The following is a 243,793-nucleotide window of genomic DNA, read 5'->3' as shown; positions in this document are numbered from 1 at the left end:
TGTGAGAACCAGAGGGTTAAATAAGGAATACAGTATAACGTAATGGAAACCAGGTGTGTACAATCAAGACAAAACAAATGGAAAAAGTGGCGGTTAGAAAGCCGGTGACGTCGAACGCCTCCTGAACAAGGAGAGGCACAAACTTTGGCGGAAGTCGTGACAGTAACCCCCCTTGACACCGGCCTCAGGGACGACCCGGAGGACGAGGTGCAGGACGATCCGGGTGGAGACGGTGAAATTCCTGCAGTAAGGAAGGGTCCAGGATGTCCTCCACCGGCACCCAGCATCTCTCCTCCGGACCGTACTCCTCCCACTCCACGAGGTACTGAAGGCCCCTCGCCCGATGCCTTGAGTCCATGATGGCTCACCCAGCATACGCCGGGGCCCCCTCGATGTCCAGAGGGGGCGGAGGAACCTCCCGCACCTCAGACAGCTGGAGCGGACCAGCCACCACCGGCCTTAGGAGAGACACATGGGACAAGGCGTTAATACGGTAATCGGGGTGGAGCTGTAACCTATAACAAACCTCGTTCAGTCTCCTCAGGACTTTAAATGGCCCCACACACCGCAGACCCAGCTTCCGGCAGGGCAGGCGAAGGGGTAGGTTTTGCCTTCTGCCGCCTGATGGCCTGTTGCAGGTGCACATGGGCAGTGTCCCATGTCTCCTCTGAGCGCAGAAACCATTCATCCACCGCAGGTGCCTTGATCTGGCTCTGATGCCACGGTGCCAGATCAAGACTGCACCGGTAATGGTTGTTCAGGGCCCTTTCATTCCTCGCCGCTCTCCCCTCAGGTGGATGATCGAATACCGCCCGGAAACGGCGGGTGAAATCCTCATAGTGGACCAACGCTGGGCCTTCTCTCCCCCATACGGCATTGGCCCACTCAAGTGCTCTCCCCGACAAACAGGAGATGAGCGTGGACACGCTCTCAGGTCCCGAGGGAGCCGGCTGGACGGTTGCCAGGTAGAGCTCCAACTTGAGCAGGAACCCCTGGCACCCGGCAGCCATCCCATCATATGCCCTCGGGGGCGAGAGCCGAATCCCACTGGGTTCAGGTGACGGAGGAGTGGACAGCGGTGTGGGTTGGGGTGAAGTGGATGGGTGTGTGGGAAAACCCCCTCTCTCCCATCGCTCCATGGTGTGCAGCACGCGATCCATGGCTGTGCCAAGATTTTAGAGCATCGTCACGTGCTGCTGTACGCGCTCCTCCACTGGTAGCGGAGGACTGGGTGTACCTGCTGACTCCATATCGTGGTGCGAAGAGAACTCTCCTCGATTATTGTCACAGCCGTGTATATCCTCCCACAAGCGGAAACCAAGACGGCCTTCAAGGAACTTCGCTGGGCAAACTGGAAACCATATACAGTTGAAGTCGCAAGTTTACATACACATTAGCCAAATACATTTAAACTCAGTTTTTCACAATTCCTGACATTTAATCCTAGTAAAAATTCCCTGTTTTAGGTCAGTTAGGATCACCACTTTATTTTAAGAATGTGAAATGTCAGAATAATAGTAGAGAGAATGATTTATTTCAGCTTTTATTTCTATCACCACATTCCCAGTGTGTCAGAAGTTTACATACACTCAATTAGTATTCGGTAGCATTGCCTTCAAATTGTTTAACTTGGGTCAAACGTGTCAGGTAGCCTTCCACAAGTTTCCCACAATAAGCTGGGTGAATTTTGTCCGATTCCTCCTGACAGTGCTGGTGTAACTAAGTCAGGTTTGTAGGCCTCCTTGCTCGCACACGCTTTTTCAGTTCCGCCCACAAATGTTCTATAGGATTGAGGTCACCGGAAGGTTGCAAGTTCAAATCCCTGAGTTGACAAGGTACAAATCTGTCATTCTGCCCCTGAACAGGCAGTTAACTCACTGTTCCTAGGCCGTCATTGAAAATAAGAATATGTTCTTAACTGACTTGCCTGGTTAAATAAAGGTAAAATAAATTAAATACAAAGGGCTTTATGATAGCCACTCCAATACCTTGACTTTGTTGTCCCAAAGTCCCAGAACAATCCCAGAACAACAGCAAAGGACCTTGTGAAGATGCTGGAGGAAACAGGTACAAAAGTATCTATATCCACAGTAAAATGAGTCCTATATCCACATAACCTGAAAGGCAGCTCAGAAAGGAAGAAGCCACTGCTCCAAAACCGCCATAAAAAAAGCCAAACTACTCTTTGAAACTGCAAATGAGGACAAAGGTCATACTTTTTGGAGAAATGTCCTCTGGTCTAATGGAACAAAAATGGAACTGTTTGGCCATAATAACCATTGTTATGTTTGGAGGAAAAAGGGGGAAACTTGCAAGCAGAAGAACACCAAACTAATCGTGAAGCACGGGGTTAGCAGCATCATGTTGTGGTTGTGCTTTCTTGCAGGAGGGACTGGTGCACTTCACAAAATAGATGGCATCATGAGGCAGGAAAATTATGTGGATATATTGAGCAGCATCTTAAGACCTCAGTCAGGAAGTTATTTAGGAGGTATATATTCTTCCTACCGAGGTGTGCCCTGTACCTGCACCCGAAGGGGAGTAGTTCAAAGTCCGGGTACAGGGGGTGGCTTGGGTCTAAAGTTATTTTGTGAGCCTTGCGGAGGGCCTTGACCTTAAAGATCTCATCCAGGCCTGTCTGTTTGACTCCAAGTACCTTCCATGCTGTGGGGATAATCCTTCTCAGCATATTTATCTGGCTGACAGTGGCATTGCCAAACCAACAAATAACACAAAAAGTTAAACTTCTGTCAATGAAAGATTTGTAAAACACGATAAAAGTCATTGTATTGCAAAGTTGGTTTGGAACTCGTAAGATGTCGCCCTTCTGCGTCGGTGCATCTTTACAGAATTTCTATTAAAAAAAAATTATATTGAGAACGTTTATATTGCATGGTGATGAAATGCACAAAATATACTGATGTTAACATATCGTGACATTTTACTGGAGTGGAGACAGCTATAAAGTCTACCCCCGCTCACCCTTTCCAGCGCCAGTTTACTCATTATTATGCACACCTGCCACCTTCGTTACGCGCACCTCATGAGACTCACCTGGACTCCATCGCCTTCCTGATTACCTCCCCAAATCTGTCACTCTCTTTGGTTCTTTCCCCAGGCATCGTTGACTCTGTTTCTGTGTTTCATTGCTGTACTCTACCCTTGTTTCGTACAATGTTCCGTTATTTAATAAATTCACTCCCTGTACTTGCTTCCTAACTCCTAGCATACACAGTACAACAGCTCTCAAGGTCATTTTCTATCTTTGTTTGGATAGCCCTAAAAGAGTGACGTTTACAGAGTTTCACAGTCAATATTTGGACTGTAATAGGTTGAAGAAGAGTTGGTTTTGTCCAGCGAGTGCTGGACATCTATAGGAACTTTTAGGTTTAAGTGCTGAGCTTTATTTGTTTGCTCCAGTGTTTGCTTCATATCTTTGGACATGAAGAGAGTTATCTCATAAGAGTTATCTGTTTTTTCCTATCCCTGATAGTAATCACATGAGCACAACCCTCACATCAACATGCTCTTTGAAATTATGTCGATTAGTAAACACAAACTGAGGACATGTGTTTTCTGACTGGGTATTGACATTGATCCTGAACCTGACACAAACGTTTCTTTCCATAGCAGCTAGATTTGTTTAAAAGTAGCACTTATTCAGGGAAGATCAACACATCAGTGGGAGCACATTTTTCATGGAGAGTCACAGTTTGACGGGTAATCTATTAATTTCTCTCTCAATGTGCAATTTTTCAGATGTTCTCCCTCCACATCTTCAGACTATGTCTTCATTTGGAACAAGGTTCACACTTTTTTAAATTTAAAATACATTTTCCCTGTTGGGATTTTTAAAAGAACCGTGCGTGAAGGGTTATTTCAAGGTTGTTCTGTGAAAGTTTAACGTGTGAGGTGTGTTATAAGTGTGAATACACAAAACACAAAAATTCAATAAATCTCAGATTTAACACACATTTAAAATTGTGTGTTAAGACCTCCCGAGTGGTGCGGCGGTCTAAGGCACTACATCACAGTGCTAGAAGCATTACTACAGACCCGGGTTCATTCCCGGGCTGTGCCACAACCGTAATGTAGCCAATCGTGCCTTTGTTTCAGCATATGCACATCACTCTCCCTATTGTTGCTGATTTAAAACAGGAAAATTAAGATGCAGCATATGACTGCACTTGACCTGTCAGCCCGCCTACCACAACAGGGACCACCACCTCCCACGCCTCAGTTATAACAAAATAACAACATCAACATCAAGATCAACAGATCAGCCACTAACTAAATAAACAACAATTAGAGAGTATTGAAAATCCTCTCTTTTTTTAATATAACTTTTTTAAATATAACTCTACCACAATGGCACCAAGTTTCTTTAGATGTTGAACATTTGTGAATAGAGTCAAATGACAATAGAATGAATGATATTGTAGACGTGGAATGAGCACAAGAAGACAGTCATACTGGCATGCATGCACACACAAAATGCAGAGAGAAATAGAGAAAGAGAACAAAAGAGGAAGAGAGGAAGAAATTGTGAATCATAGCTGTACTAAAGTTGGCGTGCTTTTTGAATTACAGTAAGTGGCATACTGAGACAACTCAGCCCTTTAATGACAGTGTCTTGAGGAGATTTCAAAGTGTGTTTAAAAGTTAATGGTAGCCTGTGCTTACAGACAGAGGAAAGGAGACACATGCCTGAAGTTAACATTTTAGATGGAAAATCGTTATTGTCTTTACCGGAGATAAACAACAAGGAACGCACTCTCATCCACACGCATGAAAACACTACAGCCAAAATGGGAGCCACTTAGAAAAACAACAAATTCTAGCTCATTTTTCCAAAAACAAGCCTGAAACTCTTTCTAAAGACTGTTGACATCTAGTGGAAGCCCTAGGAACTGCAATCTTGGAGGATTTAAACATGACAGCCATTTGAAACAGTTGTAGACTGAATTTTTTTGTTGTTGGGGGGGGTGGTTTGTCCTCGGGGTTTTGCCTGCCATATCAGTTCTGTTATACTCACAGACATTATTTTAACAGTTCTAGAAACTTTGTTTTCTATCCAAATCTATCAAGTATATGCATATCCTAGCTTCTAGGTCTGAGTAACAGGCAGTTTACTTTGAGCAAGTTTTTCATCCGGACGTCAAAATACTGCCCCCTAGCACAAAGAGGATTTATTAACCTCTTTGAGCAAGTACCAAAATCCCTCTGCAAGTGGTTGGAAGAGGCTTCGCCTGGCATTTCAAACTCCACTGTTTAGCCTCGTTCCCAAGTATCCTCCCTGGTAGGAGACCTTGGTCAAGGGCAAAGGGAGAAAGGTTGCCTCTGAGATTTAACCTGGTGACACTGTGGTCCAGCTTCCAGAACATTTCTGCCTGCCCCACAGTGCACTCAATTCATTCCACATAGCAAGCCACCTCAGAGACATATTGTTGCCGCTAACAATAAAGGATTGATGTCATGGGCTATATTTACCTTATCTATTTCTAGAAATACAGAGTGTGATGTGATTGCGACTGCAGTATATTGTGGCTTTTAACACTATACTACTACCACTATTACTGTTGTAATACAATTTTTTTAACACTGGGTTTAAGGCTGGGTTTAACTCTCTACAGTAACTGGAAAGAGACCTGTATCCTTAGTAATGCTCTGCAGAGCAATGATGCAGTATGAAATTACAATGGGAAAATCACAGTACTCAAAATAAATTACAAATACTGCTGGATAAAATACACTAGAGAATAGGGAAAATCACTTCAAAAACAAATATTTTGCTAATGGGTTTTCTGACGTCTGATTCATCAGTACAAACACATCATAGTTTCCAAGAAGAAAAGATAGAGACTAAACTTACTCAAACATCATTATCCCCGCCTCCTGTTCCATTATTAATATATAAATAGTATTTCATACCAATAACAACAACAACTGGAGATTGTTTTCATCTGTTATCTTTCATCTCCCCTGCATACACATTTACAGGAAAATAATGGGAGTGGGTGTCATTGGGAAAATAAGAAGCGTTAGGTTATTAAGATAGCGAGTGCTGATATGGGCAGAGCGATCCTTTAAGAACTGTCAGTGTGTGTGTGTGTGTGTTCGTGCTTGGCTAACAGAACCACCAAACAAGGCGTGAGAGACAGTGTAATGTTAGAGCTCATTTCTTAAACAGTACTGAACATCTGTAAGAAATCTGAAATAATTCCAGATAGCTGCTTGTTATTTACAAAAACCCACAAGCAGAAGAAATCCCAATGTAATACCCATATCAGAGCAAGTGTGTGGAGTTGTTTTACCCTGGATTGTGATTTGACTGGTTGTGATAACTTCTTTAGCCAGCTTATCGGTAGCGTTTCAGCAAGCCTGTGAAAGATGGCCGTTGGTGCCCTGGTAGGGTGAACTGAATGAACGGAGGAGGGTGACTCATTTTAGGGCCAGGCCTGATTTCATGGGGGCAGTCAGCGGCCACGGGGTATTAATCAAATCCAATGAGCAATGTGTAATTATCAGAGCTAAAACCTTGATGACGTGCCCTGCCACAGAGGAGGGAGAGGCGGGGGCAGAATCAGTGATGTAGTCAGATGCATGTGCATGACTAGTGGAATAAAATACAGATGGACCTGTCGGTCACCAAACGAGTTGAGGTCAGTGGAGCTGTGCACAATGTTATCTCAGAGAACATCAGCACAAAACAGATATAATGTGTGCGTAGCACCTCCAAAACGTAATCGTGAAGGAACAGATTGTTAGCGAAACACATAGCCTAACATCACAGTGAAACAGATTACGAGTGTGTATAGCTCAAAATATATCACAGGAAGAAGACAGTTTACAGTAGCTCAAAAACAACAGATAGGCTGTGCAGAGAGAGAGATTAAGAGGGAGAGAGAGACAGAGTGTAATAAAGAGAAGGAATGAGAGACGGAGAGTTGAGTCCCCTCTGTCTCTCTCGTATTTCTCTTGATGTCCTAGAAAGTGCTCCTGCAACAGTGGGGTCGTATGAACCTAAAGCCTCATTGTTTGAGAGAAGCAAAGCAAAGCCTTCATTACATCTGAGAATCACTCATACAGTCTGGGGAGTAAGACAATCATATGTCTGTGTGACATTTATCCATACTTTCTTTGTTTTTCTTTGAACTACTTGCATCCTCTTCATGTTTGTAGCTAACACAGCACATTTGAAAGTGTTAATTTAACACCAGGCGTGTTCATTTTAACACTCTTCCAGTGTTCATGTAGGGCAACTCAGTGTTAATTTAACACTTTCTGTAGTGTTCATACTGAAACACTTGGAGTGTTAAAATAGAGTTGTTCAAATGACACATGGGGGTGTTTCAAAATGAAATCAGTGCATCACAGGTACCTCGGTACATCTGTTATATGGGAACAAGAATATTTGCAGAGTTGCTATTTCACACAAGTGGAAGTCCTCCTAAAACTAGGTAAACAATTTTCTTGACAATGTTGCCAATAATCTGACTATTACTCAATCATGGCAAACAAAGGAACATAAAGGCTCTCATCAGCAATATAAGCACTTTGAAGGACAAAAGGCTTATAAAATTTCAGATCATCAGCTTTGACAACAACTTTGTTATCAACACCATCAAACATAGTGAATGCATGGTAATGTTCACTGAACTTATCAGTATACAACTTGTCCAGCAATAGGTCTACAATATTGTCAACCACAAGGATCTTAGTTATTTTACAAAAGACTTGCATTTCCTGCTCCATCTTATTGCAAACCAAAATTCCCTCTCTATTTTGAGTGAAATCCTCCTTCCATCAGCAAGGGCATTGAAGATGAAACATGGCTCGATCTTTCAGCATGACAATGATCCCAAACACATCGCACGGGCAACGAAGGAGTGGCTTCGTAAGAAGCATTTCAATGTCCTGGAGTGGCCTAGCCAGTCTCCAGATCTCAACCCCATAGAAAATCTTTGGAGGGAGTTGAAAGTCCGTGTTGCCCAGCAACAGCCCCAAAAACCTTGTGAAGACTTACAGAAAACGTTTGAGCTCTGTCATTGCCAACAAAGGGTATATAACAAAGTATTGAGAAACTATTATTGACCAAATACTTATTTTCCACCATAATTTGCAAATAAATGTAATAAAAATCCTACAATGTGATTTTCTGGATTTTTTTCTCTCATTTTGTCTGTCATTTTTTTCTCTCATTTTGTCTGTCATTTTGTCTCTCATATTTTTAAGTGGGAGAACTTGCACAATTGGTGGCTGAATAAATACTTTTTTGCCCCACTGTATATAAAATAACAAAGTATGGACTTCATCTGAAGCTGCTGTTTTGGCAGATTGTACATACTGAACCACAAAGGCAGTTTGAGGGTCCTTTATGCGAGATGGGGGCAGAGGAACAGTTCAAGTGGATTTCGGTCAGCAAATTCCATTGTTTCTGGTAATGGCACATTTCCATCTAGATCCGAGCATGGTACATGTGGACAGAATGATGTAAGTAAAATCTGTAATTATTGTCAAGGTAAAGGCCAGTGGAAGAACAAATGTCCTGTCCTTGGTAAAAAGGTCAGCAGATTGGCCAGCACAAATTTAAAACCTGTTGCATTAGTTGAGTCTGTTCCTCATGTTAATCCTGCTGCTCAAGCTCAATTGTCCAAACCTTTTAATATGATTATTCACTGTTACAGAGGGTTATGTTTCACTATTGGGAAGTGATGTGCCAGTAAAGATTCTGCGAGACACTGTTGCATCTGAATCGTTTGTTTTGGAGTGTTTTCTGCCTTTTTCTCAGGAGACAGATACAGGAACCAGTGTCCTGATTCAAAGGATAGGTTTGAATACATTGTCTGTTCCCTTGCACTAGGTTAGATATAAGTTTGACTTTGTGCGAGGTGAGGCGAGGTCATTTTTGTCAATGAAAATTACGTTTTTGGTGACATCGTGTGGAAGTTTTAGGAACTGCAAGCTCCCTGCTATATATTTTTGCTTGCAATAAACAATTCAGAGACTGGCGGATTAATACTTTTCTGTGGTTTTTGTGACCAGGTTTTTCTTGGGATTTCGCTTGCTGTTCACGTTCTGTTATAGTCACAGACATTATTTAACCAGTTTTAGAAACTTCAGAGTGTTTTCTATCCACACATACTAATCATATGCATATACTATATTCCTGGCATGAGTAGCAGGACGCTGAAATGTTGCGCGATTTTTAACAGAATGTTCGAAAAAGTAGGGGGTAGACTGAAAACCTCTTACAGCTACCCAGCTACCCCCCTACTTTTTTCAATTTCCGCCTGAAGACGTACCCAAATCTAACTGCCTGTAGCTTAGGCCCAGAACCACGGATATGCATATGATTGGTTTTATTTGAAAGAAAACACTGAAGTTTGTGTAAATGTGAATTGAATGTAGGAGAATATAACACAATAGATCTGGTTTAGATAATACAATGAAAAAAAACCTTCAGTTTTTTCTTTTTATTGTTGTATCATCTTCAAAATGAACAAGACAAAACAAACATTCAGATAGGATGATGGGGACAATTTCAGTGAAAAACAAGAGGCTAATAGTACTTGTGCAAAGTTTCAGAATGATACCTTCCAAAATGAGTGTGCTACATGACATTTATCAAATGTCACCCAGGTGTCCCACACAAGTAGCCCAAATGTACCCAAGTGGCCAAATTGGTGAAGTTATACATTTTGAATGAAATAACTATATACAAAATACCAAAATGGTATTCTAACACACCCCCCCAAAAATTTAGTAAAAACATGAAAAAAATATATATTTACATTTACAAAAAAACACTTTCAATATCTGGAAGACCCTCAATCCTCTACACAATATTGTGCTGCTGATGCCAGGTGCCATAGCAGTCTCTTTCTGCTGTAAAGCAGAGAGTCAACAAGCATTTGGTGCAGGTGATGGGGGAATTCATTTTGCAAAGAACACAGTGACGCCTCCATGCTGTGCCCTTTTGGCCCTGAGGCAAATTCATGCCTGCAGAAATACATTTGGGCAGACGGAACACCACTTGTGGCCGGAGCAGAAGGGACAGAGGTAGAGGGGCCAAAACATGGTGCTGTGGTGCTGTAGCCAACAAGCTCCTTGATGAGCAGCTCTATGAAGGCTAGCTGTGAGATGGGGGGCTTTCCACAGCTCTTAGCCATTTCCTTGTGTAGGATGAATGCATTCACCACAGCAATGTCGATGAAATGATAGAAGAAAGTCTTGTACCATTTCATCATCTTATGGAGAACATTGTAATATCCTATCAGCGCATCTGACAGGTCCACACCTCCCATGCTCTTGTTGTAGTCCTTTATTGCATTTGGAATGGGGAATTTTTTTGCAGTCCATGCCCCAGTAGCGCTGAGACAACAGGTGTCCAGCTGGATGAACCAGCTTCAGTGGGGGATGGACACCTTGGCACTGGGGGCTCCCATTCGGAGTCAGTGTCACTGTGAAAGAAAATGTTCAGTTAGAATAGTTTCACATATGATCCCTATATCAACAGGTATAATAAACAGATATACAAATAGAGTACAGGGAACATAAGGTTGAATATGTTATTATAGACCTGCTAGATCTACTGTCTCATTTATATTATGACAGACCAGCTAGATCTACTGTCTATTTTATATTATGACATTTCAGCTAGATCTACTGTCTCTATTATATTATGACCGACCAGCTAGATCTACTGTCTTTATTATATTACAACAGACCAGCTGTATCTACTGTCTCCATTTCACTTTGGCCATTGTTGTGGGCCTGCCCCCCCTCCAACAGCCTCAAATAGGCTATTTCATGTGGGGGTGGGGTGGAGCGGCAGACACGCATCTCAGCCATGCTCCCTCTAATCCACAATATGTATATATACACACACAAACATAGGCTATGGGTCATACACATACAGTACATACAAACATACCCCCACCCACAATGTATAGCCAACGTGTACTTTCATTACATTTCATTACATTTTTATATATTGATACTAAAATTTAAAAAAATCAAATAATATTTTAGGTTATTAATTTCAAACAACGGCATTAGCATGAGAAGAATTTACCAGTCCAAAACGATGTCCTCTCCGTTCAAAAAATATTCCTCCATTTGGGAATCACTAAATTAATCGTCCTCCAACAATCTCTGTCTCTCTTTCCCAATCAATTTCTTCTGAAATTGTGTGTACATCTGTATATCTAGACTTAGATTTAGCTTTCCCTGACTTAGTCGCCATACTGATTGATTTATAAACAGCTGAAGATGCGCTTTACCAAAATAATGCTGTGCATAACATGCGTGGCTCCTTCCGGTATGAATCCTCAATGGCGAATGACACTCTTTACGCCGGAGTTTACTACATGGATTGGTCTTCCAACACATAAACATAACATATTGCCGTTTACCTCAACTCATTGGCTATCTACCCAGCTATATTTCAAGACGATCAGTGATCATTGGGTTAAAATACAGTCAATCAACGAAACAGCGGTCATATCATTGGTGCACAATGATGTCATTACTTGTTGTCTTCAAATCGGTTTCTTTCAGTCAATACGTCCCGCGAAATGGCCCATCACGTTTGGTTGTGTTACAAACAAACCAGTTGATTGCAATGAAACCAAACATGACTGGATAAAGTCACGTTTAGTATGTGTATTTACATTGAATGTGTCGTCGAAAATGGAATGAGACGGAATTCACGACACAAGCGGTTCACAAAATGTTTGGCTATAAAAATTGATTTTATCAAACAAAAGACCATTCATTGTGTAACAATGAGCATTGGGATTGCAAACAGAGGACGATCGTCAAAGGTGAACAATTTATTTTATTGCAATTTGATTTTGTTACGCCTGTGCTGGTTGAAATAGTTTTTTTTATGGGCCTTTGTTCTCAGATAATCGCATCGTATTCTTTCGCAGTAAATCCTTTTAAAAATCTGACAACGCAGTTGGATTAGCAAGATCCTAGGCTTTCGACCCATGTGAGACACTTGTATTTTCATGAATGTTTAATATGACTATTTATGTAGCGACCACCGTATGTTGGGTTCGGTGCGCAGAGGGGTTAATGTCTTTTATATCCATAAAAACTCAGTTTAGCTGGCGCATTTCATTCAATAATCCACCCAGTTTCCCCCCCATCAAAATGCATAAAAACAATGAATCCCAAGCGTTACTAAAACTTTTCCAAACAAGTCAAACAACGTTTATAATCAAACCTTAGGTAGCCTAATATGTAAATGTAAGACGGAGAATCGTTATTGTCTTTCCTGGAGAAAAATACCAAAGAACGCATTCATTCACGTGCTTGGAAACACTACAGCCAAAATGGGAGCCACCTAGAAAAACTACCATTTCTGGATCTTTTTTTCCAAAAACCAGCCTGAAACTCTTTCTAAAGACTCACATCTTGTGGAAGCCCTAGGAACTGCAATATGGGAGGACTTTGCCTTATAATAAGTGACATGCATTGAAAATAGTGATACGCTGAATTTGTTTTAGGGGGGAGGAGGTGGTTTGTCCTCGGGGTTTCACCTGCCATATCAGTTCTGTTATACTCACAGACATAATTTTTGAAACTTTAGTGTTTTCTATCCAAATCTACCAATTATATGCATATCCTAGCTTCTGGGCCTGAGTAACAGGCAGTTTACTTTGGGCACACTTTTCATCCAGATGTGAAAATACTGCCCCCTACCCAAGAGACGTTAACTTCTTATGGTATAGGGGATGCTTGCGTCCCTCTTGGCCAAAAGCCAGGGAAAATGCAGCGCGGCAAATTCAAATAAAATGATATAAAAATCAAACTTTCATTAAATCACACATGTAAGCTACACTCGTTGTGAATCCAACCAACATGTCAGATTTTAAAAAGGCTTTTCGGCGAAAGCATAAGAAGTTATTATCTGATGATAGCACAACAGTAAACAAAGAGGGTAGCATATTTCAACCCTGCAGGTGCTACACAAAACGAAGAAATAAAATATAAAACATGCCTTGCCTTTGACAAGCTTCTTTTGTTGGCACTCCAATATGTCCCATAAACATCACAATTGGTCCTTTTGTTTGATTAATTCCGTCCATATATATCCAAAATGTCCATTTATTTGGCGCGTTTGATCCAGAAAAAAACGGCTTCCAAATTCTGCAACGTCACTACAAAATATTTCAAAAGTTGCCTGTAAACTTTGCCAAAACATTTCACACTACTTTTGTAATACAACTTTAGGTATTTTTAAACGTTAATAATCGATCAAATTGAAGACGGGTCTATCTGTGTTCAATACAGGAAGACAACAAACCAAGCTACTTTTCAAGTCTTGCGCAACTCTCAACAGTGTTACGCAGTTCCTAGATGGCCGTACTTCTTCATTGCACAAATGAATAACCTCAACCAAATTCCAAAGACTTGTAACATCCAGTGGAAGCGGTAGGAACAAACAAGTTCCTAAGAAATATCGTTTCCCAATGAGAACTCAATGAACAGACAGAGACCTAAAAAATAAACATCTGAACGGTTAGTCTTCGGGGTTTTGTTATACTCACGGACATGATTCAAACAGGTTTAGAAACTTCCGAGTGGATTCTATCCAAATCCACTAATAATATGCATATCTTATATTCTTGGCATGAGTAGCAGGAAGTTGAAATTGGGCACGCTATTTATCCAAAAGTGAAAATGCTGCCCCCTATACCTTAAGAAGTTAATTAAGTGTTATGTTAAAAAACATCCTAAAGATTGATTCCGTACTTAGGTTGGCATGTTTCTACGGGCTGTAACGGAACTTTTTGAACTTTTCGTCCGACGTTCGGCGCAACCTAAACACGCTTTTGGATTTGTTTACCAAACGCCCTAACAAAATAAGACATTTGGACATAACTGATGGACATTATCGAACAAATCACGACATTTATGGTGGACCTTGGATTCCTGGGAGTGCATTGTTATGAAGATCATCAAAGGTAAGTGAATATTTAAAATGTTATTTCTGAGTAATGTTGACTACCCAATACGGCGGGCATCTTTTTGGCTGCTTTGTTGTCTAAAGGCTGTACTCAGATTATTACATGGTTTGCTTTCTCCGTAAAGTTTTTTTGAAATCTGACACAGCGGTTGCATTAATAAGGAGAAGTTTATCGAAAGTTCCAAGTATATCCAATGTTTAATATGAGTATTTCTGATGTGGCTCTCTGCAGTATCACCGCATGTTTTAGATCTATTGAACGTAACGCGCCAATGTAAACTCAGATTTTTTTATATAAATATGAACTTTATCAAACAAAACGTACATGTATTGTGTAACATGAAGTCCTATTAGTGTCATCTGATGATGATCATCAAAGGTTAGTGATTAATTGTATCTATATTTCTGCTTTTTGTGACTCCTCTCTTTAGCTGGAAAAAATGGCTGTTTTTCTTTGGCTTGGTGGTGACCTAACATAATCGTTTGTGGTGCTTTGCATTGGCAAAGTGGGTGGGGTTATCCTGCCTGGTTGGCCCTGTCCGGGTGTGGGGACACAGTGTCTCCCGACCCCTACTGTCTCAGCCTCCAGTACTTATGCTGCAGTGTCAGGGGTCTAGGGTCACTCTGTTATATCTGGAGTATTTCTCCTGTCACATCCGGTGTCGTGTGAATTTAAGCATGCTCTGTCTAATTCTCTCTCTTTCTCTTTTTCTATCTTTCCCTCTTTATTTCTTTCTTTCTCTCTGTGGACCTGAGCCCTAGGACCATGCCTCAGGACTAGCGGAACACCTCCGCATGAGGCAGATACATATTGGCTTGTAAAAAACGTGTGTACCTGTCTCAGCTAAAGTGGGGTGGGAATACTCAGTAGGGTCTCTACTAACCAGATAGCACTTCTTTCTCTACACCCTCCAGTGCGTGCTGGAATGCTTAGCTAGCTCCCTACTATCTTTGGATGCTTATTTTGTAAGGCAGATATCTACAAATATGTCTGAAGATGGAAGAAAAGCAAGTGCACCAAAACCATCCCCATGGGTTTGGTGTAGGCTATTTTTGCCATATACCCCAAGCAAACTTGCAGAACACAAGTTACCCCCACTGCAAGAACAGAGGAGCAAACTCCCCCCATGTCAGAAAGTACCCTGGGCCTCATTTATAGCCGTTTATAGCCGTTTTAGTGTAACACTAAACATCTGCATGCACCATTTCTGAAAACACACAAAAATATAGAGATTTATGTACTTGGAGCACGCCATACATTCGCTTGTTTCCGGTCATGCTAGAAAGGATCAAGCTTTTGTCATATTAACCTCAAAAGTTCAAATGTTTGGCATTTTAACCCTAACTTTTTTCCTAACCTTATCCTAATTCTCCTAACCTGCTGTGTAGACTGTTTCCCAGGGCCTCTGTTGGATAATGAACATAACACTGAAATACATGAGCTACTTTACATTTGTGTATGTGTAAATATGTAATGGTATATAACAATTCCTTTAGTCTGTATTCTGTTGCATAGTACCCACCTTCTGGACTCCGTCTGACCTGCACAACCTGGTTAATAGGGACAAGTGTAGTACATGGATGTGTGAAACTTCAGGAGGCTGGTCACGTGTGCTAGCAAGGCAGAAGTCCCAAGTTCACACTAGGTACGGGCCGAATCGTGAGAAAGTGGTACTTGCTAAGCAAAGCAGCATGATGTCCTTTACACAAACATGGATCCAGCACCAGCAGAAACCTGAGTTGTCTGTCCAGGTGTGTAAATCTGTGAGGCTCACAGCTAAATACACACACACACACACACACACACACACACACACACACAGTATGCGTGTAGTTAACAATCTGAAATGTGTTGTTTTTCCTCTCAGGCGCAGACAGGAGTGCCTGCATCTGGACATTACCCAGCTTCTGACAGAGCAAGGCGTAGACTCCTGATGCCTCAAAACCAGAGAATCCACTCCCACCTGAGACGAACTTGTTAGAGTCGTATGTATAGGTGGCAGGGAAGTCTGGCGCAGGAGAGTCAAACGGAGTGTAAATGGAGTCTTTTAATAAATGCCCACTTAACATGCTCCAAACACTAATATGTATATACATAAATAAACATGGGTACGAGGACCCGTCGCGCACCTATACAACCATAAAATAACACTGACATAAAACAATCTCTGACAAAGACATGAGGGGAAACAGAGGGTTAAATACACAACAGGTAATGAATGGGATTGAAACCAGGTGTGTGGGAAGACAAGACAAAACCATTGGAAAATGAAAAAATGGATCAATGATGGCTAGAAGACCGGTGACGTTGACCGCCGAGCACCGCCCGAACAAGGAGAGGCAAGGACTTCGGAAGAAGTCGTGACGGAACTACATGCCTCTGCAGGTGAGATCCTCAAATATCATCATAGTTAAAAAGTACAATTGAAGTTGGAAGTTTACATAAATCAAATCAAATCAAATTTTATTTGTCACATACACATGGTTAGCAGATGTTAATGCGAGTGTAGCGAAATGCTTGTGCTTCTAGTTCCGACAATGCAGTAATAACAAGTAATCTAACTAACAATTCCAAAACTACTGTCTTGTACACAGTGTAAGGGGATAAAGAATATGTACATAAGGATATATGAATGAGTGATGGTACAGAGCAGCATAGGCAAGATACAGTAGATGGTATCGAGTACAGTATGTACAAATGAGATGAGTATGTAAACAAAGTGGCATAGTTTAAAGTGGCTAGTGATACATGTATTACATAAGGATACAGTCGATGATATAGAGTACAGTATATACGTATGCATATGAGATGAATAATGTAGGGTAAGTAACATTATATAAGGTAGCATTGTTTAAAGTGGCTAGTGATATATTTACATCATTTCCCATCAATTCCCATTATTAAAGTGGCTGGAGTTGAGTCAGTGTCAGTGTGTTGGCAGCAGCCACTCAGTGTTAGTGGTGGCTGTTTAACAGTCTGATGGCCTTGAGATAGAAGCTGTTTTTCAGTCTCTCGGTCCCAGCTTTGATGCACCTGTACTGACCTCGCCTTCTGGATGATAGCGGGGTGAACAGGCAGTGGCTCGGGTGGTTGATGTCCTTGATGATCTTTATGGCCTTCCTGTGACATCGGGTGGTGTAGGTGTCCTGGAGGGCAGGTAGTTTGCCCCCGGTGATGCGTTGTGCAGACCTCACTACCCTCTGGAGAGCCTTACGGTTGAGGGCGGTGCAGTTGCCATACCAGGCGGTGATACAGCCCGCCAGGATGCTCTCGATTGTGCATCTGTAGAAGTTTGTGAGTGCTTTTGGTGACAAGCCGAATTTCTTCAGCCTCCTGAGGTTGAAGAGGCGCTGCTGCGCCTTCTTCACGATGCTGTCTGTGTGAGTGGACCAATTCAGTTTGTCTGTGATGTGTATGCCGAGGAACTTAAAACTTGCTACCCTCTCCACTACTGTTCCATCGATGTGGATAGGGGGGTGTTCCCTCTGCTGTTTCCTGAAGTCCACAATCATCTCCTTAGTTTTGTTGACGTTGAGTGTGAGGTTATTTTCCTGACACCACACTCCGAGGGCCCTCACCTCCTCCCTGTAGGCCGTCTCGTCGTTGTTGGTAATCAAGCCTACCACTGTTGTGTCGTCCGCAAACTTGATGATTGAGTTGGAGGCGTGCGTGGCCACGCAGTCGTGGGTGAACAGGGAGTACAGGAGAGGGCTCAGAACGCACCCTTGTGGGGCCCCAGTGTTGAGGATCAGCGGGGAGGAGATGTTGTTGCCTACCCTCACCACCTGGTGGCGGCCCGTCAGGAAGTCCAGTACCCAGTTGCACAGGGCGGGGTCGAGACCCAGGGTCTCGAGCTTGATGACGAGCTTGGAGGGTACTATGGTGTTGAATGCCGAGCTGTAGTCGATGAACAGCATTCTCACATAGGTATTCCTCTTGTCCAGATGGGTTAGGGCAGTGTGCAGTGTGGTTGAGATTGCATCGTCTGTGGACCTATTTGGGCGGTAAGCAAATTGGAGTGGGTCTAGGGTGTCAGGTAGGGTGGAGGTGATATGGTCCTTGACTAGTCTCTCAAAGCACTTCATGATGACGGATGTGAGTGCTACGGGGCGGTAGTCGTTTAGCTCAGTTACCTTAGCTTTCTTGGGAACAGGAACAATGGTGGCCCTCTTGAAGCATGTGGGAACAGCAGACTGGTATAGGGATTGATTGAATATGTCCGTAAACACACCGGCCAGCTGGTCTGCGCATGCTCTGAGGGCGCGGCTGGGGATGCCGTCTGGGCCTGCAGCCTTGCGAGGGTTAACACGTTTAAATGTCTTACTCACCTCGGCTGCAGTGAAGGAGAGACCGCATGTTTTCGTTGCAGGCCGTGTCAGTGGCACTGTATTGTCCTCAAAGCGGGCAAAAAAAGTTATTTAGTCTGCCTGGGAGCAAGACATCCTGGTCCGTGACTGGGCTGGATTTCTTCCTGTAGTCAGTGATTGACTGTAGACCCTGCCACAGTTTGCCACACTGTAGACAAGACAAAACCATTGGAAAATGAAAAAATGGATCAATGATGGCTAGAAGACCGGTGACGTTGACCGCCGAGCACCGCCCGAACAAGGAGAGGCAAGGACTTCGGAAGAAGTCGTGACGGAACTACATGCCTCTGCAGGTGAGATCCTCAAATATCATCATAGTTAAAAAGTACAATTGAAGTTGGAAGTTTACATACACTTGGGTTGGAGTCATTAAAACTAGTTTTTCAACCACTCCACAAATTTCAAATGTATTTTTCCAACAATTGTTTACAGACAGATTATTTAAAATATCATTCACTGTATCACAATTCCAGTGGGTCAGATGTTTGAATACACTAAGTTGACTGTGCCTTTAAACAGCTTGGAAAATTCCAGAAAATTATGTCATGGCTTTAGAAGCTTCTGATAGGCTAATTGATATCATTTGAGTCAAATGGAGGTGTACCTGTGGATGTATTCTAAAGCTTACCTTCAAACTCAGTGCCTCTTTGCTTGACATGAAGGGAAAATCAAAAGAAATCAGCCAAGACCTCAGAAAAAAATTGAAGACCTCCTCAAGTCTGGTTCATCCTTGGGAGCAATTTCCAAACGCCTGAAGGCACCACGTTCATCTGTACAAACAATAGTACGCAAGTATAAACACCATGGGACCACGTAGCCGTCATACTGCTCAGGAAGAGACAAGTTCTGTCTCCTGGAGATGAACGTACTATGGTTCGAAAAGTGCAAATCAATCCCAGAACAACAGCAAAGGACCTTGTGACGATGCTGGAGGAAACAGGAACAAAAGTATCTATATCCACAGTAAAACAAGTCCCATATTGACATAATCTGAAAGGTCGCTCAGCAAGGAAGAAGCCACTGCTCCAAAACCGCCATAAAAAAATCCAGACTACAGTTTGCAAATGCACATGGGGACAAAGATAGTACTTTTTGGAGAAATGGCCTCTGGTCTGATGAAACAAAATTAGAACTGTTTGGCTGTAATGACCATCGTTATGGTTGGAGGAAAAAGGGGGATGCTTGCAAGCCGAAGAACACCATCCCAACCGTGAAGCACGGGTGTGGCAGCATCATGTTGTGGGGGTGCTTTTCTGCAGGAGGGACTAGTGCACTTCACAAAAAAGATGGTATCATCGTCAGTGAATTTCATACAAATACAAATTGTGAAACAATAAAATAAGTAATCATTTTTCGATAGAACTATACTAAATATATTTACGTCACCAAATAATTGATTAAAACACAGATTTGCAATGAGGGTCTGCAGTAGCCTCAACAGCACCATGTTGTACCCGGTGGATAGCTAGTTTACATCCTCCTTTGGGTACATTGACTTCAATACAAAACCTACGAGGCTCATGGTTCTCACCCCGTTCCATAGACTTACTCAGAAATTAAGACAACGTCCAGAGGACGTCTTCAAAACTATCAGAGCTCTTGTAGCATGAACTGGCATGTTGTCCACCCAATCAAAGGATCAGACAATGAATCTAGTCCTGAAGGCACAAGGTACAATTCGCTAGCACTGCAGTGCATACAATGTGGTGAGTAGTTGACTCATTAGAGAGAGAAAAATAGTTGAACAGTTTTGAAAAAAAATATATAAAAGAAAGAGAAAGACAGCTAGCTATATTTCATTGTATTTTACTTTTCACTTTCACTTAGCTAGCGAATGCAGCTAGCTAGTTTAGCCTACTCAAACAGAGCGGGGTGCTATGTTAGCTAGCTGGATATGGCTATCCAACCCTGGAACTCTTCCAAGTCAAGGTAAGCTTTAGGTTTTTATGAATGTATTGTAACCAGGGTTCGCCGGTGGTAGCTGCTAAACTCCAGCGCAATGTCCTGCGCGCTCCTCGTCTCCTGTCGCAGGTGAAACAGCCGTTCACCTGCCGCTCGGCCTTCTGGTGGGTGGTCGAACACGGCCCGGAACCGGCGGGTGAACTCGGGGTAGTGGTCCCTTGCCGAGTCTGGGCCATTCCACACTGCGTTGGCCCACTTCAGGGCTCGACCCGTACAACAGGAGACGAGGACGCTCCCCCAAGGGAGTCGGACGAACGGTAGCCAGGTACAGCTCAAGCTGTAGTAAGAACCCCTGGCACCCAGCCGCCGTTCCATCGTACTCCCTGGGGAGCTCCAGACACAGAGCACCGGATCCGGATGCCATAGGAGGGTTAGGGGTTGTTGGCAGAGGAGGAGCTGGGGGTGAGGTAGGGAGGCCACTCCTCTCCATCATTTGGTCCATTGCCGACCCGTTACGGTGCAAAATGGCCGTATGATGGAGTCGCTCCTCCATGGATGGGAGAGGAGGTGCGGCTGCTCCTGCTGACTCCATAGCAGTGGTGCGGGCTTCTTTCACAAAGCCTGGAGTGGTGGGTGTGGAGTCAAGCGCAGAGAGCATAGGATAATGGGGAAACCGGACTTTATTTCGGCCTCCAATATTAACGCCCAAAACAACAGGCGAATAATCAAAAATTGTCCAACCCAACACAGGGCACAAACAGACAGGATCACTACACGCAACAACCTCAACTGACAGAAAACAAGCCTGCACAAAAACAGGTGGGCCTAACAGGCTTAAATAGTCCTGAATCAAAACAAAAAAAGAGACAGGCGTAACCAATAAGACATAACAAACAGAAAAGGAAAAGGTGGCAGCTAGTGACGACGACCGCCGAGCGCTGCCCGAACAGGCAGGGTTGTGACAATTGTTGGTTAAGCATTTCACTGTCATACCTGTTGTATACCTATTGTAATACCTGTTGTATTCGGTGCATGTGACAAATAAAATTTGATTTGATTTTGAAGAGTGAACGACAACACCTTTCCCCCTCAGGAGACTGAAAATAATTGGCATGGGTCCCCAGATCCTCAACTAGTTCTACAGCTGCACCATCGAGAGCATCACTGCCTGATATGGCAACTGCTCGGCATCTGACCATAAGGCGCTGGATAGGTTAATGCGAAACGGCCCAGTACATCACTGGGGCCAAGCTTCCTGACATCCAGGTCCTATATACTAGGCTGTGTCAGAAGAAGGCCCAAAAAATTGTCAAAGGCTCCAGTCCACCAAATCAGAGACTGTTCTCTCTGCTACTGCACTGCATGCTAATCTGAGCGCCAACTCTAAGACCAAAAGACTGCTAAACAGCTTCTTCCCCCAAGCCATGAGACTTCTGAACAATTATTCAAATAGACACCCCCGGACTGTTTACATTGACCCCCCCCCCCCCCTTTGTTTTTACACTGCTGCTACTCGCTGTCTATTATCTATATGCATAGTCACTTTACAAATTACCGCGGTTAACCTGGACCCCCACACATAACTCCATACTGGTACCTCCTGCCTCGTTATTGTTATGTTATTTTTTTTAACTTTAGTTCATTTAGTAAATATTTTCTTAACTCTATTTCTTGAACTGCCTTCTTCGTTAAGGGATTGCAAGTAAGCAATTCACGGAATGTTGAATTTGGCACGTGACAAATAACATTTAATTTGTTTTGATTGTTACTTTTGGTTTACTTTCCCCTTATTTTAAGAGGCATTAGAAGAAGACTAAAAATATCCATCTTACATTTGGTGTGTCATCATAGTTGTTTGTCTCTGACTAGCGGTCAGACTTGCTCAGGTAGAACAAACTTAAACTTGCAGCTTTTTACAATGCTGAATTGAATATCATTGATAAAACAGAAACATGTCAATGTATTTTTTTCCGCAAACATCCTTTCAAAATGTTAAAGTAATCCATAAGTATCTTTAATCTTATTACAATGTTTTTTGCTGGTAACGTAACTGATTGCAGTTCGTATTTTTAAATCAAATTACATGTAACTGATTACGTATAATCAGATACTCCCCAACCCTGGTCATAATAAATCACAAGATTATACCACCCCCTCCTCACCACAATCACACACACACACACACACACACACGGCTGCAAGCACGCAGGCAGGCACGCACAAATACATACAAAAATACCCTCCGTCTTGCAAAGGTCAATTTACAGCAACTGTTCTCATTCTCTCATTCTTTTTCTCTCTCTCACTCTCCCTCTCTTTCTCTATCCCTCTCTTCCGTACAGGTTCCTGCTCTCTCCCTGTCGTGGAGCTGTGGGGCACGGCATTAGGCACAGTCCAACAGTGTAATTCACTCTGCCACAGCCCCAGAAACCAATTCAGAATGGAAGGCTGAACTCTCTTTCCCGTTCGAGATGGCTTCCTTGCACTGTACACATGATCAATATTTTTAATTATTTTTTCATGTCCACGTCTAATCTTGGGTGGTGAAGGAGGTTCCATTTCAGCACACTACTGGAGCAAATCCATCACATCCCAGCACCTCAAAGCAAAGCAAGAGTCTGGCTTGTAAAAACCAACAAAATTGTCCTCCTCCCATCATCACTAAAAAAAAACAAATTCAACACACTCCACCAAAAGGAGGGGAGAGAAAGATGGACAACATTTAATTATATTCAGAATAACACAGGGAATTGTCCCTGTGCAATCACCAGAGATTGTCTCTTTAATCTAAGTCAGAGGTAGGCTACGTAAAGTATGTGAGAGGAGACCCAGGTTGACATCTCAGAGGCCTTAACCTTGTTGAGGCATATTTGATTTAGAAACTGCCTTTGAAAATGTCTTTGTTATGAAAATAAATAATATCTAGGTTTCAGATTCATCACATCTACCTTTAAAGTACAGTAAGACCACTGTGATTTTTTTTTACTGCTATTTCAAAACCCTATGAATGAATACATCTGCCTGTCTAATGGTGGCACTGTTGGTACACTTTAGACACCACAGCGGGGTGCGTTTCCACTGCTTGTGTGCACGGACAGTCTATGATGCAAACCCAGCCTTTAACGGACAGAAGCTGAAGGACAACAGCTAATGGGTTTATCAGGCCGAGGAGAAGACAATGGAGAGAGAATGAACACTGATTGATTGTTTATAGTAAGACATCCATGATTTGAGGATATGGTTCATGTATTTCAGTTTATTTACTTTATTTTTCAGGGTTTATGTTGTCATCATCATCTGTTGCTATTACAGTCATATGGATATCTGCATGCTTAGTGATGCAAAGAGACATTTGCATCAAATTTGAATACTTTGTGAATAGGCCATGTGTGTCTCTTTGTATGTGCACACATGTTTGTTTGTGTGTGTAAGTGAGCATAGACATCAATATCAATGAACTGATTCTCCAGAATTAGAGACTGCAATTAGAGACACTGCCAAAGAGGGACTAAACAGTGTCAGTGCTGCATCCATGTGTGCTTAGAACTGCTGCTCATAACACTCCAGTCAAGTCTTCGCACAAATTCTACTACATAATTGTTAGAAAACGGCAAGCAGGTGGACATTTTAATGAAAGACAGTTGGTTTGATTTCATCACTCAGTCTGCATCCAGATTTTATCGAGCACAGTTGACTACTCATTGTAAAGAAAAGAGAACATTTTGAACGGTATCAAAGCCTGTGTTGATTGTAGTTAGGGGACTGGGCCGAGAATTGGAATAACAGCTCTTAACTTAACAGGACAAGATGATAACAACTTGATAATAATTATTTGTTCATTGTGTATCTTGGTTGCACAGTAGAGCAATTTTGGAAAAGCTGTTGATCTCTTGGGGTCTTCTTTGATTGTAAACACTTACAATGATTATAGTTTGGTGCCTCTCCAACAAAAGCAATCGAATAGAATAGAGGTTCACAGCCAGAACATTTTCCTTTCTCTCAATTGCCCCTTTATCTTTTATTATAGGACACACTTTCTTTCTCCCTCCCTACTTCCATCTCTCCCTCTTGTTGTCTCTCTCAATGCTCTACTGTCCCGGAGTGAACAAAATCCCATCACAGGCTAAAAAGCGTTGAGGGTCTGGGAAACAGGACACTGCTAGACATGCGCAAGCAAGCACGAATGCATGCAAGCATGTGCGCACACACACATACACAAACACACAATAATTGTAATTGTATTTCATCTTTCTTTTGACAAGGAGTCAATGCTGAGACCAAGTCATTTCCAGATGAGCCCGGTATAGCAATACAATACACATCAAAATACAATAAACAGATTACAGTACACATTACACATAGTACATTACACACAGTACACATTCATATACAAATTAAAATACACATTATTAAACACAACAATACACAAAAAACAAAACACAATCATGAAAAGCAGACACATTCTTCAGTAAAAAGGTCCTTTAACAACTAGGGCTAGGCCGCTTTTTTCTCAATTTCCGCCTGAATGACATGCCCAAAGTAAACTACCTGTTGCTTAAACCCTGAAGCCAGGATATGCATATAATTGGTACCATTGGAAAGAAAACACTTTGAAGTTTGTAGAAATTTTAAAATAATGTAGGAGAACATAACACTAGATATGGTAGGAGAAAATCCAAAGATAAACCAACCAGATTTTTTATTTTGAGAGACCATGCTCTTACAATGGAAAGTATAAGGGCATACTGGAAATTAGCTCCCTGGATGCAATTCCTATGGCTTCCACAGGGTATCAGAAGTCTATATTCAAGGTTTCAGGCTTGTAACTTCAAAAACAAAGAAGAAATATCAGTTTTTGTACAGGGACACAGTCTTGGAAATGTGTGTTTGCGTGCGCCATGAAGAAAGAGCGCACCTGATAAAATCGGTTATCTATTGAACATACTTCTTTCCTTAATAAATATTATAGTTTGATTACATTTATGAGTATCTGAGGAGTAAATAGAAATGTATTTTGACTTTCAGATTCCTTTCTCTGCAAGTTGAACGAGTGGACTACTCAAATCGATAGTGTCAACTAAACTGACTTTTTGGGATACAAAGAAGGATTTTATCTAACAAAACAACACTAAATGTTATAGCTGGGACCCTTTGGATGACAAATTAGAGGAAGATTTTCAGAAAGTAAGTGAATATTTAATCGCTGTTTGTGAATTTATGAAACATGTGCCGGTGGAAAAATATTTGTATGTGGGGCGCCGTCCTCAAACAATCGCATGGCATGCTTTCGCTGTAATAACTACTGTAAATTGGACAGTGCAGTTAGATTAACAATAAGTTAAGCTTTCAACCGATATAAGACACTTACATTTACCTAACTGTTTAATATCCATCATTTTTATGATTTCACTGGATGTTGTCCCGCTAGCCCTAAGAAGTTTTAACAACTGTCTGAAATGCACTAGAAGCCCCAATTCCTCCAATTTGCATGTGCATTGTAGATCATTCCACATGCAAGGCGCAAGGAAACTAAAGGCTGATCTACCTAACTCTCCAGACACCAAAGGAGTCTTCAGAGTTAACCAACCATGTGAACGGGTTTGATAACTTGTCGTTTTAAGTCTTGGAATTGATGTAAATCGGAAGTTTGTGGAGCAGGGGTTTTTAAACAAAAATAGTGTAATGATGTGATCTAGGGGATTTCAATGAGGTCCAGCCAACCTTTTGGTAAAGAATACAGTTTCCTGTGATAAAACGAAGGATGCTATGAAAAATGGCATCCAGGGGTTTAAGAATAGAGGCAGCTGCACTTTGATAGTAGTAATATAACCATAATCAAGTACAGGTAGAAGGGTACAATGTGCTTCCTGCTGACTAGAGATAGACAAGATCTGTATCTGCAGAAAAAGCCCACTTTAAATCTTAGTATATTAACAAGCTCAATGGTATGTTTTTTAAACGATAAATCATTGTCAATCCAAATACCAAGGTGCAGTGACTCGTTCGATTATAGACCCATCCAATGAGTGAAGATGTAATCCATCTGAGACAGTCTTATGAGAGCTTGAATACAAAATGTTTTTATCTTTGCCCATATTAAATAAAAGTTTTAGATCAGTATGGGCTTCCTGCACAACTGCAAAATCGGACTGCAGTCTTGTCACAGCTAGGTCAGCAGTCAGGACAATTGTGTACATAATAGTATCATCTGCATATAGATTTTTTTTTTAACAGATTGAGCAATAGCATTTATATAAACAGTGAAAAGAACAGATCCTAGTATCTACCCCTGCGGAACACCTTTTATGTTCTTCAAGAAATTCGGACTTAACCAAGTCAATCACGATGGTATGAGTTCTGTCACTAAGATAATCATGAAATTATGAACAGGCGTCAGAGCTCAGGCCTATTGAGGACAACTTATTTAATAAAATAGCATGATCAACAGTATCAAACGCTTTTGGCAGGTCCACAAACAAAGCAGCACATTTGATTTTAGTGTCTAAAGCATTGACAAGATTTTTAACAGCTAAAGTGGTTGCTGTAATAGCGCTATGCCCAGGCCTAAACCCTGAATGGTTTACATTAAAAATACATTTCTCAGATGGAAAGAGCAAAGTTGTACATTTAACAAGGATTCAATAATCTTAGCTGTAAATAAGTTAATAATTATTAGGATCACTACACTCCCACTTCCTCCTTCTCCCTCATATATCAAATACTACTCTCATGCACCAATGGATAATGAAAATGATGCCTTGACTGGTTTCTAGTTTATTTATGCAAAAATACATCCACAATGACAAAAATAATGTTGACCTTAAGTAGGTTTGGGTGGTATACAGATTGTCATACTGGGATATTTGGTGATATCGGCTGAACACAAGGGGAGCTTGAGCTACGTTCAAACCCTACTGAGCCTCTGTAATCCGAAGGTTAGCAATGCCAACAAGTACATGTAAAATCCCATAGTGATGCTAACTTAATGTAAAACTTGCAGCATGCTTCACTCTCACATCAGACTGTTATGCAACAAACATTCAAATTTGTAGTTGAAACCTTTTCAAAGTTATTGGAACTTTAATATGTGAAGACACAGAACAGCTCTGAGAAGGCTTCTTTTGGAGATGAATGCCAGCACAAAAGGTGACTGTAGAGGTTACATGCCAACAAACACAGTATTGAATTTTCATTAATAATGAAAGAAAATATATTTTATGATATAACAAGCCTGTAGGAGTTTGACAAACCACCTCACGAATGATTATTCACATAACAAGAAAGGAGTAACACAGTTCAATTTTTTTGTGTTTTCTTTTTTGAAATAATACAGGAGTGGGTTTTTGTGTGTGCACACGTGCATGTGTTTACTCTATTTCTTTCTTCCCCTTCTCTCTCTCTCTTTCTCTCTCCCTCCCTCTCAGTGTCTGACCCTAAACTGTTTTATCCTTTCAGGTGGAGCTTAACACTTTTGGCAAACCAATATGAAAAAATACTGTAGTAAACTGTATGTTGCAAACTTGACTGTAGTATTCACTGTAGTGTTTTTGCAGACTAATGTCCTCAAACCCACTACAGTGAATACTGTAGTATTTACTGTGGTATACTGTAGTGTTTACAGTGAAATATCGAATAACTACTGTAGTAAAATAACTGTAGTACATACTATAGTAATTAATGTAGTGTTTTGAGGATTTTAGAATATGCTAGTATTCACTGTAGTGTTTTGCAGACTCGTATGCTGTAGTATTTACTGTTGTGTTTTTGCAGACTACTGTAGTATTTAAATTTTTTTTGCGAATAATAGCGTAGTATTTACTATAGTATTCTACAGTATACTAAAGAATGATATAGGAAGTACTACACATGATCAAGGGATAGTAAAGTCTGAAGTATGGTATTTTACAGTATACTACGCTTACTACAGAATTCTATAGTAAGTACAATAGTATTGTATAGTAAACTGTAGTATTGTTTCATGTGGGTAAACACATTTCATCCTCTGACACTTTTAATACATCCCTTTCGACTCCCACTTCCTTCCTCCCCCCTCATGCATCAAATAGTTAGAGTTGAAGTTGGAAGTTTACATACACCTTAGCCAAATACATTTAAACTCAGTTTTCCACAATTCCTGTAATTTAATCCTATTAAAAATTCCCTGTTTTAGGTCAGTTAGGATCACCACTTTACTTTAAGAATGTGGCATTTCAGAGTAATAGTATATAATTATTTCTAACAGCTTTTATTTCTTTCATCACATTCCCAGTGGGTCAGAAGTTTACATGCTACCAAATATTAATTGAGTGTATTGCCTTTAAATTGTTTAACTTGAGTCAAACGTTTTGGGGAGCCTTCCACAAAATTGCCACAATAAGTTGGGTGATTTTGGCCCATTCCTCCTGACAGAGCTGATGTAACGGAGTCAGGTTTGTAAGGCCTCTTTGCTCGCACGCACTTTTTCAGTTCTGCCCACAAATGTTCTATGGGATTGAGGTCAGGGCTCTGTGATGGCCACTCCAATACCTAAACTTTGTTATCCTTAAGCCATTTTGCCACAACTTCGGAAGTATGCTTGGGGTCATTGTTCGTTTGGAAGACCCATTTGCGACCATGTTTTTTAACTTGCTGACTGATTTCTTGAGATGTTGCTTCAAAATATCCACATAATTTTCCCTCCTCATGACGCCATCTGTTTTGTGAAGTGCACCAGTCCCTCCTGCAGCAAAGCACCCCCACAACATGATGCTGCCACCCCCGTGCTTCACGGTTGGGATGGTGTTCTTTGGCTTGTTCTTCAGCTTCTTCGGCTTGCAAGTACGATCTTTGTCCCCATGTGCAATTGCAAAACGTAGTCTGTCTTTTTTTATGGAGGTTTTGGAGCAGTGGCTTCTACCTTGCTGAGCTGCCTTTCAGGTTATGTTGATATAGGACTCATTTTACTGTGGATCTAGATTATTTTGTACTTGTTTCCTCCAGCATCTTCACAAGGTCCTTTGCTGTTGTTCTGGGATTGATTTGCACTTTTCGCACCAAGGTTCTGTCTCTAGGAGACAGAACTCGTCTCCTTCCTGAGCAGTATGACGGCTGCATGCGCCCATGGTGTTTATACTTGCGTACTATTGTTTGTACAGATGAACGTGGTACCTTCAGGCGTTTGGAAATTGCTCCCAGTGAACCAGAGGTCTACAAAAAATATTTCTGAGGTCTTGGCTGATTTCTTTTGATTTTCCCATGATGTCAAGCAAAGGTAGGCCTTGAAGGTAGGCCTTGACATACATCCACAGGTACACCTCCAATTGACTCAAATTATATCAATTAGCCTATCAGAAGCTTCTAAAGCCATGACATCATTTTCTGGAATTTTCCAAACTGTTTAAAGGTACAGTCAACTTAGTGTATGTAAATTGTGATGGAATTGTGATGCAGTGAATTATAAGTGAAATAATCTGTCTGTAAACAATTGTTGGAAACATTACTTGTGTCATTCACAAAATTGATGTCCTAACCGACTTGCCAAAACTATTTTTCGTTGACAAGAAATTTGTGGAGTGGTTGAGAAACGAGTTGTAATGACTCCAACCTAAGTGTATGTAAACTTTTGACTTCAACTGTATCTCATGCACAAATGGATAGATAGAGGGAGGAGACAAAATAGGCACGATGTCATCAGCTTCTGAGCGCCTTAACAGCATTTTAAAAACCTCTCTTTGCCTCATTCAGTGGAGTGTTGGCATCGTTTTCCACAGGACTTGTCTTCGGTACCAGAGTGTACTTAATTACTGTCAGATTTGCTCTTTGTCAGGTGAACCTTTTGCTGGCCGCTCCGGTCTCTGTGAACAGAGCTCTCAGTGTCTTTTGCTGTTCGTTGTTAATTACTGTTTCAGCACAGTTTGTAGGATCAGAGTGAAGCTGCTCCCCTCACAGAGACAAGAGGGTCATCCTCACTACCATTATTCAGTGTTGCCTCATTCTCACCACAACATATTGGTCCGCCACCTTCCCTCTATAGTCCTATGTAGTGTAGTCTATGTTGTGTGTTACTAATCTTTGGGGATCCCCAGTATGAGCAGTCAACCCTGTAGACATGTGCATGCAGTAGAAAGATGGATAGCAAAATGGTTACAAATAATGTATTCATTTGACTGTCTGACTGCTGCCCTGCATCCACATACATCCTGCCCATTATTTATTTTCTTATGGCAGTGATCAAAGCACACTCTCTACAACTATTCCTAAATTACATAGATTGTTGGATCAAGCTAACATGTGAGACATACAGCATGCAAGCTGTAGATTTAAACTCCACTCATGCTGGATGAATACATCTCAAATATTAAGCCACTATGACCTGAGACAAAGATATATGGCATTCATTAGAGACACTGATGGAACTAAAGTTCTAAATCAAAGTGGGTTTTGGACTGTACCAAACTAACTGGAAATAGGTACTATTCTGGAGATAGTACCATAGTTATCAGGGATAGATAGGGTCACATACTGGATGTAGGTAATACTTTGATGTTAGGCTACCTTTGATATTTTCCCACATGTTGGGGAACCACGTAATTATGGTGCTTTTAACCTTCTTTGGAATATACATAGCCTACAAATTTTCAAAGCAACCTAAATAACTTCATGTAACTGATGCATGTCAGTTTGTACACATGTACAGTATGGCTATTTCTTATGGTTCAAATACACAAGCCCATCTACCTCTGCTTCATGTGTACTGGTGGTCATCATTTGATTTAATGTGGTAAGATCGTTAGTTTAAAAATATATAAATACACCACGCAAGTTATTGAATAATGGCCCAAATCATGAAGTATTTCCCTACATTAGCATTTGACACTTTCAAGCCTCTTGGACAAACTCAGTTCAAAGTATGGAAAAATAGTGTGCCAATTGGAAGGAGTAGGAGAAATGAAATAACTGAAGAAAACCGTTGCCATTTTTCAAAAACCTGTCCTGTGATAGAAATGAGGGTTGGAGGTGTTTGATCACTGCTCTTTGTAAGGTCACAAGGGTGCCAATGAAACCTGTAAGAAGATAGCTCACTGTATAACAAGAAACATTAAATGTCACATCCAACCAATTATGATTTTGTCACTTTATAATGACTCCAAACTGCTGTAATTAAATACACAGTAGTAGAGCCACTTGAGACCGGCTCTTAGCATGACCCCTCTCGAGATATTGGAGGTTTTTGGGGACAAATACACTGCCTATTCTAACCAGTTGCTGTTGTGCTGCGGCCAGAATGGAGAGCAGAGTGAGCTTCATTGAGAGCAGAGCGAGAGCAGCCATGTCCCCTTGACACGGGCACAACATGTCAGATTCAGGAAGCAATCTCTTCCAGGAACTGATCCAATCACTTGAACAAAAGGTTACGGAATTGAAATTCGGTTAAAATGTGAAGCTCTCTTGAACTACTTTGACGGCCAGAATGAGCATAGTTGTTTTTTTTGCCCATTGCAGCCCGTCTGATCCCAACGTGAGCCTCCAGGGTCAATAATGTGGCATTTTTGTTGGAGAGAGCTGGAGTCAATGAGGTGATAAACAGAATTCCATAGCTTCTGTGATGTCACATTGATCTAGAAAAGCATATTGTTGGTATAATGACCATCTAGATTAGGGGTGTCAAACTATTTTGGTCAGACTTATAGTCTAATAAATCCAGAAGAACACTTTTCAAATATAGACTTACACAGACATCACGGGAGCCTTCGAGGCAAAAGATGGAGACAATTATGTAGGGACATAAGATTGAAATGACTGGCATAGCATCTGTCAAAAGAACCGTATTCAAAGCAGCTTTAAACATGGATCCTGAAAACAAAATATCGTAGATTCCTTAAGGAACCGCTTTGTATAAAAATAATAAGAAAAAATGTCTCAGTGGGAATGTAAATGCAATTACTATAGCATTGGTATAATATGTTTACTGAGAGTAGGGCCAGCCTTTATGTAATTTGCATTATGCCAATATGTCAGTTTACAGTATGTGGATGAGTTTAGACAAGAAATTTAAACCTGGCATCCAAAACGTGTACAAATTTGAAATACTCTAACGGAAATGTATGTGGACCCATAGAGTCAGCAACCAACATTAGGGTTAATTTACTTGACAAGTACTTGTTAAGGGCTAAATATTGGAAATGGTCAGGTCCTCTAGTATGTCTCAAAGTAGCTTAATATGAGTAAGTCTAGTGAGTTTACCCAGAAGACAACCTGAACTAGTTGTCTGAGGCAGGACCTATCCTGAGGCAGGACCTATCAGCACTATTCTTGAGCTGCTACAGAAATGGAAGGTGGAGTAGGTCATAGGGAAGGAGTTGGTATAAGCCCATGGAAGGGGAAACGGGTACACTGACAGATCAGATGGCTGGAGTTTGTGTTGGAGACAGACAGACAGACAGACAGACAGACAGACAGACAGACAGACAGACAGACAGACAGACAGACAGACAGACAGACAGACAGACAGACAGACAGGACAGACAGAGGTGAAGGGGAATATATTTGGTACTAGCTAGCAGTCGTTGCATAAGGGACATAGAGGTGCCCTGTCTCCCTCAGTGCCCCTGAGATCCCTCCACTGGCTAATCAGGCTGATTGGAACAGCTGGTTAGACAGTAGAACCAGAGGGACGCGTTGGGGCTCACTCAACCTCTGCCAGGATTCCACAACAGAGGATGGGACAGAGGTGACATTGGAGGGGGAGAGAGACTAAAAAAAGAGCAATTCAGTTTTGGAAATATCTAAAATACAGTGACTGTTGAAGTGTCTGTGAAAAAGTAGTTCAAATCAGACAAATATCTGAGATCTGTCAACTGGATCAATTAAACTCTTATTAGTGAGCTTCTGCTTTGAAAGACATCTAGGCATACAGCTTTCACCATTCTGAGGGTTGCATTGTGTCACTAGAAAATGTCAATTCAAAAGAGCAATCTGAAACTGTCAAAGAAAATACTATGTAAAGTGATGGGCAGGGCACATTAAAGGCCTTGAAATGGAAAAGTAAAAGCTGAATGACTTTACGGTTCAGTGATTTTCATCCTTCTAAGCAGACTACTGAAAATGTTACATCTGAATAATAAATTCACTGGTTAAAATTAGGGCCAGAATGTGTTCTGTAGTATACCTGTTTTTTTGTATTAATCTTAGGAGTCGTGAGGGTCTCCCAGACGCTAGCTTTATATAATTTAATTTAGCAGATGTTTATGAATTAATAATCACTCTTGAATAAAAATCCCTTTTTTTCTGTACATACTTCTGTGAGCACTGATGTGTAAGCTCATGGAGAAAAATTAAAAACATCTGCAGAGAAAAGGAGACCATTTAACACATTTCGTTGGTGTATATATATATTTTTTTATTAATTGCAGATTCAAGAGACAGTTGTGATAATATTCTGTTCTGTATGAACTGCTAACCACACTCAGAAACAATCTACAAACATCCCACTGTAACTTCAGAGTTGGCCCGCTGACACACCTCAGGGAGAAAATACACTGTATGTAATTTCTAACTAGACATAAGGCACCTTGTTATAATGTACCACATGGGTAGGTAGAGCTACTTTAACCCTGCCCTGTGGATGTGATAAGTTTATTGTAGTGTGTTGTACAGTATGTGCATATTGCATATCCCATAGCCCTGGCTGGAGATGTATTTCAGGATCTCAGTGTTGTCCTGCTTCACTGGTGTCTGCTAAGGCAAAGATTCCCTTCAGTTGTTTGAATTTCTTATGTGTTTGCTTCAAGGCTTTTTAATTCAACAAACATTTGTGATTGGCCATGGTCCAGTGGTCACGGAGACCCACAGCAAGGCAAACAGACTGTCACAAAACAAACACTATTCAAGATTTACTCCTTAGTGTTCATCACATGATATTTTCTCATGTGACAAAAATGACCTAAAATCACATTATTATGCTTACTACCTAAAATCACACTGTTATGCTTCAGAGGGAGCTAATGGGAGGTTGGTTCATTACTGAAATAAAACAAAGCCATTTTATTTCCTTCAATTCAAATATTCACTGCACAGGATTGCAATTTTCACTCATTGTGTGTGTATTATAAAATGTTTCCTTTATATAGTGAATGCTGAAGGGTCGAAGAGAGGGAGAGGAACAGAGCTGAGGTCCAGACAGAAAGAGCTGAGGTCCAGACAGAAAGAGCTGAGGTCCAGACAGAAAGAGCTGAGACTATCCTCTAACTCTCAGAACTGTGCCCAGACAGAAAATAGTCATGTTTACTCACCTCTGTAGAAGACAACAAATACAGCGGTAAATGACCATGTTTGGAGCTGAGACATGGAGTAAATGGCACCATCTGACTATTATGCCATATCTTTTGTGTCCGAGAGCGATAACCACAGCAGCTCAGATATATGTTTCAGCAAGGTAGAGGATCCTACTCAACACAATTCTCATGTGTAACGGATGTGAAACGGCTAGCTTAGTTAGCGGTGCGCACTAAATAACGTTTCAATCGGTGACGTCACTTGCTCTGAGACCTTGAAGTAGTAGTTCCCCTTGCTCTGCAAGGGCCGCGGCTTTTGTGGAGCGATGGGTATTGATGCTTCGTGGGTGACTGTTGTTGATGTGTGCAGAGCGTCCCTGGTTCGCGCCCGGGTATGGGCGAGGGGACGGTCTAAAGTTATACTGTTACATTGATGCTGTTGACCCGGATCACTGGTTGCTGCGGAAAAAGGAGTAGGTCAAAAGGGGGGTGAGTGTAACGGATGTGAAACGGCTAACTTAGTTAGCGGTGCACGCTAAATAGCGTTTCAATTGGTGATGTCACTTGCTCTGAGACCTTGAAGTAGTAGTTCCCCTTGCTCTGCAAGGGCCGTGGCTTTTGTGGAGCGATGGGTAATGATGCTTCGTGGGTGACTGTTGTTGATGTGTGCAGAGGGTCCCTGGTTCACGCCCGGGTATGGGCGAGGGGACGGTCTAAAGTTATACTGTTACACATGCAACATCAGCTTTACATGATAGAGAGACAGAATGTAGTAAACTTCAATACAAATAATTAGAGAGGAACAAGGCAACAATAAATGATTGAATAGATAAAGTACATGAACCCAATGTGATATGACAGCTCTGGGTGGCTGTTTCAGGCAGCGTTTATGAGTGCTTGATTAGGATGGTAAAGGCGTCATTAGGGACAGCTGTCTTTTTTTATTTGGCGTATCGGGATGAGAGGCTTGTTGAGCCTCACATCTCTTAGTCTTGTAATCTTGTTGAAGTATCACTGTGTGGGGTTATATATGGCTGCTCACCCATAGATACAAACTGAAAAGGCTTCTACATAAAAAACACCAGATCAGTTCAAGGGGCTGTGGAGAAGAAAATGACTTTCTGGAGCAATGGAGGAGATGAGAGGATCTCGGTGCTTTGCAGTCGTATAAGACTTGCACCATCAAATGACAAATCAGAGGGATGGATCAAAGGGCTTAGATGTCTTTTACTTTTTACACAGCACTTTGATTACCTGAAAGAGGGAGCAGGACAGAAAGGTGACATTTCTCCCAAAATTATATTGTAACTTCTTCAACTCTTGCTAGTCAGTGCATTCAGTTATGACAATATACAATCAACCACAAGCACCTTTCTATTTTCTTTTGGAAGGAATTGATCGGTTGGTACTGCATATAACACATTTACTATTGCCACAACAACAATTACAAAGTTGGATGTGATTTCATGAGTCAATGTAATTTAATAAAGTTAGATGACTCCATTCTCTCAAGTTCATGATGAAGCTTTATTCTAAGCTGATCCAGTTCAGGGCTAATTGCAGGGCCGTCCTATCAATTTACCTCCTTAGCAGGGACATATGCAAATGGCCACACAATCACAATATTGCAGAATAAGATAAATCCATGAATGATCACTGAGGCCCCTAATCAACATCCCCTCACAGATAGATTTACTCTTGCTCCTTTAATTACAGCCTAACGCTTTAATGAGTATCTCACCACTACATAAATAAACCTGACAAAAGTGAAAACAATACACATTAGTTACCCTCTCAGCAGCATTCGGAGATATAGGAGGAGAAAAACCCACTGGTGAAGGGGGTATTATGGGACACCTCTGGAGGCACCAATGACATCATTAGCAGAGATAGGCCAGTGCTGATGTATGATGGTGATAACTCACACACACAGCTTAACTCACCTACCAAGACTCATTCATATATTTATATATCTAATATCTTCTTTTCGAGGAGCTGGGAACACAAAAGATGAGCAGTCCTGATACTAAAGTAAAACAAATGTGATAACATTTATAAAACATTTATAAAATAACCTCTGCAAAGAGGTGGCTTCAATGTACTAAATACATATCATTCTCTCTGAAGTAGAACATATTCTACCTTTGTATATCTATGAAAACAAAGGGGGAAGGAAGGGATGTCCAAATTATTATAGATATTCCCAATGCTGACGCTGATGTTCCATTTTGTCATTGTACTATAAAATAGCTTTAAGTCCATCAATACTGTGAGAGATACACTCAGACGCCACAAAATCCGACTCCCCTGTAATACAATAATTACAGTGAAGCCGCCGGGAGACTCAGTCAGTTAATTGAAAAGTATCAGACAACAACTGCTAATAGATAATACAAATTGAGGTTATAAAAAGCTTGTGTTAAAATAAACAACAGTCTTATCTCTGTACAAATGGGATTACCTGCTTTGCATAAAAAAGCAACCCATAAATGAAATTCCTTCAGTATACAGTACACAAACCACCCTGAATGATGTTGCTTGCCTGGGTGGGTTTTGTGCAACAGAGTTGGTTGGCTCTGATTTATTAGTGATTATAACTGGGTGGTTTGAGCCCTGAATTATGATTGGCTGAAAGCCATGGTATATCAGACGGTATACCACGAGTATGACAAAATATTTAGTTTTACTGCTCTAATTACGTTGGTAACCAGTATATAATCGGCTCCTCGGGGGTTTGTGATATATGGCCAATGCTCTGCGTTGCGTTGTGCATAGGAACAGCCCTTAGCCATGGTATATTGGCCATATACCACATCTCCTCGGGCATTATTGCTTAATTAGCCTCCCTGGTGCTCAGTCAGACACACTGTGCCGGGGGATGATGGTCTTCACTGGGTGGGGGATTGGGGTGTATGTGAGTGAATATTCAGTGCACGTTAGAGTAGCTTTTATGCTATGATCACCTCATTTTAATTGCCCTTGCTGGCACTGAATACCCTGGGGCCTGGGAGATTTCCCTCTGACTTTTATTTAATGTCCCATTAGTGATAATGAACATCTCTCTCTCTCTTTCTCTCTCTCTCACACACACATGCACGCACAAATACACCTACAGAAAGACATTTCACTGTACTTGTGCATGAGACACTAAAACGTAGAACTTTAAACTACCCACACAAACACACACACACAATGCAGAGAAGGATACAGTCGCATCCCCTGTCTTCATCATCTCAAGAAACACTGAATGTACTGTATTTCTTGTGAAAAACCTTGTCTAGATCTGAAAGATGATGGAATATATGTCCAGTAATTTAATTAAGATTAATGGTTGATTATCAACTGAACACTGCTCCAGTGGAAGATGGTTATCAACCCAATTCATTCAAAAGTCATGTATAATTCAAAACATCAGGCAACAGACTATTAAACTTAATTATTGAGATGGGTAAATTATTTTAGAACTTACAGTACATGCATTAAGCCAATAAGAATGACAAAGGTAAATGTTTTAAATAGAGGCGGTTTGTTGAGACCTTAACAAGGAGCCTTTCGACAGATCAGCACCACGGATCAATAAGGGGGGTCTCTAACCTGACTAGAAACCACCGCACTCCCTCTATGTCTCCCGCTGTCTCCCCAACCCTCTGTCCAGAGGTATGCTTACCTGTTTACCAAGCAGCAGGGAGGAAGGCCTGAGTATCTTCATGGAACATCTTTCATGGAAACAACCAAGCCCTTCCTCCATATTGAAGGCTTCTACTCTGCCTCACATACACTCCTAACCAGCAGCAGACAGACACACACACACACACACACACACACACACACACACACACACACACACACACACACACACACACACACACACACACACACACGGAGCTGTTTCTCCATGGTTAAGGGACCGGATTAAAATCGCACACTGAGAACGCTGGGAAGTCCCATAAAAAGGGGCGATCGATAGCAATCTCAGTGGAGATCACCCAAGAAAATATCGATTTCGCTTGACTCCTGGCCGCAGGTGGGAAGTCCTAGTCGTTTCAGATTGTGTTTATTTGACTCGGCCTACAAGTTGCAATGGTTTCATTTATTAATAGGGATATTCTCCCAGTGTGCACACTGCAGAGTGGGCTCTGTGTGGAAAGGGAAGGGGTAATTGAGATGCATGCTAAATACCACTCCATCTCATCACCAGTGTTTCTTTGAGCAGGAGATTTGCTCCGTTAGTACTGTGCAGGTAATTGAACAGAACAGCCAAGTGTATGAGAATCTGGGCTGTAATGGTTTCCCTTTCTCTTTCACACTTGTTTTGGGGCACATACTGACAAGGCTTATAGGTGGTGAAAAATAACACAATTTAATGGAGCTAGTGACGATCAAAGGCTATAGAAGCCTACTGGCCTCTCCGGTTCAGGACAAAGCTAAATGGGAGATTTAATTAGGTAAGACAAATTGGTTTGAAGACAGTGGACATGTCCTCAGGGGAGGGAGTTAATGATGTCATCACCAGAGTGTCAATAGGTGATGGTCCATTCCAAGTCTGTAATTCAATTCAGGAAGAGATCATATCAATGAGAGACTTGTATTCCCCCTTGCCATGTGCACAAAGGTGAGCAGTATGCTATTATTTCTTCATAAGATTCATGTATTTCCCATGCTTCTGAAAATAACGGCACATTAGTAATCTCCTGAATAGGGAGTTCTGACAAAATGTAATCGCCCAAATCAAAAATGTTACCAAGGGGCCTTTTGCAGTCTTCCAAATAAAAGTGATGAAACATGAATATCAATAACATTCAGTGCACATATCATACATTTACTGTGGAATATAAACTGTTGTAGATTTTCATCACTTAGCAGACACAGCAGAAACCGCTATTTAAGCTATTGTGTGACCAATTTGCCAAACTGCAAAGTCCCATCGTGACACTTCAACTGCTAAGAGCTTTGAGTGAAATGAGTGCAGAGAAGCATAACACACTTAACCAGCGCTGGCACACAGTAGTGTGGCACACACACACTATCCTACACAATTTTCAGATCCATATCATCATGTAACTCATGTTGGAGAGTGGGACCATCGAGGGGGTGGAAAGATGGAGATATCATTCACCTCCTAACAGCAGGTATGATGGGGGGATATGATATGCATCTCCCACACATCTCTTTTTTGTTTGTGCAGAGATTTTATTAGTCGTAAATTGCCTTATTCTCATCCTGTTCTCTGTATGCTATAATGATGCTAACTAACTGTGGATATCCAGCCACTTCAAGGAGAATAGTGGTTGAATCAAAGTGGTCTAATCATTATTAAAAACGAGGGTGGTGGGTGGTGCGGAGGGTGGTGCGGTCAGCCCAACGGGTCACTGAGGGCACGCTGCCTACCCTCCAGTAACACTCTGTCAACCTGAGCCACGTTAACACACTATTCAGTCCCATTCAAAACCCTATTTTACCTAACCCCTAACCCTAACCCTTACCCTTATCATTACCTTAACCCTAACCATAACCCGAAAACTAACCCGTAAACTAACCCGAGCTCCTAACCCTAAACTAAATTCTAACACTAATTCTAACCTTAAACCTAAACCCCCTAGAAATAGCATTTCACCTTGTGAGGGCTAACAAAATGTCCCCAGTTGGTAATTGTTTGTTTACTATACTTATGGGAACTTCTGGACGCCACAAGAATGGTTAAACACATCAACCTCATACACACACGCACACTGCTATCCCATATAATAGAGACATTAAACCACTGGACACTTCCCGTTTCACACTGTTTATTTTTATACTGTATTCTCGACAAAGCTCTTTCTAATATTTCTACTACTGTACAGTACATAGCATTTTTTTACACTATTTTTACACATCGCATATTTATTTATATAATTGATTCTTGACATAGCTCACTTTTAATATATTTACCGCCCTACATATCATTAATATATCTTGTGTAAATTCATCTGGAGTACACTGAGTGTACAAAACATTAGGAACACCTTCCTAATATGGAGCTGCCCTTTTGCCCTCAGAACAGCCTCAATTCATCAGCGCATGGACTCTAAGTTCTCAAAGCATTCCACAGGGATGCTGGCCCATGTTGACTCCAATGATTCCCACAGTTGTGTCAAGTTGGCTGGATGCCCTTTGGGTGGTGGACCATTCTTGATACACACGGGAAACTGTTGAGGGTGAAAAACTCAGCTGCATTGCAGTTCTTGACACACTCAAACAGGTGCGCCTGGCATCTACAACCATACCCCATTCAAAGGCACAATATTTGTCTTGCCCATTCACCCTCTGAATGGCACACATACACAATCCATGTTTCAATTATCTCAAGGCTTAAAAATCCTTCTTTAACCTGTGTCCTCCCCTTCATCTACACTGATTGAAGTGGATTTTACAAGTGACATCAATAAGGGATCATAGCTTTTCACCTCGATTCACCTGGTCTATATCACGGAAGGAGCAGGTATTCCTAATGTTTTGTACACTCAGTGTATATACGTACGTATATAATGCATTTTGAAGACAGATGCAGTGCTATTTGGGTTGTTAATTGGATTCATTCCGACATTTCTTTTATATTGATGTAATTTTATTATTTGTGTACTTGTTTGACATTTTACTGCATGGTTAGGAGCTAGTAACACTAACATTTCGCTGCACCCGCTATAACATCTGCTAAACTGTGTATGCGACCAATAAACTTGGATTTTATTTGATTAGCTAGCACCGAGTCTAGTCTCCATGTCAGCCATATGGTAACTCCTTAGTACTGTCCCCTTAGGCCCCTCATGGCCAACTGATCTGACCCCGGCTCTGAGTGGGATTTCAGAGAGCAGGGCCAGACTCATGGATGAAATGAGCATTGATTAACATAGTTAGATAATCACAAACGGGGACTTGGGGCACATCTGGACTCATGGAATTATCACCTTTTCAGCACCATAAGGGTGAAACTAAATGAGTGAATCATCCCTGGGTCTGTGGCCTCGATTGAGTGGAGAGCAGCAGAACATTTGTAATCTAATCTTCATAATTTAATTACAGAGGCACATAGGAATTATCAATGCAAATATATGAGATACATACCTAGGGGCCAAATTTGACTTTTGAGTTAGAAAATTAAGAGCATGATTTAGCCGGATGGTTCAAATCAATACTCCAGTCACTTCTGTGATGGGGACTGGAGTGTAGCTGCGATGTTCAGTAAGTTCAATTTGACAATAACTGTGGATGAGGCTTAGGGACCTTTCGATAATTACTGTACTAGGGGGCAGATGCAGTGGTCGAAAAAGTAACCAATTGTCATACTTGTCATTTTTTGGGGGGCAGAGGCAGTGATGGACAACGTAACCAACAGATACATTTCAAATTCCTTATATTAAATAAACCAGACGATACTGTTTTCTTTTTTTATTATTTTTTTCGGATTGCCAGGAGTACACTCCAACACTCAGACATAATTCACAAACGAAGCATGTGTGTTTAGTGAGTCTGCAGATCAGAGGCAGTAGAGATGACCACGTTCAGACGTTCTCTTGATAAGTGCGTGAATTGGTGATTGTGGCGGCAGGTAGCCTAGTGGTTAAAGCGTTGGGCCAGTAACTGAAAGGTTGCTAGATTGAATCCCTGAGCTGACAAGGTAAAAATCTGTGGTGGGTGGTGAAAATCTGGACAAGGCAGTTAACCCACTGTTCCTAGGCCGTCATTGTAAAAAATAATATGTTCTTATTAAACTGATTTTCCTATTCAAAAAAAGGTTCAATAAAAAATTGGCATTTTGATGTCCTGCTAAACATTCAAAATGTAACAAGTACTTTTGGTGTCAGGGAAAATATATGGAGTAAAAAGTACATTATTTTATTTAGGAATGTAGAGAAATAAAAGTGAAAGTAGTCAAACATTTGAATAGTAAAGTACAGACTGCAAAAAATGAATTAACTAGTATTTTAAAGCATTATTAACTAAGTACTTTACACCACTGGTTAGGGGGGAAGGTAGTATGTTTCTTCCCCAGTTTGCATTCGCCGTTTTACAGCTTTCCCTATATAGTAATTTTTCCAATCTAGCCAACTCATTCCATCTGCTTGAATGTGCCTCCCCTATTAATTAAACCTGTGGTTCAACCAATAGGGGCATATTGTCGACTTCTGCCGAAGTCGGTTCCTCTCCTTGTTCGGGTGGCGTTCGGGCAGTCGGCATCACCGGTTTTCTAGCCATCGTCGATCCACTTCTTGTTTTCCTACACACCTGGTTCTCATTTCCCTCATTAAGTGTTGTGTATTTAACCCTCTGTCCTCCCCCATGTTTATGTGTGGAATTGTTTGTTGTAAGTGCTTGTGCACATGGTTACTGGTGCGCGTCAAGTTTTGTACCCATGTTGGTATTTTCTTTATGCCGTTGGTTTTGAATTGAAACTGCTACGGCCATTACCTAGTTCTGCTCTCCTGTGTCTGACTTTACTGCCACCAGTTACGCACCCCTTTACAGACATGTTCTTCCACTGACAGGCCGCAATGTAACAATTCATCACCACCAACCAATGTGATCAAGTCACACAAGAGCTACCCACCATTCAAACTTCCCCGCCAGTTCATTGCCAACGATGTAGCCTATTTTATATTCATCAGGCAAAAGTTATTATTTTTTCTTGAATATTAGTAAAAAACAAAATTGCTCAAAATAAGTGATCAAACTATAGACCTATTGTTATTCCTAGGACTAGCATTACACCTGGCTAGACCGGCCCGTGCGTTCGTCCGCGTGCACCATTGTGCGCATTTTCATTTTCCCTATCACCACCAGATGCGATCATGACACGCAGATTAAAATACCAAAACCAACTGTGAATCAATTATATACATTGTGGGGCAGGTCAGAACACACATGAAACATTCTTGGACATTTAGCAAGCTATCGGTTGCTAGATAATTTGTCCTGGGAGATAAACATTGGGTTTTTATTTTACCTGACATGCATATGGTCCTCTTTTTAGCTGTTTATTTGTAGATTTTTCACCTGGAGTCATACAAGATTGTGTGTTTCTCTACTCTGGGAGAGGCAGGACTTGCAGCTCGTTGAGCAACTCAAATAGAACCAAGTTCTATTTCCATTGCCACTGCCTTCTCAAAAGCAAAAGAATGACCACATTACATTTCCCGAAAAGTGTGTGTGTGTGTGTGTGTGGGGGGGGCATCGGAGATGATTTTCAAGTAAAGGGAAGGGTAATTTGAAATCGTTAGGAAGATGGCTAAAACTCTTTTTTTATGACACCTCGTGTTGGACCCCCCCATCCCCCTGTTGCCCATTAATTATCAAATGGTCCCTAAGAATGCTCTTTTTAATCACAATGTCATTTTGATAACATCACTATTGGATTCCCCAGAGCTGGGAAGAACAGATGGATTAGTAGCTGGAATTGAGGAAATTAAGTGTGTGTGCGTGTGTGTTTGTGTGTGTACAACGCCAAGGCAGTTAATACATTTATCCAACCTTCCAAATTTGCCATAATGTGTGATTTAGATGGCCAGTATAATAGTGAAATGTAGATAACAAGAAGTGAAAATCCATTAAACTTATCTTGGTCTAGAGCTGCATCACAATATCTAGACTCGAAGAAATTGATGCAAACTGAGACCATTCACATTATAGATGAGTAATGTTCCCATTGGCTACTCAAACAGCCACCGCCATCACCCTGCCAGTCTCCCAAACACACACAGCTGCCCCTCTCCAGCCCCCACAAAAGAGAAGGAAAACATCCACCACCACTAGTGATTCCATGATGGTGTTGCCATCTGCCACAGCTACAAATAGAGTGTGAGTTCTCTTTGACCGCAAGCAAGATGCTCTGCATTCACCTCCAGTGCCAGAACTTGTTAGAAAAACCGTTGGCGATCACATGGACATAGAGGCTTCGCCTGTGATCTCTATCACAATGGGCATACAGCTCACCCTCACATTCAGCATCTGCATCTAGGACAGAACATATGGGCAGGGTTGGGGAGTAACTGATTACAGTGCTTTCAGAAAATATTCACACCACTTTACTTTTTCCACATGTTGCTGTGTTACAAAGTGTTATTTAAATGGATATACACAAAATACTCTGCAATGTCAAAGTGGAAGACAAATTCTAACATTTGTATTACAAATAATAACACTAACACTATTTAAACTCCTTGGTTAATACATGTTAGAATAGCCATTACAGTTATTACATCTGTGAGTCTTTCTGTCTCAAAAAGCTGCTGTAAGTCTTTCTGGGTAAGTCTGTAAAAGCTATTCTCATCTAGATTCTGCATCATTTGCCAATTTATCCTTTTGAAAATCCTTGAAATCGGTTGTTAATTATTGGTAATCAACCATTTTCAGGTCTTGACATAGATAGTCAAGCAGTTTTAGTCAAAATTGTAACTTAGCCACTCTGTTCTCTGTTTTCTTGGTAAGCAACTCTAGTGTAGATTTGGCCTTGTGTTTTAGGTTATTGTCCTGCTGAAAGATAAATTCATCATTTTCTAGTGGAAAGCAGACTTAACCAGGTTTTCCTCTAGGATTTTGCCTGTGCTTAGCTCCATTGCATTTTTTTTTATCCTGAAAATCTCCCCAGTTCTTAACGATTAGAAGCATACCCATAAGGGATGAATCAAAATGTACATAATTAGTACCAGGAGGAAAATGGGGGAGGCTCATTAGTTTTCATTTTCAGTCAAGGGGAAGGTTTAGTATTGGTATGGTATCAAATATATCAAACACATGGTTTCCAAGTGTTTGATGCCATTTTATTCGCTCTGTTCAATCTATTATTATGAGCCGTCCTCCCCTCACCAGCCTCCACTGGCGCTTATAGGCTATTTAGTGACGTCTCAGTCAAATGATCCGTAGCCTATAGGCTATGAAGTGCATGCTCATAGAAGCACAGATTAAAGTTATATTTCTAAGATGCTGCGATGGTGTACATAAAGCTAGGCTGCATTGCACACTGCAATGGATATTCCAACCCTGAGCCCCAGCCTGCGCTGCTCTTGCTGATCTTGTGTGCTGCCTAACCAATGGCTGTGCAGGACTACGGTGGCAGTTCAATATGAGAGTCAAAGGCTTCTGAAAATTATTAGGCCTAGTCTAAAAAATGTACTATCTTGTGCACAAGACTAACCTATAGCCTATGTTCTGTTCAGTTTGAGAAGGAGAGCGCAAATATGGGAAAGAGGACCGGAGATCAACTTTGATAGATAATTTATTTGATTAAAAACAATATATTTCTTGTACAAAGTTATTGACCTGGTGCTGAAACTTGAAGCCACAGCTCATGGTGCTGAAAGTAGGTAAATTAGAGTAGGCATAATTTATTTAAACCACTAAACAACATCTGTGTCTTTTCCCCATACTTTTCTTAATTTTTTATTTATTAATTTGTTTTCTATTAAAATCCAATGGTTGCGGGGAAGTGTAATGGAAAGCTTGCATCACTTCAGCGGAGCATTGCTGTATGCCAAAATGTGAGGCATGGGCGAAGTTCAACTCTGTGTTGAGCTTCCACACTTTTCCAACATTAAGAGGTGGATAATACATTTTCTATGTGACAAGTTCACAGTGACAAATGACACCAGGGTCTGCAGCTGTTATTTCCAAGCTGAAGACTTGATCTAGCCTTTGACCAGCACTGGGCGCACGCAGATTATTAAAGAAGGGAGCTCTGCCTGGCCTCTTCCAGTGGAAGGGCTACTCAACCCAAGTATTACGTCCTGCAGTATGTCATAGGAGATAGCGACCATCCTAGGCAGAGGATATTGAGGACGTTGCAGATGATGTGCCCATGCCCATGACGATGGAGCATGACTACTGTTCAGCCCCTGAACCCTCAGCCCTTGATATGTCACTGGGGAAAAACAAAGATCTCCACAAGGAGATACAGCGACTGAGGAGACAGGTGGAAGAATTGTCTGTCCGCCAGCATTTCTGTTTGGAGAGATTTGCAGCCTCCGACGACAACATATGGTTATACGCAAGGTAGGTTAATACCATACTATTAGGCCTACACTTTATATACTTTTACAATGAGCATGGCAACTGCAGTTTACGTTAGTGACCTGACACAGGGTCCTTGGTTTTGTGTGTGTGTTAACTAATATTACAACTGTTGCCAGGGCCTTCAGTCTCTGTGGGCTACTCTGTGGAAAGGACCAGAAGGGAACACATGCAGGCCCTGCTGTAGACTTGTTTTTATACATCTGTCCATCTCTCTCTCCCATTCTCTTTCTATCTTTCTCTCTCTCTCTCCTCACTCTCTCTCTGTGTAGTCTCTCTCCCCTCTACCCCCCATTCTGCCTCTCTCAAGTCAATATTGTCCCATACAATAATATGTACTCTTCATTTTCTTTCTCTTCATGACCCACCTCTCTGTGGGTTTGAAGCAGAGGGATTTGGCTCACAGGTTTAACATCAGCCAATCCACTGTGAGTCGGATCGTCATCACATGGGCCAACTTCCTCTACGCTTTGCTTGGTGTCAGAGGGAGGAGTTCAAAGGAGGGCTATCTGGACACCCAAGTGGTCATCGACTGCACAGAGTTGCACTGCCAGACACCATCATCTTTGCTTCTTCAAAGTGAGGTCTTCTCCACATACAAGTCTCACTGCACCTCAAACACATGATTGAGATGGCACCTCATGGTGCTATTTCATTTGTGTCTTCTCTGTTTACTGGCTTGATCAGCGACAAGAGCTGCTGAAGCAAGGGGTTTCATGTGGATGACATCGTGCCTTGTTAGGTTCACCAACCAGCTTTCCTCTCGAAAAGGACCCAGATGCCAGCCTTAGATGTACGTCAGACCCAGTCAATCGCCCGATTGAGAGTTCATGTGGAGAGATGTATTGTATCGGGAGGATGAAGGAGAACAAAATCTTTGACACCTTCATCCCCCTCTCCATTACAGGTAGCATCAACCAGCAGTAGTCGGTAGCTTGGTTCCTGATCAACTACCAGAATGGACCTCTGGTCAAAGCCAGAGCAAAGGAGAAGTGAGCTCACAACCTCCTGGGCAGCCACCCTGTACACATAGCCAGCCTGAAGACTCTGCACTGTCAGTCACTCAAAGCATCTTGATGAGCTCCTATGTCCTAGGTGCCTTTGATTTTGATTTTTGATTGAATCAGTTTATTTCATAATTCTGTTTCCTACGACCTGTTTCCTAGGACCATTTTCCTATTTCTGAAGTAAATGTCTATTTTTGATGTAAATGGAATGTTATACAAGGGGTCCAGACATTTTTTGGTGATTTTGCTTGCTATTGAGAAACTTACCCCAGCCGCGATGCACATCCTCATTGCTTGATGTGCAATATCAGGGCACGCAAAAGACATAAACAAAACCTCAAAAAACACCCAAATAGACACGCTCTCAGTAGATGTACAAATACTATTGTGTAGTTTTGGCAAGTCGGTTAGGACATCTACTTTGTGCATGACACAAGTAATTTTTCCAACAATTGTTAATTAACAGACAGATTATTTCACTTATAATTCACTGTATCACAATGCCAGTGGGTCAGAAATGTACATACACTAAGTTGACTGTTGCACTTAGCCATCCCGGATCCGGGATCGTGAATACAGACTCAAGCTCATTACCATAACGCAACGTTAACTATTCATGAAAATCGCAAATGAAATGAAATAAATATGCTCGCTCTCAAGCTTAGCCTTTTGTTAACAACACTGTCATCTCAGATTTTCAAAATATGCTTCTCAACCATAGGAAAACAATCATTTGTGTAACAGTAGCTAGCTAGCGTAACATTTAGCGTTAGCATTAGCGTTAGCATTTAGCAGGCAACATTTTCACAAAAACCAGAAAAGCATTCAAATAAAATAATTTACCTTTGAAGAACTTCAGATGTTTTCAATGAGGAGACTCTGTTAGATAGCAAATGTTCAGTTTTTCCTGAAAGATTATTTGTTTAGGAGAAATTGCTCCGTTTGGTGCGTCACGTTTGGCTACCAAAAAAAAACAAAAATCCAGTCATCAATACGCCAAACTTTTTTCCAAATTAACTCCAAACGTTGTTTAGAACCAATCCTCAAGGTGTTTTTCACATATCTCTTCGATGATATATCCTTTGTGGAAGTGTGCTTTCTGTTCTGAATCCCAGGAGAAAATGACCGCAACTGAAGATTACGCACCAATTTAGACAAAGGACACCGGGCGGACCCCTGGAAAATGTAGTCTCTTATGGCCAATCTTCCAATGATATGCCTACAAATACGTCACAATGCTGCAGACATCTTGAAGAAATGACAGAAAGCGCAGGCTCGTTCCTGCTGCATTCACAGCCATATAAGGAGACATTGGAAAACAGAGCTTCAGAAATTCTGCTAATTTCCTGTTTGAAGTTTCATCTGTGGCACTCACAGATAATATCTTTGCAGTTTTGGAAACGTTTGACTGTTTTCTTTCCAAAGCTGTCAATTATATGCATAGTCGAGCATCTTTTCGTGACAAAATATTGCGCTGAAAACGGGCACGTTTTTTTATCCAATAATGAAATAGCGCCCCCATAGACTCAACAGGTTGTTAAACAGCTTGGAAAAATCCCCCATATTATGTCAGGGCTTTAGAAGCTTCTGATAGGCCAATTGAAATCATTTGAGTAAATTGGAGGTGTACCTGTGGTTGTATTTCAAGGCCTACCTTCAAACTAGTGCCTCTTTGCTTGACATCATGGGAAAATCTAAATAAATCAGCCAAGACCTCAGAAAAAAATGGTAGACCTTCGCAAGTCTGGTTCATCCTTGGGAGCAATTTCCAAACGCCTGAATGTATCACGTTCATCTGTACAAACAATAGTATGCAAGTATAAACACCATGGGATGACGCAGCCGTCATACCGCTCAGGAAGGAGACGCGTTCTGTCTCCTAGAGATGAACATACTTTGATAAGATAAGTGTGAATCAATCCCAGAACAACAGCAAAGGACCTTGTGAAGATGCTGAAGGAAACAGGTAAAAAATGTATCTGTATCCACAGTAAAACGAGTTCTATGTAAACATAACCTGAAAGGCCACTCAGCAAAGAAGAAGCCACTGCTCCATAACCACCATAAAAAAAGCCAGACTATGGTTTGGAACTGCACATGGGGACAAAGATCGTACTTTTTGGAGAAATGTCCTCTGGTCTGATGAAACAAAAATAGAACTGTTGGCCATGAAGACCATCCTTATATTTGTAGGTAAAAGGGGAAGTCTTGCAAGCCGAAGAACACCATCCCAACCGTGAAGCACGGAGGTGGAAGCATCATGTTGTGGGGGTACTTTGATGCAGAAGGGACTGGTACTCTTCACAAAATAGATGGCATCATGAGGAAGGAGAATAATGTGGATATATTGAAGCAACATCTCAAGACATCAGTCAGGAAGTTAAAGCTTGGTCGCAAATGGCTTAAGGACAACAAGTCAAGGTATTGGAGTGTCCATCACAATATCCTTTGTGGTGCAGAAATGAAAAAGTGTGTGAGCAAAGAGGCCTAGAAACCAGAGTCAATTACACCAGCAATGTCAGGAGGAATGGCCAAAATGCACCCAACTCATTGTGGGAAGCTTGTGGAAGGCTACCCGAAAAGTTTGACCCAAGTTAAACAATTTAAAGGCAATGCTACCAAATACTCATTGAGTGTATGTAAACTTCTGACCCACTGGGAGTGTGATGAAAGAAATAAAAGCTGAAATAAATAATTCTCTCTACTATTATTCTGACATTTCACATTCTTAAAATAAAGTGGGGATCCTAACTGACCTAGGACAGGGATTTTTACTAGGATTAAATGTCAGGAATTGTGAGTTCAAATGTATTTGGCTAATGTGTATGTAAATTTCCAACTTCAACTGTAGGTGACCGACAGGCTTGATTCGGCCTTGTTTTTTACAATCGATAAATGTAGAAACTGTAGAAAATGGTATACCATACACTACAGTTGATGACCAATGGGAAAGTAATAAACTTAAGTTAATAAACTTGTAACCTAACTTTAGAGAAAATGGACTTTGAATGTTTTGGTACCTACTGGAGTGCCCCTCACCCTTTCAGTATTGTTCACACCCTCTTTCTTATGTTTTATTCCCACCCATCTCCTAAAGGGTTGATCGGAGCATTCTGTCCTAACAACAGCAGTCAAACACCCAAGCTAACTGGCTAACGTTGGCTAGCAACTTCCAGACACAAATGGGAGAACATCTCACTGACCATTTTACTCACCCTAGCAGAGCTGATTAGGCTGTTTTTATGTTACCCAGTGTTGGTGACTGCAACTGTGCTGATGGTAACAATTTACACATTTTTGTCAACATTTACTGACACTGGCCATATTCAACAGGTGTTGAGCGTTCATAAATTTGACAGTTATTTTTCACTCTGGAACACTCAGACTACAGTGCTCTGAAATCTGGGTAACTAACCAGAGAAAATGTACCAGCTACATTATCTAGCTGACCTAACAACAGCTAACATTGGCGAGCTTGCTAGCGACAAATTGCTAACATTGGCGAGCTTGCTAGCGACTTCCAGAAAGTTGTGGAATCTTGTGGAATCTTTTCGCTATAACTAGCAAATCAAATGGCTGAGATACGAATAATTTTACTACACAGATCATACACGTAGCTAGTGGTCAGTTTGAACTACTACAGCACAGCTCGGACACCCATGCATACCCCACAACACATGCCACAAGAGGTCTCTTCACAGTCCCCAAGTCCAGAACAGACTATGGCAGGTGCACAGTACTACATGGAGCCATGACTACATGGAACTCTATTCTATATCAAGTAACTGATGCAAGCAGTAAAATTAGATAATAAAATATACTTTATGGAACAGCGGGGACTGTGAAGCAACACAAACCCCACCTGGCATTTTTCCTATTTTGTTTCCTTACAACCTGGAATAAAATATTTTTTTATGGGGGAGGTTTGTATCATTTGAAATAACACAAACTGAAAACTAGAGCGTGCATAAATATTCACCCCCCCCCCCCCCCCCAAAGTCAATACTTTGTAGAGCCACCTTTAGCAGCAATTACAGCTGCAAGTCTCTTGGGGTATGTCTCTATAAGCTTGACACATCTAGCCACTGGGATTTTTATCCATTCTTCAAAGCATAACTGCTCCAGCTCCTTCAAGTTGGATGGGTTCCGCTAGTGTACAGCAATCTTTAAGTCATACTACAGTACAGATTCTGAAGTGAATTGAGGTCTGGGATTTGACTAGGCTATTCCAAGACATTTAAATGTTCCCCTTAAAACTTCTTTGGGACTGGGGGGCAGTATTGAGTAGCTTGAATGAATGAGATTAAAGCCCAGAATGCCCAGATTAAAGTGCCTGCTACTCAGGCCCAGAAGCTAGAATATGCATGTTATTCATATATTTGGATAGAAAACACTCTGAAGTTTCTACAACTGTTTGAATGATGTCTGTCAGTATAACAGAACTCATACGGCAGGCACAAACCTGAGAAGAAATTCAACCAGGAAGTGGGAAATCTGAGGTTTGTATTTTTTCAAGTCATTGCGTATCCAATATACAGTGTCTATGGGGTCATATTGCACTTCCTAAGGCTTTCACTCTATGTAAACAGTCTTTAGAACCTTATTTCAGGCTTCTACTATGAAGGGGGAGCGAATAAAAGCTGTTTGAACCAGGGGTCTGGCAGAATGCCATGAGCTAAGTCACGCATGCGGCCGTGAGAGCGAGCTGCATTCCCTTTCATACCTAAAGACAAAGGAATTGTCCAGTTGGAATATTATTGAAGATTTATGATAAAAACATCCTGAAGATTTATTATATACATCGTTTGACATGTTTCTATGAACTGTAATGGAACTGTTTTGTGCCTGCGCCTTGTGAATTTGGATTTGTGAACTAAACGTGCGAACAAAAAGGAGGTATTTGGACAAAAATGATGGACTTTATCGAACAAAACAAACATTTATTGTGGAACTGGGATTCCTGGGAGTGCATTCTGGTGATGATCATCAAAGGTAAGTGAATATTTATAATGCTATTTCTGAGTTTTGTGACACCTCTCCTTGGTTGAACCATAGCTGTATGTTTTTCTGTGGCTCGGCACTGACCTAACATAATTGCATGATGTGCTTTTACCGTAAAGTTTTTTAAAAATCTGACACAGCGGTTGCATTAAAGAGAAGTTTATGTATAACACTTGTATCTTAGATCAATGTTTATGATGATTATTTCTGTAATTTGATGTGGCTCTCTGCGCTTTCATCGAATGTTTGTTTGAGACAATGCATTTCTGAACATAACGCACCAATTTCAAATGAGGTTTTTGGACATAAAATGATCTTTATCGAACAAATAGACGCTTATTGTCTAACATGAAGTCCTGGGAGTGATACATTTTAACGGTATTTCTGTCTTTTGTGACACCTCTCCTTCTTTGGAAAATGGCTGTATGGTTTTCTGTGGCTAGGCGCTGACCTAACATAATAGCAAGTTGTGCTTTCGCCGTAAAGCCTTTTTGAAATCAGACACTGTGGCTGGATTAACAAGAAGTTTATCTTTAAAATGGTGTATAATACTTTGTATGTTTGAGGAGTTTTAATTATGAGATTTCTGTTGTTTGAATCTGGCACTCTGCAATTTCACTGGCTGTTGGCTAGCGTCCCACATATCCCAGAGGAGTTAAACCACTCAAATGTTTTTTTAGTAGTATGCCTTTAGTATCATAGCCTCAAGCTCATTAACATAACGCAACATTTCCTATTCATGAAAATCGCAAATGAAATGAAATTAATATATTGAAACACAAGCTTAGCCTTTTGTTAACAACACTGTCATCTCAGATTTTCAAAATATGCTTTAACCAAAGCTACACAAGCATTTGTGCAAGAGTATTGATAGCCTACCATAGCATTAAGCCTAGCATTCAGCAGGCAACATTTTCACAAAAACAAGAAAAGCATTCAAATAAAATAATTTACCTTTACTTCGGATGTTTTCAATGACGAGACTCTCAGTTAGATAGCAAATGTTCTTTTTTTTCAAAAATATTATTTGTGTAAGAGAAATAGCTCCGTTTTGTTCATCACGTTTGGCTAAGAAAAATAAACGAAAATGCAGTCAACACAACGCCGTACTTTTTTCCAAATTAGCTCCATAATATCGACAGAAACATGGCAAACGTTTAGAATCAATCCTCAAGGTGTATTTCACATTTCTATTCGATGAAAAATCATTCCTGGCAGTCGGTTTCTCATCAAAGGCAAACGGAAAAATACTGCAGCTGGAGATTACGCAATAATTGCGACGGAGATCACCAAGCGACCACCTGGTAGATATAGTCTCTTATGGTCAATCTTCCAATGATATACAAATACGTCACAATGCTGCAGACACCTTGGGGAAAACATGGAAAATGTAAGCTGACTCCTAGCTCCTCCACAGCCATATAAGGAGTCATTGGAATGAGGCGGTTTCAAAAAATGCGGCACTTCCTGATTGGATTTTCATCTGGGTTTCGCCAGTAACATCAGTTCTGTGACACTCACAGACAGTATCTTTGCAGTTTTGGAAATGTCAGAGTGTTTTCTTTCCAAAGCTGTCAATTATATGCATAGTTGAGCATCTTTTCGTGACAAAATATCTTGTTTAAAACGGGAACGCTTTCCATCCAAAAATTAAAAGAGCGCCCCCTATATCAAAGAAGTTAAACTGGTCCTATGGACAGAATCTCCAATCTCCGCTGTAGAGCTTTGAAGCTCCTTCAGGGTTATCTTTGGTCTCTTTGTTGCCTCTGATTAATGTCCACCTTGCCTGGTCCGTGAGTTTTGGTGGGCGGCCATCTCTTGGCAGGTTTGTTGTGGTGCCAAATTCTTTCCATTTTTTAATAATGGATTTATTGATGCTCCGTGGGATGTTCAAAGTTTCTGATATTTTTTATAACCCAACCCTGATCTGTACTTCTCCACAACTTTGTCCCTGACCTGTTTGGAGAGCTCATTGGTCTTCATGGTGCCTCTTGCTTGATGGTGCCCCTTGCTTAGTGATGTTGCAGGCTCTGGGGCCTTTCAGCTTGCGCATAGGTGGACTTTATTTAACTAATTATGTGACTTCTGAAGGTAATTGGTTGCACCAGATCTTATTTAGGGGCTTCATAGCAAGGGGGTGAATACATATGCACGCACCACTTTTCCATTTTTTTTTTTTTTTAAGTAATTTTTTTATTTTGTGTATGTCCATTACATGAAATCCCAAAAAATAAAAACAATTGAAATTACAGGTTGTAATGCAACAAAATAGGAAAAACGCCAAGTGGGATGGATACTTTTGCAAGGCACTGTAGGCACAGACACACCCATATACACACACACACAATAACATACCCACTATACACACACGCACATATGGATTTTGTACTGTAGAGTAGATATGTGGTAGTGGAGGAGAGAGCAAACAGTGTGTTGTGACATCTGTGAATGTATTGTAATGTTTTTAAAATTGTATAAACTGCCTTAATTTTTCTGGACAGACATGTAACAATAGCTAGTGAGCCAGTCAGCCAGCCAGCTGACGTTAGCTAGTTACCTAACAGTACACTTTAACTTGAAATTAAAATGACTCTGTCAAAATTAGAAACGTGTAATATCTGACAATGTAGCTAGCTAGACTATCTTACCCGTATACATCATGGATGGACAATTCTCCCTATCACAGATGCCATGGTTGGACGTAATCTGGAGACAGGTACTTTCTCCATCTCCTTAGCTATCATACTTTAATTTCACTGATTTCAAAACTCCGTCCTCCAGAAAGTGGAGAGCAACACTTATGCAGCGATATATATATAAATATTTTTTTAATAAAAAAGCTGCGTTAGACAGGATTATCTACACATACTGACCAGGTCAAATAGACAGAAGTGTGCTCTCGGCATGTCCATCCCACTAATTATTTCAGCCAATCATGGCTAGCGGGAAGGTTGCTGTATTTACAGATGGCATACAAGTTTGTTATTAAGGCACATGAAAGTTCACATATTCCAGAAGTGATTTCTGACAAACGCGTTTTGATTTAAAAAAAAGTTTGTTTAAAACCTGTTGGAGATAGGGGGCAGTATTTTTACTTTGGATGAATTGTGTGCCCATAGTGAACTGCATCAAACTCTGTCCTAAATAGCTAATATATGCATATTGTTATTACTATTGGATAGAAAACACTCTGACGTTTCTAAAACCGTTTGAATTATGTCTGTGAGTATAACAGAACTCACAGGGCAGGCAATCTTCCAAACAAGTTTTGAAATCCTGAAAGTTGGGGCAACTTTGACGTCATCGCCCCCTCCCTTCCCAACAAGTTATGGATCTGGAAATACTTCCTATGTCTTCCACTAGATGTCCTCATTCAGTAGAAAGTGTAATGGAGCATTTGCTGTGAACTTTGACCTAATGGGAGGGAAAATAGTCAGTGTCGCAAGAGAATGCCATTTCTCTGTGAGTGCTACGGCTGTTCCAATCAGCCCCAGATAAAAACGAATGATCCGGTTGGAATGTTATTGGATATATATGATTATAACATCCTGAAGATTGATTCTGCACTTAGTTTGACCAGTTTTTTCGACCTGGAATATGTCTTTTGGAAGTTTTCATGCAAGTTATCCTGGACCAGAAGTCAGTTTTTGGGCATGTGAGCTGAAAGTGATAGCAAATGCTACTACTTGGACACTAGTATTGGAACAAAACGATTTACTGTTGAACTAGGACTCCTTGCACTACATTCTGATGAAAGATCATCGAAGGTAAGGGAATATTTATGTTGTAATTTTGTGTTTCTGTTGACTCCAACATGGCGGAGAAATATTGTTACGTCTGAGCGCCGTCTCAGATTATTGCAATGTGACACATGTGACACAGCGGTTGCATTAAGAACCAGTGTATCTTTAATTATATGTAGAACATGTATCTTTAGTCAAAGTTTATGATGAGTATTTCTGTTATCTGGCGTAGCTTTCTATAATTCCTCCGGATATTTTGGAGGAATTTCTGAACATGATGTCAATGTAAACCGAGATTTATGGATATAAAATGCATATAATGAACAAAACATAAATGTACTGTGTAACATGTCATATGACATGACAGATTTTCAAGAGGTTAGTGATTGATTTTATTATTAATCCTGCTTTTGTGATTTTATCTTTGGCTGGAAAAAATGTCTACGTTTTTTCTTTGGTTTGGTGGTGGTCTAACATAAATATATGTTGTGTTTTCGCTGTAAAACATTTTAAAAGTCTGACATGATGGGTAGATGAACAAGGTGTTTATCTTTCATTTGAGGTATTGAACTTGTTAATGTGTGGAGGTTAAATATTTCTAAAGAATGTTTTTGCATTCCCAGCGCCACCTCTTCTGCTTACGATGGGGGGGTGGAGTTCCCCTCGGGGTACGCCTCGCCTCAACAGGTTTTAAATGGCTCTCCTGTGAAGTAGTGACCAGCGACATACGTCTAGTTTCCTGAAACGAGTCACACATTTAGGCAGGTCTTGGAGACGGTTATCAATTGTGTGTCACAAATTTAAGATATCGTTAACCTGTTGCGACGACCAAACCCGGATCCGGGATTCTATTTATAGACCTAAGCTCATTACCATAACGCAACGTTAACTATTCATGAAAATCGCAAATGAAATGAAATAAATATGCTAGCTCTCAAGCTTAGCCTTTTGTTAACAACACTGTCATCTCAGATTTTCAAAATGTGCTTTTCAACCATAGGAAAACAATCATTTGTGTAACAGTAGCTAGCTAGCGTAGCATTTAGCGTTAGCATTAGCGTTAGCAGGCAACTATCACAAAAACAAGTAAAGCCTTCAAATAAAATAACTTACCTTTGAAGAACTTCTGATGTTTTCAATGAGGAGACTCTCAGTTAGATAGCAGATGCTCCGTTTTTCCAAAAAGATTCTTTGTGTATTAGAAATAGCTCTGTTTTGTACATCACATTTGGCTACCAAAAAAAAAAAAAAAAAAAAAAAAAAAAAAAAAAAAAAACGAAAATTCAGCCCTCAAAACGCAAACTTTTTTCCAAATTAACTCCATAATATCGACTGAAACATGACAAACGTGGTTTAGAATCAATCCTCAAGGTGTTTTTCCACATATCTCTTCAATGATATATCCTTCGTGGAAGCCTGGTTTCTCCTTGCTCTCAAATGGAAAAATAATTGCACCTGGCTTTACGCTCCAATTTCGACGCAGGGACACCAGGCGGACACTTGGAAAATGTAGTCTCTTATGGTCAATCTTCCAATGATATGCCTACAAATACGTCACAATGCTGCTAACACTTTGGGGGAACGACAGAAAGTGTAGGCTCATTCCTTGCGCAATCACAGCCATATAAGGAGACAATGGAAAACAGAGCTTCAGAAATTCTGCTCATTTCCTGGTTGCTGCATCATCTTGGTTTCGCCTGTAGAATGAGTTCTGGGGCACTTACAGGCAATATCTTTGCAGATTCTGAAACTTCAGAGTGTTTTCTTTCAAAAACTGTCAAGAATATGCATAGTCGAGCATCTTTTCGTGACAAAATATCGCGCTTAAAACGGGAACGTTTTTTATCCAAAAATGAAATAGCGCCCCTAGAGATCAAAGAGGTTAAAGACCAGTTTTAAAGGCTGTTGTTTTCGTCTTAAACCTCTGTCTCTCATCTTGTTGCTCTACCACTTGTGTCATGCATCTTCACCTGACAACCAGTTTAGGAGAATTGGTACACACAAGTAACCTGTATGCTCAACAATGTGTTAATTCAGTGATAAATGGCATAGCCATGTAATTAACAAGTTTTAGCAGTCAACATCAATGATGAATGAAAATAGCATGCACTCCAAAACTGTATATATATTCAATAAAATCTGTCTCATATTTCAGGCATAGCCATGTATGAAGTCAAGCATTAAATGTAGACATCTAGGCATTTGCAAATAAAAAAATAAATGGTCTGCCTTTTCTTTGATTGTATTTGCCACCCGACTGTCTTTGTAGATGTCCTGGATCAGCATGTCCTCTTCAGCGAACACCACAAAGTCCTCCCACTCCAGCCCTGTTATTAGCATCTGGCTTTATTCTTGACAGTAGTAGGCGTGCTGTGGCTTTAGCTCCACTTTCCCACGCTGGAGCATCAGGTAGGGGCAGTCAACATAACTCTTGGAGTTTGGACACTTGATCTCCAGGAGGCCAAATGGTGGGCTTTCAATGGGGCCGTACGCCAGTCCGTCAGGTGAAGACCCCAGCCAGTTCAATGTGAAAGTTGGTGTACACCTCGGACACACGCAGGACAGACAGGTCAGGCAGATCCCCTTGGATGCCTTTGTAGAGTGTGCTCCTATGTAAAACATAATTAGTAATCTCACAGTCAAAGAGTTCCACAAAGTGGTGAAATAATTTTTGCTATCTATAATAATGAAAAACCATTTAGTACTGACAACCTTGATGGTAATTTACTGAGGTTGGTTGTGGAATACATTGTGACTCTTCAATTTAAGCCTAGAAGACGGTGTGTGCCCTCAGACATGGATGCAGGCAAAGGTCATTCCGCTACCCAAGAATAGCAGAGCACCCTTTAATGGTTCAAACAGCCGACCAATCAGCCTGTTACAAGTGCTTAGCAAACTTTGGGAAAGAATTGTGTACAAATTTATTTTACAGAAAACAAATTACCAACAGACTTTCAGCATGCTGATAGGGAAGGACACTCAACATGCTCGGCACTGACACAAATTTCTGAAATAAATTGATAGTAAGAAGATTGTGGGAGATGTTTTGTTTGACTTCAGTGCAGTTTTTGATGTCATTGATCATACCCTATTGCTGAAAAATCCTGTGCCTTATTATGGATTGGAAGTTACCTATCTAATAGAACACAGACGGTTTTCGTTAATGGAAGCCCCTCTCATGCAAATTCAGTAATGTTGTGTACTGCAGGGCAGCCGGCTAGGGCCATTATTGTTTTACATTTTTACAAATGACGTTGCACTGACCTTGAATAAAGCCTGGGTGTCTATGTACGCTGACGACTCAACAGTATACACGTTGGCTGCAACAGTAAAATAATGAACTGAGACTTAACATAGAGGTCCAGTCAGTTTTAGAATGGATAAATAACAATAGGCTGGTGTAAAATATCCCCAAAACTAAAATAATAATTTTTGGGACAAATCACTCACTCAATTCTAAGCCTCGTTTAGATCTATTATTGAATAATGTGGCTATTGAGCAAGTTGAGGATACTAACCTGCTGGGTGTAAGCCTAAATAGCAGACTGTCATGGTCAAAACATATAGACTCAATGGTTTCTAAAATGGGAATCACTTATTGCACTGAGATGTACACGGAGGGAAAGTGTCAGTAACATGGCTTACTTATTGAATGCACTGTTAGTTTGTGACATTAGCATTAGCATAATTTAATGGCAGTCAACAATATACGTGGTTAGCATTGTTAATTCAGATAAGAAAAATATGAGACATCCTCAAAACAGTGTCTGGGGACCATATGCTAGATTCAATTGTATGTCATTATGCACATGTTGGCTATGATACAATATGATATAACAGTTCACCTGTCTATAGAATTTTAAATTTCTAGCTAACAACCAGAATCTAGCAACACTCACTCATGCTGTGTGGCTTCAAATTATTTTCTCATTGACCTTCTGTATAACAGGCCGCCTAATGCTGACTCCTCCTATGATCTTTGTTTGATACTGAGAAAAAATACAAATATAAACAGAACAAAACATGTTTCGGACATTAGAATGCTCATGCAGGAAAGGGTTAAGCGATCAATATGAAATGATAATGTTTGCAATGCAAGGTAATGATATCTAGCTAGCTTCAGTAACTACTTACTTTCAATGTTGTCAATGTAGCTCGACACATAAATATTTCTAACCTTTTTTCTTTCTTGCTCATTGTGGTAACATAAAAAGCATTACCAATCCAATTAACATCATTCACAGTCAGTTGCAGGAGGTCGTGCAGAATGTGGGTGTAAAATGCTATACTGGTTGCTAGCTTGATCAATATTGTTGACGGTGCGAACACACAACCTTCTGGCCCGCAGCCCTGTGTGCTATCAAAATTCCTGCGTTGCCATGTAATGCTTACATGACAAAGAACAGTTTCTAGAATTGCATATCTAAGGCTCTGGTCTGTCCAAGAAGTGAGGGTAAACGGTAGATATATTCTCTGCAATCCACTTTGTTTTAATTATTATTTTGGGTATAAGGGAGGGTTTAGGTAAAAATATATTTTGCTGAGGGAGGGTCATCCATTTACATTTTTAGAGAGGTCCAATTTTCTCCATGTAACCCTTATTATAAATAATGTTCACTCCCTAACATTATGCAGGCATCCCTGTGCTTGAAAATATGGAGAGTGGTACTCAGTAATGTGGTGTATTGGATTTGCTTTGTATTCAGGACAAAAAGTTAATTGCTTGGCCACATTTTTTGCAGTATTACTTTTGTGCCTTGTTGCAAACAGGATGCATGTTTTGGAATATTATTATTCTGTACAAGCTTCCTTTAAGTTCACTCTGTCAATTAGGTTAGAAATGTGGAGTCACTACAATGTTGTTGATCCATCCTCAGTTTTCTCCTATCACAGCCATGAAACTATGTAACTGTTTAAAAATCACAATTGGCCTCATAGTGATATCCCTGAGAGGTTTCGTTCCTCTCCGTCAACTGAGTTAGGAAGGACGCCTGTATCTTTGTAGTGACTGGGTGTACTGAAATACCATACAAAGTGTAATTAATAACTTCACCATGCTGAAAGGGGTTTTCAATGTCTGCTTTTTTTTTTTACCCATCTTCCCTTCTTTGCCTACATTTAAAATTGGTTAAATAATTTTTTTTCACTGGCCTATACACAAACATTTTTACAAATTAATAAAAGATGAAAAGCTGAAATGTCTTGAGTGAAAAAGAATCCAACCCCTTTTGTTATGGCAAGCATAAATAAGATCAGGAGTAAAAATGTGCTAAACAAGTCACCTAATAGGTTGATTGGATTGTCTGTGCAATTATTTTTAACATGATTTTTGAATGACTACCTCATCTCTGTACAATTACATACAATTATCTGTATGGTCCCTCAGTCGTAGCCCGAGTACCAGTCTCTTTAGGTAACATTCCACTCCTTGCCACTCTTTGTCTTGTAGATTGAGATGGTGTGCCCATGTTTTCCTAGCTTGACCATGGTCTCAATGTGTCCCCCTGGAAGTCCAGTTGGGTGACGTGTACCCATAGAAGGGCATACACAGCATCAGCCCCTGACTGCCGGGAGGCCTCCACCGTCTTGACCTGCCTGCTGTAGATTAATCCCATGCTGCGGAATTCGTCCTTTAAATCTGTAGCTGTTGCGAAGAAGAAAACAAGAGAAGAATAATACTTGATTATCCATACAAGACAGACATTCATATGCAAACATATAAACACACAGTTGGACAGGCTGGATCAGCAGCCAAATGAACATACATGAACATATCCAAAAGTATGTCGACACCGGCTTGTCAAACATTTCCTAATTATTTGCATTAATATGGATTTGGTCCCCCAATTGCTGCCTTAACAGCCTCCACATTTTTCTAGGAAGGCTTTACGCTAGATGTTCTTGGAACATTGCTGCGGGGAATTGCTTCTATTCAGCCACAACAGAATTAGTGAGGTCGGGCACTGATGTTGGGTGATTAGGGTTGGCTTACAGTCGGCGTTCCAATTCTACGCAAAGGTGTTCGATGGGGTTGAGGTCAGGGCTCTGTGCAGACCAGTCTCGACACCGATCTCGACAAACCATTTCTGTATGGATATCATTTTGTGCAAGGGGGTATTGTCATGCTGAAACAGGAAAGGGCCTCCCCAACTGTTGCCACAGAGTTCTAGACGTTTTCTTTTAGGCACTCCACGCTTCAGCACTCGGCGATCCTGTTCTGTGAGCTTGTGTGGCCTACCACTTCGCGGCTGAGCCGTCATTGCTCCAAGATATTTTCAAGTTCTAAATAACAGCACTTACAGTTGACCGGGGCAGCTCTATTTTATTTTGATTTAACTTGGCAAGTCAGTTAAGAACAAAATCTTATTTAGAATGACGGCCTACTTGTAAAGTCCCCCCTGGCCAAACCCTCCCCTAACGATGCCGGACCAATTTTGTGCTGCCCTATGGGACTCCCGATCATGGCCGGTTGTGATACAGCCCGGAAACAAACTGGAGTCTGTAGTGAAGACTCTAGCACTGCGATACAGTGCCTTAGACTGCTGCGCCACTCTGGAAATGTGATGAACTGACTTGTTGGGAAGGTGGCATCCTATGACATTGACATGTTAAAAGTCGTTGAGCTCTTCAGTAAGGCCATTGTACCAGTTGTTCTCAGGAGATTGCATGACTGCATGCTCAATTTTGTACACCTGTCAGCAACGGGTATGGCTAAAATAGCCAAATCCAGTCATTTGATGGGGTGTCCACCAGTGGCGGTCAGTGCCGTTAAAGATGAGGGAGCACTATATTTTTTTCATGAGCATGGCCTTATTTCTATTACAGCATATTGGATGACTGTCATTCATATTCTATTCACCCAGTTCAATGTAACAGCGATAGGTTTAGGGTACTACATGATAATCAAATTTTCCCAATACCCATCATGAGGTGCTACAACCTAGCCTATGAATGACGTTTACAACGACAGACAGTGACATTCAATACTGCCTTGCACACGCTTGCGTGCATCTAGCTGATATAGGGTGTAATAATTTGTCCAACAGTTGCAAACGAGAGTTCCTATCGGACATATTCAGGTATGTTTATCCCCGTTTTGTTCCCTTTGCTTCCGTTTAAGAAATGTTTTTCAACAGAATTAGTGGAATGAATCCAAAGCTGATAACGCGTAAACACAGTTCACTTTCATAGCAGCCATGTTGTATTCCTTCTCACATTTTTGTGCTCCCCTCCTTGCCCCTGTTCCCTTTGCTTTTGGACTTCAATGCAATAAATTAGCTTGCATTGACTTGGAAGAGTTCCGGTTTTGTGTTGGAGAGTCATAGCCAGCTAGCTAACATAGCACCCCTCTGTTTGAGCATGGTGTTTCAGTAGGCTTAAGTAAGTGAAACTGAAAGTGAACGAAAAATGACAATTTACTTCTCCTACATTTTGGAAGAAATTCATTTGTTCAAAGTTGTTCAACTATTGTTTTTCTCTCTTTGAGTCCTTCTTTGTAAAATAGTGTGTTTTAATCAGTTAGTTACTGATATGTGATTATATTTAGTATAGTTTTAGTTTTATTTCATGAAATTCTCTGAAAGGATGGTCCTCCCCTTCCTCCTCTGAGAAGCCTCCACTGGTGCCCACATTGCTTTGTATACATTATGAACATAGGAGGGTGGCATGGTTAAATAAATCTGCCAATTATTTAACAAGCTTTAGCATGTTTAGAAGCTTATTAGTCTTCACATCTTTCCAATTCTGTAGACGTTGGACGATTTAAAAAAAATTCACTACTTTAGCCTACTTTAGACTGAGTTGGAGCGTGTGACAGGCTTCTTCTTTGTCTGCTAAACAACCTTTAGGAGGCAGGCCACGGCCAGGTTGCAAACTAACAATGTAAATATGTAACTGTATGAGACTGGGGGTTAAACCATGACTGCATTATGGAGCAAGATAGCTGCCAAAAGGTTGAACGTACGTAGCGTTAGGATCATAAGAAAATCCATACGTAAATTGTTAGAATCGTAAGAAATGCTATGCATGAAACATGAAGCGTACATTTTAAATTAGAGCCATGAACATACAAAGCCTATGTTACAACTATTACTTATTATTTAAACATTCAATTCTTACTTTAAGTCTCCCTTTACATCGTACAAACTTTTGTCAGTAATGTGGCATCTGCAAAGGACATGAACCGAACATAGCTAGTTGAAGTTAATTAGTCAATCAAACAACTCTAGCCAGAAGTTAGAATTGCTTTGCGTTATCTGGTTTAATTTAGCAAATACTGGTCTAGAGCTTGTTTTAGAAGTGCATTCAATAACTACTTTATACCAGTAGATTGCTTAGTATAGGCTTGAGTCTTCAGCAAATGACTTGACGTGTGAGAATGATAAAGCCACAGAAGAGCCTTGTCTGGAATAAAATACAAATTAAATATGATTTAGGCTTGGCCTATTCCGCTATCTAAATATGTCATGCTGTTGTGTGTTATTTAATGGCCATATAATTGCATAATTTATTTGTATAGCCACGTGGGGCTACTGTGGTGATCATGTAACCTAATAAAACACACGGTTTTTATAGTATTTGGGAGCACCGGACTGTAGGCCTTATATTAGGCTTTTTGACAGATGTATTAGTGATTTCCACTTTGTATGTAAGCTTGTTATAGCAGTTTGTGTTGCACAACCCATTCACACAGAGGCTATATCCATAGTAATAAATGAGACAAAACAAAATATTGATTACGTTTTGGCTATAACCTGTCTTGAGCGAAATAGCAAAGGGGTTCCAAATGGTCAAAACTATCTGTAGCCTGTTCTTATTGCCAGATCTGTTTTCCCTATCAGCCACTGCACGTGCGTCTTCAACTATTTTGTTTAAAATGTATTTAGAGGCTATATTTAGAGGCCTGTGACCTAGGATCTATTTTTAATGGGAGCCCAATAATAAAAACAGTTTTAAAATACAAATAGATTTATCAAATCCAAATGATAGCCTAAATTGCAATGCCTACAAGTTGATAGGCTGAAATTAAACATTGAATTATTAAAGTGATAGGTTAAGCTACTTTGGATAATTTTTAATACACACATGGATTTCAATAAACAAATTGATAAGACTGTTCTCTTCTGTGATTTAGTTCCTATTGCAACAGACAAATTACTGAATGGATGACATAATGACTGGCTGAACTGAATGAAGGATGTTGAAATATGTTGGAATGACAAGTTGCATGCATCACGCATGCCCTGTACTTTATTTGGCTATTGGGCAGATAGGTCTACATTAGGGTATAATGACTCTATGGCTGCATGCCTCCAGAAGAGCATCTTCTGAGGCTGAGGGTGCTTTTCATAAGGTGCATGGTGCTGTGGTGCTGCATGGAGATCACACGCTCTTCAACTGAGCAGTGGTGTCGGGATGGAGGGAATAGCCTATACGGAGACTACCTTAGACCACTGCAACAGAGTTATTGTAAAGTGTGGGAATAAGCTTATGCCAGACTTAGCCTAGGTTTAACCTCTTCCTTGCGCATTTCAAAGTCCATATGTTCATGATTCATATAAATCAAGTCAAATGATTTTAAATTCATGTTTACCCCTCCTACATGATATGATTTGAGTGAAGAAATAAAGTGTTTTTCTGCTGTACAATGTTTTATTTTTATTTGTTTGTTTGTGGAAAAAACTATAAAATAAATACAACTTTAATAACAAAAAATATATTCAAAAATATTATATAAAACATATTTTGAGTGGCAGACTCCAGTGGTCATACATCATTCAATAGTGCATTATTCCTGGTAGATACTACTGGTTATGATTCATTATTCCTGGTAGATACTACTGGTTATGGTTCATTATTCCTGGTAGATACTACTGGTTATGATTCATTATTCCTGGTAGATACTACTGGTTATGATTCATTATTCCTGGTAGATACTACTGGTTATGGTTCATTATTCCTGGTAGATACTACTGGTTATGGTTCATTATTCCTGGTAGATACTACTGGTTATGATTCATTATTCCTGGTAGATACTACTGGTTATGATTCATTATTCCAGGTAGATACTACTGGTTATGATTCATTATTCCAGGTAGATACTACTGGTTATGATTCATTATTCCTGGTAGATACTACTGGTTATGATTCATTATTCCTGGTAGATACTACTGGTTATGATTCATTATTCCTGGTAGATACTACTGGTTATGATTCATTATTCCTGGTAGATACTACTGGTTATGATTCATTATTCCTGGTAGATACTACTGGTTATGATTCATTATTCCTGGTAGATACTACTGGTTATGATTCATTATTCCTGGTAGATACTACTGGTTATGATTCATTATTCCTGGTAGATACTACTGGTTATGATTCATTATTCCAGGTAGATACTACTGGTTATGATTCATTATTCCAGGTAGATACTACTGGTTATGATTGCAGACACAGCCCAGAGAATGAGATGGTGCAATATTGAATTAGTCATATTTTGATAAGGTGCATGCATGGGGATGTCCAAGTCACCCAGAGAAGTGCCCATGCTGTAGAGACACACCTAGTGAACTGAAACTTCACTGTTGTAGGCATAATACAGCTAGTGCTATCTAGACTTGCACTGGCAAACACATCCATTATAGTAGCTACCTAAATGTGAAGTAAACTCAACTGTAATAGAGAATGTAGACTTTTAACTTGAAAACTTGCAGGATACCTCTTTCCGGTTTCCCTGACTTCAGTATGTTTTATACTGTGTTATGCTTGTTTGCAAACCACTCCACACAGGCTGTTTTGTTGTACGTTTTTTTTTTTTTTTTTTTTTTGGTGAGATTCTGCCAAAACTCTCAAAGGTATTATTGTACGTCAGAATTGCAACACAAGATTTGTTCAAGCCTAGAATGTTAGTCCGTATTCGTAACATGGTGTTTATGTCCACAGGTGAAATTTCACATTTCTGTTTCATGTTTCATGCATGGCTTTTCTTATGATCCTAACAAATAATTAAAGAGCAGTGGTAAAATAACAATATCAAGGCTATATACAGGGGTTACCGGTACAGAGTCAATTGCCAGGGGAACCGGTTTGTCAAGGTAATTGAGGTAATATGTACATACAGTATTTTGAATTAGTTATATTTTGATAAGTTCAGTAGTGGGAAAAGTACCTAATTCTCATACTTGAGTGAAACTACTTACTTAAAAAAGTACTTGCTAAGTACTTACCTTCCCAAAGAGCCATGGACCTCCGGCCGAGAGGCAAGAAGGATGACTAAAACTTTGTTGAATCCCAAGATAATGATAATGTCACAGCTAGCAAGATTAGCATTAGCACTGATAACTCAGATGACAGTTCCAGACTGTTGCTCTCAGCAGCCTCTTCCGAGTCTTCCGGCATGCTTGCTACTCTCCTCCGGGAAATTCAAGACGGTAACAAAGGTCTTTCACTGAAAATTGACAAGAAATCAGCTGAACTCAATTCTTCCATTAACGACCTTAAATCCTCCCTGAATGATCTCCTTTCGAGAACGACTGAGGCTGAGTTGCGCATTAGACAGTTGAAGATATCATCACTCGATATGACCAGCTTATGAAACAGCTGGAGTAGGACAATGCCTATCTCAAAAACAAGGTAGTCCAGATGGAGAACAGAGCAGACGTAGCAATATCCGTTTGGTGACATTGAAGGAGGACAGCGAGGGCCGTGACCCGGTCCGTTTCTTCACTCAATGGATCCATGATGTCCTAAGCATAACCAACTTCACCAAGAGGCTGGAAATTGAACGCACCCACAGAACCTCAACATTGAAACCCTTGCCAGATGAGCCTTTATGGGATGTCCTGATCAGGTTCCTCCGTTTCCAGGACAGAGAGAAGATACTGTGACTTGCAAGAGGGTCAGCCTTTTCCCGGAAATGAGTGCCGATCTTGCCAGACTTCGCAAGCAGTTCAAACCAGCTGCCAAAGCCCTGAAGGAGAAGAACATCACCGGAAAAGTTCAGTACAATGGCCAACGCAATCTCTTCAACACACCAGGAGAAGCGTTCACTTTTCTCAAATAACTGAACCGCGTTTGATTCACGAAGGTCTATCTGTGGGATATGATGCAGTTAGTTTTTTTCTTGTTTGTGCTGTCCTGTGACTGAACAGCTGATGTCTATTTGGAATTTTGATCTGTTTACCCCGCGATTCGGTCGCTATAGTTGATTTGGACCTTTTCAACAGTTTTCAACAGTTATTTTTCCGTAGTGAGTTCTATTACATTTACAGGAGAGTATATCTTGGTTGTGTGAGTATTTACTGGGCGAAGAAAATTAGTAGGCTTAGACCCTTTGCTTTTTCCCCCATTTATGTGTCTCTTCTTCTCCTGAAAAGAGACTCAAGCAGCCCTTTTTGTTGACAGTAAATATTCAGCCATAAATGTCTATTCAGAATGTTTGTTTTCAACATAGAGAGCTCGTAGGTTTAAGTTTATGCCAAGGTTTAGCTAGTAAGAGCAAGATGTAAAGCGATCAACAACGTATCTGTACAAGTGTTTTCAAATTAGATTTTTGGGATTGTGGTTTTAGTCCGACAATCAGGGTGAGTGCGGTTTATGTTTTTTTTATGTTTAAAAACATGAGTGGCGCAGCAGTCTAAGGCACTGCATCTCAGTGCTACAGGTGCCACTACAGACCCTGGTTCGATCCCGCGCTGAATCACACCGGCTGTGATTAGGAGACTCATAAGGCAGAGCCCAATTGTCTCAGCGTCACCCGGGTTAGGGTAGGCCGTCATTGTAAATAATAATTTGTACTTAACTGACTTGCCTATTTAAATCAAGTATTAATTATTTTGTGTCCTTCCTAAAAAGACACACAGGTCACTTCCGTGTTCAAACTAAAGTTGAAACATTACCTGACTATTTACATATGAGGGATTACCATTCAGTAATGTATTTGAAACCCAACCCAAAGGTCCTAACAGCCCGGTTAAGAGGAAAAGAGTCTATACTTACCTTAAGAAATTAAAGGCTGATATTGTGTTTTTACAAGAAACACATCTTACAGCCAGTGAACGAACACAAGAAATTAAAGAGGGAATGGGTAGGACAAGTTTTTGTGTCCTCTTTTAACTCCAAAGCAAGATGAACTGCAATTTTAATACTGTAAATTGACACATCCCCTTCTGTAGCTCTGTAAAAAATAATAATTAAATAAAAAGTAGGTAAGGAAAACTAACATCTATAAAGAATAGCAACATTGACTATTGTAGTAATGGATGACTTGTGGAAACAAAAACAGTAAAAATATTCATACAGATGGAAACTAGGATTAAATCTGCATTGTTGGTGCAGGGGCATATGTATTCGGAGTCTTGGACGACATTGAATATTTTGCTCCTAAATACGACGACCATAGGTTTAATCAGAATGTCTACCTTCAGGTTGCTCAAGCATCACCATGATGGCTACTGGCTGAAGGACATTTCAATTTTTGTTTAGATACAGTTCTTGATAGGTCCTCTGATGCACCATCCCCTCTTACCAAAGCCGCCAAGCTAAACATGTCACTCATGAAGGATCTCAATTTACTAGACATCTGGAGACAGATGCACCCATAGGATAGGGACTACACTTTTTCTTCACACCCACACAACACATACACACACACGCATATATACAGTGCCTTGCGAAAGTATTCGGCCCCCTTGGACTTTGCGACCTTTTACCACATTTCAGGCTTCAAACATAAAGATATAAAACTGTATTTTTTTGTGAAGAATCAACAACAAGTGGGACACAATCATGAAGTGGAACGACATTTATTGGATATTTCAAGCCTGTTTGAAGCCTGAAATGTGGCAAAAGGTCGCAAAGTTCAAGGGGGCCGAATACTTTCGCAAGGCACTGTAACTTTTGCCTATCAACCTAACTGTTTCATAGTTTTAGATACGATTATCTCCCCAGATTGCTTAGTGACCCTTCTCCTCTGGTACTACCAATTTACCAAGGTAAATGGAGCAATTATATTTCTGTTTTTTTATTTACCAAAAGCCTGTATAGGTCTTTAGTCAGGCCTCTTTGGTAGGTTTTCTCTAGCTCAGACATTTCAGATTCAAGGACATTCAGTTAGGCACCATGTTTCTCTACAACCCTTTAGCATAGGCAATGATCTGTCTCCTCAGATAGGCTTTCAATGCATCCCAAAGAATGAAACTGTCAGGAGTCGAGAATTTGTTTGTCAAATTAAAAATATTGATCTGCTCTTTGATGAAACGCACAAAATTCATGTTGCTTCAGGAGTGTGGCATTTAGTCTCCATCTACTCAGAACACGTGTCAAGCTGAGAAGGCCATCACTAAATCCAAACAGCGCTACTACGAACTTGGAGAGAAAGCACACAAATGGTTGGCATGGCAGCTGAAAACAGAGGAAAGTAAGAGGACAATTAATGCTATAGAAACTCATACTAATGAGACATCTTTCGACCCTACTGAAATTAATGATACATTTATGACATATCACAAGCATCTCTATACTTCCCAATCAAGCAATGATCTATCAGAGATCGACTCTTTTCTCTCCTCTCTCAACCCCCCTGCCTGTCAGAGGAAGACAGAGAGCCCCTGAGTGAACAGTTCTCAGTCCCTGAATTGTTGCAGAACATTAAATCTTTACCGTCTAATAAATCTCCTGGGGAGGATGGCTTCCCTCCAGAGTTCTATAAAGAATTTAAGGAGCTGTTGGTCCCCTACCTTATGGAGGTACTTAAAAAAGTCAGGGAGGACAACTGCTTTCCAGAGTCTTTCTCTCAAGCTGTGATTACAGTAATTCACAAGAAAGAGAAAACCCCGCTAAGGTTTGCATCCTTATAGACCAATCTCTCTCCTTAATACAGATTGTAAACTGTTCTCCAAGATGCTATCTAAGAGACTGGAGTCATGCATCCCCCTGTTGGTCAACCCTGATCAGACTGGCTTCATAATGAATAGATTGTCCTCCAATAATCTCAGATGGTTCTTTGATATAATTTACCTTGATAACGAAAACAAAATACCTAGTGTCACAGTCTACCTCGACGCCGAAAAGGCCTTTGATAGGGTAAATTTGCCATATCTCTTTTGCGTCTTGGAAAAGTTTGGTTTAAGCACTGTGTTTGTAAATGTGATAAAATCACTCTATAAATCTGCTAAAGGTATGATTGCTACCAATGAGCTTACTTCTTCCTCTTTCTCTCTCTATAGGGGGAACAGACAAGGTTTCTCTATTAGCCCCCACCTCTTCGCCCACGCCATCTGACTGTTGGCTGAGGCCATTAGAACCTGCCCTGACATACATGGCTTTGAGGTGGGCAAATACAGATAAGTTATCACTTTTTGTGGACGACCTTATCTTATTTCTAACATACCCAGAACATCCCCTCTCTCACTTACAGAAGCTATTACAGCATTATAGATAGTTCTCTGGATATAAGGTCAATTCTGATAAATCAAATTCTTACCATTGTCTGTCTTTGACCATCATACCATCAAGCATAAGTTTAATTTAAGATGGTCGCCTATGGGTTTCACATATTTGGGCATTATGGTGGATGGTAACCTGAACAACCTCTGTAAACTGTCCAGCTGGTTGCAAAAGGTGGAGGGTGACCTGTGTAAATGGATGGACTTGAATCTAACTCTACTGGTTAGAATGAATGTAATTAAAATGAATGTTGTAACCAGATTTCAATATTTTGTTCAATCTCTCCCCATCTCTGTGCCCTCAGCATTCTTTTCCTCTCGACTAGCTGACCAGACGGGTCATCTGGCACGGAAAACCCCCTAGGGTTAGCCTGGCCAAACTGGCCCTTGATTACGGTTAAGGGGGCTTAAACCTCCCCAATTTCAGAATGTATTACTGGGCTGAGCAGTCTAGATTTCTGACTCCAAGGTTTAACAATGGTCCTTCTCCCTCATGGTTGAACATTGAAAAGTTAAAGGTACATGAGGACACTGGGCAGAAAGGTTTTACAAATGGGACATGAAATCTATCACAGACAACCCTTTAATGCAGGCTGTATCACAACCGGTGATTGGGAGTCCTATAGGGCTGCGCACAATTGGCCCAGCGTCGTCCGGGTCAGAACGGTGTAGGCCGTTATTGTAAATAAGAATTTAACTGACTTGCCAAGTTAAATAAAAATAAATATTACACATTCTGTCCGGGCATGGTGCAAACTGCATGAGTTGTTCAGACGAGAAGGATTTCTTTCCCCTAAAACCCCTCTATGGAACAATAGATTGATTCCTATGTTTTTCCAGATGACAGTTGTGGTGTGGTGGCATCGCACGACATTGTGCTTGATCTTAGAATACTCCCAGTAGTTAATGCTCACTATTGTCTCTTGCTTCGACTGCCAGCCAAGACAGTCCTCCTCCTTCTACTTCTTCTTTTTTATTTTTTTTATTTTACCTTTATTTAACCAGGTAGGCAAGTTGAGAACAAGTTCTCATTTACAATTGCGACCTGGCCAAGATAAAGCAAAGCAGTTCGACAGATACAACAACACAGAGTTACACATGGAGTAAAACAAACATACAGTCAATAATAAAGTATACTTATTAGTATAGAGTTACACATGGAGTAAAACAAACATACAGTCAATAATAAAGTATACTTAGTATACTAAAGTATACTTCTACTTCATCTTCTCCTGTGAATTTTACAGTTGAAGTCGGAAGTTAACTTACTTCGGTCACTTAGGTTGGAGTCATTAAAGCTTGTTTTTCCACCCCACCCCACAAATTTCTTGTTAACAAACTATAGTTTTGGCAAGTCGGTTAGGACATCTACTTTGTGCATAACAAAAGTAATTTTTCCAAAGATTGATTACAGACAGATTATTTCACTTATAATTCACCGTATCACAATTCCAAGGGGTCAGAAGTTTACATACACTAAGTTGACTGCGCCTTTAAACAGCTTGTAAAATTCCAGAAAATTATGTAATGGCTTTAGAAGCTTCTGATAGGCTAATTGACATAATTTGAGTCAATTGGAGGTGTACCTGTGGTGAATTTCAAGGCCTACCTTCAAACTCAGAGCCTCTTTGCTTGACATCATGGGAAAAATCAAAAGAAAAATATTGTAGACCTCCACAAGTCTGGTTCATCCTTGGGAGCAATTTCCAAACGCCTGAAGGTATCACTTTCATCTGTACAAACAATAGTACGCAAGTATAAACACCATGGGACCACTTAGCCATCATACCTCTCAGGAAGGAGACGAGTTCTGTCTCCTAGAGATGAACGTACTTTGATGCGAGAAGTGCAAATCAATCCTAGACCAACAGCAAAGGACCTTGTGAAGATGCTGGAGGAGACAGGTATAAAAGTATCTATATCCACAGTATAACGAGTCCTATATTGACATAACCTGAAAGGCCGCTCAGCAAGGAAGAAGCCACTGCTCCAAAACCGCCATAAAAAGCCAGACTACGATTTGCAACTGCACATGGGGACAAAGATCGTACTTTTTGGAGAAATGTCCTCTGGTCTGATGAAACAAAAATGTAACTGTTTGGCCATAATGACCATTGTAATGTTTGGAGGAAAAAGAGGGAGGCATGCAAGCTGAAGAACATCACTATAACTGTGAATCACGGGTGTGGCAGCATCATGTTGTGGGGGTGCTTTGCTGCACTATTGACTGTACTGGTGCACTTCAAAAAATAGATGGCGTCATGAGTAAGGAACGTTTTGTGGATGTATTGAAGCAATATCTCAAGTCATCTGTCAGGAAGTTAAAGCTTGGTCGCATATGGTTCTTCCAAATGGACAATGACCCCAAGCATACTTACAAAGTTGTGGCAAATTGGCATAACGACAACAAAGTCAAGGTATTGGAGTGGCCATCACAAAGCCCTGACCTCAATCCTATAGAAAATGTATTGGCAAGCAAGGAGGAAATTTACTGTGCGAGCAAGGAGGCCTACGAAATTCACCCAACTTATTGTGGGAAGCTTGTGGAAGGCTGCTTAGGCTAAACAATTTAAAGGCAATGCTACCAAATACTCATTGAGTGTATGTAAACTCCTGACACACTGGGAATGTGATGAAAGAAATAAAAGCTGAAATAAATAATTCTCTCTACTATTATTCTGACATTTCACATTCTTAAAATAAAGTGGTGATCCTAACTGACCCAATGCAGGGGATTTTTTTCTAGGATTTAATGTCAGGAATTGTTTAAAAGTTTAAAAGAGTTTAAATGTATTTGGCTAAGGTGTATGTCAACTTCTGTCTTCAACTGTATATGGTGACAATCTGGACCCTCTCTTTCTAAAACTATCTGCCGAAATTGTTGCAACCCCTATTACTATCCTGTTCAACCTCTCTTTCGTATCGTCTGAGATTCCCAAAGATTGGAAAGCTGCCGCGGTCATCCCCCTCTTCAAAGGGGGTGACACTCTAGACCCAAACTGCTACAGACCTATATCTATCCTATCCTGTCTTTCTAAGGTCTTTGAAAGCCAAGTTAACAAACAGATTACTGACCATTTCGAATCCCACCATACCTTCTCCGCTATGCAATCTGGTTTCAGAGCTGGTCATGGGTGCACCTCAACCACGCTCAAGGTTCTAAACGACATCATAACTGCCATTGATAGGAGACATTACTTTGCAGCCGTATTCATCGACCTGGCCAAGGTTTTCGACTCTGTCAATGACAACATTCTTATTGGCAAACTCGACAGCCTTGGTTTCTCAAATGATTGCCTCGCCTGGTTTACCAACTACTTCTCTGATAGAGTTCAGTGTGTCAAATCGGAGAGTCTGTTGTCTGGACCTCTGACAGTCTCTATGGGTGTGCCACAGGTTTAATTCTCGGGCCGACTCTCTTTTCTGTATACATCAATGATGTTGCTCTTGCTGCTGGTGATTCTCTGATCCACCTCTACGCAGACGACACCATTCTGTATACTTATGTCCCCTACTTGGACACTGTGTTAACTAACCTCCAGACAAGCTTCAATGCCATACAACTCTCCTTCCGTGGCCTTCAACTGCTCTTAAACGCAAGTAAAACTAAATGCATGCTTTTCAATCGATCGCTGCCCGCACCTGCTCGCCCGTCCAGCATCACTACTCTGGACGGCTCTGACTTAGAATACGTGGACAACTACAAATACCTGGGTGTCTGGTTAGACTGTAAACTCTCCTCCCAGACTCACATTAAGCATCTCCAATCCAAAATTAAATCTAGAATCGGCTTCCTATATCGCAACAAAGCGTCCTTCACTCATGCTGCCAAACATACCCTCGTAAAACTGACCATCCTACCGATCCTCGACTTCGGTGATGTCATCTATAAAATAGCCTCCAACACTCTACTCAACAAACTGGATGCAGTCTATCACAGTGCCATCTGTTTTGTCACCAAAGCCCCATACACTACCCACCATTGCGACCTATACGCTCTCGTTGGTTGGCCACTCGCTTCATACTTGTCGCCAAACCCACTGGCTACAGGTTATCTACAAGTCTCTGCTAGGTAAAGCCCCGCCTTATCTCAGCTCAATGGTCACCATAGCAGCACCCACTCGTAGCACACGCTCCAGCAGGTATATCTCACTGGTCACCCCCAAAGCCAATTCCTCCTTTGGTCGTCTTTCCTTCCAGTTCTCTGCTGCCCATGACTGGAACGAATTTCAAAAATCTCTAAAGCTGGAGACTCACATCTCCCTCACTAGCTTTAAGCACCAGCTGTCAGAGCATTTTACAGATCACTGCACCTGTACTTAGCCTATCTGTAAACAGCCCATCTATCTACCTACCTCATCCTCATACTGGTATTTATTTATTTATTTTGCTCCTTTGCACCCCAGTATCTCTACCTGCACATTCATCTTCTGCCGATCTACCATTCCAGTGTTTAATTGCTATATTGTAATTACTTCGCCACCATGGCCTATTTATTTCCTTAACTTACCTCATTTGCACTCACTGTATATAGACTTTTTTGTTTTCTTTTGTTCTACTGTATTATTGACTATGTTTTTTTTTATTCCATGTGTAACTCTGTGTTGTTGTATGTGTCAAATTGCTACGCTTTATCTTGGCCAGGTGGCAGTTGCAAATGAGAACTTGTTCTCATCTAGCCTACCTGGTTAAATAAAGGTGAGAAAAAAAAATTATAATAATTTGGAAACCAACTTTAAGGTGCATTACCGCCACCAACTGTGTAGACCAGAAACAATGAAGGAATCAAAATACATAATGAAATACTACATTCCATGAAGATTTCCCCAGCAGTTCACTTAATCCTAGCTCTTCAACCACATTACTCATCAAATCTATTAGCAATCACTCTCTTTCCCTCCCATATGTCTGCCACTGAAATAGAACATGTTCCACTGTCTCCATCTCCTCCTGACAATGATCACACTTCCCAGTTGGATGGTTCCCCACCAATTTCAAAGTACTATTGAGACTTGTGTGTCCCAGTCTCAGCCTTGTGATTACACTTTCCTCCCTTCTCCCCCTGCCCCCACCTTTTCCTAGATCTTATACAGGTGTCTTCCATTTCTCTCCATGTTCCACAACTCTTTCCATTTGTTTTTAACCCCTGATCGTATTAACCCCTCCTGCTTTACTGATTGACAATTCCATCTCAACATTAGGATTTTTTAAGAGCCTGCTTGGAAATACCATCCACCTCCTCATTCTCCTCTACTCCCACATGAGCTGGTACCCAGAGGAACATCACAAATACCCCTCTGTTTCACCCTATACAAGCATTGCAAAACCTCATACAATACATCATGTCTGCTCTGAGACACAAATGAATTTAAGCTCACCAGCGCTGCATGTAAGTCAGAGCAGATGACTACTCTGTCTGACCTCACCTCCCCGACCCACTCTGTAGACAATAATACGGCCATAGAAATGATCCGTTGCTCTTTTTGTCACTGCCACTTCAAACTCAGGAACACTAAAAGCTGCACCTGTCCTCCTTGTTTTAGGGTCCCCAGATCCCTCTGTGAATATATTCAAGAAAGTATAGTACTGTGTTCTTAAACGTACACGTACAACTGAATCTACTCCTTCCTCAGCATATCTTACTCTCTCAAGCAACCCTAGATATATCAGTGGCTGATGGTGGGAAAGCAAGAATAATCACAGAGGGGAAAACTCCCTCCCAAACAACTCCATCTCTCTTGCCATGCCATTGCCTATCCACCCAAAGCTTGTATTCAGATTGCGTTCATGTACCCAGCACTCTAGGAGTACCATTTTTGTAGGATGTGTAACCGCAAAGTGTCGTGGAAATTTCCTCTATTTACCAAATTATGAGAGCAAACCACACACAAGTCAGAGTTAGTTATCAAAGTCCATCTTTCATTATATGAGCTCTATCACAACCCTGTGACTCTCGGATCAATTCAGTGTCTATCAATGAATTCTCTGAGAGTCCCTTACACATTGCAGCTGAGATCCTTTAATAGCAAAAAACACACATAGTCAGACAGCATAGACATAATAAATCGTTCAGCTTTGTCTCCTGAACTATGTTATTTTCTCAAACTCAGAACCATAAACCAATCCTCCATATCAACAGGCATATATCAAATCCATCCTATCTTGACAAGATCACAGAGACACAAAGACTGGCACACAGACATTGTGGAGCCAAGAGATTGACCTCTCCCCTCTCTCCGGCCCAAAAAACTTAGTCTTGACATAGAACAGATACTGCAACCCCGCCACAGTATTATACAAAAATAACATTCTGATGAGAATTAACTTATGATGAATATAAAACATCTTACCTATGTTACCAACCAATTCTGATTATTCCCCAACAAAAGACAGTCCACCTGACGGCCATTAATAATGAGGTCAGGTGGTAGATAGCCGATTGGATGGAAGGGAGTTCCATGTATCCTTGTTCTTCTACTTTTCCTGGATGGCAAAGTACCAGGATGTTATTTAGACCAGTTTTAAATTTGAATTTAGAAACTGAATTTGAAAACTGAATTTGAATGGATTTGAGAAGTTGAATATATGACACTTTAGGAAACTTGAAATTATAGTTTGTAAACTTAATACACAGACAATGCATGCAATACATCTTCAATTTGTGAATTCAATGATTCAATGTGTATTTCAAATGTTAAATATTACATTCCAATTCAATATCCTAATACAAATTCAAAATGCTGGAATTCAAATACAATTTATGTTGGCACTGAAATTGCTCCATGGATTATTTATTGGAATTTTTTTAAATTCATAAAGGATGTTTTGAAAAATACATTATGACACCTTTCTGTTTTCTCAATGACAGTCAATTCAGCATTTTGCTCCACCTGAGTGACTCTGACCACAAGTCAGAGACCACACTGTTGACACACCAAATGTGTTTGATGGATCCATTTTTATCTTCTTTTAATGTCTCTTTGGGAAAGGCGTAAAAGTACCCGGCCTCGACAACATCTGGTGAAATTGCAGAGCGCGAAATGCCAAATTCCAAAATTCCTAATATTAAACATTCATGAAAAGTGTTATACAGTACATTGGTTAAAAGCGTAACTTCTTGTTAATCCAGTCCCTTTGTCAGATTTCAAAAAAACCTTTATGGCGAAAGCATACCATGCGATTATCTGAGGACAGCGCCCCGCGTACAAAAGCATTAAAACATTTTCCAACCAAGCAGATACACCACAAAAGTCAGAAATAGCGATAAAATAAATAACTTTGAAGATCTTCCTCTGTTTACAATCCAAAGGGTCCCAGCTACATCACAAATGGTTGTTTTGTTTCGAATAAGTCCTTCTTTATATCCCAAAAAAGTCAGTTTTGTTGGCACGTTTCATTCAATAATCCCCCTGTTTCCCCTCGTTCAAAATTAATACAAAATTAATCCCAAATGTTACCAATAAACTTGGTCCAAATAAGTCAAACAACGTTCCTAATCAATCCTCAGGGACCCTAATATGTAAATAAACAATACAATTTAGATGGAGAATAGTATATTCATTACCAGAGATAAATAACCAAGTGCGCGCCCTCACCGGAACGCGCTACAAACACTATAGCCATAATGGAGCCACTTTCAAAAAGCAAGCCTGAAACTCTCTCCAAAGACTATTGGCATCTAGTGGAAGCCCTAGGAACTGCAATCTGGGAGGTATTCCTTTTATATTCCCATTGACAGCCATAGTAATCAGGGGTGAGCTGAAAAAAAAACTAATTCTGGATGGATTGTCCTCGGGTTTTTGCCTGCCATATCAGTTCTGTTATACTCACAGACATTATTTTAACAGTTTTGGAACTTTTAGTGTTTTCTATCCAATACTACCAATTAAATGTATATTCTAGCTTCTGGGCCTGAGTAACAGGGAGTTTACTTTGGGCACCTCAGATATCCAAACTTCCGAATACTGCCCCCTAGCCCAAAGAAGTTAAGTGGAAAGTAATCCAAAAGTAACTGAAAATAATCAGATTATGTTACTGAGTTTGTGTAATCCAAAAGCTACTGATAATAGTTGCCTGCCCAAACTGTTTAACTGTAATGGATTACATTTAAAAGTAACATACACAACCTTGTATATGGGTCATATGATCTGTGTCAGTTCCTTTTCATAGTTTAGAATTTCTAAAATGTAATACAAAAAAGGGCAAATGACATCATTAACCTTACCAACGTAGATATCTGCCACTGTTTTGTAATTTCAATGTTTTGATTTCTGGAGCCTTGCAACCACATAATCAAGTGTCATTGATAATGTTTAAAGAGCAGCTGCACCTAAAAACGAACTAATCCATTTAAAAATGGCCTGTGACATCAATATGATAATAGTCCAAAACATTTATTCTAGTGTCGAAATGGACAACAAAGTGTAAATATGATAATTTTAGTCATAGAGTCAATCTCGTCTAAAATGGAGTTTGGAACCTACAATGTGATTTTTTGGATTTTTTCTCTCATTTTGTCTGTCATGGTTGAAGTATACCTATGATGAAAATTACAGGCCTCTCTCATCTTTTTAAGTGGGAAAACTTGCACAATTGGTGGCTGACTAAATACTTTTTTGCCCCACTGTACCTATCTAACTTGCTTGCTAGCTGCCTAACATGAGCCTACCTCAGTACGACTCGTATTTGACTTGGAAACACAATAGCATTTAAAAAGAAGGCAAATAATTAGTAGGAAAACCTTGAGTCATGATTGTGATGTCGCCAGATTGACTTTAGATACATGCAGTATAACTTTATCCAGATAGCTACCTAAGATTGAGGGGACCACCGTATTTTAGCTTGCTAACATTAGCAATGCTAGCTATTTTTGACTAATTTTGCTAGTAACAGTACTGGCAACATTGTCCTCTCCCTAAATTAATTTTGACGACATACTCATTTCGCAAATTTGTTTCCTACTAATTATTTCCCTACTTTAGCAATGTCATCGTATTTCCATGCCACTGTTAGTGTAAATTGGACTAAACTGACTCCGAGATGCAACCCATGTCTAGGGCACAGATAAATATTGGATGCAGCTATCCTGGAATTAGCTAACTCATGGCTGACTACAACTGTGTACTAACTAGCAGGAACAAACCCACACCAACCCAGGGCCATAACAAAACATGTCACAGTTATTGCATACTGTAACGGTATCACCGGTCTGAATATAATCCAATCTGGAGCCAGTAAGTCAACATCTATAAAGCATAGAATTAGCTTCAAAATGAGATTAGGTTATTTCTCTAGCTATGTTTACATCCACGAGAAACTCAAAGAAATCCGACACACCCTGGTGGACGACAACAAATACAGGGAAGCTGTGGTGGCTGATGTGATGACTTTCTGGCTCAATAAACCCCAAGAGACCGAGTGACAATACATTTTTGTTATTTAGATGTAAAGCAATAGGTAACTATATGCATACAATGTTAGAGAGAATCAATAAAACATTTATTTTGAGAGAACTTACAAATGTTATGCATCAAATTACTGAAAATAAAGTGAACAATGTATCGTTCTACACAACACACAATACCTGGGCTAATCTAGAGCATGTGCTAAATATGGAGCAAATCATGAATCATGTACGACATACGGGCGAGAGTCGACAATGGACACAACTGGTATCCCGTCTTGTGGATGATTCTGAAGATCTAGAAACAACTTGTTAAAGATTTTACTTTATTTGTTTGAAACACTGTTTAATTGTAACATGTATCATATTTGTTGTTTATATACTTATATAGCGGATGTGTGTGTTTTAAAAATTCAGCGAAATTCAGCGACACAAGCCTGTAAATCTAAACCAAATATACAGGGTGTTGCAAGCTTGGATCCTGAAATGTCTGTATACGTAATACTTGATATTTGCAAAAAATAAAAATTCTAATTGAAAATGAAATGTTGTCGTTATTTGAAAGGGGCTCATTAATGTTATTGTACCTCAGAGAGGCACGAAGGATGGTGGAGCAGGTGTTGAAAAACATTTATTATACCCCCTCTAACCCTGGGTCTTATGGGGGTAAGGAGCGTTTACAGCGAGCTATAGCCGAAGAAACAGGTAGCCGGTTAAGCGCTGCTCGAGTGGTTAGCAGAGCAGGATGCTTATACTCTACATAAACCTGTACGAAAACAATTTCCAAGAAATATAGTTTTTTCTACTCATCCCTTGTCCCAGTTTCAGACGGATCTATGTGACATGCATGCCCTTGCAGATAAAAATGATGGAAATCGCTACATGCTAACGGTTATAGATATTTTCTCTACATAGCATTTGTAAGGGACTTAAAAAATAAGAGCGGGGCATAGGTGACCCGGTCCTTTGACTCTATCTTGAAGGAAGGAGGAGCCCCCAAGAAAGTGCACACTGATGGCGGAAAATACTTTTTTAATTATACTTTTCAGAAACTCATGAAGAAGCACAATATAGTACATTTTGATACGGGCTCGGTTTTGAAAGCTTCAGTTGTTGAACGCTTTAACAGAACTCTGAAAGAGCGGATGTGGAGATATTTTACAGCTCACAACACGCATAGATATATCCATATGGTTCAAGACTTATTAAAGGGGTACAACAACAGCTACCATAAGAGTATACAGGTGAAGCCCTCTGAGGTGTCTTCTGAAAACTATTTTCAAGTTTTAAAAAATCTGTGTGGTTTGTTCCCCCTTCGCCGTAAGAATTGTTTTTATTTTAAATTCGTAGTGGGGGACTTGGTACGTATATTCAAGTTGAGGGGTGTTTTCGACAAAAAATATGAGCAAGGTTACAGCGATGAGGTGTTCACCGTTACCGAATGTCTACCGCGCATACCCCCTGTCTACAAGTTAAAAGATTATGATGGGGAGTTTATAGAGGGATCTTTTTATGAGAAGGAACTACAGAAGGTACAGTTGGGTAAAGACAAAGTCTTTCACGTGGAGGAGATTCTAGATCAAAAGAGAGAAAAGGGTAAAAAACTGTTGCTGGTCCGCTGGAAAAACTGGCCCCAAAAGTTCAACAGTTGGGTATCAGAGCACAATGTAGTGGATGCATCGGGGGTTAACTTAAACACTCATGCATGATAAATACAACATCATTCGCGTGTACACAGGAGTTCATCATGGAACACAACGGCTTCTACCTGACCCGCCCCAGTAATGCGTCTGCAAATATATATCGTAATAACCGAAGTTTGAACTATACAACCATTTTTTATTTTTTTTTATGAATTGATTTGCAAATTATGGTGAAAAATAAGTATTTGGTCTCCTACAAACAAGCAAGATTTTTGGCTCTCACAGACCTGTAACTTCTTCTTTAAGAGGCTCCTCTGTCCTCCACTTGTTACCTGTATTAATGGCACCTGTTTGAACTTGTTATCAGTATAAAAGACACCTGTCCACAACCTCAAACAGTCACACTCCAAACTCCACTATGGCCAAGACCAAAGAGCTGTCAAAGGACACCAGAAACAAAATTGTAGACCTGCACCAGGCTAGGAAGACTGAATCTGCAATAGGTAAGCAGCTTGGTTTGAAGAAATCAACTGTGGGAGCAATTATTAGGAAATGGAAGACATACAAGACCACTGATAATCTCCCTCGATCTGGGGCTCCAAGCAAGATCTCACCCCGTGGGGTCAAAATGATCACAAGAACGGTGAGCAAAAATCCCAGAACCACACAGGGGGACCTAGTGAATGACCTGCAGAGAGCTGGGACCAAAGTAACTAAGCCTACCATCAGTAACACACTACGCCGCCAGGGACTCAAATCCTGCAGTGCCAGACGTGTCCCCCTGCTTAAGCCAGTACATGTCCAGGCCCGTCTGAAGTTTGCTAGAGAGCATTTGGATGATCCAGAAGAAGATTGGGAGAATGTCATATGGTCAGATGAAACCAAAATATAACTTTTTGGTAAAAACTCAACTCGTCGTGTTTGGAGGACAAAGAATGCTGAGTTGCATCCAAAGAACAACATACCTACTGTGAAGCATGGGGGTGGAAACATCATGCTTTGGGGCTGTTTTTCTGCAAAGGGACCAGGACGACTGATCCGTGTAAAGGAAAGAATGAATGGGGCCATGTATCTTGAGATTTTGAGTGAAAACCTCCTTCCATCAGCAAGGGCATTGAAGAGGAAACCTGGCTGGGTCTTTCAGCATGACAATGATCCCAAACACACCACCCGGGCAACGAAGGAGTGGCTTCGTAAGAAGCATTTCAAGTTCCTGGAGTGGCCTAGCCAGTCTCCAGATCTCAACCCCATAGAAAATCTTTGGAGGGAGTTGAAAGTTCGTGTTGCCCAGCAACAGCCCCAAAACATCACTGTTCTAGAGGAGATCTACATGGAGGAATGGGCCAAAATACCAGCAACAGTGTGTGAAAACCTTGTGAAGACTTACAGAAAACGTTTGACCTCTGTCATTCCCAACAAATGGTATATAACAAAGTAGTGAGATAAACTTTTGTTATTGACCAAATACTTATTTTCCACCATAATTTGCAAATAAATTCATTAAAAATCCTACAATGTGATTTTCTGGATTTTTTTCTCTAATTTTGTCTGTCATAATTGAAGTGTACCTATGATGAAAATTACAGGCCTCTCTCATCTTTTTAAGTGGGAGAACTTGCACAATTGGTGGCTGACTAAATACGTTTTTGCCCCACTGTTTCTCTCTTACTAGCTTTAAGCACCAGCTGTCAGAGCAGCTCACAGATCACTGCATATGTACATAGCCCATCTATAAATAGCCCATCCAACTACGTAATCCCCATACTTTTATTTTTTATTTTTATCTTGTTCCTTTGCACCACAGTATCTCTACTTGCACATTCATCTTCTGCACATCTACCATTCCAGTGATTAATTGCTATATTGTAATTACTTCGCCACCATGGCCTATTTATTGCCTTACCTCCCTTATCTTACCTCATTTGCACACATTGTATATAGACTTTTTTTCTACTGTATTATTGTTGTCTGTGATAGCCTGAGTGAAGTCAGTGAAACACACATGGACTGATACAGTGTAGATCCACAGGTTAATCTAAGCATCCTGAGTGTCTTTTTAAGGTAGGTCATTTCACAGTTTACAGCAGGTATAAAAGCTTATGCAGCGAAATTGTTATTTGTTTGCTCCCCCAACAATGCAGTACATGAACCAATAATAACAATGAAACAGGTCAAGTCAAAATAACAAGTTGTAGAATTAATAGAATAAGTACTGTAGTACGCATAGTAATAATGGACTGTATTTACACTGCATTTACAGTGTTGAGTGTGTGTGTGTGTGTACGTGTGCATGTGTGTGTGGAATTCAAATGCAATGCATTTCATCCCGTCTCTTTGAGTTCTCCAGGATGGATGAGAACTACATCATCCCCCATAGGGTTAATGTGTGTGTAAGTTCTGAGTGTGTGTGTTTGTAAATTTGTGTTTAAGGGTTGCATGTGTGGGTAGAAAAAAAAAATTACAATTAAAAACATTTCTAAGGTGCATATAGTCTCTCCCATGTAAAATAGTCTCTAAGGTGCAGGTCTGTGCAGGGAGACAGCTAGGTTTAGTTTTCAGCAGTCTGATGGCCTGGTGGTAGAAGCTGTCTTGGAGCCTGTTTCTCTGAGACCCAATACTCAAATTCCGCTTGCCAGATGGTGAGTGAACAGTCATTGGCTCGGGTGAGTCCTTGACAATCTTTCAGCCCTTCCTCAGACAATTGAAATAAATTCATTAGGCCCTAGTCTATGGATTTCATATGACTGTAAATGAGAACTTGTTCTAAACTAGCCTACCTGTTAAATAAACGTGAAATTAAAAAAATAAAAACAATAGAAAGTAAAAAATGTTTCACCAGTAATATCGGTCAGAGCTTTTTACCTGCTTGGGCTAGAAGTAAGCCATTTTCGCTGTAGTAATGGTGCTCGTTTTGACTCTAGGGCACTCGGAAACAACAGTACAGCAAAGTCTTACCATTACAATAATTATTATCTGGGAGATTTTCTCAAAATAAAACTCCTGGTTGCATAGAAAAATATTTTGTTACAGAGCCCTGGGCAGAGGACTGTTGATGCTTTTCCCAGACGCCAGCCTCGGTAGTTTGATAGGGAGACCATAATTGGGTAGGTTTTATCTGACCTGTTCAAACTTCAACATAGTAGCTGTTTGTGTGTCAAATATTACCTATCCTAACTGCCATTGTAGAACAGTGACTATGTACATGGTACACCACACAGAATGGTATGTAGCCCATGTACAGTTTACAATTGGCTCATTCATTCCCCTCCTCTCCCCTGTAACTATTCCCCAGGTCGTTGCTGCAAATGAGAATGTGTTCTCAGTCAACTTGCCTGGTAAAATAACGGATACATAAAAATAAAATAAATAAATGATGCTGTCTGGGCTAAAAGTGTATGACATTGTTCCTAGCTGTATCATTGAATTCAATATCAAGGTAAGCCAACGACCATTTGGCAATCCTTGATAAAATAAATCTAAAATAATAGCCAATCAGCATTGAACTAAACTGAGTGAACTCAACTGTGAATGGTCCTGGCGCGCCAGGATGTAATGTAAATGTAATTGACAAAAAAACGTTGCTTTTTTCATCATTTGTGTCATTGACCTCCAATGGCTTGCTAGCTAGCTAAAATCGTCCCTTTCCTAAATTAGCCTTGGATGGAGATAGGATTTGGACTTGTGGTTTTACTTAATTCTCCGTATTGGCCAATGATTATAATGGCAATTCTGATCCAACCATACATTCATACATTATGCTCCTGGCCTGTGAGGATGGAATGTTCAATAGATACAGCTAAATGTAGCTAGTAGGCTAATGTTTACTAGCTGGGTCATCGTTACCCATGAAAGGAAGTTAGACTAGCGAGCAAGAATTTTAGCCAGTTAGCCTAGGTGAGTGAGTTCTGTATGACAGAGTCATAGACCATTTACGCAACATGAAATAGAGGAGGATGGTACTGTGTGACTGTCTTCTTATTGTCTCGGCCTTAGGACTATATATTACGGTGGCATATGAACTAACAGGTTATAGAGCAAACAACGCAATTATCATAGATTGTAATATGTACTTTTTCCTCTGGCTTCCCCAGTTATTCTACCCACACATCGCTACTGGTTATACTAGCAGATCACTGTTTCTATTGTATTATGTAATGGGTTGTTTATTCTACATGGACCTGTTACTACATTTGAAAGAATCAATACACAGTAACACTTCACTTGACACCTGTCATGACAGCTGACATAAGCTGTCATAATATGGTCATAACTCTGTCATGCCACATATATTTGAAGACCTGTTGTGACATATATTGTATTATTTTATAGATGGTTATGACACCTACATAAGAGTGTCAAAACCCATAAAACCTACCACACAAGGCAAATCATTCGATTACACCATAGTCTACTTGTCATCGGTATATTTTTGTTATATAACATTTTCTGAAATTGACTATATTCAATTATAATTGTAATTGTGCACACATTAATGTCAGACATGCATCTACCCCAATGCTCTGTTTCTGATGACTGGGATTAATGCATGAGCAGATTTAAGGAGCATGACCAGACACCCTCTTTGTGACTGATTATTGACATAAAGCCTTGCACCTGCTATTGCTATCTGGCTTATATGATTAGGATGTTCATAATGCTTCTTGACAGTGTCATAAATTGTATTTTCTCCACCAAGTAAAGTGACACAGGATGGTCATGATGCATCTTGATAGTTTCATCAAGTGTATTTTCTACACGTTATTTAAAATATGATGAAGAAGAAAAACATGTCTTTGAAGAATTCATTACAACAACAACAATGGACTCCAGAAGGAAAACTTCTTGGCAGGTAAAAAACATATTTGAATGAATGTTGGTTTTGAAAATCTTATGTAGGTGTAATAACCAGAAATAAAATAACGCAATATATGTCACAATAGGTGTAAATGTATGGGTCATGACAGTGTTCTGACCAATTATGTCGGCTGTTATGACATATTATGACGCTGAGTGTCAAGTAAAGTGTTACGCAAAACAGTTAGTTGAGAATATCTAGAGAAATTTAGCAATTGCATTCTTCTCATATTACTCTGTAGGTTACTGACCTATTCAAAGCTTCCTGCAGAATCTCACCATACATCTGCCTGTAGTTATTGAACTCAACCTGTAGGAGGTTTGTTTGCTGTGATTGAGTGTACAGTTTGCTTTAACCTCTAGCACTTAGCCATCCCAGATCCGGGATCGTGAATACAGCCTCAAGCTCATTACCATAACGCAACGTTAACTATTCATGAAAATCGCAAATGAAATGAAATAAATATGCTAGCTCTCAAGCTTAGCCTTTTGTTAACAACACTGTCATCTCAGATTTTCAAAATATGCTTCTCAACCATAGGAAAACAATTATTTGTGTAACAGTAGCTAGCTAGCGTAGCATTTAGCGTTAGCAATAGCGTTAGCATTCAGCAGGCAACATTTTCACAAATACCAGAAAAGCATTAAAATAAAATAATTTACCTTTGAAGAACTTCAGATGTTTTCAATGAGGAGACTCTGTTAGATAGCAAATGTTAAGTTTTTCCTGAAAGATTATTTGTTTAGGAGAAATCGCTCCGTTTGGTGCGTCACGTTTGGCTACCAAAAAAAAACGAAAATCCAGTCATCAAAACGCAGAACTTTTTTCCAAATTAACTCCATAATATCGACTGAAAAATGACAAACGTTGTTTAGAACCAATCCTCAAGGTGTTTCCCAGGAGAAAATGACCGCAACTGAAGATTACGCACCAATTTAGACAAAGGACACCGGCCGGACCCCTGGAAAATGTAGTCTCTTATGGCCAATCTTCCAATGATATGCCTACAAATACGTCACAATGCTGCAGACATCTTGAAGAAACGACAGAAAGCGCAGGCTCGTTCCTGGTGCATTCACAGCCATATAAGGAGACATTGGAAAACAGAGCTTCAGAAATTCTGCTCATTTCCTGTTTGAAGTTTCATCTTGGTTTCGCCTGTAGCATGAGTTCTGTGGCACTCACAGATAATATCTTTGCAGTTTTGGAAACGTTAGACTGTTTTCTTTCCAAAGCTGTCAATTATGTGCAAAGTCGAGCATCTTTTCGTGACAAAATATTGCGCTTAAAACGGGCACGTTTTTTTATCCAATAATGAAATAGCGCCCCCATAGACACAACTGGTTCAACTACTGCTGCAGAATGTAGCAATTACTCTAATCTGTTACTCTGCATCATGTCATTGTGTCATTTGCCCTGTTTCATAAAAGAGAAGAAGAGGACATTTGGCAAACAGAGAGAGAACTGATTCCCACAGCTATACCTTAGTTATTTATGGGAAAGGTACCCAGGATGAATAATACAGTCATTCTAGCACTGCTTTGCTGAACACACACCTGTTGATTGTCGGATGATAATTGGAAGAATGCAATGGCAGAGGCTAACAACCCATTGGTGAGCAGATGACCTGAAAATCCTGTTCTGCCTAAAATTATGAGATATCCGTATGAGGCAAAAGTACTGTGATAATGGCAATTTGCCACAGCCTGTTTGTATTATTAGACCCAGGGTCTCAGTGAATATAAATTCTCTTTCATTATTATTAGGTTTGTTATGCTAATGGCACAGGACCCAGTTAAAGGAACTAATTTACATAAAAATCCACTCACTGTGACTAGTGTCTATTTTTTTTGTTGGCAAAGGTTGGGTAAATGTTCAACAGCTGTCAGGATGAAAAAATATGCACAAATTAAAAGGACTTGAAGTGGAAAGCCAAATATTTATTTGGGATGTGTATCGAACTTTCAAAGTATTAATTAGCATTTCTCCTTTGTGTGGGCGAGTGGTTTGCTGATGTCAATGTTGTGGACAGCGTGCCCCATGGTGACTGTGGGGTTATGTTATGGGCAGACATAAGCTACGGACAACGAACACAATTGCATTTTATCGATGGCAATTTGAATGCACAGAGATGCAGTGACGAGATACTTTGGCCCATTGTATTGCCATACAGCCGCCGCCAACACCTCATGTTTCAGCATTATAATCCACGGCCCCATGTCGCAAGGATCTGTGCACAATTCCTGGAACCTGAAAATGTCCCAGTTCTTGGAGACACCAGTCCCCCATTGATGCTCTGGATTGGCGTGTGTGTGATAGCGGGTTCCAGTTCCCACAATTTGGCACAGCCATTGAAGAGAAGTGGGACAACATTACACAGGCCACAATCAACAGCCTGATCAACTATGCGAAGGAGGAAAATGGTGGTCACACCAGAGACTGACTGGTTTTATGATCTACGCCTCTACCTTTTTATTAAGATATTTGTGACCAACAGATGCATATCTGTATTCCCAAGTCATATGAAATCCATAGACTAGGGCCTAATTAATTTATTTCAATTGTCTGAGGAAGGGCTGAAAGATTGTCAAGGACTCACCCGAGCCAATGACTGTTCACTCACCATCTGGCAAGCGGAATTTGAGTATTGGGTCTCAGAGAAACAGGCTCCAAGACAGCTTCTACCACCAGGCCATCAGACTGCTGAAAACTAAACATAGCTGTCTCCCTGCACAGACCTGTACCTTAGAGACTATTTTACATGGGAGAGACTATATGCACCTTAGAAATGTTTTTAATTGTTTTTTTTTTTTTTTCTAGCCACACATGCAACCCTTAAACACAAATTTACAAACACACACACTCAGAACTTACACACACATTAACCCTATGGGGGATGATGTAGTTCTCATCCATCCTGGAGAACTCAAAGAGACGGGATGAAATGCATTGCATTTGAATTCCACACACACATGCACACGTACACACACACACACAGTCAACACTGTAAATGCAGTGTAAATACAGTCGTTTATTACTATGCGTACTACAGTACTTCTTCTATTAATTCTACAACTTGTTATTTTGACTTGACCTGTTTCATTGTTATTATTGATTCATGTACTGCATTGTTGGGGGAGCAAACAAATAACAATTTCGCTGCATAAGCTTTTATACCTGCTGTAAACTGTGAAATGACCTACCTTAAAAAGACACTCAGGATGCTTAGATTAACCTGTGGATCTACACTGTATCAGTCCATGTGTGTTTCACTGACTTCACTCAGGCTCTCACAGACAACAATTAACCAAAGCTCAGGTCCCCTTCATTTGTGTTGTCAAGGCAACACACAAAATCCATCAACCTTTCCAAACATTTTGTGTGTGTGTGTGTGTGTGCGTGTGTGTCCAGGAGTTGAAAAAATGCTCACTTAAGAAACTTACAGAAAAGTCCACAGTTACAAAATGTTATTCCTTTAAATTATGCTGATGAGAAACCCTGAATGATGGTGGTGGATGAAGGTACCCATGGTGAAACTGGCTATTTTCATCCTGGCAAAAGTCCTCTCAGGTGTGATGGACTACAGACAGCCCCTCTGGCTCTGTAGAAGAGCTTTGTATGGGACCCACGCTGACAGCTGAAACACACTCACACTGCTTTCACCGCACTTCATCCAACACTGTGCCTGCTTTCAGCTGGGGAGCCAAAACATTAGGCCTGCACATCATTATCACCCTTTACAGAATGATGCCCTGCGAGGATAAGAAGGGGGGAAAGGCTGCCAACCTGCTCCCATCTGCTTCCTAATAATACCAGACCATTTCAGTCAGTCACTTTAGTAGGCTGTGGGCAGCTGTGTGTTAGAAAACCCACAAATTACACCCAAAAAGATGATAGAGCAGAAAAGGTACTTTTTTGTAGGTTAAGCCTGGCTATATGTATTTTTGCAGAGGGCACTTGTGCTTTGAGTTGACATGAGTGCCTCTGGAAGTTGTTTCATTTGCTGAACGGCCAAGAAGGGAGAGGGAGGAATGGGATGATGGCTACCTTGTGCGAGAGCGGCCAATTTTCCAATCAGTCCATTTCCCACTTGGGCTGGGGGCTAAAAGTGGTCCTAGAGAGCCCTGTTCCCAGGAGGCCAACGCTCACAAATGCTATTTTTGTCAACTTTTTTTTATCTGAGCCATGTTGCAGTGTGAGTAGCATCACTGACAGTGTTAAATGTAATGACATTTGTAGGTACAGAAAAGTTTCCCCAATTGAGACAAAATTCACAAAATCTTTGACACAACTGCCTGACATTAAGAACATGCATGGCTTCAAGCTGCTTAGGCAGATGTTGTTGGAATCCTTAGAGTTCAATAAGGGTCTGTAGCCACATACTAGTCTGGTAATCCATTAAAATTAAGCCAATGGACGCCATCTCACAGAGGTTAAGGCCCAAGTAGTTAACACAACACACTGTTATCACGCCTCCAGTCTTGCATTGACTTTCCCTCCACCGCTAATGAAAAAATTATAAGATGTCTGGAGAAAGGTGTGAAAAGTCCAAGCACTGCAATTATTTCTGCATTCATTTCTCCCAACATAGTGATTTTTGGGAATAGACAGCCCATCATTAAAAAACACTCTTAAGCCATGTGTTGGCAATCACCTTTGAGCTCTGGAGCAGTGGAGGCTCCTTAGAGGAGGAAGGGGAGGGCCATCCTCCTCAGTGAATTTAATAAAATGTCTAAAAAAATGTTTTTTAAAAATAAAAAAAAGTGAGAAGGAAAAAAAAGTGATCCTTTTTAGATAGAACTATACTAAATATATTCAAGTCAGCAAATAATTGATTAACACACACTGCTTTGAAATTAAGGTGTACAGAAGCCTCAACAGCACTCTGTGGGGTAGCACCATGGTGTTGCCGGAGGACAGCTAGTTTCAGTCCTCCTCTGGCTACATTGACTTCAGTATAAAACCTAAGGAGGTTCATAGTTCTCACCACCTTCCATGACGTCCTCCAACTTATCAGAGCTCTTGCAGCATTAACTAACATGTTGTCCACCCAATCAAAGGATCAGAGAATGATAGTTTAGCCTACTCGAACACCCGCTCAAACAGAGAGGGATGCTATTTTAGCTAGCTGGTTATGGCTACCAAAGTAATTTATTGCCACCGGGGCATGCCGGTGTAACTGCTAAACTGCATGCTGACTATACACTCTACTGCATGATTGTAGTGGGTTAATAAATGCATTAGCTCTAGTAGCTATGTTGACTATGACGTTAGCTAATGTGGTGACAACTATATAGCCTGTGTGTAGCGGTTAGCGCTTATGATATAAAGGTTTGGTTTTAAACTTTTTTGGGGCCTAGTCACAGGCAGTCATTGTCTTGTGCACTGAAGTCCACGAGCGAAGGGAAAATGTGAGGAGGAGAGCAAGTAGATGCGAGAAAGAATTATACAATGAGCAAAATTATCATGCTGTTTGTGTGTGGCTGCAATGAACGTGACCTGTGTTTGCGTGTGATCAGGGGTGTATTCATACCGCCGATTCTGTTAAAATGTTTCTTAAACGGAAGCAAACAGAATGAAATGGGGATAAACATACCTGAATTTGTCAAATAGAAACTCTCGTTTGCAACTGTTGGACTAATGACCACACCCTAGATCAGCTAGATTCGGGTAAGAGTGTGTAAGGCGGTATTGAATGCATCACTATCTGTCACCTTGATTACTCAAATTTTTCTCTCGACCTGTGCACCTACATTCTAAACTTTCATTAATAGGCTAGGTTGTAGCAACCTCATGATGGGTGTAGAGAAAGTCTGGGTGAATGGAATATGAATGACAGTCATCCATTATGCTGTAATAGAAATAAGGCCAGGCTCCTAAAAGAAACAATAGTCCTCCTTCATCTTAAACTTCACTGACCTCATTTTTTATCGAAGTGTGAGATAATGCACACAATTTAAACAGGCATTGAAGCTAGAATCCTTAGTTGCTACAACAATTTCTGGACTTATAAATGCATGATATACACTGAGTGTACAAAACATGACATAGACTGACCAGGTGAATCCAGGTGAACACTATGATCCCTTATTGATGTCACAAGATAAAGATGAATACATTTTTTAAAGCCTTCAGATGGAGAATGGACAAGACAAAATATGTAAGTGCCTTTGAACGGGGTATGGTAGTAGGTGCAAGGCACACTGGTTCGAGTGAGTCAAGAACTGCAACACTGCTGGATTTTTCATCTCAACAGTTTCCTATGTGTATCAAGAGGGGTCCACCACCCAAAGGAAATCCAGCCAACTTCACACAACTGTGGGAAGCATTGGAGTCATCATGGGTCAACATCCCTGTGGAATGCTTTCGACACCTTGTAGAGTCCATGCCCCAACGAATTGAGGCTGTTCTGAGGGCAAAAGTGGATGTAACTCAATATTGATTCTTGAAGAATAAAACTTACAAATGCCCTCATGAGCTTAGTTCAATTGTCGTACCCCATCAGAACCCCAAAATATAATCTTGTTATACTTCAATGTTTATAAACCATGTAAATGTAAACAGAGACTGTATAGCCTCAAAACATGGATTCTTAGTCCTTGCAGCCATAGCTCTATGACTTTGAGAGTGGTTACATTATTCCAGCCCTACCACTCAGATTTTTACCAAAACAGAGGCGGGATGCCCACTTTGTTATTGTTTAAGGACTCTAGCTTTAAACCCCCCTCACACAAGTAAGGGTAATGTATGATCATGCTCAGGTATGTATTTACATCTCCCACACACTTTCTCTGTTGCTCTCTTTCTCTTTTTTTCCCCTTCCGCTCATCTATCCCTCTCCCCATCACATATACATTAACACCCACAAAGCAAAGAAGAAAAGAAGTTGAATACTGGGAGGCCACATAATACTAAAGCACCCGGGTTGACAGAATCAGTATTGGCATGTATGACAAAGACAGAGGGTCTCCAAAGAGAACTGATATATTGAATATGGTGCTAAAAATGACAAGTGACAACATAGGGTCTGTCTAGAGCTGACAGACAAGCTAACGACCAGAGACCTCCATGACAGATGCTCCCAAACATGTCAAGGAAAGAGAGGACACTGGGGAGCATCACTATAGGACCTACCAGTAGATTAATTCTCTCCTAAGTAACAATGACTCACAGGAAAATGGAAACTCCCGATTTTACCGTCTGACATTGCATTCAGAGAACAAAGACCCTCTGCTCTTTATTTCACTGGTCTCTCTCGCTGTAATATGTGATTGCACAATTTTAATAAAACCATGACACTTCAAGGGGTCTATACTTGCGAACGTTTAAGCTAAAACTTTTTTTATATATCTCAAAATGTGCACCAGCCAATTAAAATTGTTGACGTAGCTGCACGTCATAAAACACTACATTAGATGTTTCCATTTGATATGTCACGATGTATCAGAATAAGATAAGACCCAGATGCAGACTGTGTTGAAGAAACAATGTTTATTACAGCAACAGAGGCAAAGGTACAGGACGGCAGGCAGGTTCAGGGTCAGGTCAGGCAGAGGTTGGAAATCCAGATGGGGCAAAGGTACATGACGGCAGGCAGGCTCAGGGTCAGGGGCAGGCAGAGTGGTCAGGTTGGCGGGTTCAGGGCCAGGACAGGCAAGGGTCAAAAACCAGGAGGGTGAGAAAAAGAGAGGCTGGGAAAAAACAGGAGCTGACAGGACAAATGTTGGTAAGCTTGAGAAACAAGTTGAACTGGCAACAGAAAACACAGTTATACTGTAAGTACACAGGGGATAATGGGGAAGATGGGTGACACTTGGAGGGGGTGGAGACACAAAGAAAAGGTGAAACAGATCAGGGCGTGACAGTACTCCCCCCCAGGGGCGCCACCTGTCGTTCTACCTGGGTGCATACCTGGCTGACCGGGGTGCCGGCGGTGGAAGTCAGTGTTGAGGGCTGGGTCCAGGATGTCTCTAGCAGGGACCCAGCACATCTCCCTGGGGGATTGAAGTCAAGGGTAGAACACTGGGACAGGACAGTCCCTACTCCAATGTCCGAAGCATCTTCCTCCACTCCAAACTGACGAGATGCGTCGGGATGAACCAGGATGGGAGCTGTGGTGAAGCGATGTTTGAAGTCCCGGAATGCCCAGGCAGCAGCTGGGGGCCACGTAAACAGGTGAATGCTGACAAGGGGAAGATAGGGTGCTGTAACCCTGGATAAAGCGGCAATAGAAAACGGCAAACCCCAGGACACGTTGCAGCGTAGGCTGAGGCCAATCCATCACTGCTCTCACCCTCCCCGGTAGTCAATGCGCACAGGCGCAAGGTCTTGTCCTTCTTATTCACAAAGAAGAACCTTGCACTGGCAGGAGAAGAAGAAGGTCAGATGAATCCTGCAGCTAAGGAGTCCCCAATGTAAGTCTCCATCGCCTTGGTCTCTGGTCCCAACAGAGAGTACAGTTGTCCCCGGGGCAGAGTCGTGCTAGGGAGAAGGTCAATCCCACAGTCATAAGGTCCATGCGGTGGAAGCGAAGTGGCGTGGGCCTTGTTGAACACCTCCTGGAGGTCCTGGTACTCCGCGGGAATGGCGGAGAGGTCCGTGGTAACTTTCGAGCCCCCGGAAAGACGTCCCAGGGCAGGTTGTGCTGACTTCAGACAATGGGCATGGCAGAACGGCCTCCAGCCCATGATGTCACCAGTAGACCAGATAATGAGGGGATTGTGTCGCTGGAGCCAGGAGAATCACAATACCACGGTATTCTGGGGAGACTTAATGAGCAGGAATTGGATAGCCTCACTGTGGTTCCCTGACACAAGTAGGTTGATGGGAGTGGTTTTGTGGGTGACCCGCCTATAGAGAGCCCGTCCAGTGCTCTAACATCCATGGGAATGGAGAGGGGCTGAGTGGGAATACCCAGCTCGGAAGCCAGGGTAGAGTCCATAAAGCTCTCATCGGTCCCAGAGTCGATGAGGACCCGGTGCGATCTCGACTGGTTCCCCCACAACAAAATGGCATGAAAAGGGGTGCGAGTAAGGGAATAAGAAAAGTTTCCCATATGTCCCACCAGAGTACTCCCTCCTGCCGGTGAGTGGATTTAGTGGACAGGTGGACACAAAATTACCACTAGTCCCGCAATACAGGCAACTCTTGGTTTGGAGCCTGTATAGCCGTTCAGCTGGAGACAACCCAGTTCTGCCTAGTTCCATATGCTAGGGAAGAGGTGGATCAGCAGTCTTCAGTGATTCTCGGGGGAACTTGGGTAGCCTTGGGTTCTCTCAGCAACGGGGCTGTCGGGGACTTCCAGGATGCCTCAGAGAAAATGTAGAATCCTTGGACGAGCGAGCGCAATTGAATCTCCTCTCCCTCCTTTGATCCTGTGTCACCCATCGATCCTGACAGTGCTGGAACTTGTCGAACAGCGCTTCCATGTTCCAGGCACTCTCCACTGCCAACGTGTGGAAATCCACCGCATAATCTGCAACATTGCGGGATTCCTGCCGAAGCTGGAGTAGCTTCCGGGCAGCCTCTCTCCTGGACAATGGGGCATCGAAAACCTTATTGTCGTCCACCACGAACTCCTCCAGACTGAAGCACATTGTCGGCTGTTGTTCCCATACTTCAGTAGCCTAGGTGAGACCCCTCCCAGATATCAGCGTGATGAGGTACGCTATCTTAGAGCTATCCAAGGGGAAGGAGGAGGGCTGAAGCTCGACAATGAGGGCACACTCAGCGAGAAACGCCCGACAGGTGCCCGGCTCTCCATCCAAGCATTCCGGGGGAGGTAAGCGAGGTTCCCAGGAAAACTGGGATGACCGGTGAGGCGGCGCTACTAACAACTGGGCTACTGAGGGGCTGTGAGATTACCGTCATGGTAGGCCTGCCTCCCAGAAAACCTGTGGAATTGCTCCAGCAATGAGTTCAACTCTTGATCATGGCGTTCGGCCAAGGTCTGGACACCCCCACAAGGCCATGAAGCAACTCCTCATGTCTACCAATGGTGGCCCCTTGGGAGGAGATGGTGTCGCGAAGCTGGTCCGAGTCTGCTGGGTCAGTCATGGCCAGTTCGTACTGTCACGTATTAAGGTAAGACCCAGATGCAGACAACATTGAAGTAACAACAGTTTAATAAGCCAACGGGGCAGGCAAAAAGACAGGTCAAGGGCAGGCAGGGGTCAGTAATCCAGATAGGTGGGGCAAAGGTACAGGATAGCAGGCAGGCTCAGGGTCAGGGCAAGCAGAAATGGTCAACACTGGGAAAACTAGTAAACAGGAACAATCGTGAGATAGTAACAGAGGGAAAAATGCTGGCAGACTTGACGAACTGGCAAGACGAACAGACAAACAGAGAACACAGGTATAAATGCACAGGGTACAATAGGGAAGATGGACGACATCTGGAGGGGAGTTCAGACAATTACAAAGACCGGTGAAACAGATCAGGGTGTGACAGTACATTGATCCATTCATCTTTGCCTCGGTCCTGACTAGTTCCCAGTCCCTGCCACTGAAAAACCTCCCCACAGCATGATGCTGCCACCACAATGCTTCACTGTAGGGATGGTGCCAGGTTTCCTCCAGACGTAATGCTTGGCATTCAGGCCAAAGAGTTCAATCTTAGTTTCATCAGACCAGATAATCTGGTTTGTCATGGTCTGAGAGACTTTAGGTGCCTTTTGGCAAACTACAAGCGAGCTGTCATGTGCCTTTTACTGAGAAGTGGCTTCCGTCTGGGCACTCTACCATAAAGGCCTGATTGGTGGATTGCTGCAGAGATGGTTGTCCTTCTGGAAGGTTATCCCATCTCCACAGAGGAACTCTAGAGCTCTGTCATAGTGACCATCGAGTTCTTGGTCACCTTCCTGACCAAGGCCCTTCTCCCCAGATTGCTCAGTTTGGCCGGGTGTCCAGCTCTATGAAGAATCTTGGTGGTTCCAAACTTCTTCCATTTAAGAATGATGGAGGCCACTATCGTTCTTGGGGACCTTCAATGCTGCAGCCATTTTAGGTACCCTTACCCAGATCTGTGCCTCGACACAATTCTGTCTCGGAGCTCTACGGACAGTTTCTTTGACCTCATGGCTTGGTTTTTGCTCTGACATGCACTGTCAACTGTGAGACCTTGTATAGACATAGACAGGTTTGTGCCTTTCCAAATCATGTCCAATCAGTTGAATTCACTACAGGTGGACTCCAATAACGTTTTATAAACATCTCAAGGATGCTTAATGGAAACAGGATGCACCTGAGCTCAATTTCGAATCTCATAGCAAAAGGTCTGAAAAATTCATTTTTTTTTATTTTTAATACATTTAAAAAAAATATTTGCTTTGTCATTATGGGGTATTGTGTGTGGATTGCTGAGTAAAATTGTTTATTTAATCAATTTAGAAGAAGGCTGTAACATATCAAAATGTGGAAAATATCAAGGTGTCTGACTACTTTCCCGAAGACACTGTAGCTAGCTAGCTATGATACTGTGATACTGTGATGTAACAAGCTAAATACATAGCATCTCCCTAATGTGTATTGTGATTTAATGTCATAGAGAGGAGGATTTGCATTGCTTAAGTTGCGCATGATGATAATGTTTGATAGGATGTAATGTTTGCCATCTTGCTATCGATAATGTTTGGGGAGTTGCAGCGATCAGAGAAGATTGAAAAAATTGGGGAGAAAAATACACTATATTATTTAGGCTAAAAATAAATGAAGGATGTTACTTGTCTAGCCTGAGTACCAGTCTTTCTAGCTAACATGACCCTCTGTGTTTTTGAAACATGTCAGGGAACTTTTTTATATGGGACAACATTCAAATGGATGACGACTAACATGTACCACCAGACAAAATGCTGATAGGCACAGTATCTGTGTCGACTGTCAATGACAATAGAAGATGAAAGATACATGTACTATTTGCAAATCACTGCTTTTACAACATTATGTGAAGGGTTGTTAATTCTACATGTAACTGTTTCACTTAAAATGTATCAAAACACTTTGTTAAGTTCAGAATTTGCACTTGTTCAAAGGAAGAGGAAGCTTGGTCAGTAGCTACAAAGCGGTATGTGAAGAGTGCCATCTTCCTGCATCTTACATATGCCTGTATATATTGAACTTTGCCTGCTGAACCCATGGGTTGAGGTAAACTCTATGCAGGACGGAGTGTGATGCACTCCACCCATCCTGCCACCTGACTGCACCTGTCCATATCCTGCAATAGATTACATAGATAGAAGGGACTTCATCAACCACTTGACTCAAAGTCTGAACCTCACCCACTCAAGCCATGTTTGTGCTATGTCCACATGTAGCCAACACCTGCAGTTATGTTAGTTCTGGGATTTGTCCCCTGGGAAAGATCTAACAGCAGAGAGACAAGACTAATATTGTGTCAGGAGAGACGAGACAGTGATAGAATATCATGTTGATAGCTGAGCTGACTGAAGACCGGGCATTCAACTCACAGTGGTTGATATCATTTCCAACATACATGTCTTTACATTAAGTGATACAACGTTGCAAGCTACTTTTGTAGCCTGGTGTTGTAAAACGAGTGTCTATTGAAACATTCCAGACACTGGTACTTCTTGCTATCTTGGCATACCTGTGATTTGACAGAGAAATATCATCTAAGTACTGTAGATAGACTAGCCAGGTGTAGCTATCCCCAAGCTATGTTAGCTAGATAGCTGATGTCAGGTTGGTTAAAACTTTTTAGGGATAGGGGATAGCATTTTCACTTTGGATGAATTGCGTGCCCATAGTGAACTGGCTCCTACTCTGTCCCAGATGCTAATATATGCATATTATTATCACTATTGGATAGAAAACACTCTGACGTTTCTAAAACTGTTTGAATTATGTCTGTGAAATAACAGAACTCATATGGCAGGCAAACTTCCAAACAGGAAGTGGAAATTCTGGGGCTGGTTGATGTTGAACTCATCGTCTATTCACATCCCAGTAAGATATGGATCTTCCTACGCCTTCCACTAGATGTCAACAGTCAGTAGAACGTGGAATGAAGCCTCTCGTGTGATGTGGGGACGGATGGCAGCTATTTGAGTCAGGGGTCTGGCAGAATGCCAGTTCATGGTCACGCGCATTACTCATGATATTGCCATGCGTTCCATTACTCAGTAGACAAAATTAATGCTACGGTTGGAACGTTATTGGATATATATGTTAACAACATCCTGAAAATTGATTATCTACCTAATTTGACCCGTTTATTCAACCTGGAATATAACTTTTTAAAGTTTTCGTCCGAGTTCGCCTGGACCGGCACCAGCGTTTGGACATGTGAACTCAACTTGCTAGCAAAAGTAGCTAATTGGACACTAGTAATGGACATTATCGAACAAAACAACGATTTATTGCGTAACTAGGATTCTTGGCACTGCATTTTGATGAAAGATCATCGAAGGTAAGGGAATATTTATGATGTAATTTCATATTTCTGTTGACTCCAACATGGTGGAGAAATGTTGCGTATTTCTGAGCGCCGTCTCATATTATTGCATGGTATGCTTTTTCCGTAAAGTTTTTTAAAAATCTGACACAGCGGGTGCATTAATAAGAACAAGTGTATCTTTAATTATATGTAAAACATCTTTCATCAAAGTTTATGATGAGTATTTCTGTTATTTGACGTGGCTCTCTGTAATTACTCCGGATATTTTGGAGGCATTTCTGAACATGGCGCCACTGTAAATCCAAGATTTGTGGACATACATATGCACATTATTGAACAAAACATAAATGTATTGTGTAACATGATGTTCTATGAGTGTCATCTGATTAAGATTATCAAAGGTTAGTGATTCATTTTATCTCTATTTCTGCTTTTGTGACTATCTTTGGCTGGGAAAATTGACTGTGTTTTTTGGATTTGGTGGTGATCTAACATAATCATATGTTGTGTTTTCGCTGTAAAGTATTTTTTAAATCGGACACGATGGGTAGATTAACAAGATGTTTATCTTTTATTTGCTGTATTGGACTTGTTAATGTGTGAAAGCTACATATTTCCCAAAAAATATTTTTGAATATCCCGTGCTGCCTTTTCAGCGGAATGTTGTGGGGGGGTTCCGCTAGCGGAACGTGTAACTGAATTAGCAGATCATCTTGAGATGGCGAGTCAGTCAGGAGGGGAGAGGTCCTCAAAACTTCTCTCCATAGCAAAGCTGGCTTAGCTTACCTCGCTGTAACATCCACGCATTAAAACACAGATTTGTCCATCCTGTGTATGACAATTTAGTCTTTACCTTTAAATACAAAGCAGTTTGACTGTAAATTCTAAAGTAAAATAAAATATCCTTTAGTAATAGACAGCTTGTAGCAATTTCTTCAGGTGCTTCACCTGCTCAAATGATGAACATAATTAAATGTGGTATGTAAGCAGCTCAAGCAGGTGACCAAAGTAATCATAGAATGGGAATGGTGGTATTCACAGAATACCCTCTATATGCATGTTAAATTCTATTTCAAATGAGGTATACATTTGATCTCAAGCATCACTGTAGCACCAGTGATATTACCATAAGAGACAGGACAATGTGTTTCCATATGAACACACTCAATCTCTCTGTAGGGCCTTAGTGCGTTAACTACTATGTAATGGGGTTACAAAGAGGTTACACGAGACATTGTATGGGCGATAGATATCTTAAGGGTCACCTCAATTTTTGATCCTTTAGGGTATGAATCAATGACTCTAGTTAACATTATGCACAGCAGCTTTTACAAATACATAAATGTGTTCTATTTAGGAAAAATAGATTTGACTATCAGGTTGCTGATGAATAAGGAAAATTATTTTTCTCTCACCAGATGGAAAGATGGAGGTCAGAGAGACGGCACAGAAAATTCACTTAGTATGCTGATTTATCAGAATCCTCTTCACCAGGCTCTAACAGCCTCCCTTCCTTCCAAAAAAGGAATTTAATTCCTGGGAAGAGAAATGCCGAGGGCCTGCAATAATCATGGTGGCTCTGAACCCCTTCAGCTCATCTTATGATGAAGGCAAACTATCAACCACTAAATACAGATGTAGGGTTTTAATTTGAGCCAGTTTGCTACAGCAGGAAAATCATCCTGCAGCGACAGGAAATGTGAATTACTATGTGTATTATAATTAATGGACATTTTTGTAGGGGTTGATACATTTTTCATGAGGGAAAATCAAGTCTGAAATTTCAAAGTGGAAATTACAAACTTCAGAAGATTTTTAATCCTCAAATACACTACAAATTTAATATTTTATACTGTGAAGTTATCCTGCGACAGGGTGATCAAATTAAGATCCTACATCTGTAGAAATACATGATCTTTCTCTCCAGGAAATGCACCTAACATTCCTTATAGTTTGCATGCATATACAGGTACATTGCATGGTGATTGGGTCATGGTGTAGCACTAGCAAGGTTCCCCTCTCTCTCCCTCAAGCCACTGGGAAAAGGGGATTTAAGTACAACCGTTACAGCCTGAAGGGCAACTCTTGCCATTTCAAATCTCACTGGATTGGTTTCAAATGGAGATGAAGTTAGAGAGAGAGAGAGAGAGAGAGAGAGAGAGAGAGAGAGAGAGAGAGAGAGAGAGAGAGAGAGAGAGAGAGAGAGAGAGAGAGAGAGAGAGACTTGGCATCTGTGAAAAAGCATTTCACTGACACAGCCAAGTCAACTGTTAATAATATAATTTGGAGCTGCAAGACAACAGTGTTTGGAGCGCAGCTGAGAGCCCTGCTACGCAAGCACTGCACTACAAGCCCCTAATGAACTTCAGAAAAACACTGGATAGTCAATGGTGCATTTCAGCTCTTAATTAGAGTAAAGTAGACTCTTCTAATTAGTCTAATTTCCCCAGCATTAAATTGAGAGGATCATTATAGCTCTGCCGAGAAATCTCCATCAAAAGTCAGTAGAAATGCCTTATGTAGTTTCAGCACTAAGTGGTGACAAATTATTTAAGTCTATCTTTTCTTTTTTACAGAAGCTAAGCTATTTGTAACTGTTTCCCCGACTGCAGTTTGACTTATAATAAAGCCAAGCCACAGGCTAGCCAAAAAGCATTACATCATGAAACAAAACCACCTCTCTTGCCCAGGGCCAGCTCTTGGCATAAGTGACATAAATGGTCGCTTAGGGCCCTGGATCGCTAGGCCCCCCCCTCCCTCCAATTGCTTTTAAAATAATAACACTTTTTTTTACAAGTTTAAGACCCCAGCTGAGTAAACAAAAAATATTATTATAAAAAAAAAAAATAGTATAGGGCCCCCAAAAGCTTGAGCCGGCCCTGCTTTAGCCCCTTTATGGTCCCCATCCTTCACAGTGACTTAAATACACAGCCGAACAAAACAGTAATTATGGAGGACAGAGCGACCATATACTGTAGATAAGTGTCTCTGCCCACTGCATGACTGTCAGCATGCATACACTGTAATTAGCTCTATTAGCAGAGCTCACCTGTTCCCATCGCCATGCCAGACATAATTAGGGCTCAGGGAGAATTGGAGATTGGGTTGTTGTGCCAAGTAGAGGAAGGTAGGAGGTTTAGAAAGAGAGAAATGTGTAGATAGGTATGTAGGTAGGTACAGTAGGTAGGTAGGAGGTGGTGGTGTGCAATGCTGTTATATTTTAACCAAGACTCACTTTGAGGAGTTGCTGGTGGAATTTGAAATGAAAGGACAAACGAATGTGTCAAAATAGCCTATGTACGTATATATCCTGGATTACATATGGGCCCCACAGCCACATGGGATCCTATCTGACAGCCCCCAAATATTGTTAATGCCAAAATATTAAATATTCAGAATGTCATCAGTGAACAACAATGACCTCTGAATCAAACCTAAAGAGAAAACATCATCAACATACTGGAACTTCAGCTTTGCAAAAAGGCATCTAGGTAATTAGGCAATCAGATTGCAGTGTAAGAAATCCATGTAAATCATTAGAATAATAACCTGTATTCCATTATTCCAAAAGTTTGAACAGCATTAAGATAGACAGCAGTGTGTTCAGCCTGGCCTCAGAGCCATACAAAACATCCTTTATGTATTTCTGAGCATTTCCAAGATGTATGATACCTACAAATGGTCTAGTAACTTTAGACAGAAACAAAGTAAAGAGGTTGGACGGGGAGGATGGGTGAGCGACAATCTAACAATCCAAAGGTTACCGTGTTCGAGTCGCGTCCGGGACAGCTGTAGCATTTTAGCTAACCCTTCCCCTAACCCTTATTCTACACTTAACCCAATCCACCTAACCTGCTACATAAATTCACCTAACCCTTGTCATTTTAGTTCCACTAACCTTTCACGTAAATTATCATAACCTTTGTCGTTTGTTCACCTAACCACAAATGTTAATTCTCCTTTGTTGTTACATGCAACAAGCAACATCCTCCAAGATCTATGAGAAGTCATCCAATTTGTATGCTATTGTACGACCTGGTAAGACGAATGATGCCATACATCCTAATTTGTAAGATATTTTAAGACCTGCTATTCCATTCATAATGTAACCTAACGTAACATAACATATCATACTAAACACAGTCAGCCGTTGGCACCTCAGTTGGGGAGGATGGGCTCATAGAAATGGCTGGAACAGAATTTAGAATGATATCGAACACATCAAACACATGGTTTCCATGTGTTTGATACCATTCCATTCACTCCATTCCAGCCATTATTATGAGCCATCCTCCCCTCAGCAGCCTCCTGTAATACTAAATAATAAAATAATAAAAATTGTCCCGAGACGACGTTGGTTTGTTGAATGAACCTCAATGAAACTGAGACATTGTTCGACAGAATGGTCGACACATTCATCTGCAATATGAATATTTGAATATTTGTGACGTCAATACAGATTATTCAGTAATTATTCAGCTTCAAGCAGAAAAGCCACAGTTAGCCACAGTGACTTAGACTTTGGGCAGGAAGGTTTACCATTTTACATGACACTGCCTGTAAACATCTCACAGGAAATTACAGACAGGAAATTAGTGTTCTCTATTCTTCCCAGACTTCCAAAATAAACTAGAGCAATTCAGCATTCAAGCTGGTTATATAATAGTAGTGTCACACCTTCGGACATGTTGGTATAACACTTGTAGTTCTGTTAGAAACTCACCACACAATGTCATCCAGGCAGGAAGGCATAAACAAATACACAGATTCATATAAATAAATTGAGGAAGCCTTATGTCAACATGCAGCATCATGCACTTCTGAAAATGTGAGCACTTCAAATACACAAGTACTTTCGGGGAGGCAAAATAGGCATGGGAGAACATGCTTTGAGACACACAATGTATCACACAGGATATATTGCCATGGTACAGGCTGAGGGAAGTACGACACAATATTCATTATGACTGCAAAGAACAGACTTTGAATACAATCATCCGTCTACAAGTTCTAGTCTGGTGGTGACTTTCTGCAGCACAATGAAGTTATTGCATTTTTCTGAGTTGATTCTTGAAATGAATTATCATAAAACTTGGATGAGGTTATTCAGTTCTGTTGAGCAAAAATCGACAGATATAAATCAGATAATTCTGAGTTTGTGCCCTTATCTTAAGGCACAGGACAAATGCAACTCGAATCTGGAGGAGTTGCACAACTAGAAAATATTATTTTATCAGGCTTTGTTAATTCTGGAAAAAGATAGCTACTGTACATAGAAAAGCACTGTAATGAATAACCTGCGAGGGTAAAAAAAAAACACGCCCTGTTAAGAACTCTTTTTATTTTTTAAAATATTTTTTTATATATATTGACTTTCAATGAGATCTGCATGGAGGAATGGGCCAAAATACCAGCAACAATGTGTGAAAACCTTGTGAAGACTTACAGAAAACGTTTGACCTCTGTCATTGCCAACAAAGGGTATATAACAATGTATTGAGATTAACTTGTGTTATTGACCAAATACTAATTTTCCACCATAATTTGCAAATAAATTAATTAAAAATCCTACAATGTGATTTTCTGGATTTTTTTCTTCTCGTTTTGTCTGTCATAGTTGAAGTGTACCTATGATGAAAATTACAGGCCTCTCTCATCTTTTTAAGTGGGAGAACTTGCACAATTGGTGGCTGACTAAATACTTTTTTGCCCCATTGTAAGAGGAACATACACTCAAAACATGAAACATAATACATTGTACTGTTGTTGTGCACTCGTTGTGTTGGCATGTGATACATTTTATAAGGGGTGGCAGGTAGCCTAGCGGTTAAAAGCGTTATGCCAGTCATCGAAAGGTTGCTGGTTCAAATCTGTCAATGTGCCAATGAGCAAGGCATTTAACTCTAATTGCTCTGGATAAGAGCATCTGCTAAATTACTATTATTATTCATTTTTTCAAATAAGTCTTTATCACTTACATGGACATATTCATGATTTGACCTGCAACAAAAAAATTGGCTATTTCATATTCCATTTGTGCATTGAATTGCTGATATTTCTTTTGACATTTACTCACATTTACATGAGAGAATGGCCAACACAGGTCCTGGAGGGCTACATTCTGAAAAGTTTTATCCAAGCCCACTCTGATGCACTTGATTCAAATAACCAACTAATCCTGGTCATCAATCAAGATGACAATTAGTCTATTTAAGTGTTAGGTTGGAACAAAAGCATACACAGAATTTGTTGCCATCTCTACTGTGCACAATATATGGATTTTCACTAATGCGACTTCGTGCATCTGATGGGAATGTCGGCAACAGGGTTAAAGTCGGGAGCCTCTGGTCGATTTGACAGCTCCAATGCAGTTACACCTCCGACACTGCCTAAACAAAAGCTATGTGTTTGTTGGTTAGTGCAGATTACCACTGATCTGATTGAATCCTGGACGACATGTAATTCCTGTGAATCAGCCTTATGTTATTTGTTTGGGCTGGGTCTTTGTAGCTGTCCATCTTCATGACCAGCAGAGAGCATGTTCCAACAACTTGAACTTTAAAGCCGTATCTTGTTGTTTCTGACCTTATAACCCAAATGTTGCAAGACCTACAACAGCAAAGTGTTTAATCAATAAAAGTGTCATGTTATGATGCCACACAGGTAGGTGGCAATGAAAGCTTGTCAGGAAAAAGTTATGTCTGCACACTGTTAGAAAAAAGACCAACATTCAAAAAGATGCTTGATAATGTAAATGTTTATATTTACATTGAAAGAAAGAAAGAAATGAAAGTGTGCAGTGCAGTACCTGCAAACATTCAGCTCATGCTATTTGTGTTTGTTTGATATGCAATGCTTAACAAACAATATACTCTACAATTGTGACAGAAAGGGAGTGGATGATCAATTAACAATGTATGAATCAACAGTTGCATTTGAATTGTGATCAGTAGACTAGGTGACACACACATTTTAATATAACGTACCCATGTACTATGCAACTAGAATCATTGTGCCATTTCATTGCGATTTTGGCTGGAAAGTCACTCTTTGAGGGAATATCAAAGATACGTCTTGCACGGTCCCTATTGCTCTTGCATCATAACCAAAATATAAATTATTCAAAAGATATACTACATTCACCCAACATCCCCGTCATCCCCTCGAAAGTTAGGATTGAGGGACAAGGGATGGATGGAGGAATGGAGTCTTTGACATTGTAACGGTTGTCGTCGGAAGGATGAGACCAAGGCGCAGCGTTCTTTGAGTTCCACATAATTTATTAACCAAGTGAAAAAAACAAACAATAAAGAACACAATGACCGACCAGCTTCATTGTGCAAACTACCTGCACACAAACAAAGAACAAGATCCCACACTGAAGGAGGGAAAAAAAGGCTACCTAAGTATGATTCCCAATCAGAGATAACAGTAGACAGCTGTCCCTGATGTAGAACCATACCCAGCCAAACACAAAGAAATAGAAAACATAGAAACACAAAACATAGAATGCCCACCCCACATCACACCCTGACCTAACCAAATAGAGAAATCAAATGTCTCTAAGGTCAGGGTGTGACAGACATAAAGTAAACACATGTCACATGCACACACAAACAAACATGCAGGCACTTTATTACGCACGTACATACGTGCACACACACACACACACACACACACACACACACACACACACACACACACACACACACACACACACACACACACACACACACACACACACACACACACAGGGGAGACCCAGGCTACACCTCAGGGCCTCCTCTGAGACTCCTGGACGACTTGTCTGTGACATCCTGACCTAGATCTGTCCCCAGTTGTCTCATCACAGGACTGTGAGACAGTTTTGATGGTACATGCGGTCATCCTTATTCACCTGTCTGCTCTGTGGTCACTCTGAGCACCTGTGATAACAGTCTCCTTCAACATCCCTTTTTTTTCTGGCCTAGGTAATCTGCATGACAGGGTAGTATTTTACTGCTAAATAAGTGCTTATTGTACATTTGCATCCTGATTTGATATACAGATACAGTGAGGTAGAACATGAAAATAAAGTGATGGTCATGTTTTATCTACAGGATGTGGAAACAACTTTTAACCTAAGAGGAACAATGATTAGCCTAAGAGGAACAATGATTACCACCTCGGAAATGTTAAACCCGTTACATGACCCGGTCTTTCTTGCGTTACATGTTTTTATTATTTATGTTTCCGCCGAGCTACATTAACTAATCTATTTTCTGCCACATCAAAGCACTATCTGCTGTTGTCCTTTCTCTTTTCAAGAGTGGTTGAAGTCACTCATTAGAGGATAAATTAATTTGGACTGTCCCACATCCTAAGATTGAAATAACAGGTTCAACCATCCTTCCGCCTGAAATATCACAATTACTTTTATTTTTCAAGTAGAATTTAATAAATTTCCCCTTTAAACCATTTTACAAGCACAATCGCATGTGCACATGCAGACACACAAAAACACACACACGCACATGACTCCCCAAAACACATTTTTTTGTGGGTTTTTTTCTTGCTCAAAATCTTGAGGATCACATAGGGTGACATGTATTGTAGGTGTGAAGTGTTGGCAGTACAGATTCATACATCCTCCATCTGAGAATTTATAATCAGTAAAAATTACTTTGTCAAAGCCTACTCAAAGAGAGGTTCCTCTCCCTGTTGCACACGTCCCCAAAATAAAGTGCCCTGTCATGAACACTATCTTTCTGATCCAAAGTAAAGTGCTTCTTGCTCCTTTTCAACCAAAAACATGGGCCTGTCTGTCTATGTGTGGTAAATGGAGATGTTGTTCATGTTTCTGGACTACCCCTGGGAGATGATGGATGGTGTCTGAATAATGTCTTATTTGTTGATCAGAGTTGGTTTTAATAACATCTCCATCTGTAAAAGACAACCAGACAGGGAGAAATGTACCATGAAACCTAATGCTCAGCCACCAGGAACAGGAGTGATCTTTCTCTCGCTCTCTCTCTCTCTCACACCCGTTCTCTTGCTCTCTCTAAATCTATCTTTATCTTTATCACACACTCTCTGATGCTCTCCCTCTCTCTTTCTCAAGTTCTCCTTTCTGTAAATTAAATTCTGTTATTTTACACCAGCTTTACTAAGTCATTCAACATGTTGGCCAATATTGACTGGCATTATGCTGGAAAACGTTAAAAGTGCTTAGTGAAGTAACTTGTGAATCTTACTTGAGGGACGCTAACATCATGTACAGATTAACCGTCAGAAGTAGAAAACACGCTGTCTAGAAGTGACAATCTAGTTTACTGATAAATCATGTATCCCCGGAGCTATGACTTAAAATAGTGATTTCCAATATCACCGATATAGCTATATCTGTAAGACCTTAAAATAAATCATGTTATTTTTAATTAACATCAGATTTTTTTTGTGTGTGTAATGACATCATAGTAATTTAAATCACAGGCAACACTGTTAAGTTCCTCCATCCATTTTTCTCATTGTTTAATTAAACATTTACACAGCCTGGACCTCCGAGGTCAGCTCCTTCAGGGAATGGAATTTTCTCAAGCACATTCTTCTCACAGTCACTGTACAAGTTCACAGTTTCCTGTGATATGAAAAATGGAGTGTAAAACAGTTTGTGCCTAATTAAAGTTCCTAATGAAAAACTGAAATGACTGATCTTTTTTCAGGAGCCAAATCAGCGGTGATTTGCAGATATGGTGAAAGAAAATGTCAGTGGCTTTATCGTGACCTGGGTGAGGACGGATTAGGATAACATGCATGGCTGTAATGACATTGTACTGGATAAAATTGCGTGAAGTACCAGCGTTAGCCTACATTGTTACCATCATGACGCCCAAAGTTAAAGAAGGTTTATGTAACGGCGAGGGCAGTGTTTTGCTATCACAGGTGCGTGATCTTTAAAATCACCAAACATTTGTCTACACACAATTGTTATAGCAACAGGAAAAAAGCTTCAAGAGCTTTGTCCAAATATTGGTGGACTCAACTAACAAAAGAATGGACGATTTGACCAGAGAGGTCCAAAACCTTAAGAACAGTTTGCAGTTCTCCCAGGGAGAGGTGGATGTCCTGAAAGAGACTTGCAGCAAGATGACATCGGCGCTGTCCGTGGATCATTATTACAGATGACTGGGAAAACAATAATCTAAAGGGACAATCCAGGAGTAATAACATTGTTCTGGATAGTATGCCAGAGTCTCCACATGAGACCTGGATGGAGTGGGGAAAGAAAGTGGGGAAAAACTATCACTGAAAAGCTGCAGATGGAACATTGAGGTGGAGCGCGCCCACATGTCTGTAAAACCTGTTACCAGCCCAGGTGACCCAGTCCGACAGTGGACAAGTTCCTAAGGTTCAAGGACAAGATGGCTGTTCTGGAGAGAGCCAAATACTTCTCTGAAGCTGTGCGCCAGAGTCGGAAAGAACTTATCCCAGCGATGAAAGCTGCTTACATCAGCTATGACAAGCTCAATGCCAACCTCCCTCCCAAAAGCCTGGGAGGTGTGAGAGAGCCAAGCTTCAGGGTCAGTAGCTTCAGCCCAACATCACACACACACACACACACACACACACACACACAAACTCACACACGCGTGTGCGCGCGCATACACACACACCAACTGACACTCACAAGTGCCTGATTGACTGACTCTTTAGCTAAACAATGTATTTCCTTTTTTCTCTACATTGTATGTCTATCTCTGATAAGCTACCCAGGAAAGGGCTAAGAATAGCCATACAAACATATGTAGCATTACAAATAAGATTAATGAAATCATTAACTTCAAACATTTGATAATCTTCATATATTGGCCATCTCTGAAACTCACTTAGATAATTTGTTAAGAAGCTGAGAATAAAAATGGGCTTCTTCTATAAAAATACTGTATGTTCTGCTACTCGCTAAACAGTAAAAGGCATATTATTCTGTCGATGTTCCTTTCGGTACTTAGACTATGCCGACATTTTCTATATGAACGCAGCTGCCACTTCATTAAAGCTTTTTGGTAGCGAATGCAGTGATGAGTTCAAAAATTGTCGCCTGTAATAAAGCGCAGTGCGTTATGATAAACTGCGCACTGCGCTTTATGATGGGCAACAATTTTTGAACTCATCACTGCATTCGCTACCAGAAAGTTGGTTGGTCCTCATTGATGTCACTTAGGTTGATACATTGCTAAGTTTTCATTTATAAAGCCCTTTTACAAAAAGTCCCACTGTACCTACGGTTACATCATTACTACACGTTAGGCATTTAAGTTAACACATCCGGTCTCAGGGATGGCTAACTATGGAAATTCCTTTGGTCTCTACTGTTATGTAAATCAGCTTTTAGTTTTCTCGCACCTTATTTCTGGAACAATACTTCAACATTTTCTTAAATGTAATGTTTTGGTGCCTCTAAGGAATTTCAGGAAGCTGATTGAGGACCTTATCACGGATGAATGTGTTTTTCTTTCTGCTTGCATTTCGTATTTATATTTTGATGTGTGTATTTTCTGTCATTTATGTCATTCATGGCTCATCTGTAAAAGAGACCTTGGTCTCAGTATGACTCTCTGATAAAATAAAGGTTAAATTAATACAATAAAATAATTCCTTTGATGCAGCAGTAGCAATACAAGGATCTAACATTTTCAAAAAAGACAGCAATGCCTATGTGGAAGGTTTTGCTGTATAAGTTCAGAACCATATTCCTATAAAGCTTAGAGATGTTCTCAGGTCAATTGGTGTTGAACTGTTGTGGGTGCAAGTTCACCTGCCTCTTCCAAATCTTATTTTGGGGTGCTGCTGTAGGCCACCATGTGTTAACAGTCAGTATTTGGATAATATGTGTGCAATGCTTGATAGTGTGTGTGATGTTAACAGAGAGGTCTATTTTCTGGATGAGCAGAACATTGACTGGTTAGTAACTAGCTGTTCTCTCAAGAGCTATTTCAGATTCGGCTACCTGTTGCTGAAGCACGTAGTTGAGTAAAAATTGTCTGTCCTCGGTTGCGACACTCACTACTGAGTTCCAAATTGTTTCTGGAAGCAATATCGTCAGCTGAACTGTTTGTTGGGAGCTTCATGAAATGGGTTTCCAAAGCCGAGCAGTCGCACACAAGCCTAAGATCACCATGAGCAATGCTAAGCATCGGCTGGAATGGTGTAAAGCTCACCGCCATTGGACTCCTGAGCAGTGGAAATGCACTCTCTGGAGTGATGAATTATGCTTCACTATCTGGCAGTCCGACAGGAGAATCTGTGTTTGGTGCTTGCCAGGAGAACGCTACATGCCCTAATGCGTAGTGTCAACTGTAAGGTTTGGTGGAGGAGGAATAATGGTCCGGAGCTGTTTTTTCATGGTTCAGGCTAGGGCCCTTAGTTCCAGTGAAGGGAAATCTTAATGCTACAGTATACAATAACATTCTAGGCATTTCTGTGCTTCCATCTTTGTGGCAACAGTTTTGGTGAGGCGTTTTACTGTTTCAGCATTACAATGTCCCCATGCACAAAGCGAGGTCCATACAGAAATGGTTTGTCTAGGTTGGTGTGGAAGAACTTGACTGGCTTGCACAGAGCCTTGATCTCAACCCCATTGAACACCTTTGGGATGAATTGGAATGCCGACTGCTAGCCAGGCTGAATAGAAGCAAGCAGCAATATTCCAACATCTAGCGGAAAGCCTCCCCAGAAGAGTGGATGCTGTTATAGCAGCAAAGGGGGGAACAACTCCATATTAATGCCCATGATTTTGGAATGAGATGTTCGCTGAGTAGGTGTCCACAATCCATGTATTGTAATTCATACGAGATCATACAACGTGTTTTCTCAAGACTCTTTTGTTGAAGATGTAAAACATGTATGTTGGTCTGATGTTTATGAGGAAGTGAATCCATGTACAGCACTGGAAGTATTTGTAAAATTATTCATGCCAATTGTTGACAATTATGCACCTGTTAATTAAGAATGTAAATGGAGAGAATTGTGTTTGACCCAGCATGCATTTAGAGAAAGGGCACTTTTATGTTTTGATATGATTGGTTAAAAAATTGATAATAAGAGGATAGTTGGAGCTGTTTTGTTTGATTTCATTGCAGCCTTTAATGCTATTGATCATACATTGTTACTGAAGAAACTCACTTTGTATGACTTTATATCACCTGTACAGTGTGGTATCCCTCAGGGCCGTTGCAAGGGGCTGTTACTCTTCTCTATTTTTACAAATGATTTGCCACTGCTAAATAATGTATTGTGTCATTTCAGAGTCACGTTTATTGCAAATAAGAATATAATATGTTTCTAAACACTTCTACATTAATGTGGATGCTACCATGATTACGGATAGTCCTGCATAAATCATGAATAATGATGAGTGAGAAAGTTACAGATGCACAAATATCATATCCCCAAGACATGCTGACCTCTGACCATTACAATAATAGTGGAGGTTATAATTTTTTTTGGGGGGGGGGGATTATTCACAATTAATTCAGGATTATCCGTAATCAATAATGTAGAAGTGTTTCTAAACATATTATATGTTTATTTAGTGTCACTGTCTGTTCCATGGATGTCACCTGATGTTCTCAAAGAAACGTTCTCCCTCCCCCCAGATTGTCATGCAAATATTCTAAAATCTGCATAAAAAAGTACACATTTTCCCACCAGTGATGTTGTTCCATCAAACTGACTTTTTGCAGATAAAAGGCTGTGCACGATGATGTAGAACACATTCAAACTACTTTTGTTGTTAAATTCCCATGTACCGAATGAAAAATATGTTAAATGGATTCAATCGCATTATTGACGATACTGCACAAAACCTGTTGTGCTACAGAGGGTAGCTCGTACAACCCAGTACATCAATGGGGCTAAGCTTCCTGCCATTCAGGACCTATATACTAGGTGGTGACAAAGGAATTCACAAAAAATTGTCTCCAGTCACCCAAGTCATAGACTGTTCTCTCTGGTACCGCACGGCAAGCGGTATCGTAGCGCCAAGTCTAGGTCCAAAAGGCTCCTTAACAGCTTCTACCCCCAAGCCATAAGGCTGCTGAACAATTAATATAATGGCCACCCCCCCATTGTTTTTACACTGCTGCTACTCCCTGTTTATTTTCTAGGCATAGTCACTTTACCCCTACATGTACCTACAGTACGTGAACAAATTATCTGTGACAAATAACATTTGATTTGATTTGTTATATAGCAAATGTGCCCACTCTTGGCACATACGCTCTATCCAACAGCTCACAGATACAGTGAGCATGGGCTACCAACATATTGAGATTATTATGGATAAGAGCGATATTATTTGTATTTTTCAAGCGGCAGCCAAGCATCGATCATCATGTCACCAGAATAAGACCCTCAATATTTATTGCAAAGGAGCACCAAGCTCATCACATTGCACATTCACCACCCCGTTAAGTTCATCATCATTTATTTAATCTGTAGCCTAAATAAACGGGATACTTTCCCGAGTCGTAGTGGGAGGAACACACAACATTTTGCTTGACTCCAAGTTTACTTTGATATGATGATTATTAGACCAATATTTGTGCCAGTTTCCACCACCATTTCTCACATCATTTATTTTATTGACACAAAATGATCCCACCATATCAAACGAACAAATTGTCTGTTGGCATTTATGAAATTGTATCGGAATTTCATGTTTCCATCATCCTGGTCGTCAGTTTTTTCATGCGTCAGATAATTCATCCGCAGGAAATGGTTGGATGGAAACATGGTTAGTGTTTATGTTAATTCAAACAGTAATTCTTATAGTATTCATTTGAAATTACAACCTCTTGGTTCATGGATTTCTGTTTTTTACCTGCTACTCCACCATGCCTGTATCACAGCCAGAAGAGGACTGGCTACCCCTCATAGCCTGGTTACTCTCTAGGTTTCTTCCTAGGTTTTGGCCTTTCTAGGGAGTTTTTCCTAGCCACCGTGCTTCTACACCTGCATTGCTTGCTGTTTGGGATTTTAGTTGGGGTTTTAGGCTGGGTTTCTGTACTGCACTTTGAGATATCAGCTGATGTAAGAAGGGCTATATAAATACATTTGATTTTATTTTATTTGTATCAATGACTGATTTCAACTGTATTCCTACACTTTACACTTCAAAGTAAATCTCCGCTCTGTTAAAAATACACTCAAGGAAAACGATTATATTTATCATAGTGATTCAGGAGTAACATTCAAATATTCCCCACCAACATCAGGCAACTAACTATACTGAAAACCTAAACTCAAATTTCTTAAATAAAATCAATGAGAGAATAGATTAAAATAAATAACAGTGCAGATGGCACTATTTTGCTGGGTGCAAAATATGGAAACAGTCCTACAAAACAAATCCAAAGGGAGAGAATCCAAATGCGTTGCTTTTTGGAGCAAGAGAGGCAGATATGAATGAGACCCTTTTCAGTTGACACCTACATAAAACTATCATGTTGAATGGAAAAATATTGCTCCAGCAAACATGCTTTTGCACCTTTGTAAGGGATTTTTTTTAAATTAAGACCTAAAACTATTTTCCACAGCATTGATTCGATTTGACAGACTTGCATACTACACATGGTCTGAAAGTTCTGCATATTATGTAAAGCAATTTGCATGTGAGGTTCTCAGTAATTTCATGAACATCATCACAAAATGATACACGGCTAACTAATTACACACTAATTAGGTAAAAACCTAAGTAATTTTAGAGTAGGAAATTAGTGTTAAAACAATAGCTTTCACCTAGAGGCCTGCACTGTCACATAAAAATGAATGTAGTAATTCCAATTTTGTCTAACAATTAGACATCAAGGTTACCAGAGGATTATTACAATATAACATATTTTGGTTCAAAGTTTTTCTCCAGGTTTTGTGAAAGCATTCAGAGATAAACCTTTAACCTACATTACATACTGTAGTTTTGGTTTGCTCTCATCAGACTTCAACATATAATCATATATAAAACCAAAAGAGACAGCATATTAGTGTGCAAATCATTCAAATAGTTCAGTGCTAAAATATAATGTGAGTACTGTTAGGATGCATGCATAGACTGATACTGGTGTAAGAAAAAAATCTGCACATTTCTCAATAGTATCATATATTTAAGTGTCCTCTGAACAGTAGACATCAAGTGGGAAGAGCCATATACTATGTGCATCTGTTTGTAGTGGGAAAAAAGACAAGGTAAGGAAGTCATGTCAGGGGACTTTCTTTAATTTGTCTAATTCTTTAAGGATTGAAATTACGAAAGGACATTTGAGACGCAGTACTTTAGTTTCCCACTTCATTGAAAGGGCCAATCACAGGTGACGTGGGCTTCACCAGTCGTACAGGGGAAACACTTTAGTCCCTCTGCCGCTATCATCGGCAGTCTTTCCCAGCCCAGCACCTCCAGATCACCCCACTGGCCTCCCCTCTTCATTCTACAGTACATGTCCTCGTAGAGGCACTGTAAAGAGAGGAGGAAATTACTCCTTTATGATCCCTGCTGCGTTGCTGATCGGGAGAAATTCATTAATCAAAAAGTGACACATACTTTGTTCTCATTAGGCTCAAACCGAAATAATCAAATTCCTTTTGTACCATTGGTAATCCCTAAAGGTCAGTTTCTTTATTCCATCCAGCAGTGCTGGGGCTAGGGAGGCCTTGACAACCGAAAGTAACTACAACGTGCCTTAATAAATACATTTCACGGACAATGCACAGTCCTCTAGGAGTCCTTAAGTAACAATAGCCTACTAGTCAGCCCTCTTGATAATATATTTCCACTGAGCTCAATACAGTGTTACTCTCAATTTACAAGGGGAATTAAAGCTTTAACTCATATTGATTGTGCTGCCCTACCGAAACAAACACACTGAAAATCAGAAGTGACATTGTGTGTGCTGCTGCTACCGTGACGGCGCCCGTTTGAGACTGATAACAGCGGGCTTGCTCCTCCTCTGAAAACACAACAGGCAAATGGAAGATCTCAGCATAAAGTTATATTTGGAAGATATTCTCATCTATTTAAGATATTACATTCACTCTGGCATTCTAACTCCAGGTCATCAAACAATAAAGGAATAGAAAATAGATATGAATGATGTTGTTATACAGTACCAATAAATGTATTACCCATTGAATGATACCTCAATGGGTAGCTGGAATAAACAGATGATTAAGATGCTGAGCAATGCAGAGAGTGCTCATGCAAAGTAGGACTTTTCAGCTGGAAGGTGGCTTCTCAGCTGGAGTACAGTAGGCAAAGAAATTCATTTTCTTTTAGAGGAGAAACAAACGTCCCATTTTGAAGTGAATAACCATGTTTACATGCACACCAATATCACATTATTATTCGGTGTACTTAAGGATTCTGTTTTTGAGTTGATGCATATGAACCTCATATCCCGTTTACAATAACCTGAAAAAGATTGTATCCCGGTAATTTTTTTATTTATTTTTTTATTTTACCTTTATTTAACCAGGTAGGCAAGTTGAGAACAAGTTCTCATTTACAATTGCGACCTGGCCAAGATAAAGCAAAGCAGTTCGACAGATACAACAACACAGAGTTACACATGGAGTAAAACAAACATACAGTCAATAATACAGTATAAACAAGTCTATATACAATGTGAGCAAATGAGGTGAGAAGGGAGGTAAAGGCAAAAAAGGCCATGGTGGCAAGGTAAATACAATATAGCAAATAAAACACTGGAATGGTAGTTTTGCAATGGAAGAATGTGCAAAGTAGAAATAAAAATAATGGGGTGCAAAGGAGCAAAATAAATAAATAAATTAAATACAGTTGGGAAAGAGGTAGTTGTTTGGGCTAAATTATAGGTGGGCTATGTACAGGTGCAGTAATCTGTGAGCTGCTCTGACAGTTGGTGCTTAAAGCTAGTGAGGGAGATAAATGTTTCCAGTTTCAGAGATTTTTGTAGTTCGTTCCAGTCATTGGCAGCAGAGAACTGGAAAGAGAGGCGGCCAAAGAAAGAATTTGTTTTGGGGGTGACTAGAGAGATATACCTGCTGGAGCGTGTGCTACAGGTGGGAGATGCTATGGTGACCAGCGAGCTGAGATAAGGGGGGACTTTACCTAGCAGGGTCTTGTAGATGACATGGAGCCAGTGGGTTTGGCGACGAGTATGAAGCGAGGGCCAGCCAACGAGAGCGTACAGGTCGCAATGGTGGGTAGTATATGGGGCTTTGGTGACAAAACGGATTGCACTGTGATAGACTGCATCCAATTTGTTGAGTAGGGTATTGGAGGCTATTTTGTAAATGACATCGCCAAAGTCGAGGATTGGTAGGATGGTCAGTTTTACAAGGGTATGTTTGGCAGCATGAGTGAAGGATGCTTTGTTGCGAAATAGGAAGCCAATTCTAGATTTAACTTTGGATTGGAGATGTTTGATATGGGTCTGGAAGGAGAGTTTACAGTCTAACCAGACACCTAAGTATTTGTAGTTGTGCACGTATTCTAAGTCAGAGCCGTCCAGAGTAGTGATGTTGGACAGGCGGGTAGGTGCAGGTAGCGATCGGTTGAAGAGCATGCATTTAGTTTTACTTGTATTTAAGAGCAATTGGAGGCCACGGAAGGAGAGTTGTATGGCATTGAAGCTTGCCTGGAGGGTTGTTAACACAGTGTCCAAAGAAGGGCCGGAAGTATACAGAATGGTGTCGTCTGCGTAGAGGTGGATCAGAGACTCACCAGCAGAAAGAGCAACCTCATTGATGTATACAGAGAAGAGAGTCGGTCCAAGAATTGAACCCTGTGGCACCCCCATAGAGACTGCCAGAGGTCCGGACAACAGACCCTCCGATTTGACACACTGAACTCTATCACAGAAGTAGTTGGTGAACCAGGCGAGGCAATCATTTGAGAAACCAAGGCTGTTGAGTCTGCCGATGAGGATGTGGTAATGAGAAACCCTGATAAGATGCCTGGGATATGCTGGTCTAAGATGGGATACTGTGGCATGTAAACGTCCTATCATGTTTACTATTGGTTTTGCGGCCTGCACATGCTCAGTTTCACATATGGGTGTTGTGTGATGGTTTTCATCTGATTGTCAAACAAATCACTTCAAAAAGTAGGTTACCTGCACAGTTGATCCTCCATAAAAATGTTGCCTACTGTAATGAATTTACAATAATTTACTACTGGCTACATCCACCCCTAATTCAGCCTCTGAAATGTAATAGCAAAAATGTAGATTTCTAAACGGTAATTGCTTTTAGTGAGCAGTTATATGATAAGGACACAACATAATACCATCGGAAAGAAAACACCTGGGAGATTATAAGGAAATGGTTAGAACATAGATAGGAATGGCACAGTTCAGATCAAGCACACACAAACTAACCATTTTTTATTTTAAATGTTTTTAAGTAATATTTTATGGACAAGCTATAAGTCAATTAGTGATGAATAGAGCTGGAAACACATCAGCTGGCTTCCACAACGACTCAAAAACTTCTGGGGGAAAAATGGGATTGATAGACAACAGCTAGAACTTTCAGACGTTTTAGTAAGGTGCGGTCAAAGATCATCTTCAAGTGTACCCTCAAAGTTATTGGTCACTATAAAAACAATTTCTACAATATCAACCTCTCTCAAACAGTTTGGTTGTGTCAGGGGATATCCAGGAGACATCCAAGTGTCCTTTCAACCTCTCCAAAGTGTCCGAATGGGGTAATTCCACTGCTATTACACATTGAATAAGCCTAAAGTTGTTGGTCACGATAAAAACACAATTTCAACAATATCAATGGGGAAGGCCCTAAAAGGCCCAGCATACAGCCACCCTAGTCATAGACTGTTTTTTTTGTTACTGCATGGCAAGCGGTAACGGAGCGCCATGTCTAGGTACAAAAGGCTTCTTAAATCTTAAGGATCCGCCCCTTTTTTTCAATTTTCGCCTAATATGACATACCCAAATCTAACTGCCTGTAACTCAGGACCTGAAGCAAGGATATGCATATTCTTTATACCATTTGAAAGGAAACACTGTGAAGTTTGTGTAAATGAGAAATGAATGTAGGAGAATATAACACATTAGAGATCTGGTAAAAGATAATACAAAGAAAAAAAAAAATACTTTTTGTATTTTTTTTCTACCATCATATTTGAAATGCAAGAGAAGGGCCATAATGTATTATTCCAGCCCAAGTGCAATTTAGACTTTGCCGACAAGATAGCAACAGTGTATGTGCAAAGTGTGCCTATTTGGTTTATTCAGGTTCATAATTGTGCACTTTCCTCAAACAATAGCATGGTATTTTTTCACTGCAATAGCTACTGTAAATTGGACAGTGCAGTTAGATAAACAAGATTTACGATTTCTGCCCATATCAGATATGTCTATGTCCTGGGATTGTTTTTGTTTCTTACAACCTCATGCAAATCACATTAGCCTACATTAGCTTTTTACTCTGCTGCTACTCTCTGTTTATTATCTATGCATAGTCACTTTACCTACATGTAAGGTACCAGTCAAAAGTTTGGACACACTTACTCATTCCAGAGTTTTTCTTTATTTTTTACTATTTCTACATTGTAGAATAATTTGGAATACATCAAAACTATGAAATAACACATATGGAATCATATAGGAACCAAAAAAGTGTTAAATCAAAATATATTTTAGATTTTAGATTCTTCAAAGTAGCCACTCTTTGCCTTGAAGACAGCTTTGCACACTCTTGGCATTATCTCAACCAGCTTCATGAGGTAGTCACCTGGAATGTGTTTCAGTTAACAGGTGTGCCTTGTTAATAGTTCATTTGTGGAATTTCTTTCCTTAATGCGCTTGAGCCAATCAATTGTGTTGTGACAATGTAAGGGTTGTATACAGAAGATAGCCCTATTTGGTAAAAGACACAGTCCATTGTCACGAGTCCGACCGAGGGTGGCTTCCCTTCCCGGTCGGGTGGCGCTCGGCGGTCGTTGTCACCGGCCTATTAGCTGCCACTGATTGTCTTTCCTCCCCCTCCTTGTATGTTTATTGTTAGCACCTGTTCGTGAATGATTAGTTGGGTTTTATTAGACAGCCGGCCCGCCTGTTTCTTTGTGCGGGATTAATTATTGTGACCTTCGGTTCTGTAGTAGAGGAACGTGTTTGTTCCTGGTCCTTTATTTCGGTTGTACTATTTTTGTCCCCCGTGTTTGGGGCAGTTTGGGTGTTGAGCACCCTGTGTTGTGTTTTTGCATTAAAGAGCACAGCATTGCACTCTCTGTTTCCTTTGTCTGACTCCACACCCACAACAACCGGAGCGTTACAGAATCCCGCACCCTATTGAATGGAGTCAGCAGGAGCAGCAGCCAACCCTCTCCCATCGATGGAGGAACGAGTTCTCCACCACACCACTGTCCTTCATCGGATCGGATCGGCGATAGATCAAGTGATGGAGAGAATGGACAGACTCCAGCACCCTCCATCTGACGCTCCCGAGGGCTTATGATGGAGCAGCGGCGGGTTGCCAGGGTTTTTTACTCCAATTGGAGCTATACCTGGCCACCGTCAGACCCACTCCCTCGGGAGCGGAGAGGGTGAGTGTCCTCATCTCCTGCCTCACGGGTCGTGCTCTGGAGTGGGCGAACGCAGTCTGGAATGGCACAGACTCAGCGAGGGAGCACTACCCAGAGTTTTTCCGCCGCTTCCGTGCCGTGTTTGATCACCCTCCAGAAGGCCGAGCGGTGGGAGAACGACTATTTCATCTCAGGCAGGAGAGGAGGAGCGCCCAGGATTACGCGCTGGAGTTCCGGACCTTGGCAGCAGGATCTGGGTGGAACGACAGGGCCCTTATTGACCACTACAGGTGTAGTCTCCGGGAGGACGTCCGCAGGGAGCTAGCGTGTCGAGACACCGCTCTTTCCCTGGATGAGCTGATTGACATGCCCATTCGACTGGACAATCTGCTGGCTGCCCGCAGGCGTTCGGAGAGGGTCCTGTGTGTGCCACCACCGAGCCCCTCCACTCCCATTCCGATGGAGTTGGGAGGGGCCGTGCCGAGGGGTACCGGAGGAGGAGGTCTTCCCTGCACCAACTGTGGTCGGAGAGGACACACGGCCGATCGGTGCTGGGGGGGGTCCGTCTGGGAGTAGAAATGGCAGGCGGAACGCTTCTCGATCACCCCAGGTGAGTCAGCATCAAACTCACCCAGAACCCCCTGTTGGCCACATGTTTGTCTTAACTTTTTTCCCTCTTCCCAGCATAGGGCGCTAGTCGATTCAGGCGCAGCTGGGAACTTTATGGATCGCGTACTCGCCCTTAAGTTAGGGGTTCCGCTGGTGCCGATAGACCCTCCTTTTCCCGTGCACTCCCTAGATAGCCGGCCATTAGGGTCAGGATGGTCAGGGAGACCACGGTTCCACTGGACATGGTGACGCAGGGGAATCACAGGGAGCGCATCAGTCTTTATATTATTGATTCGCCTGCGTTTCCAGTGGTGCTAGGGATTCCCTGGCTGGCCCGGCACAATCCTAAAATTTAGTGGGGTTCTCCAGGGGTGGTCAGAGGAGTGTTCTGGAACGTGTTTCGGAGTTTCCATCGGTGCCACGTCGGTGGAAAGTCCAGACCAGGGTTCCACGAGTATGCCGATTTGGCAATCGCTTTCAGTAAAGTGAAAGCGACTAAATAACCACCTTATCGACCGGGAAGGGATTGTACGATAGATCTCCAGGTAAACGCTGCGCTTCCCAAGAGTCACGTGTACCCATTGTCCCAGGAGGAAACGTTGATCGATGGAGACATATGTCACGGAGTTGCTGGAACAGGGGTACATTCGGCCTTCCATCTCACCCGTCTCCTCGAGTTTCTTTTTTGTGAAGAAAAAGGAGGGAGGTTTGCATCCGTGTATTGATTATAGAGGTCTAAATGCCATCACAGTGGGGTATAGTTACCCTCTACCTCTCATCGCTACGGCGGTGGAATCATTTCACGGAGCGCAGTTCTTCACAAAACTGGATATCAGGAGCGCATATAGTCTGGTGCATATTCGGAAGGGAGATGAGTGGAAAACCGCATTTAGTACCACATCGGGCCACTATGAGTACCTCGTCATGCCGTATGGGTTAAAGAATGCTCCAGACGTTTTCCAATCCTTTGTAGATGAGATTCTCAGGAACCTGGGCGGGCAGGGAGTGGTTGTTTATATCGATAGACTGCTGGAGCATGACCTATACGTCAAGGCTGAGAAATGCGTGTTCTCTAAACGAGCCGTCTCCTTCCTGGGTTATCGATTTCCACCTCGGGGGTGGTGATGGAGGGTGACCGCATTAGGGCCGTGCGTAATTGGCCGACTCCGACCACGGTAAAAGAGGTGCAGCGGTTTTTGGGTTTTGCCAACTACTACCGGAGGTTTATCCGGGGTTTTGGCCAGATAGCGGCTGCCATTACCTCACTGCTGATGGGGGGCCCGGTGCGTTTACAGTGGTCAGCAGAGGCGGACGGAGCTTTCAATAAGTTGAAGGCGCTGTTCACTGATGCGCCCGTGTTGGCGCATCCGGACCCCTCTCTAGCATTCATAGTGGAGGTGGACGCGTCCGAGGCTGGGGTGGGTGCCGTGCTATCACAGCGCTTGGGTACGCCACCAAAACTCCGCCCCTGCACTTTCTTCTCAAGGAAGCTCAGCCCAGCGGAGCGTAACTATGATGTGGGGGACCGGGAGTTGCTAGCGGTGGTCAGAGCTCTGAAGGTGTGGAGACACTGGCTTGAGGGGGCTAAGCACCCCTTTCTCATCTGGACCGACCAACAGAATCTGGTGTATATTCGGGCAGCTAGGAGACTTAACCCACGTCAGGCAAGGTGGGCCATATTCTTCACCCGGTTCCGGTTTACATTGTCTTATAGACCGGGCTCCCAGAACGTAAAGGCTGACGCACTGTCCCGCCTTTAACGACACGGAGGATAGGTCCACCGAACCAACTCCCATCCTTCCCGCCTCAAGGCTGGTAGCACCAGTGGTATGAGAGGTGGACTCGGACATCGAGCGGGCGTTACGGGCGGAACCCGCGGGGCGAAAGTACGTGCCGCTTGGTGTTCGGGACCAACTGATTCGGTGGGCTCACGTCCTACCCTCCTCGGGTCACCCTGGGGTGACGAGGACAGTGGGGAGCCTTCGGATGAGGTATTGTGGCCTACCTTTGCTAAGGACGTTAAGGTTTATGTCTCCTCCTGTTCGGTGTGCGCCCAGAGTAAGGCTCCTAGGCACCTTCCTAGAGGGAAGTTACAACCACTCCCCGTTCCACAACGCCCATGGTCACTTCTATCCGTAGATTTCCTGACCGATCTTCCGCCGTCTCAGGGGAACACCACGGTTCTAGTGATTGTGGATCGGTTCTCTAAATCCTGCCGTCTCCTCCCGTTGCCCGGTGTCCCTACAGCCCTACAGACTGCGGAGGCATTATTCACCCACGTCGTTCGGCACTACGGGGGGCCGGAGGACATCGTTTCTGATCGGGGCCCCAAATTCACGTCCCGAGTATGGAGGGCATTCATGGAACGTTTGGGGTTCTCTGTCAGCCTGACCTCCGGTTATCACCCCGAGAGTAATGGGCAGGTGGGAGAGTGAACCAGGAGGTGGGTAGGTTTCTGCGGTCGTATTGCCAGGATAGGCCAGGGGAGTGGTGCACGTTACATTCCCTGGGCTGAAATGGCCCAGAACTCACTACGCCACTCCTCTACTAACGTGTCCCCTTTTCAGTGTGTGTTGGGGTACCAACCGGTCCTGGCACCATGGCATCCGAGCCAGACCGAGGCTCCTGCGTTGGAGGAATGGGTACAGCGCTCCAAGGAGACCTGGAGGGCCGTCCAGGAATCTCTCCAACAAGCGAGTGGACGGCAGAAGAGGAGTGCTGACCGCCACCGCAGTGAGGCCCCCGTGTTTGTACCGGGGGACAGGGTCTGGCTCTCGACCCGAAACCTACGCCTCCGCTTGCCCTGCCGGAAGCTGGGTCCGCAGTGTGTAGGGCGCTTTAAAGTCCTGAGGAGAATAAACGAGGTGTGTTATCGATTACAACTCCCTTCCTATTATCGTATTAACCCCTTGTTGTTTCATGTGTCTCTCCTCAGGCCGGTGGTAGCTTTTCCCCTGCAGGACAGTGAGGTGCCGGAGGTCCCCCCCTCTGGACATCGAGGGGTCCCGGGTGTATACGATCCGGGCCATTCTGGACTCAAGACGCCGGGTGAGGGGCCTGCAGTACCTCGTGGACTGGGAGGGGTACGGCCCAGAGGAGAGGTGCTGGGTACTGGTGGGGGACATCTTGGATCCATCAATGTTGAGGGATTTCCATCGCCTCCATCCGGATCGCCCTGCACCTCGTGACAGTACCCCCCCCGATCTCGAGGCCGCGCGGGGGGGGGGGGGGGGGGGGGGGGTACTGTCACGAGTCCGACCGAGGGTGGCTTCTCTTCCCGGTCGGGTGGCGCTCGGCGGTCGTCGTCACCGGCCTATTAGCTGCCACTGATTGTCTTTCCTCCCCCTCCTTGTATGTTTATTGATAGCACCTGTTCCTGAATGATTAGTTGGGCTTTATTAGACAGCCGGCCAGCCTGTTTCTTTGTGCGGGATTAATTATTGTGACCTTCGGTTCTGTAGTAGAGGAACGTGTTTGTTCCTGGTCGTGTATTTCGGTTGTACTATTTCTATCCCCGTGTTTGGGGCAGTTTAGGTGTTGAGCAACCTGTGTTGCGTTTGTGCATTAAAGAGCACAGCATTGCACTCTTTTGTTTCCTGCGTCTGACTCCACACCCACGACACCCGGAGCGTAACATCCATATTATGGCAAGAACAGCTCAAATAATCAAAGAGAAACGACAGTCCATCATTACTTAAAGACATGAAGGTCAGTCAGTGCGGAAAATTCCATGAAGCGCTATGATGAAACTGGCTCTCATGAGGACTGCCAAAGGAAGAAAAGACCCAGAGTTACCTCTGCTGCAGAGGATAAGTTCAATAGTGTTACCAGCCTCAGAAATTACAGCCCAAATACATGTTTCACAGAGTTCAAGTAAAATACACATCTCAACATCAACTGTTCAGAGGAGACTGTCTGAATCAGGCCTTCATGGTCAAATTGCTGCAAAGAAACCACTACTAAAGGACACCAATAAGAAGAACTTGCTTGGGCAAAGAAACATGTGAAATGGACATTAGAGCGGTGGAAATCAGTCCTTTGGTCTGATGAGTCCAAATTTGAGATTTTGGATTCCAACCTCTATGTCTTTGTGAGACGCAGAGTAGGTGAACGGATGATCTCTGCATCTACAGTTCCCAACGTGAAGCATGGAGGAGGAGGTGTGATGGTGTGATGGTGCTTTGCTGGTGACACTGTCAGTGATTTATTTAGAATTCAAGGCACACTTAACCAGCATGGCTACCACAGCATTCTGCAGCAATACACCAGTCCATCTGGTTTGTGCTTAGTGGGACTATCATTTGTTTTTTTCAAAACGACAATGACCCAACACACTTCAAGGATGTGTAACGGCTATTTGACCAAGAAGGAGAGTCATGGAGTGCTGCATAAGATGACCTGGCCTCCACAATCACCCAACCTCAACCAAATTGAGATGGTTTGGGATGAGTTTGACCGCAGAGTGAAAGAAAAACAAACAAGTGCTCAGCATATGTGGAACTCCTTCAAGACTGTTGGAAATGCATTCCAGGTGAAGCTGGTTGAGAGAATGCCAAGAGTGTGCAAAGCTGTCATCAAGGCAAAGGGATGCTACTTTGAATAATCTCAAATATAAAATATATTTTGATTACTAAATTATTCCATAGGTGTTATTTCATAGTTTGATTTCTTCACTATTATTCTACAATATAGAAAATAGTAAAAATAAAGAAAAACCTTGAATGAGTAGGGGTGTCCAAACTTTTGACTGGTACTGTATACAATATTTACTAACTTTGGAATGATACACAGGATATAGCCCCAAAAGGACAGGACTCCGCTATACTATAAAAAAATACTAAACACCTATAGTAAACTATAGAGCGGTACACAAAACAATTTAATGACAGATCTAAAACACAATCCAATCGTTCTAGAGTCATAATAGTCTTGGTCCAGGTCGCCCCCAGCATCTGTGTCTCACTCACTAAGAATTTCCTCCAAAGCCTCTTCTCGGAATACCTGGCTTTTGTCATCTTTTTACCCCCCTGTTCAAATCAAATCAAATCAAATTGTATTAGTCACATGTGCCGAGTATAACAAGTGTAAACCTTACAGTGAAATGCTTACTTATGAGCCCCTAACCACAGTTTCAAAAACTACGGATAAGAATAAGAGATAAAAGTAACTAAGTAATTAAAGAGGAGCAGTTAAAAATAACAATATATACAGAGGGGTGCCTATACAGAGTCAATGTGTGGGGGCACCGGTTAGTTGCGGTAGTATGTACATGTAGGTAGAGATAATTAAAGTGACGATGCATCGATGACAACAGAAAATGGCAGTGGTGTGTGGGGGGGGTGTTAAAAGTCTGGGTAGCCATTTGACTAGATGTTCAGGAGTCTTATGGCTTGAGGGGTAGAAGCTGTTTAGAAGCCTCTTGGACGTAGACTTGGCGCTCCGGTACCACTTGCCGTGTGGTAACAGAGAGAACAGTCTATGACTAGCGTGGCTGGAGGCTTTGAAAATTTTCAGGACCTTACTCTGACACCGCCTGGTATAGAGGTCCTGGATGGCAGGAAGCTTGGCGCCAGTGATGTACTGGGCCGTTCGCACTACCTTGCGGTCGGAGGCCGACCAGTTTCCATACCAGGCAGTGATGTAACCAGTCAGGATGCTCTCGACGGTGCAGCTGTAGAACCTTTTGAGGATCTGAGGACCCATGCAAAATCTTTTCAGTCTCCTGAGGGGGAATATGTTTTGTCGTGCCCGCTTCATGACTGCCATGGTGTGCTTGGGCCATGTTAGTTTGTTGGTGATGTGGACACCAAGGAACTTGAAGCTCTTAACCCGCTCCACTGCAGCCCCGTCGATAAGAATGGGGGCGTGCTCGGTCCTCTTTTTCCTGTAGTCCACAATAATTTCCTTTGTCTTGATCATGTTGAGGGAGAGGTTGTGTCCTGGCACCATACGGCCAGATCTCTGACCTCCTCACTATAGGCTGTCTCGTCATTGTCTGTGATCAGGCCTACCACTGTTGTGTCATCGGCAAATTTAATGATGTTGTTGGAGTCGTGCCCGGCCGTGCAGTCATGGGTGAACAGGGAGCACAGGATGGGGCTAGGCACGCACCCCTGAGCGCCCCTGTGTTGAGGATCAGTGTGGCGGATGTGTTGTTACCTACACTTACCACCTGGGGGTGTTCCGTCGGGAAGTCCAGGATCCAGTTGCATAGGGAGGTGTTTAGTTTTAGTGTTATTTGCCTCGAAGCGAGCATAGAAGTAGTTTAGCTTGTCTAGTAGGCTTGTGTCACTGGGCAGCTCTCGGCTGTGCTTCCCTTTGTATCCTGCAATGGTCTGCAGGTCCTGCCACACCCGCCGAATGTCAGAGCCGGTGTAGTATGACTCTATGTTAGTCCTGTATTAACCTTTCTGATCTCCCCATCCCGGATCCGGGTTCGTGAATACAGACTCAAGCTCATTACCATAACGCAACGTTAACTATTCATGAAAATCGCAAATGAAATGAAATAAATATGCCATCTCTCAAGCTTAGCCTTTTGTTAACAACACTGTCATCTCAGATTTTCAAAATATGCTTCTCAACCATTGCAAAACAAGCATTTGTGTAACAGTATTGATGGCTAACGTAGCATTTAGCATTAGCATTCAGCTGGCAACATTTACACAAAAAAACAGAAAAGCATTCAAAAAAATCATTTACCTTTGAAGAACTTCAGATGTTTTCAATGAGGAGACTCTCAGATAGCAAATGTTCAGTTTTTCCTGAAAGATTATTTGTTTAGGACAAATCGCTCCGTTTTCTGCGTCACGTTTAGCTATGAAAAAACCCCTGTATCCAGGATTGTGTAAATCTATCAGCAAGCTCATTAGCATAACACAACGTTAACTATTTATAAAAATCGCAAATGAAATGAAATAAATATGCCATCTCTCAAGCTTAGCCTTTTGTAAACAACACTGTCATCTCAGATTTTCAAAATATGCTTCTCAACCATAGGAAAACAATCATTTGTGTAAAAGTAGCTAGCTAGAGTTAGCATTTCGCGTTAGCATTTAGCGTTAGCATTAGCGTTAGCATCCAGCACGCAACATTAACAAAAACATAAAAGCCTTCAAATAAAATCATTTACCTTTGAAGAACTTCTGATGTTTTCAATGAGGATACTCTCAGTTAGATAGCAGATGCTCAGTTTTTCCAAAAAGATTCCTTGTGTATAAGAAATAGCTCCGTTTTATACATCACATTTGGCTACCAAAAAAAATCCATAAATTCAGTCCTCAAAACGCAAACTTTTTTCCAAATTAACTCCATAATATCGACTGAAAACATGGCAAACGTTGTTTAGAATCAATCCTCAAGGTGTTTTTCACATATCTCTTCATTGATACATCGTTCTTGGACACATGCTTTCTCTCCTGAATCCCAGGAGAAAATGACCGCACCTGAAGATTACGCACAAATTTAGACAAAGGACACCGGGCGGACCTCTGGAAAATGTAGTCTCTTATGGCCAATCTTCCAATGATATGCCTACAAATATGTCACAATGCTGCTAAGACCTTGGGCGAACGACAGAAAGTGTAGGCTCATTCCTTGCGCAATCACAGCCATATAAGGAGAGAATGGAAAACAGAGCTTCAGAAATTCTGCTAATTCCTGGGTGATGCATCATCTTGGTTTCGCCTGTAGAATGAGTTCTGCGGCACTTACAGACAAAATCTTTTCAGATTCTGAAACTTCAGAGTGTTTTCTTTCCAAAACTGTCAAGAATATGCATAGTCGAGCATCTTTTCGTGACAAAATATCGCGCTTAAAACGGGAACGTTTTTTATCCAAAAATGAAATAGCGCCCCTAGAGCTCTAAGAGGTAAAACGCTTTGCCTGTTTGATGGTTCACCCAAGGGCATAGCGGGATTTCTTATAAGCTTCCGAGTTAGAGTCCCACTCCTTGAAAGCGGCAGCTCTAGCCTTTAGCTCAGTGCGGATGCTGCATGTAATCCATGGTTTCTGGTTGCGGTATGTACGTACTTCACTGTGGGGACAACGTCATCGATGCACTTACTGATTAAGCCAATGACAGATGTGGTGTACTCCTCAATGCCATTGGAGGAGTCCCGGAACATATTCCAGTCTCTACTAGCAAAACAGTCCTGTAGTTTAGCTCCTCCTCAATGCCATTGGAGGAGTCCCGGAACATATTCCAGTCTTTACTAGCAAAACAGTCCTGTAGTTTAGCATCTGCTTCATCTGACCACTTTTTTATTGATCTAGTCACTGGTGCTTCCTGCTTTAATTTTTGCTAGTAAGCATGAATCAGGAGGATAGAATACTTGTTGGTTATTACTGCATTGTCGGATCTAGAAGCACAAGCATTTCGCTACACTCGCATTAACATCTGCTAACCATGTGTATGTGACAAATAACATTTGATTTGATTTGATTTGATTTAGAATTATGGTCAGATTTGCCAAATGGAGGGTGAGGGAGAGCTTTGTATGCATCTCTTTGTGTGAAGGATAGGTGGTCCAGAGCTATTTTCCCTCTGGTTGCAAATTTAACCTGATGATAGAAATCAGGTAAAACTGATTTAAGTTTCCCTGCATTAAATTCCCCGGCTAGTAGGAGCCCCGCCTCTGGGTGAGTGTTTTCTTGTTTGCTTATAGCAGAATACAGCCTCTGACAGTGGTGGTACGTAAACAGCTACAAAGAATTTAGATGATAACTCTCTCGGTAGTTAATGTGGTCTGCTGCTTATCATGAGAAACTCTACCTCAGGCGAGCAATGGCTCGAGACTTCCTTAGGTATCGTGCACCAGCTGTTGTTTACAAAAATACTTAGACCGCCGCCCCTTGTCTTACCAGACGCCGCTGTTCTATCCTGCCGGTACATTGTATAACCAGCCAGCTGTATGTTGATATTGTCATCGTTCAGCCACGACTCCGTGACGCATAAGATGTTACAGTTTCTGTTACAGTTTTTAATGTCCTGTTGGGTAGTTTGCTTGGTATTTCCCTGATACATCCCTTTCCCTTACATCCCTGATAACCCATTTCTATGCCAAAGCAATGAAAGAATCAGCTCAAAATACTATGACGCGCTCTGTGCATTCTCAGTGTGTGTAGCAATGGGCCGCATTACGCAGAAGAGCTAGTCAGACCTACATAGTCCCAACCAGGTTATCTGATGATATACTGTAATGCAAATAACATATCCTTATCAATCTTTGCTTTCACCACATATCAACGTTGTTCAAGATATATATCGTTTTAGCTTTTCTACACTATTGGACTTTTGAGTCGCAGCCATATTGACTATGGGATTGTGGGTGTGTGATGCCCTTTTATGGCTGTATTTCCATTGAATAAAACATTTTTTGAAGGTCCCCTATTTAGGAGACCCTACAGTTAAGAGGTTAGACAAGTTTCTGCTTATAATTTCCGACATTTGGTAGGCTACTTGTTTGTCAACTATAGTTTGATACATGCAGCATCTTCTCTGTCATAACTTGTTGCGCCAGAAGACTAAATGAAGTAGTGCTCACCAGAATGTATTAGTAATACAGTTAGCACTGGTAAGGTTGTGTGTTTCGCTTGGAGACTGTAGAGATAATGCGTTAACTCCAAAATATTGGATAGATTGGTCCTGTGCAAAATGTCCAAATGTCATCAGTTTAACCAGTTTTAAGGAAATGAAAAGCTGAGAAAAAGACAAAACATATTTCTGATAACACTTCAGTTCGTCTAGGCTGGATATTTGATGTGGTTGAAATACTGTCTGCTTGCATAACAGTGTTAAAGATAACACATTACACACATATTAATATTTTCTCAAGGAAGGCAGAAAGGCTGTCATGCGTTTTTTTCTTTATTTTTTTGTTGTTATTCTGTCTCTCACTGTTCAAATAAACCTACCATTAAAATTATAGACAGATCACTTCTTTGTCAGTTGGCAAACGTACAAAATCAGCAGGGGATCAAATACTTTTTTCCCTCACTACATATGTATGTATATATATATATATATATATATGTGTGTATATATATATATATATATATATGTGTATATATATATATATATATATATATATATACACGTATATATATACACCTGTTCTGAATGGCCAGAGAGTCTGCAACACCACTAAGCAAGGGGAACCACCAAGCAAGCGGCACCATGAAGACCAAGGAGCTTTCAAGCACAGATCAGGGTTGGTTTATAAAAATATCAGAATCGGTGAACATCCCACGGAGCAACATTAAATCCATTATTATAAAATGGAAAGAGTATGGCACCACAACAAACCTGCCAAGAGATGGCAGCCCACCAAAACTCACAGACCAGTCAAGGAGGGCATTAATCAGAGGCAACAAAGAAACCAAAGATAACCCTGAAGGAGCTGCAAAGCTCCACAGCAGAGATTGGAGTATCTGTCCATAGGACCACTTTAAGCTGTATACTCCACAGAGCTGGGCTTTACTGAAGAGTGGCCAGAAAAAAGCCATTGCTTAAAGAAGAAAATAAGCAAACATGTTTGGTGTTCGCCAAAAGGCATGTGGGAGACTCCCCAAACATATGGAAGAAGGTGCTCTGGTCAGATGAGACTAAAATGTAGTTTTTTGGCCATCAAGGAAAATGCTATGTATGGCGCAAACCCAACACCTCTCATCACCCCGATCGAACACCATCCCCACAGTGAAGCATGGTGGTGGCAACATCATGGTGTGGGGATGTTTTTCATCGGCAGAGATGGGGAAATTGGTCAGAATTGAAGAAATTATGGATGGCGCTAAATACAGGGAAATTCTTGAGGGAGTCCTGTTTCAGTCTTCCAGAGATTTGATACTGGGACAGAGCTTCACCTTCCAGCAGGACAATAACCCTAAGCATACTGCTAAAGCAACACTTGAGTGGTTTAAAGGGAAACATTTAAATGTCTTGGAATGGCCTAGTCAAATCCCAGACCTCAATCCACTTCAAAATCTGTAGTATGACTTAAAGTACACCAGCGGAACCCATCCAACTTGAAGGAACTGGAACAGTTTTGCCTTGAAGAATCCCAGTGGCTAGATGATAAAATCCCAGTGGCTAGATGTGCCAAGCTTATAGAGTCATACCCCAAGAGACTTGCAACTATAATTGCTGCAAAAGGTGGCTCAAAAAAGCATTGACTTTGGGGGGGTGAATAGTTATGCACGCTCAAGTTATCTTTTTTAAATGTTAGCATCTTGTTAGCATCTTCAAACTGGTAGGCATGTTGTGTAAATAAAATGATACAAACTCCCCCCAAAATATATTTTAATTCCAGGTTGTAAGGCAACAAAATTGGAAAAATACCAAGAGGGGTGAATACTTTCGTAAGCCATTGTATTTCATTTTAAACTAACATGATTTCTGCAGCAGAGAAAGCCCTGCTGTTTGTTCAACATCAGCAGGATTTCTGAGGAGTCAGGACCATGCACAGCACCATGACAGGAACAATTATACAGTATGCCTACTGTTGGTGCATCACTGCCCATCACTGCCCAAGGTACATCAAAATATCACATATATCTGCCATCTTCAGTTGTTGAAACAATATTCAGTGACATTCAGAGTTGGTAAGAAACGGCATGTTTAAAAGAAGGATCATGCCTTAGTCAGACTGAATATCAAGTTGTAAAATTACCTGCTGGAAAATGTACCACTTGAAAGGAAAAGATTGGCTTTAGTTAAAAATGAGGTATATATGACAGACATTCATTAGCATACTGTATAACAAGGGTACTGATTTCTCTCCACACTTTACCCTGGTGCTTCACAGGCAGTGCTGCAGCATATTTCCCCAGTACAGTGTTGATATGCTACTCTCAGCTCCTAGAGGTGAGAGGGAGTGATCAATAGCTAGCTCAATAGCAGCCATTTGGAAAACAAGCTTGTTTCCTTGGCAAAGCCAGCCCAGGGAAAGCACCAAAATGCTAATCCAGGACATAATTTATTCACATTAGTCAAAGCAATAATTGTAACTTTTATCTGGAATTGTGAAATGTAACCTGTATTGAGAAGAGTGCTGGATTTCCACTGACTCGGTGTGCATGGAGGGAAAATGCAATTAGAACACATTTCAACTTGAGTAAAAGGTGTAAATGATCTTATTTCTTTATCACTTAGTGCCTCAAAGCAGTCAATTAACACATGAATGATTTACCTATAATGTCAGCATATGAACTTCCTGTGAGGACTTTGACTGCAGTGATTTGTCAACTAGTTATTGGGATTCGAACTGTAGTGCGGCTTCATGAAGAGTAAAATTAAAAAGTCATTCATATATATTATTCCAGCATAAATGGCCTTTTAAAGCAAATCTTTCTTCAGAGGACATTCTTCAAGAGAGGAACAATGCCCGCGATAGCCCAACAGATGGCCTGAAAAGAGACAGAAATCTGAATTCTGCCATTTTTAAGTTTCTATTCACCTGGAAGTAGTGCCAGGCTTCGATATTTGTTTGGTACAACAAGAAGTATCACGTTCAGAGGGAAATGACACAGGTGCCGCTGTGTTTGACTTTTTTTGTTAGAAAATACAACTTTATTCACTACCGTTCAAAAGTTAGGGTCACTTAGAAATGTCCTTGTTTTTGTATTTGTATTGTCCACCTCCTGGAGATAGCAAGAGCACAGCGTGTATGGTGTGTTCATCTGAGAAAAGACTGAAAAAGAAATGAGCCAATTACAAATGCCTCACATAGCCTTAAGAGTGTTCTTTCAGAGGGCAAACACATGTATTTATAAAGCCAGACAGACAACAACCATGTAGACAGATAAAGACAAGACGTTACAAACAACAACTGTGGCTCAGGGTTTCAGGTGAATAAAGTTTTCAGACTGTGATCTTAATGCACTCATTGACAATGGGGATCTGTTCAGACACAGACAGTTGAGAACTTGTGAGGCATCTGTTTGTACTTGTCCTCTTGCTCAGTCTCTCTATTCTGGTTAGAGCCAGTTTGCGCTGTTCTGTGAAGGAAGTAGTATTCAGCGTTGTACGAGATCTTCAGTTTCTTGGCAATTTCTCACATGGAATAGCCTTCATTTCTCAGAACAAGAATAAACTGATGAGTTTCAGAAGAATGTTCTTTGTTTCTGGCCATTTTGATCCTTTAATCGTACCCACAAATGCTGACGCTCCAGATATAGTCTAAAGAAGGCCAGTTTTATTGCTTCTTTAATCAGCACAACAATTTCCAGCTGTGCTAACATAATTGCAAAATGATTTTCTAATGATCAATGAGCCTTATAAAATGATAAACTTGGATTAGCTAACACGACGTGCCATTGGAACACAGGAGTGATGGTTGCTGATAATGGGCCTCTGTACGCCTATGTAGATATTCCATTTTAAAAAATCAGCCGGTTCCAGCTACAATAGTCATTTACAACATTAACAATGTCTTCACTGTATTTCTGATCAATTTGATGTTATTTTAAATGGACAAAAAAATGGCCTTTCTTTCAAAAACAAGGAGATTTCTAAGAGACCCCAAACTTTTGAATGGTAATGTAGATTTAGCAGTAATGGATAAGCTGTTTCATAGACTGAGCATCGGTTATCATGGTTAGCTGAGAAATTTGCTCCAAGGCTATGTTTTGGCATGCAGTGTATCTGTGACACGTGTGGGTAGCCTAATGGTATTCAGTATTCAAAGCACTTTGATTTCCACAGTCCTCCTGTTGAGCTGCATCCCACATACCTACTTCTCTGGTCACACTGTGATGCTTCCATTCCTCTCCAATGTCCCTCATAGTTGTCCCTACTCTCAATGACAAACACACATTTTGTTAGTTGTGTACTTTATCACAATGTATTTAAAGATTGCATAAAGACAAATTAATTGTCTAGTTTGATATCAATAATAATATTAAATGAGGGCATACACTTTCAAACTGCATAGCCATAATAATAAATTAACATGTTCATTGTCATATCACTCTTTTTCTGCTGTAGGATTACAACCCACTACACTGTCTATTAAAAAACTAATAAGCCCTCTGTGTTTTCCCTCTTGGTTGCGTATTTCACTGTGAGGGGTCTGCCATAACAGTAACTGTGTTAGGGATATGAATTACCCCTACAACCCCAGGACCTAAACATAATGCATGTATTTATGCAAATGAGACTAAGGAGACAGCCCACACTCATCATGCCGAAAAGAAAGAAAAACACTGGGAAAATTGATGTTTCACGGATGGTAATTTTTTGCTTCAAGGTAAACATACACAACACCCCTACTTGTTTTCATTATAACCTGGCACAAAACAAAACAATGATAATGACTTTCTGGCAAATAAACAAGTGGACTTTTTGGAAGTGTGCACTAAATCCATCCTCCTGGGTTAACTTTCACTGTTACACACTAAGTCGCATAAATTCGAATTATGGCCGGATCTGTTACGGTATCATTTCTTGTCTCACTTAACAAAGAAAAGTGACAGGTGTCCATCAAAGGAAATGACCTAATTTGAAATAAGGCCCCACATTAAATGACTTGCAGCTTACGAAGGCTTCATAAAGCCTTTATAAATACTACATCAATGTGTCACAAATCATCTATAACCGTATCTTATGCTCTATGAAGGGTACATAAATGGGGTATAACTGTGTGACATAACCACCAATGTCAAAAATGACATAGACCTGTGCTTTACAAAGGGTGGCGTAAGCACTGCTTAATAAAGGCTTTACAAATTATGTTAAATTTAGGCTTCACAGAGCATTTATAATATTTTCATACATCTTGGTAGAGCATTGCAACGCCAGGACAGTGGGGTAGATTCCAAGGACCACCCATACGTAAAAATGTATGCATGCTTGACTGAAAGTCGCTTTGGATAAAAGCGTTTGCTAAATGGCATATTTACCTAATTCTGTATTTTACGTTTTTTATTCCTTTCTCTCTGTTTTGTTTCAGTTTTTTCACACTTTTTTAAATAGAAAAACAAAAATATATATATGTCCTGTATCACCACAATGCATAAACTGCATCATTGAACCACTTTCAATCTTCCCTGTGACCTTCCCTGTCTGGAACTGTGAGGAGTAACAGGGTAACCTACATTGCTAGCTACCATGACAAAGACCAAAGCCGGTGGGCGTACCGTTCAGGACATTGGTGTCTCTATTACACTTGAAGGGTCTAAACAAACAAAAATAGTTATACAAGCAGTTGTTACAACAACAAGAACATAGCATCAAGTGTTTTGTCCAAATACTGGTGGATTCAACTAATAAAATAATAATAATAATGACCAGAGAGGTTCAGGACCTGAAGAACAGTTTGCAGTTCTCCCAGGGTCACCTCAATGAGTTGAAACAAGGAGAATGGCAATATGACAGCAATCTGTAAGTCATTGAGGGTGTAAGTCCACGATAATAATGACATATAAATCAGTCTCGAGGGACAATCAAGGCAGAACAACATGGTTGTGGATGGAATTAAAGAATCTCCACGAGACCTGCACAGAGTCTGAGGACAAAGTTAGGGATATTATCTTTGAGAAATTCAAGATGCACCACAGGAAGATTGAGGTGGAGAGTGCCCACTGGACTAGAAAACCCACCTATGGCCCAGATGACAGGCTTAGGCCGATAGTGGTCAAGTTCCTGAGGTTCGAGGACAAGGTAGCTCTTCTGGAAAGAGCCAAGAACTTGAGAGGAACGTATATCTTCCTCCACTAGGACTATCCTGAAGCTGTTTGCCAGAAGAGGAAAGGTCTTATCCCAGCCATGAAAGCTGCCAGAGCGCGTTGGGATATTGCTTACATCCGCTATGACAGGCTCATTGTCCACCGTCCCTCCCAGAAGCCTGAAAGGGATGAGAGAGCCAAGCCACAGCACACACACCAGTGGAGGCTCCTCAGAGGAGGAAGTTGTGAACCATACTCCTCAGTGAATATCATACAAATTACATTTTAAAATTTTGAAAAAGTTATCCTTTTTAGATAAAACTGTACTAAATATATTCACGTCACCAAATAATTGATTAAAACACACTGTTTTGCAATGAACGTCTAGAATAGCCTCAATAGCACCATGGGGTAGCCAGAGGACAGCTACTGTAGCTTTCGTCCTCTTGGTACATTGACTTCAATACAAAACCTAGGAGGCACAGGGTTTTCACACCCTTCCATAGTAATTATAAACACTTCTGGAGGATGTCCTCCAACCTATCACAACTCTTGCAGCATGAACTGACATGTTGTCCACCCAATCAAAGGACCAGAGAATGACACTACAGTGTATAAAATGGGGTGAGTAGTTGACTGAAAGAGAGACAAAGACAATAGGTGAACAGTTTAGCAATTTTTTTTTTTTCACTTTCAGTTTCACTTACTTATGCAACGGAAACAGTGAGAGTTGAGAAGCAGGTGCAGGTGAAATGTTTAATAAAACAACAAACATGTAACGAGACAACACAACAGTAGCATCTACGCAAAAAAACAATACTGATTGGGGAAATAACTAAAGGAGTGCCAGATACAAGGGAGGTAATAAGTGAGGTAATGGAGTCCAGGTGTGCCTCATGATGATGTGCAGGTGCGCGTAATGGTTAATGCCAGGTGTGCGTAATGATGGATCCAAGGGCCAGTGGTTAGCATACTGGCGACATCGAACACCAAAGGGGAGGAGCGGGAGTAGACGTGACAGTGAATGGCCACGTGGAGTGGGAGGTTCCTGGTAGAGAGCCAGACACCCAGATTCCAAGGGTGGTACATGGGGGTCGCACTGCAGTAGCGGTCTGCCTGCTCCTTTTGACGGCGGATGGTGTGCTGGAGTCTCACATGAGCATCGCTCCACACTTCTTCTGTGCGCCTGAACTACTCATCAAACACAGGTGCTCCAGTCTGGCCCAGGGTCCATGGAGCCAGGGCCGGCTGAAAACCCAGAACACACTGGATGGGTGTCAACCCAGTGGAGGAATGACATAGCAAGTTCTGGGCGTACTCCACCCATGGAAGGAATCGAGCACACTCTCCTTGCCGGTCCTGACAGTGACTCCTCAGGAACATCCGCAGCTCCTGGTTCATCCTCTCTACTGGCCCGTTGGACTGAGGCCTTTACCCGGTGGTGAGGCTGACCATGACCCTGAGCTTCTCCTTAAAGGCTTTCCATACCTGTGATGTGAATTGGGGGCCAGAAAGAGGGATTAAATTACAGGATTTTGAAAATCTATCCCAAACCACCAAAATGGTGGTGAAACCGTCAGTGAAGGGGAGATCATTAACAAAGTCAATGGATAGATGGGACCAGGGACACTGAGGGAAGGAAAAGGAGTTTCCATGCGTTGCAGGGGGATTTGGTTTGGGCACATACTGAACATGAGTTGACATAGCGAGTGACGTCCTGCACCAAGGAGTTGTGTTTGGGGTCATAAATACAATTACTAAAGCTTATCAGATTCAGTTTAATAAGACATATTTGACCAGTAATACACTATTTGCAATGATTGATTTGTAAATTCAATTCATGCTTAGTTATTAACTTTTTGTACACCGTATAGTCAGTCAGATGGTTACCCTGAAAGTGGGCCAGGAAAAAATGTAATCAATGGTTCAGAGTTGTTTAACTAGCCACTATTAACTTCAGTGGATTTGGCCACAAACATTGAAACTTTGTCTCATTGCCCCCATCACCCCCATCATTTTTTGTTAGCCATCTGACTATAAGGTGTACAAAAATGAACTATCCCATTAACACCTTCAATTTATTGAATTTTAATTGACCAACCCTGTTATAGGGTATACTGCGAGGTTTAGAGCTTCAGGTCATTATTCCACTTACCCAGAGATTCATTTATGAATAAAAAAATTATGTCTCAGCATGCAGTTTGGATATCATTTAATTTATGAATCATTTAAAAGTCATATTATTTTTTAAATACCATGACAATACCCACACACTGTCAAATGCTAATTTGCAATCGATGAACAAAAACCTACTCACCAGTTATTGCGGTCACTTTTTCAGGATCCAATCTGTCCTTTTTCTCCCCATCTTCTCCCCTTTTTGCTTTGCCACTAAGTAAAATGTGCCATACATAATTATCCAAAGTCATAATGACACAGCCAGAAATGTATATTTGAGTTAGGTTTGAAGATAATGACTCTACAAATAATAGGTACATATACATACTGTACCACAGACGTTGTCCCATAACATTTGAATGAGTAGAACGAACATTCCCTTCTAAAACAATGTTGATTGGGGTGAACGGCAACTTGCCTCTTTTCACAGGCAATGTGTTTCCCACACAAGGCCTGGTATCCTTATTTGTGCATTCTGAGACGGAGACCCTCAAAATTACCCAATGTGATTGGATCTTCTTCGATTCTAACTCTACTGTCAATGCAATCTCTCTACATACCACTCAGGTTGCTTTTGAGAAACATGTCAAGATCTAAAGCACCCAACAGTGCATTGCCATCGCAGTGGAACTATTGGCCTGGTTGCATGGCTACCCTCCAGACATTCTTTGGGACTGTAACGTTCGAGCATGGGCAAATTTAGATCTGCAAAACATGAATAATTCAATGAGATGCTGTAAGACTAGAAAGTACTGTAAGTACAGTAACATAATATATCATCTGTATTTAAAATAGTCATACTAGTTAATACATTGACTTGTAAATACAAAGAGTGTACAAAACATTAGCAACACCTTCACTTTCCATGACCTAGACTGACCATTTCTTATTCTTATCCGTATTTTTTTAAACTGCATTGTTGGTTAGGAGCTCATAAGTAAGCATTTCACTGTAAGGTTGTTATAGTTGACGCATGTGACTAATACAATTTGATTTGATTTGCCATACAGATGATTTGTTACACATTTATGTAGTGATTATGAAGGCTGGACCTGAAATAATAACCAAGATTAAGGTATCAGTCATTCTACTCTCTATCATTATTTCCCTTGCTGCTTTCGCTTTCTCTCTCGCTACCTCTCCTTTTCATACACACACGCACACACAGTCTGCCTCGTTCTCAGAGTAATCTATTTTTGTCATGGCAGTCTGTCTGTCTCGTTCTCAGAGTAATCTATTTTTGTCATGGCTGGCTGGTCGAGCCCAACTTTCTCATCACCTCTTACATGCAGCTTGCCTCCCAGACCGACAGCCTGGCAGAGCTGGAGCAAGAGTTGTACAATTTCACTGAGAAGAAGACTGGGAGTGGGACACAGGGTTGTGCTTTGTAGGCCAAATTCTCAATTGAGATACTTATGTGTGTTGCTCTTACACGAAAGCCTTACACCTGATTGTCAATGTTAAAGTATTTGTTATAGTAAACATTTATTTCCCCACTTCGTCAGTTGTTGATAATGTTGTTAGTTTGTATCTGGGATGCACCAATCAATAATGAGCAAACAATATTCTATTATTACCCCATTTCAGCTGAAGAACACAAACCAACCATGGCAGTATTGATAAAGATGAGAAAAAAAGTCTGTATAAAATAAATAACACAAATAATGAGCTATATTGTTGTCCCAAAAAATATTGACAATTCTATTATTGGATACCAATACAAGAGAGAATCAGAGAAAATATAGTGTCACAGTTATTGGTACCCCTAAAGATTCTTAAAATAAAATCAAACAAATTTAAATATACTTTTTTTTTATCCTAAAAGTGCCAAAAGTGGTCAGTTTTGACACCAAATCTAAAATATGTTTTTGTTACGTGGTTGCTTGGTCTTTGTCCCCTTGACCTTTGGGGTAAAAAAAAAAAACTATTACGCATTCCTGTCTCTCGAATCATTCATGCCAGCATGACAGAACAATCGACCATTAATGGAGACAGCGGGAATGACCCGTTATATGACGCTGCGACTGGTCGGTCCGGCGCCGCCGTAACTTCGGCAGCTGCAACTGGGCCGTGTAACGTCGCCAAAACGGGGCCATCGAATGACACCACTTCAGCAGCCACAACTGGCCTGTGCGACGCCGTCAGAACCGGTTCGTCTGACGCCACTGGTACTGGTCCGTCCAACGCCGGCAGCAGCAACTGGCCGTCCGACAACGAAGCAACTTCGGCAGCTGCATCGTGTCCTGATCGACCCGCACCGCGTTCCTGTGATCTTCCTCGAGACTGGTGTCGTTGGGCTGTTAGTGCAGCGCGTCCCCGTGCCCTTACACACCACGCCGTAATTTGGGGTATAATAAAAAACCCTATTATGCATTCCTGCGCCTGTCTCCCAAATCATTCATGCCAGTATGACAGACTACCTATGTAAAATTCATGACACCTAAAAACATGGATAAAATGCAAAGCCTAAACCTACTGCTGCAGATAATGATTATGAACTAATGACGTGACAGAAATTGTATCGTTGAATCAAATGTTAAATGTATCGCTAATAGTTTGTCTTGCAGTTCTAGTGAGCTGAGTGACACACAATAAGCACAGGCCACTAAAGATATTAATGTTTCTGCACTGAACAAAAAAGCGACCAAAAAGAGACCGAATCACTGTGATAAGCACAATCTCTTTGCTCATGTCACCGAGTCATGGGTAATTGCATACATGGAGTGTGTCTGAAATTGTGTGTCAACAAAAGTGGGAGGATCAACAGAAGTGGGTGCAAAGAAAGCAAATCAGATAATTGGGCAGATGTGTTGCCACTCAAGTTAAAACTTCTTATGGCTGGGGGGCAGTATTGAGGAGCTTGGATGAATAAGGTGCCCAGAGAAGAACTGCCTGCTACTCTGTCCCAGAAGCTAAGATATGCATATTGTTAGCAGATTTTGATAAAAAAAACTCTGAAGTTTCTAAAATTGTTTGAATGATGTCTATGAGTATAACAGAACTCATATGGCAGGCAAAAACCTGAGAAGAAATCCAACCAGGAAGTTGGAAATCTGAGGTTTGTAGTTTTTCAACTCATTGCCTACAAATATACAGTGTCTATGGAGTCATATTGCACTTCCTAAGGCTTCTAAAAAATGTAAACCGTTTTTAGAACCTTGTTTCAGGCTTCTACTGTGAAGGAGGAGGGAATGAGAGCTCTTCCAATCAAGTGTCTGCCATGAGCTGATCACGCACACTCCCGTGAGAGGTAGCTGCATTCCTTTTCATTTCAAAAGACAAAGGAATTCTCCGGTTGGAAAATGATTGAAGATTTATGTTAAAAACATCCTAAAGATTGATTCTATACATCATTTGACATGTTTCTACGGACTGTAACGGAACTTTTTGACTTTTCGTCTGGACCTAGTGATCGTGCCTCATGAATTTGGATTTGTGAACAAAATGCGCGAACAACAAGGAGATATTTGGACATAAATGATGGACCTTTTCGAACACAACAAACATTTATTGTGGAACTGGAATTCCTGGGAGTGCATTCTGATGAAGATCATCAAAGGTAAGTGAATATTTATAATGCTATTTCTGACTTCTGTTGACTCCACAACATGGCTGATATCTGTATGGCTTGTTTTTGTGTCTAAGCGCTGTACTCAGATTATTACATGGTGTGCTTTATCCGTAAAGTTTTTTTTAAATCTGACACAGCGGTTGTATTAATTAAGGAGAAGTGTATCTATAATTCTATGTATAACACTTGTATCTTTTATCAATGTTTATTATGAATATTTCTGTAAATTGATGTGGCTCTCTGCAAAATCACTGGATGTTTTGGAACTACTGAACATAACGCGCCAAAGTATACTGAGATTTTTGGATATAAATATTAACTTTATCGAACAAAACATTAATGTATTGTGTAACATGAAGTCCTATGAGTGTCATCTGATGAAGATCATCAAAGGTTAGAGATTAATTTTATCTATATTTCTGCTTTTTGTGACTCCTCTCTTTGGCTGGAAAAATGGCTTATTGTTCTGTGACTTGGCACTCACCTGACAATTGTTTGGTGTGCTTTCGTTGTGAAGCCTTTTTGAAATTGAACACTGTGGTGGGATAAACAACAAGTTTATCTTTAAAATGCTGTAAAATACTTGTATGTTTGAGGAATTTTAATTATGAGATTTCTGTTGTTTGAATTTGGCGCCCTGCACTTTCACTGGCTGTTGTCATATTGATACCGGTAGCGGGATCTAAGCCATAAGAGGTTTTAACTGTCTGAATCGGCTGCGCTAGTAAATAGGCCTACAGTAGGAGACAAAGCAAGTGCAACAATATCCGTAGGCTAGTTATTAGGTTCGTAAAACTGATTATCACAGAAACACAACACTTTGAATGTATAACAAAACATTTTTTATGACAAGTGGATGAAATTGATTAATATACACTACTGTTCAAAAGTTTGGGTCACTTAGAAATGTCCTTGTTTTTGAAAGAAAATCACATTTTCTGTTCTTTAAAATAACATCAAAGTGATCAGAAATACACTGTAGATATTGATAATGTTGTAAATGACTATTGTACCTGGAAATGTCAGATTTCTTATGGGATATCGACAGTTGAAGTCGGAAGTTTACATACACCTTAGCCAAATACATTTAAACTCAGTTTTTCACAATTCCAGACATTGAATCCTAGTAAAAAAATCTCTGTCTTAGTTCAGTTAGGATTGCCATTTTGTTTTAAGAATGTGAAATGTCAGAATAATAGTAGAGAGAATGATTTATTTCAGCTTTTATTTCTTTCATCACATTCCCAGTGGGTCAGAAGTTTACATACACTCAATTAGTAGTTGGTAGCATTTCCTTTAAATTGTTTAACTTGGGTCAAACGTTTCAGGTAGCCTTCCACAAGCTTCCCACAATAAGTTGGGTGAATTTTGTCCCATTCCTCTTGTCAGAGCTGGTGTAACTGAGTCAGGTTTGTAGGCTTCCTTGCTCACACACACTTTTTCAGTGCTGCCCTCCAGTCTTCTATGGGATTGAGGTCAGGGCTTTGTGATGGCCACTCCAATACTTTGACTTTGTTGTCCTTAAGCCGTTTTGCCACAACTTTGAAAGTATGCCTGGGGTCATTGTCTATTTGGAAGACCAATATGCGACGAAGATTTAACTTCCTGACTGATGTCTTGAGATGTTGCTTCAATATATCCACATACTTTTCCTCCCTCAGGATGCCATCTATTTTGTGAAGTGCACCATTCCCTCCTGCATAAAAGCACCCCCACAACATGATGCTGCCACCCCCGTCCTTCATGGTTGGGATGGTGTTCTTCGGCTTGAAAGCATCCCCCCGTTTCCTCCAAAAATAACAATGGTTATTATGGCCAAACAGTTCTATTTTTGTTTCATCAGAGCAGAGAACATTTCTCCAGAAAGTACAATCTTTGTCCCCATGTGCAGTTGCAAACTGTAGTCTGGCTTTTTTTGTGGTGGCTTTGGAGCAGTGGCTTCTTCCTGAGCGGCCTTTCAGGTTAAGTCGATATAGGACTCATTTTACTGTGGATATAGATACTTCCGTACCTGTTTCCTCCAGCATCTCCACAAGGTCCTCTGCTGTTGTTCTGGAATTTATTTGCACTTTTCGCTCCAAAGTGCGTTCATTTCTAGGAGACAGAACGCGTCTCCTTCCTGAGCGGTATGACGGCTGTGTCGTCCCATGGTAACTTCAGGGGCTTGGAAAATGCTCCCAAGGATGAACCATACTTTTTTTCTGAGGTCTTGGCTGTTTTCTTTTGATTTTCCCATGATATCACTGAGGCACTGAGTTTGAAGGTAGGCCTTGAAATACATCCACAGGTATACCTCCAATTGACTCAAATGATGTCAATTTGCCTATCAGAAGCTTCTAAAGCCTTGACAGAATTTTCTGGAATTGTCCAAGCTGTTTAAAGGCACAGTAAACTTAGTGCATGTAAATGTCTGACCCACTGGAATTGTGATACAGTGAATTATAAGTGAAATAATCTGTCTGTTAACTTCTTTGGGGTACCCCTCCTTCTAAATTTCCGCCTAAAAACATACCCTAATCTAACTGCCTGTAGCTCAGGCCCAGAAGCAAGGATATGTATTTTATTGGTATCATTTGAAAGGAAACACTCTGAATGTTGTGGAAATGTGAATTGAATGTAGGAGAATATAACACAATAGATCTGGTAGAAGAAAATACAAGGAAATAAACATACGTTTTCTGTTTTTTATTGTTGCTGCATCATCTTTCAAATGAACAAGAACAGCCACACATACAGATACGATGCTGGGGATGATTTGAATGAAGAGCATTAGATGGCAAAAAATAGCTGAGCAAAGTTTTAGACGGATAACTTCAAAAATTAGCGAACTACATGAAATTGATCATGAAGTCACCCAGGTGTCCCACACAAACGTACCCAAATGTACCTAAGTGGCCAAATTGGTACAGTGATACATTTTGAAGGAAAGAACTATATACAAAATACATAAATGCTATTCTAACACACCCCCCCCAAAAATATATAGAAATATTTTAAAAATAAATAATAATAATTAAACAAACAAATAACAAGGGTAACTATTTACACATTTTATATTTCACATTTTCATTTCCTCTACAAAATATTGTGCTGCTGGTGCCATGGCCCATAGCAGTCTCTTTCTGCTGTAATGCAGAGGCTTACTGAACAGGTGGTGCAGGTGATGGGGCATTTCCTGTGACAAAGGGCACAACGACAAAGGGCACAACGACGTCTCCCTACTGTGCCCTTTTTTGCCCTCAGGCACCTTCATGCATGCAGAGATGAATCTGGGCAGGTGAACACCACTGGTTGGAGCAGAAGGGACAGAGTTAGAGGGGACAGAAGGTCCTGAAACAACTCGGTCTCGCTTTCTCTATCAATTTCCTCTATAATTTGGGTTAAAACTGTATACCTAGACTTTGTTTTAGCTTTTCCGGATTTATTTGGCATAATTTAAATATATAAACTTGCTGAAAATGCTATTAACTATGTACTGCTATGCGTAACACTCGTGGCTCCGTCAAGTAGGATTTGCAATGGCGAATTAACCTCTTTTACGCCAGAGTTTACGACAAAGGCTGGTCTTCGAACGTATAACCATTACATATTGCTGTTTACTTCAGCTCATTGGCTATCTTCCAAGCTAGATTTCAATATGATCCGTGGTCATTGGGCCAAAATACAGTCAATCAATGATAGACCGTTCCTACCATTGGTGCACAATGAGGTCATTGATTGGTGTCTTCAAATCGGTTTGTTTCAGTCAATACGAAAATAACCAGCAAGTATGGTTGTGTTAGTAACAACCAGAGGATTGCAATGAAATCAACCATGACTGGATGACCGTTTGTTAAGTGTGTGTAATTACCACGAACGCTTCGTCCAAAGTTGAATGAGATGGAAATCACGACGCAAGCGGTTTACAAATGTTTCATGTTAGGCAATAAAAATGGATGTTATCAAACAAAATAAACATTCACTGTGTGGTTACGACACTTGGCTTTGCCACCAGAGGAAGATCTTCAAAGGTAAGCGATTTATTTAATTGTTATTTCTGACTTTCGTGACGCTAATGCTTGGTTGGAAAATGCTAGTAATACTTGTGTGTGCTGGTCGCTGTGGTCATAAAATCACATGGTTTGCTTTCACAGCAATGCCTTTTTGAAATCTGACACAGCGGCTGGATTAATAAGATGTTCATCTTTTAAATTATGTAATATACATGTATTTACAAGAATGTTTACCATAACAAATGGCGTATTAGAATGTTAGAGCTCTGCAGTTTCACCGGATGTTGGCCTGGGGCGACGTTAACAAATGTGTAGATGTCCTAAAGTAGATGTTCTAACCCACTTGCCAAAACTATAATTTGTTGAAAAATAAGTTTTAATTAATCCAACCTCAGTGTATGTAAACTTCCGACTTCAGCTGTATGTAACCTTCTAATGGTTATCAGTTCATAAACAATGTGCCTTGGAAACGGGAAGAGATTTTCGAAGTACCAACTATTTTGCAATCTTTACAGCACAGCTGTCATTTTTTGGGTCCTTACATGAAACTGGTATACTTTACTTATCAACACTTTCTTTAACCTATTTTGGTCTTTAATGAAGGGCCGACAGACAAGTTCCTTACATTTTCCCACTTCCACTTACCACTTCCAGACATATCCATATATTTTGTTAGCTGCATCTGTGTCAGAACTCCACCAGTCTATTTACAATATAATTTACAAATATTCTACCTTTAAAAAATATGTATTTCCAAAAACAATGTTTTTTTTTATCAATTAGTATATTAGTGTTTTACCATGATATTTATTGAATAATTTGTTTTTAAGCCCTGGATTTTCAGGGCTTTATTGTTGGATCTGATTTTTAATAGCTAACATTTTGATGGTCAACCTTGTATTACTCCTCTTGACAGGTTAATGTTAATGCTTTCTGAGAAGTTGCCATTATTTACTATTTTACACCAAGGATTACTATACATAACGTTAACCAATTGTATAAGATATTATCCAAAATTGAAATATTCCAGGCATTTATATACACAGTGCATTCGGAAAGTATTCAGCCAGCCCCCTTGACTTTTCCACATTTTGTTACGTTAGAGCCTTATTCTAAAATGGATTAAATCGTTTTTTTCCCCTCATCAATTTACACACACTACCCCATTATAACAAAGCAAAAACATGTTTCAAGAAATGTTTGCTAAACCTGAAATATCACATTTACGTAAGTATTCAGACCCTTTACTCAGTACTTTGTTGAAGCACCTTTGGCAGCGATTACAGCCTCAAGTCTTCATGGGTATGATGCTACAAGCGTGGCACACCTGTATTTGGGGAGGTTCTCCCATTCTTCTCTGCAGATCCTCTCAAACTCTTTCAGGTTGGATGGGGAGCGTCGCTTCCATCTGGCCAGTCTTTTGAATTATATTAGTATTTATAGATTTTGTGCCCCTTTTTCTCCCCAATTTCGTGATAGTCTTGTCCCATAACTGGGGAGACATACAGGAACTCCCGTACGGACTCGGGAGAAGAAAAGGTCAAAGTTCTTATGTTTTGGCCGGGAATGGTTCTCAATCAGGGAATCATTGCTCATTTAACCCGGAAGCCAGCCACACCAATGTTTCAGAGTTAACACCGTACAACTGGGGACCATGTCAGCGTGGAGTCACTAGAGCGCAATGGGACAAAGACATCAGAACTGGCCAAACCCTCCCTTAATCTGGACGATGCCGGGCCAATTGTGTGTCGCCTCATTACCTCCTGGTCACGGCCAGCTGTGACACAGCCCGGGATCGATCCCGGATTTTTATTTTTTTTTACCTTTATTTAACTAGGCACGTCAGTTAAGAACAAATTCTTATTTTCAATGACGGCCTAGGAACAGTGGGTTAACTGCCTGTTCAGGGACAGAACGACAGATTTGTACCTTGTCAGCTCAGGGGTTTGAACTTGCAACCTTCCGGTTACTAGTCCAACGCTCTAATCACTAGGCTACGCTGCCCCCCAACTGGATCTGTAGTAACACCTCAAGCACTGCAGTGCCTTAGTTCGGTCCGCCACTCGAGAGACACCATTTGTCCACTCTACAATTAAGGCCTGATTGGTGGAGTGCTGCAGAGATGGTTGTCCATATGGAAGGTTCTCCCATCTCCACAGAGGAACTCTGGAGCTCTGTCAGATTACCATCGGGTTCTTGGTCACCACCCTGACCAAGGCCCTTCTCCCCCAATTGCTCAGTTGGCCAGGTTGCCAGCTTTAGGAAGAGTCTTGGTGGTTCCAAACTTCTTCCATTTAAGAATGATGGAGGCCATTGTGTTCTTGGGGACCTTCAATGCTGCAGAATATTTTTGGTACCCTTCCCCAGAGCTGTGCCGACACAATCCTGTCTCGGAGCTCTATGGACAATTCCTTCGACTGTGGGACCAACTGTGGGACCTTATATAGACAGGTGTGTGCCTTTCCAAATCATGTACAATCAATTGATTTTCCTACAAGTGGACTCCAAATGTCACGCCCTGACCTTAGAGAGCCTTTTTATGTCTCTATTTGGTTTGGTCAGGGTGTGATTTGGGTGGGCATTCTATGTTCTGTTTTACACGTTTTTGTATTTCTATGTTTTGGCCGGGAATGGTTCTCAATCAGGGACAGCTGTCTATCGTTGTCTCTGATTGGGAATCATACTTAGGCAGCCTTTTTTCCTTTTGTCATTGTGGGAAGTTATCTTTGTTAGGGGTACTATAGCCCTTGTAAGCTTCACAGTTGTTTCCTTGGAAAGATTTTACAAAATAAAATAAAATGTACTCAGCACGCTGCACCTTGGTCTCATTCCAACGACGGCCGTGACAGAACTTCCCACCACAAACAGACCAAGCATTGTGGTAAGGGGGAGCAGCGTCTTCAGAAGGACTGGACATGGGAGGACATCCTGGACGGCAAAGGATCCTGGACATGGGAGGAGATGCTGGCGGGAAGGGATCGCCTTCCATGGGAACAGGTGGAAGCAGCTAGGAAGGTGTAGGCAGCGAGTAAAGGGGCCCAACGTTGCGAGGGAACACGGCTAGCACTGAAGCCCGAGAGGCGGCCCCTTCAAAAAGTTTTTTTGGGGGGAAGGGAAGATTGGCTGAGTCAGGTTGGAGACCTGAGCCAATTCCCCTTGCTTACCGTGGGGAGAAGCGTGGTACTGGTCAGGCACCTTGTTATGCGGTGGAGCGCACGGTGTCTCCAGTGCGAGTTCACAGCCCGGTGAGCTACATCCCAGCTCCCCGCATCTGCCGGGCTAGGGTGAGCATCCAGCCAGGGCGGATGGTGCCGGATCAGCGCGCCAGGTTTCCAGTGCGTCTCTTCGGCCCAGGATATCCTGCGTCGGCTCTGCGCACTGTGTCTCCGGTGCGTCTGCACAGCCCAGTGCATTGTCTTTTTCGCCAATCTCCAATGTATCGTCCATGTTAAAAACCTGTCTAATTAGGACAGATAACATCCAAAGATACTTTTTTAATTCTATGCACTATGCATTTTGCTAGAATATTTGCATTACAACACTGAAGTGTAAGGGGCCTCCACTTTTTTAAATGGACTGGATCTTTATATTTACTACTTGGGTCCTGTTTCAGTAATTATGAAACCAGACCTTCTTGTTGAGTATCTGATAATCTACAATTTTGAATGAGACTGAAACTAAAACATACGCTAAAAGTACTTTGCTTCCTCTTTCAAAATATTGTTTTGTGAATCATGGGTGACTCCGTCATTTGTAACAAGTTTCAGTAAAATACTTTTGGTAGCATTTCTATTTTGAAAATGAAAATAAAAATGTGTTCAATTTTTCCATATATCCATCCAGTTCGCTTTTTTTATGATGTATGTATGATTATATATATATATATATATATATATATATATACACAGTGGGGAGAACAAGTATTTGATACACTGCCGATTTTGCAGGTTTTCCTACTTACAAAGCATGTAGAGGTCTGTCATTTTTATCATAGGTACACTTCAACTGTGAAAGACGGAAATCCAGAAAATCACATTGTATGATTTTTAAGTAATTAATTTGCATTTTATTGCATGACATAAGTATTTGATCAACTACCAACCAGTAAGAATTCCGGCTCTCATAGACCTGTTAGTTTTTCTTTAAGAAGGCCTCCTGTTCTCCACTCATTACCTGTATTAACTGCACCTGTTTGAACTCTTTACCTGTATAAAAGACACCTGTCCACACACTCAATCAAACAGACTCCAACCTCTCCACAATGGCCAAGACGAGAGAGCTGTGTAAGGACATCAGGGATAAAATTGTAGACCTGCACAAGGCTGGGATGGGCTACAGGACAATAGGCAAGCAGCTTGGTGAGAAGGCAACAACCGTTGGCGCAATAATTAGAAAATGGAAGAAGTTCAAGATGACGGTCAATCCTCCTCGGTCTGGGGATCCATGCAAGATCTCACCTCGTGGGGCATCAATGATCATGAGGAAGGTGAGGGATCAGCCCAGAACTACACGGCAGGACCTGGTCAATGACCTGAAGAGAGCTGGGACCACAGTCTCAAAGAAAACCATTAGTAACACACTACACAGTCATGGATTAAAATCCTGCAGCACAGGCAAAGTCCCCCTGCACAAGCCAGTGCATGTCCAGGCCCGTCTGAAGTTTGCCAATGACCATCTGGATGATCCAGAGGAGGAATGGGAGAAGGTCATGTGGTCTGATGAGACAAGAATATAGCTTTTTGGTCTAAACTCCACTCGCAGTGTTTGGAGGAAGAAGAAGGATGAGTACAACCCCAATAACATCATCCCAACTGAGAAGCATGGAGGGGGAAACATCATTCTTTGGGGATGCTTTTCTGCAAAGGGGACAGGACAACTGCACCGTATTGAGGGGAGGATGGATGGGGCCATGTATCGCAAGATCTTGGCCAACAACCTCCTTCCCTCAGTAAGAGCATTGAAGATGGGGCTTAGCTGGGTCTTCCAGCATGACAACGACCCAAAACACACATTCAGGGCAACTAAGGAGTGGCTCCGTAAGAAGCATCTCATACAATGTGATTTTCTGGATGTATGTTTTAGATTCTGTCTCTCACAGTTGAAGTGTACCTATGATAAAAATTACAGACCTCTACATGCTTTGTAAGTAGGAAGACCTGCAAAAACAGCTGTGTATCAAATACTTGTTCTCCCCACTATATATATATATACATATATATTTTACACTTGATCTTTCTTGAATAACTTCCTCCATGTCTTTTAGTTTTCATATTTGTATTGTTATCTATCTGTACTGTTAGTCATTCTATTTCCTTTGTTAATTAATACGGACTCTTTTGACTTAAATTGTTTTGTTTTAGAGATAAGAATTGAATTGCATTGCCTCTAAAGGCATATGTAAAAGTGTCCCATACAATAAGGGAATCTGCTGTACCTATGTTATGTTGGAAAATATCACTTATAAATGATTCTGTCCTAGTTAAAAAACAATTTATCATCCAATAGTCTTTGATTCAATTTCCAATATCCGTGGAAATTCTATGAGTAATGTATATACCAATTATTTGATGGTCCGACCTCATTCTGTCCCCATCAACACTTTTTTCAATTACATACTCTAAGAAAGTAGTCAAGACGACCTGCTTGATTGAGCCTCCACCATGTAAATCTCACTAGGTAAGGATATTTAAGCTTTCATATATCCACTAGTTCCAATATATCCATGATATTTGTGATTTCCTTATTAAGTGCATGAGGGTGATAGTTTGTAGTGTGATTTATTTTATGGACCACTGAGGTATTTAAAACCATATTATATTCTCCCACCATAATAATAGAGTATTGTATTGCTTGTAGGTTTGATACATTTTTATATATATTTTCAAAGGAGCCTGGATCATCATTATTTGGACCCTAGAGATTAATGAGCCAAATCTGTTTATGGTCCACTTTTAACGGACCTCTGAGACTATCACAGTGCAGGTGCATTTATACAGAGACTTGATTACACACAGGTGGATTGTATTTATCATCATTAGTCATTTAGGTCAACATTGGATCATTCAGAGATCCTCACTGAACTTCTGGAGAGAGTTTGCTGCACTGAAAGTAAAGGGGCTGAATAATTTTGCACGCCCAATTTTTCAGTTTTTGATTTGTTAAAAAAGTTTGAAATATCCAATAAATGTCGTTCCACTTCATGATTGTGTCCCACTTGTTGTTGATTCTTCACAAAAAAATACAGTTTTATATCTTTATGTTTGAAGCCTGAAATGTGGCAAAAGGTCGCAAAGTTCAAGGGGGCCGAATACTTTCGCAAGGCACTTTATTTAAAATAATCCATCTACCGCACGAATCTGTTTGGACAATTTGCACATTCGGATCAAAATGATTGTTAATTAATATCATCACCCCTTTTGAGTTTCTTTGCCCAGTTTCTTTCCACACAACTTCATCTAAAATTGTTGAACGAGTTTCCTGTAAACAATAGATTTAATATTCGTTCTCTTTTTGTCAGGCAAGTACTGATAGTATTTTTTCATGATCTGCTAAGCCATCACAATTATAACTGGCTATACTTATTTCACCATTAAAATGATAACGAGATACAAGTTTCAATTCTATTTATGATAATATACACTGCTCAAAAAAATAAAGGGAACACTTAAACAACACATTGTAACTCCAAGTCAATCACACTTCTGTGAAATCAAACTGTCCACTTAGGAAGCAACACTGATTTACAATAAATGTCACATGCTGTTGTGCAAATGGAATAGACAACAGGTGGAAATTATAGGCAATTAGAAAGACACCCTCAATAAAGGAGTGGTTCTGCAGATGGGGACCACAGACCACTTCTCAGTTCCTATGCTTCCTGGCTGATGTTTTGGTCACTTTTGAATGCTGGTGGTGCTTTCACTCTAGTGGTAGCATGAGACGGAGTCTACAACCCACACAAGTGGCTCAGGTAGTGCAGCTCATCCAGGATGGCACATCAATGCGAGCTGTGGCAAGAAGGTTTGTTGTGTCTGTCAGCGTAGTGTCCAGAGCATGGAGGCGCTACCAGGAGACAGGCCAGTACATCAGGAGACGTGGAGGAGACCGTAGGAGGGCAACAAACCAGTAGCAGGACCGCTACTTCCGCCTTTGTGCAAGGAGGAGCACTGCTAGAGCCCTGCAAAATGACCTCCAGCAGGCCACAAATGTGCATGTGTCTGCTCAAACGGTCAGAAACAGACTCCATGAGGGTGGTATGAGGGCCCGACGTCCACAGGTGGGGGTTGTGCTTACAGCCCAACACCGTGCAGGACGTTTGGCATTTGCCAGAGAACACCAAGATTGGCAAATTCGCTACTGGCGCCCTGTACTCTTCACAGATGAAAGCAGGTTCACACTGAGCACATGTGACAGACGTGACAGTCTGGAGACGCCGTGGAGAACGTTCTGCTGCCTGCAACATCCTCCAGCATGACCGGTTTTGCGGTGGGTCAGTCATGGTGTGGGGTGGCATTTCTTTGGGGGGCCGCACAGCCCTCCATGTGCTCGCCAGAGGTAGCCTGACTGCCATTAGGTACCGAGATGAGATCCTCAGACCCCTTGTGAGACCATATGCTGGTGCGGTTGGCCCTGGGTTCCTCCTAATGCAAGACAATGCTAGACCTCATGTGGCTGGAGTGTGTCAGCAGTTCCTGCAAGAGGAAGGCATTGATGCTATGGACTGGCCCGCCCGTTCCCCAGACCTGAATCCAATTGAGCACATCTGGGACATCATGTCTCACTCCATCCACCAACGCCACGTTGCACCACAGACTGTCCAGGAGTTGGCGGATGCTTTAGTCCAGGTCTGGGAGGAGATTCCTCAGGAGACCATCCGCCACCCCATCGGGAGCATGCCCAGGCGTTGTAGGGAGGTCATACAGGCACGTGGAGGCCACACACACTACTGAGCCTCATTTTGACTTGTTTTAAGGACATTACATCAAAGTTGGACCAGCCGGTAGTGTGGTTTTCCACTTTAATTTTGAGTGTGAATCCAAATCCAGACCTCCATGGGTTGATAAATTTGATTTCCATTGATAATTTTTGTGTGATTTTGTTGTCAGCACATTTAACTATGTAAAGAAAAAAAAGTATTTAATAAGAATATTTCATTCATTCAGATCTAGGATGTGTTATTTTAGTGTTCCCTTTATTTTTTTGAGCAGTGTATGTTTGTAAACATAACATTAAAAAGTACCATAATGATTGAGTATCCATATACCTGTACCATGATATTTGCATTGCTACTAAGTAAACCTCCAATTGAGATGATGCCGCTGGAGGGTAGGCCTGGAGGGTTCGTAACTTGTTTTGTACATAATGTTGCTGCTACCGTCTCCTATGACCGAACAGAGCTTCTAAACATCAGAACTGGGATTGGTCACCTCAAACTGGACAAAGAGGTTTTTTTCAATGAGTCAGACGTGAGGGATATACTGTTGACACCAGACCAGGCCCCGATCCTAGTGATTCGCTGAAGAAGGAAATGTAGATTTGGAGGAAAAAGATCAGGGTGCCTTGTGAGGACCAGGGCTAATCTGCCCTTGCCCCCCGTTCTGCTAGCTAACGTTAATCACTAGAATATAAATGGGACAAACTGAAAGCACGTATATCCTACCAACTGGACATTAAAAACTGTAATATTTTATGCTTCAACGAGTCGTGGATGAACGACAACATTAAGAACATAGAGCTGGCATGTTCCACACTCTATCGGCAAGACAGAACAGCAGCCTCTGGTAAGACACGGGGTGGGGGCCTATGCATTTATGTAAACAACAGTTGGTGCATGATATCTAAGGAAGTCTTACCCAGAGAGTTTTCATCTGTTTTTTTCGTAGCTGTCCATATACCACCACAGAGCGAGGTTGGAACTAAAACCGCACTAAATGAGCTGTATTCCATCATAAGCAAACAGGAAAACGCTCATCCAGATGCGATGTTCCTGGTGGCCAGTGACTTTAATAAAGGTCAACTTAAGCCTTCCACGTGTGAGTTCCAAATATCTCCAACAGTCGCCCCAGCATGAGTTTTTTTAATGCACATTATGTTAGAATGCTATCTCCTTCCAGAATGTGATTGTTACGGAACAGTACATTTAATCCGCGCTGCCCTCAAACCAAGGCACGCAGCCTGTTTTTATTTATAGGCTGTTTTCAACTAGTCAATTTCTAATTATTTTCTAACAAGTGTTATATTTTCTAAGGACAGTTTGAATTGAGGTGGGTTCCGCCTCATTCATTCACACAACAGTAGTCATTTCTACAACATTTCTATCCTGGACAAAATTCCCCAAACACTTCCCTCATCTCCCGTCCTGCACACACATGTTAACATCTTCCGTCTGTTGCCTGCATCACAGTCATAGTTGTTTTTGTTACCAATAATGTTTGCGTTTCTATCAAAGTAAGTGCCTTATTACATTATAACAGTTTTTGCATGTCATGTCATGTCGTTTCTACTGTAGCATAATATTTTTGTGTATATTCCTTATAACCGCGGAAACGTGAGGTAATGTTACTAATTTCATAACCTTTATGGTGTTATGCTCAATGCTCAGGTAGCGAGCACATTATTCTATTAGCTCTGGAAAACAATGCTAATTGCGTCAGAGAAGTATTAGCATATGTTGTATTTTGAAGCTACCCTGGCCTTATGACTCACAAGTGGTGCAGCTGTCTAAGTGCTAGAGGCGTCACTACAGACACCCAGGTTCAAATCCAAACTGTGTTTCTATCAAAGAAAGTGCCTTATTACGTTATAAAAGTTTCTGTATGTCGTGTTATGTCGTTTCTACTGTAGCTCACTGTGTGTATGGAGCATAATGTATTTGTGTATATTTCTTATAACCGCGGACAAGCATGGTAACGTTACTCATTTCATAACCTTTATGGTGTTATATTCAATCGTGCTTATGTAGCTAGCTACATTATTCTATTAGCTCTGTAAAACAATGTTAATTGTGTCAGAAGTATTGGCTTGTTGTATTTTGAAGCTACCCTGGAAAAATTTAAAAAGATCTTCTAATACCACTTGGTCATTTTCTGAGTGCATTCCACAGAGCTCTTTATCATGTCCGCCTTATCCACAGCCCCAATTTTGAGGTTATAGTCAAGCACGCAGTCTGGTTTGATTTTTCTCTCTCCCGTCAGGTGCTCCACCTTCCCTGTGGCCGACATGGTTGCTCTATTGACAGTGGAGAGGACATGTATGTCTCGTTTGTCATGCCACTTTACTGCCAGCTGTTAACATTTCTTTTTTTTGCATTTAGCATGGTGGAAGCATTGTTGATGAAATGCAGTCATCGCAGCACAACTAGGAAGCAGTCTTGGGAAAAGAGGATGGCAAAGAAGGGAGTTGCAAACATAGGATATGTGCTCAAGTATTCTCTTAGGGAGTTCTTCTTTACTATCCCCATGAGAAGGACTGTCACTCGGAAGGTATACATTTCACTAATTGTGGTTGTCCACCCCACTCCTGGCTCTCTCTTCTCCTGTAGCTCCAAGGCATAGCGATTGGTCTCTGCTATGTCTCCCACCAGCTCCTCTGTCAGAAACAACTTGAAGCACTTGGCCTCAGATGGAAATGGCAAGGGGCGTTGCACTCCAGACTGAGACTCATCAAAGCAAACAGCAGGGCCAGGAGGGGTGAAATGGCTGGCAGCCTTCCAGCTTCCACAGAATTCCTGTACTTCATCAACTGTCGGTCTGCCTCCATCACCACCAGCATTTTCAAAGGGAACTGGGACTTTGTCAGTGGACAAGGGATCCTCAGATTCAGGGTTCTCAGTGGCTTGGGGGCAGCTCCTCACTGTCACTGTCAGAATCTGATTCCTGACTTTCAGACTTTGTCAGAATTGTTTTAAATCTCCAGAATTTCCACATTTGTGAGTTGTCGCCGTTTGAAAGACGTTACTTATGCTACAGCTTAGCTCACTAGCTACATACAGTACATAAACAACAACACTGAATGGCTCAGAGTGGGAGTGAGGGGTTACGTGATCAACTACCTGCACGTGCCATTTGTATCAATAAATCGCTATCAGAAAATGTTTTGTGTGGTAATTATTGATATATTTACTATTTTATTCACGTTTTCAATTACCGGTGATAAATCATGCATTCTGATTCTTGCATACAATGTAATGGGCACATAGTATTTGTGTAAAATACTTTTTTGAAGGTTGTACTGATTATGATGAGCTAAGCTAATTCCAGCTATGTGTGGAGCCATGTTTGTTGACATACAATGCATTCTGGGTTTCACGCAATCGTTTGTCGGACCAAAGATGCTATAACAAAATGAGGAGGGTAAGAGTTCACTCATTTTTTGTTAACTTCAGTAAGTGAATGGTGGGATGTGAACGATGGTAGACGACACATGCATAGTATAAACAAACCAAACTCGTCTAGTCTTCTCTTATTATCTTTGATTTCTGCGAGGAGAAAAAAGCATGGCGGCGCGCTGACACTAATCTTCGTCGGATTACTTTTGACTTCTAGAAAGTGTTTTACTCAATTTTTTCGATCAATGGTGAGCTCACCCGTGATGTAATTCATTATTAATAGTAATTGCTATAAGCTAATTCATATTGTAGTTCATGTCAGCCGAGAGTTATGAAATATGACAGCTTGTGTTGCATCCATCTTTCCTCAGATAGCGCTAGAACAAATGTAGGCAACATTTTTCCGGTTTGGATGATTGTGTTATGCTATAGATACTTCTGAGAATATCTGAACATTGCATCCAAAAGTAAACTGCTCCCATTCTGGACATAACTTTGCAAGGACTGTGTAAATAGTTTCTGAAAAAAGTGTGGCCAGCACAAATGCTGATTGTTGGGTCATTCGAAACTAGCCATTATAAATAAGTGTGCTGCGATCATACGCTTTAGGGACCACTGTAGAATGATCACACCCGTGTGATGGTACGTGTGAAAGGGTTAAATCAGTTTTACCAAATTACTATCAACATGTTAAATGTGCAACCAGAGGTAAATAAAATCTAGACCACCTCTACTCCACACACAGAGATGGGTACAAAGCTCTCCCTCACCCTCCATTTGGCAAATCAAATAACTATATCGTCTTGATTCCTGCTTAAAGCAACAATTAAAGCAGGAAGCACCAGTGACTCGGTCAATAAAAAAGTGGTCAGATGAAACTGGTGCTTAACTACAGGACTTTTTTGCTAGCACAGACTGGAATATGTTCCGGGATTCTTCCGATGGCATTGAGGAGTACACCACATCAGTCACTGGCTCAGTCACGAGGACGTCGTCCCTACAGTGACTGTACGTACATACCCCAACCAGAAGCTATGGATTACAGGCAACATTCACACTGAGCTAAAGGGTAGAGCTGCCACTTTCAAGGAGCGGGACTCTAATCCGCCCGGAAGCTTATAAGAAATACCACTATGCCCTCCGACGAACCATCAAACAGGCAAAGCGTCAATACAGGACTAAGATCGATTCGTACTACACTGGCTCCGACACTTGTCGGATGTGCGTAAAATACTGAGGTAGCCATTTTTCCAATCGCTTCTTATGAGAAACCAATTGCCTCGACGGATATATTATCGAATAGATATGTTAAAAACACCTTGAGGATGGATCCTAAACAACGTTTTCCGTGTTTCTGTCGATATTATGGAGTTAATTTTGAAAAAAGTTTGGCATTGTAGTGGTAGCATTTTCCGGTCGATTTCTCAGCCAAGCATGATGAACAAACGGGAGCTATTTCGCCTACAAAAATAATATTTTTGGAAAAAAGGAACATTTGCTATCTAACTGGGAGTCTCCTGAGTGAAAGCATCCGAAGTTCTTCAAAGGTAAATGATTTAATTTGGTTGCTTTTCTTATTTTCATGAAAATGTTGCCTGCTGCCAGCAGAGCTAGCATAGCATTATGCCATGATAAACTTACACAAATTCTTGTCTAGCATTGGCTGTAACGCATATTTTGAAAATCTGAGATGACAGTGTTGTTAACAAAAGGCTAAGCTTGTGTTTGAATATATTTATTTCATTTGCGATTTTCATGAATAGGAAAAGTTACTGGGGGTATTTATGTCCGCTGCGTTATGCTAATTCGTTTGAGGCTATGATTACGATCCCGGATCCGGGATTGCTCGTTGCAAGAGGTTTGATTGCAAAGTTTAATTCTTCCCAAAGGGTTGATGCTGCAGGATTCAGACAAAAACATGTTTCCACCACCACAAGTATATATACACTCCACTTTAGGCATTCCTCCTTCTCTCCAGTCCTTACATGTTATGGTTTGACTGGAAGAGGGGATCTGACCTGACCTCAACTCCTCCTTCGCCTAATCCACAGATGTCAATCCGCTTCCTCTATAGCAATCCTGTGACTTCCTCCCGTCCACCCAACACATTCCAAAGCCATCTGTCTCCTACAGATAACCATTAACTTCTGATGTAAAAACCAGTCTCTTTCACTCCTTTATATACTATGCTTCTGTGTATAACAATGTTTCAAGTTTCACGCAGACTCTAACAATCCTAAACTCTCTTCCAGTCAGTAATTGACCTATAGCTCTGCAGCTGACTCTATTGTTCTGGACATTATGCTCCAGTTCCTGGAGTGGATAAACAGACATTGGAAATAACTGCTCCCACCCCCAAAAGAAAAGAGACCCTACACATGAATACATATTTACTCATGTACATACTCGTACACAGACGCACACACACACACCTGCTAGTACACTCACGTACACATATGCACACGCACCTAGTAGAGGCAAACAGCCACAAACAGCCCCACATGAGTTTTGTTTTTATAAAGTGTTTTAATTTCCATGATGAAGGGCAGATGAGTGGTAATTCTCCCTGGACGGGCTGCTCTGAGACGTGTCTTTGTCTGTGTGTGTCTATCAGATATGGGCTCACCTGAGCGCCGGCACCACCTGTTGCTTTCCTGATTGCAGTGAGCTGAGATTCAGGACTGGGTCACAGAGGACTGACAGAGACCTAAACACTACTGGCAGGCTCTGCCAAAGAAGCAGTCAGCAAGCAGTCAGCCACTCAACAACAAAAACAACCACAACAAAAACAACAACAGATACAGCTCCTACATATCTGTCTTTTAAAGACACCATGCTTCGCTATCTTGTGGTTTGATCACTTTTTAGCTATTGAACTTAGCAGTCACGTCTCACCAGTGTCTGAATATTCCTGCCTTTGCCCTCCTCCAAATGAAACTACAGCAGTTGGTCCTGCTAAGGAGGGTGTTACAGTGCGTGGTTTACTGTAGCTGTGATGAATTTGAGGTGTTTAACCTGCTTCATTATTTATGTATTACCAGTTGACAAAGAACAACTCCAATTTCATTCATAATTGAACATTTGTCTAGGAATAAGTAAGAATAAAACAGTTTAAAAAACGTATTAGATTTGATGGAGACATTAAACATCTTAGTACCTTATCAATTTAACATTTGTATCAAAGTGGACGAGAGACAGGGGTGCAGGAACAAAGTATTTTTGCCGAGTAATGCAAAGAAGCTGGATCATTCTGACAATGATACCTGCATCATCTACACGCTGCAAAGACTCTTCGCCATTGTACATGATGGCCCATTGCTCTGAGACTTCCTTTGACAATTCTAAAGCCTGCATGGGGCATCCTTGCCTTAATGATGCTGACTTTCTGGTCTAACTCTTCATCTGACATATCAAAATAGCAGTCCCTGACAGACATATTGTGTTCTGTCATCCTCCTGTAAACAAAGCTAACCGTTACATTGTCATGAAATATAATTATATGTTGACTATGAAACAAACAGGTCATGGCCTTCTTATGAGTTGCATGAAAGAAAGTTTGATTAATTCAACTGAAAATGGTGAGAACAGGCATTCATAGCTAAATGCTTTTGGTTAGCTTGAGAATAATAATTACATGATGTATCAATCTACGATATGTATTGTCATGACGTTGGCCTGTGGGTGAGGACCCCCCTATAAATACCTTTCTCCCTTCCCTCTCTCTGTGACTCTACTGAAGGACTCTTGAATAGCCTTTGTTAAACAGAGAATCTGGGAACATCAAACAAGTGGGGGGAAAGGAACCATATTTCGGTAATAGAACCAGTTGAAAATATGCGTTGGTACTTAATAAATACAGTGCCTTGCGAAAGTATTCGGCCCCCTTGAACTTTGCGACCTTTTGCCACATTTCAGGCTTCAAACATAAAGATATAAAACTGTATTTTTTTGTGAAGAATCAACAACAAGTGGGACACAATCATGAAGTGGAACGACATTTATTGGATATTTCAAACTTTTTTAACAAATCAAAAACTGAAAAATTGGGCGTGCAAAATTATTCAGCCCCTTTACTTTCAGTGCAGCAAACTCTCTCCAGAAGTTTAGTGAGGATCTCTGAATGATCCAATGTTGACCTAAATGACTAATGATGATAAATACAATCCACCTGTGTGTTATCAAGTCTCCGTTTAAATGCACCTGCACTGTGATAGTCTCAGAGGTCCGTTAAAAGCGCAGAGAGCATCATGAAGAACAAGGAACACACCAGGCAGGTCCGAGATACTGTTGTGAAGAAGTTTAAAGCCAGATTTGGATACAAAAAGATTTCCCAAGCTTTAAACATCCCAAGGAGCACTGTGCAATGGAAGGAGTATCAGACCACTGCAAATCTACCAAGACCTGGCCGTCCCTCTAAACTTTCAGCTCATACAAGGAGAAGACTGATCAGAGATGCAGCCAAGAGGCTCATGATCACTCTGGATGAACTGCAGAGATCTACAGCTGAGGTGGGAGACTCTGTCCATAGGACAACAATCAGTCGTATATTGCACAAATCTGGCCTTTATGGAAGAGTGGCAAGAAGAAAGCCATTTCTTAAAGATATCCATAAAAAGTGTCGTTTAAAGTTTGCCACAAGCCACCTGGGAGACACACCAAACATGTGGAAGAAGGTGCTCTGGTCAGATGAAACCAAAATTGAACTTTTTGGCAACAATGCAAGACGTTATGTTTGGCGTAAAAGCAACACAGCGCATCACCCTGAACACACCATCCCCACTGTCAAACATGGTGGTGGGAGCATCATGGTTTGGGCCTGCTTTTCTTCAGCAGGGACAGGGAAGATGGTTAAAATTGATGGGAAAATGGATGGAGCCAAATACAGGACCATTCTGGAAGAAAACCTGATGGAGTCTGCAAAAGACCTGAGACTAGGACGGAGATTTGTCTTCCAACAAGACAATGATCCAAAACATAAAGCAAAATCTACAATGGAATGGTTAAAAAATAAACATATACAGGTGTTAGAATGGCCAAGTCAAAGTCCAGACCTGAATCCAATCGAGAATCTGTGGAAAGAACTGAAAACTGCTGTTCACAAATGCTCTCCATCCAACCTCACTGAGCTCGAGCTGTTTTGCAAGGAGGAATGGGAAAAGATTTCAGTCTCTCGATGTGCAAAACTGATAGAGACATACCCCAAGCGACTTACAGCTGTAATCGCAGCAAAAGGTGGCGCTACAAAGTATTAACTTAAGGGGGCTGAATAATTTTGCACGCCCAATTTTTCAGTTTTTGATTTGTTAAAAAAGTTTGAAATATCCAATAAATGTCGTTCCACTTCATGATTGTGTCCCACTTGTTGTTGAATTTTCACAAAAAAATACAGTTTTATATCTTTATGTTTGAAGCCTGAAATGTGGCCAAAGGTCGCAAAGTTCAAGGGGGCCGAATACTTTCACAAGGCACTGTATGATGTCAGTTCGGTTGTCATCTGAGTTATTATGACTGATGACAGGATAACACAAACTGTACCTAGGATAGTCTACACATTCTAGTTATCAGATTCACATGGAATTGTTGTGCACTTTAAATGTTTGAATATGAAACTATTTTTGAAAAGATTAAATGTAATTTTAGCTTCCAAATTAGAATTGGATTTTCATAAGGTTAGAGCTCTGCTCAATCAGTGGCCCACCCCTGTGAAGAGACATGGGTTAGAAACTATGAAAACACCCTTCTCTCCCTCCACTATATAAGCCCTTGACGAAAATGTAACCTTCTGTTCCGAGGACGATACGTTAAAAAGGACTAACATGTCAACTAAAGAACTAAACCAACCTCAGCGTGAGCTTTGGTTGTGAATGGTATGAACTTTGAACTATTATTCACTAAAGAAGTGAGACATCCTATCCTTTGAGTTAGCAACAGCAGCTGTAAACGTGGGCTAGGAAAGGACGGACGACGTATCCAGTCTAACACACAACGAAGATACTACAACGTTATTAATTTACCACCAGAGACATTCTTCCGAGGACAGGAAGATCTCTGTTGGCCAACACCTACGACCAACCTACCGAAGCACAGCTCAGAGTAAATATTTATTGCATTTTCCTTTTCCAAATGGGCGGTAATTTAGAATGCATAAGATACTGTATTTACGATAGCATGGCTTCTCCCTTTGTTCCTCAGTCTTCCCGCTCTTTCACTCAAACCCTTTGTGTAACCAGAAATTATGTTGGCTCCGTCCACCAGGGACATTTTCTGTATAACATCATTTGCATTCTGGGTATATGTAATTCTGTGTGATTAGTTAGGTATTTAGTAAATAAATAATTAAACCCAATTTTGCATTGCTGATTCAACTTGTTAGCCAGGTTTCGTGAAGATAACCAAGAATGCACAACTTTCAGATGAGACTGAAATAAGGTGACGATTAATATTGACTGCAATTGATGTAAAATATTACTAGGTATTTAAGGGTTTATTCGGAAGATAACAGCTCTATAAACACTCGTTCCTGGTGCCCTGACTTTCTAGTTAATTACATTTACATGATTAGCTCAATCAGGTAATATTAATTACAGAGAAAATGTTTTATAGAATAGCATGTCATATCACTTAATCCGGCATAGCCAAAGACACGACAGTATGTATCTATGTAATATATTACAATGCTATGAACCAACACTGAATCGTAGGAGCTATATAAAAGTTGGATGGAAGAACGCCCAGTGCTGCTTACCTGAGATGCCATCATCACACAGTCCTTCTTCGTAGGTGTCCGCTATGACTTCCTTTGTCTCTGTCACGACTTCCACCGAAGTCGGCCCTTCTCCTTGTTCGGGTGGTGTTCGGCGGGCGACGTCACCGGCTTTCTAGTCACTACCAATCAATTTTTCTGTTTTGTTTTGTTTTGTCTGATTACACACACACCTGTTTTACATTCCCTCATTACATTCCCTATTTAACCATCTGACATACATTTCTGTTCTGTCCATGATTGTTCATGTCGTTAGTGGTTGTGTTAGAGTTGTGATGTATGTTCCTTTTTTTGGGAATTTTGCTTTATTCTTTGAGTAAACTATTTTGGATTACTCTATACCTGTGTCCTGCGCCTGACTCCGCTTTCACTCTGCATCCAATCGCTGACAGCGTCGGAAAGAAAGGCTGACCAGTATTGGTTGAAGGCAAACTGACACTCAAAATGGCCAAAATGGGGGGTGGTTGATAGCAAAAATAAATTGGAGTTTTGTTCTCAAATACATTTTTTGTTGTCTAAATATTTTGGGGGAATAACAAGTTTTGCGCTCTATTACAAAATATTTCATTGCGCTTCGTTTTTCCTTTCAGAACAATTGTTTTTGACATGAACATTTTATTTTTTTGCTCTCGACAAAAATACATTCATTTGTTGCAGGTTGGGGAGTGGGGCTAATAGCTGAACAACAGATTATTCAACTTTTACTAAAAAATAGTCTAATAGCCGAGCTAGGTGTGAAAATCCCCCGTCCTATCACAGACCAGATTTGCCTTAACGACCAAGGGGGAGTTAGAGCGCTGATTGTGCTTTTGGGTCCCAATGCACTACTGTCTCTAACTGACAATGAATGGACAATATAAACCAAATAGTAAACTGATAATTGTGCACGACTTCAAATGAAACAAGCAGGGAGCAGGATTCTAACCCTCAACCTTCTTCCACGAAGTCCAGCGCGCTATCGACAGTGCACCAAAAGCATGCTCAAGCCGCAGAGTCGATAGAGAGCGTCCTCGCTGTAGCTTGCTAATCAATGTAATAAAGTAATGACGTTTCAAATAAGTTACCTTACACGTTATGTTGACTGACAATTTGTTAGCTACGCTGTCCTTACGAAACACATAGCATATAATTACAGCAGTTTGTTGTATGTTAGCTATCTACCTAACGATAGTAGTTATACATCAAACTAGATAGATAGCCTACAGTTGATATGCTAACTACCCAACGTTTATTGACTTGATTATTCCCGTCATTCTTAGTTTAGCTACATGGTATGGTCGGTGTGGATATTCGGGTGCTTTCGTAAATTCACTCTGGCTATCTACTCCAATTTCAGAGCACAGAACATGCGTTGAATATGGCCGGTGTCAGTAAACGTCGGCAAAAAAAAACATAATTCAATTGTTTCCCGCAGCACAGTTACAGTCACCAACGCTCTGGTTAAAACGAAAACTGCCTCACCAGCCCTGCTAGGGCAGGTAAAATGGTCAGAGTGGTCTCATTTGTGTCTGGAAGTAGATAGCAAGCCAGCCAACGTTAGCTTGGGTGCTTGACTGCCTCAGCCTAAATGTCCAGTGTGCGCTCCGAGAGCGAAACGGTCTGAATATTTATATTTTCCATTTCATCCTAACAGAAACCCAGAGGGTTTTTGTGTTTTTCAAGGAATAGAAACACCATAATATTTATCAAATTAATTAAGCAAGTATCAGTAAAAAGTTTGGACACACTTACTCATTCAAGGATGTTTCTATATTTTTACTATTTTTGACATTGTAGAATAATAGTGAAGACATCACAGCTATGAAATAACACATATTGAATCAGTTAAGAACTCATTCCTATTTACAAAGACAGCCTACTCCTTCCTCTCCATTGGGGGATTGAACCACGGTCTCATGCATATTTGCAATATTGGGGCAGCAGGTATCCTAGTGGTTAGAGTGTTGGACTAGTAACCGGAAGGTTGCAAGATCGAATCCCCGAACTGACAAGGTAAAACTCTGATGTTCTGCCACTGTTCCTAGGCCATCATTGAAAATAAGAATTTATTCTTAAACTGACTTGCCTAGTTAAATAAAAGGTAAAATAGAAAAATATGGAAGACTATCAAATGCTTCTCAAAGATGCCCTCTGGTGGTCAAACTAGCAATAACTTGCAGTAACAGAAAAAATGTCTGAGAATTAAATGACATGCCACAGAATGCTGAGGCAGCATGTAAGGTGCGTTGCAGTATGCAGTATGATGAAACTTTTAAAGGAGGAACCACTGTATGACAGCATAAATACTCTTAGTTGTTGTTGGAAGACTTCACAGGCCCTATTTTGGGTGCCAGATTGTTTTTAAATGACAGTTGAAGTGTTTCAAAGCCTGAGCTTATTACAGATTACCAAAATAGCAAATTAAGATGTATTTCATTGAAAATAACTTTAATAATAAGGTAACACAATTACATGATATCAATCAGGGATATGAAAACTACTAGCTTGACGATCGAATTATAATTGATACCCCAATCTTTCTCTCACATGAAATTGGCAAAGTCCTGCATTTCTACCTATTCTAAATGATCAGTTACCGAGTTTAAATGTAACACAGTTAGACAGGCAAATTACATTTAAAGGGATACTTTTGGATTTTGGAAACGAGGCCCTTTATCTACTTCCCCAGAGTCAGATGAACTTGTAGATACCATTTCTATGTCTCTGTGTGTAGTTTGAAGAAAATTTGCTCACAAGAGAGAGTGCATTTGCTAACTAGCGTTAGTGCAATGACTGGAAGTCTATTGTATCAGCTAGTATGCTAGTAGATAACAGACTTTCAGTGTGAAACTACTTCTAACTTCCTTCATACTGCACACAGACATAAAAATGATATCCACAAGTTCATCGGCCCCTGGGGATGTAGATAAATGGCCTCATTGTCAAAATCCCAAAGTATCCCGTCAACGATGACACCGTTGTATAAAAGTAATCTCATGAAGATATTTCCACTGATTATATTACTAATATTTAACCAATATATTTTAAGGATGAAAAAAGCATAATTTGTCTGGAACAAAGACGGATTCTAAGATTGTGACTGTTAAAGTTTGTTATTTCCTGATATTGGGAGGCTGATGTTTTTAAAGCGATGACCCAAACAGAGAAGCGTAGACATCTTTCCATGGTTGAGTGGGTGCATCACTGAGCAGGATAAAGTTGGTGATTAGAACACTAAAGAGATTTAGCCAGCAAATGATCAGACACAGCTATGGAAGCGTTGCCAGCAAGGCATGGAAACTGGTAGAAACGTTGATATAAAGCCTATGTCAGCCAGTAATATATCAACAGTGCTTAGATGGTAGGTCTTGCGTGCTATGAATACACAAAGAAAACTGGAAAATATTGTTTTGGTTGCGGTCTGTTTGTTTGTGATCTGTCATGAGTGAGTGGAGAGGATGGGAGTGGACTGTTTTGTCCAACCTGGATAAAGTCAGCCTAAACAGTCCTGTGTCTGGAGCTGATGTAGGTGAGGGGACTATATGATTTGGCTGGCGGTAGTGTAGGAGAAGTCCGTGGGAGTGGGGTTATGATTGAGTGAGTAGGTTGAAGGGATGCAGAGTGTTTTTTGCCAGACCTGGGTATGAGGTCTGCTGATAGTGTAGAGTGAAGCTCACCATGCATGCACAGGCAATGACACAGTCATTATTAAGATGAATGCAGAACTGTACCTCAGTCTCCAGGTGCCTCAGAAAAGGAAAGAGGGGAAAAAGAGGGAGGGAAAGAGTGAGAATATTTCTCTATCAGATAAACACAGAGTGAATTTTCAAAGCATAATAAGCAGGCATTACATAATTATTATTTAAGAGAAACAAAATGGGACCATGGTATCTAATCTGTATTCAGGCTTTTCAAAATAATATGTGTATTGCCTGTATTATAGTCAATTTGGTCCTCCATTAATAGAAAAAAAGTACAGATTAATGCAGCACTTAATGTATTAAATGCTGCTGTAGGTTTTACAAGTGGGCTTGGATATTCTCACATTTCTATCCACCATAACTCTGTGGTAGAGATGTTGGATCTTGTATGTTTTTTTTCTCACTGCTGTGTGTCTTTGTCCCCCTTTGATTTTATGCTAGCTCTCGCTCAAGAACACACCTTGACATGTATTTCTTAATAGGATAAACATTTCACTTTTAATTCCAATGCTTTTTTTCAAGATACAACAGGTAAGTAAGTATATTGTTTTGTATACATATTGCATATTTCCCATCAACTAATGAACAACCACTATAACAGTCTGGTGTTAAGCTTTCTGTGCTGTATTGACGTATCCTGAAAATGGCATCTGCTCCTTTAGATTGAACGGTTATATCTCAGTTATTGTTTTCATATCTACAAAAAAGAAGCAATTTTCTTTACTTACAGAGTGCGAGCTGATTAAGGGGTCGAAAGTGTAGATATTGCCAAAAGTTCACTGTTCGAGGAATAGGCAGTGGGAGCTTGATTGCTGGCAAAAGTGTCCATAACCAGAGGAAATGAAACTGGTCTGTGTTATTTTTCTCTCGTCCTCTGTCTTGTTGTACATGGAACCAGTCTCACATGCAGTTTGGAGAAAGAAGGATACCTTGACCTGTCGAATTCTATCCACTTCTTCTGTGTGGGATATGTGTTCCTACCTCGTCTGCGGGCAGATCTGCAGCATTTCACAGAGTTGGAATAATCGGCCTTTAATTTAATGCCATTCAGACTTTAAGTTGATACAACAACTATGATAGCGGAGGTTGTTTTAGCCAGCTAGGTTCTTTACATCCACGGTGTCCCAAGATGACAGCCTGGTTTGCTGGTTTTCTCAGGAGTCCCTAAAACATAAAAAAACATGAATTACAATGTCATACTGTACTCATGTACAGCTCTCATTGAAATTACAGTGATATATTGATGAGTTTTCACTTCCTACGCCTTCCACTAGATGTCAACAGTCAATAGAACTTTGTCTGATGACTAATGTGAAGGGGGGTCGATTGACACAGGAAATAGTCACCACAGCCATGAGTGGACCATGCTTTCACCATGAGGGTTCACAGGGGAAGGACCTGCGTTACACCGGTCATCTGAAGTCCTTCTAATTCTCCGGTTGGAACGTTATTCAATATATATGTAAACAACATTCTAAAGATTGATTCAGTACATCGTTTGACATGTTTCTACTGACTGTTACGGAACTTTTGGACATTTCGTCACGTTATAGTGGACGCGCTTTGTGACTTTGGAATTGTTTACCAAACGCGCTAACCAAAGTAGCTAATTGGACATAAATAACGGACATTTTCGAAACAAATCAAGCATTTATTGTGGACCTGGGATTCCTAGGACTGCATTCTGATGAAGTTCATCAAAGGTAAGGAAAAATTTATCATGTATTTTCTGGTTTCTGTTGACTCCAACTTGCCGGCTAATTTGGCTACTGTTCTGAGTTCTGTCTCGGATTATTGCATGGGTTGTTTTTTCTGTAAACTTTTTGAAATCTGACACAGCGGTTGCATTAAGGAGAGGTATATCTATAATTTCATGTGTATAACTTGTATTATCCTCTACATTTATGATGAGTATTTCTGTTGAAACGATGTGGCTATGCAAAATCATGTTTTTGGAGCTAGTGAATCTAATACGCCAATGTAAATATATAAATATGAACTTTATCAAACAAAACATGCATGTATTGTGTTACATGAAGTCCTAATGAGTGTCATCTGATGAAGATAAATAAAGGTTAGTGATGAATTTTATCTCTATTTCCGCTTTTTGTGAATGCTGTATTTTGCTGGAAAATGGCTGTGCTTATTGTGGTTTGGTGTAGACCTAACATAATCGTTTGTAGTGTTTTTGCTGAAAAGCATATTTGAAATCGGACACTTTGGTGGGATTAACAACAAGATTAACTTTAAAATTATATAAAACACATGTATGTTTTAGGAATTGTAATTATGAGATTTCTGTGGATTGAATTTGGCGCCCTCTATTTTCACTGGTAGTTGTCATATCGATCCCGGTAGTGGGATTGCAGCCATAACAAGGTAATTACTTCACAGGGGAGCCATTTGAACGGAAACTTTTTTCTCTCCAAAATGCGTTTTTTGGCAGAAATGCCTTCTGGAACATGTAAACTTTCATGTGCCTTAATAACAAACTTGTATGCCATCTGTAAATACGAATACAATTGTTAAATTACAAACCTAGTTGGTTTAGCCACAGAAAAAAAAGAGCAACCTTCCCGCTAGCCATGAATGGCTGAGATAATGAGTGGGCTGGACATGCCGAGAGATGAGTTCAGACTGGTCTGCCATATAGCACATTTCTGTCTATTTGAGCCGGTCAGTACGCATTGGTAATCCTGTCTAACGTGGCTTTAAAAAATAAATATATATCGCATTGTAGATCTGCATAAGGCAGTTCATTAACTTCTTGACACTATCCATCCCGTTAGCGGGATAATTTTCGTCAGCAACCGCTGAATAGCATAGCACCACAGTCAAATAATATTACAACAAAATATTCATATTCATTAAATCACAAGTGCAATATTGCAAAACACAGTTTAGCCTTTTATTAATCCACCTGTCGTCTCAGATTTTGAAATTATGCTTTACAGTGAAAGCAATCCAAGCGTTTGTGTAAGTTTATCAATAGCAAAACAAAACATTATGTACACTAAGCATTAAGTAGCTAGGTCACGAAACTCAGAAAAGCAATCAAATTAATTGTTTACTTTTGATGATATTTGGATGTTTGCACTAACGAGACTCCCAGTTACATGACAAATGTTCCTTCTGTTCCATAAAGATTATTTTTATACCCAAAATACCTCCATTTGTTTGTCGCGTTATGTTCAGAAATCCACAGGAAAGAGCGGTCACGACAACGCAGACAAATTCCAAATAATATCCATAATGTCCACAGAAACATGTCAAATGTTTTTTATATAATAATATATAATCAATCCTCAGGTTTTAAAAAAAATATACATTTGATAATATATCAACCGGGTGTGTAGGTTTTTCAATAACACCGGGAGAAACAATGGCCGCTTTACTCTGTAGCGCAAAACTCACTCTGAGAGCCCCCACTTACGCAATGTGATCTTTCACGCTAATTTTTCAAAATAAAAGCCTGAAACTATGTCTAAAGACTGTTGACACCTTAGGGAAGCGATAGAAAAAGAGCGATCGGAGCGAATCTGGTTGATAGGCATGCATAGGAACAGAGAGGTTTCAAATTAAGAGGCACTTCCTGATTATATTTTCTTCAGGTTTTCGCCTGCAATATCAGCTCTGTTACACTCACAGACAATATTTTTACAGTTTTGGAAACAGAGTGTTTTCTATCCTCATCTGACAATTACATGCATATTCTAGCATCTGGTCCTGAGAAATAGGCCATTTACTTTGGGAACGTTATTTTTCCAAACATAAAAATAGTGCCCCCTAGCTTCCTACACGCAAAAGGTTAAGGCTAAAACTGGTGAGTGTAGAGAGTATAGAGATATTGTTATCCACGTCGGCACCAACGATGTTAGGATGAAACAGTCAGAGGTCATCAAGTGCAACATAGCTTCAGCGTGTAAATCAGCTAGAAAGATGTGTCGGCATCGAGTAATTGTCTCTGGCCCCCTCCCAGTTAGGGGGAGTGATGAGCTCTACAGCAGTGTCTCACAACTCAATCGCTGGTTGAAAACTGTTTTCTGCCCCTCCCAAAATATAGAATTTGTAGAATTTGTAGATAATTGGCCCTCTTTCTGGGACTCACCCACAAACAGCAGTTTGTGTGATGGACTCCATCCTAGCTGGAGGGGTGCTCTCATATTATCTACCAACATAGACAGGGCTCTAACTCCTCTAGCTCCACAATGAAACAGGGTGCAGGCCAGGCAGCAGGCTGTTAGCCAGCCTGCCAGCTTAGTGGAGTCTGCCACTAGCACAGTCAATGTAGTCAGCTCAGCTATCCCCATTGAGACCGTGTCTGTGCCTCGACCTGGGTTGGGCAAAACTAAACATGGCGGTGTTCGCCTTAGCAATCTCACAAGGATAAAGACCTCCGCCATTCCTGTCATTATTGAAAGAGATTGTGATACCTCACATCTCAAAATAGGGCTACTTAATGTTAGATCCCTTACTTCAAAGGCAAAGTTTCTGTCTCCTTTTCCCTCCTGTCTCAGCCTCCAGTATTTATGCTGCAGTAGTTTATGTGTCGGGGGCTAGGGTCAGTTTGTTATATCTGGAGTACTTCTCCTGTCTTATCCGGTGTCCTGTGTGAATTTAAGTATGCTCTCTCTAATTCTCTTTTTCTCTTTCTTTCTCTCAGAGGACCTGAGCCATAGGACCATGCCTCAGGACTACCTGGCATGATGACTCCTTGCTGTCCCCAGTCCACCTGGCCGGGTTGCTGCTCCAGTTTCAACTGTCCTGCCTGCGGCTATGGAATCCTGACCTGTTCACCGGACGTGCTACCTGTCCCAGGCCTATTATTTGACCATGCTGGTCATTTATGAACATTTGAACATCTTGGCCATGTTCTGTTATAATCGCCACCCGGCACAGCCAGAAGAGGACTGGCCACCCCTCATAGCCGGGTTCCTCTCTAGGTTTCTTCTTAGGTTTTGGCCTGTCTAGGCAGTTTTTCCTAGCCAACATGCTTCAACACCTGCATTGCTTGCTGTTTGGGGTTTTAGGCTGTGTTTCTGTACAGCAAAATACATTTGATTTGATTTGATAAGTGTTGCTCTCCACGTTTTGGAGGACAGAGTTTTGAAATCAGTGAAATTCGAGAATGATAGCTAAGGAGATGGAGAAAACACCTCCTGATTACATCTTCAAACAAAGGGTAACCATGGCATCCATGACAGGGAGAAGTGTCCATTCCATCTATACGGGGAAGATAGTCTAGCTAGCTACATTTTCAGATATTGCACATTTCTAATTTTGACAGAAAATAACTGTAATTTCAAGTTAAAGTGTACCGTTAGCTAGCTAGCTAATGTTAGCTGGCTGGCTCACTAGCTAACATTACATGTATGATCTTATTCGTATCTCAGAGCCATTTGCTTTGCTAGTTATAGCCTAATGTTAGCTAGCTAACATTGAACTTGGTTAGTTAGCTACCTGCAGATTCATGCAAGGTAGTAATGCCATTAGTTGGGATTATGTTTCATTGTTTAGTTAGCTAGCTAGCTACATGTCTTAACAAAATACACCACTATGCAAATAACAATTTTAATAGAATGTCGCTGCGACAACTGTTGATAGATAGTAGCTGGTAAATTCGCTCTGGCTATTTACTCTAATTCCAGAGCACTTTCTTCTGAGTGTGCCAGAGCGCAGAATAACTGACGAATGTACGAATGCTCAACACTCATTGAATATGGCTGGTGTCAGTAAACGTTGACAAAAAAGTTCAAATTGTTGCCAGCAGCACAGTTGCAGTCATCAACACTCTGGATAACATAAAAACAGCCAAACCAGCTCTGCAAGGGCAAGGAAAATGGTCGGTGAGCTGTTCTCTCATTTGTGTCTGGAAGTAGCTAGCAAGTTAGCCAGTTAGCTTGGGTGCTTGACTGCAATTGTTACGGCAAACGCTCGTATCAACCCTTAAAGAGATGGGTGAGCCTATAGCTTACGAGGGTGTGAACGATGCTGAATGGATGTAGACAAAGAAGAGCTCTCTTGTAGGTACCAACACATTCAAAGGCCATTTTCTCAAAAGTGAGGTTACAAGTTTATCAACTTTCAATGCAGAATTACTTTCCCAATGCTCCTCAAATGCAGTGTATAAGCGCTGTATCTCTGCTTTTATCCAATGTAAAAAACTCTATATCAATTTTTGCTACATAAGACCAAATCAAGTCGGTTGGTCACATATGGTATAAGAGTCCTATAATTTGCACAGTTCCCCAACACATGGACATTTGACAGTGGGCTACAAGGGGTCCACGTGAGTAAAGAATAATTACTCACTTATGCAAATTGATATTCTGAATGTGTGCTGCCATGTAGGACAACAACAACAACTAATTAACCTCACCCGAGAAACAAGAAGTGTCACTTTCAACATCAGTTAGTAAAGCATTCCCCAAACAATTAGCTGTATGAGACAGACAACAAAGCCTCCTATTCTAGAAGGAGATCATACAGTACTAAAAAAGGCACTTGAGTATTCCTTACAGCAATACATGCAATATAGCCTTCATAGATTAAAACTTGCTTATTACTTGATTTCTGCATTCAGTATTCTACCATATTCATACCTATTTTAAACCATGTTAATGAGTTATGCCCCAAAGACAAATGTCCATGTGAGATTGAACAGAGAGGTGACTTCTATACTGTATGTTCCTACATATTTTGTGTGCAATGTCCCAAGGTGGGAAGTGGATCGGAACAATAAAATGCGTCAGAGCCTGTCACACTGATGTCACAGGCGTTGCTGTCACGGCAACGTGTTGCGGGACATCAAACAGCGAGGGAGGAAGTGGAGAGGGCATGGTTGTCACTTATTGTCTCAGAAAGGCATAAAGTGTGTTGACGTGCCATCATACTTCATAACGTCAAATGGCGAAGTCCCAGAGAATGAGTCAGTGACAATAGATGTACTCAGAGACCGATCGCTTACCTCCCTTTGGTTCTCACATTGATGTCTCTATGGAGCGATTCACATTCCACCCATCTTTCACTTTCCCCGAAGCAACTCTGTGGCTAATCAACAGAGGACAAGCAGCTGTGTATGGAGAATATGCTGCATTAAATTCACCCTGAGAGACCATGGAAAACACATTAAAACTATGACAAATCATAAATAGAGCATCAAATTCACAGCTAGATTTATCTCTTATCCAAGGGTGCCATTAGGATGAAAAGTGCTTTTCGGCACCTCAATGCACCACGATTGACGTATAAACAACCAATTTACTTGCCTTAGGAAAAGTGATGCTGCAATAAAATCCTGTATTCAAGCTCAACTTTACTCTCTCACAGCAGAGGGGGACAGGAAATCTATCAATGCCAAACACCAGAGAAATCAATGGGTAAAACAAACTAGGAGGCCTCTTAGCAGCTATTCATTATTAATCCAGTGTTTTAAAGCTGAGGACCTGGAGCAGATGCTCAGTTCCACTGTTTACCTGCTGTGTTAGACTGTGGTGCAAACACACACACTCACCATAACATTATCAAAGCGGCAAAGTGGAAGAAGTTGCATAACATAGTTGTGGCTGGGGCAGCTGGCATCCCTCGCGGGTAGGATAAATCAATGATAGGCTAAAAGCTCATGTGTGCATGTCAATGTCTTTGATTAATCTGAAGTTGGATACTGACACAGTGCTGTTACAAACATCACAATTCGCTGACTTATTATGATAGCACAACAGATTTTAATATTGCAACATCAACGAAAAGAGATTATACAGTGCGCACAGATGGAACACAACAAAAAATGAAAACCTTCCCAACAGGTCCTGGCCATTCTGCCGCCCTTGGTGAGATAAAACAAAATGCTACCCCCCTCAAAACTAGAATAGTGCCAGTAAGCAAAATTACATTGCAAAGATGTAAAAAATACGTATTTTCCAGACGTTGAAGTTAGATGAAATTTAGGTTCTGAATGAAAGGTGAAAATACGTACTGAGGTGTAGCCTACAGTGTCACCTGAAATTTTATTTTAGGAATGCCCATTGATGTGATAAACCTACCGCTTGTAAAACACAAAAAAAAGATGGCCGGTCTGCAGTACCACCAACGGTACCAAAAAAATACTTTGGCGTTGGTCCGCACTTACTGGGGTATAGCCTACAGTACCATTTCAATCAAAATGGAATTTTGAGAATGACAATCCATAGCTCCACAATGAGATAGGGTGCAGGCCAGGCAGCAGGCTGTTAGCCACCCTGCCAGCTTAGTGGAATCTGTCACTAGCACAGTCAGTGTAGTCAGCTCAAATATTGCCATTGAGACCATGCCATTGAGCGAATTTCAATTTACAAAAAAAAATGACTGTTTGTCTTTTGAGCATCAAAAGTCATGAAATCTATGCAGCCTACTCAATCACATTTTATAGCTGCTGTTCATAGGCATCCTGGGCCGTATACAGCATTCCTCACTGAGTTCCCTGAATACCTATCGGATCATGTGAGTTATGACAGATAATATTCAAAACTGTTGGTGACTTTAATATTTACATGGAAAAGTCCGCAGAGCCACTCCAAAAGTATTTCGGAGTCATCATCGACTCAGTGGGTTTTGTCCAACATGTCTCCGGGCCTACTCACTGTCACGGTCATACTCTGGACCTAGTTTTGTCCCGTGGAATAAATATTGTGATCTTAATGTTTTTCCTCATAATCCTGGACTATCGGACCAGCATTTTATTACATTTGCAATCACAACAAATAATCTGCTCAGACCCCAACCAAGGGTCATCAAAAGCCATCAAAGCAGTAATCCAGACAGTTCTTTCAGTAACATGGTCAAAAAACAGGAAGCACATTTTAACCTGTGGTTTAGCAACCTAGCAAGCTTTACCAGATCATAGCTGGTTATTATTTTTGACCAATTACTGTAGCCTACACAGTCAGCTGGAAGTCCCACAAACCCACAAAAACAATGTGAATCCAAACATCAAAACATCTACTTTTTAGAAACTGAGAGATTTTTCTGGAATTGGTTGCAATGCACCATGGTGTTCACCTCTGTTTGGACTAAGTCTTTGTTCAGGACAAAGTGTTCCAACTCCCACAGTGCATCGAAAAAATGTGGAATACTTACAAAAGATAAGATAATAAGGAACAACTGCTGAGGATAATGTCGACAGTTTCTCATGATTGACTGAAGATAACAGATTGCATGAGTTGTCTGTGACATTTTATTTGAATAAAGTGAAAATTTGTTTTACTGACAATGAGAAGAAAAGTCAACAACAAACACAGTATGAAACTTTCACAAAAGCAGCCCTTACAAAACACCATAAACTCCCTCTTGTATGGTTGGCAACACTGACGTCTGTGCAAAGAAACATGATCTCGGGGCTTTCTCCCTTACATGCCCTGACACCATCCATCATTATAAAGTTTATTATCAAGATGTTTTCCTGGGCCATCATTAGTCCTGGGTAAATTGTGGTGATTGATGTGGCCTGGTGCTGACAACACCGCCGGATGATCCCTGTCATTAATCTACATTTTAGCCTGTGTCATCCCCAGAACCTCTCTTCCTCAAAGTGCATGATAATAGCTCCACCACTCTCAGAATCAGAAAAACAGGTGAGGAAGGCAGTGAAAATGAAGATGAATTTGGCCTGAATACAATGTGATAAGATATTAAGCTAAACTCAGGCTACTGTGTTACTCTACATGAGTAATGTATGGTGTTTCTTTGTGCATCGTTACAATAACAGTGTATGCTAAAAGGAAACTTTGCAGAGAATCTCAAACAACATTTGGATGGGAAATTTGTCCTCCCTGGCATTGTGCTTTGTGCTCCCTGTACAGTAGCTCTCCTCTGTGTAGGAGCTTGATTGAAATTGATGTTTTCAGTATTTGATTTGACTGTTAATGAAGTGTGAAGGTGTCTGTCAGGCAAGTATTCAGTGTTTAAAGGAGTGATTTTGATCTAAATGGCAAATTCCAAAGTTTATCCATTTCGAACTATGATCCTTTAAGATCATAGGCACCTCATTCTAATTGTCATCCCATAAAATGTTTTAGAAATGTCAACAGTCTCTAATTCAATCCACCACCCACCTGTTTTAGACTCCTTTGAATAAATAAAGGCCCTATTGCACATCATGATAAGTAGAACCTCTCTTAGTTAATAATTTATACAGCACACAACTAGATTCAAATACTCATATTCCACCACACAAGAAGATCCATCACAATAAATATATTTTATGTAAGAATTCAATTTCCTGCACACTATGCTCTCCCCCTGTCCTGATCAATACGATTACATAATTATTTTAAAGTCTACACAACGACATGCCAGGCTTCAATTTGCATCATGGTGCTTATCTTATGATTTCTAAAACTCCAATTAAGATGGAACTGTGATAACAGTCAGGCTGAACATGTCTTACCAGTGGTTTGTCAATCACTGACAGTTGTCACACACTGATCTGTTTCACCTGTCCTCGTGATTGTTCTTACCCCCTCCAGGTTTCATTTGTCATCCCCAGCGTATTCATCCCTGTGTTTCCTGTCTCTCTGTGACAGTTCGTCTTGTATGTCCAAGCCTACCAGCGGTTTTCCTGTTTTCCTGCTTTGCCTTTTCACCTTTTTCTAGTCCTCCTGGTTTTGATCATTGCCTGTTTCTGGACTCTGTACCTCCCTGTCTGACCACTCTGCCTGCCCTGGCCCAAGGGTAAGAATCAGGATGGCTAGGGGGAAAAAAAACTGGGAAAGATAGTAGCTAGGAAAAACGCTGGTTGACTTCACAAAACAAGACAAACTGGCAAAGAGAGACAGGAAACACAGAGAAAATACACTGGGGATAATAAGTGACACCTGGAGGAGGGTGGAGACAAGCACAAGTACAGGTGAAACAGATCAGGGCGTGACAGTACCGCCCCCTCCCCCCTCTAGGGGCGCAACCTGGTATCCTACCTGGGCGCATACCTGGTTGACCGGGGTGTTGGCGGTGGAAGTCGACGATGAGTGCTGGATCCAGGATGTCTCTAGCGGGAACCCAGCACCTCTCCTCCGGGCAATAAACCTCCCAGTCAAACAGGTACTGGAAACCCCTGTCCCATGGTAGAACACCCAGGAGGCATTTCACTGTGTATGCCAGTAGGCCATCGATGACATGGGGAGGAGGGGTGGGCCTGGAGACAGAAGACAAAGGGCTGTGAGACACGGGCTTAATCCTAGACATATGGAAAGCAGGGTGAATATGGAGGGTACGGGGTAACAAAAGACGGACAGCAGTGAAACTAAGGACTCTAGAGATTGGAGAAGGACCAATGAAACGGGGGGACAGTTTACAGGACTCCAACTGAAGGGGCAGGTCCCGTGTGGAAAGCCATACCCTCTGCCCAACGCGGTAACGGGGAGCTGGAGTCCGGTGGCGGTCCACTTGTCGACGGTACCTGGAGCTGGTCTTGAGAAATGCCACCCGAGCTCTTCTCCAGGAATGTCCACAGCGGCAGACAAACATCTGGGAAGAGGGTATGTTGACCTCCTGCTCTTGTTCTGGGAAGAGCAGAGGCTGATACCCCATAGATCACTCAAAAGGGGAGAGTCCCATTGCTGAACAGGGAATGGTGTTCCAGGTTGTCGGCTCCAGGTAGTGGGGTTGGTTGAAACCAGTGGCTTCCAGGTCCTGGTTAGCTCGCTCCGACTGGCTGTTGGATTGGGGATGGAATCCGGAAGACAGGCTGGCTGACGACCCAAGAAGGGTGCAGATCCTGTTCCAGAACTGAGACGAGAACTGAGGACCCCGGTCAGAGACCATGACCACCAGAAGTCCATGGGATCCGGAAGACATGCTGCACCATAAGCTGGGCCATCTCCTTGGCAGAGTGTAGTTTGGGGAGAGGGATGAAATGGGCGGCTTTGGAGAACCGATCCACTACCGTCAGAATGACGGTGTTACCATCAGACGGAGGGAGCCCAGTGACAAAGTCCAGATAGATATGAGACCAGGGACTTTGAGGGACAGGTAGTGGCTGTAGGAGGCCAGAAGGAGCATGCCGCAGAGTCTTGATCTGAGCACACACTGTGCACGTGGCGACGAAGGCAGAGACGTCAGGAACCATTGTGGGCCACCAGAAACGTGGTTGGAGGAAGGTTTCAATACCCCAACCCACTGAAGCCGCAAGGCATGAGGTAGGGAGAATGTTTTGGAGACTGAGTGTGTGGCAGAGGATTTGTATAGACATGGGAGAGCATCAGGCTTCACATTTTTGGACCCTGGGAGGTAAGAAATGGTGAAGTTGAATCTTGTAAACAATAAAGCCCACCGGGCCCACCGAGTTAAGGCTCTTGGCTGTACGGTGATATTCCAATTTTTTATGGTCGGTCCAAACAAAGAATGTCTGTTCTGGTCCTTCCCAGTGCCTCCACTCTTCCAGTGCCATCTTGACCGCCAGGAGTTCTCGGTTGCTTACATCGTAGTTCCTCTCTGCAGGATTGAGATGATGGGACAGGAAGGCACAGGGGTGGAGCTTTTGGTCCAGGGCAGATCGCTGGGACAGGACGGCCCCCATTCCAACATCAGAAGCATCAACCTCTACCACAAATTGACGGGATGGATCCGGGTGGACGAGGATGGGTGCTGTAGTGAACCGATGCTTCAGGTCCACAAAGCCTCTGTCGACAGCTGGAGACCATGTGAACGGTACTTTGGGAGAGGTGAGTACAGAGAGGGGTGCCGCCATGGTGCTGTAGCCCCAAATGAAACGTCGGTTGAAGTTAGCGAATCCCAGGAAACGTTGTAACTGCACCTTCGGTGTAGGTTGAGGCCAATCTACCACTGCTTTCACTTTTTCAGGATTCATTTGGACATATCTATCAGCGATGACATATCCCAGAAAGGAGATTGTAGAGCGATGGAAATCACACTTCTCGGCTTTCAAGAACAATTGATTCTCCAGGAGGCACTGAAGGACTTTTCTGACATGAACACAAATCGGTTTAACATGCCCAGGAGCACATAATTTACCAGAGCCTGGAAGACAGCGGGGGCATTGGTGAGTCCAAACGGCATGACCTGGTACTCATAATGTCCACTGGCTGTGTTAAATGCCTTCTTCCACTCATATCGCATATCCGAACCAGGTAGTATGCATTCAGAAGGTCCCCTGGCGAGGTTCGAAAGCTGAGGAGAGGAGTGGTAGGGGGTAACATCCTGAGGGGGATGACAACACAGGCTCCAACCAGAATGGAGCTCGTGGTCCAGTCAGTAACAGGATTGTGTTTCTGGAGCCAAGAAAATCCCAAAACCATAGGAACATCAAATCAAGTTTTATTTGTCACATACACATGGTTAGCAGATGTTAATGTGAGTGGAGTGAAATGCTTGTGCTTCTAGTTCCGACCATGCAGTAATATCTAACAAGTAATCTAACAATTTCACAACAACTACCTTATACACACAAGTGTAAAGGAATTAATAAGAATATGTACATAAATATATATGAATGAGCGATGGCCGAACGGCATAGGCAAGATGCAGTAGATGGTATAGAGTACAGTATATACATATGAGATGAGTAATGTAGGGTATGTAAACATTATATAAAGTGGCATTGTTTAAAGTGGCTAGTGATACATTTATTACATACATTTTTCATTATTAAAGTGGCTAGAGATGAGTCAGTATGTTGGCAGCAGCCACTCAATGTTAGTGATGGCTGTTTAATAAATCCTCTTGATACTACCCATCCCGGATGCGGGAGCGTAATCATCGCCTGAAACGAATTAGCATAACGCAACGTACATAAATATCCCTAGAAAATATTCCTATTCATGAAAATCACTAATGAAATATATTGAGACACAGCTGAGCCTTTTGTTAATCACACTGTCATCTCAGATTTTCAAAATAGGCTTTACAGCCAACGCTAGACAAGCATTTGTGTAAGTTTATCATAGCCTAGCATAGCATTATGCCCTGCTAGCAGCAGGCAACATTTTCACGAAAATAAGAAAAGCAATCAAATTAAATAATTTACCTTTGAAGAACTTCCGATGTTTTCACTCACGAGACTCCCAGTTATATAGCAAATGTTCATTTTTTCCCAAAATATTATTTTTTGTAGGCGAAATAGCTCCGTTTGTTCTTCACGTTTGGCTGAGAAATCGACCGGAAAATGCGGTCACTACAACGACAAACTTTTTTCCAAATTAGCTCCATAATATCGACAGAAACATGGCAAACGTTGTTTAGAATCAATCCTCAAGGTGTTTTTCACATATCTATTCGATAATATATTAGACAATAGACAATTGGTTTCTCATTAGAAACGATTGGAATAATGGCTACCTCTGTACTTTACTCAATATTTTCAGCGGGAGCCATCATGTGACCACTTGCTCAATGTGGTCCCTTACGGCTATTCTTCAACATAAATGCGTAAAAAATACGTCACAATGCTGTAGACACCTTGGGGAATACGTAGAAAGCGTAAGCTCATTCGTAGCCCATTCACAGCCATATAAGGAGTCATTGGCATGCAGCGCAAAATATGGGGCACTTCCTGATTGGATTTTTATCTGGGTTTCGCCTGGAACATCAGTTCTGTTGCACGCACAGACAATATCTTTGCAGTTTTGGAAACGTTAGAGTGTTTTCTATCCAAAGCTGTCAATTATATGCATAGTCGAGCATCTTGTCGCGACAAAATATCCCATTTAAAACGGGAACGTTTTTTATCCAAAAATGAAATACCCCCCCCAGAGTTTCAAGAGCAGTCTGATGGCCTTGAGATATAAGCTGTTTTTCAGTCTCTCGGTCCCCGCTTTGATGCACCTGTACTGACCTCGCATTCTGGATGATAGCGGGGTGAACAGGCAGTGGCTCGGGTGGTTGTTGTCCTTGATGATCTTTTTGACCTTTCTGTGACATCGGGTGGTGTAGGTGTCCTGGAGGGCAGGTAGTTTGCCCCCGGTTGGGCGTTGTGCAAACCTCAATACCCTCTGGAGAGCCTTACGGTTGTTGGCGGAGCAGTTGCCGTACCAGGCGGTGATACAGCCCGACAGGATGCTCTCGATTGTGCATCTGTAAAAGTTTGTGAGTGTTTTTGGTGACAGACCGAATTTCTTCAGCCTCCTGAGGTTGAAGAGGCGCTGCTGCGCCTTCTTCACCACGCTGTCTGTGTGGGTGGACCATTTCAGTTTGTCCGTGATGTGTACGCCGAGGAAATTAAAACTTTCCACCTTCTCCACTACTGTCCGGTCAATGTGGATATAGGGCTGCTCCCTCTCCTGTTTCCTGAAGTCCACGATCATCTCCTTTGTTTTGTTGACATTGAGTGTGAGATTATTTTCCTGACACCAGACTCCGAGGGCCCTCACCTCCTCCCTGTAGGCCGTCCTGTTGTTGTTGGTAATCAAGCCTACCACTGTAGTGTCGTCTGCAAACTTGATGATTGAGTTGGAGGCGTGCATGGCCACGCAGTCATGGGTGACAGGGAGCACAGGAGAAGGCTGAGAACGCACCCTTATGAGGCCCCAGTGTTGAGGATCAGTGGGGTGGAGATGTTGTTTCCTACTCTCACCACCTGGGCGTGGCCAGTCAGGAAGTCCAGGACCCAATTGCACAGTGCGGGGTCGAGATTCAGGGTCTTGAGCTTAATGACGAGTTTGGAGGGCACTATGGTGTTAAATGCTGAGCTGTAGTCGATGATCTGCATTCTTACAAGGTATTCCTCTTCTCCAGATGGGTTAGGGCAGTATGCAGTGTGATTGCAATTGTGTCGTCTGTGGACCTATTGGGGCGGTAAGCAAATTGGAGTGGGTCTAGGGTGTCAGGTAGTGTGGAGGTGATATGGTTCTTGACTCTCAAAACACTTCATGATGACGGAAGTGAGTGCTAAGTGGCGATAGTCATTTAGCTCAGTTAACTTAGCTTTCTTAGGAACAGAAACAATGGGGCCCTTTTGAAGCATGTGGGAACAGCAGACTGAGATAAGGATTGATTGAATATGTCCGTAAACCAGCCAGCTGGTCTGCGCATGCTCTGAGGACGCGGCTGGGGATGCCGTCTGGGCCGGCAGCCTTGCGAGGGTTAACACGTTTAAATGTTTTACTCACATTAGCTGCAGTGAAGGAGAGCCCTCAGGTTTTGGTAGAGGGCCGTGTCAGTGGCACTGTATTGTCCTCAAAGTGAGAAAATAAGTTGATTAGTTTGTCTGGGAGCAAGACATCGTGGTCCGCGACAGGGCTGGTTTATCTTTTGTAGTCCTTGATTGACTGTAGACCCTGCCACATACCTCTTGTGTCTGAGCCATTAAACTGTGACTCCACTTTTTCTCTATACTGATGCTTAGCTTGTTTGATTACCATGCGAAGGGAATAGCCACACTCGTTGTATTCGGTCATGTTTCCGGTCACCTTACCCTGATTAAATGCAGTGGTTCGCACTCTCAGTTTTGCGCAAATGCTGCTATCAATCCACGGTTTCTGGTTGGGGAAGGTTTTAATAGTCGCTGTGGGTAACAGCGACTATTCAAATCGCAGATGTTATTGTCCGACGCTATGCGAAACATATCTCAGTCCACATGATCGAAGCATTCTTGAAGCGTGGAATCTGATTGGTTGGACCAGCGTTGAACAGACCTGAGCACGGGCGCTTTCTGTTTTAGTTTATGTCTATAGGCTGGGAGCAACAAAATTGAGTTGTGGTCAGATTTTTTGGAAGGAGGGCGGGGGAGGGCTTTGTATACGTCGCGGAAGTTAGAATAACAGGGTTAATTCAGGGTTTTGCCAGCCCGGGTCGCACATTCGATATGCTGATCAAATTTAGTGAGCCTTTTTTTCAGATTAGCCTTGTTAAAATTCCCAGCTACAATAAACACAGCCTCAATATATGTGGTTTCCAGTTTCAATAGAGTCAAATTAAGTTCTTTCAGGGCCATCGATGTGTCTTCTTTGGGGGGGATATACACGACTGTGATACTGATCGAAGAGAATTCTCTTAGTAGATAATGCGGTCGGCATTTGATTGTAAGGAATTCTATGTCAGGTGAACAAAAGGACTTGAGTTCCTGTATGTTGTTATGATCGCACCTCGTCTCGTTAATCATAAGGCATACACTCCCGCCCTTCGTCTTACCAGAGAGATGTTTATTTCTGTCGGCGCGATGCATGAAGAAACCAGCTGGCTGTACCGACTCTGATGACGTATCCCGAATGAGCCATGTTTCCGTGAAACAAAGAAGGTTACAATCTTTGATGTCTCTCCGGAAAGCAACCGTTGCTCGGATTTCGTCTACCTTGTTGTCCAGAGACTGGGCATTGGCGAGTAGTATGCTCGGGAGTGGTGCTCGATGTGTCCGTCTAGGGAGCCTGACCAGAAGACCGCTCTGTCTGCCCATTCTGCGGCGCCATTGTTTTGGGTCACCATCTGGGATCTGATCCATTGTCCTGGGTGGTGGACAAAACAGAGGATCCGCTTCGGGAAAGTCGTAATCCTGGTCGTAATGTTGGTGAGTTGACTTTGCTCTTATATCCAATAGTTACTCCCGACTGTATATAATAAAACGTAAGATTTCCTGTTGTAACAATGTAAGAAACAACACATAAAAAAATGAAATACTGCATAGGTTCCTAGGAACACGAAGTGAGGCGGCCATCTCTGTTGGCGCCGGAAGTAATAGTGAGAAATTGATGAGGACGAACTGTATGGTATCACTGTGTTTCCTGATACCCGTATATGAATGGGCACTGTGCTATGGGTGACTGTTCCAATCGAGCAGCAATCCAGTGCCCTAGCATCCATGGGGCAGAGAGAAGTTAAGTGGAAATACCTAATTCAGAAACCATGGTAGCATCCATAAAACCTTCATCAGCTCCAAAGTCAATGAGCACCCGGAGAGACTTAGACTGGTCTCCCCACAGCAGAATCACAAAAAAAGGTGGGCGGGTGATGGAAATTAGGGGACTCCCAGTCTGGCTCACCAGAGTACTTGTACCCACTAAAGAAATGGGTTTCTTAACCGGGCAGGAGGCTATATAATGTTCCGCCCCTCCACAATACAGGCTGTACAGACCACAGAACAGTTAGAATTCAGCCTACGTGAGCGTTCCCCAACCGATAACATAGCTCTTCCCAGTTGCATGGGCTCAGGAGTATCTAACTCTCACTTCGTGATGATTCTCGGGGAACCTTGGGTGTTTTCAGCTTTCCTCGGAAACACAAACTCCTTGAGAAATGCGACATAATCAGCAGACGAACGAGTGTTCCAGAGACCCGACCTCCTCTGACACCGGCGTTCCCGTAGGCGCCCATCAATCCTAATCGCCAGGGTGATGAGGGAATCGAGGTCCTGTGGTATTTCTCGAGTTGCGAGCTCATCCTTTATCCACTCTGACAGTCCGTGGAGGAAGGTGTCAAACAGAGCCTCCGGATTCCAGAAACTCTCAGCGGCCAATGGGCAAAAAATCTACAGCGTAGTCTGCCACACTACAGGATTTCTGATGTACCTGCTGTAGTTTGAGCTGCCTCCCTCCCGGGTACTGGAGAATCGAAAACCTTCCTCACTTCTGCCATGAATTCCTCCAAGCTATGGCACACAGCGGATTGCCCAGGAGAGCACCCTTCCGGTCATTAGCGTGATTAAATACGCTATCTTTGATCAGTCAAACCGGAAAGAAGAGGGCTTGAGTTCAAAAATGAGGGAGCACTGGGAAAGGAACGCCGGCAGGTGTCGTGGAATTATCAGAATTTGTTGGTAACATTTGTAAGATATTTAACATTCATCAAATGTGTGTAAGTTACTTCTAATCAGAATGGTATATTTGTATAATACTGTGGTGAGGTTGCAGTTATCTGTTCTAAGTCAAAACTAAGTTGCCTGGGCCATTGAGAGGGGAGAGGTCAAAGTGTCATCATGTGTAAACATATCTTATACTCCCTACCTTTCCCAGTGGGGAAAGGAGGGGTTGCAGTGTCTGGAATCATTCTATGCTCCCTCTTATTGTTGTTTCTATCTTAACCTATAGCCTCACCTCCTATCCGTGAGTTTGTCCAGGAGTTTGTATTTAGAGTGGGTTGTATATAAATGACAATTTGATATATGCCTGTTGATATGGAGGATTTGGTTTATGGTTCTGGGGTTTGGGGAAGGAGACAAAGCTGAACGATGAATTATGTCTATGCTTTCTGACTATGGGTGTCTTTGCTATTAAAGGAACTCAGTTGCATTGTAAGGGGGCTCTCAGAGAATTCATGGTTAGACACTGAATCGATCTGAGAGTCACAGGGTTGTGATAGAGCTCATATAATTAAAGATGGACTTTTATAACTAACTCTGACTTGTGTGTGTGGTTTGCTCCCATGATTTGGTAAATAGAGGAAATTTCCACGACACAGGTACCAGGATCGCCTGCAAAATGCTCCAGAAAAGGTAAGCGAGGTTCTCGGGGGCTGGGGTAGGTTGAATAAATCCACTAGTAGTAGAAAGGTTACTGGGTGGTTGGGAGGTCTCAGATATGGCGAGCTGCCTATGAGCTAATTCACAGATTTGCTCCATTTTAGCCTTGAACCCTTGGTCGTGGTGTTCCGTCAGGGAACAAAGCCCTCCCAAAAGGTCCCACATTAGCTCCTCATGCCTTCTAATGGTGGCTCCCTGCAGGGAGACAACATGACGTAGATGGTCCATGTCTGCTGTGTCTGTCATGGCCAGTTCATTCTATAAGGGCACAAGGCGAGACCCAAATGCAGATACAGGAGGCAGATGGTTGAGCTCCAATATTTATTATAACAAACTGGGGTAGGCAAAAGGCAGGTCGGGAACAGGCGAGAGTTCATATGACAGGTCAGAGTCGAAACAATACCAGGCGATAGGCAGGTTTGAGGTCAGGACAGGCAGGGGTTCTATGATCAGGTCCGAGTCCAAAGAGCACAAGGGTATAGGCAGGCTTGAGGTCAGAACAGGCAGAGTGGTCAGGCAATGGTCAGAACCAGGAGGGCTAGGAAAAAAACAGAGACTGGGAAGGATAGGAGCTAGAAAAAATGCTGGTTGACTTGGCAAAACGAGACAAGCACAAGGACAGGTGAAACAGATCAGGGCGTGACATATCCTTTTTCTCTAAAGTAATCAGGGAGATTGCAGCTTCACCCCACCGCCACCATCTTAAATATTCAACAACTGGGCACCTGGAGGGACGAGGAATCAAAATGTGTAATATAATTATGTTTAAAGCTTTATGTGGTTAGGAAAAATGATGGGGGAAAAGTATATCCTGGTTCTGATTTCTGTGTAGGAAACACCCATGGGACGTATGAATAGGGAATGCTTGCCGCTTGGTTTATGTCAGTATCCACCATACTGTACCTTGATAAATAATAAAACTAATCCCTGATTGGCAGGCCGAGCGATTTACATTTCAAGGTGTTAATAGCTTTCCAGCACTTACGGCTAAAGTTAAGAGTAGTGAGATTAAATAGACATTCAGACCTCACTCTGCAATTTAATTTGATCTGTTTCCCTATAGCGGTGCACCAACATCTCACATTTTACTTACTAAGCATGGCCATGGATTATAGCCCTTGTTTTTTATCATGCTTTTTTCGAAAGGGAGATGATGTGTTAAATAAATGTGACCTAGTTATGTCTGAAAATATGAAATGGAAAAGGTTTTTCAAAGTTGCCAGAAGATCCATTGAGATGCTTCAGGCCAATCTAGCTTTTCAAGTGGACTTGTAAATAATACAGATACATTTCTATCAGTTGTAATTTTCTCCACATTAAACAGCTCTCAGGATGTGTCTGTGTGAATTTCATGTCAAATGTACAGTCACTATTAAAAGCACACAGGCGAAGCACAGCAGTTTGAGCTTTTGTGGTAAATAAGGACACCTCTTGGAAATGTTGTGCAAATTTGAGCTGGTAACTGAATGTTTGAACAGGCGTTGACATAAAATAGAGATGATCTACTTACTTAAATTGACTCCAGAATGAGATGCCTCATTAAGTTGTCCTGTTAGGTGCCACATATTCCCCTTCTACCAGTTTTACTGGGGCAAGGTCAAACAAGCTGTGACTCTATGGATGGGGATGCTGTTTTATTGGGGGTAAAGAGACATTGGAAAGGGGAATAGGTTATTATAATGTACTGTTAATGTAAAAACTCAACAGTAAATCTAATCTACAATGTTATTTATTCTGTGTGACTGCTATTGAGGACATTTCATTTGTGCTCTGAATGCTCATATCCAGGGCTCGTATCCCTGGTAGAAATAATTCAACAAGGCTGAATTTGAAGTAATGTATTTGACTTAATCTCCAAAGGTGTTTGATTAAGCAGCGCAAAAACACATTTCCTCCGTGGAGATTAGTGAACACAGAAGAGGAAGTGTCAATCTTCTGTGCCTGCCACTCTGTTGTCTTGGAAACAGAGGGGATCAGCATCTCTCTGCTATCCAAAGGTGTTACAGTCATTTCTGCTGGGTCATGAGAGGAAAGAGAGGAACCATAACATACTTTATTTACATAAAGGTATGTCTGCTTTCCTTCTCTGATTGGGTGCTATCACAACGCCTGGGTTATAACCTGCTAATTTGGTAGAGGATTTGTGCACATGGTCTTCAAATCACAAACACATGCACAAACACACTCACACATGTAGGCACATGCATACATATCCTTAGCAACTTTGTTAACTTTGTTGTACTCTTTAATTTATTCACACCATAACACCTTGGTTATAATAGGGTAATTGAGCTGAGTTGTCAGCAGCTTCACAACCCATTAGGTTTAAAAGTTTAGTTCTGAGAACCTGAGGGTGGCAGAGTAATGTATTGTACCTTGGAAATGAAGGGTAGAAAATGTATCTTTGTTATAATAATGGTTATCTTAAAAGGAAACACTAAACTGGTGTATTAAGGATCTATCATGGTCCACACACAACAACACAGTCGTAAAGAGGGCACAACGACGCCTCTTCCCCCTCAGGATGCTGAAAAGCTTTGGCATGGGCCCTCAGATCCTCAAAATCGTATACAGCTGCACAATTTAGAGCATCTTGACTGGTTCCACCAATCCTTGGTATGGCAACTGCTTAGCATCTGTCCGCAAGGCGCTACAGTGGGAAGTGTGTACAGCCCAGTACATCACTGGAGCCGAACTCCCTGCCGTCCAGGACCTCTTTACCAGGAGGTGTCAGGCCCCTAAACATTTTCAAAGACTCCAGCCACCCAAATTCTGTTCTTTCTGATAATGGCAAGTGGTACATATGCACCAAGTCTGGAACCAACAGGGCCCTGAACAGTTTCTACCCACAAGTCATAAGACTGCTAAATAGTTAGCCAAATAGCTAGCCAGATTATCTGCATTCACCCTTTTTGCGCTTTTTTTGTCTAATCACATACGCTGCTGCCACTGTTTATTTTATATCACTTTTTTACTAGTCATATGTATATCTACCTCATTTACCTCGTACACCTGCACATCGACTCGGTACTGGTACACCGTGTGTATAGCCAAGTTATCGTTACTCATTGTGTAATTATTATTACTTAATTGTTACGTGTTTTAGTTTTCAATTTTTTTCTCTATTTTCTTTCTCTCTGCATTGTTGGGCAGGGCCCATAAGTAAGGGTTTCACTCTTAGTCTACACCTGTTGAAACGTGACAAATACAATTTGATTTGATGTGATTTATAATGCCTCTGACAATCGGAATTGAAAGTCCTGCAAATTTGATGAAAGCCTAATTTCTATCAGTGGGTAAAATGCACATTTTTCCCCATGATTTAACTTCTAAGTGGTCCACCTGTGAATATCAGAAAATTGTCGTGGAATGTGTCATAGCTATATCATTATTGCCACTTCAGATAGGGGATTACAAACTATCACATTTCATAACTCTTTTAAAACAATTACCTGTACTCTAGATTGCCAAATCAAATCAAATCAAATCAAATCAAATCAAATTTTATTTGTCACATACACATGGTTAGCAGATGTTAATGCGAGTGTAGCGAAATGCTTGTGCTTCTAGTTCCGACAATGCAGTAATAACAAGTAATCTAACTAACAATTCCAAAACTACTGTCTTGTACACAGTGTAAGGGGATAAAGAATATGTACATAAGGATATATGAATGAGTGATGGTACAGAGCAGCATAGGCAAGATACAGTAGATGGTATCGGGTACAGTATGTACAAATGAGATGAGTATGTAAACAAAGTGGCATAGTATAGTATAAAGTGGCTAGTGATACATGTATTACATAAGGATACCATCGATGATATAGAGTACAGTATATACGTATGCATATGAGATGAATAATGTAGGGTAAGTAACATTTATATAAGGTAGCATTGTTTAAAGTGGCTAGTGATATATTTACATCATTTCCCATCAATTCCCATTATTAAAGTGGCTGGAGTTGAGTCAGTGTCAGTGTGTTGGCAGCAGCCACTCAGTGTTAGTGGTGGCTGTTTAACAGTCTGATGGCCTTGAGATAGAAGCTGTTTTTCAGTCTCTCGGTCCCAGCTTTGATGCACCTGTACTGACCTCGCCTTCTGGATGATAGCGGGGTGAACAGGCAGTGGCTCGGGTGGTTGATGTCCTTGATGATCTTTATGGCCTTCCTGTGACATCGGGTGGTGTAGGTGTCCTGGAGGGCAGGTAGTTTGCCCCCGGTGATGCGTTGTGCAGACCTCACTACCCTCTGGAGAGCCTTACGGTTGAGGGCGGTGCAGTTGCCATACCAGGCGGTGATACAGCCCGCCAGGATGCTCTCGATTGTGCATCTGTAGAAGTTTGTGAGTGCTTTTGGTGACAAGCCGAATTTCTTCAGCCTCCTGAGGTTGAAGAGGCGCTGCTGCGCCTTCTTCACGATGCTGTCTGTGTGAGTGGACCAATTCAGTTTGTCTGTGATGTGTATGCCGAGGAACTTAAAACTTGCTACCCTCTCCACTACTGTTCCATCGATGTGGATAGGGAGGTGTTCCCTCTGCTGTTTCCTGAAGTCCACAATCATCTCCTTAGTTTTGTTGACGTTGAGTGTGAGGTTGTTTTCCTGACACCACACTCCGAGGGCCCTCACCTCCTCCCTGTAGGCCGTCTCATCGTTGTTGGTAATCAAGCCTACCACTGCTGTGTCGTCCGCAAACTTGATGATTGAGTTGGAGGCGTGCGTGGCCACGCAGTCGTGGGTGAACAGGGAGTACAGGAGAGGGCTCAGAACGCAACCTTGTGGGGCCCCAGTGTTGAGGATCAGCGGGGAGGAGATGTTGTTGCCTACCCTCACCACCTGGGGGCGGCCCGTCAGGAAGTCCAGTACCCAGTTGCACAGGGCGGGGTCGAGACCCAGGGTCTCGAGCTTGATGACGAGCTTGGAGGGTACTATGGTGTTGAATGCCGAGCTGTAGTCGATGAACAGCATTCTCACATAGGTATTCCTCTTGTCCAGATGGGTTAGGGCAGTGTGCAGTGTGGTTGAGATTGCATCGTCTGTGGACCTATTTGGGCGGTAAGCAAATTGGAGTGGGTCTAGGGTGTCAGGTAGGGTAGAGGTGATATGGTCCTTGACTAGTCTCTCAAAGCACTTCATGATGACGGATGTGAGTGCTACGGGGCGGTAGTCATTTAGCTCAGTTACCTTAGCTTTATTGGGAACAGGAACAATGGTGGCCCTCTTGAAGCATGTGGGAACAGCAGACTGGTATAGGGATTGATTGAATATGTCCGTAAACACACCGGCCAGCTGGTCTGCGCATGCTCTGAGGGCGCGGCTGGGGATGCCATCTGGGCCTGCAGCCTTGCGAGGGTTAACACGTTTAAATGTCTTACTCACCTCGGCTGCAGTGAAGGAGAGACCGCATGTTTTCGTTGCAGGCCATGTCAGTGGCACTGTATTGTCCTCAAAGCGGGCAAAAAAGTTATTTAGTCTGCCTGGGAGCAAGACATCCTGGTCCGTGACTGGGCTGGGTTTCTTCCTGTAGTCCGTGATTGACTGTAGACCCTGCCACATGCCTCTTGTGTCTGAGCCGTTGAATTGAGATTCTACTTTGTCTCTGTACTGGCGCTTAGCTTGTTTGATAGCCTTGCGGAGGGAATAGCTGCACTGTTTGTATTCGGTCATGTTACCAGACACCTTGCCCTGATTAAAAGCAGTGGTTCGCGCTTTCAGTTTCACACGAATGCTGCCATCAATCCACGGTTTCTGGTTAGGGAATGTTTTAATCGTTGCTATGGGAACGACATCTTCAACGCACGTTCTAATGAACTCGCACACCGAATCAGCGTATTCGTCAATGTTGTTATCTGACGCAATACGAAACATCTCCCAGTCCACGTGATGGAAGCAGTCTTGGAGTGTGGAGTCAGCTTGGTCGGACCAGCGTTGGACAGACCTCAGCGTGGGAGCCTCTTGTTTTAGTTTCTGTCTGTAGGCAGGGATCAACAAAATGGAGTCGTGGTCAGCTTTTCCGAAAGGGGGGCGGGGCAGGGCCTTATATGCGTCGCGGAAGTTAGAGTAACAATGGTCCAAGGTCTTTCCTCCCCTGGTTGCGCAATCGATATGCTGATAAAATTTGGGGAGTCTTGTTGTCAGATTAGCCTTGTTAAAATCCCCAGCTACAATGAATGCAGCCTCCGGATAAATTGTTTCCAGTTTGCAGAGAGTTAAATAAAGTTCGTTCAGAGCCATCGATGTGTCTGCTTGGGGGGGGATATATACGGCTGTGATTATAATCGAAGAGAATTCTCTTGGTAGATAATGCGGTCTACATTTGATTGTGAGGAATTCTAAATCAGGTGAACAGAAGGATTTGAGTTCCTGTATGTTTCTTTCATCGCACCATGTCACGTTAGTCATAAGGCATACGCCCCCCCCCCTCTTTTTACCAGAAAGATGTTTTTTCCTGTCTGCGCGATGCGTGGAGAAACCTGTTGGCTGCACCGCTTCGGATAGCGTCAAATCAACCAATAGACGGTATGGCCATACTTTTCTAGAACACATCCATAGACATCCACACATCCATAGACTTCGCTTAGATGTGCTCAATCTAAACAGTATACCAAATTATTCACCTCCATGTCACAATACAATAGAAGGCCGATTGGGTCATAAAGCATGGTCAAGATGCAATATTTTTTATGCTAAGTATTTTTTTTTTTAATGAATGCTAGTATTTAAATGGCTGGATTGCTAAATTAGTTACTAGGTAGCTTGCTAACGTTCCTTAGCCTCAAACCCTGGCCATAGCCTCAGTTTTTAGGCAAAACAATAGCGGAAGGTCTAAAACTTCAGGCAGGCAGGCAGGCTGGCTGGCTAGCTATAATTTCAATGCTACCTAGACTTAGCCGTGCTAGCTTGCGAATAGCATGAAAACATTTTCAAAGCTCACATAAAGCTCATTTGACCTAGGACAACCCTGTAAAAACCTTGATAATATCTTCAACATATAGCCTTCCAACAGCACAGATATTACTTTTGAATACCCTTTGAAATATTCATATTTCATCTAAGCCTATGATGTAGAAATGAACAACTTCCGACATACACCAGGAACGTTAACGTTACTACTATGGCACTGTTTGAATAGGAATCGCAGTCCCATGGTCTCTCAAAACTGTCGTCTTGCAGAATGGAAACCATGCAGAGGAGCCTTGAGTTGGCTAGGGGGAGGCTGATAAATGTTGCCTCAGCAGATGACCTAATTGATCAATTATCCCAGTTCATTCAGGAGATTCATACCTCTGGCTGGCATGCACAACAAGGTAAGCAACATTACTTGGCCACAATTTATGACATTTACTATCATTTGAAAGTGTTTTTGGAATGAGGGGGGCAGGCGGTGTCACAATTCATAAAGTAGCATAAACACAGTGTTGTATTATTGTTACAGCCAGTTCCGGTTACCTAGCTCCTCGAACTTGGAGAGGAGCTGGAGGTGCACCTTGTTATGCCATCACTCAAGAGCAACTGAGTTTTCTGATGTCCTGTGCTTTCAGTGTGCCTCAGATGGCAGATATTCTACACGTGTCCTGATTGACAGTCAAACATTGTCTAAAGTCAGTTGTGCTTGGGACTAATGCTATAAACTAGATGCATGGTTTCCATTTTCTTAACAATCAAACAATTTAGAATGACTATAATCAAGACAGGACTTTAACATTTCTATGATGATATACATTACCTCATTCCTGGCCATTGTTACTCTTTTTTATTCTTTTTTTTCTCCAGACACTTCAATCTGTCACATGCACCGTTATATTCTGACATGTCAGACTTGGCTCTGGAGGAACAGATTACGGGCTTGGCCCCACCTCCACCAGGACAACTTCCTGTGCCCCCCCCTCCAACTATACGTCTTCCTGTGGCCTCCCCTCCACCATTTTCTGAGGCTTATCGTCCACATTCACCACAATATTTGACCTCCCCTCCACTCTCGTCTGTTGATGTTGGTGATGATGACAATGAGTCATCCCTGTAAATAATTAAATGTCTTGTTATTGCAGATGAAATGTGGGAAGTATCTGAGGTTTGTTATTCTGAAGTTCTCTTTTTTAGTGTTGACTTCCAAACACTGCTGAAGTTAATGAGCAGCAAGGTTGACTCTGCTTTTGCCCCTGATAACAACCAAATAAACATGGTGAGGAACAACATTTATGATTATGCAATGAGAGTCTCTAAGAGAGCACACTTTAAAAACAGACTTGGTTTTTAGGGATGCTGACGGAGTTGGCGAAGGGGCAGCTGATGAGGGTGGTCCCTCAAGATAATTTCTCTGGCTGCTAATGTGTGCCATCCATTCCTCTGCACCACTACTCTATGATGGCGTATACAAGCAGGTGGGCCACATGATTGCTGTCTGGTACATGGGGGTGTAGAGCAACATTTTTTTCCAGAGAGGCTATACATGCAAGTGTGTGGCCTACAACCTTCTGTGCCAGAACTGAAAGAAATTGCGGAATATGACTTCAGAGAGAAGTTGGAGAAGGTAAGTCACTTTATACTGTGATGGATGTTGTTACTGTTAATTTACACTAAGTAAAAAAAATATATTAGGGTTGTAGTTGTTAATAAATATTTTTCCACATGGATTTGGTGACAGACAATATTTTTAAGGGTAGTGATAAACAGTTTGGTGTTTTGTTATTAAACACTGTTATTGAACTATCTAAGATCCCGTTAGCACAAACCCTTAATGAGGCACAGGAAGTGGTCATGGAGGTCTCTGAACTACCTTTCATGTTGGGATTCTTTCGTACATTGGAGGAGAGGGATGCCCTGATGGAGTCAGCCACAAAGTTCTACTTAGAAAGTAGGCTATGGGATACTCTTGAGCAGTGAGTATCCATATATCTAATGAATATCATAAGCTGAGTTAAATTCTTCACAGGAAATTCGTTACGTGACTTTCTTTACTTTATAGATTCAAAGAGGGTCTGGAGTGTCCAGGTCTCCTGTCTTACATGAATAGACACTCAAGCCTCTTCAGAGAGGTTTTCATCTACGCTGAGAAGTTTCTTTTGGCCAAAGACATAGGTTCTCTCTTCAAAACACAGCGCTCCCCACCTGGTACCAATCAAAAAGAAATAGAGATCAGAGTCATATGTTTCTGGAGGGACTGGCTGCTGGAGGTGGAAGGTTAGATGCAAAACCATGATCAATGAAGTAACATGGCCCACGTCAGTAAAATATATCACCTAATCACTCTCACAACTGTGGGACAGCATTTTATAGCCTTATTCTTTCATGGGCCCCCTAAGAACGTAATAGATACATTAAATCCCAAACTACTTTCACTTAGAGTATCGTGTTCTCCAGTAAGTGTTGCTTATGGACTTTAATGTCCCCTCCTTTCTTTTTTCAGAGGGGAACGCATACCCTTTAACCCTGGAGAAGGTTCTCATTTTCACTTCGGGGGCTTCAGCCATTCCTAGGCTGGGATTCTCAGTGGAGCCGCAGCTACAGTTCTTACACAAACAAGAGAATGAGTCTGCCAGGATCTACACGGAAGCAAATACATGCAGCATTGCTTTATTAAAGCTGCCAATACACCCAACTTATGTAGACTTAAGGGAGAAAATGGAGAGTGGAATTCTACAATCATCAAAATTTGGTGTCATTGTCAAAGACTCCAGCCACCCTAGTCATAGACTTCTCTCTGCTGCCGCATGGCAAGCGGTACCGGAGTGCCAAGTCGAGGTCCAAGAGGCTTTTAAATAGTTTCTACTCCCAAGCCATAAGACTACTGAACATCTAATCAAATGGTTACCCAGACCATTTACCCCCCCCCCCCCCCGCCCCATTTTATGCTGCTGTTACTTTCTGTTATTATCTATGCATAGTCACTTTAATATCTCTACCTATATGTATATATTACCTTAATTACCTCGACTAACCTGTGCCACCGCACATGGACTCTGTTCCGGTACCCCCTGTATATAGCCTTACTATTACTTTTTTACTACTGCTCTTTAATTATTTGATACTTTTGTTTCTTATTTTTTAGGTATTTTTCTTAACTGCATTGTTGTTTTTAGCGCTTGTAAGTAAGCATTTCACTGTTGTATTCGGAGCATGTGACAAATAAAATTTGATTGGATTTAAAGGGAATTAATTTCAAGGGGAATTATCCAAAATGTTTATTGCATGACTACTTAGTAAAGTTTGAAATACTGCAGCTTGTGTTTGGATCAGCCATCAGCAAAAAAAAAGTTTTCAAAAACATTACAACTAACCAGTATCAATTGGACACAGTAATACATAATGCAACTGTAATATTTTAATAAATGTATGATTTCTTAGTAGAGTGGGTAAACTGAGCATTATGCAAAGTACTTAAGTCATGTACTACATGTCAAGGGACTATAATGTTACAATATGTGCAATGTTTCCATAAATAAATCTTACAGTAAATATGGACCACATTTCATTTACATGTGTTATGGCAATAAAAACAGACACTGTAGTTGACACATAGGTCATGGTGCAGCAAGTTGATGAGGGTAGGGGAGAAGTACTGGTGGGACTTTTTAAGGGAAGAGACTGAGGGCAGAAAAGGATAACAGGGTGCCCAGGACCTTGTCAATGTACAGTAGATCGGAGAATGGTCATAAAATTTTAGCATCTACTTTGTTTTGCTTACGCTGAGGCTGTTGTCCTATCACCGTTATGTCAGGTCCCACAGCTCCTTCATGTACTCATGACCAAGTGTACCATGGTAGTGTCGTCAGCATGTTTAGGTGTTGGGTCCATTCTGGGATCCACATTCTTGTGATAATGGGGAAAAAAACAAATTTGTCATTACAGGATTTACACCCAGAGACCTGAGTCTGCTAACCAGTTTGTGGGTCAGGATGGTGTTGAAAGCAGAGCTATAAAAGAAAACGCACTCTGATGTATGTAAAATGCATAATTGACAAATTTGTTAGGACAATAGGCAAGCAGGAGTTGGTTCATTGAATTTTTGCCAACATTGGCAATACGATATCTGTTGTTCCAGGTTTTAAAATCGATATCGACTGGGCTGCAGTGGAGACGGTAAGAAGCTTCGATATAACGGGGACCTAACTTCTAACTGTCGCGACTTCCGCTGAAGTCGGCTCCTCTCCTTGTTCGGGTGGTGACATCGCCGCTCCATTTTTCATATATCCATTTGTCTTGTCTTGTTTCCATACACACCTGGTTTTCATTTCCCCAATCAATCTACTTGTATTTAACCCACTGGTTCCCCATCATGTTTTGTGTGTAATTGTTTCATGTTATGTGGTGTTAGTTTACGCACTTTACTTTTATGTTCCGTTTTTTGAGCGCGTTTGATTTCTGTAGTGCTCTCGTTTTTGGAACAATAATAAAAGTGCGCCTGTTCATTATACTATGCTCTCCTGCAACTGACTTCGCCTCCAATACACCATTGACAGAATTACACACCGCCCATGGAGTCAGCAGGAGCAGGTACCCCGGTTAGACGAGTCGAGGAGCACGTCCAGGAACATTCGGCCATGTTACATCATCTTGGTGCCATGACGGATTGCATTGTCCAGACCATGTACCGCTGGGAGAGACAGGAAGTCTCTCCAGTGCCTCGACCAGCACAACCGGGGTTGTCTCCACCCGTTCCATCCAGAGAGAATTCCGGGGGGATGCGATGGGAGTATGATGGGACGGCAGCACAGTGCCAGGGATTCTTGTTACAACTGGACCTCTACCTGGCCACTGTGCACCCAGCTCCCTCAGGAGGGGAGAGAGTGGCCGCCCTCGTCTCCTGCCTCACAGGAAAAGCGCTGGAGTGGGCAAACGCTGTGTGGAGAGAAGGAGACACGGCGCCAGAGCACTTCGAGGATTTCACCCGTCGTTTCAGGGCCGTCTTTGACCATCCACCTGAGGGCAGAGCGGCAGGGGGAAAGGCTCTTCCATTTGAGGCAGGGGACGAGGAGCGCCCAGGACTTCGCCCTGGAATTCCGGAACTTGGCCGCCAGAGCAGGCTGGAATGACAGGGCCCTCATCGACCACTATCGATGCAGCCTACGAGAGGACGTCCGACGTGAGCTAGCCTGCAGGGATGCCACCATTTCCTTCAACCAACTGGTGGATTTGTCCATCCGGTTGGATAACCTGCTGGTCACCCGCGGTCGTCCAGAGGGGGCTCTGTCGGTTCCATCATCTAGCACTCCCGCTCTGGTGCCCATGGAGTTAGGAGGTGCAGCGCATAGGGAGACTGGAGGAAGAGCCATCACGTGCGCCATCTGTGGCCGCAGAGGACACACTGCCGGTCGGTGCCGTGTTGGTTCCTCTGGGAGTCGAGGAAACAGGCAGGGCACTCTGGCATCACCCCAGGTGAGTTTGCACCACACTCATTCAGAGTCCTCTGTTGATCAACTGTTTGTGCCTGTTTGTGCCTGTTTGTTTCCCTGAGTTTTCCCCACATTCCAAGCATAAGGCGCTTGTCGATTCAGGCGCAGCTGGGAGTGTTATCGACAGAGAATTAGCCATTAGGTTAGGGATCCCCATTTTTCCTACAGTTAGACCCTTCCCGGTACACGCTCTAGATAGTCGACCATTAGGCTCCGGACTAATCAGAGAGGCCACCATCTCCTTGGCCATGGTTATGCAGGGGGATCATGATGAGAAAATCAGTCTCTTTCTCATTGACTCTCTTGCATTTCCTGTGGTACTAGGCCTTCCCTGGTTGGCTCTGCATAACCCCACTCTTTCCTGGCAACAGAGGGCTCTCAAGGGGTGGTCGCGACAGTGCTCAGGGAGGTGTGTAGGGGTTTCTGTTGGTGCTACCACAGTGGAAAGTCCAGACCAGGTCTCCACCGTGTACATCCCTGCAGAATATATGCAGATTTGGCTCTCGCCTTCTGTAAAAAGAAGGCGACTCAATTACTACCTCATCGACGGGATTGTGCGAATCTCCGGGCAGATGCTGCGCTTCCCAGGAGTCACGTGTATCCCCTGTTGCAGACAAAGCTTTAACTTCCTGACTGATATCTTGAGATGTTGCTTCAATATTTCCATGTAATTTTCCACCCTCATGATGCCATCTATTTTGTGAAGTGCACCAGTCCCTCCTGCTGCAAAGCACCCCCCTACAACATGATGCTGCCACACCTGTGCTTCACAGTTGGGATTGTGTTCTTCGGTTTGCAAGCCTCCCCCTTTTTCTCCAAAAATAACGATGGTCATTATGGCCAAACAGTTTTTATTTTTGTTTCATCAGACCAGAGGACATTTCTCCAAAAAGTACGATACTTGTCCCCATGTGCAGTTGAAAACCGTACTCTGGCTTTTTTATAGCGATTTTGGAGCAGTGGCTTCGTCCTTGCTGAGCAGCCTTTCAGGTTATGTCGTTATAGGACTCGTTTTACTGTGGATATAGATACTTTTGTTCCTGTTTCCTTCAGCATCTTCACAAGGTCCTTTGCTGTTGTTCTGGGTTTGATTTGCAATTTTTGCACCAAAGGAGGTTCATCTCTAGGAGACAGAACGCATCTCCTTCCTGAGCGGTATGATGGCTGCATGGTCCCATGGTGTTTATACTTGCGTACTATTGTTTGTACAGATGAACTTGGTACTTTCAGGTGTTTAGAAATTCCTCCCAAAGATTAACCATACTTGTGAAGGTCTACAAATATTTGTCTGAGGTCTTGGCTGATCTCTTTTGATTTTCCCCGATGTCAAGCAAAGAGGCACTGAGTTTGAAGATAGCCCTTGAAATACATCCACAGGTACACCTCCAATTGACTCATATGATGTCAATTAGCCTATCAGAAGCTTCTAAAGCCATGACATCATTTTCTGGAATTTTCCAAGATGTTTAAAGTCACAGTCAACTTAGTGTATGTAAACTTCTGACCCACTGTAATTGTGATACAGTGAAATATAAGTGAAATAAACTGTCAGTAAACAATTGTTGGAAAAATGACTTGTGTCATGCACAAAGTAGATGTCCTAACCGACTTACCAAAACGATAGTTTGTTATCAAGACATTTGTGGGGTGGTTGAAAAACAAGTTTTAATGACTCCAACCTAAGTTCATGTAAACTTCTGACTTCAACTGTAGACACACACAATGTGTTTTAAATAAACAGTGTATGCATTGAGCTTGTCTGCTGCCTTAAGCGCACTGTTTGATGAAATAAAAGACGAATGACTCAAGAGGGAGCCAGAGATCAAGATAACTAGAAGAAAAAAACTTAACCTGACCTGACCATCCTCCCCCCGCTCCTACTGGCTTTGGCAGATTGTGTCATTACTTTCCTGAAGCTGCCGGTAATAGGCTACATGAGGAATTGGCAACCTTTCTCATGTGGAATGCCAATTCATCTTACCATTTCTACTGATCTGCGTGCCAGCGTTATTGCGTTATTGCTTTCATATAAACATTTTCATGGAACAGTTTAATTTATTTATACTAATGTCTTCGTATCTGAAAATTATTGTTATGTGGTTAATCACAATTCTATCTAAATTTCAATGAAAATGATACAAACCTAAAAAGTAACTTTGTATAAACATTGTATAAAATATTCTGGGCCCTCAGAGTTTCCCATGCCAGTAAGCTCCCACTCAACTGTAGGCCATCAGACAATAAGGCCTATTTTATGAAATTTCCACTGGATCAGAGCATGACATTTTTCCCTTTCACGCTGAGTGGTTATCGAAAGGGAGAGAGATGAAAAGATTTTTAAAATACATTGAGGAACTGTTGTCATTCTCCATGGATGTTAAAACAGACTTAATTTGCTTGCTGTATGAGGTTAAGAAAACATTTCTTGAAGAAGCTCCACAGCTCATTAGTGGTGGTGCGTTAAGCCAATGCGCGTCCTTACTCAGGTGTCAACATTGATATGAGCACTCCAAACAATAGACAATGGCTACATTGACAAAACTCGTAAATGGAATGAAAAAAAACCAAACTTGTTTATCACAAGTGTAGCATTTTTATTTTGCTACTGCTCAACTACTGTAGGATGACCAACAACCTATCGGCCAGAAAATCAAATAGTTGTCTAATTGGGGTCAGCGCTACAGTAGACAGAGCTGGCTTGCGTGATTATTATTCAAAGTGTCCAGCATGCTGCTGGCACTGGTCTTGCTGAGAAGTCTAAAATATGATCCAACTAGCAAGTGTTACACTAGGAAAATATTCTCAATACCTTGCTGAATGAAAATCACCCACAATTCCAGTATTCATTCAGGAGCTCAGGCTAGCAACATCAAATTAACTTTGTAATGACAGACCCTCCAGTGTTTTCAAATCTGCACTCCTTCATATCGTCAGCTCTCGCACAGACAGCCAGAATGACAGCCAGGAGCCAATATTATTAACAGTTATAACATGGCATTTGTTAGCTAAAGTCCATGTTTATTCTGTATCACTCAACTCTCATTTATGAGGCTTGTTTGTATTGAGAGGGATATACATGTAGCTAGATATGTATTATTGATGTGTTGCTGTAGCTGTGGATGGATCAGAGGGACAGATAGAATGTACATGCGAGAACTTATCAATAAGCCTATGCTTCATAAATACCGGGAGAAATCTTACCTGCAATTTGTAAACAAAGCAGCTGTACCTATAATTAGTAAAAACTTAATTTGTGATCCAAATGGCAAATTCATCTTTCATCTGTACATTTCAAGATATATTCAACCGGAAAAAAAGTGACATTTTAATTTGAACTTACTGTGTCTGGCTTTAAGTGGAAAAAAACTAAGTACGATGGTTGGTCGGTGTGGATGGGTAGTTTATAACGTGAACTTCAGGCAACTGAAAGGTTGCGAGTTCGAATCTCATCAAGGATCATTTTTGCTAATTAGCTACTTTTCAACTAATTACAACCTTTTAGCTACTTTGCAACTACTTAAAATGTTAGCTAACCCTTCCTGTAACACTAACCCGTCCCCCAACCCTAATCTTAACCTATTTTAGCTAACCCATTCCCTAATCCTAACCTTAACCCTTTACGCTAACTCCTAAAGATAACCCTAATCCCTAGCCTAACTAACGTTAACCAGCTAGCTGACATTAGCCACCTAGCTAGAATTCATAACATATAATAATATACAAAATATTATGTGAAATGGGTGATGGGAATCCACAAATTAATACATACCATAGGAAACGTAACATATCATACTTAATGGATTGTCTCGGAAGTTCGTACACAATAATACAAAATTATCTGAGACCAGGTTGTGTATGAACATAAAGATGTGACACAATGTACTATGATGTTGAATTCACATTTATTTTAGCACTGTGATTGACACTAGAACTTTTGTGCTTCATGATAGTTTTTAAGTGGGGTGGCAGGGTAGCCTAGTGGTTAGAGCGTTGGACTAGTAACCGAAAGGTTGCAAGTTCAAATCCCCGAGCTGACAAGGTCGTTCTGCCCCTGAACAGGCTGTCATTGAAAATAAGAATTTGTTCTTAACTGACTTGCCTAGTAAAATAAAGGTACAATTAAAATTAAAGTTGTTCTTCAGTCCTTGCATTTGAATGCACTTGTCACTCATAAAAGCTCATTCTCAATCACTGATGTGTAATAAATTGTACTTCAGTGTCATCAGAAAATCAGTGTATGTTGTCATTATGGGCTACTTTGAAAGTTAAATCTATTTCTAGGAGCACTCATTAATTTGCATCAGCTACTGTACTTAATAATCAAAATGGCATCACATCTTTTTAGATCATTTTAAACATAATTCTCACTGACAACTCTGAACATTACATAAATTCAGCGATTCAGCACCATTAGTGTTTTGTCACAGTGGGTGAGTGGAGAGCATTAAAGGTTGCCCTGCTGTTGGACTGAGAAGCTGTGATGGAGTCACCTACTGGGAAATGCCATCAGATCACACTGCCTGCAGGATCCTCATGACCGAGCCTGGAGCAAAACTCACCCACATACAGTCTGCATATTATTCATGACAGAACGAGTTACATTCACCACTAATTTTTGGAAAACTCTGATAGAAATTTGATAAGGATTTTTGTGGAGAAGCAACTAGTTTTATAGGTAGTGTAGTAGTAATTTTATAGAGTTTCTGATACTCCCTGTCCACCCATTTTGATACACAAATCCCTGCCTGCCTCCAACCAATGGTGCTAACATTACAGCCAACCTATTTACAGGTTAAATTATACCTGGCAGAGGGCATTTCAAGACACTGACACTCTTGTGTCTCAATAAAGTGTACTCTTTCCTCTGCAATGATGTGAAAACACAGGATAGGTGAAAGCACCATGGTGGACAACTACTGTAAATTTGCTTAACCATTCTAGTTTTGTCACATCAGAGCCGATGGAGTAAAGGAGGTTTCGTGGAAGTTTGTCTATTTAGATGCACACGCTGTGAGCTGCGCATCCTCCCATTCATCCAACCATCCATTAGCCACCCACACAGGATAGCGCTAATGATCTGTGGTTCACTCAGAGCACCGCCATGCCAATAACATGCTCGCTTTCTCAGCCCCATGACTTCTTCAACATCACCTCCAGCAACACACAGCCAAACCACTGCAACATTGACTTATTACAGCCTAAATGGAAATATTAAAGAAGAAAACATTATCATGAGTATGGTTTCGCCTTGGATTTTTAAAATTGAGTTTTTATGAGTGTTTGTTAATGGAATGAATAGGGAAAGGGTTGCTAGAACTTGAGAATCTGAATTTGGTATGGATTGTGAGTGATGAGGGATACAATTCAAAGCTACATTGTGTTACAGTGCAAGCCTTTACAGAACAACAATTGTCATCATCCGGTTCCTTTCACATTAGTTTAGAAAATGGTTAATCCTCCATCTTCCACCAATATGTGACTAGAGATATCCATGTTACACATAACTTTTGTTAACATCTCGCTCTCTTTAAAGCAACATTTTTTAATCGAAACCGAAACAGTAGTTCTCTCTCACTCTCTGTGTTAGTTGTTTATTCTGTAGGTGGGGTTTTGCTCTTTATTAATAAGTGCAGCAGAGTCTTGCTGCAGTGCAGAAACACAGTGAGTAAATGAAAGCAAAAGGGCAGAACAGAACCTGTGTAAAATGAGCTCAACACACTATGCCTGTAGTGTTGTGGCCGTTTTCTTTAATTTGCCAATGTAGCACATGGGGATGTGTGAAACTTAAAAACTAGTTTTTTGCGTGGTGCCGACTGGAGGGTGTTCACATGTGCTAGCAAGGCAGAGGTCCTGGGTTTGAGCCTCGTGTGAGTCACAAATCAGGAGGAAGTGATACTCGCTAAGCAAGCAGCATGACATCCTTTACAGTGGTGCCTAGTGACTCGGATCTACAGTTGTGTTCAGCTCAACTCTGGGGTCGCTGTGGGGTAAGTTTGAGTTAAGGCAGAGCCTCTGTGAAACAAGAGCTCTCCCCTATAATGCACCTGTTAAACAGACTGGTACGCTGACAGGAGAGAAGTTAGAGGTGAAGGAAGGAGTGGAGGGTCAGGAGAGAGGGGAGAAGAGGGAGGCAGGGCAAGATAGACAGCCAGGCAGGAAGGAGGTGGCAGTATAGGGGGAGAGAAGTAAGGCAGCAGAGGATAGGTGCATATAGAGTTGAGGTAGGAAGGGGAACAGAGGATGAAGCCAGGGGGTAAAAGGTGTGACATGACACTGCTGTAGCTTTCTGTGTTCCAGCAGTTACGGTTCCTGGCCTTGGCCATGTCACAGTAAAAAAGAAAGAAGGGAACTTTTTCACTTCTGCCCAAGGTTGTGTTTTGTTAGCTTGTTTGCATGGATTAAACCTGATTTCCGTTGCTTACACAACACTGAGACACAAACAAACCCTCATATCCACAACAATCATCCAAACAATGAATACCACAAATCTCCTTTCATTTTTTTGCCTTAAGTAACCTTCTGGGCTCTATTTTAACACACCTAATGCAATGGTCAATCTAAGCACTGGCATGAGCGCAATAGGTTTGATCGAGACTTGGCTCCTCACTGGCATATCAGAACCTGCTTCATGGTTAAATATGTGGTTGCTTGAAGTTGTGTATTTATGTATTGCCTTGGAATCAACTCCATTTCAAATGATAGTCCGTTATAGTATGTTAAACAGCTACAGAAAGAAAATAATAAAATGTAGACCTACAATGTCTTGCAAAACTATTCATCCCACTTGGCGTTTTTCCTATTTTGTTGCATTACAACCTGTAAATTAAATAGATTTTATTTGGATTTCATGTCATGGACATTCACAAAATAGTCCAAATTGGTGAAGTAAAATGAAAAAAATCATTTGTTTCAAAATATTCTAAAAAAATGGAAAAGTGGTGCGTGCATATGTATTCTTTACCATGAAGCCCAAAAATAAGATTTAGTGCAACCAATTACCTTCATAAATCACATAATTAGTTAAATAAAGTACACCTGTGCAATTGAAGTGTCACATGATCTCAGTATATATACACACCTGTTCTGAAAGGCCCCAGAGACTGCAACACCACTAAGGAAGGGGCAACACCAAGAAAGGGGCACCACGAAGACCAAGGAACTCTTCAAACAGGCCAGGGACAAAGTTGTGGCGAAGAATAGATCAGGGTTGGGTTATGAAAAAATACCTGAAACTTTGAACAACCTATGGAGCACCATGAAACCCATTCTTAAAAAATTGAAAGAATATGTCACCACAACAAACCTGCCAAGAGAGGGCCGCCCACCAAAACTCATGGACCAATGGCATTAATCAGAGAGGCAACAAAGAGACCAAAGATAATCCTGAAGGTGCTAAAAAGCTCCACAGCGGAGATTGGAGAATCTGTCCATAGGACCAATTTAAGCCAGAGCTGGACTTTACAGAAGAGTGACCATAAAAAAAGCCATTGCTTAACCTCTCTGGGATATGTGGGACGTCCCACCTGGCCAAAAGCCAGGGAAAATGCAGAGTGCCAAATAAATTACTATAAAAATCAAACTTTCATTAAATCACACATGCAAGACAGCAAATTAAATCTAAACTTGTTGTGAATCCCGCCAACATGTCAGATTTCAAAAAGGCTTTTCGGCGAAAGCAAACGATGCTATTATCTGAGGATAGCACCTCCATAAACAAAGAGAGAAACTATATTTCAACTCTGCAGGTGTGACACAAAATGCAGAAATAAAAATAGAATTCATGCCTTACCTTTGACAAGCTTCTTTTATTGGCACTCCAATATGTCCCATAAACATCACAAATTGTCATTTTGTTTGATTAATTCCGTCGATATATATCCAAAATGTTATTTGGCGTGTTTGATCCAGAAAAACACTGGTTCCAACTTGTTCAACGTGACTACAAAATATCTAAAAAATTACCTGTAAACTTTTCCAAAACATTTCAAACTACTTTTGTAATACAACTTTAGGTATTTTTTAACGTAAATAATCGATAAAATTGAAGACGGGATGATCTGTGTTCAATACAGGAAGAAAACAAACTGAAACATGCTTTCTGGTCACACGCCTCTATCTAACTTTACACTTCAAGTGACCCTCATTCAAGATGGCCGTACTTCTTCATTACACAAAGGAATAACCTCAACCAATTTCTAAAGACTATTGACATCCAGTGGAAGCGATAGGAACTGGAAGAAAGTCCCTTAGAAATCTGGATTCCCAATGAAAATACGTTGAAAGAGAGTGACCTCAACAAAAAAAATCTGATTGGTTTGTCCTTGGTGGTTTCTACTTTATACTCACAGACATGATTCAAACAGTTTTAGAAACTTCTGAGATTTTTCTATCCAAATCTACTAATACTATGCATATCTTATCTTCTGTGGATGAGTAGCAGGCAGTTTAATATGGGAATGCATTTAATCCGGACGTGAAAATACTGCCCCCTGTCACCAAGAAGTTAAAGAAAACGTAAGTTAACACGTTTGGTGTTCGCCAGAAGGCATGTGGAGACTCCCTAAACATATGGAAAAGGTACTCTGGTCAGATAAGACTAAAATGTAGCTTTTTGGCCATCAAGGAAAATGTTATCTCTGGAGCAAACCCAACACCTCTCATCCCCCGAGAACACTATCCCCACAGTGAAGCATGGTGGTGGCGGCATCATGCTGTGTGGACGTTTTTCATCGTCAGTGACTGGGAAACCGGTCAGAATTGAAGGAATGATGGATGGCGCTAAATACAGGGAAATTCTTGAGGGACTCCTGTTTCAGTCTACCAGAGATTTGAGACTGGGACGGAGGTTAGCATACTGCTAAATCAACACTCGAGTGGTTGAAGGAGAAACATTTAAATGTCTTGGAATGGCCTAGTCAAAGCCCAGACCGCAATCCAATTGAGAATCTGTGTGTGGTATGACTTAAAGATTGCTATACAGCAGCGGAACCCATCCAACTTGAAGGAGCTGGATATGTTTTGCCTTGAAGAATGGGCAAAAATCCCAGTGGCTAGATTGTGCCAAGCTTATAGAGACATACCCCAAGAGACTTGCAGCTGTAATTGTTGAAAAAGGTGGCTCTACAAAGTATTGACTTTTGGGGGGGGGGGTGAATAGTTACGCATGCTCAAGTTTTCTGTTTTCTTGTCTTATTTCTTGTTTGTTTCACAATATAAAATCATTTGCATTTTCAAAGTGGTAGGCATGTTGAGTAAATTAAATGATAGAAATCCCAAACATCTATTTTAATTCCAGGCTGTAAGGCATAAAAATAGGAAAAATGCCAAGGGGGGTGAATACTTTCGCAAGCCCTTGTACATCCCAGCTGACGGAGTGGTTGGGTTAAAAAAATATTAAACGGAAACAAACAATTCACTTTTAATTATCTTCTAAATATGAGGTTCTTATCTCTTGTTTCATGATGGCAATGGACATATGTAGATAACATAATTAAAAACAAAATGTAATGTCATTTTTTTTAACCTTTATTTAACTCTCATGGGGGGGGGGGGGGTTCTACACACGTCCAAAGCATGGCTAAAATATTGTAGGCCTTCCTACAATACATAGATAAAATGGGAATGCTCACTGTTTTGCTCCTTTAAATGTAATGTTTTAATAAAGCTTTGGTGATAAAGTTTTATTTCCAAGTAATCTCACGAGCCAAACACTTTGTCGACGGTCTTGACTAGCCTACCTGATTATATTGGACAGAACAAAAAGGAAACATACAGTGCCTTGCCAAAGTATTCGGCCCCCTTGAACTTTGCGACCTTTTGCCACATTTCAGGCTTCAAACATAAAGATATAAAACTGTATTTTTTTGTGAAGAATCAACAACAAGTGGGACACAATCATGAAGTGGAACGACATTTATTGGATATTTCAAACTTTTTTAACAAATCAAAAACTGAAAAATTGGGCGTGCAAAATTATTCAGCCCCCTTAAGTTAATACTTTGTAGCGCCACCTTTTGCTGCGACTACAGCTGTAAGTCGCTTGGGTTATGTCTCTATCAGTTTTGCACATCAAGAGATTGAATTTTTTTCCCATTCCTCCTTGCAAAACAGCTCGAGCTCAGTGAGGTTGGATGGAGAGCATTTGTGAACAGCAGTTTTCAGTTCTTTCCACAGATTCTCGATTGGATTCAGGTCTGGACTTTGACTTGGCCATTCTAACACCTGGATATGTTTATTTTTGAACCATTCCATTGTAGATTTTGCTTTATGTTTTGGATCATTGTCTTGTTGGAAGACAAATCTCCGTCCCAGTCTCAGGTCTTTTGCAGACTCCATCAGGCTTTCTTCCAGAATGGTCCTGTATCTTCCCATCAATTTTAACCATCTTCCCTGTCCCTGCTGAAGAAAAGCAGGCCCAAACCATGATGCTGCCACCACCATGTTTGACAGTGGGGATGGTGTGTTCAGTGTGATGAGCTGTGTTGCTTTTACGCCAAATATAACGTTTTGCATTGTTGCCAAAAAGTTCAATTTTGGTTTCATCTGCCCAGAGCACCTTCTTCCACATGTTTGGTGTGTCTCCCAGGTGGCTTGTGGTAAACTTTAAACGACACTTTTTATGGATATCTTTAAGAAATGGCTTTCTTCTTGCCACTCTTCCATAAAGGCCAGATTTGTGCAATATATATTGTTGTCCTATGGACAGATTCTCCCACCTCAGCTGTTGATCTCTGCAGTTCATCCAGAGTGGTCATGGGCCTCTTGGCTGCATCTCTGATCAGTCTTCTCCTTGTATGAGCTGAAAGTTTAGAGGGACGGCCAGGTCTTGGTAGATTTGCAGTGGTCTGATACTCCTTCCATTTCAATATTATCGCTTGCACAGTGCTCCTTGGGATGTTTAAAGCTTGGGAAATATTTTTGTATCCAAATCCGGCTTTAAACTTCTTCACAACAGTATCTCGGACCTGCCTGGTGTGTTCCTTGTTCTTCATGATGCTCTCTGTGCTTTTAACAGACCTTTGAGACTATCACAGTGCAGGTGCATTTATACGGAGACTTGATTACACACAGGTGGATTGTATTTATCATCATTAGTCATTTAGGTCAACATTGGATCATTCAGAGATCCTCACTGAACTTCTGGAGAGAGTTTGCTGCACTGAAAGTAAAGGGGCTGAATAATTTTGCACGCCCAATTTTTCAGTTTTTGATTTGTTAAAAAAGTTAGAAATATCCAATAAATGTTGTTCCACTTCATGATTATGTTCCACTTGTTGTTGATTCTTCACAAAAAAATACAGTTTTATATCTTTATGTTTGAAGCCTGAAATGTGGCCAAAGTTTGCAAAGTTCAAGGGGGCCGAATACTTTCGCAAGGCACTGCACCTCTTTGAGAAGAGGGTGAGGCTATGCTCGGTTTTTCAACAAAATAAAATGGGGAATAAACATTAGTGTTTACCTTTCTAAATACGAAGTATACAGACATCAAATCACATGTTATTCCATGTGCATATGGGCAGTGTGCATCACAGCTCGATAGGCTGCGTTTCTGCTGTCAAAATTAATTCCATAACCAACTGCGTTACCGCTAAAACCAGCTTTTGGACACCTCAAATATTTCCACCTCTACCATCTGAGCGCAAGCGTGCTGACGTTAGACAGGTAAATGACCAAACCTGGAATTAGGGCTGGAATATTCTTGTGCGCCAGTTTTTACATGACGAAATTGCAAACTAATGTGAGTTTGACACTAGCGGAACATTAAAGCCAGCCAAAATAAAGCCCTCTGTCACCAAACCAAACATAACATTCGCCACTATGGCCTATTTATTGCCTTAGTTCCTTACTTCATTTGCACACACTGCATACAGATTTTCTATTGTGTTCTTGGCTGTACGTTTGTTTATCCCATGTGTAACTCTGTGTTGTTGTTTTTGTCGCACTGCTTTGCTTTATCTTGGCCAGGTCGCAGTTGTAAATGAGAACTTGTTCTCAACTGGCCTACGTGGTTAACTAAAGGTGAAATTAAAAAAAATATTAAACATATCATACACATTTGAGTGTCCACGATTTACGTCTAGTCTATGAGACCAGGTTGCTTTCTTCCTCTTTCACTCACACTTCATCCTAATCACTAAAACCCACCATATACAATAAGCAGGTTGAGAACAGGAGACAATAGGGTGGAGAATGCCTGAAGCAGCAGTCTCCAAGCATCTCCATATCCCTATGCACAGTGAGGTCTGTCTCTCTCAACCGTGGAGCAGAACAGTGGGTGACCTGCTTCAGATCCCTCAATGATTCATCAAGATAAATGCCTGAGTAACCCCCCCTTCCCAACACACACACTCCTCCACCCTCCCCAAGCCCTACCCGCTCTCTTACCTGTTTACTGACAGGAGCGTGTGTGTGTGTGTGGCGATCACTGGCTGAGCGAACGCAGCTCGCCAGAGAGGCAGCTCAGTGACAGTGATGGATGGGACCTCGTCCCCTCTCCTCCCGCTCACTTGCTGACTGGGCCCTATGCCTTATTCATGAGATTTGGTGCAGGAAAGAGATGCCAAAAGGTTTAAGAATATATTAAAGAACTCTTTGAGATGTCAACTGAATTGTCAGGTAGTGTTAAGCAAAGAGTCTGAGGCTCTACATCCAAGGCTGTGGAAGAAAGGATAAGGGACATGGTTTATTTTTCCCATCATGCTTTATGTGGATAGGAACAAGCAAAGAACAAAACAGACTACTGATATGTATTGTATTTGCTCTTCTGAAGCTATCCTTTAGTCTGATGCAGTTATAGTGAGATAAGGGCAGATCAATGGAAATCTCCCCTAGGTGTGGGCATCAGCTGTTAGTCATGCATTTGTGTGAAGTACAGTTCAATCAAGAGTCAATCAACCGTTGTTTTCCATACAGTCAATTGGTAACAAGAAAAATGCTGAGAGGCTTTCCCTTTGAAAGCCACAAAGTAACAACATGTCAGTCATTGTGGGAGTTGACTGATCCCAAGGTCTCTCCTTTGTTGCAATTATTTTATAACCATTTAATCTAAATTACCGTAAGACAGTTGGAGAACAGGCTCAGGACAGTATTTTCTGCCATCAACATAACTACTTCTGTAAGTATGTCAACACACAATACCATCGGGTCTTTTATCAGTGTCAGTCACATAACTTTGATGACGTGTTCTGGCATAAATGCATATTCTTCGTATTGATCAGGGATGGTATTATTGGCCTGCAAACAGCAGCTGTAGTTGCCTACCATTTTGTGCTTTCACATTGATCACTGCCAAGCCAGTTAGGAGGCTGCCTGGTTTTGGGGAATTTCTGCAAGAAGCTTAAAGTGGTGAATCCCACTGAAAGGAACAGACGAGAGTATGAGTATGCCTGCAGGTAAAACACGTTGCAGAAATGACACTGGCAAGCCGCTAGCCTCCAGCCAAGCTAGGCTTTGGGAATACTTTTCTCTTCTGAATGTTGGTTTACCTGAATAGCTGTTTTTCCCCTCTCTTACAGCTTAGCAAATAACCATTCAGACAACAGAGAAGGAGCCGGAAAGGAAGGAAAAGGCTCCTTATTGTGTAATAGGATATACACCATGTCGGAAGAAAATGAAATGGGGAGAAATTGTAGATGAAAAGGAGCTTTTATATGTTGCCAGAGGTGATGACAAGAGTACTGAGCTGTTCTTTTGACATCCCCCATTTTGGAATACGAACGCTCCTGCATGTTTGAATTTGGGGTTTGAGAGATTTAGCAGATAGGCTACACACAGGAAGATGAGCAGGTGCACAAAAATCAGAAGCAGGGATAAATAAACATGTTGGCAGTGTCACCACAACCAAGAGCAGATTGGTGCCACGTCAGTCTCCTCTTCTCATCTCCCCCACTGCGGTAATGTGTTGTGTCAGACACCTGTCACTACTGAGTCTGCCTGAACATGGATGAGTGCTCATAGAATGAGAAATGCCATATTTGAGACATTTCTGATTCTGGTAACGTGTGAAAAATTGTCAAGCTACTATTGCAGATTGCTTTATAAAACAAATTGTATACAATATCATATTGGGAGAGCTTCAACTGATGGTCTCCAATATTTTGTGTATGTAGTAAGCTACCACACCTTTTCCAAGTGTCTCGTCATTTGTTTGATTTGAATGAGAACAGTGTCTTTGACTGGCAAAAAATACAGTAAAACCTTACTTTTCAGTCTGAATCCAGATTTGGAAGGATGCATAGAGATTCAGTAACGAAGGGTCCATATTGGATGAATTGTCAGACACCTTTTTGGTGACGTATTGAGACAGTAGAACTATGAGCAGCATATCTCTCATACGCTCCATCAGGCCTCCAGTCGTCAGAGTCACCCAGAGAGAGGAAAGAAGCACTTACCTCTCTCTGAGAAGGCCACAGAGCCCCAGAGGGGCGTTAGGCCATGGCTGTCCCTGGTTGCCCTGCTTCCTCCCTGGGCCTGGGTGGGTGGGGACCCAGCTGTAGGCCCTTTTCAACTAAAGCCGCATTAGTCTGCTTCCCCTCATTAATTGGGTGACTAATAACAAGATTAAAGAGACTCCATTAGAAAATATGACACACATGTTGTTTCTAATTATCATGTTAATGACCTTCTCTAAAGCGATAGAGGTTGCTTTGGTATCTCTCTCCCTCCAAATGCGGACCGAGTTACCCTATGGATCTTCTTATCTTGGGGGTATATTGTATATTGCCATGAAAATGATAGGGATGTAATTCAATGTATAGACATGGTTATCAATTCCAAGTGACCAGGGAACCATCCTCAGTATCTGTAACTGTTGGTAATGTTGTACTTTATGCACTGTATGCACTGCACTGTTCCCTCCCAGTTTGTTAAAACTTGTAATATGAGTCAGAAAGCACACGGCACTTCGCAAAATCGGAGTTGGGCCACCCTCCCCCTCCCTCCCTAAAAAGACTTCTAATGTGTCAGCCACTATAGACTACCAATTGCTGTCCATGGTTCTTGAAATTGAGATGTCTACGTGGCTGCCTATCAATAGGCTTTCAGATTATGTGGTACTAGTGCCTGTAGTAGCCTATAGCTTTGCTTTAACGGATACATTAAAGTGGGAAATTCAAACATTGCAGATTGTAAAATGAATTTTCGATGCCACAGCATACTAATCAGTAACCAATAATATGTTTGTTTATGTACAATTGTCCTGTAAGCCTACCTTAACCGTCCCCGCGCTCAGATAGAACGGTTGTGCTACCAGTCTATTAATGCCAAATAATACAATAATTCCACCGTCAAAACAATAGCTTACTAGGGATTGTCTCATTATGCAGACAATGAGGTCTAGCCTACTATCCTATCTATTTATATTACACTCTGGAACGCAGACTTCACTCTACAAGGGCTATGCATCTCATCACTCACAGGCTTACCAGTGTTCACAGAAGGGGGGGTCACTCTCATGAGTGCACGTGGTCTCTGGCAGTCATCAGCTTGGTGTTCTGGGAGATGAGGAGAAGGCAGGCCAGAACTGTCACTATTCTCAAGTGGAGGAAGAAGAGCAAGGCCACAGTCATTTGGAAGGGGATACCTAGTCAGTTGTACAACTGAATGCCTTCAACTGAAATGTATTTTCCACATTTAACCTAACCCTTCTGAATCAGATAGGTGCAGGGGTCTGCCTTAATCAACATCCACATTTTCAGTGCCCAGGGAACAGTGGATTAACTGCCTTGCTCTGGGGGCAGAACAACAGATTTTTACCTTGTCAGATCGGGGATTCAATCCAGCAACCTTTCAGTTACTGGCCCAACGCTCTAACCACTAGGCTGGGCCCAGGTAGTGCGATCACTGTCGGGACTGGGAGGCTGCTATTGCTAGCTATTGCATAAGTAGGCCTACTACTGTAGCTTACACCTGCGATGATGTTTCTTCAGTCGATGACGTGGTAGTAGCTTTGCTGATGTGGTTATCCTCAATAATTTGGCACAAGCTCGCCAAATTAGTATTTTTTTTGCAGCATTTCTGTTTACCACTTGGTCTTGCCTTTTGTTCATCCATCTTGAACAGTGCACTCTCTCTCGATCTGAGTCCAACCTGATTCAACTATCTTGATAGCCAATTCGGCAAGGAGGCCAAGGCGGGCTGCAGCCGGCACCACTGAGAAATAGGATAATTAGAATCATGAAAACTATATTACCTATCTGACTCATTCTACTATCATGTAGATTGGACAACACAAACACCCCACTTGCTATATGTGGAAATTAAAAAAGAGGGTTACTTTCAAAATGATTTATTAAAATGGTTTATAAAATGTAAACATACTGTAGGTGTGAGACGACGGGTGCATGGGACACAAGAGCTCATGCCACATTTGTTGGTCAACTTGTCTATATTTAGATACATGCAGCTTCGCTTCTGTCATTACTTGTTGCCCTAGATCAGAAGACTGAATAAACCCCTGCTCACCAGAATAATGTCATGAATCGATAGAATGAATGCTTCAATCTAGTTGACATTGTTAAAGTTGTTTTTCTGCTTCTCTCACACAGCAAAGATGTTTAGGGACCTAGTAGAAAATGCAATAACTCAACAACAAAAAAACTGGAAAGATTTTCTGCAAAATGTCCAAATTACATCAGTTTGACCGGGTTTTAAGGAAATAATAATAATAAGATCTCAGTTAGGCTTGGATGTATATTTTATGTGGTTGTAATACGATCAGCTTTTATGATGCTGATAAAGATAGCACCACCACCTTTACTTACAGTCTCTAACCGCACATTCGTTCTCTCAAGATGCTGAAAGAAATAATCATATTTCTCCACTCCTGTTCCTGAGTCCAAATTAAATTTTGGTGTATCATTTTAATGTAAGAAATGCTTAATTCTGCAGGAGTTAATATTATATAAGGCTATGTGAGAGGTTATAGACCTACAGTCAGTGTCCAGATTCCAGGTAGCCTAGTATTCCATTTAACCAGTCTGAACAGTACAGTCCCCATCTTGTGACTGTCAAATTTGTATTGCGCTTCACAATTATCCCACATAACATAGCTGATCACTGCTAACATCCTCTTTTACCACTTCACCAAATCTATTCTGGCTCTCCCTTCATTTTGAAGCTTATTAAATTAAACTCTGATTAAAATAATGAAATAAACACCTCACTGTAGTCTATAGCAGGTAGCCTAGTGGTTAGAGCGTTGGGCCAGTGACTGAAAGGTTGCTGGATCGGATCCTTGACCTGACAAGGTACAAATCCATCATTCTGAGCAAGGCAGTGTTCCGGGTGCCGAAGACATGGATGTCAATTAAGGCAGCCCCCTGCACCTCTCTGATTCACTTGGGTTAAATGTGGAAGACACATGTCAGTTGAAGGCATTCAGTTGTACAACTGACTAGGTATCCCCCTTTCCCTAGATATGAATTGCAGAATAATTATACATGTATTGATTTTTTTATGCATTGTTTTCCCTTTATTCAACCCATCCGCCCGCTACCCAGCCGCTCTTCATCCACACAATATTTCATGACCATAAACCTGCCCGCCTGCCCTGCGGGGAATGCGGGTTATGAGTCAACACACGTGCATCACTAACATACACACACGCTCAACAATACAACAAACTCCACAGGCAAAAGGAGCCAGGAGTTAGTGTGGCGTGCATGCAATTCATCTGGGGGATAGTGGAGCTTTAAAGTGCAGCGCCAACTGCCTGAGAGGGTTTGTGGACTTCAGGCAGCTCCATGCTGTTTATGATTTCACAAGCATGTAACTCATTACACATCCCTTTACGCAGTGTGATCCGCGCCACACTCCCCATACTCTCACAGATCCCCTCAAAGAAGGCAATTTGCTGTTGCACAAAGAAACGGAACACACACAGACACACACACGTACACTGCTGCTTAGTACGTACTGAAAGAAGATGCAATAACCTAGCTGTTGACTCCTCTTGAGTTTGCCGTCATTATGGTTTTATTATTTTGAGGTAAAATTTGTTCATTAAGGACAGATGAATAAAGCTCCAGATTGTGATTTAGAGAGCCATAAGCGGCAGTCACTGCTCACTCTGAAAAGAGCTGCAAGGTTTGACAGTCATTCTTCATAGACAGAGATCATAATATATAATTGTTTGACTTTATCCTCTCTTACAAAGTCAGTGTTCTGCAGTAGAGCCAGGGATGGCAGTGTTCATAGAGTAGGAATATGCAGGGTTCCATTGTGTATTCTCACAACTAACCCACCCCAAATCCTTTCCCTCTTTCTTTCTTTCCTGCTTTCTTTCTTGCTTTGTATAGCATACAATAAAGCACATCAATACTTACAGTACAGTACATGAAGGTCTATGTGTGACGTGTAATCAAACACTTTACTTTGATGTACACTACCGCTCAAAAGTTTGGGGTCACTTAGAAATGTCCTTGTTTTTGAAAGAACATTTTATTTTCTGTCCATTAAAATAACATCAAATTGATACAGAGTTCCTCTGTCCACTGTCAGTGTCTTTTGCCCATCTTAATCTTTTATTTTCATTGGCCAGTCTGAGATATGGCTTTTTTTTTGAAACTCTGCCTAGAAAGGCCAGCATCCCGGAATTCTCCTCTTCACTGTTGACGTTGAGACTGGTGTTTTGGGGGTACTATTCCAGTTGAGGACTTGTGAGGCATCTGTTTCTCAAACTAGACACTCTAATATACTTGTCCTCTTGCTCAGTTGTTCACCGGGCCTCCCACTTCTCTTTCTATTCTGGTTAGAGCCAGTTTGAGCTGTTCTGTGAAGGGAGTAGTACACAACCGTTTTTCAGCTGTGCTAACATAATTGGAAAAGGGTTTTCTAATGATCAATTAGCCTTCTAAAATGATAAACTTTGATTAGTAAACACGTGCCATTGGAACACAGGAGTGATGGTTGCTGATTATGGGCCTCTGTACACCTATGTGGATATTCCATAAAAAACATTAACAATGTCTACACTATATTTCTGATCAATTTGATGTTATTTTTAATGGACAAAAAAAATAGCTTTTCTTTCAAAAACAAGGACATTTCTTAGAGACCCTAAACTTTTCAATGGTAGTGGACGTATAGAAGAAGTGCAGGTGTATGAAACAACAGTACTGTTACTGTTTCAAGTTTTACTTCCAAGTGCATACAGGAATACTGAAAGTGTATGACAACCAACTGAATTTTTTGTTAGGTGATGTTGTGGTTAACCTATTGTTTGCATACAGAATCAAGCAGTTGTGGTTGCAGTATGGATTCCAGTTTTAATGTGAAAGTACAGAAGTCCAACAGCTTGGAGAATTCAAGCAACCTTTATACAATGATTGCTGTATCATCTGCTGGGTCACTCTAACATAGCCTATCGATCGTGTTCCATTTTTTGTCTCATCTCAATAGCTTGTATATTTCTAAACCCAGAAATGTCTTACAATTGCACACATCATTGTGCCTCAGCTGATGAACTGTTAAAGTATGTCCACATAAAATAAATCAGTTCTGAAAGCATTGCTCTCTGGATGTTTGTCATGACAACCATAATATAATACAATATATCACACTATAAAACACATAAATTCAGCAAATATTTTGTATTTATTTAACTACAATAAGGTATACCATGTCTAAGTAATTCAGTGTTTTTATTTTATTGCAGCCAAAAGCCTGTTAATATACTTTGAAACAACTGACATTCATGTTTAGTTATCTATAACAATCCTTATTGTAGTGTCCTTTTAGGTAGAGAGGAATTCAGGCATATGACAACTGTCCACCAGTAGATGGAGCAAACAAGTTGTGCAGAACGTAATTAAAATATCCAACATAATGCAAGCAGGCGTTCACAGTCAGTTGCTTGGCAGGGGGTACGGAGAGAGAGAGAGAGGACGAGAGAGAAGATATTGTTGGCTAGAAACCGCAGTCATTTTGTCCACTCTGCATCATTCCTGTGGCTGTCTGGTAGCTGGCAGCGTCCCCATACACTGACCTGTGGTCCTGCTCTCACTGTGTGGCCTGTAAATACAGATGCACTGCAACCTGTCATAACTCCCATCCAACTGCAGTGTAAGCCACGACTGCTTTAACATCTACTGTTCCAAGTTGTATATAGGACAGACATTTACCCATAAATACTGTGAACAGATAGGTGCACTAAAGTTAGGGCTACAGATTCAACATGGTGGTGCGAGGAATATATTATTATTATGATGGGATATACATTGCCTTGCACTGACAGTGAATCTGAGTATCCCAGAGTAGGGAGTGGAGAAGCACACTAAAATCCGTGCAGCACCAGTGTGCTGTCATTAACTGACTCCTCCCTCTGACTCTGTGAGTCCTCTAATTTTAATTCAGGCCGACAAATTACCAGCTAAGCCCCAGAGAAGCCCAATGGGAGATGCCATCATGGCCCCAAGCAATTACCAAACTTAACAAGCCACGGAAAAGTCTCAGAACCTGAAAACATGATTTAAGGGCTGTTATTAAAGAGAACAGCGTAAACCCGAAAGCACAGACTCATATTTAGATTAGTATGCAACACACAGTAAATCACATGTATTTTACAGTCTCTTTAATTGCATCTCTGTTTTCATCAGTGGAGGCTCCTCAGAAGAGGAAGGGGAGGACCATCCTACTCAGTGAATTTCAGAAAAAGGTAAATAGTGAAACATAAATATATCCTTTTTAGATAAAACTATACCAAATACATTCACATGTCACCAAATAATTGATTTAAACACACTCAACAGCACTTTTTAGTGTAGCACTATGGTGTAGCCGGGTGAGAGGACAGCTCATTTCTGTCCTCCACTGGGTACATTGACTTCGATACAAAACCTAAGATGCTCATTGGTCTCACCCCCTTCCCTAGACTTAAACAGTAATTATGAAAACTTCCGGAGGATGTCCTCAAACCTATCAGAGCTCTTGCAGCATGAACTGACATGTCCATTTCTTCAGATAGTTATTCTAATACTGAAAGGATAAACTACAGCTACCTAGCACTGCAGTGCATAACATGTGGTGATTAGTTTACTCAAAGAGAGAGAAAGACAGTAGTTAAACAGCTTCAAACAAATTAATTTCTTCAAAAATTAATGAAAAGCAAGAGCGAGAGCGATATTTTGTATTTTTTTCACTTTCACTTACTTAGCTAGCCAATGCAGCTAGCTAGTTTAGCCTATTCAAACACCCGGCTCAAACAGAGAGGGATGCTATTTTACCTAACTGGCTATGGCTATCCAACACCGGAACTCTTCCAAGTCAAGGTACATTTTTTATTGTATTAATTTATTTGCCACTGGGTCCCGCCAATGTAACTGCTAAACTGCTTGCTAACTGTACACTGTACTGCATGATTGTAGCAGGTTTACTAACGCGTTAATTATAGAATCTATGTTGTTGACTTGACGTTAGCTAATAATGGTGACAACTATGTACACTGTGGGTAGTGGTTATAATATCAAGGTTTGGCTTGGAAAGGTTTTTTCACCTGGTCACAGACAGCTGATATGTTGTGCACTGACGTCCGCAAGCGAAGGGAAAAGGTGAAAGGAGGAGAGCATGTAGATGCAAGAAAGAATTATACAATGATCTGGCTGCTTGGAAAGTGAACTGTGTTTGCGTGTGATCAGGGGTGTATGCATTCCACCAATTCTGTTGAAAAAAGATTCTTAAACAGAAGCAAAAGGAACATAACAGGGATAAACATACCTGAATTTGTCCGATATAAACTTTTGTTTGCAACTCTTGGACTAGTCATTACACCTAGATGCAGGCAAGATTGTGGAAGGCGGTACTGAATGTGTCAATGTCTGTCACCTTGATTAAAAAATATATCTCGACCTGTTCACCTACGTTGTAAACATTCATTTACAGGTTAGGTTGTAGCAACCTCATGATTAGTATGGGCAAATTTGAGTATCATGTAAGTAGCCTAAACCTATCAATGTTACATTGAGCTGGATGAATGGAATATGAATGACAGTCATCCAATATGTTGTAATGGATATAAGGCCATGCTCATAAAAAATAAAAATTGTCCTCCCTCATCTTAAACCGCACCGATCGCCTCTGATTTTCATCTAATAACAGGACAAACAAGAGCACACCAAAAGGTGAAATTACCTCTAGTACTTTCCCTGCTTGTATTTCTTGTTCGTGTGACTTTCCAAATGTTTTTTTTAAATAGCATGACTCAGAGTTGGTGCTCTTTTCTGAACTCTTCCACTGTAGCATGCTGGTAGAATGCTAATTAGCTTTCATGTTGAAGCTGGAGAGTGGTAAATATGTTTCTACACTTGTACCTGCCGTAGATTTTTGGCAGGAGATTACGCCACACTCAGTTTGTGGAAACAGAGGAACAGATGGAATTTTGTCAACAATGGGCGTACAGCTAAACGTATTTAGAGTAAGTCCAAGTGAAAGTATAATATCTGAAAAACATGCAAAATATGGTATACTATACATACATACTACCACTATATATACAGTACCAGTCAAAAGTTTGGACACCTACTCATTCAAGGGTTTTTCTTTATTTTTACTATTTTCTACATTGTAGAATAAAAGTGAAGACATTAACACTATGACATAACACAACACATGTAGTAACCAAAAAAGTGTTTAACAAATCTAAATCTATTTAATATTTGAGATTCTTCAAAGTAGCCACCCTTTACCATGAGGACAGCTTTGCACACTCTTGGCAATTCTCAAAACCAGCTTCATGAGGTAGTCGCCTGGAATGCATTTCAATTAACAGATGTGCTTTGTTAAAAGTACATTTGTGGAATTTCTTAACCTTCTTAATGCTTTTGAGCCAATCAATTGTGTTGTGATAAGGTAGGGGTGATAGAAGATGACAGAAGATAGCCCTATTTGGTAAAAGACCAAGTCCATATTATGGCAAGAATTGCTCAAATAAGCGAAGAAAAATGACAGTCCAGCATTACTTAAAGATATTAACAGTCAATACAGAACATATCAAGCACTTTGAAAGTTTCATCAAGTGCAGTCGCAAAAACCATCAAACGCTATGATGAAACTGGCTCTCATGAGGAATGCCACAGCTGTAGAGGATACGTTCATTAGAGTTACCAACCTCAGAAATTGCAGCTGAAATAAATTATTCACAGAGTTCAAGTAACAGACACATCTCAACATCAACTGTTCAGAGGAGACTGCGTGAATCAGGCCTTCATGGTCAAATTGCTGCAAAGAAACCACTACTAAAGGACACCAATAAGAATAAGAGACTTGCTTGGGCCAGGAACACGAGCAAAGAGACATTAGACTGGTGGAAATCTATCCTTTGGTCTGATGAGTCCAAATTTGAGATTTTTGGTTCCAACCACCGTGTCTTTGTGAGACGTAGAGTAGGTAAATGGATGATCTGCGCATGTGTAGGAGGAGATGTGAAGGGTGCTTTGCTGTGATGCTGTCTGTGATTTATTTAGAATTCAAGGCACACATAACCAGCATGGCTCCACAGTATTCTGCAGCGATACGCTATCCCATCTGGTTTGCACACAGACCTCTGTGTGTTGGGCTATTTGACCAAAAAGGAGAGTGATGTAGTGCTGCATCAGATGACTTGGCCTCCACAATATTATATTGTATCTATATTTAACTAGGCATGCCACTTAAGAACAAAATCTCATTTACAGTAACGGCCTACCCCGGCCAAACCCTAACCCGGACGAAGCTGGGCCAATTGTGCTTGAATGAGTAGGTGTGTCCAAACTTTTGACTGGTACTGTATATATATTGGTAAATCAATACTGCCTGTGTGGCTAAGTCTTACAACAGACAGTCAAAACCTAGTTCAGATATTCTTTATTTGTTTCTGTCACAGTTATCATTTTATAAAGAGCACTCATAATACCAAGATTACAATTTAGTGTACTGTATATATATTGGTAAATCAATACTGCCTGTGTGGCTAAGTCTTACAACAGACAGTCAAAACCTAGTTCAGATATTCTTTATTTGTTTCTGTCACAGTTCTCATTTTATAAAGAGCACTCATAATACCAAGATTACAATTTAGTGTGCTGTATGATGTTACAGTCGAGAAAGAAATCAGAATACCTGCAAAAGTATTCAGCGTTGTTTTCCCTGCAAAGTTTTGGCCACAGTGATATTTCACAAAATGTCATGTTAAACTGCACACCTTTAAAGTCTGCTGCATGTGCACACACTACCTTGAATTTATGACTAGTGACTTAATTCAATCTGTAATGCGGGAGTTTTGCTCTATAATGTGATTGAAATTTAAAGGCAATGTTCCCGCATTCGCGGAGACTGTATTCACAGTAAACGCTGCATATGACGGCTCAATCAGAAATTACCTTTACTTTTCAATCGCACTATAGAGCTGAACTTCCACAATACAGATTGAATCGAGCCCTAAGTATCTGTCAACAGTTGAGACTCACTTTTTTTTCCAGGGGCTAACCTTTTAGTCAATACCAGGAGTTCTGAATGCCAAGAATGTTCACTCTCTTGAAAGGAATAATACATTGCTGTTTTACAGATGTCAGCGGCCAAAGCCTACCATGACATTAATGCAGTACAAGTTTCAAGAGTAGCACTTGACATAAAGCCAACTTGTATATAATGCAGTGTGATAGGTAATGCTGCATAATAGTGTTGGCTTTCAGTATGGTGGTATTACAGCGTGTTATATGGTGGTATTATATAGCTTGCTATATAAAGCAGACAAATGTGCTAGATATACATGCATTTGAAGTTGAATTGTATTGATATATTTCTAGATAGGTATACATGCTTGTGAGTTAAATATACAGTATCACAATAACACCTAAAGAAAATAAATGGTACTTCAGCAAAAGTATTTACTTGTATGATTTTTCCTGTGTCTGATTTCCATTGCAGTTGAGTATTTTACCAATGCATGCCATCATGTTTGAGTCTGGGTGATGAATTAATGGGTATAGATTGTATGAGGATTTCACCTAATTGGCTTTCTATTTCACCATAGCTTTAGTCATAAATCAAATGGTGGTTAATTAAGCTTGAACATCAGACGATTCATAAATAATGAGAGATCATTCAAAAGTAGTCTGCAACAGTTTGGTAAGGAGTGTGGTGGTAGGTCTAAGGAGTTCTGTCAATGTGACCACAATTACTCCAGGACATCCTAGGCAGGGCTGCTTTGTTGCTGTAGAACTGAGGGGTGGACATTATGGGGATGCTTTAGTCCAGACACACTGGGGATATACTAATGAAACATTTATCAGTTCTTTATGTAAAAGCCCATAATAAACAGTATGGGGTGAATGCTTTAGATTAGGTACTGGGTGTACGGGATGTGCTATTTTCAAAATAGCTTTCCACCTGAAAGATGTTTCATTTTGTGGAAATGATAAAAAGCAACAAATTGTCTGTGTTGATCAAATTCCTGAGTGGCGCAGCGGTCTAATGCACTGCAATTCAGTGCAAGCGGAGGCGTTACAGTTCCTGGTTTGAATCCAGGCTGTATCACATCTGGCTGTGATTGGGAGTCCCATAGAGTGGTGCACAATTGGCCCAGCGTCGTCCGGTTTTAGCTGGTGTAGGCCCGTCATTGTAAATAAGAATTTGTTCTTAATCAGCTTTTTGATATGCTGTTATGTGGATGGATTATCTTGGCATAGAATAAATGCTCACTAACAGGGATATAAAGACATTTGTGCACAACATTTGAGAGAAATAAGCTTTGTGCGTATGGAACACTTCTGGGATCTTTTACTTCAGCTCATGAAACATGGGACCAACAATTTACATGTTACGTTTATATTTTTGCTCAGTATATATATATGACATCTCACTGTATCTCTATTTTCTACTCCAGATTGCTGAAGTAAAGCATAGATTCCAAATGCTGATTTCACGGCAAGCTGGCCTACATACTCGTAAAGGTGGTTTGTTACACATTAAATGGTTAGGTTTCATACAGTGTGGAGTGTAAACTCATAGATTGTAGATTTTCCATAAACATGTATAGATGATAATATTGTTATACATTCCATTGCGTAAATCCCTTTTCCAATGTATCTTACTATTTTATTCCATTAACAGTGGTACACTTGACCTGTCTCAAGTGTATTTAAAAGTCAAGAAACGTGGAAAATGTTGCTGTTTATGAACTGAATCAGGATGCTTACATGTTTTTGTTTTGCTGTCTGACCAGCTGGCCTGTGAGTTGGAGGCTAATGCATAAACGTTGTATTGGAAGCAGTAAAAACCTATTTCATAAGATACAAAAGAGAAAGGTCAAGGATAGAAGGCATAACATAGCTGAATGTAGCACTTTTATCAATTTCATTGAGGTCACACGTCAATCATCTCGCTGGAGTTCCACCTTGAGTGTAGACCTCTTGCCTCTCTCTCTTTGCCTGCTGCATGTAGAAAAGCAAAAACACATGCAATGACGAAAGCAACTAGAGTACAAAATCTCTCTCTCCCTCTCTCCTTTCTCTCTCTCTTTTACCTTACTTTCTCATAGCATGTGGGGTTCAAGTGACATGGAACTCAGGCATGTGTGTAGTGATGATTGAATGAAGGCATTAAGAATGCAAACTATGTCGTAATTTCACAAAAAAAGGTTTACAACTGTTACACACTTAGGCTGCGTTCACACAGGCAGCACAATTCTGATCTTTTTTTCACTAATGTGTCTTATCTGATGAGAAACAATCTGACGTGATTCTTCAAAAAAACTATGAGTGGAAAAAATAGTCGAATTTGACAGCCAGTGTAAACACTGCCATAAAATAATCAGCTAAACTATTGATTTTAAACAATCATCATAGGGATAATCGTCAACAAAATGTTAACGTTTGTCACAAAAGCAGTTTTCAAAACCAACAGAAAGGTATTTGGCACAGTTATTATTCCATACCATTTTTAGTACAGCAAACAAGAACAATATTTTGTTTATCTGCAAAGCTAGGTCTCGTTTATAATCTCTCTTTACCAATATTGTCCAGCACAATACAGGCCACACATACCAACCACAGTGTTGGAGTCGTTTCTTCACTGTTTAAAAGGATGTATTTTTCTGCGGTGGCCAACACTCTGCGATAATCAATTTGATATTGCATAAAGGTCATTTGATCCTCTTTATACAAATGGAAAACTCTGGTTAATATTTCATACATGCATTGATTCTCTTTGACCTTACATTGCAGAGCGGTCAATTATCTTGTGGAGAAAATAGCAAATTAAAGCATTCCTTCTGTTCTATTAATGCTTTAACTAAAACATTTATCATATTTACCAGGATGGGATAAAAAATTGAGATAGGAGCACCATTATTCTATTGGGCTTCCTTACTACATGGTATGATAACAACAAGTGGTTTTGTTTACTCGTAGCTAATTCCAATGTATCTAATGCATGGTGTTTGGACTAATTAAAAGAAAGCGGATCAGGAGCTGGGTCAGGCTTCTCATCTAACTGAGAATGAGGCTGGCATTAGAGTTATCAGAGGGGACCTGAGTGAGAACACCTCAAGAGTGTGGAGGCTGGTCTGCTGTGAAGCAAAATAGTCTAGATTACTGTTAACCAGTGAATCTACAGGTTTGACTACACTGGACTCCACTATTAAGAAAAGCTGCATTTGCATAGGACCATCAGCGATGAAGGTCACATAGACAATTTATTTTATTTAACTAGGCAAATCAGTTAAAACCTCTGAAGGATCCACCCCTTTGTTTTCAATTTTTGCCTAAAAGGACATACCCAAATCTAATGTGCCTGTAGCTCAGGCCCTGAAGCAAGGATATGTATATTCCTGGTACCATTTAAAAGGAAACACCTTGAAGTTTGTGGAAATGTGAAAGGAATGTAGGAGAATACAGCACAATAGATCTGGTAAAAGATAATACAAAGACAAAATCAACCGTTCTTTTGATTTTTTTTATACCATCATCTTTGAGATGCAAGAGAAAGGCCATAATGTATTATTCCAGCCCAGGTGCAATTTAGATTTTGGCCACCAGATGGCAGCAGTGTACGTGTAAAGTTTTGTTTAAAGACTGATCCAATGACTGTTGTATCAAGACTGCCCAAATGTGCCTAATATGAAATGTAACTCAGCATAATCGTTGAAATTGTTGCATGTTGCGTTTATGTTTTTGTTCAGTATATCTATTATATTTTTGTACAGGTGGTCAGGTTTAGCAGATATCTGAAAATCTTATTTCCAAGCAAATCACCCATGGAGGCACAAACAGGGGAATGACGGAGATAATTGCGATGATTGGTGTTGTCTCCGACTCACTGAGGAAATGGCTGTAAATCCCTGAAACCATCTTCTGATCACCTCAGGTTCGCTGCCATTGAAGAAGAGCGAGGGGGGAAGAATATAGCTCTGATACCGTTAGCGTTCTATTTGAATGAAAATAAAGTCATTCTCTGTCTTGCAGAAAAGCCTTCAGGGAACTGTGAATGGGAAAATGCATCCGGATCTCGCTCGCAGTTTGTGTGCCTGCTAATCAGAAGTTGTTACACATACTGTACAAGACAATGTTATTATTACTTGTCATCCCTACTATGTATTTGTTTAAGGGTCAGAGGCCCTTTGGGGCAATAGTAAGGGCAGGGACAGTAACTCAAACAGAGGCCCATGCATGTTTTGAGGTACTGCTGGCAACAGCTGAATAGAAACTGTGCATTCAAGCAAGGGAGGGGGCTAGGGATTTGCATTGTGGGGGAACATGTTAACACTATAGAACAACTAAATCATTATTGATAATGTCCTAAAAAGCTACAGTAAAAGGGATGGAAACAAAGGGAAATTGTTTGTGTTTGGAGGATCAGTTCACAATGTGCCAAGGACCAACCATACGTAGGTGAACACAACGTATTTAAATGTAACTTTGCTTGAACCCTCTGACGCAGGTCACTGCACAAGCTTACCTGAACATTGGTTAGTATCGTGACTGTGTATTGTGGCAAGTTGTCATAAGCTGACATCAGCCGTCATAACAGTTTAATGACATCTGTTATGACATCATTAGAACAACATTGTGTAGGTCCTTTGCCATAATGGTTGAAGTAAAGTGTTGGCCATCTGACTGAACCATTGAAGAATTCCCAACAAAGGCTCCCACTCGGGTCTGTTTTTCTCAATTCACTTTTTAGACCTTTCTACTCTGAACAGGTACTTGGCAAGCTTTCCCTAGGTCATTGACTATCTGACCATTATGCAATCTTTGGGATGTGAGTGCGCTTTGTGCCAGTGCGAATGTCCATAGAGTTCTCTCTATATGGAATGGATGTTAAATACACGTACTGCTCTGATAGCGTTCGTTTCACGCATTAATCAATATATGTTAGACACAAGTACACAGATTAATCCACTGGTTGACCTTGTGTTCTATTCAAATGTTTCCTGATAAAATGTCAGGCCCATGGGCAACAAGCTTTTAACAAAAAATATATACATATATATTTTTTAAATATAGCCTTTAATTAAATAGGCAAGTCAGTTAAGAACAAATACTTATTTACAAGGATGATGCTGGGCCAATTGTGCATCGCCCTATGGGACTCCCAATCACTGCCGGATGTGAAACGATACACAGATGAACGTGAACATTCAAAGTTGGACTGAGGTGAACAAGGTCAAAAAGTACATCTGGGCTGTAATTCATGTTACAAAATATCCATTAGCAGGAAAAGGTTTGCAGACAGAAATGAGAACTAAACGGAAAATACAGCTATTTTCTCCAAACACAAGTTTTAAGCTTCATGACCTGAACTGTGCTTGAGACTTTTCTAGAAACTCTTGAATTTCTCCCTCCAGTGCACAGGCAGACGGCGGCAGAAACAGAGTAATGAAAAACGTGCACGTGGATCCGTGCAGACAGAGTTCAGTGGACCAGGTGTTGGTACTGGCAGGGTTAGGCCTGTCCGCCACGCACGCATGCCCTCCATTTATGGAGAATGAATGAGCTCACAGCCCCCAGTCCCTTCCTACAAGCCAAATCACAATTCCTTTCAGCAGACCTCTTTTGGGGACACACACGTACGACAGGAGCAAGTGGAACAACCGTGGAAATATGCAGCCATCTGCACTGAACCCCGGCCACAGAGGCACTGGAGTGATAAATGATCCAGCGATATCACCCAGGTTCAAATCACATTCCTCTTTTTCCCTGCCTCAGCCACGAAGGGTACACTAAAATTAACTCTCCTTGAGTACACACATTCAGAAGGAGGAGGGTCCCTAGGTGAATCACTGATAATAACATTTCCCTGTAAATATATGTGCTCCCTTCTTCACCCTCATCCAATGTGCCAATGAGATGCTCAAGTTCTGGTGCTCTTCGCCCTGGGGGTGAGATCCTGAACTGATATCTCACACAGTGGAGCAGCTTATGCAACCCCACACATGTTCTTTTGCTTTCACACACACAATCCACCAAGGGATTCACAATGGAGACCCTGCTACCCTGCTTCACAACAGCCACCAACAACCACATTAACCCAGCCTCAGCATTAACAGCATTAGCAGTTTCACATTCCCTGTAAACGCTTGGTAAAGCCTCAGTCACATCAAACCCAGGATGAGTAATTATCCTGTCTATCCCTCAGACCAGCCTTTCACTCACAGAACAACACACCCCATTTCATGAATGACCTCTTGCTCATTTATAAATTACTGCACACGGCAGAAATCCTAAGTCCCTGTGCAAAGGACCTTCACTATAACTCCTCTGAGCAGTTTGTGTGTCTCAACACTTTCCTGCAGATAAGAGGATTTAACATGCCACATAGGGATTAGAGTTCACAGACCTTAAATAAAAGAAGCTGGCTTTAAATAAAATGTATATTTTAACACATCATTAATCGATTCTATGCAGAACACAAAGAAAGTGTGAGAATTTGCCTGATGAATCACCTTCACCACAGAATAAGAAGTAGGCACATTTTTACATTTTTTCATTTAGCAGATGCTCTTATCCAGAAAGACTTACAGTTAGTGTAGTAATCTTAAGATAGCTAGGTGAGACAACCACATATCACAGGCATAGTAAGTACACATTTTCCAAATAAAGTAGTTATCAGCAAAGTCAGAGCTAGAAGTGAAAGTGTTGGTTCAGGAAAGTTTTTATTTTATAGGGGGTGGGGGTTATTTAAGATACTCTTTGAAGAGGTAAGGTTTCAGGGCCAAGACAGAGTGCCAAGACAGAGGTAGCAGAACGGAGTGCTCAGGTTGGGGTGTAGGGTTTGAGCATAGCCTGGAGGTAGGGAGGGGCAGTTCCTCTCTCTACTCCGCAGGCAAGCACCATGGTTTTGTAGTGTTTCATGAGCATTAATCGTTATAATTTAACCATCAATATACAGTACCAGTCAAAGGCGTGAACACACCTACTCCTTCCAGTGTTTTTCTTAATTTTTTACTATTTTCTACACTGTATAATAATAGTGAAGACATCAACACTATAGAATAACACATACGAAAACATGTAGTATCCAAACAAGTGTTAAACAAATCAAAATATATTTTATATTTGAAGTTCATCAAAGTAGCCACCCTTTGCCTTGATGACAGCTTTGCACAATCTTGGAATTCTCTCAGCCAGCTTCATGAGGTAGTCACATGGAATGCATTTCAATTAACAGGTGTGCCTTGTTAAAAGTTAATTTGTGGGATTATTTTCTTCTTAATGTGTTTGAGACAATCAGTTTCTTCAAGTGCAGTCACAAAAACCATCAAGCGCTATGATGAAACTGGCTCTAATGAGGACCGCTACTTGAAAAGAGAGCCAGAGTTATCTCTGCTGCAGAGGATACGTTCATTAGAGTTAACTGCACCTCAGATTGCAGCCCAAATAAATTCTTCACAGAGTTCAAGTAACAGACATCTCAACATCAACTGTTCAGAGGAAACTGTGAATCAGGCCTTCGTGGTCAAATTGCTGCAAAGAAACCACTACTAAAGGACGTCAATAATAAGGAGAGACTTGTTTGGGCCAAGAAACACGAGCAATGGACATTAGACTGGTGAAATCCTACCTTTGGTCTGATAAATTCAAATTTGAGATTTTTGGTTCCAACCGCCGTTACTTTGTGAGACGCAGAGTAGGTGAACGGATGATCTCTGCACGTGTGGTTCCCACCGTGAAGCATGGAGGAGGAGGTGTGATGGTGTGGGGGTACTTTGCTGGTGACACTGTCTGTGATTTATTCAGAATTCAAGGCACACTTAACCAGCATGGCTACCACAGCATTCTGCAGCGATACACCATGTAACGGTTTTCTTCGGGTGAAGTAGAGTCGGACCAAAATGCAGCGTTGTGATGATTCATGTTTGTTTAATAAAGGAAAATATGGTTCCCAATCAGAGACAATGACTAACACCTGCCTCTGATTGAGAACCATATCAGGCCAGACATAGATATAGACAAACAAGACATCCAACATAGAATGCCCACCCAGCTCACGTCCTGACCAACACTAAAACAAGGAAAACACACACAAACGATGGTCAGAACGTGACACACCATCCCATCAGGTTTGTGCTTAGTGGGGCAATCATTTGCTTTTCAACAGGACAATGACCAAAAACACACCTCCAGGCTGTGTAAGGGCTATTTGACCAAGAAGGAGAATGATGGTGCTGCATCAGATGACCTGGCCTCCACATTCAGTTATCTCAACCCAATTGAGACGGTTTGGGATGAGTTGGACAGCATCGCTCAGCATATGTGGGAACTAAACTGTTGGAAAAGCATTCTTCATGAAGGTGGTTGAGAGAATGCCAAGAATGTGCAAAGCTGTCATCATGCAAAGCTGTCATCAAATTCAAATTATTGTTTTATTTGTTTGTGTTATTTCATAGTTTTGATGTCATCACTATTATTCTACAATGTAGACAATATCAAAAAATAAAAACTTGTTGTGTCTAAGCTGTTGACTGGTACTATATATACAGTGCATTCAGAACATTCACACCCCTTGACTTTTTCAAAATGTTGTTAAGTTACAGCCTTATTCTAAAATTGATTTAACTGTTTTTTCCCCTCATCAATTTACACACAACACTCCATATTGACAAATCGAAAACAGGTTTTTAGACATTTTAGCAAATGTATACTCCCCAAATACAGGTGTGCCAAGCTTGTAGCATCATACCTAAGAAGAATCTAGGCTGTAATCGCTGCCAAAGGTGCTTCAACAAAGTACTGAGTAAAGGTTCTGAATACTTACAAAAATAAGATGATTCAGTTTTTATAATTGTAAAAAACATTTCTAAAAACCTGTTTTGCTTTGTCATTATGGGCTATTGTGTGTAGATTGATGAGGGGAAAAAACGATTTAATCAATTTTAGAATAAGGCTGCAACGTATCAAAATGTGAAAAAAGTGGTCTGATTACTTTCCAAATGCACTGTATATGTACAAAATAATATATGGGGGATTGGAAATGATGCAGACAATTACATTGATGGAATCTACACTCTATCTGCATTATTAAAGCTGATCTAACCCTAAACATTTTTTAAAACAACATTGCTATGGATACATTCATAGCAATGAGCTAATGAGGTGCGATTTCGCCTGGTATAGAAAATGTGCTAACTCATCAGGACACTGTTGTTCAGATGAGCTAGCCAACAACACAGCTAAAACAATCACTTCAAACTGAAGCTGGAAAGACAGCAAACTAGCTGCACTTCGTTTAGTTTAACCTTTTTTCAATTGACATTTCTTTGTATATATCAATAAAAATGATGCCAGCTGATTCATGATTTCAACTGGCTGAGAAATGCTGCCTGTCTGTCCGTCTCGTCCTGACTCCCGACACATTCATTACTATTGGACAGCTGGAGATCAAATTTTTATATTGAAACAATGTTGCAAATGTCAGAGAAACAGACAGCAACGTTTATACAAATCTCCACTGTTGAAAACTAAACGTTATTCTAAAAGAAATGTGAGATATATCTAGATGCTTTTTATAGTGTAGACCAACTTTATAAATTGCTTGGCTGGGCTGATGAGACAGTGGATTGCGCAGTCAGATGGAACAGAGAAAATAGGCATTTTTCCGTCATAGATTTGGCAGGTAGTAACTTGTGGAATGACACTGGCTGGAATGCGGTTTTAACCAATCTGCATTTAGAATTTGACCCACCTTTTGTGTACATAGTATGTCTGGGGAGTGTACCAAATCAGATGTAATCACAGTTCTATTTAAACAAACATCTATTGAGAAAAATAAATATATTGAAATACAGCCACTCTCAGCAATCTTGGATACAGCACCTTTGGAGTTCTTCATAGCTGGGAATGGTGAAGATTATGTGGATCTGAATAATACCTTGTTATACCTATGGGTGAAAGCCACAAAACCAAATTGAATAAATCTTGATGCCCGAACACCTTGTTTTCACAGGTTGATGTTTGCTTGAGTGATCTTATAATCAGTCAGAGTAGCAGTACTTACCCATATAGAGTCATTATAGAAAGAATTTTGAATTATGGTGATGACACTTCGGAGAATCAATTTTCATCTGGAATGTTTTCCAAGGACACAGCTAGGCAAAAATGCTATTTCAGAATGTAGGGGGGACATGTCATGGTTGATTATCGTTGACAATAGTTAGATTAAAACAAATAACGTGGTGTTCAATGCTGTTATGGATCGAATTTCATTCAAGACTTATTCCTATGGTGTACTAGCCTGCGATCAACTACCTAAGCAACCTATAGATCTACCTACAATAATGATTATTAATACACATCTGAAAAATCAAGCTTGGGAGCATTGGTTGGTAATTTATATCACCAGAGATGTTACAGGAAGATTTTCTGACAGTTTTGGGAATAAAGTCCTTCAACACTTTTCTGAAAACGTGTAAGTGTGAAATACAGTTCAAACCAAGTTCAAAACATGCTCTCTAACACATGTGGACACTATTTTGTATTATTTCTTTCTCTATGGCCTGTGGACTCACCTATAAAGAAACTATGTTAATGCGGTGGCGACCCATCATTCAGGGCAGGTGGGGTAGAGCCACATTTTTTTGCCCCCAAAATGTATATAGTAATAAAACATTATTGGGGGACTTACCTATTTTGCATATTATTTTGGCATTAATACGTGTCAAATATCAGTTTGCAAACATTTTTTTTTAATAAAGCCTCATTCAAACATGGTCTTTTTTTTGCTTTCTTGAATAAGGCAGCTCCATAATGCAGGTGTTTCAGCCTAGCTCAGTGCTTTCTGTGGTGGTGGGGCAGCCAGCGGAAATTACGGAGCATAGGTGTTGGTAATGTTCTGTAGTTGCGCCATGATTAGCTCAGTGTTCAGTCACACGTGGGGACAGTACGTCACCGCCAAGTCTAAGGGTAGACCTCGAAAATTCAAGCCCCTTGCTGCCATAGAGTTACATTAGAAGTGCGCATCCAAGAAGGCTCAAGGTCATTGGCCACAGATACAATTACATCAAGTCATGAGATATCTACAGCAGCTTTGATTGGACTGATTATGTCAACATCATACTTTCACAATCTTAGTCATAATCATGAATCAAGTTTTCAATCTACTGGCAAATCCTTTTTAATCCTTGTCATATGAAGAGGAATTGTGAAGAGAAATTATAGATAACTGCAAGCATTGCAAAGCAGTCGCTAGCCTGAAATTCAGTGGAGTGGCTGTGTGGTCCCAAATCTGGGATTTTGTCTCTTTTCCAAGTTTAAAATGATAAACATTCAACACTGGCCATGCTGTCAATGAAGCATGATTTGTGCAATGCTCAAAACAGCTGTTAACTCAGGAACTGCAAAAACGTGACTTCAGTGAGTTCAAGACAACTGGGAATTACAGAAAAAAATTTGCTCTGACTGAAAGATACATTTTCAAAGGTAATCCAACTCGGAATTGTAAATAAAGAACTCAGACCTCTTTATAAAGCTACGACCTGAAGATCAATGACATCATCATGATTAAACTGTTTTTCTCTGAGTTTCCAGTTGTCTTGAAAGCACCATAAATCCAGAGAATGCCAGACTTTGATGACAAAATTTGGCCACGAAAGACCGCTGTCCCTTCATCCTGTTCAAGTGGGCACAGCCCAACAAGGTGAGTCCAAAAATGTATTGTATGCTGCTGCATAAATTATGTAATAAGCCAGGGAGATATGTATACTGCTAAGAAAGTAATACTAAGTGTATGTTGTGTAGTAAGCTGTTTGTAGCCCATGTGCCTCACCCTAATAATTTGGTCTATTTACCCCTCTTAATTTTGCCTACTGTTTTGACTTGGTGGTGCACATGTAGCCTATAACCTGTTTTAGAGAAATGTAATCATCTAATTCTGTAAGAGCTTTCATTGTCTGCGTATACGCCCCCTTTATTTATCCTACAGTTCTGACTTGTGTACAGGGAGAACACTGTAAGAATGGTCCGTGTTCTGAAATCTGTCACTATACATTTCAAAAGTGCTAAACAAATACTTATATTAATTATGTCTGTCCTAGCTCGCTCATGAATGTCTTAATCGAAATTACGGATGGCCTCTTTTCCGCTTGTCGTCCCCTTATGCCGTAGTTTGTACATCTCAATTGTCATTAGAAACCACATTTGTTTAAGCAAGTCAGCCATATCAGCTATTTTTTTTTAAAGGCAGTAAATGACGCTGAATGAACTGGTGATAGCCAGGTGTAGCAGTGGTAAGATGATGGGACTGCTGTTGGGACAGGTTTATGTAGGCCCTAACAGTTTGTCACCATTATAGTGCAATTAATGTATTGTTTAGTGGTTGTTGTTGTTGCCTCACCAAGATTTGCATGCTAAAATTGCCAGTGTCAATGTATAGTAATGATTTACAGAGAAAGTATGCAATGGTCTCTGTGTAGAATATATCCCAATGTATGTGATAGTCAAATGTTTAACTCTGTACAACATGTTCAATCTGGTGAAATATTGAAATTGTGTCATGGCTGTTAATAAATACACACACACAAAAATATACTTTCATGTAATATTTTATTTGAAAAAAAACCCCATAGCAAATAACATCAATATTTGCATAGTATTATTCATACAGTGACTAGTTATACATACATTAGAAATATGAAATTACATATCCCCTGAGATGAATCTATGGCAGGTGGTCAAAACACAGGTTTAGGGGTTTTATAATCTGGTGATGGGGATTGTGAATTCCGACCACGGGAGGGCACCTTACTAAATGTTTTGGGTGTAGCCAGTAGTGAGGGTGTCTCAAGTTGAGAATATTTTTACATTTGAATATTTTGTCTAACCTTTTGTGAATGGTGTATTAAGACTAGCCATAACCGCTTAAAAACTCACCCCAACCCAAAGCTCTTCTTTCATAAACATTTAACATACATTACCCCTTTACCTTATACATTTAAAAAAAAATGAATTCACCGTTTCCACTCCATGAAGCCACATCTTTAGATTTCATCATCCTATTTAGGATATAATGTATTTTTACTTTTGATGGGGCGTTTTTCATAATGTTAATCACAACATCATCATCTTGTCTTCCACATTATACCTCTTGTGTCCTGCTAAAGTTTCATCATTAACCTCTGATCTTGGCATTGATCGTTTTAGACGGTTTAACTCATGCTCACCCTGTTTAACTAAAGTCAACCATTTTGGTAAGATAGCAAATTACCTCTTAGCCTTCTCATTTCTATCCATATAATTCATAATCAATATACCTTGTATAGAGGAATCCAAGTTTTTTTCAACAGCATGTCTAATAGAAGTATTTGGGTTGGATTCCCTTAGTCTTTCCAAGAACATCTTCTTTGCATGCTCCATTTCGTTTCAAACCGAAGCCAATAAGCCGCTTATAAAGAATACAGCAATGCTTAGTAGTGGTAGTACCACCTTAGTACCACCTGACTGATTCATTTTCCTTTTTCCATTTTCCTTTTTCTAGTGATAGATGTATTCTTTTTAGCAATAGGTTTAATATTAGATTTTTGCCTCTTTAATTTCTGTTTGTGTTAAGGGTATGTTCCGACACAGTAAATTAAGAGCTATTTCACAGATTGTAAGAAGGAGGTCTGTGGAGACTGATTGTAGAATAACTTTCCTCTGAGTTACTGTGGACCTAAATAGTATTTTCAAAAACTGCAAGTTTCTGAAATTGTGTGCTGTCATGATCAACGTTTGTTAGGAACATACACGACAGGCCACTCCCCTGAACACAACCCCATTCTTAGACAATAGTCTTCCAATGTTATAGCTCTTAGGTTAATGGTCCTACTTGATTTACCTTGAACAAAAATATTTTGAACCAAGTAGATTGCACTAAGATTTCTATGGTGTGTATGCTAAGTGAAGACCTTCTCAACCTCCAAACTCTCCGATGCACTTTCATTAAATCATCAATAATCAAAAGGTTGTTTTTCTGTGGGGGTAAAAGGATGTCATCACACAACGATGGAGGGAGTACTATAAAAGTGATATCCTTTATTTTCATCAAATCATCATACAAGGACTGCCAAAACAAATAAATCAAAATAATGATTTTCCAGTGTTACTAGGTCCACTCACAACACAGCTGAAAGGATGTCGTAATAGTGTGTAAAAAAAAACAATGTGACTCTTTAACATCACCATTATAGCCTTTAGCACCCATCTGGTCTCGTACTGTAATCAGGGAAAAGCACACGATTGTTATACACAACTCTGAAACGTTTACTAACTGATCTGTTTTTCAATGTGAAAGCAATCTTATCCCTCACAATTGTCTCAGCATTAGCAAGACTATGTTCATCACCTCGGTACTGCACATACAGTGCATTCGGAAATGATTCAGAACCCACATTTTGTTACGTTACAGACTTTTTCTAAAATGTATTGAATTATATTTTTCCTCATCAATCTACACCCAGTACCCCATCATGATGAAGCAAAAACTGTTTTTTAGACCTTTTTGCGCATGTAAAATTTATAAAAACTGAAATACCTTATTTACATAAGTATTCAGACCCTTGCTATGAGCTCAGGTGCATCCTGTTTCCATTGAACATCCTTGAGATGTTTCTACAACTTGATTGGAGTCCACCTGTGGTAAACTCAATTGATTGGACATTATTTGGAAAGGCACACAACTGTCTAATTAAGGTCCCACAGTTGACAGTGCATGTCAGAGCAAAAACCAAGCCATCAGGTTGCAGGAATTGTCCGTAGATTTCCAAGACAGGATTGTGTCGAGGCACAGATCTGGGGACGGGTAACAAAGTATTTCTGCAGCACTGAAGGTCCCAAAGAACAATGTGGTCTCCATCATTCTTAAATGGAAGAAGTTTGGAACCACCAAACCATTCCTAGAGCTGGCCGCCCGTCCAAACTGAGCAATCGGGGGAGAAGGGCCTTGGTCAGGGAGGTTACCAACAACCCAATGTTCAATCTGACAGAGCTCCAGAGTTCCACTGTGGAGATGGGAGAACTTTCCAGAAGGACAACCATCTCTGCAACACTCCACCAATCAGACCTTTAAGGTAAAGTGGCCATTCCTCAGTAAAAGGCACATGACAGCCTGCTTGTAGTTTGCCAAAAGGCACCTAAAGACACTCAGACCATGAAAAACAAGATTATCTGGTCGGATGAAACCAAGATTGATCTCTTTGGCCTGAATGCCAAGCTTCACATCTGGAGGAAACCTGACACCCTCCCTACGGTGAAGCATGGGCGTGGCAGCATCATGCAGTGGGGATGTTTTTCAGGGGCAGGGACTGGGAGACTAGTCAAGGGAAAGGGAAAGATGAATGGCAGCATCATGCTATGGGGATGCACTGAGAGATCCTTGATGAAAACCTGCACCAGAGCGCTCATGACCTCAGACTGGGATGAAGGTTCGTCTTTCAACAGGACTGTGACCCTAAGCACACAGCCATGACCACGCAGTTGTGGCTTCGGGACAAGTCTCTGAATGTCCTTGAGTGGCCCAGCCAGAGCCCGGACATGAACCCAATCGAATATCTCTGGAGAGACCTGAAAATAGCTTTGCAGCGATGCTCCCCATCCAACCTGACAGAGCTTGAGAAGATCTGCAGAGAAGAAAGGGAGAAACTCCCCAATTACATGTGTGCCAAATTTGTAGCGTCATACCCAAGAAGACTCGAGGCTGTGATCACTGCCAAAGGTGCTTTGACAAAGTACTGAGTAAAGGATCTGAAAACTTATGCAAATGTGATATTTCAGTTGTATTTTTTATACATTTGTAAGAAACAGTTTTGTTTTGTCATTATGGGGTATTGTGTGTAGATTGATGAGGAAAATATAATCAATTTTAGAATTAGGCTGTAACATAACATTTGTACAAAGTCAAGGGGTCTGAATACTTTTCGAATGTGCTGTAGTTATCCGCTAAGTGAGTAAGAGACTCCAAAATTATAATAGATATGTTGTGACTGTGTAGAGTTATGCCTTTTGCTTTAAGACATGTCAACCCCTTAAGAGTTTAATAGCTATACATTTTAGTACCCCCACTAACAAATTGGACAATGCTGTCACGTTCATCTAACTAATCAGTGTAGATCACCCTGGTGTCTAATCATTCCAACATGGAATACAACACAAGTCCAGCATAAACTGTGGTGAAAGCTGCAATGTAAAGATGAACATAATCCCCTCTGACAGGCGTTTTACTATTATAACGCAATTGAATCATAGCGATGTCGTCTGGAAGAAAATAAAAATGGTTGTCCTCTATTTCACTGAAGAACATTCAAACGTTCAAACTCCTCTTGATCCTTTATTAGGACTGTGTTGTACAGATTTGTCCTTTGGGACAGTTTACCCCAAAGCAAATTCAGAGCCAATTGTGCCATAGATCTCTTAGCCTTATTCATTTTAATATTTTCAACAAGTTATTTGATCTTTTACAAGATATTCTTTGACATCTTCTGTCAGTGATGGGGGAAAACCACTAGCCTCCTGTTTGTGTTTGAGAAGTGTGTGCACAATTTTTTTTTTTTTTTTTTTTTATTTCACCTTTATTTAACCAGGTAGGCTAGTTGAGAACAAGTTCTCATTTGCAACTGCGACCTGGCCAAGATAAGGCATAGCAGTGTGAACAGACAACACAGAGTTACACATGGAGTAAACAATTAACAAGTCAATAACACAGTAGAAAAAAGGGGAGTCTATATATACATTGTGTGCAAAAGGCATGAGAAGGTAGGCAAATAATTACAATTATGCAGATTAACACTGGAGTGATAAATGATCAGATGGTTATGTACAGGTAGAGATATTGGTGTGCAAAAGAGCAGAAAAAATAAATAAATAAAAACAGTATGGGGATGAGGTAGGTGAAAATGGGTGGGCTATTTACCAATAGACTATGTACAGCTGCAGCGATCGGTTAGCTGCTCAGATAGCAGATGTTTGAAGTTGGTGAGGGAGATAAAAGTCTCCAACTTCAGCGATTTTTGCAATTCGTTCCAGTCACAGGCAGCAGAGAACTGGAACGAAAGGCGGCCAAATGAGGTGTTGGCTTTAGGGATGATCAGTGAGATACACCTGCTGGAGCGCGTGCTACGGATGGGTGTTGCCATCGTAACCAG

General features: G+C 41.2%; 3 long non-coding RNA genes across 3 annotated transcripts; 1 reads left to right on the top strand and 2 right to left on the bottom strand.

The window, feature by feature from the left end:
• Positions 1–417: 417 nt before the first annotated feature.
• LOC149982567 (uncharacterized) lies at positions 418–130,671 on the bottom strand. Its single transcript, XR_016497279.1, has 3 exons — positions 130,349–130,671; positions 129,919–129,980; positions 418–458 (listed from the first exon to the last, which is right to left on the bottom strand). It is a non-coding gene; the product is annotated as an uncharacterized LOC149982567 (long non-coding RNA).
• On the bottom strand, positions 9,436–53,913 carry LOC149982568 (uncharacterized). Its single transcript, XR_016497280.1, has 2 exons — positions 53,508–53,913; positions 9,436–10,463 (listed from the first exon to the last, which is right to left on the bottom strand). It is a non-coding gene; the product is annotated as an uncharacterized LOC149982568 (long non-coding RNA).
• Positions 130,672–171,757: 41,086 nt separating the features above from the next.
• Positions 171,758–180,528, top strand: LOC149982566 (uncharacterized). Its single transcript, XR_016497531.1, has 2 exons — positions 171,758–172,092; positions 175,053–180,528. It is a non-coding gene; the product is annotated as an uncharacterized LOC149982566 (long non-coding RNA).
• The last annotated feature ends 63,265 nt before the right edge of the window (positions 180,529–243,793 follow it).

Source organism: Oncorhynchus mykiss, chromosome 7, assembly GCF_057628025.1.
Source record: "Oncorhynchus mykiss isolate SJ-2025 chromosome 7, ASM5762802v1, whole genome shotgun sequence".
Lineage (NCBI taxonomy): Eukaryota > Metazoa > Chordata > Actinopteri > Salmoniformes > Salmonidae > Oncorhynchus > Oncorhynchus mykiss.
Note: the sequence above shows the minus strand (reverse complement) of the source record. Positions and strands in the feature narration are given on the sequence as shown.